Source organism: Cyrtonyx montezumae, unplaced genomic scaffold (assembly GCF_038088225.1).
Source record: "Cyrtonyx montezumae isolate F1298 unplaced genomic scaffold, pur_monq_1.0 scaffold_7, whole genome shotgun sequence".
Lineage (NCBI taxonomy): Eukaryota > Metazoa > Chordata > Aves > Galliformes > Odontophoridae > Cyrtonyx > Cyrtonyx montezumae.
The window spans coordinates 24,994,941-25,264,170 of record NW_027072078.1 but is presented as its reverse complement, the minus strand read 5'-3'; the positions used below and the strand labels follow the sequence as shown (position 1 = coordinate 25,264,170).

Genomic DNA, 269,230 nt, shown 5'->3' with positions numbered 1-269,230 from the left:
GCTTACTTGACAGAGTTGAACCTAGTCCTTGCTGAACCTTTGTCCCATAAGGATCTAGACACCAGCTAGCTTGGTGTTCAGAAAAATGACGAATTACTTCCACTTTTTGCATCCTTGGGTGTTAAGAAAGCCTCCTTTTCAAGAATAGAAGAAGCATAAATAGTTAATCTGGGCTAGATGTCTAAATTCTATGTAGGCTAAAGGCATGGGTGGTAAGTAGCTTTCCCCGTGTAAGCATCCTAGAGTGGTTTTGCATTGACACTGCTCTTAAGTGCCTGTTACATTTTCTGTCTTTTTTTTTTCTTTTTCAGTCCCTAATTCTTTTTTCAAAAGTAGGAATTGAAGCCTCCTGATGAAAGTAATTTAAAGGAGACTTTTTTAGCTCTGCAGACCCTAATCAGCTCTGGGGGGGTGCAAGTTTTAACAAGTAGGGTGATGTCCCAGCCTGTCCAGTTGTCAGTGGGCTCCCATTACACATAAGACTATGAGTAAAAGTGGGTCTGCTGGGATGAAAGGGTAGAAGAATTGGTTAATTCAGTAGAACATGAAAATAATTCAAAATACTGAAGTTCCCATCGTCTTGGTGTGAAATGTACTGAACTGTAGAGATTTACAGGTGGTAAAAAGATTCTTGCTGTTGAGAAGTTCTGAATGGCACTCTCCTTGTAATGTAACATGTACATATTTATGCATATATACATATACACATACATACTGTATTGTTTCAACACATATATGTGCTGAGTAATTGTGTCCTTTTACTTTAAGTGGTACTCTACTCTGTTTAACTGCAGTTCAATGTAAAGAACTCTTGTTGATCAAGCTTCAAAGACCAGTCATTCTTTGGGCAGAAAAAGTCTATAATAGGAGCTCTGGGTGATTTGGACACGGTACACTTGGAGTAATGTAAATTTGTTGAATTTCTGCAGTATAAATCCCAAACCTTGGTGAAGATGAGTATGTTCTTGAGCTAACACTGCAGCTCTATATTGCAGCTTCTGAAAAGTAGTTAAGGAGAAATGGGTTGCCCAGTGCTTCTAAGTTAGTAATAGTTACTCCCTAAGTAGAACAGCTGTACAATGACTTTCCTACCTTAATGTTATATTGCTTAAGCATTGGCTGTAATTCTAACAACCGTCCGTTGAATGACTGGGACAGTTTGTTGTGGTTTTTTTTTTGTCTCTGTTCTCATTTTTTGACTGTTCTCAGAAAAATAGTTGTATTCAGACTGTAGCTTGCCTTTCTCCTTCAGTTATGAAATGGTTTTACTTAATGCTAGTAGTGCAAATATTTTCTTAAGATTATAATCTGCTTGACAGCACAGGGTACTGCTTAAAGTGGAGAGTGTGCATTTGGTGTTGATCATCACTCCTATGGGTGAATATTAGAAGGCAGACTGGAGGTGTTTTTCAGCATCTTTGTTTAAAAATAGGTTAAACTGGTACCTAATTTTTTGTGCATTTCTGATTTCTACCTTTTTTTTTTTCTTTGCCATCCCTCAAAATACTTCTGCTCTGAGTGGGGAGAGCAGGTAAGCAACTGGTGTGCCTATGTTTTTTCCTTAAGTAGCCTTCTGTTTTCCCAGTTTGCTTGGGGCAAGTGTTTGTCTTTCAAAGGGCTATGGGAGTTACTTCTCTTCACTGACAATGCAGCCATTGGAGATGGGCGATGCTGACCCCAGAGTTGGCATTATGGGTGAGGGCAAATAGAGGAGGATGAGTTGGAGGCTGAGGCGTACCAGTTGTGAGTAAATACTGCCACACTTTTTGTCTTTTAGTTTGTTTGTTTTTTTGTACATGAATTAAAAAAAAAGCATATTTTGCACTGGCTATTGTACTGTTGTGCAGAAGAAATCTGTATCTAGAATCTGTGCTCCAGTCAAAATGCAAATAAACCTGTTTGTAAGAAGCCTGTGTTTTGTCTCTGATCTGGTTGGTGTGGATGTATATAGGAGAGCCATGCATTGCAGCTGCATGGTGCTGAGTGCCCTCTCAAAATCAACCGAAGTCTACAAGGTACTGGGGCAAGAAGATTGACCATAGCAAAATGTCCTGCAGCCATCTCTTCTTGTTGGGACAATACAATGCAAAAACAAGATGGTGTACGAAACAAGATGGTATATAATCTGCAAGCCCTGCCAAATGCAGGGCACCAGGAGGGAAGGTTATAAGAAAAAGATCTCCTGGGGAACACACCTAGAGGCTGTGGTTATTACTGGATGGGAACTGAAAAGAGCTGGTCATGGGTGAGGAGGGCCAAGGTCCAAGAGCGGAGCTGCAAAGCCAAACCTGTGGCCTAATCTCATATAAATCCTCAGCAGCAAGCAAAAATTTCAAAATTAATTTTCAAATTTTTAAAACAATGCAGTCTTTAAGTTAAAAGTATTAGCCACAACTAGGGATCAGGCAGAGGAATAACATCCCTCGTTCTTCAAAAGGAGCTGAATACTTCCAGGATTACCTGGGTAGGAAATCCTTGATTCTGCAATGATTTCTGCATTTATTTTTAGTGTATTACAGCAAGGACTGTAAGAGGAGAGATGCTAGAAACATTATGTTGGATGGCCTTGAGCACATGCAATGTGATGGGTAGTTTCTTCATGAAATGTTATCAAAGCTTATCATCTCCCCCCGTGGAAAAATTTCTGGTTGATCGGCATTAGTTTGGGAATTAAGATCTTCATAACGTCACCCAGTAGTTTAACTTGGGAGTAAAACCAAGAAAGTTGAATAAAAAATGAGCATGTAACACTGCAGTATGAACAGAGTGGCAGAGGCAGCTCAGGGAAGGAAAGCTCAGCACAAGAGCATGGAGGCTGCATACATTAAGGACAGAGCTTTGGCACAGCTGTCCTAGGACTAAGAACATTGTCCCAAGCAAAATTATTCCAGAACCACTCCCAATTTCCAGCAGATCTACCTCACTTCATGGTGGGGTTTGTGTAGCCACAACTGTTGTTTCCTGAAGCAGCCATGGTTGCTTACTCATAAGCGTGGCCTGAGAGAAGTGAAGTTCATGTGAGAATATGGGTGTAAATTTGGTGATTGCTGAAGTAACTAATGGGGAAAGAAGGAGCTTTGGTTAAAACCTATCAAAGGTCCAGAGTTTCTGTCTTGTTGTTAGGAAATTTGATCTCACTGCCACGTAGCTGACATCAGAAATGATCACTCAGCAAGGTGCTTTGTGTGCTGCTTCTTTCCTATCTTCCCCAGAATAACAAAACTGCATAAGGTACTCTACAATTGTTTGGGGAGCGGGTTAGTGACAGTAGCTGTTCTGCTTCATGATGGTAGTAAACATTTCCCAGAATAACTGAGGAGTTGTCTATCTGCACTCCTTGCAGATCACTGTCTGACTTGACCTTGAAGACTGTCTGTGATGGAGAATTCACATGTAGGGACAAGCACATTATTGCAGCAGGAGGATCAGGGCTGGGGTGTTCTATTCCTATTTCATATAAAATAGAACCATAGAATCGTGAAGGTTGGAAAAGACCTCTAGGATCACCTGTCAACCACTGACTCATCCTTACCATACTCACTAACCATGTCCATCCGTGCTGTATCTCCATAGTTCTTGATCACCTCCAGGGATGGTGACCCCCCCACCTCCCTGACCAGCCTGTGTCAGTCCACTGTGTGGACTGGAGCTGAAGCCCAAGTAAAGAAATTGTCCCCAGCCTATCCACCGTGGCAAATTCAAGCAAAACCACCACTATTAGTTGATAGTGACTAAGGCAGTGAAGCAAGTTAGCTTTCCCTCTTAGTTAAGATTCCCAGCATGAATCATTTTTAGTGCCATGGGGACAAAGTAGCAGTATGCTGTTAACTCACTGCAGAGTCATCTGGCTAGTAGCATGACTTGTTAAGCAACCTGTGAGAAACAAAGCATTGCCCTTCTTGTGTTGCCTTTGAGGCAGCGTGATGCCAATTTGCAGAGCAGAAGCCACGGAGAACCACACATGACAGAATGTAGCTGTGATACTGTACCACCCAGTAACATTAATCCGTGACCTTCTGGGCTCACACCTGCAGGTGATATTCCTCTTGCTCTCTCTCAGTGAGAAAGTTCTTAAAGATAACAGTTAAATGTAATGCCTCTGAGCCCCACTGGTGCAAAGATGAGGATCAGAAGCCCAAACCAAGGATGTAGCCCAAAGAGATGTATGTGTCCATCAGGGCTCAGTGGCCCAACTGCCCATGTCCACCAGGCCCTGTGAGAAAGGTCCCAAGGTCCCTCAGCGGGGGGGGGGGGGGGGGGGGAGGCTGTCAGGGGCCTTTGTGAACTTGCATTTAAAATAAAATCTCTTTGACATGGTAGAATTCAGCCCCAAAGTGGCCAACTTGTTATGAAGTTCTGACAGGTTGCCACCCATCCCAGTTGAATGAATATATGGATATGTATAGGGGGTGAGTTCAGGCATGGAATAAAAGATTATAAAATGCATCTATTGTAATAAGAAATGAAATCTTATTTGGCACTCATTAAGCACAGAATGGTAAGAACTTGAGCTTCATGTGCATCACTGAGTTAATAATTGACCTGAATATACTGATCCATTGTGATTGTACATGTGTCATCTGCAGTGTCAATTTAGGGCGTGTCCCTGTGCATAAGGCAATTTTTAACTTGATTCTTTTTTGTGGAGATTTATAGCTGGAGCCAGGAGAGGCCATTAAGTAAAAAATTAACAGGGCATTTTGGTAGTTAGGAGTGCAAGGACACCAAACCCCAACCCAGCACTGCTTGGATCCCCAAGGCTCAGAATCACATCTATCCTTCTCACCATCTGCAGCATGCCAGGTGGGCTGGGGGCAAGAAGCCTTTTATTAGTAAGTGCTGGAGAAGAAATGATTGCCCTTAGTTAAGAATGACACTTTCCCCTACACGTTTGAATTTTGAGGTGGTCTTGTAAAGAATCCAGGGCTGGAAGTCCCTTTTCCAGCTGGGAGAATAAATCCTCAGAGATGCAGACAAGCTGCCAAGCATCCCCAGGAGTTTCTTGATTCACAGATTGGTCTGTGATGGGGTCAGCCTTGCTGCCACAGAGCAGGAGCCTTCCCTGCACCAGGACAGAGCTTTATAAACCAGCTGCCCTCCCTCCCTGATGGCTGCAGGGGAGGCAGTGCTGGGACTGTCCCAGGTGAGTGGCTGAATTTGCATGTGCTTAACCAATGGTGTGTACTGTGCTTCACACTGGACTGTATTAAACTCCTTGAAAGTCTGACCTGGGTATACTAGAGTCTCACAACATAAAAATCTCTGTTGTTCTCCTTTCCTCTCCAATTCTATTTTCTCACCTCTCTATCTTCTCTCCCCTTGTTGTCCTGTGGATTGGCAGTGCCTGGTCTGTGCTGCGCTGTACAACAGGGATTCGTCTATAGTAGCTTCTGTTACCTCCTTAGAAATGGAGCTAAAAGCTCAGTTTGGAGAAATTCTGTGGTGTGAGCATCTGGTAATCCTGATGGTCTTTATCTTGTGAGTTGTATGCCACCTGCTTGTTCTTTAGGCAAAACAGGGTTTTGCCTGTCCAGTTATATAAATGAGAGAGCTCACGAGAAAATCAGAGCAAAATGCATCTTCTCCAGGTTGACAAAGGGTTAGAAAATGGTCATGCTGGTGACAAACTTTCAGAATCCAAACCACAAAGCTCAAGTCTTGGGGTGCCCAAGAGTGCTGCTGCTACCCTGTGCTGAGCTGGCCCCTCCTGATGTGGTTCACCTGTGGGTCTCTGACCTATCACCAGCTCAGTGCTTGTTGTGTGGTTCCTGGTGGCGATGGTAGAGGTATAACAATGAGATTAAGTTAATTATGGACTGGTGGTTTTTTTTTTGTACTTAATTGCTTCTGAAAACTGGCAATATGGGTGAAATTTGTTGCCAGGCTTAATATCATGTTTCATCCTCTTGCCAAGTTGTATGACTGACGTCAACCTGTGATTGTGAGGAAGGCTGTAAAATTATAGACTTGTAAAATAATTTAGGGTGGAAGGAATTTCTGAAAGCCACCTGGCTCAGACCTTGCTGGAAGCAGAACCAGCCCAGAGGCTGCTCAGCATCCTTTGGGGTCAGCAAGCAGAAGCCTTGGCCAATGCTAGCCAGGGAATCCCACCAGAGACCATAATGCCCTGTTCTTACTTCAGATATGTATTAATACACCCAGTAAGTAAAGCTTTTGTCTTTCCAGTGTTGGGTGGGTAGAAAATAAAATAACAGAGGTACACTCAGCCATAATCATCTGTCAGTTCAACCATGTAAAATGGCAATTTAAAAATCAAACTGGGGAGTATTTGTTTACTTAGTAACTTTTCCCAGCAAATGAAAATATATATAAGTATATTATATAAAAATATATTACTATATATTATATATATAACTTGGTAATTACTTTCTCCTAAGCCTGACAGTTCTTGGGGGAAGCATGGTTGCCAAGTAGTCACAATGGAGCTAAATACATGTTAATAGCAAGTAAATTATGCATGGTTTTACTAATAGTATTGCTACAATATTGGTGATAAGTGCACTGATTGACTAGATGATCTTTGAGGTCTTTTCCGACCTTAGTGATCCTATGTCCTGTGTAGCTGTAAGGAAGTGTGTTAACTTACCTTTCCTTGTATTAAGGACAGGAATATTCATTCAAAAGAGAAATAACTGCAGTTGGTGTTTAAATTACAGGCTTATAATCAATGAAGATGCAAATCTTCCCTTGAGTGTATGTTTATTTGAAGAGAGAGGCTACATTAGGCAGGATTTACTGTCATGAAGTCATGGGAAGTCTGAGAACCTCAGTTTTAGCTCATGGGCATGTAAGCATAGTGGTGGCACTACCCAGACCCTTGGAAATTCTAGCAGGTGCTCTGGCAACTTCTTTAAGCTGTGGTAAAATCCTTCCCACCCCCTTGAGTAATCTAAACTTAGGGTGAAAGCACCACTTCCAAACTGTGACTCAACCAATGGTAAATTCAGGCATTGCTATTCATGACTCCCCCACCTCGTTTCCAAAATGGGTTATTCTCACATAATTCACCAGCCTTTTTTTCTTTCTTTTTCCCCTTGGCTAAGTGTAATTTAATTCATTGTTCACCTCAGCAAATGAAGGGCAGCAGAGGAGGGTAGAACCCCAATTGCCAAAGGTACATTTCCTCTAATTAAGTCATTTAGCCTGTACGCTCTGTTCTCACTGCCTGGAGTATGCAAGCTGTCTTTTAAAAGGCACTTGACCTGGTGACTTGGCTGAAGCACCTCCTGGCATGTTGCAGCTGTGTGTGCCACAAGGCTTGGCCTAGGCAGGATGTATTTTTAGATGGGGTGAATCAGTGTTATGTGTCTTGTGCCTTCAGCAAAGGAAGGCTACTGAACAAGCATCACTCACTGCACTGCATAAACTTAGGGCAAGCTGACTTGCTTTTCAACAATGAGTTGTTGTTTCTTGGTGGGTTTTTTTTTGTTGTTGTTGTTTTTCCCCACAGAAAATGTCTTACAGAAATTCAGTCACATCAAAGTAGTTTCACTGTGAACTGTGCCTGTGTGCTCTTCGCCACGGGGAAAAACTGTGCACTGTATGACTGCAATGTGTTTGATGATTTGGGCACCAAATGTGATAGTCAGTGAGATCACACCATCCATGGAAGAACTGGCCAAAGAGCACGTGCACCAACACATTCACTGAGTATTCTTGACCAAGAACTTCTGTGGCATCATGAAGTGACTGGTAACCAGTAATATTTCTCTTTGAAGGTCAGTCTGAGCACCCTGTTCTTAAGTTGATATAAATGAGTCATAAATTAGTAAAATATTTCCCTCAAGTGAAGGAGAGTATTGGATTAAAAGCTGTCAAATTCCGTACAGCAGATACTATCCTGCAGCAAGAAAGCTTGGATGTATCTATCCCCTTCCATACGGGAGCAATAGTTAGGGATGCCACCAAAGATGAACTCCTGATGCAGTAAATTGTGGATGAAATTATCCAGGAGCATTTGCGTTCATAGCAATTCTGCCTTGAAATCTATCAATCTTTCTTTGTGTGCACTCCTTTTCCACCTAATTTGGCACAGGTCTAGTGCCACTTGGTTGCCGATACTACAATGCAGGGGTTGATAAGCGCTTGCCAGCATTCAGAAACTTTCCATTCCCACACTTTACAAGCCCTGGCTGTTTTTCAAATCTGTCACTTGAAGCCATTTGAGCTGTGGAAGAACAATGGCATTGAGGGAGAAAGTGTTACTACTGATCTCTATCTGAGAGACTCCTTAGGTGCAATTACTGACTAGAGAGTTAAAAAGTGTGGTGGAGAGAGAGTGTATTTGGATGGCAGTCATGCCTAGAGGTTAGTGCCCTGGAAAAGAAGTTGTACAAACGCTGGATGAGCACCAAGCAGCTATAGTGTATCGTGCCACACAAAGTGGGCCCTCCACATGAGAAAATGGAGCCAGCAAGAGTTCTGGGACAAAGTGGTGGGAGCTGTGGCTGCACCAGTTCCCACTGTCACCAGAGATTTAGGGCTCAGAGGTGGGACTCTCTGCCTCGTGCAGCCTTTCATCTTACTGCATGGGTGTGGCAGGGGTTGTGAGCAACTGGAGCACCTCCTGGTGACATTTCCAGCTTGGGCCTCCCTCATCTTCATAGACTTTTCAAGCTTATGATCTGCTAAGGTGTAAGTTCCTCACACAGACATTATGGTGGGCCTTCTCTTCCCTCTTAACTGATCCAAGTAAACCCTCCCGCTTCCCTGCTCTCTCAAATGCAGGATCTTCACACTATCTTGGTTAAGGTGTGATCTGGATAGACAGAACCAATGATTGATGCAAACATTAACAATAAAGCTTCTGTATTGCTGAACATTCACCACTGATGCAACGCATTGCAGCATAACTCTAGGTAAGACCAAAGAAAACTTGCCAAAGTGGTTTTCTCTTTCACAGTACATTTATTCATTTTTCCCTATTCTCTTCTCCCTTCAGCTTTCATAACTATGGTTTGCTCCACTCCTGCTACTGATGCTATCTGCTTGTCTCCAGATGAGATGTCAATGGGCTGCCAGGGTGTGGGCTCTTGCACCAGATGTTTAGTTGCTGCCCTGACCCACAGCATGTTCCCGCCCCATGACCTGCTGGGGTGTGCTGCTTGTACTTTTTTTTGCCAGCACAAGTGCAGCAACTGCTCTACTTTACAGATAAATGACTGGCTTTGATATGGGAGACTTTCCTCACCTAGTTCTTCCCCTAGCTATGTAAGGGTAGGCAGACCAGTGTCTCTACAAGTCTTGGAAGTCAGAGTAAAAATTGTATTGTTGTACTCCAGCTGAGAAGAGAAGCTCAGAAAACCTGTTTCTTGCTACTTTATGAAGTGCAATGGGATCACTAACTAAAAAATAGTGGATATGTTCAAACTGTTTGAAAAATAGGAAGCTCTTGGCTTCCTGCTATTGCAGGATACAGTATAATAAAAGGGCTTTTCCAGTAGGAAGCTAGCTATCTGAAATACCATAATACACTGCCACCCGTATGGTGGAGAGGTGCTGGGTATGGGGACAAACTGTGTTGAAGGTGACTGTCCAGACAGTCATAGGACAGAGGTACCTCTTGAGCAGAAGAGCTGTAGGGTGGCAATAGTCCTCTTGGCTTTCCTCTATGCCTTTGTGCTATCAGTGTTTATGGCTGAGGAGCAAGAAGCCATGACTGCCCTTGCTGTCTGCTGCTTCCTTCTTAAACCTTATTGTTTGAAAATTATCTATAGCTCTTCACCTCTTGCAATTACTTTAAGAAACAGTGTGAGCAGAGTTACTTGCTATGTGCTATTATTTAATCACCCAGCAAAGCCCTCCCTACTTTCATGCTCCCACTAATTACAACTTTTCTAAAGAAAAACAAGATCGTGCTTTCTTTTTCTCTTGTTTTCCCTTGAGAGAAAACTGGAGGGGAAAAAAAGCCTTTGGTGTCTCTTGATGACTTTGTGAGAGGCCTGGAATTGTCATACCACGTAAAGGGTTAGGATTGCTCAAATCAGGGGACCTCATGCATACTGTTCTCATTTTTATCTGCAACAACAGACATTGTGTCTTTTTTTTTTTAAGAGTAAAGCTGGAAAACAGCTTGTTGTGGCTTTTTCTTTTAACTGTGACAATGCATTAAAGAATTCAAGATGTGTAATTTTAGTAAAGTTCATGGAGTGCATAGATTGGTTATAAGATTGTTTACCTGCAGTGATATACAGATGCCAGCACCACTAAGTTTGCTTCATTTCTAATGTGAGACTTCTGCCATAAGGTTCAAATCAGAGCTGCTCTTTCAGGATGACTTATGGCAGTGTGGAGTTCTAGCAAGGCAGCTTGACCACAGAGGAGACTCGGTGCACATGCTTGTTAATCATCACAGGTAGCCTTGCTGTTCCAAAACTGCTCCCACATGGCATTGGCAGTGCTTAAATACAATCTGGGAGATATGGTGACCTGGCAAAAGTGAAAGAATTGGTGCCAAATTCTTGCACTGCAGCATTTCTTTGGGAGGTATTAACTAAAGAAAAACAACAAATCAGTGCAGAGTACCCATCATCCTATAAGGCAGTATGGATTTTCCTCAAGAGAGAGCTGATGTGTAAGAAGACAGACTCATTTTGAACTCAGTGTGGTGCAAGATCTCCTTTGTGGTTTTAGTCCTTTCTGTACTGACCATTTCTGATGAATGAATGGACCAGCTTCCTCTAATCTACTCACAGGATGTTTAATGCCCAGTGCTGGATTGCAGCTGGAAGCTCATTCATGGAAATGTAAAACAGAATAAGGGTAGTGACAGAGAAACTGTAGCTTTTCAGAGGAGAAAATTGCAAATCATATTAGATCTGGGAAATTGACTCTCAGATCATGTTTAATGTGATCTTGCTAGCATAAAAGCATTGCTTACTGAATGTAACAGATGTTTTCCTGGAGGAGTCATGCAGGGGAATTATGATTAGGAACCAGCTTTCATTAGGAGAGTGTGCTCTATCATCAGGTTTTCAGCAGAAGAAATACTCTTCAGTGTCATGTGTCTCAAGGCACTTATAGGTTCTGTGGTTGGTCTTAGATTGTGCATCTTAAGGCACAACAGGTCATCAGTTGATTTCGTTCTTATCCCACCTGACGTAAAGCAACTGGATTCCTGGAGGGGAAGGTTTGTGGGTTGAGACTATGTCTTATGTTTGAATGACTGCTGGAAAAATTATGTTGTTTCACGCACAAAAATGCGCCTCTGGGGATACTGTCTTCTCCTTACAGATCTTCATTGCCTGTGGTTTTAGAACATCACAGCCACAGCTTTCCCAAAGACAGCCGTTCTTTTAGTTATCCTTCAGAGTTACCTTAAATGCATTGCATTTCCCTTAATTTGCAACTTAAAAGACAAAACAAAAGCTACAGCAAACAACATCAACTTTGGCTTGTGTTCAGCAATAATCATGATAAGAATTCTCAGGAACCTAAACTGAACAAGCTAAAAGTCATTTCATTGACGCAATTCAGTGGTATACCAAAATGTATCAAGATGTCGTTTATGTCATACTTGTTTTCTTACTTAGACTCAGTCCAAAGACATAAATAATTGTAATGGATTATTCATCATGTTTTAAGGAAAAAAATGCTCAAATCATACGTTTTAAGTTTCTTTCAGCATTCTAATTTTTTTTCTGTAAATCTGGAAATAATTAAACCTACTAGACTCCAAAAGAAATAAGAAATTCAATAGAGAAATGCAGAGATGGATGTCAAATGCCTTATATTAAAGAGAGTGAAGGGTGAATGAATAACACTTTCAGTTGACAAACTCACCTGGGGATCACTGGCTTTGGGCCCTGGTTTTCTGTAGCTGGTGTCTGATCAGAAGAGCATTGGGCAACTGTGGGTACAGTTACCCATATAATAATTTCTAGGAGCAATATCTGCTTAGAGAAGCACATCTCCAAGGTAGGATATGAACCAGGCTTTTAAGAAATGAGACAAATTTCTACTTGTTATCTTAAAGCTCTAAAAGCAAAACAAATAAAGCAGAAGGTGTCATAAGAAGGCTAGAGGTTTTTGGATAAAGTACATAGTAAACAAGGGGGCAACTTACATGCTCTGAGCAGTGACAATTATTTTTTTGTTTTAGTAATTTTCAATCATTTAAAATATATTTTTCATACATGAATTCCTTCTGCTGCAAGACTTCACCTGATAAAAATCTGGCCTAAATATAAGTTGATCTTTCACAGCTTTTAGCTCTTAACAAGTAGAAGATGTAGTGGTGACATGTACAATATACCATATTGTCTTGGCAGGGGTGGGCCAAAATTGATTTCATTTCCCAAGAAATCAAACTAAGATTTATAACAAAATGAACATATTTTATTAAAATGAATGGGAGGCAGGGGTTGGCCATGATGACTAATATGCTAATAACTCTCAAACTCCTCTTCTGGATGACTACATTGCTACAGCACCAACATGTAGAAAATCTTTTCAAGAGCAGAAGTACTCTTTGCACTAAGTGTAAACACAGCAAAAGGATGAGAGCAGAAGGTGGTGTTGATGAAAACATGGACACCTGGAATATTACCTGGTCTCCAAGAACTGGAAAAGCTGTTTAAAAAAAAAAAAAACGTAATAGTTAATTTCTGGTCAAAGAAGGAGGATTTGTACACAATTATATGGCATCTCCTGCTATGTATCATTTCTCTGACAGGGACCACTGGAGAAGCAACCTAACTTCCTCTGAACCCTGTACCAGAAGTAGTCCCTTTCCTTTGTGCTCCTGCAGTGAAAGTAGTGACAGCAGGAGGTGGAAGGGTCTTGTGGATGGAGTGAAAGCTGGAGGGTAATAGCTGCACTGGGACCTCTTTGCATGCTTTGGTTACTATATTTCTTCTGTCTTACTCACTAGGGTTTGTGTTTGTTTGTTTTTATCATCATCTCCCCACCTCATGCCAATTTTTCTTAGATTGCAAATGCCAAGGGCTGGTTTGAGAAAGAAACTCCCATTAAATTTTCAGCTCATAAGTGTTGATGCTCTTAAGCATTAGAGTTAATGTTTAAGCATTACTGTCTGGCAATAATCTATTTTAAGGACAAGCCTAAGCCTTAGTTTCCGTATATCCTGGCTTTTTGAGACTACATTACTAGGGAGGCAGGGGGCTGCAGGGAACCAGCCTGGCTGTGGGTAGTGAGCTCAACTGGTGGTGAGCACAGAGCATGGGATGGGTGGACAGGTGCATGGGGAGGCTTCTGGGACACAAGCTGGAGAGTAGGACTGCTCAGTTGTGAGCAGAGGGGACTGTGGGAGTGCAGTGCAAGTTATCCCTAAGCCTCTTGAGAAATATATCATTCCACCTTGCAGACCCGAGGAAAACTCTAGATGTCGTTTGCTGGCAGATATTGGAGCCTTGCAGGATGTTAGGTCCACTCACCATCTTGGTTTTCTGTCTTGTCACAACCTCAACCCTTGCAGAAATGTGTGGGGAAACAGAACTGGGTCTTCCCTTTGTTTGCAGTCACACCAGCCTCTAGCTTGTGCTTCTGTGTCTTTGATGTTTGCCAGTCACCATGTCCAAGGACAAGCTATGGCTTCTGAGCTGGAATCTCAGCCACACTACTCTATGTGCAGGGGGCTCTGCACTCTGCAGCAGCCTATAGGATTTTCATGGTCTGCGTTACTTGAAAGATGTGGAAATGCAAAAAGGACCAATCGGCCTACTGCAGAGCAGTGAAGCAGCACTATCCTATTCCACTCCCCACTCTTGGGTGCTCAGTCACTGTAGTGGGGTTTCCACCAGTGAGGTCTCAGAGGATCAACTGTCCTATGTAGTTGTCTATGATGTACTTAATGCTCATTTGATTGACTGATGGGAGGTCTGGGGAAGAGCATATTCTTGCTTGTACTTCTGGAGAAATAATATATTTTTGAAATGAAGTATATCAAATGGCATGGGACATTTTTGCAGCTCTCCTGGCAGCCCTTAGTCTTGGCATACTGAAGAGCTGCCAAGGGCACACACTTAAAAAAAAAATAAAAAATTAAAAACAAATTACAAAAAAATCCCTCATAGGCAACTGCCAGAGTTAGGTGCCAGATTAATCAGAACTCCCCATTGTCTCTCTGAGACAAATGCCCTGATTAAATCTATTGTTGTTGGGCTTGATGGGACAAAGTGTTACTGAGTTACATCATAGCTATAATGTGGAAACTGGAACACAGCACAATTTATGAAGGAATGTTCCCTGGTATTGTTTAGAAATATCACCACAGAAGAAGTTTGTGGGAATGATTATTTGAAATTTACTGGTCTAACTGTAGCCCAGCTCAAAGATGCCTAACTAGGCTCTGCTCTGTAGCTTGAAGGAACTATTTAACCTTTGTGCCTCCACTTCACCCTTTATTAGCAGTTAAGGCCTGGGGCCAGCAGGTGGGCTGGGGCTGTTCCCTTGGCCATGGCACAGGCAGAACATAGTGTCCATGGCTTCCTTGGCCATGGATCAAAGTCTGGCCTGAAATATATAAGATATTGCTTGTGAACAGGGAGCAGGAGCACAGAGCAGGCCAAGGCCATGCCAACAGCATTGCGTAAGGATGGCCTGGCCCTACACAACTGGAGAGAAGCACGAAAAACGTGTGTTGTGCAAGAGGCAGCAATGACGAGGCCTCAAAGAAGCTATTGTGGGATATGGAAAAGGTGGGAATCAGACTCTTGTCTAGCCACCTTATGTGATTCCTAATAAAAGACATATATCCATGAGAAACATTGACAGCATGGGATTGCATCCAGATTTCACGGTTCAAGTCCATCTCCACCCAGGCTGAGTCGTCCTCACTTTCTGGGAGTCCTTAGCTTACAGTACTTATCCCTGGTGCGAAGCTGAGCTCTGAAAGTCAGACGGACGGCCAGCAGCCTCCTTCTCACTGACAGCTACAGGATCATGAAGCAAAATATGATCTTGTGTGTACTACAGTTTGTGCATACTGAGCGCTGTCTGACATTTGGTAACTGTAAACAAAACATCAAGATATTCCATCTGCTTCAGCCATGATGCAGGAGAACTCTACTCATTCTCTAAATTCTCTAATTTAGAATTTCTCTAAATTCCTCTAATTTTAAACAAAGTTGAATTTTAAACTCACATTGTTGTGAACAGCTATTCTGAGTGATGGCTTGGATAACTTAAATTAGTTATGAGCCTTCATTAGGCAAATTAAAATATTTCTGGAGATGCACTGACTTCTTGCCCTGTGAGTTGCTTTTATGACTCCTCTAAAAGCCAGTTCTGCAGTTTAAAAGCTCAGCTCTCATCTCTGTAAAGTGTTTTTGTGTTAGGGGCAGGAGACATAGGGAAGCAATCAACAGAGCCTGGGAGTGTCTTAACTGTAGTTTGGGTGTGATTTAGCAGGTCAGGTTTATCATGGTAGAGAATCATAAAGCCTTGTATAATTTCAGTCATTGTTTATTTATACTGTAAGTTCTGGTGAAAGTCTTTTACCATAATAACAAAAATGCACACCCTTCAAAGGACTTCCTTGACCTGGGTAGTCACTTACTGAAGTGTCTTTCTCTATCCTCCTTCTGTTTGGGTGGAGAAAAGGGGCATGCACCTCACAAGTGCACTGGTTGCTGTATGTATTTAGACTGAATCTAATGTACTTTGATATTGCTTTTAATTAAAGATAGTAATAGTGGTGCAGTTACATATAGAGTTTTGCAGGGCAAACTTACATGTGTGAAGTACATGGATGCACTGAAAATTGTTAACTTGAAGGCGTCTGAATGTTTTCCTCATTTACAAGACTTTATTCATGAAGAGAGTTATGATCAGCCAGAACTTATTCTGGGACAAGAGGTTCCAGTTCAAAGACGCACAATTTATTTCTGCAAAAATAAACATTTTCTAGTTAAATGAAAGCTCTGATATTCCTAAGGAAAGACTTAATTTTTTTAAGGTTTTTCTACTGTGAAGGGCCAGTGTCAACTTATAGGACTCTAGAGCTGAAAAGGGGGTGGAGAAGGAAGTTTTCTTTATGATGCTGTGACTTTTCTTATCTTTCCCTGTGTTGGGGTCAGATGAGGCCAAGGAGCTGGGTGTAACCTGGGCTTTAGGAAAATGTATGAGCTGTCTTCTCTATGATTCTCACAGGCATCTGATGCTGGCTAATTTGATTGTCTTCCTGTCGGGAAGGAGATCCTTGACCTTCATTCTCATTTTACCTAAACAAAGGAGGAGAACTTGCAGAGTCAGTGTCTCTACCTGTGTTGGATTATAGAACATCTGCCTTTCCTTCATCTTTTCTTCGATTGCCTTTGTCTATATCTTTGTTTTCCTTTTTGTTTTTGTTTTTCCTGGTTTCAGGAGCATGAGGAATTCTGTGTGAAAGAAAATACAACCTGTGGCACCAGCAGGCAGCTTTTGAGTTGTAGTCTCCTGGGTTGTGTTGTCATAACTTTATTGGTGTTTTGGCCATAAACATGCTCTGCTCACTTAAGAGACAAAGGCCATGCTGTATGTTAATTTTGTCTGGCAGTGTGTGCTTAGAAAACAAAAGGTTTCTCCATCACATGTGTTTAGAAGAGAATCTAATTGGAAAGGAGTAGTAACATATGGCATTAACCAACGATTGCAACATAACAGCAAAGCTAAATTTGGTAATAGTGAACGGGCACAAACCAAGTACCTAGAGCAGCAGACAAAAACCTTTACTGTTACCAAAGATGGTTTGCCAGTGATATTGAAACAAGTGAGAACTGTTTAGCTGACAGCTTGAAGATCAATGTTAGGGCCAAAAGTGCAGATAGAAATTAAAAAAACAAGTGATAGAAATACTTCAAAAAGAGATGACTGCCTGGATTAGTTGCCTCAGGGATTGATGAAGTTAGCTTGAACTCTGGCTGGTGAAACTGTACCACTGTCTTCCATGAACCACGATAATTTACTCCCTCTGACAGCTTCCTTTTGGGGGGCTTAGAGAGGTCTTTGTTTAGATCTGAGAATGTGCTATGCCATTCAGGTCTGCTAATCTGGTATGTAATCAGATCTGCCAACCCTGTACGCCAGGCATGGCTGAGAATGTAAATCTTCAGCCACAGAATGTTAAATCCATTAGCGTAATAAATTGTCTCTTTGCATGGAGTATGGCAAGCAACAGTTAGGATGCCAGTTCTGGTCTTGTGGGTTTACTGCAGCTACCAACAAAGGAAGAGAAAATGTGTAGTGTTCTGGGATGTATCCGCATACAATTCAAGTGAGCTACAATGAAGGAAACTGCTGAAAATCTGTGTAGTGCTGTGAAGGCTGAATTGAAGACAATGTGAACAAGAACTATGTGTTCTCATCCGGGGAGAGGAAGAAATAAATACAGTAAAATTGCTTTAGGAATGGCAGCTCAACATAGTCACAAGGACATGACAAGAACTAGCAAAATATTAGTTGGAGAAGTTCCAAGGATGGAAAATTTGTGAGCCAGAAACCTCACTTCTTTCAGAGAGCAATGAAATAGAAGAGGTCATGAGGGTGTAGGGAATGAAAGAAGGAAAATCTATCACAGCAGAGCTGATCACAGGACCAGAGCACTGAAACAAAATGTTGTAGCAATATTATAGACAAAAACAATGAACATGTTCTGAGTTATTAGTACAAAATTAACTAGTGATGTGCTTGTGTTGTTGTCAATGGAAATTAAGGAAGGAAACAGGCAGTAGGAGCTAAACCTTCCTGAGAAGGAAGTAGGAGAGCCTGATGTGCAAAGGGAATAAGATGCTTTCTAACACTGGGGAAGCCTTTTGTGGTTGCTGGGAAGGATGAGACAGTTGCCTTCAGAAAGCAATATTTGCCAGTCCTTTGACTCAGGAATACAGACACTGCTTTTTGTGGATCCTGGTATTTGCTTGGATGTGACAGCATAATGTTACTAAGCATGCTGACTTAAGCTGGTGTTCTTCTGAAGGTCCAGGCTTGTTAAATTTCCATAACTCTTATTTTTATGAGACTGTTTACTATGTTCTACGACACATCTATCAGACAGGGACTTAGTGTTGAGAATAAATCCTTCTTCAGGGGACAATTTAAGATATTTTGGATGTAGTCAGATGATAACTTTAGCTAAGCTGAATGGAACTCAGGAATCACTGCAGGCAGAAGTGACTGAAAGAAGCCCTCCGTGTTCAGTAATGCAGCTCCCCATGGTTCTCTGTTTTCTAGAATAATGCTATTTCCACTGCCTGGAAAACTGAAATGCTTAAAATACGTAGGAGCTCTGGTGTAACATGGGATCAAAAGTAGCTTGGCAGAGATTGCCATTTCCCATGTCTGATTGTGGTGCGTTCCAATGCCTTGTGAAGAGAAGATATCAGGATGCATCGCCCCATGCCCACCAGACTTGCATGGGAAGAAGACCTGGCTGTGTTGGCTGGCAGGGAACTGTACAATATCTGGTAAAGAAAATGTAAACCCAGTTAAAATTAACCATATTTATAATGGAACACACATTTCTCATAACAGTTTAAATCCTTGTGTTGATAAATCCTGTGTTGCTAAACCTCATTTTTTCTACAGCTGCTTGGATTTGAAGGTCTACTTCATTCTTGAGCTCTATGGAGGAAATAAGATCAGTAGATCATGCAGTATTAGGTCTTATGCCTGTGCTGCACTGGCTGCTAGCTGGTACTGAGACCTTTGAAGGTAAGATGGCAACCTGTGGATAGGGCTCATCTTTAGGTACTCTAAAGGCAAACAATTTATCTAAGCCAATGTTGTTGTACTCCACTATGCTCAGGTAGAATGGAGCAACTATGGGTTGTAATATATCAGCTTGAGTTGAATCTTCTTTTCCTGTAAATATGCAGAAGAGGCCAAGATATCCAGCTTGTACTGACGACTTTCAAATGATGGAAACTGAATTAGCTGAGTCAATGACTGTTTTACTGTAAAGTGCTATTGAGCATCAACAAAATCCTGCATGTAATTGTGACCTCCACCTTGAACTGTTGAGAATATGGTAATCTGACCCAACTGTGTTTTAATTACTGTCTAATTCTTAGCACTAGCTCTGACAATTGTAATCCCCGTTTGTTCTGAGATCAGATAGGTCTTTTGTTGTCATAACCTTCACTTTCTCTGTGGACTCCGTTGCTCTATGTTTTTGTTAAATGCTGTAAAGAAAATTTCTTCAGTCCCTCACTATTTTCCTACATTTGTAGAGCACATAGTTCTGAACTAGGGGCAGTATTTGGCAAGATACCTCATAGAAAACTGTATCACACACGAGAATGTAGTAGTTTTTACCCTTAAACCAAAGCTGCTTTTTATATTTCAGCACATTGGCACTGTTTCTATTAGCTTGGGCACACAAACCACTTGTCTCTGCCCTTGCTGCTGCTCCAAGAGGACTGAACTATTGTCTTATTTTAGTGTGTCTGTAAACATCTTGGTTGCATGCTGCTTCATACTACTGGAAGGCTGGTGCTTGGTCAGCTCTCTGGATTTTCCGGATTTGTCTCTTCATTTTGCCAGGTGCTTGCAAAGCAGATTTCAGTCTCCTGCCCTGGATACACAGTTTCCCTATATCATTTATCACCTCTGTGGCTGTCCATATCCCTCTTCTGGTGAAGCCCATCAAGAACCTAGCGTGAGCCAAGCAGCAGCCTGTGGCATGTGTGGGCACACCTTAGTGGCTTGTGCCCATGCTCAGCCCCAGCTGGGAAGCTAAGGCTGGCAAACACCTGAGATGGCTGCAGAAGTGTCAGGGCACATCTTGGAGCAGTGCCTCCTCTGAACAGAAAAAGCCTTTGTGCTGCATGTCTTGGGGCTTGGGAAGAGAAAACACATAGAGGCTCCTGATACCTGGAGGAGTCACAGGCTCTTTTGTTTCTTAGGTAGATTTTTTTTCTTTAACCTGCATGTATGTATGGTTTGAGGCCAGAACAAATTACATTTTTAGTAGCTGGTGCCAGCCACAATGACTGGCATTCTCTCTGTTTGCTCAGTAGTAGCATTATCCATTAATCTCCTCCGCCTATGACTATCAAATTTACTTGGGCCTGAAGATGGTTATTGCCTCATAAACAGAAGCATTCTCCAGTAAAACCTCTGATGAGAATAGATGGTTTACGGCAAAGATTAACACGTGGGCACAGTCTGTGCCCCTGTGCTGCGGTGTCTCTGGCTCAGCAGAGTTGTCCCAGTGTGGCAGCCATATCACTAGCCACCACTGTAGGGACAGGTCTTCGTTAATTCCTACTTACATCCTTACCATGTTCTGAAGCTTCATCCCCTGTGAACCTAGAAGTAAACACTTGGGGGTTTTGGTGGATGGCAGCTGAATGTGAGCCAGCAGTTTGCCCTCCTAGCCTAGAAAGCCAATTGTATCTGGGCTGCATCAAAAGCAGCATGGCCACCATGGCAAGGGAGGAGTTGCATCCAGAGGAGGAACACAAAAATGGTCCAAGGGATGGAACACTTCCCTACAAGGACAGGCTGAGAGAGCTGGGGCTGTTCAGACTGGAGAAGAGAAGCCTCCAGAGAGACGGCTGGCCCAGAAAGGTGGCAGATGCCCCATCCCTGGAGACATTCAAGGTCAGGCTGGACTGAATTCTGAGCACCTGATTGAGCTGTAGGTGTCCCTGTTCACTGCGGGGAGATTGGACTAGATTGGCTTTAAAAGTCCCTTCCAACTCAGACAGTTCTGTGTTTCTAACTCTACAGAGCACTGGGGCTGACAGCCATGCGGAGGCTTGTGAATATACCTTGATGCAATCTTTCTTTGCTCAAAGAAAGAGGGGAGCGGGACATATTGTGCTACCTTAATGGCAAAAAAAAAAAATTAAAAAATTAAAAAAATCACATTTTTCTCTGCTCTTCAATTAATCTGACTGGCTAAGAATCAAAGATATCTTGCAGGAATCTTTGATTTGAAACATAGAATCAAGTTCTTCCACTAGAGTGAAGCCCTTCTGATAGTGCTTGTTGCTTGGCATCAGTATGCTGAGAGGTTTAAATAAATAACAGTGAAGAGGGAAGTAGAAAAGCAACTAGTCTTACCTGGTCTGAATTGTATCCATAGAGTTGGTGTCAAGGTATCGCTAAAAGGGATGTTTACAGATACTGCACTACTAACAAAATACTTCGGGTCCCCTTTCTGTAGTCAGCTGTTAAAATTGGTTATTCTCTCCAATACTTCCTCTAGACTATCCAACCTTTGCTGTCAGTCTCGTGAAACCTGACACTAAGAGAACCAGAACTTACTGGATTTACAGCATGAATCTATTAGTCATTTGTTTCTCTTATTTTGCTTTGCCTTGACCTCTTGATCTTTCCTTCAGAAGAGCTGGCTCTTGCACCTATGCTTGGAAAAAATATGTCATGATATACAAGCTACAAGTCAAAGTAAACATGGGTTTATTGTTTGTCACCTTGGTTATTCTAATCAAGCTACATGGCAGTAAATAGAAAGCCTGTAAGAACTGAAGGATGGATTGGGTAAGACATGTGGCAGAGGTCAGAAGGTCAGTGGATAACGGGAGAACTGTCAAAAGTCAAGCCAAGTTGGATTTTGCAAGCAAAAGCAAATTAAATTGCGGGAGCTACTTTGGCCACACAAGAGGAGGGGGATGAAATTCCTGGGAAGTGAATACGGACTTCATTTTCTGTCTTAGTAAAAGACACTGCCTTGATTAATGTACTTCGCTTTACTTACATGACGAAATAAGTGTAGATACAACATTGCATCTAGAAATACTGTAGGTATGAAGGCACTAATAATGAAATACGAGACGTTTCCTCAGTACAGTGAAATAGGAAGAGACTCAAAAGCTTGATGTTATAGGACATATATTTCCAATGTTGTTTATAAGGAATGTATAGGAAAACTTCCAGAGGCATCCTCTATAATTCTGGTTTGCAACTGTGATGACTTCTGTTCAGGGAAAATGGACTGAGACCAGCTCAGAGTCAGAGAAGCATGCCCAGAACAGCCAAAATAACAAAGGACTGTTTTGCATGGAAGAGGTGAAAGAAGTTTGCTTAATACAGCAGTAATGTACAAAGAAGCTAAGTGCATTGGGAAAGGATGGGAGTGGATGTGACTGGCTGCCCCTCAGTTTTGTTTCATGCAGTTGTTGGAAATAGTGGGTACTGGACTGATTGACCTAGAGGGTCTCTCATTTCTAACTTTAATTAGTGTTCTTGTAAGCATGCAGGCATCCTGGTAGCAATGTGGCAATTTCTGCCAGGCTTTGGGCTGCCCTGTGGAGATTAGGATTTGCTTTTGGAATGACATTATGGCACGTTGCTGTGGTTGTCTGTACCCCCTGCCCACTGGATGGTGGTGATAAGAGGTGTTCGTTGTGACCATCCAAACCAGATTTTAGTTGTCTACTTCTGTGTCTCCCTGATCTTTGGTGAGTGGTTACGTGGCTGAAGCTGTCTAAACTGACAATTGTCTGAGGATTTTGAGGATTTTTGAGTGCCCATCTTCAGTTATGCTATCAGGCATCCTCATTCTTCTCCTACCAGTAATTCAAGATAGTGATGTGCTAGTAAAAATAAAATGGAGCACACACTTGTTAAAACTAAAATGCCCCAACGGGTTGATTACAGTGATTTCATGCCTATACATCTACACATCACCTGTAGTAGAACGCCCATGACTTTGCAGTAGGAGATTTGACATGCACACTCATGTTCACAGTAGCACTGGCTGCACCCCACCAGCCCGTCCCACTTTGATGAGTACCTGCCTCCTCCTCCAGCTCTGTGGGAGGTGTTTGTGGCTGAGGTTAGCTGAGGACATGTTTACTATCACCCATACTTTTATATATGGTCTTTCTGAAATGCAGTTTATACGTGTGAAAATATAGCAGCCCAAAGTGATGGCAATCGATGTTAGTGGCAAGTCGTATCTACTTATTGTCATTGCTGGGAGTTGTGTGCAATTAAAAGGATTTCCATAGCCACTCACAGTGATGTTTCAAGGATCATTTCCCTTTAGCTTTCCTTGCAAGGGACTGATTGCTGATAGAAAGAACATAGTTTTCATCCAGTTTGAACCAGCTGTAGCTAGTTCTCCACAAAACATATTGCAGTTTTGAATGCAGAGGAATGCTCTTTAGAAAAGGCGGTGAGATGGGAAGGGCATGCATTCAAACCAACTTGGCTGGGGATATTCTGACTCTGCATAACAATTGTCACGCCCACACTTCTGCACATATATATTACTTTCATTTACACAGCTCTCTGCATAATATTGATAAGATAGATATTTTATTTTTACTTTTGTCAAAATTAATCAATAGAAATTTTGTATTTTAATATTTTGAATGTTTGATTGGTATTGTATCAATTATTGATCTTTCAGGGACAAGTTAGAAATTATTCTGATATAGATGTGGTCATCTGAGGTTTACTGCCAGAATCCTTTCAGTGAGGAAGAATCCTGGGATTCTCTCGCTGAGTTTATGCAGTGTGCAAGGGGCTGGCATTCATTTTTGAAAGATTTCAGAGCATCTACACTTGAAAATCAGTGTGTTCAGCAATATGAAATCACTATCAGAACATGGACTTCTTTATGAAACTCCTTAGTTCCAGTTTTAAGCTTCTTAACACCCATGAACAGAATTTCACGTGTTGTGGGTAAAAAAAAATGTTGAGAGAAGTTGTGGATAGCAGCTGGTTACAGAGCTGATCAGTCTTATTTTCTGATAGATCCAGGTAAAGTGGTCTGCAGTTGGTTTTTTCAGCTTCCTGAGATCACTGACCACAGAATCACCAAGGCTGGAAAGGACCTATAAGGTTGTCTAGTCCAACCGTCCACCTACCACCAATATTACTCACTAACCACATCCCTCATCTCCATGTATCTTGAACACCTCCAGGGATGATGAGTCTACCACCTCCATGGGCAGTCTGTGCCAGTGCCTGACCACTCTACTTGAGAAGAATTTTTCCTAATATTTTTACACTTAAAGATGATACACCTGGCCAAAAGCTGGTGTTTCTGCAGAGAGTTTCTGGAATAATGCATGTTCCTGCAGGTTCTTTCAGAAAAACCTTCCCAATAATACAGTCAGACAGTCTGCTGCTTGCCTTGATGTAGCTCCTTTACCATACTCATGGAAAGTGAAATGCATTTGGGATTGTACACTGTGTAGCTGAGCATAATTCCATTTGGAAGTATGCCTTTATGTACTCCTCACAGCTGATGTGAAGTTCAGATGTGAAATCTCTTCCAGAGCAATCAGAAATATAGTTTTGATGAGGTTCTTCAGGCATTCACAAAGATTTTTGAGGGTAGAACCAACAGTCATCTCAAATGTATTTATCCATCACCTGAAAATGATTGTTCTTGGCATTCTGTGATCTAATGCCGTTTGCTTTCTAGACCTCCACGATGGTTTTATTTGCTGCTTTGTTACCAGCGGTCCAGTTCTACAGAACTCACCAAAGACATCTTTAACATATGTGGAAGCTCTCAGGGGGCACTTTGATTACACTGCGCTGTGAGACTATGAGACTACCAAATATGAAACAGCTGCATGACTGGTATTCTTACTGCGGTTAAAATGTAACCAAAAACAATCTCTTGTATGAGAGACTAAAGCACATGCGGTAGCATAGACATAGTGGCACTACCATAAAGTTAAGTGCTTGTTAAAGGGCTGAGCGATGGCTCTCAAAGATTAAAAAGAGCACTTCTTGTAAATGTGGGGGATATTAATCTCTGCAATTCTAGTAATTATATTGTATTATGTTATGTTGTAGTATACTTCACTGTGTCACCTGCTTGTGTGGGCAGCTGGATTACACCCATTCCATCACATGTTGTCTAGATTGCTACTGGCGGAAGACATTCACCACTAGAGTTTTTACAGGGGAAATAAACCCAAATGGAGCATGGAAAAAGTGTCCCCCAAATGTCATTGGGATTGTAGTATCTATGGCAAGAGACATGAGAAAACATGTATTCCTCATTTTATCTGAGCACTTCTGTCAGAAGGTGTCCCTTGATCCTTTCTGGGGAGAGAGCTTCATAAGTATGTTCTGCTTTTTTCTCCCCTCTTTTGGAGAGGGGTGTTCCTTGCAGTGAGGATGGGGTATGTGATGGAGATCTCCCCCCTGAGCTTTCTATGAGACATCAGCCCTTTGCATATACTGGGCTGAATGTTTCCCGAAAATTAAATCTTTGGGTGTTAATGCTATAGATGCACAGAGCTTTTGTACTCTGCCTCTTGGCAAAGTATGTAGTCCTCCTTTTGGTGGAGAAGAGAAAAAGAAAAATCTACAAATGCACTGGTAGGAATAAAATGACAGGGAAAACATTTTGGCTTAGTACTCAAAACACGGGAAAGAAACAGACGTTAAAAGCACTCTTTAAACACTGAGTGAGGGTGAGTCATACTGCATTGTTTTAATGGGCTGTAAACCCCAAACTCACAAGAATGGAACCAAAATCCTGGTTTTGGTAGTTCTCAGGTATTCCTGAGATGAAGTGGAAATGGGAATGCTTGATCCTATCAGTGAGATATATGCAGCATGCTTCTAGCTCTCATGGTGGACACCAACCCCTACCAGACCTTGTGATGTCAGAGTGGCTCTGCCCACAGTGAGGGGCAAAACAGGAGTGTGGACATCAGTGCTACTATTAGAAGTGGTGCTTTCCTGGGTTAGAAAGGCAAGCAGTGCATGCAAAACTGGTGTACCTGCAAAGATGGGGTTTTCCAAGATGTTGCTTCTCTGATGTCTGAAACCCTTTACAGGATGCCTGGAGAGCAGGAAAAGTTTTGCTATAAGATGGAACTGATGTGAAGGCTTAAAAGGGTGTCAGTGAATCATAGTCCGAAAATCAGAAAACTAAACACATCATGAAGAATATCTTGAGAAGCATGTTCAGCAGGGATGTAAATAATTGATTTATACTGGTAGGTAAAACCCTTGGAACAATGGCAGGCATACCCAGAACTAAGTGTGCAAATCTGCTGCACATACAGGCCACAAATGTGGATGAATGCAGCCATGCTGCATTGGGTATGAAGGGCTGGGAAACCTGGGGAGCATGATGCGTACCCATAACACCATCTGTGCCTGGAAGCAGTGTCACATCTGGCTCATTTCCTCCTGTAGCTGCATGCACACAGCAATTCTGAGTACCTGTGACAAGCTATAGGGATTCCCAGCTCAGGTTCTCCCTCCCAGACAAAGCAGATCAACTCTATGAGCCAGGAGGCAGCAGCAGGAGAGAGATGTTGGGCAGTGCATTCATGTTCAGAAACCGAGGTCTCAGCCCAAGTCTTACACTGGCATCGCACATCCTGGCAAGTAAAATAAATATAAAAGAAGATGCAAGGGAGGTTTGCAAAATCATGACAGGGTATTCCTACACTGACATGCTGTTGCTGATCACCTTGGAGCTCTGGGCGGGTGCTGTCTCTGACTGGGTGATATCTCTTACCAGTCAGGCAGATTTTGTCTCCAACAACTGCTGCAAGAAGCTGCCTTGCTGGTGCATGCGTGGGCTGCTCGGAAGGTGTTGCATTGGAGTCTCTTCTAATGAGCTATGGGATCTGGGTGCTGTGCGTTAGGCTGATCTTTCCCAGAATTTGACTTGAAAGCTTACCATATTTCCAAGTAGAGGACATGCCCAGGCAAATGAACAGCTGGGTGTTTGAATTTCTGTGACTGCATTTATCCTAGATGTTTAATGGCCCTAGTTCCTGCCGTGCTTTTTAAAGCCCAGTAAAATGTCGGACGTGATGAATGCCATAAAAAAAGGACTCATCAATCTTGACGGATTTTTGTCTGGCAATTGTAAGTTAGCCCTGAAGACTTGGCCTTTTTATGAGCTCACTGTGTGTTTTTTAACGCATATAGAAGAACGCTTGAGGCATGAGCTTTGCATTTGCTTTGCATAGATCTATGCTTGCAAGTGACTCAGCTGCACAGAGCTAGATGTGCTGGTGGGACTTCTGCACCCCACCAAAGCCTGGAGCTCAGCCACAGTAGTGGTGACTGTCCCTCTGCCATGCAAGGACTGGCCTGTCCCTGCAAGCCTTGCTGCAGCTACTGTGACACCTGGTCCCATTCTCTCTTCACCATCTGCCTGTTTTCACCATTCCTGCCCGCCAGTGTACTGCAGCCATCAGAACAGACGTTCCTGGGGAAGTTGTGCAACTGTCACCACTTAATCATTAACTGCAACATTCTGGCTGTTGACTTTTTAAAATTTATTTCTGTATTATTGGAGGGGAGGTGTGGATGGGGCAGCTGGGACGCATGCAGAGATCTGGTGGTCAGGCACGCACTGCAGGCCGATCCTTGCCTTCTGTTTGTGGCACGTATCTTCTCACATCCACAGAGCTGAGGGCTGCCTGGAACAGAGAACAGGGCTTCTGTGACCAAGTGAGTGAAATTGTCTGTTTCTCAGATGGAGCTCCAGCGTTGCTGTCTGGGGATGCTGGCTGAGAGCTGCTCTGTGCTTGAGCGTTGTGTGCGGTGTCATTTGAGCCCTGGTGGATCTCACTGAATAATCAGCTCTTGAAATAAGGGTTTCTTCCTGCAAAACACAGGTTGGTGGCTTGTGCTCCCTGGCTCAGAGACTTCCTTAAGCCTGGCCCTGACTAGGAAGAGCTGGCAGGGAGATAATTCCTGCTTCCACATTCATTCCCTACTTAGGGTCTCACTATTCAGCATGTCTAGGGAGTTTCTAGTTGAATATGAGGAAAAATTTACTCTCAGAAATAGCAGTGAGGTGTTGGCACAGGCTGCCCAGTGAGGTGGTAGAGTCACTGTCCCTGGAGGTGTTAAAGAACTGTGGAGATGTAACATTGAGGGATGTGTGTGCTGGGTGTGGTGGGGAGTTGATGGATGGATTGGATGGTATTAGAGGTCTTTTCCAACCTTAATGATTCTATGTTTGGGTCAGTATTTCAGCCATCCTGATTAATCTCAGAGACAAGAAGATTTGCCACACTGTAATGATAGGGACTTAGATTCATCAGTAGAGCAGCAGTCCAAGTCCTTGCTCCTTTCATCAGACCTGACTTGTCCCCATAATCCCTCCTCAGTGACTCACCGTCTCCTTTTGTAGTGGGTATTTTGAAAGTTGCATGTGAAAGCTACTACAGCAGCCAGCTTTTCAGCCTACGCTCTCATCTCCAACCTGCAGAACCCTACAGAGCAATGTGAAGGTCTCCTCCCCATGGAGAAAGAAGCAGTAGAGATGAGAGCTGTTCTCAGGGCAGGGCCAGGAGGGAAATCCAGGCCCCTGGCTCTTCTCCCATGTCATAGAGTTGCCTGAGTTGGAAGGGAACTTTAAAGGCCACCTAGTCCAATCCCTCTGCAATGAACAGAGACACCTACAGCTCTGTCAGGTGCATAGAGCCCTATTCAGCCTGACTCTGAATGTCTCCAGGCATCCACCACCTCTTTGGACAACCTGAACCAGTGCCTCACCACCCTTATTGTAAAACACTTCTTCCCCATATCCAGTCCTGTTACCTCTAGGACCAGGATAGGTGTAGAAAGGTTAAAACTTAAATAGCACCTAAACTACACTGAGTGAAGAATAATTAGGTCTAGCAAGCAATGTCAAGCTCTGCACAGAAATATTTGGGCTGTTCATGATATTGGTTATAGCCATGCTGCATCATGTGAAGTCACTGAGCCCAGCTGGGTGTAGCTGAGGGTGGTACTGACATTGTCTGGGCTAAATGTCAGCAAGGAACAGCCGCAGTCAAAAGAGAAGGATTTCTAAGCATTTCCTTTCTCCTGTCACACACAGCCTAATCATTCTTGGATGGCTGAAGCAAAAGGACAAGAACAAAGTTATTTTAGATAGAAAGTACCTAAGTGTTTTGTTCTTTGCTCACAGAAAAGAACAAAAATGAGCTCTGTGTCTTGTAAACATGAACACTCAGTGTTTTGTGTATATAAACCAGCTGCTAGAAAAGCTTGACAAGTCTTGACTCTGCTTCGTGTTTAGGGGACAAATAGTGTCAATTCCTCAGCCCACTGCACTCCTCTCCAAGTTCCTGCAGATATCTGGATAGGTTTTGGGCAGTGCCTGTGCCCTTCTACAGCTTTTCTGGAGGACTCCATTGCCACACAGAGCCTGGACATTCTGAGCATTCCTCAACCAGAGTGGGGCCAAGTTGGCTCTTATGGCTGAGGATGGACATCAGTCTGTGTACCACCCAACACATGTCTGTTGAGTCCCTGTTGCCTTCCACCTTCTAAGCAGCAGGTGTGATTCTTTCCTCCTTCACACTGAGCAAAATTAGCTGGGATGACTCAGAGCCAACGCTGAAACTGTTTAATCCAAGTTAGTGCTCACAGCAAGCTCTGGCAGATGGACAGCAATGCATGCCTGAAAGTGCCAGCTGCTTCCCTCTGAAGGCATCGTCTGCCAGATGAACTCTGGCAGCACCAGTTCTGAGCCAGGGAGTGACGGCAGGCACTAAATGTCCAAGGCCATCACTGCTAGACCCAGCACAGTGATGGAACCTGCACGCATTTCTCCTGCTTAACTCTTTAGTCAGCTTGCAAATGAGCAAATGTCCTGCAAAGTCAGGTTTTGAGTCACATCATTCAGGATAGCTTATAAATCTGAATCTTCACTCACAAAGAAGATAGGCTTAACATGCTCTTCACATCCATTGTGTCAGGCTTCCTTCGGGTGTGGATAGACTATACACAACCAGACAGTTTGGGTTGGGTGACCAGTGTTTCTCAGCTACTACATCCAGTAGGTTGTAAGCATAGGCAATATGAGAATTCTGGGGCAAGGGCCTACTCCTAAGCCTTACCAAAGCCTGTGACCCTCAATTTTGTCCAGATGTGAAATCACAGTCCTTTCTACCCTTCATTTCTTGTCAAGGTCATATGTACAGCAGTAATACTCCAGGGCCTGCCCGTGAGAGGAGCTGCTGCCAGATAAGACTATGTAAGAGCAAGACTACAAGCAGTTAAGGACCGGTATATTTACATCCTGATGTATTTACAACACTTTGCTAATGTTGGTCTTCCAATAAACCAGTTGTACAATTTGCTGCAGGGCTGCTTCTGCAACTGTGTGCCAGCCAGCAGCTGGAGCCTTATGTCCAGGACAAGGTTCATGAACTGATGTCTAGGAAACTGTTCAGCACTGAGGAAAAGTATTTTCTTAACTTACTCTTTTTCCTTTTTCCTTTTTCCTTTCCTTTCCTTTTTCCAGTTGTTGTGTATTTTATTTTCTTTGTTGAGCAACTCCTGAAATACTTTTCCTATCTAGGTGTGATTAAAACTAGATTCATTCTTACTAGTCTTTTCATGGTGATAAATTAAGACTTGATTTCTTAGTCCTTGGAGATGAGGAGCGATATAACCAAGTCAGTAAGAAAGGTAAGATTGCTATTTTGGTCCTGACCTGTCCTAACAGTTAGCATATACATAGTTAGATTTTTATAGAACTATGTGAAACTGGACTTACATTTTGTTCCTTTTTCATGGGATTGAACTTTTCTGTCATACATGTATTTATAAACAGTGAGCATCACAGCAGTAAAAAAAAGAAAATGGAAGAATCGGAGAACTTGTACTGACTTATCAGACCAACAAGGTTATATGTACATGCAAAGGTACAATTTCCCAGGTCACAAGAGGCTGTTGATGAGGTTTCTTGTTCTCACAGTTGTATCTGTTGGGAACCTGACTGTGATCAGGCTCTGTGCAGGACAGCACTGTCTACAGTGCATATGTTATGTGGAGCTCTTCTGCAAGTCTCTCCTGCTCCCTTCTGGTGAAGTCTTGAAATCCAAACCAGAAAAGACTTTCTCCACATCTGTTTTATAGTAGGATTGTTCTCAGAACCTCTATGGTCAACACAATATTTGATATGTGACGGTATAAGGAATAGTGGGCAGGCTGAGTGAACCCATTTGTGAGTTCCTTTTCTCCTTCTTTTTTATAGGTAAATCCACAAAGCTTCATGGTGGCTAGAATTTTCATACGGCCAGTACCACTGTCCCAGGCAGTGTCTGGATCTGGAGGGATGACTGGTTGAGAAGCTGCTGTTGCTGCTATCTGTGCACACTGCACTCTTTTCTCCATGGCTGTGCAGAGCTAATCCTGTACGCACACCTGTCTGGGTGGAGCTCTGTGCTTCCCAGGACAAAGAAAAAAGAAGCCCAATGTTTATGACCGAATGTTGTTTTAAACACCAACATGTTTAACCTAAACATGCACTTTTTGCAGTGTGTGACTCGTGTCTTTGATCATTGAGATTTGACAGCAGCAGGTCACTTAGCAGGTTGCAATGCAGAAAACTTTCCCTAGAATGACACTTTGCTGATCTAGTTGCAGGAGACAAGTCTGTTTTGCAAGAACCTACCAATGTTGTAGACCAACAACAAGAATTAGGCAGAAGGGGATGAGATGTTCACATCCAGCAGAGTTGTGCTGGTAAATATTACTGTGTAAACGGCAAGATGGTAAACAAGCCTCTCGATTGCATAGGTCATATCACTCAGACTAGACTGTTCTAGCAAGAAAAAAATATTTCTCTGTAAACTGTCAACATTATTTTCTCATTACAGATACATTAACATCAAAGACTTTTTAAAATATATATACTAACCTCCTTTCCCTACACACTGTCATGTCTCCAGGGGTACATGGTGTGGAATATAACCAGTTTAGTTGACCACCTACAGTTAAGCTTTACTGGGGATGAAAATATCAACACTGCATTCTGTGGTTTTCTATTTGTTTGTTATTCATGGTTTTCTTCCATTTTCCTGGATACTAAATGAGTACTGCTTAGCTTATGTGACAGTTTTGTCATTATATATATTAAATACACACAGTGTCCAACAAAATCTCACAGCTTTTTGCCCAGTGAGGTTTTTATTTTTAAAGTACTCTCCCTCTCTTCTTTTTTGTGATTTCTAACCTTCCTCTTCCTTTCTAGCCTCCTGCCATCTTTCCTTTTCTCATCTAGCTTCCCACATACTGCTTTTACTAAAGGTAAGCTCATTCACCACTATAATCCTGTCAACCTAAATCCACTGATTTATGGTGTTGGTGTTATGGACATGTGCATTTCTTTCCTTTTATTGCTCCTATCTGTGTGTCTGCACCAAGTCTGAGTGCCTCAGGCTCGCTTAGCAGTCCTTCACAACTAGTTTGCTGTCTTTTTTTCCCTCTCCTTCTCCAGTACCTCCTCCCCTCCCCACCCCACCCAGAGCTCACCTTTGTCCTATTAAATGCCTACCAATCATTCTTGCTGTCTTCCAGGTATGCTCAAGGACTTATAAGGAGCCTATATCCAATAGAATTCAACTGCAAATACTCAAAGGACGGTGTAAGAAGTGAAATATGGAAAGGGTTGCTTTCCTTCTGAGGTCTATGTCTGCAATAAATAATGAGATGAAGAACCAGCAGATTAGAAGCAGCCAAATGGAAATACTGAAGTTCATTCATAAGTAATAGTAAGCATATCTATGGCTTTTTGCACTGTAAACTGATATCAAATGATATAGCTCTGCCTGTATCCTTGTCTAGTTTATCCCTTTATGGGATGTTCACCTCTATATATTGTAAACTGTCTAAAGCAGACAACTTAGACTTCTGCATGTTGCCTAGCATTCTTCATGAGATCTTCTGCATGTACTTATGATAGGAGTATTTAGTAACAATAAATAAAAATGAGTGTGCTGCTCAAGACTCCAGGACTCTTTTATCCACAGCTCCAATATAATATAATAATGGATACCTCCTGGAAGCTGAAGAAATCAGAGCATCTTGAGCTTGGTGTATGAAATTAAGAATCTGGAAAACCTTGGAGGTTCCACGAAGAGTAAATTAAGAAATCCTACTATGTCGTTTTTGAGATTCTGGGCTTTGTGCTGTACAGCTGGGACCTGCATCTCTTGTTTGCTGCATGACGCCTTAAGGTTTTATGAACTCTGCCTGAAGCAGCACTGGGAGCACATTATCTTTGAGCATAGTTCCTTGAGCTTTCATGGTCAGGATGAACTTGCTATCAGCTCTGGGCCTGTCTTTCTCAGGTAATGGAATTGCTGAAATTTAGGCAACTCTAGTTTTGAATATTGTTTGCTACCAACTAATTTTCTTTCCTGGATTTCATCTTCTTTCAATATAGCTAAGAGGTAATGCAGCCTCTTAGCAGGTGGAAATAATGAGGGTTAGTTTGACCCATAAAGGTTGAACAGCTGAGCTTCTAGGGAGTAGTATGCAGGTATGCAAAGCCATCTGTGAGCCCTCATGGTTAATTAGCCCCAGTTCTTGGAGGGGTCCTGAATTTCACTGGAGGCCTGAATGGAGGTGTCTTGCTGAGATGACTCTGTCCAGGTAGGACTTGCAGCAGATTGTTTTCTCCATACATTGGGTTATTCTGTCTCTTGATCTGGAAGAAAACAAGAAGGGAGTTAACGCTGGAGGTTAGGTTCTGATGAGTCCATAAAAAATGTTAATAGAAAGCTTTCTTCTATATTCCTATGGGGCAGATGCTCCTCTGGTTTAAGTGCAGATGCCATTTCTGCTGCGTACTTTGACGTAAGATTGGGGCTTAGCTCATGGTGATGTTGTGTCTGGGAATATTTTTATCCTTTAGAGATATTTAGCCCCTCTCCCCCACTGTCTCCTTACGGATTCTTTCTTCTCTACAAACATTCTCTGCTAGCTTGAACATATGGGAAAAGTATTTTCTTCCATTCCTTCACCACTCAAAAATGGTCAAATCAATTTGGCTAAAATTAAAACCTTTTGGGTTGAATCTTAGCCTAGAAAACTTCATCTCTCAAAGGAGTCCTTGAAGAAAGTTGTAAGTAATTTCCACAAAAGGAGGAGTAGACTTGGAAAAGAAAGCTGGGGCAAAATAACAGTTGGAAAAGCCCTTTAACTTTGGTAGCAATCACTCTTGTGTTTTTCGGAGTGCAAGTCTCACTTTGATTGTCACATAATGGTGGTGGCTGTTGGCTGTAATCAGTTCCTGTGACTGCTGTGTTCTTCTCCACCTTGTTTTTTTGGTCTGCACTCTTCTGCTTTTGGCTAGAAATATTAATGACTAAGTACTTAGTACCAAACGTTGCAGACTTAAGAAGGTCACATAGTTTGCTCAAGCCTTCCAGATTCTGGATTTTTAACCTAGCTTTCTAAAACTCAACCAAAGTGACATTAAAAAAATGAAATCTTTGTGGATGAGATACTGAAGGGAATGCTGGTGAAACAGATGTGAAGGAATAAGAGGACTAACTTACTGCAGTAAAACTTAACTGTTTTTTCCTAATTAAGTGATATATATATTTTTTGTGATAACTATCCTTCAAAATCAGCAGTAATTTTCTTCTTTAATTTTCTTGCATATTCAGCTGGTTCAGAGTAGCCTCTACACTTGGACTTCTACCAGATACAGTAGTGGATGATCACTTTTAATATGAGTTTAGTGTGGGAAAGAGCTAGTATGTGGTTGTAGCCAGGTGAAGAACATTATCTGATTTGGGATGGATAATTAGAACTCTATGTCCAGCATGATTCATCCAAGGAGAGATCCTATCCAAGGAATGAGAGTTGTTGACACCAGATGAACTTTCAAGTACTGTAGTACATTAGACATCTGTGTTATTAACATATTTCTAGCACTTTATATCGAGGAAATAGTACTGGCAGCTTGCATTAAATGTCTGTTCTCAGTAGTTCTCTCAGATTCTAGTGCTGCTAAGAAACTATGGTCTGTGAACTAACACAGGTAGGACTGAAGTCTGGTAAACTCTAATTTCTTATGTGCCTTCAAAATCTCCAGAACAAACCCATAGTCATTATGAGCAATTCCTTGTAGCATATCCAGCAGGGACTTACGTAAAGAGCATTGCTTGGAGATGAAATGAGTATGTTATTTGACTCTCTTTTCCACAAGCGGAATTCCTTTCAGAACACTTAAATTCTGTTGTTTGAACATCAGTCTCTATATTTTACAGATGTCCTTGCTCCTATTAGCTGGCACTTTAATACACGGTCTTTCTGAAGTGGCTTATGTTCAGGTGTTGACCATCTTTAGCAGCTTCAAAGCCACTAAATGTAGAGAAGCCCAACAGTTTTGTTTTTATGATGGGTATGAGTGCCATCTTCATTATTTACGAGTAGATCCATTCTGCAGTACAGTTCTGCAAGCAAATAACAATTGCCATAGATTTTCTCCATCTTTGTCCCTACCTTGTGTAGAAAACCCACAAATTTCACTGAAACGTGGCACTGGATGCTACTTGAAGAAGCTTGATGTTAATGAATCTTTCTGAATTAGGACTTAGGGTTTTCTATCTGGCTAATGAAACATATTGTACATCAACCAGTGCTCTTTAACTTCTCTTCATATCTTCTAATCTTTGCATTCTATAAACTAAAATGTGTGAAGCACTTGTAGTACTTAGTTCTGTACTGTAATCCAGTTTTTGCCATCATGTAATGCAATGTATACCACAGTGTTAGGTACAGCATCATTAGAAAACAAGAAATAAAAGAATGTTGTTTTCCTGACTTTGACATGCATTCTAACGCTGTAAATCTTACTTTTTCCTCTAAATCTTGCTGTTCCATGATACATGGATTATGAAGGGTTGTTTTATAGTGAATTACACCTTCTGCAGGGATTATTAATTCTCACTGCACCCATCCCTTGTTTTGCTTCCTGTATGTCAACTGATTGTTTAACACACTGTTATCACAGGCAGTGATAGCCTGGTATCACCTGGTAGCTGATAACGAACCATTATCCTCACATTGAGTATTCATATCTTAAAAACACAAGCACTAGTTTAACTGGGGGCATACCTTAATTACCTGTGAACTGGAAGGCAGAAGGATACAGACAGAATAGGGCCAGGAGACTGCAGTCCATCTCTTGGCTCTGAGATCTGGCCTGTCAGATGCCTGTGGGCTATCTGCTTTGCAATCTGTGCCTTGAGGCCATCCTTATTGCTGTACATCCAGCTGGTTACCCATGCCTGAGGCATTCTTCAGGGCATGCATGGTCCTTCTGCTCAGGCACATATAGCAGCTTAAGGTGCCTTCTGGTAGGCCATCTAGGCTTTCTACAGACAGCACAGGCAAGCAAGTGGGATCTAAAGGTCGGGTTCTGTCGATTCAAATGCTTGCGGTCTTAGCAGAAGATAGATAATATGGAACTAGAGAGGTCACAGTGGAAATGGAGCAGCCATTGCAGACAAAGTGGTACACCACAAATGTGTCCATATTCCACCTGTACTAGGCTACCCTAAAGCACTGATTGCTGTCTTATGTAGAAAGACTTGCATGTTCATGCAAACTTATATATATATGCCACATTAACGTTGAAAAAGAGATTCTCCAGCTATTGTTTTCTCACAGTACCTGTAGCTCTAGTGCTTCTTGCATCTTTGTTCTTATCAATGTCTGTTTTCAAGACACCCACTAATGCTTTCTGTTGCAAACATCGCAAAGTTAGCAATGCTAGAAGACTATTATAGGGCACAGCAGACGATGAGGAGAAAAGTTCCTGACTGCAGGGTAAACAAACTACAGAGCAATACAGGGGTGTACCTGAGGACAGAGACCTGAGCATAACTTAGAATGCATTTGTGTCCTGTGTCTGGATGACTTCTAAAAGTGTCAAAGATGAATCTCAGACCACACCATACCTGACCTCAGCCTGTGGGTTTGGCTGAACAGATCTGAAAATGATTAATTTGGAATAAATTTCACAATGCTTTTTAGGTTCTGAAATAGGATAAAAACTAGGGTCTTGAACAGTTTTGGGATCACATTGTGAATCTCCGATATAGCTGTCTTGAAAACAGGTAGGAACAGCCACATTAAGGATTTAAATTTGAGGAGAGTGATAAGAGCAGATTTCTCACGGCTCAAGCAGAAGCAGACAGACTATTCACTCCCTCTCTCTCCTTACTGAAGTACCCAGATGGCCACGTAGTAAGTGCACTGTAAGAGACTGAGCTGCAGCCCCACTTTGCTGATCTCAGCAAGGTCTGGCTTGCTTGCTCTGGATTTCCTCAGATGCAGCCAGCATGTGCATCTCTGCTTCTGACCACTGCTGTGATCTGAAGTCATATGGGATGCTTCACTTGCTGAGCCACCTCCAAACCCCAACCTTCAAACAATGCTCTGGCTGGAAATCTCCTCCTTTGGACGTGGGTTGTGCTAGTTGAGAGCACATATAGAACAGGAGGTTATTGCCAAGCACGATGCAGTCCCAGGGAATATACTGAAATATGGTTAGATAGATGGATGATGTAACTGTACCTCACTGGCTCACACCAGCTGAGGACTTGGGTCTTTGTGCTTCAGAGAGAATGCTATAAGCTTAAGATGCTGCACTTTCTCTTGGAAACACTGCAGCATGGCTTTCCTACCTTCACTGCTGGGAGTGAGTTCCCTTGTCCTTCTCAGTGTAACAAAACAACCTGGATCATTTTCAGAGATGTAAAACAAGGAGAGATGAGAGTCGAGGTAACCTCAGCAACACCCAGCCTTGACCCACGTATGAAGTTGTTTTATCACACCAATACCCGTATCCTCATCTTCTGCAGAAGCCCTCTTCTGCTGCCATGAGGGTACAGAAGGGCACAGGGGAAAGCAGAAGGGTTCCACTAAAATCAGGATGGTAGAGAAGAAGGGATGTTGAGTAGTGTCCAATACTCCTAAGAGGTATCAATGTTTGAACACAATTTAGTGAAGGTCAGCAGTGAATGATTCCCCAGCTGAACACAGAGCAGTGACTGGCAAAGGATGGACCCCGTTCTCTTTTATTTTTTTAGACTGTATTTGCTGCTTAGGGTGACAGGGAGTCTCTGACTTGGTAGTTGTGCTGTGCCTGCTGCTAGGCTAAGTGTGGGGTTCTTATTTTGAAGTCATCTTTTAGCTGACAGAAGTGAATAATCAGGGCTTCCTAGGTGGGAGTCCACCTACAGGCAATGTTAGCACACCCATTGAGATCTACACTGTTAAACCAAATTTATTAAGCAGATCAGTACAGTGCCCACAGGTCCTTGCAGGAAACGTTATGGGGTTCCTTATGAGATCATAAAAGGGGTGGAAAAAAGGCACTTTTTTACCCTGCACTATGATGGAGTTGGATGGATGCTTCCAGACTGGGAAAGGCTAATTGTTCTGAGCAGTAGTTTCTTCGTAAAAATAGATCTGGCATATTCTGAGAGCTATACACGTTTACGACCACTGAGAGCTGTGTGTTCGAGCTGTAGAGCTGAAATTTGCTGGGGCTTGGAGCTGTGTGGCTGGAATGAAGGGGATGAGGGAAAGCTTATGACTTTTACCCCGATGTTCTTTGCAGACTTCTGTTTTTAAAAGCACTTCTTAAATATCAGAACCTCTGAAAGCAGCAAGCTTATTCCAGATCTTTGGCTGTTGAACATGATACTTACATCTGCTAACATCCGCAGAAAGCTGCACATGCCGCTTACTCAGCCAGAGAAAGACCTGAAAATCTCCATTCCAGTCAAAGGGCAGAGTGAGATTTGCCTTCTCTTCCTTCACTAGGAATTCTTAGTCAAATCCCATGGAAAATAGTCATATCTGAGTAGTAAATCTCAGATACTTCTGCATGTTTATTTTCTATTTCCATCTCATTGGCTCGAGTTCATTTTTAACCTTTGGTTAGGGCAGCTATATGGTGCAGGGAGGCTAGGTGGGGTATGTATTTTTGTTCTTCCTAGCCATGGTCTTTTTTAATTTAACCCATCTAGCAAAAGAGTAGGACAGATGGTGATAGAAAGATTGGCTTTGCTTAGCAGTGCAAATAAGTGATCCCTCCTTACTCCCCTCCCTGGAGGTTTGACTGGAACCAACTGACCTGGTTCTGCCTGAGCCAGCTCCAGGGGGAAGATAACAGCCAAGGGTAAAAGCAAATGAAATACCTGTGCAGTTGTAGTTTGCAACAAAGCTCCACAGCTGTTTGTGTCAAGTAAAGAGCAGCCTGTCCCTCATCTGGCTGAAGGAATTTACTGTGTTTCATGCAGCAGTTGCTCTTTGATCTCTGATCTTTAAGGTATGGGTTGAAGCTCTGGCCCTCATTCCTTTGAGGTGGGCTCCTGAGCTGAATCCTGTGCAGTAACTGGGTGTGGGCAGTTGCCACTGAGTGATGCCTTGCAAAGTTCTTCACTTTGCAGTTTTGGCTCATGTGCTGAGGCCTGGATCTGCCCTTACAGTAACATCTTGCTTCTTCCAAATAGGAAAAAAATTATATTATTCCCTACTAGATCATTGTGGTCCTGGCCAAATGTGGGATCACCCCAAATACTAATGGACAGAAAGAGCTGTGTGAGTCCTTCACAGTCAGCTGTCTGTGAGACCTTCAGGAATTAGGTACTTTCCTAATCCATGACTACAGCTTATGGAGAAATAACTTAGCACTGTAAGTCAATCAAACTGAGGATAAGTGAGGATAGCCCACAGAAGGGATGACTGCAACACAGTCCAATTGCTGCTCCCAGTTAGCTCCAGAAACAACATTTTGGGGCAGAATGTGTTCTCTAATCCTAAACTTGCGTGTTATTTCCCTCCAATACTCTAACTTGAAGCATGAGTTATGCTTAGCCAGAAAACAATGTTTTGAATGTATGTTGTTTTTCTGCTTTTTTTTAATTATTATTATTATTATTATCAAGGACAAAGCTGTGGATTTATTTGTTTCAGTGTTCTCATATGTACTCAGAATGCAGTGCTAGGGCTCTTCTTGGTTATTCCTGTGGGGTGTCTGCTGCTGTGGTCCTCACCACCTCCATCATGCCAGTGGAGGTGTGACTGGAATGGCACCTCCTGCCTTCACCAGCCAAGTGTGCTTGCCCCAAGCAGCCACACGCCTCTAGAGATGTCACTCAGACATTACTAGGTGACAAGGCAGTGCCAAATGGCATAGTGAAAAGCTGCAAAACGGCAGCAGTAAACACACCATGTCTTTTTAGTGATTATCACATGGGGTTTGGAATTATATGGCATTCAACTTCATGCCAATTAAAAGTCAACAAAGCAATAGTGTGTTTCAATTCGTTGGATGGCTCTGAGGCGTGGGCTTTCTATTGACGAATACTTGATGCCTTCAAGAGATGTTTCATCAGTGCCATCTGTTCATCAAACTGCACGTTAGGTAGTGGGTTACAATTTATAGGATGCTTCATAGCTTTTCAGGGGCCTCGGCTTGGCAGCTGTGACCAGTGCTGTAAACAGACTGGAAGCCTCAAAACACAGGCAATAGGACAATGGTTCATGATGGAGCCTAGTGGTTCATGTTGGAGCATCTCTTTGTAGCATGATGAAAACTGGCAGCATGGAAAACACATAAACTGACAGTCAGTAGACATAATGGAAGAAATACTATGTCCAGACAATGCTTTTCTGCACGGTATGGCACTATCACCAGCAACTTCAGTATGACCATCACTGTCAGGGTAGTGAGGTCTTCCCATAGAGTAGACCATCCTTTATTTCAGCTGCTGAGCTAAAAATAAGGTTTAAAAGGTATTGCCCCACTAGTTGTTTATAATTGCATTTTTCTGTATCTCCCTGGCTCACTGCAGGGGAACTTGCACGTTGAGAAGTATGAACTTTCAGTTGTCCTTTTGAACACAAATTAAAGAGAGGGTTATCGTGAGGAAGATGATATAAAATATGTGCCAACACCATCCTATTATTGCACCTGCGTTTCCCCGTTGGGCTGCATTTATCTCCCTGTGATAATGCGAAGTCTGGGAGAGGAAGACGTGTTCATTCTCTGCATAACTCACTGGTCTCTGGCTCTTGTCTGCTTGGATGTGTCAAGATGAATTCCAGATGTTGTGACAAACCAAGAAAGCCATGTTTCTTTGCCAGCTCATTCTGTAGGCAGACAATTCAAGATGGAGAAGGTTTTTGCAATAGGATTCTTTCTAGTGCTGACAGAGGAATCCTGCGGGCTTTAAAGATGCGCAGAAATCTCATTCCTGCTCATTTGTCTGAAACAGCTGGAGGTCGGTCTGTAAAGGAAATATTCACAGGGTTCTTCTTTTTGTTGACTTCTGCTGCTCTAAGTTCAGGTATTGCTCCCTCGGCAGATGACACAAGCTTTGCATATGGCAGTTTTGAAAAGAAGTCTTCTTCCCCTAGCCAGACATAGACAGGAAATGTATGACTTTCTGGAGTTTATTAAAAACTTCATTTTTAATAGCTCTTCTAGTGAGACTGATGAGAAGAAAGAACTCTATAGTCACACAGCAGAGGATTCAAATCTGTCTGTGTTTGGGGAAAGTGGGAGATTTATGTACGAGTTAACATGGAGCTGTTTATGCAATCACTGTGAAAAAGTGATAAACTGCAGTCAAAATTCAGAAGCCAGCAAGAAAGTCTGCCCGAGTACTCAAGGGATGGCCATCAAATATTGTAGAAAGCAGTGAAAGTCAGGAGAAATGTTTGATATAGAAGTTCACAGCTATGGAAGAAGTCTTCCCCAGATTCCCTGCTTTTCTTTGAGGGCATGAGACCATCAGAACTTGGATTTTCAACTTAGAGAAGCTCATTATGGTGAAACAGCTTTACACTGAATTTCATACTACCTTAGACTAAAGATGGATTCTGGGGATATTTTGGATTAATACACTTCCACCTGTAGATAGGTATCCTGTCCTGTAAATGTGTGTAGATCCATTGCTGCTGGTAATGAAGATAGGACACAGAGATTCTGCTCTTCAAGTCTAGAATGGCACCTGTGTATCTCAAATAGTACCATTTGAGTTAACAGGGTATTAACCCCATTAAATAGTTTGAACTTTATCTGTAAATAACTTCAGGTCCTCCATCAGTTCTGTCTTGTGTTTTTTTTTCCATGTATGCATTACATCATAGAAACAGCAATGCAAACTATACTCAAAAGGGAGATAGAAAGCAAGGACTGAGTACAAGCTAAATAGAATGATAGATTCTATGCTGCAGCCATTTAATTTACACCTATCTCTGTGTAGGAGACCAATCTGCACCAAAAAGTAGAATTGCACAAAGGTTATTATATAAATAATTGAGCTCACATAAGAAGAGAATGTGTTTTTAATATTGGAAGAACTATAAGATGTATGTGCCAGATACTCAGCTGGAGTAACTGAGTGCAGCTACGCTGATTTACACCAGCTGAAGTTCTGCCCAGATGTTCAGAGAGGGGTGGATGGAGAAATCTTCCAGATAGATGTAATTTACATTGACAATTGCTTCCTGAGCTCATAGCTCCTCAGAAACGCAGAAGTATCTTGTAAGCCATCCATATATAAATGTCAAATCCTCGTTATTTTCCACTGATCCCAGGAAGCAGAAAGGACTGTAGGCTAATTCTCCAGTGATGTGGATGAATGCCACATGAAAGCTTCTAAGCCTTTTGAGATACCTACATTTGATTGGACTAGATAATCCTATTGATCTTTCCAACCTTAGTGGCTCTATGATTTGTAGGAAGCCATCTCTGAAAAGAGAATCTGAGAAGGATCCCCACACAGATTGGGCCAGGCAGAGAGTTTTGTCTGGGAACGTGCATTTTTTTCTCATACCATGGTGTTAGTGGGTAACATGGAGGAATAAGGAGTGCAGAATAAGATCTAACTGACTGACTTGTGAAAATGGGCTGAAGGAGAGGAAGGGTAGAACTGTTGCTGCAGGGAAAATGAGAAAAACATATTGTATGTGGTCATATCCACTGAGAAGCTTACCTTTGCCTCTATAATGAAGCCTCTTCAGCTTTGCTGAATGGGAAATTGCATGATGCAGCACTGGGAAATACAAAGGGCAAATGGAAAGCATTAACACATACCACTGCTGCTCTGTGGAAATGTTTACTTAGAAAAGCTTGAGATTGAGCTACGATACCAAGGTGATGGGAGTGTGAGGTCAGATAAAGAATGAAGCTTTGAAGCCCACAGCTTCAGGAATTCTGATGTCCCATAATTAGCTGTAACTGAGTGTGGGCAGCACATGTCCTTTGGTGGAAGGTGTCCTTTGGAAGGACCACTGAATCTCTATTTCTGGGGACGACAGTTGTCCTCATTGATCTCCAAAGGCCTTCTATGCATGATGACTCATACTGTTATACTTGGAGACGGTATAGCTGGTTTTATGTGGTGTACCCAATAACCACATGCCTGCTGGAGGACTTCTCTTTAGCTTGTATGCCTCACCTCTTGACCTCATTTTCAAGCAGGAGTTAAACTATAACTAAATCATTTTGCAAGTTGGAACAAGTGGAGCCTGAGGCACCCTCTACATTTTCCTCACTTAAAGCAGAGAGTAGAAGCACTTTGGAGAGTGGGACAAATCTCCAAGAGATATGGTGTGGCCAGAGAAGCAGCTCTGTGGGTGGATCTTTATCTTCTGGCTATGGATGGCCCCGTTAGGAATTAGAGTTAAGGAATACAGGTTATTTAGGACCGTGCTCTATAGGAAGCGATCAGACCTTCAGAACCTTTCCTGTTGAATAGATTTTACTTCAGAACTGATCAGGATTTAGTCTTCGCTACATATTTCTGTAGCATCTATTGTAGGGAGGCCACTGCCTGTAGAGGTTGATTTTAGGTCCTAGTGTGGTACATAGATGACAAATCTGAATACTCGCACCAGGATAGACCCTGTGTTGATATGTGGCATTGTAAGTTATGCTTTGTTCTTCATTCTTTAACTATACCCTTCTGTGGTGAGTTAAGCCCATTAATAACTGTCTCTCCCTCCTCTGCACATCTTCTGAAATAAATTTGTTCAAATGCTGTGGCAAAATATTGTGTGTTCCTCTGAATACCAAAGATCAAATTGAGAGGGGTCACTTCATTTCTGCTAATACTGTGTGCCTGGAGGGAAGTTTTCCATGCTTGGTTCATTTCAGTAATTACATTGATCCTGGCAAGCCTTTACCTTTATGCTGAAGAGAGGTAGAGTATATGCGATAGCTTTGCAGAATAGCTTTGTGCTTGGAAGTGACTATAATTGTAATGCACATGCAATGGGCTCCTCTTTCTGAGTTTCCCTATGGATTCTGACTTCAATAGCTCCAACGGGATGGATGGTGGACCACAGGCTGCAGACCTCCCACTACCAAGTGGAGGGGACCAAGGGAGCACAGTAGGCGTAGGAAGGAAGAGATACTGCTCTGCTCAGAAATAGCATCTGCCTCTTATTGGAATAACTTATGTGCTCACTGCTCAACTCAGGCCCCAGCTCTTACTTTTCTTCTGCTTTTCTTCTGCTTTGCAGTCTACTGGGATGTTACTATGCAAAAGCCTGTCCAGCTGTTGGCAGCTGCAGGATTTTTGGAAAGCATCTGTGCTTTTCTTTGCTCTGGCTTCTGAAATGGTTGTGCAGCACTGACACCAAGTGTCTCACAGATGCTGTTCTGCAGCCAGCCTAGATCAATGGCTAACACACAGGCATGGACCAGCCTGGAAGATATATACTTTTAACGGGCTGCATGTGCACGTTCACCTGCTGGTGTGCAGTTACCCCTTGGGATCTGCAATTGTAGCTGCTAAATGCTGCACAGCAACATCAGGTAATGTGCAAGAAGAGGAAGGGAAGAAAACAGTTCTGCTGAAGTCTGTATGAACACATGGTTGAAAACTGCTGTCACTTAGACCTGTCTCCACAGTTCTGCTGAATCTTTATTTTGAATTCACTGGTGGGTCCTTCCCCTCAGAAGCAGTCCATAATCTCACTTTGACTTGAAGAATAGTTCTTAAGCTCTGATGGTTTGATTTCCTTTAGTCAAAGACACTTTTACTCAGCTCCTGAGGCGTTGTTCCAGGATCTTTCAGGGCTTGGATTTCCCTGTATTTGTAGGTCCTTCCCACCACCCCACAGTCCCAATAAATCTCTCTTGGGCTGTGTGCTTTCCCTCTTCACAAAGTCTGCATCTGGCCCAAGAAGCAGCTTGCTCTGATATGCCAGGGACAGTGCAGGATCCTCACCAGTGTGTGACAGTGCAGCAGAGGAATCTGGCTGGTGTATGCCTACTTGTGCCCTTTTACCTTTGCAGTCACTTCAGGCTACATGCTGAACATGCGTTTGGCAGCGGGGACAGATCTGGGATGAGCTTCCCCTCCAGCCTAAAACTGGCTATTCAGGGCAGGTGAAAGAACAGCATTATCGGAAGCTTGTCTGTAGGCAAGAGTACAGCATTTCTTGTGCTCATTTGGAAGTGGAAATTATGTTCAGCTTTGGCAGTGCTCAGAAAACTTTGCAGTAGTCGATGTGATTTTAATGAGCTGGAAACCTGCAGCTTATCACGATTAATTGGGGATAAGGTGGTAGATTCAAGAGCTGAAGGCACAGACTCGTGTGGGTTCCTTTTGCCACCTTATACTGACCATTGGCATTTGTAGGACAGTTTTTCCACGTATGGATGTGACTTTTTACCCTGTTGAATACGTAGCTGAAGGCTGAGACTGTCAGTATTGAGTCTCAAGGCACAAGATTATGGGCACTGCTTTCTGCCTGGGCTGTCCTTTTCCCATGGGTGAGATGGAGGTTATGGCTGAGAGGCATCTGTACATTTGCAGTGCTGTAGCAGTCTTGAATGGTTGGTGAGCTCTTTGAATGTTTCTTGGCTGAATGTTTCATAACTGGGCAGTATTTGTTGCAGATCATCTCCAGCCTTGACCTCTTCCCACAGATTGGGGTCAGGATGTGCATTGTGGGCTCAGCCAGCAACCCCAAAACCTCAAAGCACCTCCTAGGAAGTGACAGAGGGAAAGTTCCCTTCCTATATGCAAGCTTTCTTACATTTGTATTTCCTGTCTTTCATTTATATTTCCCCGTACTGGGCTTGCTCTCTTTGTAGCATTAGATTCTCTCTATATTCTATTATTCTACCATCTCCACCAGGTCTTACTTTTGCCTGAAGCCTTCCCGGATGTAAGCCATCATAACAGCACTAGACTAGCCATTATTTAAGTTATACATTAATTCAAAGCTATAGTCGAACTCCATTACTTGCCAGTAACAGATTACTTATAAATAGTAAAATACTTTGTGGTTTTAGTTTTCTTCTTCCAATAAAGCTCCCAAGTCTTAAAGTCAGACTGTACTAACAGTCTATGACTGGGAACCAAAAGGTGTTAGAGAAATCAATTCCTTTTTATTATTTTATAGTCCATGAGGATCTGGATTTGAACCAGGGAGCAGACCCTACTTTGCTGTGGGGACCCAGTGGCATGGACCTGGCAAAAATCTGCCGAAGGAGGATGAACAGACAGATAGTCAGATGTCCATGCTGTGTCCAGCCTCCTTTCCCAGGAGTGCTCAGCTCCTAGTGAAACTGCCATTTACCTTAGCAAGTTACAGCTCAAAAGCAGTAAAACTGTCATATTGTTCCTGTTTCCCAGTTCCTTATTTATAATGTAAATAGACATCCTTTTGGGAACCTGACCTTTTTCTGTGTTTGTGTTTGATTATAATTGAACTATTTGCATAAGAGACCGATTTTCCTTCTCGACTCTTGTGGTGAGTACACCGTGTTTTCTATTAAAGGAGTCAGTTTTCTGATTACTAAGGCAACTAAGTAGGTTTACAGACAATAATGTCATAAAGCATGTGAAGTTATTAAATGTACAACCTATTCTTTCTTTTTATAGGCGACCAGGATATTAAAGGACTCTTTCTGCTGTCTCCCAATTCCTGCCTATTTATTTACCAAAGGGACCAAAGTTCCCAGGCTTAGAGTTCTGCATTACATTTGAGGCTGACACGGGATGGTTTTTGCTGTCTATTCAGGCTCTAACCCTATGAACTTAAAAGGCTTTAAGAGCCTTTTATTGTAGCAAAAACCTTTGGGTTAGAAAAGACCTTCGAGATCACTATCCAACCATCAGCCTGATCTACTGAGTCTCATTAATAACCCATGTCTTATTTTTCCTTTTTTTTCCCCCCTGAAATTCAAGAAACCACAAGGAGTCCCTCAAAAACTGCCAAGAGATGAAAATCCTGCTGAAGAATAATAGCTGCATCATGGTTCAAACATACTTTTATTTTTGTTCCTGTGTGTTTTGTGCACTGTGGTTATGCTTGTGGCGCATATAGCTCGCTCCCTACTGTTGTTAGAACATGGCAGAAGCACTCCAGAGTTGTGAAAGCAAAGAGGAGCTGCTAGTCATACTGGCTCCCTGAAAGCCAAAGATTCCTCCTGTTTAAGCTGCCCAGAGCCCATCAGTGAGATGACAGTTTGGGTAGTGTGGATCTGGCCTGCGGAATGGCGTTATCCACTGTCACCTGCATAGTTAAAAATTAAGCTGAGGAAGACTGTGTTGAAGGCTTGTAGTACTGAAGTTATTGCCTTATTTCTTCTACAAAATCTGGTGCAGGAGAGAGGCACTGGGCTGGCCTTGTTACTAGTGGGAGCTCCTCCAGCTCCCACTGCATGTTGAACCCACTGAAGAGCTCTCCACATCTGTAAAACTGACATTAACCACAATCACTGAGTTTGTATGGGAGTTTCATAATGCAGTGTACAGCACTACCCTTGGGTTTGGTGCCAGTTCCCTGTGCAGGGTGGCCTGAAAAACTTTGGTTTTATCCTGAGAGATGACCTGAGGAATCCTAAAAATCTGTAGGTAAGCTGTCTCTCTGCCTTTTGACTGCAAAAAGTAGAATATTAGCTATCCCCAAGGGCTTTAGCAGGATATTTTAGGACAGAGGGTATTTCAGGAGACTGCCTGGGGGAGAGAGGGAACAAGGACTGGAGGATGCTTCTGAGTCCATTTGTTAGGAAACTGCCCGAGTTCCATAAACACTGATTCAGATGTGTCCTCGAGCAATACAGGTGAGGGGCTGGGACCTGAATGCTGTTCAAAATCCCCACCTCTGAGGTTTTCCTCCAGTACTGGTTGCACACACTTCCTTTGCTTAGTCTGTGGCAATAAGGTGAGCTCCAAAAGGCCACATTGGGCTGAGACTTTCCAGATCTCAACTCGTTTGGAGAGCTGCTCCAGGCCCTACTGCCTCACTCCTGATCTCACAGCTCCATCTGCTGGTGCTGTGCACATCCTAAAAAGGGCACTGCTGGCCCTCAGCGGGTGTTTTCCTCCCCTGGAGCAGGGAGGTCAGATTTACTTGCTCGTCACCAGGGGCTTGTATACTTTTGAATAAAGACCCGTGTTTTTGTTCCACGCCAGGAAAAATTTGTCTCCTGCTCTGGCAAGAAGGAGAAACAAAAGCAATTTCCCTTGGGGTGGACCTAACATCAGTTTGGGGGCTCTGAGGAGGTCATTGAAGGTCCAGGCATCCCAAAGAAGCCTTGAACAGCTTTTAACCCCAAATAGATAAAATGTCTACGGTGAGAGGGTAGATTATCTGTGAGTAGTGCAAGATTATTTTCTTCTGAGGAAGAGGCTGTAGATGTCCAGTTTGGCTGTATGTCATCTTTGCCCTGAATCAGTTGGAAAGTAGAAAACGTCTATGGATTTATTAAATTCCTTTTAAAGCTAGTTCTTCTACCTACATTTCCCATCACTAGATTGAGGACCTGACAACCCCCTTTGGTCAACTAGCGGTAAAATCTTATAATCAAGACTGACCTGGGTGAAGGATGCTCTCACAGGCCAGCAGTCTGTCCCTCCCTCTGCTTGATCCCAGCTGTTTTTGCCTGCACCCTTGATGTTCAGCTGCCTCCCCAGCTGTGTTCTACCTCTGCCATCCTGCTGCTGCTCCAGATGTTCAGGTAACATCTGCACACTTCTTCCCTGTGCAGGCTGCCACTAGGGAGCACCACCAGCACCTCTCCTTCTCCTCCTTGTGCTGGTAGCAGCGTACGCGTCCCGGCCTCTGCTGAAAGGCTAAGGACTAAGAGCTCTAATGATCTTTCCAGTTCCTAGAGCATCGGTCAGCTCTGTCAGAGGTCAAACCGAGCCCTGATCCCACAGGAACTTTGAAAGTTTAAAAAAGAAGTATCAAGCTGCTCGGCAACCCAAGGAATGTGGGAGTTGTCCTTAGCAGCTCACTCACTGTATGAGGACACAGAGATACGACAGTGCTCTTTTTCCTTGGGGTAATGCTAATCATAATGCTATAGTAAAACCAGTCAACTGTTGGTAGCGGGAAAGCTGTTTTGTTTTACCTATGAGGAACTCCTCATCTGTCATGATGGGATGTTGAGCTTCATGGGATATCTAAGGGGCAGTGGAGCCTATTGGCCCCTGTGAGTTCATTCACCCATCCTACTCTGTGCCTGCACTCAGTTTGATGCCTGTGCTTTGCTAAGACAAAAAAAAAAAAAAAAAAAAAAAAAAAAAAAGAAAAAAGAAACCACCAAGAAAATATGAGATTACAGGTCCAAAAATGAAACTTTGCTCTGAGTCCAGAGTGGTTTGTAGTTGGTGCAATGGCCAGAATTGTTACAAGAACTTCCAGCTTTGTCCCAGCCTTCATGAGATGCAGGGAGGAGGACATTTGTTCTGGATTCAGGTGGATTTGGCCCAGTTCCTTGGTGCTCTCCTGCTCTCTTCTCTCTCCCTGTCGTGCTATCTTTTCTTGGGAAGCATCCCTTGGAATAGACACAATCCTTTTCATCTTTTGGTCATCAAATTTGCATTGAAAAAAACTGAAGTTTACTTCTTTACCAGGAAAATTAAAAAAAAAAATCATAGAATGGCTTAAGTCGGAAGAGATCTGAAAGACCATCAGGTGTTAAACCCTCTGTCATGGGCTGGGTTGCCAGCCACTAGATCAGGCTGCCCAGGGCCCCATTCAACATTGTCTTGGACTCCTCCAGGGATGGAGCATCCAAATCTCTGTTTCAGCACCTCATTACTCTCTGAGTACAGAATTTCTTCCTAACAGCTAAGCTAAATTTCCCCTCTTTTAGTTTGAAGCTATTCTCCCTTGTCCTGTCTATATAAAAATGTGCAGTAAGTCAGTTCCTCTCCTGCTTGTAAGCTCCCCTTGAGTACTGGGAAGCTACAATGAGGTCTTCCTGGAGCCTTCTTTTCTTCAAGCTCCCTCAACCTGTCTTCATAGGAGAAGTGTTCCAGCCCTTTGATCATCTTCATGGCCCTCCTCTGGACTGCACTCAATAGACATTAAACACATTTGAGGACTTTGATTGACTACAGGTGGGAAAAGGGGAAAAAAAAGCACAAGCTCCTATTGCATTGTTATGCTGTATAAGCACCTTGCATAATTACCTTAGCCTCAACATAATTTTAATTATGTTAGAATTAGTGCAAAGAATTTTATCTGAGACTGATGTAAATATTTTTTGCTCTTGCTACTTTGATGTGCCTGGAAAGAGATTAAGGTTTGCTTTGATAATTAGTCTGTTGCATGTGGCCAAAAAAATTCATTACAAACACAGTTAATTAAGTTGTCAACAAAGCTTTGGTCTCTAGTGGGTGAGAATAACTCAATAATTTTGTTTGGCTTGACAGGGGATTTTCATTTTATTGCTGTCAGACCCGGCTGTCGATAGGGGCATATGTCACAATGGTATTTTCCAGGTGGCTATGTAGCTGTATATGGTGTCCATGGTGCTGCTGGGGCTGTATTGCAGCGAAAGGAAATGTCAGATTTACACTCAGAAGCCCCACAACTATGTCCTCTTGGAACGCTTTCTTCCTCCTATGTTAAAGGAAGTCAAGATCTTTTTCCTCAGTATCCTTATCTAGTTGTAGGATCTGATGTTCACCGCTCGGGCATGGAGGCAATGCATGGTTAGGGTCAGAGTTACAGTAAGGCTAGGGTGAGAGTGAAGGTTAGGGTCAGGTTCAAGGTTGCATTTTATTCCATTTGCATGGCTTTGCATTGGGTTTGGACTAGGGTTAGGGTTGCTTTGTATTACTTTGGATTCCATTGCATTGTCCTCTGTCCTACCCTAGTGCCACCACCTCGGAAGCACAGACCTCGCTGTAACAAGGATTTCTCAGCACCTCCAGGACTCAGAGCTGGTGCCTGAGGGCTGCTGCCACTGCTGTGCTTGGCCTCAGGTAGGTGATGGGGAGCGTGGGGTTAGGGCATTGCTCAAGCATCGAGTACCTCCAAGTGGCTCATTTCCATTTCAAAGAGCCCTTTCGTTTTATCTGGCAATTAGCTTGCACCCTCTGTAGAAAACGACTCCGTAAAAACAACCAAGCTCCTGGCCAATCTCCCCTTTTAAATATTTTTTAAGTGCATGATTAATACACTTCCCCAGCCCCTGTCTGGGACTGTGCAGGGAGGTCAGGGAGCAGGTAAATGAAAGAAAATGGCTTCACTCGGCATTGACTGAGCTATTAATCACTGCCCGTTTTCTATAAATCGTGGCAGATGGCAGAAACAGGCAGGTACTCATGGGAAATGACACACTGTGCATGACGGGAATCATGGATAGCAGCCGAGGACCAAGAGAGGACGAGGTCACTCCTTGCCCCGTGCTCCCTGCTTGCACCACACCTGCACTTCCACTCTGTGCAACAGCACTGTCCCCCAAAAGGGGCTGTGAAGCTTCCTCAGGCAGCCTGTTCCAACACACCACCGCTCTTCTGGGGAAGAAATGTTTCCTAATTTCCACCCTGAGCCTCTCCTGGCATGACTTGAAGCCATTCCCTCTCATCTTCTTGCAGCTGCCCAGGAGAAGAGGCAGATCTTCACCTTGCTACAACCTCCCATGCGTGGTGTCCACGGTGAGTTCATGGTGGCAGCTCAGGGTGGAGGAAAGTGGCTATTTGTTTTGGAAGACTACACACAGTGATACACATATAAATGGAGGAAAAAAGGGAAAAAAATTAAAAGAATAATTTATATGGAGAGGTATCACCAGGTGAGAGAATGTGAACCAGAGGACAGTAAATGGGATCTACTACTGGTCAGTGAGGGAGGGGATGGATGGAACTGTGACCCCCAAAAGTGAGATGGGACAGTGGTTGCCCTGTGTGAGAGGGTGTGAGCTGTACAGGGCCCCAAAAGCAGCCGAGCCCCTGTGGTGAGTCGGAGCCATGGAGTAGCAGACATGGGATGCGTTGAGAAGAGATGACTGTGCTGTAGCTAGGAAAGCTGCTCATTATAAGAGCAGGCTGGGTGAGGGGGAGGATGGCATGGGGGCTTCAAACACTAACTGGGTGGCCCTGGCAGTCACTGAAGTTGTCATTTCCAGCCCAAGAGCTACTCGAAGGGAAAGCACTGCAGGGGGGACAACCTGCTCTCCCCTTCTTTGGGGTCCCCTGGCCTCCAAAGTGGTGAAAGCCCATTTTCTGGCACCAGTGGCCTGCCCTTCCACTCCATGTGTTATTCAAACTGGATGTTTTTCACCCCAAAGCAGACTCAGGCTCTGCCATCCCAGTGCCCAGGCCCTGCTGCACGCACCAGGCTGGAAAATCTGAGCCCATGCATTTCAGGGAGGGCTGGGCCCATGTCCCCCACCCCTTCCTGCCCCCCCTGCCTGCCTCACAGGGGCCTAATATTTGTGCGTGTGTGTTTTAACGCGGCATATGGTCTTCATTACACGCAGACTTCTCACTTCCATAATTATACCATGATGGGAGTTCCTGTCAAAGCCATAAAGCAAATTCTCTTCCCCCGCCCCGTCCCTCCGCCCCCGCCAGCCCTCCCCATAAAACTCGTAGGGGTCTCAGTTTGTGAGGAGAAAGAAAACCCCATTAACCCTTTGCTCCCTCCAGTTCGGTGGGGATGGAGAAAAGAACTGTGAGGAAGGGGATGGGGTGTGTGTATCCAGATTTTGGGCACGCGCAAAAGAGCATGGCAAGGTGGTGATGTCTAAATTGTGCCGTGGGGAGATGCAAGCCATAGCCTGGCTCAGTTCTCTTCTTGCTGCCTTTCTTGTCCTATCCACCTCCAAAACGTGAGCCCTCTGGGTAGCGCCTGGCAGCTGTTTAACAGCACGCAGTGACGCTGCCCTGCAGTTTAGGACAGGAAATGAAGGCGGCTGTATCTGCGGGGGGAGTGAGGCCAGCAGACAGCAATTACCTGCGCGAGAGCTTGGCCAGAGCTCAGCTCCTCCAAGAGCTGTTGCGGGGCCGAATGCTGAAGGCCAGGGTGCAGGTGCTTTGGGGCTGTGCCTCATGCATGGCCGGGGTGGTGGGCAGCAGGAAAAGCTTCTGCACACATGGAGAATACTGTTGTTTGTTTTGTTTTGTTTTTGTTTGAACTTAAGTGCTCTCTTAGTCAGTGATGGATCAGAAAATGGGCTTGGCTCTCCCTGTGTACACTACAAGTACTATACATCAGAGAAGGTGTCTTTGCTCAGCTTACTGACCTGGTCCTGCTTTGCCCTTTGGGAGGCATAAGGTGTCCCCTGTACGGCTGTACGGAGCTTATCCCAGTGCCTCACAGGTAATCCTGCTCATCTCAGCGCTTGCCAAGGTAGGAAAAATCTGGTTTCCCACTAGGTGGTGGAGGAGAGCTTGGCTGAAAACCCTCCTGTTTTCCACAGCTGAGCACAAGGGAAGGAGGGGCTTGCATAAAATTAAACCTGTCTATTTTATACCAAACTCCAGTAAAGCCCAGTCCACTGCAGGTGCTGGAGAGGAGGCCAGAGGGAAGGTAGCGGGGAGGTCCTGCTCATCACCAGCTTTACTGAGAGGGTACAACATTTTTTGTCACCTGTGGGTGTTTTATGACACTTTAAGGATTGGTATTTGGAAATATGGGATGGGATGGGTGCAGTTATTAAAAACAATAAGAAATAGGGGTGGAAACTGTTCACACTAATCGTGAGGGGGCTTAGTATCTCTGTATATCCCCTCGTGGAGCTGTAGAGCTTTGTTGCATGTCCCTGCTGCCTTCTCTCCATGCTTCAGCACCTTTAATTGACATAATGTCTCCCCTTCCTCCCCTCCTACAGGTCAAACTCTTCTGCACTGTCAGCTCCCTTAATCCAAGGTAAGACATGGACAGCATGAACAGAGAGAGGAAGAGGCTGACAGCTGGAGATTTGCCACCTTGGGCAGGTGACGTTTCCCACCAAGACCTCCAGTGTTCCCATGGAGAGGAGAAAAGTGGCACAGACCTGGTGAGGTCCCACCTAAACCATCCCTTGGCCCAAAGGCAGAATCAAATCCCCATCTCCTGCCTGACACGTGTGTATTGGTCTAACCAGTTCAAGGAGATCTCTAATAGGAGGAATTCTGCAGCTTTCTCACAATCTACATTATCTTTATTGTTGGCAAGATATTCTTGCTGTCTAATCTATGTCTTTATTGCTGCACTTGAAACCTTTGACTGTTTTATGCAAAGAAAGGCATAGAAAACTGTTTTTCCTTCTTCCTAGAGCTTATTGCCTATCTGAAGCCTACTACCTTACCTCCACTCTGGAAATTTGTATTCCCCAATCAATCCTGTGTTTTGATCCCTCACATATCTTCCACTTGCCCTTTGCCATCACCCAAATCTTCCCTGAAGTGCAAGCTTGGCAGGGATGAACCAAGTAAGAGATGCTACCATGGGTCAGCACTGAGGGCCGTTGGCTCCTACCAGACCTATCTGGAGCTTTCCCCCTGTGTTCCCTTTAGTTCATGCTCATTGCACTCCTCTGTGGGTTCAGAGCCAGATTTTAGGAAAATTCAAAGCCCCAAATGGATCAGCTGCACATGATAACTCAAAATTGGGGTTCTCTCAATTTCCCCTGGGCAAACTGGATGAGCAGGAGCTGTGCAGCTGAGCAGTTAGGGCTGGAGAGCTCATGGCCCCAGAACCAGGCTGGGATGCAGGATGTGGGCTGAGATCTGTGTGTTTTTAGTGCATTTCCTAGGTACAATGGCTGTATTGGAGAAGAGTGTGATGATGGTCTAACCTGACTGTGAGGATGTTCCAGTGATGTGTTTGGAACTGAAGGTGTTTGCAGCTACTTCAGAAGGTCCCTGCAGCTCTGAGGTGGTGGTCTCCATCACATGTCCTGCTATTAGACATCCAAGATGGGTGCTTGAGTAGAAACAGCTTCATTTTGGGTTCTGGAACTAGATGATGATTGTTGGAGCTAGATGATCTTTCAGGTTCCTTCCAACCCAAACCATTCTATGGTTTTCATATTTTTTTGTCAGAGATGCTCATAGTAATGGTAGTCATCTCATAATAGGCCCCAGGAGATAGCAGGCCTGAAATTAGGCCCATTTTTACTTTTTTACTTTTCAAGAAGACCTGAATACATGGTGTTAGCTTCTCTGGAGAGAAAGGTCCCCTCTCAGGAATATGACTTTTAATGGGTCCTGGAGGCAAATGGGCTTTGTGGTGCTGGAAGCTCCTTTGCCTTGTGCTAAAACATGATCTCTCTTCTCCGTGTGGTGTAACTCCGGTCAGTGTGCTCTGTGCCAAAATACACTGTTAGGGTGAGATTTCCTCCAGGAGAGGCAAAGCTACAAGCAGTGGGGTTTGAAGGATGATAAAGTGGAAGGAAGAAGGGTTGTGTGCTCGAGAAAGAGGATTACATTGCAAAGAGGTCTCTAACCCTGCAGTGGGTTCATGCCAAGTGGTGGCTGTTGGGAGCCCTATGTGAGTTAAGGCACTTTAGGAGATTCAGTTGGTTGCACTTCTTTGTGACTTCTATTTTCACAATAGTTTCCAAATCTCCTACTCCTGAGAGCTTTCTTGTGTGCCACACATGGAGCATTCCCTTCAGCACAGCAAGGGATGCTTTTTTCCTGCTCTAATTTTAGCTTCTGAATCTCTCTTGGACAGGAGCAATATGGAATATACAAAACTTGTGTCAAAATACTCATCTCAGTGCTGTGTTCATCTTCCAACTTTCTTTTCTTTTGGACCATCCCAAAGTACTTTGCTCTTTAATGTATTAATCTTGACAGCAGCCCAGGAACACTAGTAGGAAGTGCTGTCCTCATCCCTCTCCTATTTGGATGGGTATGGAACTGAGGCACAGATCAACTAAGCTGACTACCAAGCAGGTAGCAAAGCAGGACAGAGGTCCTAGGTCCCACAGCCCCAAAGTGCTTTTCTTTGTAACTTTTCAGAGGACTCAGAGGCTGACTATGGATGGATATGAGCCAGGGTGAAGCAGAGCTCCAAAGGACTGTGATACAGAGATGGATTATGCAGAGTCTCAACCAGGGTGAGTGCTTTGTCTTGGTTTGAGGGTTTTGAGCCAAAAACTCTTTCTGTTTTTTCTTTCTTAAAAAGCATGGAGTTTCCCAGACAGTTGTGACATCAAGTGTCTGTGTTGGTGGGAAGGGAAGGAGGATGGGGCTCTACATCATTGCGAGTGCTACTGGACCCCCCAAAAGGCTGAGAGTTTGGAAAGCGTCTGCATAGTCAGTTCCTTCCCTGAACTATCTGTGCTGGAGGCTCGTGAATCTTGGAAGCAAAAAGACCTTCTCATGAGATTTGTGGTGTGTCCTGTCCCAGCCAGAAATACCACAAGAAAAGCCTCTCTCGAGGAGATCCCAGCTCTGACCAGGAAATGCAGAGTGCTGTGAGTGCAAGAACTATCCAGATGTGGCCCCTATCTGCTTTACTGGATTCTGGGAAACTAAGTTCTCCTCTGTGGAGTACATTTTGTTAAGCATCTTTCTCAAGCATATGTAGCCTTTAGTTTTGCCAGCTATAATTAAATAAGTCAGAGCCACTTATCAAAGCTGTGTATATGTCTGCATGCATGAAGAAAGTTGCCAGCAGATTGCTTTCGGTTATTTCTCTGCTCACAGATGAGGAACCAAGCTCACTCCCACATTCACTGAGAGCTCTGGTCCAGACAGCTGCCTTGGGAGAAGCATTGGCTTTTCTCCTGGTGGGCAACTGTTGCATTTCTGAATGACTTTAATGAGAAGTGCTTATGTGTTTGAGTTTTGCAAATTGAAGCAATTACTTTACAAACAAGCTGGTTCTTGCCTTTGCTTTCTTGCACAGTTTCTCTTGCAGTGTCACCTTGCTCACTGTCCCTGGTCAGCCTGGGAAACACATGAATCAGATTAGTGCTGGAAAGCTTCCTGCTAAGAGAGGCTGGGTGGTGTGAGCAACAGCTACAGGAGACGGTAGGAGATGTTCACTGGGGGGGTTAGAGGAACTGGTGGCAGACTCAGGCTCTGCAGGGCCATTTGCAAGAAAGGAAAACATCCTGAATTTTCCAGGTAAGTGCAAGACAGAGAATGGGGTTAGAAGTTTTGTTGCACCAAGTGATGCCGATGCTCCTTCTCCAGCTCTGCTCCTCATTGGATGGCTGTGAAACACATGCTCTTACACCACCAGGGAACAGGAGGACATTGTGTAGCTGCCCTCAAGTGCCCAAGCTGCTTCCCATGCCTCATGAAATGTTGGCAAAGATTTTGGTGTCAGTTCTCCAAAGAGATCCACAGCGAATTCCTGACCTGGAGACTCTTATCAGATTTCCCAGTGAATACTGAGCCAGGCCCTGCCAAAGCAAAGCAGTGAGTGACAGTGTCAACAGCCTCTGTCATCAAGCATCACTTGCATTCATCAGGGCACAGTGATGGGCTTAGGGTCAGGGATCCTCTGAGCATGGATGGAGGTACATGCTTGTGTGTGTGTGGTGCTCCAGGAAGTAGGGCAGTTATAAGACACCATCTACCATTTTCAATTGTTAAATCTGTATTGGAACCTCTAAAATCATTAATCTCATCAAAATATTTGCTATTTGTTATGATTAGATAGGAGGTAGATGCAGTTAGTTTTTTTGGCAGCTTGCATTTTTATTTAATAGTAAAAGGAACAACCAACCTGAACTGCTGGCCGTAACTCCCCCTGCTCCTCACGAACGTTCTGTGAACATCTACTTGGCCCCAGACCAAAAGAGTTATTCCCCAGCAGAAACTCGCCAGCATTTATTCATCACAGACGTATTCGACAAGTGCCTCCAATTCTCCAGTTACCAGTGCACTAATGAACATCTGCCAGTGTTTCTTGCAAGTTCAAGGACTTGGGCAGGCAGTCATCTGGGGACTGAATTTCTCAGCGTGTCTGACTAAGGTAAAAAATGGATTGTATATAATGGCAGAATCACTATCAGGGGTTTGTAGTATTTCTCAGATAACTATTTCCAAAGCCATACCCTTTGGGTTATGGCTTCTTCTGGCAAGCGGGGCTCTGAGTGAAGAAGCAAATAAGCAAGAGATGGGAATCATTTTTAATTTCTAAAAGTTAAACTATATCAAGCAGTCAGCCTTTGCTGTTGCTGGTGCAAAGCCTGGGGAGATTGAAAGCTTCTGGCAGCCATGCCGTTGATGGGTTGATAGTTGGACTAGATGAACTTAGTGGTCTTTTCCAGTCTTAAAGATAATATGCAAGATTTTGTTTGCTTACGTCTTGAGAGTGAAGATGCAAAAATTGCCCAGCAATGAACATGCAGCCAAAGCAGCTGTTAAGCCTTGCAGTGAATATTCTGTAAAATACTTGTTGGGATTTGTACTGGAAAATAGCTGTAGGAGAGCTGTGTATGAAGGTTGATTCCTTGAACCACCAGGGTATCTCCTCTAGGAGGTCATTGTCAGTGCAGTTCTTGTACAGTAACAGGTGCCCAAGCTCTGCAGGGAAGTAGCGTCGGTACAAATGGCCGTGCAGCGCACAAATCATTTCTGACAAAATTAAATACCTGATAAAGGAATTCCACTACCCATGGTGGGAGCAAATCATGCACAAATGACTAATAAATAGCACCACAGTCTTTCCTTAAGCTGTGATTTATCTGGCTGGAGACTTATTAAAGGACTTATTAAAGAAGCGTTCTCCCTGTGCAAAAATTATTTACACAGTTTTTATCACGGTGCTGCCTTCTTGATATTCTCCAACATCGGAAACCCCTTCTCTGTCTGGCAGTCCCAGCACAATTCCTGCAATCTCTGTGGCTCACCCTGTTGCCATCTCAGGGATCTCCCCCAGTGCTGAAGGGCTTTGCTGGATGTTTGCTGTCTTCTCACCTCAGCCATCCAGGCGTGGGCACAGGCCCTGCTGTGTGATCAGTTTGTGCTCCATCTTTCTTTGCTGCTGAATAGGAAAAAAATCTTCAGTTGTCAATGAGGTTAATGTTCACTCTGAAAATAGCTCAGCCTGGAGAGTGCAGGTCATCAGGAGAGATGTCAAACTTGGGTGTGGTGTAATTTAGAAGTTTTTGCCCTCTGTTAATGCACATCCTATAGACACAGCCTCTCTTAACAGACAGAGAGATGTAGAGTGGTAGCGGCCTCAAGTTGCAACAGGAAGTTTTCCAATTGAGTATTAGGAAAAAATTATTTTCAGAAATAATGGTGAGGCACTGGGACAGACTGACCAGGGAAGAGGTGGAGCCTTGGTCTGAGAAAAGGGTGAATATGGTGCTGACTTACATGGTGTAGTTACATGGTGGTTGGACTGGATGATCTTATTGGTCTTTCCAACATTAATGATTTAATGATTTAGAAAATCTCAGAGCTTAAAGTAGGAAATGAGGAGGAGAAATAGGATAGGAGCTCTAACATTTGCAGAGGTTTGAGAGAGATGCATTCGTATCTCTCTTTCCTGATCCATTGGGCAATAGTGCCTCCAGCCATCAACTCCCTGGGCACAGTCCCTGCTGTACAAGCAGGTCTGTCACTCCGAGCACAGCCCAGAAGGCACATTTGGTCCAGGTGAGGGGTAATCATACAGGGAGATGCCCACCCAAAATGAGACAGAAGCACCCAGCCTGGCAGGGCAAGACTATTTCTGGCAATAATGGTAGTAGTATTTCTGGGCTGTGAGCAGGCCTCCCACTGCCCAGGCTTTACCACACTCATCAGCCCTTGGTCCCTGCACTGTGCAACCACACACACTCATGTGCAGCTGTACACACGCTGCTGAGAAAGGCTGAAGGCTTTCCTACTGCCCCTCTGCTGCCAGAAAATGATGCCTTGCCAAAATTGATCATTCCCACAGAAGCGTGTCAATTCAGACAGAGTGAAGTTTTAGGGTGACAAAAATTGGAATAGCTCTCATTTTAGGGAACTTGCAGCTGTCAGCAGCTGGCTGTCAGGATGGCACAGTATGAATTCATAGTCTGGAATGGCTTCTCTTTGCCACTGCTGTGCACTAATGCGTACCGCAGTGTAAGTCGTCATATGTAGAAGTACGATATGAATTATGAGATAGAATGCTACTATGCAAGTATGGACTGAAATAGAAACATGGGATACTCTAAACAAGAAATATATACTAAATATAAACATAATGGAATGGAAAAGCTATAGAAGAAATAAAAAATAAATAAATGTAAAAACATTTGTTCCAAATGACCTGAGCCAAAGTGTTTTCCAAAGTGTGAGGGTTTGGTCACAAACTCCATTTTCCCTTTTGCACTCAGTTTTTATTTTTATGTCAGAATCCCCTGCTGACTGGCAGCACTCGTGCTGGCCAACTTGCCACAGGGCAATAGATGCATGAATGTGTTTATAGATGCACATAAATATAAGTGTGCTATATCTATTTGCCTGCCTTTCCCCTTCCCACAATAGCTATTCCATTCTGAAGATTGAAAAATAATCTTTCTTTCTGATACAGACTTACAGAGCAACGTTGCTGACCTGGGTTGCAGCCATGAGCAACAATTTCAGCAGTGATGCCTGTGCTTATAGAGCTCAGCCATTGTGTCTGCACCAAGGAAGTTCAAGTGGTCGTTGAGCTGTAGCTCTCTAACTCCTCTGCAAGGCTCAGGAGATGTGGGATGCATCACTGTTAGCTTGATAAGAGGAAATGCAGCTTTCCTGTGAGTGAGTGAATGAGTGAGAAGATAACTCTGGCCAAAAATGCACCCCCCCTCCCCCCCCCCCCCCCCCTCCCTCCCCCCCAGGTCAAGGACAGGATATCTGGCTGAAGGTGGATATTTCCTAATACACGGTCGTTGGTAACCTAAAGCAGGTTTATGACAGAGCCAAGACCAGGCATTAATGCAATGGACTGGTAATTCAATCACTTTATAGAAGTTGATCTGTCCTTTTTATTACAATTATTGTCAGCCCGGGTGTTTCGTTCCATCACTGAAAATAAACATCATTTATCATACTTGTAAAGATTAGCCCCTGACAGCTCCAGCTCTGCTTTGCATAAATGTGTATTAATGTCGGCTCTGTCTGAAGTGGAGAGAGAACTCTATATTTCACAAGAATGATTAGACAGTGTCACCACTGCTTTAAGTAATGTCTTATCATGACGGATAATCAAACTGTAGGAAAAAAAAATAAAAAAGGATTTTCTTGCATATGCATTCTTTTGCATTATTGTGCTGAAGAGTAACAGCAGTTTTGCACCTGCAGCACTGAGGTTTGTGGTGTCAGGGCTCTGGGCTAGTGAACCTGGCTTTCAGGAATTGCATGTGGCTCTTGTGCAGCGTTGGGGCTGCCACTGTAGATGTCAGGGAAAATTTTCACTGAGGGGGTGATGAGACACTGGCACAGACTGCCCTGAGAAGCGGTGGATTTCCCATCCATTACAGTGCTCAAGGCCAGATTGGATGGGACCCTGAGCAGCCTGATCTGGTGGGTGGCAACCAGCCCACAGCAAGAGATTGGATCTGAATGTGCTTCAAGGTTATTTCCAACCCAACCATCCTATGATTCTATGAGAATGTCTCTATCTTCCCCTTAGAAGACCCCACAGCCTACAGCTCTAACCAACTTGTGACTGTCAGTGCAGGGTTTTTTCCATGCATCAGGCTGAATTTGATTTGGAAAGTTATAGCTAAAATGGTGCTGTTGTTTCTGAGAGTGAGATTAAGGGAAAATGTGAAACCCAGGCTAAAATATTCTGACAGACATTTTCCAGAGAAGCACCAGGGCCTCTGGGCCTTGGAGCAAGACCTCTACAGCTGGCACGTGCCTGCCCTAAGCGGAAGGACAGTTATTTGACTGCTCCTATCAAAATATACACTCATGGAGCCAAGCAATCGATTACAGGGAATATACACACAGGCAATATATTCTATATAAATATATAGTTTCATGCATATTATATATATATATATATATAATATATACATTTACATATTTAAACTATATATGTGCATGCGTATATATCTTAGGATCTACTTTCCCCTTGGAGACAGGCAAGACCTGTCCACAGCCAACATGCCAAACACTGAGTAAACTGCCCCATGATCAAAGAACCCGAAGTTCTTGTGGCAGTACCAGCCTTTCAGCCACCTATTCAGAGCCTGAGTTTTCCTAGACCACTCTGCATCCCTCACCACCTTTTTGGTCAGCCTTTTTTGCTTTAGATCCCTTGCCCAGTGCAGTCTAACCTGCCTTAAAGCTGGTTGCTGCAGCTAGCACTGAGGCATGTGCTTTAGTGGGCAGTATCAGTGGTAGGTAGATGGTTGAACTAGTTGATCTTAAAGGTCTTTTCCAACCTTAATGATGCTATGGTTCTACTTTAGCTATGTTAGAGCTCAGCAGCCCGACTTTGCATCCCCACAAGCTCAGTATGTTCTCCAAACCCTGCACAAATGTGGGGGTACCATCTCCCCAGCCCAAATTAGCCCACATCACTAGACTGTTAGGGATAAGTAGCACTTTTCTTGACATGTTCCCTCTGGTGACAGTGTGCCTGCATTCTCAGCTGGCATCAGGGACTGCGTCCTTTCAACTAGCATGGATGACATCTTCATGGCATTAAAGGGATGAAGAATGACTGCAGACATGAGCTCTTTGGTTGAGACGAGATGTTGCACAAACATTTCCTTGTTTGCTGAACTATACATCGGAGCAAACAAGAGAAATGCACAAGCACCATGTCCATCACGTACCAACCTCAATTCAGTTTCCCTCCTTCTTGAAGAAGAGCAGCTCTACAAATTCATGCAAGAACATCAGAGTGGAAGGTTTGGAATTGAGTCTAATTTCACCAGTTTTAGAACCTGAAAAAAATGAAACCAACCCCCATGTGTGCTCTTATTAATGAGCTGGAGAAGTTCAAAAGCTTTTGTGATTTCTAGATGTCTTCTCCGTGTTTCACAAGAGGCCAGAGTTGTGGAGCAGAGGTACTTGTGTTAGAGTAGATACTCTCATTGCTGGCTTGTAGAAGTTATTTCCAATTCTCATGCCTTCAGGGGAATACAAAAACATCTTGGAGGCATAGGTCTTTAAAAGCAAACTTCAGATGAAACATTTGATTAATAATCTTATCATTTCTAACCCAGCTACCTTATATTGGAAAACTCGTGATTGAGATCAGTGTTAATTGAAGATGATGCCTTAAAATTAGCCCACTGTGGAGGTATCTCATTGACTCAGATCCTCAAGGAGCGATAATACATCAAATGCCATATATGAAAATAAATAAACCTCTTCCTTGCATAACTAACAGCTACTTCTACTATTAATGCTAAAGCATTAGAAGTGTTGGAGCTAGGCTGAGTGCTTATATTGCTGTTTTTTTCCTTTCTATACCTGCCAGCTCCAGCTTTTTCCTGTTCAGACTGCAGTTTCCAACGTTTTCATCTGTCCAGCTGGTATGGGGCTAGCAGAGGGCTGGTGTTGTGGTGTAATGCTGTAATGTGGTGGGAAGTACAGTAATAGTAGTGGCGTGGCACAATCCTAGGCTGCAGCAAATAAGAACAAGCCCTGATGACACACCCATGGACACAGAAACAAAGGAATTAAAACCTGCTTACCTTTAGAAGGCCTCCAGTAGGCAGGGATCTTCAGCAAGGTATCCTCATTTCCACTGGCAACCCTTCAAGTGAGGTCTGAGAAGGGGTGGATCCTGGCTCCACCCTTTCTTGTCACTTAGGAGCATTGCATGCACCTGAGCTCCCCTGCATTGGCCTTGCCTTTCCACCAGATGCTCAATCACTGCTTCAAGCTGACTTACCATTTCCACAACAGGTGGTCATGCCCTTCCTTGAAGAACCTGATCCTGCATCATGGAATAAAACAGATTTTAACAAAAAACAAGCATCTGCCTCTGAGTAGGCCAAGTGGAGGGGCCAGGTGTCAGTGGTGGAGGGAAGGAGGGAGGAAGGCCCTGAGATTGTCAGCCATCCACGCAACGCTGCCTTTAGCCAGAGGATTAGCACCCAGCACTAACCAAGTGCTAAAAGCTTTGGACACAGATTACCATGTGCATATTTCAATTTCTCTTAAATCCAGGGAGATTTCCTCTTAGAGCACACTCTCTCCTCTCTCTTTTTATTTTTTATTCATCTGGATTGTGCTTGATGGGGGCCGTTAACCGAACGCAGCATATTATATATTACTTCAATAAATCACCACCATCCGAAGCATTCAATACCATGCAGAGCAGTAATCAGGGGAAGTCTTAATCACTCTTTAAATGGTTTGAATTTATGCTCTGCTTTCCACGGGCTCCCGTGGCTGCTGGGAAGGGAAGGTGGTAGCCTGCCAGGATCCCATCCTCCAGCTGGGTGCCACTGGTGAGGAGCTGTTCCTACAGAATTGAGGACACACAGACGTGCAGCAGATCCTGACTTGGTTTCAACTGGAAAGCATATTTGAATATAGACTTCTCTTAAAAAAAAAAAAAAAAAGAAAAGAAAAAAGAAAAATCAGAAAAGAGTAAATCCAGCTGCTGTAATCTTCACTTTTTGTTGTTCTGGGTGTTTGCATTTGGTCTGGGTGACTCAAAACCACCTCCTGGATTTTTGTTGGAGAGTGGGAGAAGGAAAAAGGGAGGGCTGGCTTAAAAACTGAAGCAAACCACAGAACACTATGTCTAATTTTTGAACAAATTGATTTATGATTTATGGTCTGACCCGCCAGGAGTTTCCATTCAGGCATGGCTTTCCAACCACAGGTCTGGTGGAGGTGGGTGCCTGGTGTTAGCCCACCAGTGGGGAGGTGTGATCCTTCCTGCCCAACCTTCACCTTCCTCTCGCAACAATATACAGATGTGCATGACGTCATTCCTCCTTGGCAACAGGGAGAAAAAGAGAGAGAACCTCGTAGCTGGAAACAAAAGCCCTCTTTTGAGAGTAAGTTAACTGTGGTGGGCACCATGAGCACAGCCACAGGGCACCGTGGCCTGGCAGGGCTGCTTGTAGGGCAGCAAGGTTATTGGGCTCATTAACCATAACTGGTGGGGAGAGCCCCATGTGGACTGTGCCGGCTTCTCCAGCTCAGAAATACTTTGTGGGGCCCTTCAGCTGGAGAGCACGAGCCTTCCCCTGCCTTCAAAGCCCCACTGTAGGGGCCATAAATCACTGCTCTTGCAGTGGAAATTGGAACAAGACCCGAGAGGAGCTGAGAGGCAGCAGCTGAGACCCTTAAACAATAGTCCTACACACAGGAAACTCTCCCATAATGGCAACTCTGAGTTCCAAGGAACTTTGAGATCTGGGTATTGGGTTTTTCTCCTCCCCCCACAACCCCATTTGGTTTTTCATTCAATTCCATGTTGTTCATGTCTCTTAATAGGGGATCCTTCATTATCATTATCCCTAATAGTGGTTTATTGTATTAGTTACAGTTAATTTAAATGTTACCGAAGCATTGAAAACAGATTGCAGATGTTTTGAAACAGATGTTATTTTAATGTTTAAACAGAATCATGAATATTTATAGGTCATTATTGCCTGGGTCGAATTAGACTCTTTTTAAATAGTAATGTATGGGCTGAACGTCTTTAGAAGGAAACATTCCAAAAAAGGTGAATGGAAAAACCCTGTAATATGAAGATGTGTAAATCATTTCTTCTGGCTTACTTTCCTTTATGAATGGCTGGAATTAATTACTTTTTTATTACTAAAACAGGTACCATTCTTCCTCTTTAACTGCAGTAACCCAAGACAAAGTTTTCAGCACAGAAACACCTTTACAGCTCTGTTTTATGGAGAATAGACCCAACAGCTCCCTGCAAGCTGACCTGAAGCTGCAGGAATATTCTGAGGTGGAGTCATGAGTATTAAAGCAAAAATAAGATGATGCAAGGACACAGCTCACTTGGTGTCAGCCTTTCCTGTGGAAACACAAAGAGGCTTTGCTGATGCCACGTGCAGGCTGCCCTAGTTCGAGTCATATTTCTTTCTTTATGGAGATGAAGTTAGTCTTTAAGGCATCAGCTCAAAATGGCCTTTCTTTCATTACAAAGTTATTTAGTTACGGGTAGGTAACTCTAAATGACATTTCTACATCTTGCACTTTATTAGTTGATCCTAGCTGCTAAATTACACAGAGAGAGCAGCAGAGTATGGCGGGGGAGTTGAGTATGTTTTGGCTAATTTTGGATGGGGTCCAACCTTCTGGAGTTGGAAATTTGCCTCCGAGATGATGAGCTTGTGCACCTCCCTATGGGAGGGCGGTGAAGTCAGAACGCAAAAAGGACTGGTGAAGAATTAAAAACAAAAGTGTAAACACTGGGCTATTTCCCTGCTCCCCAGAGGGCCCTGTGAGCACTGAGCTGTGTACTGTTCAGGAGAGGAAAAGGCAGCTCAGCATCACTGATTTACTCAGAGGGCGGTGAGGCAGTGGCACAGGCTGCCCAGAGAACTGTGGATACCCCATCCCTGGAGGTGATTAATGCCAGGTTGGACGGGGCCTTGCACAGTCTGAGCTGGTGGGTGGCAACCAGCCCATGGCAAGGGGTTGGGACTGGGTGGGCTTTAATGTGCCCTCCAATATAAACCATTCCACGATTCTATGACTTGGGGTGGTGCTGGGGATGGAGATGCTGGTGGAAAGGCAAGAGATGATCATGAAGCCACCCATCCTCGCTACGTCAGTTTGCTTTCATCTGTGAGGAAGATCTGCTCTAACACGAAATGTGAAGATTTTTTTTCCTGACTCCAAATGTACTAATTTGGAGGAAAGCCTGAGTCCTCCTGAAGCTGGCAGGGCTTCTTATCAACATGCACAAAATCCCAGAGCAGATGGGCACAGATTTTGGCTAAGCACAGCAGCAGTTGTTGGGTATTAGGGTCTGTCATTTCATCCAGGAGCATCCCAGCAGCTGCCTTTGCTTCTCCCTCAACTGAGAGGTAGGACTGTTCCTCCCGTTGAACACAGTGTTGCACTTCTGCCACTGCAGCACTTTCCTATTGTGATCACAGCTCTTGATTTTAAAAGCCATACTGAGAAATCCAAGTGAAGATGTTCTTCAACAGCTCGTACTTGCCCTTCCACATCTTTCATGTCCTAAGGATCATGGAAAACCTGGTACAGTACATTACTTTCAGTAGGCTGACAGAAAGAGAGTTCATTTAGTTTGATGACAGATTAATACTGATTCACAAATTAATTTTGTCTCTTTGTATATCAAGGGTGTCCGCAACTTATTTAATTTGTAATAAATATAATTATAGAAATGAATGAGCTATCAAAATTTTTAAAGTATGATCCATCAGTGTTGGCATGACTTGTAATCCTGGTCATTATAAATAAAATAGGTCTTCTGCAATATGGAATGCAATTTTCCCTGTAGTTTGTCTCATTATTTTCTGACGTGTGGGTTAATATTAAATTACAATGCCTTAATTTTCAAATCAGGGCTCAATTTGTAAATAAGAGGTTAATAAATAACCTTTCCAGCTGGAGGCCTTTATTAAAACAAACTTTTAAATGAGATATTTGCCTCTTGATTGAAACATTGATGGTACCAACATTGTCTCATCCTGTGCACTGCAAAACAAGAAAAAACAAAGCTTGCACAGCTGCCAGGGAACACTATGCAAGGAGTCACTGCACATTCAGTGTTTCCATATGGTCTTTCTGATGTCCCATGTAACTGGAATACACCCTGACCTGCTCCATTGCTGCTTCCTGACACATGAAGCACAAACCAAGCTGTGCTTCACTGGATGTGACCTCAAGGACGCTGCTGTCATCTATGGTGCTGTATGTCTTAGTGCTCTTAGTTGGCCATCCCACCTGTGCAATGCAGCATTTTCCTCAATAACATTCACATTGTTCCTTACAGAAATTTCACATCCAAGGCTGTAGAACTAAATTTTCTGTTTGCGAAGATGAAAAGCTCTGGTTTCTCCACTGAAGGCATCTCTGTCTGGTGATGTTCTGGTGATGAACCCATATAGCATTGCTTTGGACATCTTCCATTGCTGGCTGACCAGCTTGGACAAAGACTTTTTCCTCAGGAGCTGAAAGGAAAGCAGCATTGTCTGCAGTTTTGTCCACCAAACATCCAAAACAAAACCTCCAGAATACAATAGGAAAACTCATAAACTCCTAACACACTCTTCACTGAAACAGCATGGTGCTCTATGAGACATTTCTGGGTAAGGCAGCTAGGAAGAGCTAATGGCCTATTTGAAACAGCAAATATTTGGGCCTAGGCTCATGGTGAACCATTTTTAAAAGTGAGTAGCCTGTTTGTATTACTTTGACCAGCTCAGCTCCATGTCCTTCAGCACAAACCTACAGCAAGCAACCTCATGCCTTTCTTGGTGTTAGGAGCTGCAAATATCAGCCAGGACAAATTTCGTCTGAAAAGTGGCATGTTCTGTCCAGTGGGAACACCCTTAGAGGCCCAGGAATATGGGGCAATTGCAACCAGCAGCATCCTGTGGTTTGTCCTCCTCCTACAATGCCATAACAGTATCTCCACTCTTTCCCCATCTCCACTGATTGTCTACAGGAGCGTTTTGGCTCCTAGATAGCTGGCCACACTCAGGTAAACTGCAACACAGCCTCATTGTGCAGCTCTACTAAATTGCTATGCTCATTTGCCTCCAGCAATAGTCCCTTGAGGACAGAATCAGCTCAAATCATTTCTTGAGGTCAGTGAGCTATTTCTTGGCCATGGTTTCCACCTTCCAGTTAGTTTTGTCTGTGAGTGCCGGATCTCTGCGTCTGTGAAAAATGGTAGGTTCAAAATGTCTTAATAAAAATCAAACCACCACCACCAAAAGGAGCACACAGTCAACCTGCCATGGGCCACTGCCCACTCTGGGGAAGATGGGAAGTAATGGGAACCTCAGATCTGTCGACAATGCCTCAGTGGTTGGACCTCTTCCTCCATCCTTGTACTCACATTCCTCCTTTGAAATATTCTTAAAATACATTCTTTCCAGATTTCACATATTTTGCCATCTTACCCAATAAAAGCACTCTCCCTGTGTCCTCAACATGTCCCAGGGTGTTCCTGTGGTTACATACCAAGGAAGATGAATTATGCTGGGCCCTGCTTGTGCTATTTATGCTCGAAGACAATCTTCTTTGGTATGACAGACAGTTGGGTTCATTTGAGGATTGATTTTTCTAATTTGAGTAGTTTTAATTCAGCCTAATAGAGAGCACTGAGGCGTGTCCACAAACCAAGTTTACAGTTACATCCTCCCAATTGTTCTGCAGTTATTTTTATTTAAGAAACATCAGATGACTTTTTTTTTTAATAGTGGTAAAGGAGTTTGAAAGATCTCAAAAAAACTCCTCTGGTTTATCTATAGATCTTACACCAAGGAGAGAAAAGACCCTCTTTGTTCACCAGTCTCATTACCAGGGGAAACATTGCAAAGTCCCACTGAACCTGTTCAAATATCTGTGGATCAGCACTTTGCTTGAGGTCTCATGTCAGTACTGAAATGAGGGCTGAGAAAGCTGTTTTACCTTAGCTCATCTAATTGTACCACAATACAATACTTTGTGAGATTGTTGGGTTCCTGGACGATGGGTTCCTGGACGACTGTTCACCTGCTAAAGTCACTGGCCTGCAGAAAGCCATGAGAGTCACAGCCTAGGGCACGTTTCTCACGGGTATTGGTGTAAAACAGGTGCAGACTCTTTGTCTACAGAGCAAAAGAAGAACAGACTGCCCAGGGAGGTGGTGGAATCACCAACTCCAGAGGTGTTCAAGAGAAGGGTAGATACGGCACAGGGGGACCAGGTTAGTGGGCATGGTGGTGATGGGTTAACAGTTGGACTGGATGATCTTACAGTTTTTTTCTGACCTTAACAATTCCATGATTTTATGATTCTATGAAAACCCATGTTTTCATTCCTCCTTAAATCTCCCAGTTAGAGCAATGCCGCCCATTTTCAGCATGCCTGAAGTGAAGTTTAATCCTCTGTGCATTTCATGGAACGCGACTGACTTTCACTTATTGTCATTATTGATGAGTGACACGGAGGCTAAATGGTTTGCATCAAGACATTTTCCTCATAAAAAATGGAAAAAAAAAGGAAAAATTAATACATCTCTTACCAGTAACACATCACTTATCAGTCAGCTGAGACATTTTGCTCAGATGCCAGGTACCCTCTTGGAAGGCTGTGTTGCCAGCTAGGAAATGGGGCCAATTAACTCACCTGGAGATTAGCAGGATCTTGTTATACAATAACTGTGTCAGAAATGAGCAGCACATTTGTTTCCTACAGCTTGGCTGAGATGCTGGGGCTGGGAGTGCCTCTGCTCCAAGGGTTGCAGCCAGGGGCAGGACGATGGCGTTGCCAAGGGTGGAGCAGGCCACCTACAGACTGCAGGCCTGGGGCAGCATCACCATTCCAAGCTGCTGTGAATCAGTCCCAGCTGTGCTCCTCGGTCACGTCACAGAAGAGATAGATAGAAAACTATCCCTGCCTTGACATGAGTTTGTCTTCCTTCCCTGCTGCCCTCATTTATTTTGATTAATTTTAACCACTGTAGCACAAGTCTGGTGCTTCAACCAACTTCCAGCTGTGCAATATGTGCTCTTCTTCTGCATGACTCCCTCTGCAGGTGTCAAGGAAGCTTTTCTTCACATCTGTCTGTCAAACACTGGTAGAGAGGATGGTTGTATGGGCAGAGCCTTGGGAGTCCAAGCTGGAGAGGAACAGAAGAGGCACACTGACAGAGAAATGGGTACTTGTGAAGGTTGTCTTTATCTGGAGTCTTTCTGTATTGTCAACAGAGAGAGAAAAGGTGAGAGAGGAAGAAAGGGAAGAGGGTAAGAAAAGGCAAAGTGAATGAGAAAGATTATTTTAGGTGTTAAGAACATCAGACCAAGGTTCTGCTTTGAGTCCTTCCTTAAAAATCACAGAACATCCCTAGTTGGAAGGAACCCATAGGGGTCACTGAGTCCTTTCTCTGTGAATATTGACCTGGGCCAAAGACTAGACCAAAGATTTAGGTTGCTTCCTGTCCTGTTTCCTGATGCAGGAACTCCCTTTGGTGCCGGTTGCCATGCCTACTGCTGCTTGTTTCAAATGGTCATAGAGATAACGATTGCAAAATGGCTTCTCTGCTGGACAGATGTGTCCATAAGGCCCATGTAAGTGGTGGCCACACTTTACTTTTCTGTAAGCATCCACATATAGACAGATATTTCCAGCAAGTGCATTGTAGTTGAGTGCGGCAGCTCTTTCAAAGTTGACAACTGGTGGGTCAATGTGCCCCCTACATACCTGTCTGCCTGACCGGTCAGCGTGAGGAAAATGGAAACAGGGAAGGCAAGGGTCCTGTGCAATTAATCATGCAATCATTCCTATTGCAATTGGAAGAAGCTGCAGTAGGCAGATACCTTCAGCATGTATGAAAGCATCAGTTTGCTCTCTCTCTTTTTTTTCTTTTTAATTTTATTTTCTTTTTACAGCAAACATATTTAATATAGCTATTTCAAGTTTTACATGAAGCATAAATCATGGGGGAGAAATAAGTATATTAAGCCACAACACAGGTTGTTTTGTAGCTTCTAAATTTCTTAAGTGTTAGGTCATTTTACTTACAAGTTAAATAGCTGTCTGCAAGAGGCCTCGATTGGTCATAAATTGTCCTTCCAATAATATAAAACACACCATTTATTTACAACACGTATGCTCTTCCAAGTAGATCCAACAGCTCGTAAAGCACGAGAGCTCCTATGTCATCCCTACTGAGACCACTGCAATAAAGAGCCATTGGAATGGCTCCGTTCTCAGTAAGTGCAATCAGATCCAGCAACAGTAGCTTTTACGGCTTTTTTCTCCCCTCCAGGAAAACCTTCAGTGTAAGTGCAATTTCAGAGAGCTGTGATGGTCTTACCCAGAGTGGGATCTTAGTCCTCACGTGTCCCTGAGGTTTTGGGAATGGAGTGATCTATTGCTCATCAGAGGGTCAGAATCAGCTCTCTTAAGATGGCTCATTTTCATAAAGATGATAGCTTGATTAAAAATAGAGTTAATTGAATATTGTGATGCTCTCACAGTAGCATAAGCTCCAGAGGTCTGGCTTATAAACAACAGTTGTTGCAGAAGGTTTATTGCCTTCTTACAGTTGAAGCAATGAGGCCTTCCATCTCTGTTTATTCCAGGATGGTTGGGCAGTAAAAATGTGCTGGTACCTGACCTCGGGTTGGCTCCTAGGAAATATTGGCCCAGTTTAAGTAATAAAGATGTTCTTACATAGGCAGAGGTGTGCCCTGATCAAACTCTAAAGTGAAATATCAGCTAGAAGCAGCACTTGATCTAGATTAGAAACCCACTTTTTAAATGTTTGAAGTAGAAAAGCAGTAGGAGCCGATCTAAGTCTCCAAAGCCTTTTGTCGATAAAAAAGCTCTGAACAATTTCCCTTTAATAATATTACTGCATTTTTAAAATGTGATTTCTGTAGTTCTTGGACAGTACAAAAGGGTGTGATATTTATCCAAAGGATTTGCACACTAACAGCACCATTAACACATTAATCAACATCTTGTTCCTTGGTTCAACCTCAGACTGCGCTGAGGGGGCCCAGATTGGAATCACGGGAGGAATGATAGGATTCACCCCATCTTACTGGGGGAATACCTGTGTAATAAGTGAAGAGTCTCAAATCAGTGAAGAGAATGAGAGGTGTCTTCTAGAGGATGCTCAACATCACACTAAGTGCGTAGAACAGGCAAGATTTAATTGCATTTTAGGATAAGCCACTATGAGGCAACTCAGATGAGGGGGTGAGGATTTGCTGCAAACCTACCAGCAATCCCACTTGAAGGAAAATGAGGACATTCTTTCAGTTGCTTCTGCATGAAACTTCCTGTTCTTTTGTACAAAGTGCCGTAACTGATTCATGGGCCAACTGCTTTACTGAAGAACCAACCTGAGTCAAAATCTACAACCGGCTAACTACTCCACCCCCTAAGTTTTAGTCCTGTCCACATCCACCCACGTCTATACAATTACATTGAGTAGCTGAGCTAACTCCTGCTGCAGTTAAATGGAATCTTCTCATCAGCTGGGCAGACCAGGCTCGAAGTCCTTCATAACTGATGCATCTGCTCCTCACCGTATCACTTCCCATCATGTATATAAATTAATTTCTTCTCTCTTCAAAGCCAAATTTCAACTAGTCAGTGTCAATGTCCATCACAGCCTTACTGATCTGCCTCCTGTGGGACACAAATCAAAATAGCTAATGAGCCGTTTTGCCATGAATCCTCCAGTTGCTAAATTTTTCCAGAGCTCGCTCTGAGCTACATTACCTCAACCTCCTTCAAACCACCTCTGCTGAGACCTGGGAAGCATGGCTGTACTCTCCTCAGGTCCTCAGCCACACTGCCTCTGTCTGCCACCTCCATTGCATCGTTGGCTGGAAGCTCTTCAAAGGCAGGCCTGTGGCACATCCAAGCAGTGGTACACATGGGGCCCATCCAGCTCCTTACCATCCATGACTAGGCACCACCAGACTCCAACTGTTGGCAGTGCCAAAAACTATTATCAGTAAGAGACGATAACAACAGGCACGAGGAGTTATGAAAAAAAAAATTACTTTTTAATGTACAAAAGGTTTATATACAGTTTCAGCATGTTACCTCCGTTCTTATGATGTAGAAAACAGCTAAAAATGTTCTTAAGATATAAATTTGACAGAACAATTCACCTACAGTACTTTTAGTAATGATGTCTTCTATACATAATATATACAGTGCTGGAATGGTTATTATAATACTATTTCAGTAAATGAAGGAAGACCACCTCTGGAAAGTCTGAGAAATCTCAAGCCATTGGAGATTTGGTTTTGCTTTTGTGTTTGATCTTTTGTTAATGAGATATCTGTGAAGAGGGACTCAGCAGACACTAGTGCCCTATGTGGCTGTAGAAAAAACTCCTATTAGCAGTCAGAGGACACACGAAGGCCTGATTCGACTCAGCACATGGGATGTCCGGTTGCACTCCAAGCGTCCAGGACAACATACAACATCCTAAAATACGTACTGCCCTCTTTTCATAAATGCAAAGGCAAGGGCAAGGTCAGCAATTGCAGAATATATACAGCAGCCTATAAAACAATCCCTTTACACATACCTTTCATGAGAGGCACAAAACAACAGCCAGACACTTTGCTTTGCTTTCCTGTCCTCATGCACCTGGGACATCAGTGGGATTTGCGGGGACCTTGAGGTGAGAGCATCCTGTGCACACCCTCTGCATTCGGGATGAGGTTGGATGAGACTGCAGGATGCTGAGCAGCACCTCCCCGCACCAGCTGTGCTCAGGGCTTTTGGGCAGCAGGGCTGTCCCAGCCACCACTGCCAACCCCAACTGCTGGGGTATGAAACAGCTCAAAGTTTGCCTGGAGATAGCACATGACGTTTTCACACCAGCCTGATGCATCAGCTTGTACAAAAGGAAAGCAGGGATACTGGGACACCAGAAAGCACCTTACAGGGCTGTCTTGTGCAGGGGATGGAGAAAGGGGCGTGGAGGAGAGATGGGAAGGAGAGAGTGGGGCCCTGAAGACGTGTTTGGTCAAACTGTGAGAACCTAGGGAGGATGCCATGCTTGCTCCCTACCCTTCAACATATGGGGCCATAAGAGCAGGATGGGGAGAATCATCCTTGCCCTCCACAGTCAGGAGTTAAGCAGGGCCTCCTGCCTACATGCACCCACCACTTCTACCCTTTTGTCTGGCAACAACAAAAATAAATAATACTACTAAGATTGGCTTCAGTGCCAGCTGAGTCTGGCCTGGAAACAGCTAATCGTTACTAGAAGCAGTTATATTTTGGTGGAGGATTTGGCTTTGGTAGGCCCTGCTCCTCCCATCTCTTCCTCAGGAATGTTTGCAAGACATTCTCCCAGACAGAGCCCCTATTTTGATCCAAATACCTGTTTTGAGACTATCCAGATGTTTGCCCTCACTGCAGACTGCAGGTGCAGTGCTGAACTCAACCAGTCTGGGTACAAAGAGCAGTCTGTGGGTCGGCCAGGGTGTGCTTTTTGACTACAGCAGCTCTTTTCATGCTGACCAAAGCTGTGAGACAGGTTGACGCAACACTGGGTGGGTGCCAGCAAGCTGCCTTACAGGGCAGGGTGCATTAGCTCATGGCTGGCCTCCTATTAGTGCCGTCACGTGCCTGATGCATGCCTCAGTAGAGCCCTCAACCAAGTGCATCACCCAGGTGAACCCTGGCCAGATAAACCAGCTCCCACAGTGCAGACTGGGCTAAACAACCAAAAACCCTCCACTGCTACCGCTTTTCTATGCGTGAGCACCTTACCTCAGAAAAAACAAAGGAAAGCAAAGCTGTACCAGAGCTGCACGGAGATGTGGTAACGCGTGCTTCACGTGCAACATTAAAACGTTTTCAGGACCCATACACCGCTCAGAGGGCACAGCTGTGTGTGTGTCAGCCTGCACACCGCAGCCTTCCTGCCACGGGGATTATTTCCCAGTGATTGCTGTTCCTGGGCCTCCGCTCCACTCGGCACTTGATATAAACCACGTTGTAAACACATCTGATCAAAGAGTGCATTCACCTTTCAAGTGTCTCATCAGTGTGTCTTTCCAATGTTTTCTCAGAAACACTGCTATGTTTTTATAAATGTACATTTCATATACGCTTCTGGCAATACACTATATTTGATTTTTAAAGGAAGAGAGGCCTTGGCTATTTAACACGAAAGCACGGTAAGGCACTTTGCTGAGAAGCCATTTGGAATCCATGCTCTTTGCAAGGTACAAAGGTATTTACGGTACAAAACAATACTGCTGGCAGAGGGCTTGTTTGGAGACATAACTAACTGCTGCTCTCATCACAGTGGCGTACACAGTATGGCTTTAATTCTGATCAAAATCACGTCCTCCCGTTTCTTTCTGGGGTGGGGTGAAGATGGGATTTCTGCAAACATAACTAAAATGGGAAATGACGGGGAGCGCTGTCTAGAGGGATGGAGGAAGGGAGGTTTTGTCTTTAACCACGCAGTCCCCTAGTCTGGTGGCAATACTGTTCAGTGCTCTGGGAAACAAAGCCAAAAGTAATACTAGAGGTGCGCCTCTGCGGTGCTGAACTGCCAGGATGTAGTTTACATAACTCCGTATGGAGACTTAATGTTTTTTGTTTGTTCGTTTGTTTTACTTTGAATCCCTTTAAGGTATTTAATACTTACAAAAAAAAAATTGAAAAAAAAAAACAACAAAAAAAATGTCTACTCTATTGGAACAGATTATTTTTCAAAAGCACATTCATAAAACTGCTTTACACAGACCCCTTGGATAGCGCTCAGGCCTTGTGCTTTACTGTTAGGACATCATGTTGAGAAATTTACTCTCTTCTGCCAGGGTGGTCAGCATGGAGCTCATATCGCCTATTGCCATATTGCTTATTCCCGTGGGTACGGTGGGCAGAGTCAGAGAGTTTCGTGGAGTCGTCAGGCGAGAGGAGTTCTGGGAGAGGTTCTGCAGGATGCTGGGGCTCAGGGTTCCCGACATCAGGCTCGAGTGGTCCCCATCGTCCATGATGGCATCAAAATCTATCTGGGGCGGCTCAAGACCTTGCGAGTCCACCGTGCTGGACACCTGGTTGGTGCCCGGGGACGGCAGAGCGGCCGGCTTGCCGCTCAGCGCACACTGCTGCTGCCTGACCCTGCAGTCCGAGTGATTATCGAAGCCGCTGTTTTGTTCGTACATGTGGATTTGACCGTAATAGTACATCAAATTATTTTCCCTCGTGCCATCCGCACACTGCTGGGTCGATGCTGGCAACATGTCGCCGGTTCTTTTGTGCACAGCCTCCACCATCTCCTGGCCTGGGTTCATGGTGTTTGTAGCATGGGGAGTTCTCATGTAGCCCAGCTGCTGCACGGTGCGGAGGGCTCGGGGTCTGCTAGCTGGGCTGGGCTCGGCGGGGGGACGAGGTTGGACCATGCCGGCTGGATACGTCTGCGCCGAACCCATCATGCTCTGCTGGGGCTCAAAGCTCTGCTGGTTGGAGGGCATGATGGGCTGATGGAAGGCCTCCTGAGTCATGGGGAAGTTCATGTGGGCCGGCTGAGATGAGTAGTTCTGCTGGCTCGGTTCATGCATGACCTGGTTCAGCATTGTGCGGTCGCTGTTGCTGCTGACCATTAGGGACGGGTCGGTCGCCATGTCCATTTGCTGAGGGTGGAGGTGCGGCCCAGACTTGGTCGCCATGTTGCTACAAGAAGGAGAGAGCTGATTTGGATTGCCATTGATTGCACCGGGGCTCAGCATCTGATGAGCTTGGTTATACCCTGTGTGTGAGCCCAGATCAGGGTTCACCCCTGGGCCTAGGCTCATCGGCTGCTGCCGCAGCTGCATACAGTTCAGCCTCTGCCCGTCCATGCCCACATTTCTTTGCATAAAGCTCTGCTGTGTTACATTCATGCTGTTCTCCGGTAGCTGCATCTGCTGCTGGTTGTAGCTCTGGTACTGACCGAAGTTCTGCTTCTGCTGGACCACTGCTAAGTTCCCTTGTGAAAACTGCTGCTTTGACTGACTGGACATGACATCAACCGTACCCGAGCTTACTTCATTCCACTGGACAGGCATGTTATTTTTATTCATGTCTGAGGGTGTGTCGAAGTTCATGGGACACTCTGCCATCATAGGCCCCAAATGGCTCATGCTCGCCTCAGCCACGGCCATCCTGCGCTGGCTGGGAAAGGCTGGGGGCTGCAGCTTCCCACCTCCCTGGAAGCTCTGAATCTCGCCGCTGTACCCCATGGAAGTGCTCTCAGCCGCTGTCCCGCCGTTCTGGGACTTGATGTACTGTACCACATCATCTGGTAGCATAATGTCATCATCTCCAACAGGAACCTCTGCCTCCCCAGACATGGATTCCATGGCGATGTTTTCACTGATGCTCAGTGGCCGGGGTGAGTACGTGTGCCGGGCAAGGCTCCCGTCAGAGCGCCCATAGCTCTGCATGCTGAAATTCCTCCGGTCTGCAGGATGTGGAGGATGGAAGGGGTTCATGTTGTTGGTGCTGTTGAAGCGGTGAACTCGTGGGAGGGCCTGGGGCTCTCCAGCAGGTCTCCTCACTGGGTCACTTGCCCGTCTCGTGCAGTTGCCCGGCACCTCATGGGGAAACGCTGCAGTGGATGCGTAGCTGTAGGAGCTGCCATCACTGCAACGCCTGGGGCCCGGTGGGAGGCGAACTGAGGGCAAGGTGGGCTCTGGTCCATCCATAAGTGAGATCCTGTTCTTCAAGGTCATCCTCTCCATATTTGGCAGAGGCGTTGGAGGAGGACCCCCTGTGGCAGCAGCGTACTTGGCTTTCAGTCTATAGTGCTGAGCTGGTGTGAGATTCAGCAGGCCCGGCATCCCACTGCACTGGCTCGCCTCACTTGACCGGCGGGAAGCATCTGTTGAAATGGGGTCATAAGAGTCAGCAGAGCTCGTGTTATTGGGACGGTGCCCGAGCTGCGAAGCCTCGCTGGAGCGGCGGCTGGAGAAGTACGGGGAAATCCCTGATGATCTGCGGCTCATGGTGTAGGCAGAGCTGACGGTGCTCGTCGTACTATCACGGCGCTCATTGATTTGGTTCAGCATCGTAACCTCATTGACAGACAGCTCCATTATTCTTGGATTAGGCAGCGTAGCAGAAGAACCACCACTGTTTTCTAGAATAGAGCCTAGGAGAAAGGTTGTGGGGAAAGAAAAGATTTAGTCAGTTGAGAAATTCCAGTTGGTAATGTTCTTGGGTCCAAAACAGAGACACACTAAGACACCCCCAAACATTTTACAGGAATTATAGTGAATTTAATTTGCTGCCAGTGAGTACAAAGTTTCACCTACAGCTCTATGTCCATGCACGAAGAGCAAGGCGGCTGAGGAAAGAGGAAGAGACATTCATGCTGCAGGCTAATTGCAGTGTGTACCCCACTGATGCCCAGTTGCTGTGTAGTGCCTCCACATGAGCTTCTCTTGGTGGGGAAAAAGTAGGACTAGTGTGAACCATGCCACAGAACAAATGAGTAGCTACAATCACAGCTGCTTACTGGAACAGAAACACAACAGTCAGGAATAGGAGGCTGCCAGACAAAAGCTGACAGTCAAAGGTTCTTCCCAGAGCACACCAAGGAGCTTCAACATACTAAGCCTAAATTTTAGTTCAAACAAGGACCTTGAGACTTCTTGGCAAAGAAATAAGAGGAGCACAAAAGGGATCATAAAGATACCTTCATCAGGAATCCCCAGACAGTGTAAAACCAACATATGAAGCTGCAAGCAATAGCCAGTAGCTCTTGAAGTGACGAAAAGGCCTGACAGAGCAAGATCTAGTATGGAAGGCTTGGCTGGTTTGCTGCTGTACCCCACCAGTCTCTTTGCAAGCATATCAGCCCTTGGAGAACTGTTACTGTTGGAAAGCCAAGCAGTCTTGTGGCTGCCACTGGGATGCAACTGGGTCCTGAGCAAGCCCAGAAATAAGATTCCTCTGCCTCCCTTCATAGCTCTGCAGTCCAGGTTTCTTTTGCACATAACTAGATGGCTGTGCTTCTACCCAACCTCTCCACTTTACCTAACATTTCTAATCAGCACAGGCTGACTCAGAGGTCAAAAGAAACAATCCTCCTGCAGAGCAGACTCTTAGTTATGAGACCTGAGACAAGCTCTGGAGGGTTACTTTACAACAAAGCCCAGGCCCATGGCTTACCATTTCCTGAGATGGGAGGCAGCTTGGTGTTTCTGCCTTGTGGAGCTGGGCTCACCCATGAGCAGGAATCCTTAACTGTCTTGAGTTTCTCTTTCTTGAGCTGTTCAAGTCGTTGCATTGTCGTCATGTGTTTCCTCAGCTGCAGGCTGACTGTCAAATTACCAGAAGAGACCGTTGAGTCCACAACAGGAGCGTTGTCATCCAACGCTGTCAGATCTCCCAGACTTCCCCCGCTGTGCATATTCATTTCTACTCCACTGTCATTGTTGTTGGTGCTGCCCAGGGGTGACGGCTCACTGCTGCATGACGACTGGCCACCAGGACTGGACTGACACATCTTGGGAAGGAAAAGAGGAGGAGTTGGACGAGTGAAAAGAAACCGTGAACTCAGTATCCACAACAGGCTTCAGGTTTGGCCCTATTCTAGGTGTCCCCTCATGTCACACTTCTTTGTCACAGGATCTCAGCTCTACCAGAGAGCATGGACAGCTTCCCTGGTGAGGAGAGCAGAGCATCACCTGCAGCTGGAGAAACTATGGTGTGTGCAAGTGGAGGATGGAGAAGAACCAGTGTTCCAGCAAAAGATTAAGGGGCTGATGCTTCCTGAAGAAAAGCAGCAAGCTACCTGGTGCAAGGCATACTGCAGCAAGGACTGGTTTATCTAACAAAGGATCGTGGCCTACATATTTCAAAGACAACGTACTTCTTTACAGTCTAACATATAATTAGATTAGCTGACAAATTTCCCAGACAGGTAAAAACCCGGTTCGCCATTTGCAAACTCCCATTTACAAATAAGACGGATAAGCAACATAAATACTTATTTTATTTACACTAGAAATTGGACATTGAGTAGTTTATCTGCAGTAGACACTAAAAGATCTGAACCTGCCCTGAAGTAGCACTGGTGCTACCCAAAAGGACACCTAGCCTCTCTACTTAAAGCCCAACTATCAGAAAGTGGGAGTGCTGAAAAGGGAACAAACTTTGCCTGAGACCAAGGTGGAAGTGCAGGGTGATGCTTTACTTTGTCTTCTAGCAGCCCTCCTTGGCAGGACTGACTGGCTCTGATGGCCTCATAGCCCTTCAATCAGGATGGCAGACTGCAATCGCCAGATTTAATGAGTTGTGATACTCAGAACAATGTGACAGTGAGAGTCCTGAGGCACTGTTATGTTCTCTCCTTTCTGTGTTGCAGTAAACATGCTCTGTTCCCCGCCATTGCTTTTCTCTGCATGCCTCCACCCCCTCCCTGCAGGGTTTGCTGGAGACAGGAGGTCTGCTAGAGACCCTACTTTACACAGCAATTTTAATACAAAGGATTTCTTTGCTCACCTTAGTACCGACTGTCCTTAGGAAGGTAGAGTAAGGAAGGGTAAGCAGGAATAAAGAACAGGTTGTTAGGACAAAGACAGCAACGACAGAAAAGACCGTGTTAGTATATGGAGGAAGAGGGGAGTGCAGAATACAACACAAATTGCTAATATTTCCTCATTCCATACCCTGCCTTCCCTGTCATAGAATCACGGAATGGTTTGGGCTGGAAGGAAACTCTAAGGTCATCTAGTCCAACACCCCAGCCATAAGCAGGGATACCTCCCACCAGAGCAGGCTGCTCAATGTCCCACCCAATCTGATCTTGAACGCTTCCAGGGATGGGGCACCCACAGTGTCTTTGGGCACTTCTGATTCCTGCATCTAACCACCCTCTGAGGAAAGAATTTCTTCAATATATCTAATCTGAATCTCCCCTCTTTCAGTGTAAGACCATTACCCCTGGTCCTGTCACTACAGACCCCGGTAAAACTCTCCATCTTTCATTTAAGAAAGGTTTTCAGTTTGTAGGCTCAGACAAAAGCCCCTTGGAAAGACCTCCCACCAGACTCTGTGGGTTTAGAATTAGACCAACGCTGGGTCAACACACAGGGCCTCAAGAGTTATGGGAAGTAGTGAAACATCTCACTCCTCCCACCACACTGATTTTAACCAGGGAACATGAGATGATCCTCCAGGTTAGACGCTGCTCATTACACATGCATGGGTGAGATGTTGGACAGGGAGAGAGTAGTGAACCTGCGGACACATGGGTCTTGCTGTCAGTGAGATGGCTTGGATGCAGCCCTGGGAGCACAGAGCACTGGGAAAACAAGCCCACACCTTCTGAAGAAAATGGGTGGGGAGCTGTGATTGTGTTCTTGTTTTCATAATTAGAAAAAAAAAAAAAAACACACAGAGGAAAGTACACAGAGGTCATTCTGTTCACCAGTTCTCAGAGACTGCTTTTATAACTCAAGACATATTATTTTTAAGGTAAAACTGTTCTTTTAGTTAATTAGAGACATTTTGAATGTGAAAATGCTCAAATCCTTCATAACCAAAACATGAAAACTCATTATTAATTTGTTAAAAATTACATCCCTTAGCCTTTTCCAGAAAATCTATGTCCTTTCAGGGTATGCTGTTTAGTTGAAACAGTAATCTTTTAGCCTGGATTCAAATCAAGAAAATATATATTTTGGAGTTCAAAGCCCTTCCAGCTCTACTAAGAAGTCTGGGAACTGTATTCACAGCTTCCTTCAAACGCAAAGGCCATTTCTGCCACAACCAGCCCATACTTTTTTTGAAGTTGGAGCTGGTGCAGGAGAACAGAACTTTGGGAATGAAGGTGATGAGAACTATCAAAAGGCAAAAGTGCTCCTATGTGTTCAGTACCCCATCTCCTTCACCAGTAGCAGTTTGCAGAGGAGCAGTTTGGCTCCCGGCATGGGCTGGGTGAGGCTTGAATGCACTTGGATCCATCACTGTACGTACTTTGTTAGCACCACTGACCATGCTTCTGCCTACTGTGGAGGTGCTATAATGGCTGCACTGTTGTTAAACAGTCTTTGTTTCAGCTTGTGGCAACTCACGGGGCTGTGAAGTATGATCACAGCTGACTGCTAGCTCATATCCAAAGGAGGACTGTACATTCTCGCTCACCTGTTTATTGCGGGCATCACTCCCTCACCCTGTAATCCCACCATAATCCTTTGTGGCAGTTGGGGGTCCTGCAGTGAATTGGTGTACCCCTGAGCAATCTGCTCCAGCTGACCCGCTGGGCGGGGGCTTGGACTAGGTGATCAAGAGAGGCCCCTGTTAACCCCAGTGAAAGAAAAACAGTGAGGGAAGTGGGGAAGGAGAAGAGAAGGGATGGACTTCTCATCTCAAGACACACTCATCAATCTGTGTTCATCATCTCTTGCTCAATTTAAATTGGTGAGGAAAGTACTGCAAATCTGTGATATTGCCATGTTTTACCCAGTGCACAGCACAGGCAGGTGAAGCATGATACTGGACGTCACACAGCCTCCATGACTCCACAGATGGGAATTTGTGCTGCTGGGTAGGAAAGTACAAAATGTTTTGGACTGTGCCCTGACCTGCAATCTCATCTCTGGACTTGAACTCTAGGGTGTGGGCAGCTGAAGAGCAACTGCCTGCAGAGGTAAATGGCATGCAACGCTTCACGCCCCCATTGTACTGGAGAAATGAGGAGCTGTGTGAGTTCTGCTAAGAGCAATTGCTCTTACCACAGAATTCTCTGTTTTTATTGTTTTGACTTGTAAGCAATCCTCCATGCTCCTTGTGGTACTGTTGGCCTCGGGGCTCTCCTCTGAAACCTTACTGCTCTGCTTGGCGCTTGCCTCATTGTCCCCATTTTCCTTGAGTGGAGGTGGTCTTGGGTGGACATCGTTGCGCTGTTTCTTTGTGACATGGGCATCAGGTCCGTGTACGGTCTTAACGTGTTTCCTGAGGGAACTAGGGTCCGTGTACCTCTTTGTGCAGCCAGGGATTTTACAGACATAGGGTTTCTGTAAATAAAAGCAGATATTGTGTTATATTTAGAGCAAGTCCGAATATTCCAGGTGCGTTGTATGGGTCAAGAAAGTATAGTGAACATGGCTGCTGGCAACAGCAAAACATGGAGCATCTGCTCCACAGGGTTTTCTAAGACCAAGATACTCAAAATGTGATACATGGACTGCTGCTGATCCACACAGACCTGGCCAGTCATTTGATACTGGCTAAACTCCTTGTTTTCAGTTGCTGGATTAAAAGACAGCTAAGAATTCATGAAATACTTTCCTAATATTACTTTCCCATGTACGTGTTTGCTCGGGTGGCCACAGGAATGCTTCCTGATTACAAATGGGCAGGCAGTGATGTAGAGGACTGGCCATAACACATTCTCTCTGCTAAGGTGGGGTCTGCGTCGTGAAAATGTCTGAGACCTTGTGGCTGATGCAAAACCAAGCAGGACCAGAGTAACCCTACACAATCTATCATACCACTCCAGCACCTGTCACCCTGAAATCTGTTATTGTGCAAAACAAACCACAGACATGCAATGCTTTTCCAGATGATAGTGCTCTAGTCCTGAATTCATGAATCATTGATTGCCACAGGAAAACAAGGATGAAGCCATGCTTCTGAAAACAGAAGCCAGCAAACACATACTTTTCTTCTTTTTCTTCTTTTAACTTTTTTTCTTATTGAGCTTCCAATTCCAAGTACATTAGCACCATGGTTGTTTGAGCTGGTGCTGCTGTGCTGGAAGCTCTGAATTCATCACAAGTTCCACTTTCAGCCTCACAGCTACTCTTAGTATTTTTCTGCCAACGTACTGGAATAGATCCACAAAAAAAAAAAAAAAAAAAAAAGACAACCACAAAAAAACCCAACTCTGACAGATGTTATTTGAAGGCTTCCCAAAATGACCATTCCTATTCTTTCTTTTTTAATCTGTTTTTCTAATGCCATCCAGAAGCTTGAGTAAAACAATACAAAGGAGTGTGTATTCTTTGCAGAAAGCAACTATAATCACATGAAAAACACCAGAAGTCTGTTTCTTATTCAAAAGCATGCTTCCTGGATGATCTTGGCAGATCATTTGAACAAACGAAATGCTTGTAACTCCACACTGAGGTAAATATTTAATATATTTTAATGCTGGGTAAACCAAAGCACAAAAAGTAAAATAGTCTGCTTATGAATTTCATGCAACTCCTTCTATGAGGCACTACAGAAATATTATTACTGCTATTGAATCTTACTCTAAAGAGCAGATGCCACCCCCATGCTAAAAAAAGCAACACTGAACAGTTAAATAATATTTTATGAAGATCCTTTAGTCCCAGCAGTTCTGATCTTCATATATATGTAACTTAGGTATAACATGATCACTCTTGCTTGGAAGGGCAGTCATTCCACTTAATGGGGCACAAACACCCATTTCATCAGGTCATACCTCCTATAACTCAACTGTGCAGAACTGTTGATACATTGGCATGCCTCCATATATCCTCCAGGTTATTCAAATACTGATGCGGTGGACACAAACTCCAGCTTTTCATCTGTGTGGTTTTGCGAGTCATAGGGAGCTGGATGTTTCTGCCCTGCAGCTTCACCTTTGAGCAAAATGGGAATGCAGAGGAGCAGGCACCTTGCATCTAAGTGAGTCATCACAGACCTTGTGCAGCTCCTGGTCTGGATCACTTGGGAAACCAAACCCATTTTAAGAAATGTTTTGTAATAATACAGCCAATGACAAAATTCCACATGTAGGAATATGGGACATAACAGACAAACAGAAGGGAAGACTGGCATGCCAAGGAGGAAAACCTCTAGGGATCAGAGTTCAAGTGATCTATGGGCAAAAATTAGTTCATATACTAAAATTAGTTCACATGCTCTTCAATGAGTACAAACTGGTCAGAGTCTGTATCCAGTACTGAAAGTTGTACAACAAGTCTTGATTCATCCAAGTAAGGATCCTTAGAGATGGAAGAAGCACACAAAATTGATTTAAGAAGCAATGCTGTATAGCCAGAGACTTCAGTGTCTTGATTGACGTACTTGAGAGAAAGAAGAGCAACTTAGCCCCATAGTGTTGTGGAAGGAAATAGCAATGAAAAAGACATTGCATTCAACACTGGAGGAGAGCAAGGGAAGCTTCCAAGGCTGGAAAACAAGCAATTTCTAACGCCTGAAGTTCTATCAGTGAGAGTAAATCATACTATTTACCTCCCAGTAGAAGAAGCTTTAACAGAAAATTAATGTTGTTTTAACTGAACACCTGTTATTGAGAATGCAGGTAAGGCTGCCAGCGAGAGGTTGCATGTCCTGTTGGTCACTCCTGACCTCAGGGTCTGCATAGCCTCGAACCAACCCCAGTGCAGATACAGGTTAATTTTAGCCTTCATCTTGCTGAGGAAATAGCTCGTGGGCAAAGGACAACGCTGGCATTTGGGTTCACAGCCAAACAAATTAAAATAATACTGAGACCCAGGTCTCAGCATCACGCAGAACAGAAGGGCGCCCTAGAGTCTGAATCCTTATTGTGACTTCAACAGAAGATCTTCAACCTACAGATCTGTGGTTATTACTGGCAGATATTATGATGCCAGAGATAGAAATACTCCCCAAAAGCTTTTTGTAGACACAGCATCTCTTTAAAAAGCTCTCATCCATGGCAATTGCGTTCCATTCTTCAACAGTCTATATTTAACAGTTGCAAATTAGGCTGCAGACTGAATTCTTCATGGCTGCAAACATTATTAGAACTTCAGAGTGTTGTTTTTTCTCCCCCTGTCAGCTAATTAGTGGTAATATAAATTTCAATCGTCAGCTATGGTTGATTGCAACAGACCATCACATGCGCTACAATAAAGGCAATTTCCTCTGCTCCCCTACTACTAATAGTGGGTCTTAATTAGCCAAGGTTAACAAAGCATTGCATTGTGCTCTATCATTGTACATCAAACGATGGAGGAAGTATTATTTTCAGAGTGTCAGTATCCTGGGTAGCTGTTACGCTGCTGCAAGTTTGTGCCACACTAATATGAAACACCACACGTGCAGACGTACAATCCTATTCACACTATTAAATAGTATAAATTTGGAAAATGTTCACTTTAATTTCCAAAGCCGATTAAGAAGTTTGCATACTTCAACATCTGTTTATGATTTCAAACATGGCTTTCATAAATATAAACCTAATGTGGTCTGGCTCTCCAACAAAACAAATCCCATTAAAAAATAAGAAAAACCTCTCATTACAGTAGGTTTCTTTTAACACGAGTCCAGCGTGTAAAGTGCATGTTTATTGTCAGCAAAATTAAAAAAAAGCCCTCCGTTGAGCTGTGGTGAGCCCAGGCTTACCTCATTGGAATGTGTCCTGTTCTGGTGCTTGGCTCGATCCGAGGCATTGGAAAAGGCTTTATTGCAGCCTTCATGCTCACAGACATAAGGTTTTTCTCCAGTGTGGGACCTCAGGTGTGTCTTTAAGTTCTCCAGGCGGGAGTAAGCCTTGGAGCAACCCTCAAACTAAAAAAAAAAAAAAACAAAAACACAAGAGGGGTGATTAATTAACCAGAAAAATTTGATTTCCCCTCCTGCCTAAACCCTTCTCATCTGTTTCTCACTCTTCCTTTTTTTTTCCTTCCCTTTAAAGGGCTTGTGTTTCAGGGAACAACATCCACTTTGTTGGGAGAATTCCCCTCCCTCGGCAGACTAAGTGTTTCAGCGGTGACTCACATTTAAGGTGCTACTCCTTGTCGGGTACACACCTGATATTTCAACAAGAAACTGCTTTTTCCAGTGGGGCTGAACAGCCCTCAATTCTCTTAGCCATCCCTTAGCAACTAACATACACAGAGACGGAGGTCCTTTCCTCTCACCCAGAGAACTGGTGGCTTCTCAACAGTTTGACCAGCCCTTGCAGCCTTCCTAACCTCCAAAGCTGGAAAGACCAGACCATTCTCTAACACACAAGCAAAAATCTAGCAAGCTTTGAAGTTTCCCAAATTACAGCTTGGGTCTGCTCTCGGAAGATGCTGTGGTCAGGCTGTCTGACATTACCAGTTTGAAAAACAAGGCTCTCAATCTTGAGGACAGATGGATTTTTGGATGAGAGTGCAGGCCAGAAGCCTTGTTCCTGGAAGGAAACCAGCTGCCCACACAACGAGAAAGAGTAGCTTGGGAGATACAGTCAGGCTTCAGGAGATGCAGTCCCACCACTCTCTGCTCTGTTTGGAGGTTTATCCCTGCACCTGCCCCACCTGCAGCATGAAGGATATCACCAGTCACTCAAATCCAGGGGGCTGTCTTAAATACTCTTTGATGAAGCACGTGGGAACTTAGAAATGCTGAATTTTGAGAAATGCAAGGCTTCCTTCCAAATTCTGGCTGAATGCAGCCCTCACACCAACCACAGGGAGAACTCAGGTGCAGTAGTTCAGGTACCACTGTCCTGGCTCTGCACAGATAGGGCTCCTCTAACTAGGTTCTCCCATTCCTCATCGTCGAGGACCCCAGGACACAGGGACACGATGATCCCATACAGCTCCACTGTGCTGGGAGAGACACTGGATTACTCAGGAATCCAAGTCAGCCACATGGGGATGGTGGAAACAAGGGCTCAGCCATTTTCTGATATGTGTATCTCTTCAAGAAACATACTTCAAGGGACAATTTTTATTGTAGGTATGTTTGGGGGGGATGAATCTGGTTCCCCTTCTTCAGCCAACCTTCCTCAGCCCATTAGACCACGGAACATGCCGCAACTGTGAAGTAGCACAGTATTTCCTTTCCTTTTCTTGGCACAGACAGACAGATCTTTACAACTGGAGTCACTTATGGTTATTGAAAAACATCATTCAACTCACTGAAAAACAAAGGGAACTCAGCATGAGTTCAACTCAAGTGTCCGTTCTGGTTTTGCTGGATACTGATACAAAAAAGCCATTAAAGAAGAAAAATTCTGACGTCCCATTTTCAAATGAGATCTTCTCAGCAAAGCATCCTGTGCTTGTTCAAAGAGGTTGTTCCCACTCTTAGGTGTGGATTTGATTACGTCGGTGGGAGTTCTGGCTGTCATCTGTTGAAACAATTCTTCACTGGATCCCAAGCTGCAATGGGGTTCATCTGTAGCTTTATGTACACCACAAACTTCTTGTCTGAAATGAATGGCACTTGGAAAAATCACTGCCAGACTCAGACAAGGAATGCTCTGCCAAAGAAGGGCACCATCTGCAGAGCTTCCATTATCCCAGGCAATTAGAAATGGTCAGTACTCCACTTCAGAGAGAGCTGCTACGACACATCACACACAGAAAGACCACAGTTCTCCTGCAGGCAGAGGATGGCTCCAGACTGCAAACTCCCACGGCTTTGTCACTGCTCCAGTGAGAGAAAACGAAGACTGGAGAGAGGCAGGATAGGGCAGCAGTGGATTTTCCTGCTCTGTTTCAGAACTGAGGAAGCCCCTGCTACTTTTCCCCTTCTCAGTCCCTCTACCTGCAAGGGCAGGGGTAGTCTTCCATTGCTGCTCACTTTGCAGCACACCACTGATCAATACACTTTGATGCTTTCAAATGGAAGGATGGTAAAAAACTAGAATTGAGCAAGGTGCTTTAGAAGATTAAAACAAAAGACATGGCCCCATGCCCTGGGGAGCTCATGCTCCAAATTAAATGAACACAGAGTTGGAAGATTGGTAAAAGTGTCACGTGGCAAGCAAACAATAAACATCCTGATATTTGTAAGCAGGAGCTAGGACAGAGTTGGGGGGGAGCAGGGCTGGAAGTGACTAATGCGGTAGAAGAGGAGGAAGATAGTGGAGGAGGGCTCAGACATCTGCCAAACAGAAAGAGAGGTTCATCCTGGAGACCCCAGGGAGAGGAATAGCGTAATACTGGCAGTGGAGGAGGTATTGGCAAGAGGAAAAGAGTGGGAGCAGAGGATAGCAAAAGATATGGCTGGGCCCTGGGGCTGAAGTGTACGTGGGAAAAGATGATGAGCAGCTCTCCTCTCTACCAGCCAACTGCAGCCACTGAACTCCACGGCTCACTTCTCTCCGAAGTCCTCTCTCAAGTGTTCTCAGCTGCCCCACATCAGCCAGTGGCATGATGGGAGACTCCACGAGGGATGGGACACATGGGCTTCAATCCCTCCAGGCTGAGGAAGAAGTGAGCCCCTCCCCACAGGACTGTGATACAAAACAGCACCCTACACTCTTCCTCAGCCAGTGATTAATCCTAGGTGCCACACTGTGTGCATGCAGAAGTTTGGGAACAGAGGTTCTTCTGAGGTTTAAGCACCCTGGAGTCACTTCTGGATTAAGAGAGTGGAGGCAGGAGGTGCTGGGCCAGATCCTCAAACTGGAACGTGGTTTGTGTGCATGCTTGGGTAGGTGGGCACAGGAAACTTGCAGCCCCCAGCAGCAGTGCTGGGCGATGCTGAATGTGATGCTGAATTACACACAACCAAAGCTGGCTGCTTCCCTGTAAAGCGGTGTTCCTGAGTTTCCTCACTGGACACAAGCACTGATTTACCTGTTTTGCACATAAAGTGAATTGTCCTGTCACTCTGTATCTCTGTGGCAGAGCTAAAGCCAGTTTCCCCAGGAAATACATTTTTGCCCACCAGCCTCTCAACTGCCCTCCTCCCAATGTACCTGCACTGTCCCCAGGGTGCAACCTGCAAGCACCAATGACCTTGTATGCACAGACATTTGTGTGATCCAAAACCCAGTGTCTTGCTTGCCAAGCTGATAAATTCTGCACATCCCTGCCAGCTCACCGTGCACTTGTGGGGCTTCTCTCCAGTGTGCCTTCGCATGTGCACCACCAGCATGTACTGAGCTTTGAAGGGCTTCTGCTCCCGTGTGCAGTCCTGCCAACGACAGACAAACTCCTTCTTCTCCCCGTGGATATGATCATTGTTGATGTGCTGGTGTGAAAGAAGGGAGAAACGGGTCACTTCTGGAAGAGCTGATGCCAGCAAAGCACAGATGGTGTTCCCAAAACCAGCCGTGCCCTCCCCAGTGCTTGTCATTGGGCACTGCACCTGGGTGCCAGGTGTGCAGATAACCCCAGTAACCCCTCTGTCCACAGGGACACAGGGACCAGTGCTGTGGTCTGGCACATCCAGCTGGGTGCTGGGTCCAAAGCAGCTATAAATCAGGTTTGCCATAAATGCTGCAAAAGCAATGGGGACATGCAGTGCCAGGGAGCATGGAGTCCTCTCAGTGCCTCCTGGGGGTGCCCAGTGCCAGTGCTGATGGGTGAAGGGATGATGATGCTAGTGGACCATAGCTGAAAGGAGTTGTATTCAGTGATCCTTATGGGTCCTCTCCAACAAAGGGTATTCTTTCTATATTTCAATCTGCTGAAACCTACCACACCACACCACGCAGTCAGGACTCCCTTGTGGAGAGATGCCAAAAGATGGGGTAAAGGAGACGAGCCAGCACAGTGCTGGCCCTCAAACCTCCACCTGCCTCAGAGTGGGGATGGCAGGAAATGACAGCAGCTTAGACCTATGTGCTAGGGAGAGCTTGGTGGCCCCAATGACTGCTAATCTCTTGGGTCCCTAAAATCCTAATTCTGTGTGCTGAAAAGTCAGCCCCAGAATAATGCCTTCATCTTCCCTGAGAGGAAGATGAGAGTTGCTTTTCATCATCCAGAGCCAGAGGAAGCCCTGATGAAAATAAACAGTCAGAGACCGGCCCATCAGCAGTGCGGCTCCAGTGACAGCCTTCTCTCTCTGAATGGAGTCTTGCTGCCAAAAATAATGCCTGTCCTTGCTCCTGTGTTTTCAGCAGACATTCACTGACAGGAAATCCTAAAATAAACTACTTTGGGTTTGGGTTTTGTTTCTTGTGCTGAGATTTTTTTTCCAGTCCCCGTCTCCACCCCCTGGCCTAAGCCAGGCACACATGTTGTGGCGTGGGATGAGATTTGTTGGGGTGACGGGGCAGCGTGAGGACACAGCAACTCAGGAAAACAGAGCAGTGTGCCTTCATGGCCCCAGCTGACTCAAGCCTGGCATTCCATATGCCATGACCCAAGCCTGGGGACAAAGACCTGCCACATGCCCAGATGATGGAGGGAGGCTGCGGTATGCAGGTTTGGGTTAGATTTTGGGTGGGATTGAAGAACATCTGCCTATTATTCTGATTTTATAGCACATCCCTGTTGTGAGATTTTGGCAGAGAGCTGGTTAGCCCCTGGGAGACCTATGGACACATTAAACCACATCCAGACCGGACTGCAAAGATGTCTTCTGGCTCTGTTTGCATGGGAATCTGACTTGCAACCAAGACTACGCAAGGCAGTGCTAGCAGGAAGCGTGTGGGCTCTCCTTTTGGGTTCCCCTTGGGCCAGAGGAAGACACTTATTGGTGGGGAACTGCAGCCTCCTTAAGGCTTATGAACTCACTGTCTGGGCAACATCTGCTTCCCATCACGCTGTGCAGGAACAGTCACACAACTCACCAAGCTTAACTATGCTGCTCTGCAGCCCCCATTAAACCCCTACTACGCCCATGGCTTTCCTTTGGCTTTTCTCAGATGTGTGCAGCCTTCCAAGCTGAGAGCAGTAGAGGAGCTTGAAAAAATGCACTCTCATTCCCACTGCTCCTCCTTGATATGCACTGCTCCCATGAGCACATTGCCCACTGCACGTGCAGAACAGGCCCTGCACGCCCAGGTACTTTGCTCTGCACACAAACAGGAATTTTTTCATGCATGGTGGGATGCCACACCTCCTCAGAAGCTGGCCCATGACATCTGTATTTCATTTACACGTATATTCTGGGCATCCTAAATCCACAACCCCACGTTGTTAGTAATCATAGCACAGAAGCATCCGTTTTTATAACCATCCAAATTTAGGAAAATCTTGGACATTCTGTCAAATACTTTTCTTTGGCTTTTCTCTGGAAATAAATTGTGCTGAGCTGCCCTGCACTGGCCAGAGTTGAAGGTTTTTTCTTACATTTGAGGGGGAAGAGCACAAATACTGCTGGACAAAAATGAGATCAGCCCATCCAACATGACCGTTGTGGTTTAACTACAGTAAAGCACCACCCTGAGACATACAATGTGCAACCCCTTAAATAGAAAACCCACATTGCTCATTTGGACCTTGCAAACAATTTCCAGATCTGTCTGTCCTCAAGGACTTGTTGTTCTGGATGGGTGATGTCTGGCAGGGGTGGGCAGGTGTTTAGCCTTAGGCTGAAGAAGAGTAAATGCCCCAAATGTCAGTTGGAGTACAGCCTCTCTGGACTAAGGCTGCATCTGTATGCAGAGCCTGAGGATGGAGACTAATGGCTACTTGGTGGCATCTAAACACTACTACATTAAAATGAAGACCTATAACAAAGGATTGCAGCACTGTTGCTGAGGTCGATGAATTCCCAGCAGGCCTTGGCTGGCTTCCAGCAAGCAGGGCTCACACCACAGGCCCAAATGAGGACTGGGAGGTCGCTGGGCTGAGGGCAGGATGGGGCTCAGACACAGATTTCTCAGGACTTGCTTGGAGTTTGAGGGATTTGTCAGCCCCAGAAGTCGAAGGAAAACCAAACAGTGGATTCCCACACGAAGCAAAGCACACAGAAGGTTCTTGGAATTAATTAACTGAAAGTTTGGTTTGAATGACTTGGTTTGGAGATCCTTCAGAGAGCAGCTTTGACACTGGTCTGGGGACATAACTATTGAAGCCTTATTTCTCAATTAAAAAAAAATCCGCTCACTTCCTTTATTTTAGACCCTGAGGGAGACACTGTAGCATGTCTCCACACTCTGGAAGTGCTCTATTTTTGCTTACGGGCAGGGAGGTGGGAGGGATGAGCTGGGCATGTCAACAGACCCTAAGTGACACGGCCCCACAGCTTATGCCACCGGCCGAGGTCTCAGGATGGTATAGACCATCCTGGCCCACATGTAACTAATGTAGGTGTGTGAGAAGGCTCAGTGAATACAGCCTGAGAGAAGGACTCAGCCCTTCTCCTCATTTTCTGATCAGGTCCTCTGCATGGATCTTCTTTTACTAGACTGTGCATGAGGGAGACCAAAACTGCAGCCTCAGCAGCTGGGGAGAGAGCAACATCAAATAATCTACGAGACACTTCTTGCAGCTAAACTCCTCAGGGAGCAGGAACCTGCTTTGGCAGTGTTTACACATCGTATCTCTGATTTGCACCTTTAGTAGCTCCCAGAGTGGGCTCTGGCTGTACAGCAGCTAGTGATAAAAAATGAGGACAAGTGCACAGAAACCTAAATTTATCGCTGGAGTTTCCTCCCAGCCATTACTCACATGGACGAGCTGCTCTTGAGTGTCATATTCCTTTGTGCACCCTTCCCAGTGACAGTTCGTCTCATAAATAACCTCAGGCTCCTGTTTACATTCATCCTTATCTAGATCTTCTTTCAGGTCTGTCAGATGCTCCTGCAAGACACAACAGTGCATTGTATAAGGTGAACTCCTTTCATCTGAATTCCTCTGTCACTCATAGATTACAGGGCAGGTACCAACTGATCACTAAGGTGAGCTCATTGTAGCAACACAGCATCCTTGATTACAGAGAAATAATGAGTTACAGAGTTTTGGCAGAAATGGATCAGAGTTAACGACAATACATGAAACACCCCAAAGCCATGGTTGCAGTGGTGCTGGCTCCAGTCAGGTCAGGAGCAGCTGCAGAAAAGGCTGGAGAAAGGAAAAAGCTTTTGATGCTTGTTTCTGTCCTTTGCTGGAGCAACACTTCTGATCTGTGGAGGTGAGGGAAATATGAGCATGAAGAAAGCAGCCAAAGTTTATAGTTACCAGTCTCACCTGACACGGGCTGGAGAGAGGCATATATCTTATCTTTTAGTGGAACAGAAAATGATGCTTAACCATTACCCAAAGATTCATGCCAGCAGGGCACTCCACAGGGAAAAAATGTTGAGCCCTCAGAGCTGAGGGACTGGCAAATTTAAGAATCTTGAGCAAGACCCTGTGATGAGTGGATTGCAGAGCAGAGATCCAGGAGCTATGGCTCCAGTATGGGGTCTTCACAGATGAGTTAATTTAATACTAGGCACACTGTGAGTTCTCTCCTGAACTTCTCTGTCTAATGAACTCCTCACAGCTAAATGAATCTCAAAGGATATTTTATATGGCTGCTGCAAGGATTGAAGTATTGACACCTACACAACAGTGTAAAATAGAACATGAATGCAAATTACTACAAGTCAGAGGGACAACAGTCACTCAGCACGAGTCACAGCTACTTGCAACCAGCAGCCAGTGCTGACTCTGGAATTTAGCAATGTGAAACAAACCTGCTGGTTTTGAACCCCTTCATTCCCTTTCCTCCCAGTTATTATCACTGACCAGCACAGATCATCCCACCTCTGGGGCACAGGAGCACGAGGGGTAACTGACTCCATGAGATACTGTTCTTGTGATATGAAACTATGGTTGGCCCCATAAGTACTTAGCCACAGCTAGACCCATCTCAAACTGTCCGTGACCAGCCCAGATGGACCTGTTTGGCTGCCATCTCCCTCCCCATCAACACCTTCACAATGCCCACTGAGAGGCTGCAATGATTAATGACTTAACGGCATTCTATGGCTTGGAAAATGAGATCTGCTGTATGAGAGTTCAACAGTTTTCATTAACTAGCTCATGACATACATGCCAGCTGCAACTTTTCAGTTCAACAGTTTAGATATAGGAGAGGAAGAAATTTGTTTTAATTAGCTCTTCATCTAAAAGAAAAAAAATATATATTTATTGCAAGGTGGCTCCTGGGAAAGGAAACTGTAGAAATTCACAGAAAAAAATTCTGGAGATCCAAAGCATATCTGAGCAATAGCCTGAGGAAGTTAAAACGACAGTTTCTTTTTCTGGCAGCTCTATTTGGTTAAGCTGTGAACAATATCTTTGTTGAAATCTTTCTTTCCACAAAAAGTCTGAAAAAGTGTAATTTTCTACTAAAAATATTATTTTGCCAAAATGTTTCTACCTCCTGCTGGAAAACCAGAACAGAAACCTTTTGAATTTGTTGAAGAGGATTGACACATTTCATTTCTGGCTAGTTCACCATGATTCTGAGCCTGCATTGGAACTACTGTGGTATCCTAAGAGCACAGTAACTCAGGTCTGTCTTGCCTGGTGCTCCACTGTATTCCAAAGATCTTGCCTGGATTACATTTTTAATAGCACACACCATCATGGGAGATCCTGTCTGAACAAGGATTTTAGACACACAAATCACAACTCACATGAGGTTTTTTCTAATGCAGCACTTCCAAAATAAAACACACATACAGATGCTTTTTTTTCTTTTGGGATGGCTGTGTCTCAGTGACTAGGTTTTCAGCAGAGTCTCCTGCAGAATGGGAATCCCCAGATTTCAAGTGTCTGTTTCTTGACCAGCTTAAAAGGAGACACCCGCAACATTAGGTCTTTTAACTTGTTCTCCCTGCTAGGAATGGACTGTCTCTCACAAGGCACTTTCCAATAATCTCCCAGACAATAATGAAATGCTGCCAAGATGTGAAACCTACATTTCCCTTGGGGTATTACTCCACACATTTTCTCATTAGGAACCATTAGATAACCAGAACATATTTTCTTTCTCTTAATTTCACCTTGTTCTTCTGATCAAGCCTCCATGCATCACTTTAAACAATTCCCTCCCTTCTTGCAGTGCTTATTTCACATTGGACTCAGTGGAAGAAGCACTGAGGCAGAGCTGCAGGGAGAGCAGGCCGGTGCTTTATGGGAACTCCTTGCTGATAACAACAGCCATCATACAGATGCTTTAGAAAGCTGGTGATGGCTTTCAAATCTTTTTTTCACTTGCTGCAGGAAAGAAACGTGTTGCCCATTAGCCTGTGTGTTGGCCAGATTGTTTTTTGGGGGCATGTGCTTTTCCAGCAGTGTGTGGATGTGCTCCTAAACTCAAAGCTCCAGAGAGATGCCTCTTTGCCCTAATCGTGCTGACTACAGCATGTTTATCTTTCCCTGATATGCTATCTTCATCAATTTTACCAGCCCCCTGATGACTGCACACATTGCTGTCCCCATGCATCATGCTGAGACCTGCTCCTGAACCAGGGCAGAAGGAGAAATTTGTCATCAACTCTTCCATTCGCTTGACAATAACATGGCCTAATATTTCATGAAAATGAAGTGCCCAGAGCACTCCTGATAGTTTACAGTTGTGATAAAGGATGGTCAGATGGATACTGTCAGCCATTAAACAGTTTGCAATCACAGAGATCTGGAACGAAAGCAAAGGGCTTTGGACCCTTCCTGATGTCAAATGTGTCACTGGTGTAAAGGATGTTGCTAGGAGCAATTCCTTGTTGAATCAAGGAGTCCTTTTTTTCTGCAAGCCTTCTACGTACATGGAAGAATTCCCTCTAACCTCTGTTTGCTCTGAAACACCAATACCGCTTGCTTTGCAGCACAAAAAACTCCAAGGCCATTTTTTAAAGTTATCATGCTTCAAATATTCCCTCCCTCCTCTCTCTGTATCCAACCTCAGCAGCAGCACACTGAGTCCTAAGCACCCACTGAATGCTTCACTCAGTCACTGCATCAAAACATGCCAACAGCATTGTTCTCAGAGGCAAGAAGACCCAGCAGCTTTGTTGCCTTGGGCCCGCAACACGTCTCACACCAAGGAGGTTACCTGCGTGGTTGGGGATACTGGGGGCAGGCCCTCGACTTCGGTCTTGACTTTGGTGCGCTTGTTAATTACGGGATTGACGGTGCTGCTCACGGCTGACTCGCTGCTCTGCTTGCTCTAGGAAGGAAAACCAGGCAAGATGTGGTACAGGGTTTGGGATGAGAGGCTCGATCCAGCCCACAGCGTTGTTCAAAGTTAACTAAAAAGTCAGTCAAGGTTGAACTACAAGAGTTGATGGGGACAGTGGTGTGCTGGCCTGCTGCCGTGGGCTTTGTGTGAAAACTAGCCTGTGTGGGTTTGTGTGAGGCAGAGAGAGGGGAAAATAAAGGGCACAATCAGCTTCTGCAAGCTCATCAGCAAAGCCTCGCTCTTTCAGAACGCTCCAGTCCCTGTCAGATCCATGAAAATGTTATGCAAACCCCACCCAAGCCATGATTTTATTTCTCAATGACTTGATGAAATGACTTGTTGAGAGAATGAATTCCCGAGGAGAGTGGGGGGCTCTGGTTACATGTGAGGGCTCCTTCATGCTGAGTGCATGAAAGGCAGTGTGTATATTTTGCTAAGCTCTTAAAAAACGAAAACAACTTCAAGAAAAAAAATCCCATTGTATGTGCATAAAATTGGAACATTAACATTTTAAATACACTCTTGCTAATTGCTCAAGATTGGTCATGCAAGTTATTAAACAGAGGCATAACTCCTACCAGCCACAGTATTTTGGTAGTCAGTTTGTAAGAAGAAAACAAAACCAATCAATCAAATAACCTTCAATAACAAACAGAGTATGCAGTGCAGCAGCCATGAGAAATCCTAAAACAATAAACCAGTCTTAAAAGTTCAGTACAGTGCAACTAAAACAACAATTTGAAATGGGTGTGAAATGAGGTAAAGTAAGTCTCTGGGGAGAAAAGCAATTGCAGTTTAAAGTTCAAAGGGATGAAAAGAAGAAGGAAAAATTAAAAATGTGCTGGCATATTCACTACATATGTGTGTAGGAAGGGTACGTGCACACACAGAGGTGGGTGTGTGAGTGCACAGGTATCAGTATGTACCAGGTGAGGTGTATGATTTCATATGCATTGCAGTATTCTTAATATGGCCTTTGATTCTGCAAAACTTAAAATCGACAGCAGAGTCACGAGAGAGAATGCCACCTGAGGAACTCACAACAGAAAAAAGGGAACAGTATGTAAAATGGCGAGAGGTCCTATGCAGGACACACTTACCTGCTAGTCTGCACGATCCAGATCAGTAGGAAAAAGGAAGGAGGGAAGGATGAAAGACTGACAAAACTTGATTCACAGCATTCATGTGCTTATCTGGCAAAACACTTTAGAGTGTGCCAAATCCCACTGATTTCAGCAGCATGTGACACGTGCTCAAGGAGATTTGCTGCCTGAGATGTCCCTGTGTATCACGTTCAGTGCTTTGCTGGATCAAGGCCATTGGCTCCTGCACAGGTATGAGCGCGTGTGGGTGTCCAAGGAGGGAGGTGGGTGCAGAATTTGACTGTGACACGTCCAGAAATGCTTAGTCAGGAGGAATAAAGAGTGCTGTAAGGTGAGAGCCACCCCTACCTGACTGGAGTCGGAGATGCAGTTGCTGTTGCTGCTGATCTGTGCCGGAGGCGGGTTGACAGAGATGACGGCCATGTGCTGCCGAGGGGGAAAGGTGGGAGACGGCTGGATGAGGGGAGGAGTGTGCCCGAAAGCCGAGCTCAGACCTCGCTGCTGGGTCAGGATCTGCTGGTATGTCACGGGGTTGATGGGGTGGGGGAAGCTGAACGCAGGGCTGCAGCGGTGGGAGGAGGAGAAATGATGAGGGATTATTTTAAACTGTGTTTAGCACTTTGTCTCACGACTGACTGAGTTTGTCCAGGATTTCTCAGAGGCTGCAGTGTCACAGCTAGGTGCTGCAATGCAACAATAAGCCTGCTATTGTGCTTTACTGCAAAGATGAGCTCTGTCTCATGTGAACCTCAGCAAACTTTTCGACCCATGCATCAGACTGACCGTAATTTCTTTGCTTCTTATGTTTGAAAACAGCCAAAGCCCTTGGCAGAGAGCTCAGAACACATCTGGCTTCACAGCCTCACATCCCCCAGCTTTTCCCAGCCCTATTCTGCAGGCTTGCAAGCTTGAGGTTAAGCTGCCTGCGCTGTGAAAACCCCAGCATCACCTGGCTCACCTGCCAGAGATCATAGCCAGGGTGAATCACAAGTCATTTAGCATAGTCCAAAACATGTAGTTTACTCTGCATTCAGGTGAGGGACATGCTGGCTCAGGGGACTGCTAAAGTATGTCACCCTTCTTATGTAGGTCACTGGTTCAGCTCCAATCTAGGTCAGCAGTGACCAGAAACCCCACCAGCTCTGTGGGGCTAGCAGGAGGCAACAGGTTGGAGCCGAGGTGCAGCAGGCAGCGGCATTAAAAATGAAGCTCTGCTTCGGGGAACAAGGGTTTCACACCCCAGGTATGAACAATCCATCTGTTTCACAATCCATCTGTTGTGGATGCCCTGTCCTTGGAGACATTCAAGGTCAGGTTGAACCAGGCTCTGAGCACCCTCATCAAGCTGTAGGTGTTCCTGTTCAATGCAGGAAGTTGGACCAGATGGCCCTTAAAGGTCCCTCTAACCCAAACGATTCTATGATCCCACTGTCAAAGACGGAGGAACACAGGAGACACAGTGAGTATCCTCTGCTCCCTTTACTCCAGGTGAGGGATGCACAAACTATAGACTCTCAGCCCCAAACTGATTATTTGGCATGTTTAAAACATAGCTGCCCAGGGTCCCTACCCTCACGGTACTTTTTCTCACATCACTAAAACTGCCCGTGGTGTTATTGCTGAGGAAACAGGGTTATAATTAGCAACAGACTTCATTTCAAGTTTTGTTTTTAGAGAAAACACTCATTGCTGGTGACCATACAATTAGTATTTCTCTTCCAAACCAGTTAATGACAACTTGACCAGAAGAATAATGGGCAAAAATCACTGCAGCAGTAAAGAGCTCTAGGAGTTAAATGTGTGCTGCAGTAAATGAGGTGTGATGGCAGGCTGCTGCACAGCACTGTTGTGTTAAAACAAAGTCCAAAAATGACTATCACTGTTTTCTTTTTTAAGTTAGCAGTATGTTACATCCTACAACTTCTAAATGACACTGTCAGATAAAGTAACTGATAAAATTAATGTAATGGTTACTAATGGCAATGTTCCCCTACAAGTTTAAAAGCACAGGATCTTTATAAACTCTTGCTTTGCAACAACAATGTTAATTAGAACTAACATATTTAACAGTTAAGTAATAAAAAGAATAACAACATTGTGAAACTTGGGTTAAGCAATCACGGCAGGAATTGACAACAGTAAGCTGCCTAGTGTAAGTGCTTTTTAATTAAGATTTGAGCAAAACTTTACTCAAGGGCTTAGATTTTTTTTTAGACGTGTTTTTAGAATCAGGCTCTTAAATCTACCCAGGAAATCTTTTTTTAAGAATGTGGGCAAATAATTTTGAGGATACTTTGGGGGCAATTTCTTAAAACAGAGGGTTTTGCAGAATCATAGAATGGCTTGGGATGGAAGGGACCTTAACAACTGCCCAATGCCAACTCCTCTGCCATGGGCTGGCTGCCCCACACCAGCTCAGGCTGCTCAGGGCCCCATCCCATCTGACCTTGGGCAATCCCAGATACAGGGCACACACAATTTCTACGGGCAGACTTCTCCAGCGCCTCACTGTCCTCAGGGTAAAGAATTTCTTCCTGATGTCTAACCTAAATCTCCCCTCTAGTTTAAAGCCATTCCTCCCACTCTGTCACTATAACACTGGGGAAAAAAAGTCAGTCCCCCTCTTGCTTATAAGGTCTCTTCAAGTACTGGAAGGCCACAAATGATTCTCCCTTGTTGGAGGAAACTACTCCTCCATTCGAGGGATGGTTATAGAGTTAGATAGGTCTGCCCCCAAAGTGTTACCTTATTGTCCCAGCAGATAAATGGCCGTAGGAGCCACTCGCCGCTGAGCTGCTCCTAGAGTTGTTAATATACGCCACAAGGGAATTCGGGGAGGTCCTGATCATCGTCTGCAAATCAATGCTGGCATCAGACAGTGGGGAGATTGACAGGGCTCGTTTTCGGCTTAATCTTGGAGTCACCCTCGGGCTTGAAAACCGGGACACTGTAGGAAAGAGAGAGAAGGGGCGAGTGAAGCACAGACTTTGTCAGCCAAAACCAACAGGCTGCTCCTTCCTGAGGTCAGGTGAGGGGATGGAGAGGCCTGGTAGCTGAGGATGGGATTCAGCAGGCGTGGGGGACATCCCAGCACACTCCCACCATCACTTGGAGATGCCAATGGCCAGCTCAGCCCACTGCTGGCATGGTCATCACCATGCTGGGGGCGGATGGGGGCTCAGGAAGATCAATGAGCAGAAACTGAGACCTGCTGTCTCGGGACTGCTGTAGGATGTATAAGAAACAGAGCCGGAGCAGGCAGCAGCTGAGGCTTCCCCTCTGCTCAGTGCTGAGTGACCCAGAGCAGGCAGCACGGCAGGCTGCGTCCCCCTCAGAGGGTAAACAGAAGCCTGTCAGTCATTATTTTTCATTGGCACTAAATTAACTTGAAATTAAAAGGGAAAAAGTCCCAAAGGATTTCTGTGAGCACAGCCATCCCATTGACTCAGAGAAGAGTAGAGGCCAGTGGAACCACGTCAGAGACCAGGCAGCCCTCAGACACGGTGCGAGCAACGGTGCGCAGAGGGAGCAGGAATGAAAGCAAGCACAATGCTGACCACCCAATTAACGCAGGGTGAGAGACTCTGGGAGCCTCGAAAGTAAATTAGGAGTTTTAAGAAAACCAATTTGGCAGCTCAGGCGCAAAGTTCAAGCTCTCCTCCTCCAAGGGGATCTGCCAGGGCCTGGACCCTATTAGCAATTGTCAATCATTCAGGCATGAAGTCATTTCCAACCCTGCCAGTCCTGTTTGTGGATCTGCAACACACAGTGAGTTACTACTGCACTAATTTGGCCTCCCCCAATGTTTCGGCATTGCTAACTGGAACAACTGACTTCATCCTGAGGAAGCTCTGCCCAAGACTAAACCACCTGCAAGTCATGGGGTGGCTGACATCACAGCAGCTCCCCATAACTAGATATCAGCTCCAACACCTGGCCAAGCCCCAGCCCTGCCTGGATGGTCTTGGCCCTCCAAAGCAAGGACAGCAGCTTCCAATAGCTGCCTATTATTAAAAAAAAAAAAAAAAAAAGATTTCTAAGGGTGAAATATGCTTCAGTGTCCAGTGGTAATCCCCACCATCCACCCAAGAGAGCACAGTGCTGCATTACTACCTGCTTTTTCCTGCAGCAGTCTCCTGGGAAGCTGCCCTGCAGGCTTGCTGTGGCTATATCCTATTAACGGCTGTGAAGGAAGCAGGAACTTGCCTAGACAGGCAATGCAAGCTATTCTCCTTTAGACAGTTGGAGGTACAGACCTCAGCTGCATCTCACCAAATACAAGGTTGGCACTTTGCAGGAGCACAGATTTTCTTCCCTGCAGACATGTGCTGATACGAGAGGGGTGGATGGGACACACAAGGTGGTAAAATGCACTCTGGCAGCAGGAATAAAGTGCTCCTTGATTTGTACGGGCTCGCAAAAGTTTGTAATCTGTAACATTACCTCCTGACTGTCAAGGCTGTCCCATGATCTGGTGGGACCAGACTCAAACTTTCTGAATGCTTGCAGCCAGCCCTGCCCAGCCCCATTCTGCCACAGTGAGTGGTGCTTCCCTCAGGAGCTGGAAAAGCAGACACCACTGTGCCAAGGTGCTATGGAAGCAAAACCAAAGTGAGTAAATGAAGCTCCTTTGTAAAGGCTGGGATTGGAAAATATCCAAATTTCACACTTTGTCCATGAATTGCGGGCTCTGACAGGGCCCCAAAACAAGTAACACAAGGGTTGCTTGGGTCCAGTTTGTAAAGGTGAAAATGGTATTCTGTCCACAACATAATAATGCATTCCTATCATTGATGAGAACTCATTAATTTATTTTCCTGGCAATAAGGCATGCTCATTCATTACATGGTCCATGACCCTGGACAACCTGGGTGCTGTTCCCAGCCCTCCCTGGCTACATATCCTCGAGCAAGTTGCTTCTTCTTTCTGCATCCCTATTTCCCAGTGCCATATATTCAGATAAACTCCTTTAGATAGGGTTTGTGTTTTATTTCCTGTGTTGCATCTACAAAGTGCAATGGGGCTCCATCTCAGCTGAGCTGTCAATGTTTCTGTCCTACAAATAATATGCATCTTTCCAGATATAGTTATTGCTTCCTGCATTTGCATTCCCACAGTCTTCTCCTTCTCTAACAGAAGGAAGCAGGCCAGATTTGACAGTCATATTTATCTCTGTTACTCCCACACCTCAAGGGAGATCTGTTTATTAATGTGCCACTTCCCTTGATAAATTACTAAATAGAAAGAAAAGCCTTGTACTCATTTCTCGCTGCTCCTTCCTGATGATTTATGTCCACAGTGCTGGTTCAGCCATTGGTCACCGTTAATTTGCAGAGAGAAGTAGTCCTGACGTCCAACAGAAGCCTTGGTTTCACTGGTGCAACCACCGTGGGCACCCTCCAGGCTGCACACAGGTATGTCATTTTTTCCCAGTATAAAACTCTGCTGAAAGCTGTCAGATTGGCAAGCTGGCCTGGGACTTGTCCTGCACCAAACCAGTAATATCCATCGTGTTAGTGTCTGCTCTCATTTAGCTCCTGCATGTACCGCTGGGCGGTATGTTTGATAGCAGATCCAGTACGTTGGGTTTGTGCTTTACACAAAAGCCTCTGAGATCCTGCAGGTTTTCAGAGAAAGCTGTGACCTAAAATCATGCTATGGACGAATAATTCGTCTCCACTCAATAGCAGCACCCAGGAAGGGAAGCATCTGGGAAATGTTAAAGGAACTGAACCACAAAAGGAACCACTCGTGACTGCATTAAGATGGGGGAATCTTTTCACAATTATTACTCAAAAGCAGATTAACAGCACTAGGATCATTCTTAATAAAACTAGCCTGCCCTAATCAACTGATCCAAGGACACGGAACACAAACATTAAGTGATAACAGGCAGCAGCAAAGACAAATGTTAGAGGAGGTGCACACACACAGATAAGGTGTTCAGTGCGAGCTGACAGTCATCTGAATACGTAAGCCAAATCCTGTATTGCATGAGATCCAGTGATGTTTCAAAGGAAAAACTGCACACAACTTTTCCAGCAGTGAATGCCCAGAGAAGGAAATGAAGGACAGATCCATTTTTCAGACACAGAGATGGAGACAGAGTGCCTTGGAGGGTTTAGCAGAGGTGCTTGGAGGGTTTCAGGGTGGTCAGAGCACCCCCTTACCACTCTTGAAACAAACAAAAATATGAATTTGGCTGCTGTTGTTCTGAAAGAAGTTTTGTTCAAAAGACTGAAGTCATCACAGAAATTGAAACAAAAATAAGGAATGATTTAAAAGTTCATTAATCTGCCTGAATTTCCACTTTCAAAACAAACTCCACTGTGCCTCTCTATCTCAGAGACCTTGTTACATTCAGTTGCTTTCCCTTGAATACCAGTCTTCCTCAGACAGGATGAGAAAGGAGTGATGGGTCAGAGCCCATGCCTAGTACTGGGTCTATGAATTATCACATCCACAAATTACTCAGAAACTGATTTTCTTCCCAAATCTTGATTTACCCACAGGGGCCAGTGACAAGCTATAGGGCACGTCTCTCATTTTCACAAGAGGGGCAGCTTGTGATGGGAGCACTCACCATGGCCATAGGCCATCTGAAGGACACTACAGCAGCATGCGATCTTGATCAGAGAAGGACAACGGTGGCTGAGCCCACAGAACACGTGGTCTGCAAACACTGACCTCCTTGCTAACACATCCATGGCCACTGCTTCCCTGCACCTAGCCCGGGTCCACCCAAGAAGTTCAGAAATACCCCCTCCTCCCATCATGAGAGTAACTCCATGGATGGTCCTTTCATCAGCAGGCAGCAGCAAGAAGCGTCTAACACTCTGTGCACAGCCAGTTCCTTATTCCCCTCTCCCATGGGCAGTGGCAGCACACGTTTCGCTCAGACTGCAGCAGATGCTGGACATTTGTTCTGGCACCAGATGCTGCCCTGGGACCCTCCTTTCTGCCCTCCCCGGGGCCTGATCAGCTTCACAGTTCAAGGAATACTAATGCTTCCCTCAAATCCTTGCTGAAAGACAAGGCTGCATTCTTCTACTCCCAATCCACAAGGTAACTGTTTAGATGACCCAACTTGCATATGTAAATTGAATTCTTTAGAAACCAGAGTGCAGCAGGACTCCAGACAGAGCGCTTATGGGATGCTCTGGGACTTTTTCTCTCTTCTGCACATATTTTTCTAGGGAGGAAAACAGGATTGCTGGCTAAAACTGGGTGGGAAACCGTTTCACATTCTCTGAACCTTTTCTGAGACTTCAGCAAGTTTCCATTCTGTGCTGGGACAAAGAAAACAAAAAAAAAAAAGATCTCAGAGTGGTTAAGGAAGCGACCGCAGGGCAGGCTGTCTGCCCAAGTCAGCCAGCAGTTGGCTGGGCTGGGATGGCATCTGTGATGCAGAAGGCCCTGCCTGCACATCCCGTGTGCTGGGCCCCCGGCCCCACGCAAGGCACTTCTCCCAGGTCACCAGGAGGCTCCATCCCTTTGGACAGAGCAGTTATTTTGTGTGAGATGTTGGAAGGGAGTCCTGAACCCACCTCTCACACTGCTAACTGCAGTGACTGCCCTGCTGCACTGCCAGCCCAGATCCTTACCCTGATGACCACTGAATCATTTGCTTGTAGTAGAAAGGTTCCAACAACAGTGACTGACAGAGGTCAGTGGAGGCTGAATCACTGCTTGAACTGAGGGAATAAAGTCCTGCTTGAATGTCTGTCCACATCCCAGGTGACTGTTCCAGCAGCCAGCCACTGGCTATCCTGTGCTGAACAAAGCCTTTTCCCAATGAAACTGATTTTATCACATCAAGATATTTGTGACTGCCATGTAGTAGCTAGCAAGAAGCAGGGCAGGTTTCCTGGTTTCAGAACGAATCAGAGGTTTCCTGCCTCCAGAATGGGATGAAATGCCATTACAGCTTGCTAGGTTGCTCAAAGATGCCTATGCAGCCCATGTGACTTGAATGACTGTTTCTGTACAGTGCCACCTGGACATAAGTTGAATTCAGGACACTTTTCTATCATCCCCATAATAAGTATGGACAACCCAATCACACTTTCAACACCGTAGCTAACGGAAGCGATGGTTTTAAATGTAAACTCTTCTTCCCTCTCTGGCCATGAGAGTCCTTATTCCAAAGATCAAGATCTTGCTCCCAGAGCAGCTAATGCTCAGCTTATCAGATCATTTTGGTGTCCTTTCTCTTTGGGGTCTGCAATGGTGAAACAGCTTTGCTTTGTACAATATTTGAAGATCTTCTGATGTACAGAGATATAAGAATACACACATCACGTCAGGCTAGAGGAAATGACACCTCTTGAAGGCTTGCAGGTAGTGACAAGAGCTCTCCTCTCAGACTTTTCTGCCTCATGGGTGCCTTCACCCACCCCATTACCTGGAATAATCCACCACAAGGCTCTCATGTCTAGAAAAGAGATGCAAAAGGTTGTTTCGATCTGGTGAGCAGACGCTGTCATTCAGCTTCAAAAGTGTCCCACCAGGAACGTTGTGACACTGGAGAGGGGTGACATTTGATTTGAAAATGCAGGCTTTCTGGCAACTGGATTTAAGACTTGGATTTAGAGTCCCTCCTTGAATGGATGGAATGAACAGGACAGCTAATGGGAGCAGGCTGAAGCAGTCTGGTGCATAACGCTTACATTTGGTCTACTTTAGTGGTTTAACTACTGATGCAGTGGCACAGTAAAGACCTGCTAAGAGATGCAGCTCTGGGACATCCTCGCTCAGTCACCACGCGAACACTCAACAGACAGTTGGTCAGTACCAACAGGATGCAGCTGACACTGATGCCTGATTACTTTTCCAATATTTTTTCATACCACATCAGGTGTGAGATGAGAGATTCTCCAAGAAGTGTGATAAGAGTAATATGAAGGGCTCAGGTCTGCAGAAAAAGGATCATACTCAGTACCTTGGGGCTTCCACAGACTTGCAGATGTTTGGAGGTGATGTGACACCGAACAGGCCTTTTCTTTTAATTATTATCGTAATACACTTACCTGCTCTTCTGCTATTGCAGGTGCCAGTAATTGTCACAGATGTGCTGCATGTGGTCTAACAGGAACTACCTGCATTTCAGCAACTAGCAAAATAATTATTGTAAAGTTCTCACATTCTAGGACTCTGGGAAGAAAAGAGCTCTCTGAATGAGAGATCCTGTAAGACAGTGACTCACTGGGGTTTTATGCATGCGACCCTTAATCTTGTCTCAGAAAAATACCACAAGAGGATGCCTTATTAAATTATCTGTTCAACTATTTATTTAGCCCCTACTGACTTGAATTTTTGAAATAGCTTTCTAAACAGAGAGGGATATTCCAGCTCTTCGGCCAGCATTTCAGAGCCATCCATTTAACTCCCTGTCTTAGTAATGTACAATTCTCTCTTCACGCTGGCACTGAACCTCCATCATCAGACAGAATAGCTCACTGAGGATAACACATCATGCCCACCAACAAAACACCAACCTATGTAAGGCAGCCAAATGTCTCAGGATGCAGATTTGATGCTAGGAAATAATAAAATGGAAAACAGAAGTACTTAAGTTGTGTTACTTAGGGACAAGGTTTAGTGGGCAATATTGGTGGTAGGTGAATGCTTGGACTAGATGATCTCAGAGGTCCTTTCCAACCTTAATGATTTTATGATTCCACCATTTTAATTTCCTCTGACTTCCAGCATGCTTTTATATGCCTCAAGGGGCCACAGACAGACTCAGTACCTGCAGCAGCACCCCACACACCGGGGCAGTTAGGGAGGATAAACCAAAGCAGGAGCCTCCCTGGGCTGATGGGTGAAGATGAATGTACAGACAAGGGGCCTGCACTGGGCTGCTGCTCCTAATCACATTCTTAAGAAGTAGCCTTCCAGTATCTCATGTTGCATGTATGAAAGATTTCATCTTGTTCAGAGCACATGAAGGTCCAGAAAAACCTTCCCAGTTACTGTCCAATGAAGTTTTACTGAAAGATCAACATAATGCCTGGCGAGCCTCAGCTTTCCAAAGAGACAATGTCACGAGCATGGCTGCATGAAATCAAGACCTTTGTTATGTGATTTACTCTAGAGACATTTTCAGGAAAAGCCAGGCAGGAAAAGTATTCAGCTCAGGGGAGCAGCTCAGATGATTTTAGATAAAGATGGATCTTCAGCAAACTCAGAGGATGGGCATTTTGGTGTACTGAGCATCAGCCTCTGCTAGCCTGAAAACAACTGTGTTTGCTTCTCTTACTGGCTGTTTATCTGGCACTTCAGCAAGGCACTGCTGGTCAGAGATGGACTAATAAGGATGCAAGGAGGAAAGAGTCTTGCTCAAGGGCCCGAAGAGAACTTGGCAGAGCCTATTTGCACCCATCTGCTATAACCACAGAGATTAACCCCTCAGATGGAAGACAGAGAGCAGCCTTACCAACAAGCTGCTTCATGGCAGAGAAACTCTGAACATACTTTGGATGTTAGAAGCAGGATGGCATCAAGGAGCACGTGCTTTCCCATTCAACCCAGGATGCAATTTCCCGATCAGATTAGGAACTGGTGGTTGAAAAGGACTATTGAGGTAAAACTTTGGCAGCAGCTGAAGATGAGAAATTGGATTTTTTAGTTAGAAATATCCATAAAGTCCCTATCACTGAACAGCCAAGAGCAGCTTTTATCATTCTAAACCAGTCACTTTACGAAGCAGCAAGACTGCACAGTCTTTCATCTCAAAAGCTCAACAACAGAAACTTTGAAGCAGTAACGAAATGATGCAGAACTCCACTCCAAAAATTATAAAGGTCCACAGGCAAATCCAAAGGCAGTCCAGCAGACAGAAGCTGGGAACTGAAAGCTGAGCCTTCTCTTTCCTGCAGGAGAAATAATCCCCAAACAGCCCTCCATAATATCTGTACAACCCCAGTTCTCACAAGACATAGCATGAAGTGAAAGGAAAGAAATTTCTAGCAGCTCTAAAAATCTCAGATGAAAAAAGCCGTCAGATAGTCTTTCAGACAAACATAACCCATCACACCAGGGCAGTGGCCAGGCTGGGGGTGACTCAGCACTGCTGCCCCTAACATCATTTTATTTCTTCTTCATTTAGCAGTGAACCAGAACTTTCTGTGTTTCCAATGACTTATAGTAGTAAAAATACAGCATTCCAGCAATTTTTTTCTCCCGTGAAATACGAACACAGTCCTACCCACTGTGGCTCCCTGTTAGCATACTTTCCCTCCTTGGGGGGCTCATTTTACAGCCACCTCGAGAGGCCCCAACCTCTCGGAGGTTGTGCTGAGCATGGTGACAAGGGGACATTGCCAGCCCATGGCCCAGATGCTGCCCAGACCGAATGGGATGGGAAGCAGGAGCTGGAGCACAGCCTGAGGCATGCAGTGGTTGCCCATGGCCAAGGCGACATCGCCCTTCTGTTGGAGCAGCTGCCTCCTGCCTGTGCAGCAGTCCTTCCAAAAGCACCACAGCCTATTTGTTTTTTAATTAGCTATATTTTATATACAGATGTATGGAACAAGATGATGTTTCGAGCCAACAATCAGCGTGACGCCCACGGGTTTCAGCAGGGCCAGAAACCTCTACCTGAAGGACAGTCCCTCCTGGATGCCCCACATTCCCATGGAGTGGTTTGCTACTCACCATCAACAGGGCTGAGGTACTCGTGGAGGTGGGCCGTGCTAGCTGCTCCGCCGCTCTGCATCAGGATGTCCCCATAGGGGTTGGGGTGGCCGGCCATCAGCGTCATTTGGTGGTAGTAGTCAGTTGGGTTGGCTCCTGGCGGCGGTGGGGGCAGCCCAAAGAGGCCTCGCTCCTTCAGATGCTCGTGAGCCACTGCCGAAGCCGAAATCGAAGAGGAGAACATGGGGAGAAGGTTCCCAGAGGACGTTAGAGCTTGGCGCCGAGGCAGGCGGACGCGTTCCCCCCGCACCCCCACCAGCCCTCACTGCATGGCCCCGCTCAGCGTGGCCATGACGTGTGCTTGGGCGTGTTTTTTGCAGACAAAAGAAACCAAGCTGGGGCCTCTGCATTCCTCTATTTCCGCAAATTTATAAACAATCTCTCGTTCCCCCTTTTAATAATCCTCCCATTCGGACGCAGCCATCACCCCGGGGGGGGGGGAGAGGGCCTGGCCGTCGGCAGCAGTAACCCTGTCAGCATCCACATCCCTGCTTATTAGGGAGGAAAGACGAATACAACCCAGTTCCCGATAGCGGTGCGAGGAAATTAAAGCCAAGGTCTAATGCATAGAGCTAGGTTTAGTGTTTGGCAGCATAAAACCATTTTGGCTGCCAAAGCCAATTGCGCTCACTTTCTCCCAGCTGTAATTTTTCAAACCTGCCTCCCCACCCGCTTGCCCCATTAACTTATTTACTGCAGCCTTAAAAAAAATGAAAATGAAAAAGAAAAGGAACCCAAAACACAATGCTTCTTTTTCATAGGAAATAACAAAACCAGCTTTGATGGGGGAGGATGGTGCAGAGCACACATGCTCACAGTTTAGTGCAGCACGGAACTCAGGCACACATCATGGTGAGGCCACAGAGAGGAAGCACCCTGCGTGAAGACCCCATTTCGGGAGAGGGAGGGAGGATACTCATCTCCCCATCAATGTAGCAATGATTTTTACCCACAGAAGATGGCTGAATGGTGTCAGACAGTAAAGCAGGCTCTTGCTGCAATCTGGTGTGCTCTGTTTGTCCCGTGGTGGCTCAGGAGATGACGGATGATAGGATTTGGAGATCTATCTCAGCCCTTAAAAAAGAAACTCCGAGGTCCTGGAACTCTCTCAGGAAAACTTTGCACTTTCCCCTTTCCCTGCTTGGTCTCTGGTCCCAGACACGGGGAACCTGGTGTCCGTGGTGACCCCATGGTGTGGCCTGTTGGGGGTGGGTGGGTACCACCACCTCCACACACCCTCACCATCTCCTGAGAGCTTCAGCAAAGCAGCTCAGGAGAAAGAAGAAAAAAAGCACAGCCCCCTCCTCTGCCTTGGAGCTGTGCATATCTCAGGACGTGAAGTCAAGGGGAGATAACCCAGGCAGCACCCAGGGCAACTGTGACCCTGTTGGAGAGAAGTAAGGCTTCTGGTAGAGGCATCAGAGTGAGCAAGCTCATAAGAGAGCCGAGAGCTCCAAAGAAAGGAACATACTTCAAGTAAAATATTTATAATACGATCCAGAGGTAATAGCTATTCTCACGCTCTGCTTTCTCAGTGCAATGATGCAAAACAAATGTGTAGTTAAAGGGGAGGAAGAGAGGGGAAAAAAATGCAGAAGAAAAAGAGACAGCTTTCCCACTTCAGAGAGCAGCTGCGGAGCCTTCACAGCTGTAAATCCCTGAGCTGCACATCAGTGCCGGTGAGCTACAAAATCTCTGCCGAACAAACAGCACAACATGAGCATCCCGGCCCCGGTGGGATGGGCAGGATGTGGTGGGGCAGGTCTCTTACCGTCGGCGGGGCTGAGCCCTCTGGCAGCGGAGATGACGGAGAGCGTGGGGCTACCGTGGACAGAGCGGAGGTAGTGCTCCATGTGGGGTGTCACGTAGGGGTGCGGCGGGCTGAAGGGTGACTCGCCAGGCCCAGCGGGGTGAGGAGACAGACGGATGAGGGAGATGTCAGAGATGACAGGGCTGCCGCTCAGGGGAGGAGGCCTGGGGAGGAAACAGAGAGATGCAATCCCTTGTAGCTGTCTGTCGTCCAACAGTACTGGGTTGGACTCATGAGGAAGGAGGCTGAGGAGGGGTTAAATATTGCATGATGTGCCTTGTGCCGGGGCTGTGTGGAGCCAGAGCAGCTCCTGTGTGCAGGGAGCCAGCCCAGCATCCGCATGGGGAGGATGGAGATGGAGGGACATCCAAGGCCTCCAGCCTGCTGCTTAGCCACATGAATGGCTCTATCTCAGGAGCCCTGGGCACGTAGCCCTCCCACTTGCGTCAATCAGGGCTTGCACAAACCCCCTTGACAGGTTGGCCCTACGGTTCAGAGGGCAAAAGTTCAGGAGAGTTTTTATTGCATGCTTTCTGGGGGCCACTGCTGCTAAATGCCTCAGATCTTCCCCAGGCGAAGTGTTACCTGAGAAAGCAGTCAGTAAATGCTGGGGAGTCAGCAGGTAACAAAAAGTCAGAGGCATGTTTTGGCATCTGAGCGGTTTTAACAGGGTGAGCAAGGGTGGAATAGAAAGCACGCAAACATATCCCCACCACATCCTCCATCCTCTTACACAAACCACAGAGGGTGCAAGGAGGACAGAAAAACTACACGCCTTGACCTGAGAAACAGTGAATTTGAGCTAGATGCCAAAACAGGCAGAGCTGCCATCAGGCAAAGTGAGAGCTAAATCTGCTTTGTGTTAAGACGTTGCTGTACTACTGGCCTGCTGGGTGAGGAGCTGCCTGGACACAAGGCTGGTGCTGGGGTATGACAAGTTCAGGCACACCACCTGCCCCTCAGGTCCCATCCTGCCTTATCAACAGCTCAGGTGCATTGTAATTTATTCATAATGCTTGCATATCAACAAAACCACACAGAAATGTAATGTGAGCTTTGCAGACTTATTCAGCAGTTTACGAGCATGTTTGTCTTTGTTTGATCTGTGCGTTTCTCTGTCTTTCTGATAAATTAGTAAACCTTGTGGCTTTTTTGCACACTTTCTGCTGATGTGTAGTAAATTAAATGTCTTTTAAAATATTTATAGTTCAAAGTACTCCTCTGTAGAGCTGCACACCATGGCTTGCTGGTGTGAAATACAAGGCAGTGAAACCCTATCAAAGCAAAGCTCAGCAAGGGCCTTGCAGCCAATGTGAGCGCTCCTCACACCATGACCTTGGTTCCACCAGGGGAATAATAGAATAATTAAGGTTGGAAAGACCAACAACATCATGCAGCCCACGTCAGCCTGTGCCTGTGATTGCTCCAGACCACGTCACCCAGTGCTGCATCTCTTGAACACCTCCAGGGACAGTGACACCACCACCTCCCTGGGCAGCCTGTGCTGCCTCAGCTCTCCTTTGGACAAGAAAGTTTTTCTCATATTTAACCTAAACCCACCCTGGTGCAACTTGAGGCTATTCTCTCTTGTCCTATTTCTCATGAGAAAAGAGACTGACCTCCACCTTGCTACAACCTCCTTTCAAATAGCTGGATCCCCAGCGGGATCGATCCAGCCTGGTTTCTTTCACAGTACCAAAAGACAAATTTATGATGGCGTTGCTATTTCAGATCTCATAACTTCTCCACCTGCGCTGTTACAGCATTTTGTTACCCAATTTACAGGGCGACTGAAGCCAGCCTCCAGAAGTGCTGAGGTGAGCTGTTGCTCAGCACCTTTCACCATGACGTCAGGAGAGCTTGGCCGCAGCCGGTGGGCTGCTTTCTCCCACGGCCACTAATAACAGCGGCTGAGCACGGAGCCGACCGATTTATTTCTACCGGGGAGGAGGGAGAAGTGAATCAAAGTCTCTGTTCCAGATTTAGTTTCAATTCATTTCTAATAATCTCCACTGCCTCATCTGGAAAAAATGAAACAGGATTAAAAAAAAATGATGTCATTAAGAAAACATCTGACTAATTTTTATTCTGACGAAGTCTTAATATAAGTGAGGGGGGATGTAAATTAAAAGCAGCCCCAATCTTCCCTGGGCCACAGAGACTGCCTTAATACATAAGCCATGAAAGAAGTTTTCTTACATATACAATAAGTTCCCTCTTTCATCAGTACTCACAGCTTCTCCCAAAAGGGCTGTGAACTTCTTTGATGCAGGCTTGGAACTATGTATTACCAGGTTTACGAGCCTTCCGAGCCTCCGTGGATCAAACTGTGAGGCCCACATCTAAAATGTATATAACAATATGAAGGGTTTGCTGTTCATTTTCTCCATGCTAAATTGGGCAGAAACACTGGAGTCCCTCAGAACAGGAAAACTCCACCCTGGCCAAAAAGGTAACACTGGGAAAAAGATCAAGAATTCACTCAAAACACATGCAGCTGGAGAACTGGGCGGTACTTCAACAGGAGGTTGGCCCTGCGTCTACAGACCAGGCTGGTGAGCAAGTTCCTCCCAACAGCTCTGCATAAAGCCTCTGCTTGCCACATCTCCCCATCTGCGTGTCAGGATGATCACGCTATCATTCTGGCTTGGCTCTGAATGCGACCAGGCAGTGATTACATCTTGCTGAAGTATGTTTACAACTCCACCAGAGCATATCCCAAAATAACATGTCTTCTAGTAGCAGCCTACCGGGAATAGGCCAGAACCATGGCTCCTCCACACCTAATTCCCCCAAAAACTTGTCTTTTCCTCTCTTCCTGGTTTTCTCACTGGCATTAATTCTAGTCCAACCTCCAGTCTCAGGACACGCCATCCCACCAACACTCTTCCAATGCATTTCTGAAGGAGCTGTGATTCTGGTTTTCACACTGGCTAAGGGAATCACGTGTCCAAACGACATTAAATCTAATGGGAGCCAGGGACCTGTTTTCCCCACAGCAGTGGCAAGATGCCCATGTTTGATTATTAATGCTCACGACTCGTACAGCAAATCTCATCTCTAAGTAAGTGCACAAGACCTGATGAATTCCCCCACCCACCAGAATAGGCTCTCTCTTCCCTGCTCACACTAATACTGGGGAGATATTAGCTGACCCCATCTAAGGGCTGCAGGGTGATGCTGTTGGCAGTGTACTATCTTTACCGCCTTACACAGCTTTGCCAGGGCAATGGGTAACACTCCCCAGAGAGCACAGAGCTTTGCACCATTTACATGCTACGTACCAGCCATCCCCAAACCTTGAACCATCTCATTGCAGGTCTGGAGCCCCCACAAAGGGCACCCAGCAATGAATGCAGCAGTAGAAGAAGTTGCACATTTCTGAAGTAATCTCCATCAGTTAAACAAAACACAGAAAAATGGAGACAATTAACTACCACCAACATCCCATGACTAGTCTAAACTAATGTTTACATGCCAAATGCATTCATTCAGCAGAAAACAAAGGGCTGAATACTTTTCCATATGCTTAATGGAATATGGACTCTTGCAGGCAATTGTTTTGGTGTGCAATAAAAAAACTGCACAGCGGCTACACAGGAATGGAAGCTAGGAACAGAACTGCTCTTGTGGGGGTAACATTGCCTGGTAGAGTTTTGCTATAAAAAAAAGCTTTTAAAAACCAATGACCACATCCAAACCCCACATAAAAATCCTTAGATTTGTTCCTTAAGATAAATCAAACATCCTGGCCTGATTTTCATAAGCCCTGTGTAACCAGAACACCTCCCCTTGCCCACGGGAGATGTGGAAGATCCATAGGGATACCCAAAAAGGGACCACACTCATGGCAGACACTACGTAGGGGATGCCACAGCTTTGTGCAGCAGGAAACCTACAGTGCCCCAGTTAAAGGGTTCAGTCTAAACAGCTCTCGCTAGCCCCTTGACTTCACCTCTGTTTATTTCTGATTTAAGGTCCGTTACAGAAGGAAGGGCGGAAGGTCGTGACTTGCACGGTCTGGTCCCCCCAGGATGAAACCCTGCAAGGTCCCTCAAAACACGGCACCTTTCAGAGGTCAAACCTGGGCCACAATGATATAATTCATGTGGTATTCCATCACTCACAAAGATTGCCCCCTTCCCAATTTTTTCCACTTGGAAAGCAAAGGATGCACAGATTGCGGTGTGCCAGCAGGAAGTTGTCCTGACCTTACATGCCTGCCTGAGAGCCTGACAATGATGTGAGAGATCATCCCTGCTTCCCAGCTCTCCCAGCACCACGGTAAGGTTCTAACAGTCCAGTAAAGTACCCGATGCCCTGAGATGGAGCTGTCAGTCTGAAGACGCCAGCTTCATATCCAAGTAGGAAGAAGGGGAACCAAGACAAATCACTGCTAACTCCCAGCCCTCCCCTGCTGAGATGTTTCTTTTTCCTGTATTTTATCAGCTTTAAAATGAGATAAAAACATTATTTTTTTTATACTCACAAAAATGGATATTACAGAAAATGAAGGTTACCTTTACCAATTCAGCAACTAATGCTCTTGCTGCGAAGCTGGACAAAAATTGCTACAGCTTCTCTGCAGAAATTTAAGGGGCATGCTTTGAGCAAATCCCATTTTCTTCTTTCCCCTCAAATATGGCTTTGAGGCACTGAAAACTAGAAAAATAATTAAAAGAAAAATATATTTAAACAGTGAGGGCAAGCTCTCATTAGAACAGTTTATGGAGGGAAGTGGTAAATACAGCACTGCTGCAATACCTTATGGCAAAACTAGATGTTTTTCTAAAAGATGGGTTCGAAGTGTTTGGAGGTTTGGAATTTTAATAGTAGGAAGGAGTAATTTCATCCAGTGTAGAAATGAAAGGGAGGAGTTCTACGGCTGGTGTCACAGATGTTAGATCAGATAACTGTGGTAGCTGCTGTGGGTCTTCACAGACGAAAATCTCTGAATATAAAAACCCTTATTTGTGGATTTGTGGTTAGGGCCCTGCCTTTAGAAGGACTTACTTAGGCATTATGAAAAATCCCACTGCACGTCCATTGGCAATGGTAGTTGTCTAAATACCTTTAAAAATTGTGCCTTAAAGTCTAATTTTGTACCACTATAGTCAAAGAAAACTGCCACTGACTGTGGCAGGAGGAACAAGAACAGGCCGCTAACTTGTTGATTACACTATTTTCCAGCCACGCTGTGGAAACAGCATAGTAAATATGGTGGTACAGTTTCTCAGTCTTTTTTTTTTTCCATTCCTTAGAAAAACACATTTTTAATCCACTTGATGTGTCTGTATTAATATTTGTAATCAATGAAATCAAAAGCATTTTGGTTCAAACTTCAATTTTTTATTTTATTTTTTTAATCTAAGGCCCACCAGAAGTTAGCAATGTTCTTGAGCTCACGGACTGCTGACAGCATATGGGGACAACAGCATCTCTTGGAAGGAGCAAAGCTTGCACTAGAATAACTCCGTATAGGGACCAGTCCTCAGATTAGAAACTGTCCTATCTACATGCAGGTTCTTACTCTTTTTACACAACATTTAGCACAATGAAGGTCTAGCCTTGGCTGATACTTGAAGGCACAACTGGAACACAATAGAACAATAACAATATTTGTTATTAAAATGGAAGAAAAATGCATATTTTAAATAACTAAGATTGCCCTCCATTATGCAACACAAAAAGAAGTCAGACATCAAAGGTAGAAATCAGAGTTGATATGGGACCTTCAAACCCAAATCAAATTAGTGTCTTGAGGAGAGACCTTTGATTTAAGCTTAACAGCGGTGATTTTTTCCTGGGTTGTTTTATACTTAATCAGCCACACAGCCCTCTGTGCAGACATATGTTCCCAAAACACATCAAAGCAAGTAAACATTCTGTTTCAGATCCTAATATCCCTTTTTTTATCCAATTATCTTACATGATCTTTTAATTTAAGTTCTGAAAGCCCACCTTTTCACACAAGCTTTCCTTTAGCAGTGGAGGTAGAAGGATGACCACCTCAGTTCTTGTGAGATACCCGCCAAGAAAAAAAACACAACACAATGAATAAATCAAAGCATGGCAGATGAGTCTCTAAGATAGTTTACTGAGAGACTAATGATGAAAGCCTTCAGAGAAGAAGAATATTTTAAGAAGGGGAACTTCAAGGAAGGTGGCTGAGGGGAAGAGAGGGAAGGAGGGCTAGAGAATAGACATGAAAGAAAGCATGAACAGAAGTCACGAAGTCGTTGGCAAAGAAGAGCCAATGAAAGTAATCTAGTGACAGACAGAAGGAATGATGCAAACCTGGAGTTGTGTGAACTTCTGGCTCAAGCCACCAGATGTGAGAATCTGGTTCTGAAAGCCACAAGATAAGAAAGTTGGGGTGTAAAGATGCTACGAGTTCATGGTAGGGAGGGGATGAGGGCTGGGAAGTGACTTTGCAGATTGCAGGGGGCTAGTGAAGTGGGAAGCAGGGAGGAGTGCGATGGTGCCAGGTGGAGGCGCAGACCAGATCCCCAAGGAAGAGCAGAGCAGGAGGATGAGGAAGATCTGAAAGCATGTTCAACCAGGGGGAGTGTGGGAAACGGGTGCTAGAAAGGTGTGTTAGATGTGACACAGCTGTTTATCTGCATCTGATTGATTTCTCTCAGGGCATATGGTGAGGATATAAGTACTTTTGAGTGAGTATTTTGCTTATAGCTGTGAAGACACTGGGCTTGGGAAAACAAATGGGAAGTGTATGTGTGTGGGGAGGAAATCTGAATTTTTGATCCCTGCCTAGTGTCTTCTGGCCATGCTACTTTTGGGTGTTGTTTTTCTGCCTTAAAAGAAAATAACATTCAAGTGCTAGGGAGTGGCTTAACATTTAAAAGTCTGTACCTATAGTATCTCTGAGAAGTCCCTTTCCATGTTACGCTGGCATTGACCTGCTGTGGAGATGGTAAGTCACTAGGAACAACAGTGCAGCAGTGAAGCTCATGGAAGAGTCAAGCAAACCACAGAAAATGCCTATTCATTCATTACACTTTAAATCTGCCTTGGCTCCGTACCCGTCATATCCCAGAAAGGCAAAAAGGGACATTCCTCTTCATCATGACTGTAATACAATCAACTGGCTGCAGCATTACTCCAACCAATGTTAACTAACGGAGTCTATGTCAGACATCTATAATTTCATGTTAACAAATTAGGTAGACTCCTGCATTTCCTGGTACCTTGAATGCCCAAGAAGCTCATAACTTCTCTTTATATGCAAAATGTCAGGGAAAGGGCAAACAATGTTATGCCAGAAGACCATAGCCAAATCACTTGGTTGGAACATGCTGTAAATCATGGGGCAAATGGAAAATGAATCTTTGTTCCAGGGCAGCGTCTTCCAGCATTAATGCTGCTGCTAATACCCTCCTTTTCTAGTGGGAAATTTTCTCTTCCCATAACTCAAGGTCTTTAAATCCTATAACTAACCAAGACACTAAGGAAGGAAAACCTACACCCAATTAATTACAAAACACGTGGAATTTCTTTTGTCTTTCTTCTGAAATACAAGGGAAAGCCACTAGACTTCATGCTTTAGAAAGATGCTGTGCTTGCTCCAGGCAGCAGTAAGCTGTTGTAACCAAGTGGAACTAACCAGGAAAATGGTTAACAAAGGGGAATGAAAAGGAACAGGAACAGGGACACCACAGATCTCTACAAAGTCCTTTTAGACACAGCCGTCAGTCTGTAGGCACAGGTGACTGTGATAGCCACACAGAAATATCTCTCACATGCACACCCCAGATACACTGCTGCTGTGCTGCATGTACCTGTCTCTGGTGCATCACAGCACAAAGAAGTAAAAGACACACATTCCTATAATAGCAAAGCTTTGGGTTGGAGCTTGACGGGTTTTCTGTAGGAATTAATTTTATTGGCATTTGACACATTTTAAACAGCAACAGCACTCACAGAAACCTCCAAAGGGAAATATTCACGAACAATATATAATAAATACATTGATTTCTAATAATAACCATCTGCCCTAAATCTTCTTGCTGACAGGTTTAGTTGGACCAAAGGCCCCTTTCACATCTACTTCGTGACAGTTCCCATCACTATATAAAGACTTTGAAGTGCCCTAACGTGCAGTAAAATGCGAGATAACCTACCAAACTGTCAATATTTCTTCGCTTCTAAAAGGAAATGCTAATGGCACTCAAAGAGCTCAAGATGTAATGTAAGATCTGATCCAGCGGGCTGGCTGATCTAACCATCCTCTCCTTTGCTATGAGGATGTGGAACAGCTAATAATTACATGCTGAAGAGCAGAACTAGGCAAAAGTTTTTCACAGATAAAACGACTACAGGGAGAAAAGCTTTTTTATTTCTAATGAGAGCTTCTCTCAGAAATACCTTGTGTTTTCTGTGCAAAGTAAGAGAATTAACAATATCCCTCGCTCTTTTAATTTCTTCTTTTTAACTTCTTTTTTAAATTTTTTTTTTTTTGATCATTAGAAAAAAAAAATAAAGTGCACCGGAATGAAACATGGATGTTTTTAAAAAAGCTGGACAATATTCAGCTGTTCATTTTCCAAAGGTAAAAGATGAACACAATTCAGAGAAAGCAGGACCTCATTCCAATTGACTGCATTAAACACCTGGCTTTTCTCTACCATCTCCAACTCGCAGTGTAATTCCCTTGTGATAGGAAGGCTCTATCACAAGGGAAATTAAATGTGATAAGCCAAAGCCCAGTCCTATGGTAAAACCTCAGCACTGGTGGAAGAGTTGTACAGCTCCTACAGACTTCAAGGGAGCCAGGCTGCCCCCTCAGTTCATCAACTCACGATAAGAAGGGATGTGATATTTTGTATTGTCAACCATGTACCACCCCAAAATCAATTTGAGTTATTCTCAACAGCTGCCCTCCTTTCAGTTTACAAATGACACAGGAAAATCTGACATATTTTTCAGTTAAGGAGCAGGAAGCTGATGTTCCTCATCTATTTACTGCAGAAAACTTATACCAGTGCTTTCCAACCTGTGGTTTGCAAAACCCTTGAAAATCACAAAGAACTAGGAGCTGTGAAAGAGCATAAAAACCCTGCAAGCCTCCTCTCACTCAGGTTAAATTCGCTATACCATGCTTAACAACCCCACCCAAAATTTTCAGGGAGTCCACAGACTGTAAAAGCTCAAAAACCCCTCACTGACCCTGTCTGTCCTGATATCAATAAAAACTACATAGAATACAATTACAAAGTAATCACCAACTGCCACCTCATCCATCCAATACCCCCAATACTAGCTAGTGCTGGAACAGGCATGATGGAGTCATCTCAACTCTGCCAGCACCGAGGTAACCACATCTCCCCAAGTCAGCATCTGTAAGTACCTACTGCAACACCTCCCTTCTGCTGCCAGCGGCTCACCGCCATGCAAAGGGAGACCTGCGGGCCTCATCTTTCATTCTCTTATCTCATTCAGCTATTCCTTATGCAGACACATTTCTGTATACAAATCCCATTATACTTGACCCTCGGTTCACCCTGTTTCCATTACAACGCTGTAGACTCAACCAGACTTGCTCCAGTGCCAACTCTGTGCTGTCATTCCCTGAGCAGAGTGGTAATAAAGAAATCACTGTTTTAAGCTGACAAAGAACAGATTTCTTACTAAGTAAACACTGATGTTTTGGTAGGGAAATTAAGTTATAAAATTGTGTCTACAAAGGGAGACCATACAGATGGAGTTTGTTAAGAGACAGCAACACAGTCAACAGTGGTTAATTCAATTGCCTGCTACTTATCAGATATTTTTTTTCAAAGGCTTATCCAGCTTTTGTAAATGCAAATGCAGAAAAACATTCAAAGAGTCATCGCTGATCACTGTTTTAGCTGGAGAGCTATACAAGCACGTTATACAAGCTATAAAAGCACATGGCTTTTCAAGGAGGAAGAGCTCGCCCTCGCGCATCTGCTGTGGCTACGTCAGGGTCCAGTAGACATGACACGTACCAGCCAAGGAGGAGAGGACATGTGAGCACAGCACAGCTCATCGCCCTGCTACCACGTGCCAGAGGCCTCCATCCACATGTCATGGCCTCACTCCCCCAGCCACTGCCCTCACCTGACTTTTCACGCATACAGTGGCCCACACCTTCCTTCAGGTCAGCCAAAAGCAGGGCGTTAAACTCAGCTGTGAAAAGACAGTAAATTCAATGTCTCCAGTACTCAGCTGAGCCTCGAATGAGCCCATCCCTACCCTCAGATGTCAGATTCCCAAAGTGGTCTCTTTGGGAAAAGCGTGATGTAAACTCTCAGGTGAGCCAAAAAGATGTTAACATCGTGTGCCCTTTAAATGATGGACTTAGTTGGTAAAATGAGATGTGCTGAGGTCAGAACTATGTAAATACAATAATTTTTATTACCGTAAGGTAAAAATTTTTTTTAAAGAAGACCTATAGCTGAGTAATTAAGTCACAAAGTATTGGTTCTATTTAAAATTCAAGAGAAGGGCTATTAAACATAATCATATTTTAATGAAAACATTTGAAATGGCTTTAATAATTTAGCACAAAATTTAATTTAAAGATTTTTCTCCAGTTTTGGAAAAGGCAAACATAGGGCTATTGTACTGTGGTCTGGGAATGAGAAAAAAGAATTGCTCAGGTGCAGTGGATTATTTAACCTACTTAGACATCAGTGACAAACAAACCAACTCAGGAAATCAAAGATATGCCAAAATCCTGGCAGCAAGCTTTCCACGTGGTAGCAGCCTTTGAAAATCCCATTAGTCTTCTTTTAGCAAATTCAAGTATCTTATGCAGCCTGCATTGCTTGCAGTGGGTGTGAGCTCCCATGTACATTCAAGAAGCAGCCAGCTGATCAGGGGAGCTGGATGTCTACACAGATGTCCACTGGACTAGATGTCTACAAGTTTACTTTGCACCCACTCTTCACATGTTTTGGGTTTTGTTTTTTTTTGCATCTTTTATTTAATTTGCTGAAGTAAGCAAAGGTCGTTGCACGTGAAAGTAAAGCAGGTTTTCAAAATGTTTTATGGTTTCTATATATATAACATTATTAGAAACCAAGGAAATTCAGCTATCAGAACCGAACTCCTACTATTAACAATTCACTTTACATGCATCACATAACGGTGCAAGTTTTAAAGTTGTTCATAATTAAATGGCAAAATATTTACTCTTGCTCAGCACTCAGTACACATTTGATACTCATGAATGCTGTTAAGATTAATACAACCATTCCCACCTGCTGTAAAAACTTCTAGCAAAACAAACAAACAAAAACATACAAGGAGGTACAGTTCATTTTCTAAGCTCAAACACTGAGTATTCGAGAAACAGAGCAAGTGCAAGTAGAGTTGGTAAGACCTGTGAGTGGGAGATCAAACATTAATTACACAAGTGCCACTTCAAACCTTTCATTCTGCTGCTCTGTGAAGCAGGCTGAAAGTTTGACACAACAAAAATAAAGAACAAATACAGTCCATGCTATTGTATCCCTAGAATTTTACTGTCATATTTTACAAGCTTTTGCAGCGCTCCCAACAATGCCCTCTCTATCTTCTACCTTCATCCACCAAGAAGACCGCGTAAAAATCTCCAGTTTCACTTCAATCTCTAGCTCTGCTGTACTAAGATCTGCTCCCAGACCATGAAGGCTCTTTCGTTTGAAGTTCAGAAGCATTCTGAGGAGCACAGACCACAAAATGCATCATACGGAAAGAGGTTATCAGTACACTTTTCATCAACTAAGCACAGTAACGGATGGAGGAGGGCACAATTAAACTGCACAGACACAATCACACAAACCCTAACTACACTGGAAGTTCACAGATTGCAATAATTTTGCTGGTGAACGTGTGAACCACAGAATTGCCCTGCCTGGAACAAAAGCCACCAATGAACACAGAGATGGTAGGGCTGGGGTTGGTTTTAGGAAAGGCAAAGCAATGAAATCAATCACAGCAACCAGAATCTGGATAAAGGCCAGTTTGGCAATGCAGTCAGAAACCAAATGAAGGGACAGGAAACCACCGAACCCAGTGCAAGTTTATTGGGAGGAAGCATGATCTGCTCCTCAGAGGAGGGCACCTCGAGGAATTTTCTATCCTTGCCTATGCCATTTGCTCACTGATTTACCTTGGGGCAGGTCACACAACCGATACGTTGCACCAGTTTGATATACCTGAAGCAATGCAGTCTCTGTATGGAAATGAAGCCCAAACCTCTGTTCTGCTTAGCATCATCCTTATCAAAAACCATCTCATACTTCAACAGAAATGCAAATCCTGCTCTGCAGCTATCAAGCATGGAGAAAGCAAGCTGATAGGATCCTGGACCAAAGGGAAAGAAGCTACAGCTCCCAGTGCTCTCGCCTCTCACCTACCTTACATTTGGCAGAAGCTGTCTCTTAAAACAAACAAATAAGTATTTGAAGAGCTTCTTATTCTTGCGGTAACGCTCATCTCAGCACTGACAGGATTCAAACCAGACACGGCTGTGGGAAATCTGGAGTCGTACCAGGTTTAGCCCTCACATGCCAAGAGAGGTCAAGACCCAGCCAGGACCTGAAGGGGATGACTTGCAAAGAAAATCCCAGGACACGGAGGAAGTGGTGTTGGTGGGAGAAGGCCTTTCCCTCTGACTCACCAGGCAATGCCACGTGATGATGCTCCAGTGAGGAACGTGAAGTGGTTGTCATTCTCATTCACTGCAGTCCCAAAGTTCAGTGTATATGTCCTCAATAGGGGTCACATGGGACTCTCTTAGAAAGACAGAGCTTGCAAAATATCTAAGCTGACTCAGTTTCATGTTAGCCTCTTATGTTTTGGTCATCTCCTCATTGCTGACCCTGAGGAATGGACTGAACTTTCCTGACCTAACCTGATGTTAGGTTTGGTTATGTGCTTGTACACGATTCCTTTCCCAATGATGGCTAGAAATTTAATTGGAATTTGGAAGGTCTTATTATTATTATTATTATTTTTTATCGAGTGAATAAAGTGATTTGGGAGCAGCTGACACTGGTTTCACCATGAAAGGTGAAACCATCATCAGCTGTCTGCTCAGAGACTTTTACAGGGAATAACAGACAAACAGGTAATAATTGTACTTAAGCAATCAAATGTACTGGGACAAAAAAAGTCTATAGATACCTTGCTTTTCATTGGTTCTTGGCATTACTTCTAACACAGAAACAGTTGGGTTGGAGAACTAGGAAAAAGGGGAAAACGCTAGAAATAACTTTTGTGTAATTTATCCTCTGGGAACTAACTTCAATATCCTTCTCTCCAGTCTGCAGATATTAGAATCCACCCTAATCTGGGCTCTGCTGTATACCATGGAGCTGAAGTCTCTTTTCATTAAGGCTTAACTTTTACTTTGTCAAGATTATTTAGAGAAACATTGCTGAAGTGAAGCCCTTCATGAGAATACCAACAAATAATCAGTTACTGTAACAGGTCTGAAGCCAGCTGCCAAGTCTATATTGTCACATGAAAAATCACAAACATTAACTATTTTTCCAGCATGACTACACAACAGTGTTTAGTAAAGATCTGCTATTCTATGGCACATTCAGAAGAACGCCTCTACCCAGGCCTGCATGCAAACACCCATCTAAGCTCCTTTTATGTCAACATTTAAACATGCATTTCTAATTAAACGTATTGCCAGGTTTTTCCTGAACTGAGAGCCTCAAAACCAGTTCTGTAGCCTGGATCACTTCCTGAATGTCCCTCTGCCTCATCAGCTCATCATTTCTTATCAAATCTCTCCTACAAACATCTCTTTCTTTGCTATTCCCCAGTAGATTCATCTTCCTTTCATTTACTGATTTGATGACTGAATGCTTTATTTCCTTCATTCTCTTATCTTTCTACATTCTTCTGTTTTGTCATCCATACATATCCATACAATATTCTCTTGTAAAATATTGTGCTGTGCTCAATCTGGGATAAAAGAAAGTAGGTGAAATCAGATGTTGTATCTCAGAACTCAGACAAATAGTCACAAACAAGAATACACATAAGTTCATAAGTTCATAAGTTCATAAGGTTGGAAAGGACCTATAAGATCATCTAGTCCAACCATCCTCCTATCACTATCTCTACCCAACTACTACACATGTAGGAACATTGCTTTAACGCAACTGTTAGCCTGAAGCTTTCCTATCAGTCATGTATTAAATACAATCTGGTACCAGTGGTAATTTGGGATGTGTGGTTATCCCTTGGGATCTTAAGAAGCTTCCGGATGAAGTGCTCAGCCAGCAGGTAACACATCCTGTAGTTGGTCTGCAAATCAAAGCCACCTAAGTAGCTCTAGAACCAAACTAGGAAAGCCTCTCATGAAGAAGCAAAAGGAGGAATGAGACAAATTCTTCTTCAGGATGCTTTTACAGGATCAAAAGGAAAGCACTTCAAAGGCCCTTACAGGATTTAGGTACAGGTTTGTTTTTCAGAGAGACTGAAACCGACAGAAAGCTCAGTGCAACTGCACTTCAGTTACACATGCAGACCTAGAGTACTTTTTCAGTCACACTGAAGTGCAACCAGGTGCTGTTACGAATGCCTTGGACAGCAAGGGGTTGGGGAAAGATAAAACAGGCTGAGGAAGAAAGAAATCCCTCGGCTGTGAGAGGGAGAAGGCTACTTCTCCGCCTCCTGCCACACTGCAAGGTGTTCTCCCCAACATCAGCTTGAAAAAACCATGAAAGGGTCATATTCTCCTTTGACTATTGATTACTACCAGCAATTGTATCACAACCCGATTAAGCGAGTAAAGTGCTCGTAAAGTGGAGTCTTTACGAGCCTTTGATACCTACTGATATCATGTAAACTGATTTAACATAAGCTTAGCTACATGCATTGGTCTACTGTAGAGAGGAGAGAGGTCAGAAAACATCCCTATCAGCACGACAGAAACACAAGAACAATGTAGCCTGGCAAAGCACCTTGGACTCCAAACATACATGTTAATATATTAGGGTCATTTTCATATTCCAGTCATTTTCTTAATTTCTAGATACTTGACACTTCCATCAGGTCTGACCTGGGGGTCCAGAGTTTCAATGGGGGCTGAGGAAGTTTGGTATTAATTGAAGTATAGCACGTTTGAAAAACCCACAATGCCTTTCATTTCTAGCAGTTGACGACCTGGCCCTCTGTTATGTTGAAACCCACAATAACCACTTTAAAAATAATGTTGCTAGCCAGATCTCGTACAGTGGGACTTACAATCTTACATCATACTGTCACTTATAAAAACTGACCCAAGTAATTACCTAAATTTTAGCTCTGTTAGTTATCTATGTAATGTCAGTGGCGAAGCATTAAAGAACAGACATGAAAACCCTCCGAGCAGGAACACTTTGCAATATCGCAAACTCTCAAAATGGTCTGGCACACGGAAGAAAGGCATACGTACATGGTCCAGTGTCAAATTCAGGGACCTAGGAAGCCCACTTAAAGGCACACGTTCCCACAGGAGCACTCCACAGATCTGAGATTTGTCAGAGTTACAGCACCTACCTCCTCCCTTTGAGTTGTGCAGATGTGAGCACGCAGTGTTAGCTGCAGGCAGGGTATCCAGAGCTGCCGTTTTGCCAAATAGGGTCCTTTTTTCTTTTTTTTTTGTTATTATTTTTTCTTCCTTTCCCCACAGCCATCTGGGTGGTCCAAGAATCAGACCTGAAATACCTAGGATCCCTCGAACCACATGTTCTAATCCCAGCAGAGTTGACTCAGTCCTTCATCCTTCCAGGGTAAATTGACTTCGCTGCACTTTACTGCGTGGGGGGAAGTTTTGGATGTGATTTTAAATTTTCCGCTCTGCATGTACATTACAAACCCTGCATTTTTTTTCTCCCAACATTACAGGCCAGCATTCCTGCTATTGGTTTTCTTTCTCTCTCAGCACCTTCTGTTACTTGCTTCCCCTGGCCACTGGTAGCTGGGAGCTCAAATTAGCAGCATCTGAAAAGTGATGTGCTGCAACCTCCATTTTACAAGCCAATGGGATGCTTGGGTTTTGTCCATTTTTTCTCTGCACACTGGAAAGATTTCAGAGAAACAATGAAAACGAGGAGGCTGAGCAGGCTGATGTTTGAGTATAGGTTGCAGGCTGCAGCCTGGTGAGTTCACTACTGTAGGAGGAAGGATATGAGCAAGTATCTGGAGGGGGGTGTTACAAGGGGAGGTGTGTTAGGAGCAGGAGGGTGACACTCACGAAGAAGAGAAGGAGGGCAAACTGAGGAGATGAAGTGCATGGAAAGCTCTGTAGACTGAGAAAGGATTTGCTATAGTAGCTACAAGAGCAGAAATGGCAGACCCTGTGCTGGACAGGAGCAGCACTGGGGCAAAGAAGTTTTCACTGCCTCCTGTCCTCATGACTGTAAGAACCTTTTGAGGGGAGAAACATCAACCAGAGAGGGGATTTATTTAGGATTAAGAAAAAGGAAAAGCCAAGAGGCAGTGCTCCACATTTAGCAGAGAGAAAACCTGGGAAACAAATTTGTGACATTGGAGTTTGACAGGGCAGGAGACTGGCACTGAACATTGATCCATTTTCACAGGATGCTGAAAGCAAAGGAAAGTGGGCTATACCATTGAGATAGCTTCTGAAAGACCTTTGCTGCTTAGAAAGTCTTTAAAAAGCAGTGGGAGAAGAGAGTTCAAATAATTTTTTCCTAAAGCACAAGCTTAGCAGTGGATAAGGTGGAAGCATGAAGTCACTTTTAATCTACTATAAAGTGAGGTAAGCAAAGGGATTATCACTTAAGACTTGCTGACATGAAGCTCTGAGAATGACATTTAAAAGCAATGGTGGATTACAGGGTGACATCATATTAAACGAACACATGCCAAAGGTTTACATAAAAGACCTCAGAGATCAGGCTCTTGTTCTCAACAGTAAAACCTCCTTGCCATTTTTACACTTTTGGTGGAGATCAGGCTAAATTAGAGCTGCAGTTTTTCATTCAGTACATTGTGGTGTCACAGCCTAAGCAGTTTGGTGGCCCAGATCTTCTCTGAGTGCTAATGGGCACGACTCCACCTGAGCTCACCGAGCCCCTCACTCCACTGTTATGATGCCAGTGGACAGCAGCTGAAGATCCAATCCAAACGTTTATAAGCCTGATCTGCAGGACCTTGCCTCTGACTGCATGGTACAGTGACTCTAAAACTGCACGCTTTCAGGCCCCTCTGGACTTCAGGTCTGATTTTTTCAGAGTATTCTGACAGTTTTAATCAAATATACACAATGAATCTATCTTCTCAGTTTTTATGGCAGAATACATGCACAAATATCTCTTAGAATGAAGAGCGTGGAAAATTTTACCTTTTTTTCCCTAGAATGGTCTATTCAGATTGAAAAACCTACAGAAGCATTCAGGACGACCATCTCAGATTTCATTTGCCTCTTTTTTGTAAGACCAGATATCAGCCTGTCATCCTACTGAGCTCAGAAGATGTGAAGTGTGCATCTTCTCAGTTTATGCAGAGACAGGCAGTGCTGTGTACTTCTTTTCTGATGCCTGAAAACATGTCACAAGCCCCTCCTGTACTGAGTCACAGTTGGTTAGCCTTCAGTTCTCAGCTCTCAAAAAATTAGGGAGAAAGCAGAGATGGTATTTAAGCATTTTTTTTTCTCCAGTCCCTCAGAAAGAAGTGCAGTAGTCCAGAATTTAATCTGTGGTCTTCTGGAGGTAGATCGAGTGCCCAGTGAATATAAGACCTGGTAGTTTTACAGCGAGGGCAGTACTGATAGCTCCCCAAAGTGCCTCCTGTAGGTTACCCAAGAGCCACCTAAAAGCAACACACTCCTGCTAATTACAGAGCGGGGAGAGGTCTGAACCAGCCTTGTGGAGGGGACCAGCCTCTGAAAACTACTGTGTGCTCACACATTCTTATTTTCCTAAGTAAATAAAAGAAGCATGTGGGAAAGAAGGGGACAGGGTAAATTGGATGTGGGAGCCCCCAAACCTGTTTCCCCAGTGAGCGATGTGTCTATTTGGTGAAAGTCGTAAAAATTTGCAAAACACATAAGAAGGTCTCTCTAAGCAGCTGTTTGCTTTGACTCTGGAGGGAGCTCACTGTATCTCCAAGGCAGCACAGTACCATCAATCAAGACCTGCCAGAGATTTTCTCCGCTGGTAGCAAAGTAAATATAAAAACACACACGTCTTATTGGTGCGTACGTTCTGCGGTGCAGCCCGGCGGCGTCTTTGCTGCAGGAATGAATGTTACCTGGTCCCATCCCAAGCAGCCTGCTGGGATCAAAGCTGTAGCCTCATGAGAGACCATCCTACAAAGATAACCACACACCTGGTAACGCACAGGGCCGAGGCCCCTCTGCCCATGGTAGGGGGACAAATGAGAGCCCTGGCAGAAAACAGAGAGCACCGGTGGGAAAGCCCCCATCGGTTGGGCTGGAGCATGGTCGGTCCACTTGGAAAATTTCACTGCCAACCTCTAACACCTCTCCACTGAGCATGTGTGAAGACAGATTTTCCAAGAGATTTCTATCCTGCAGAACTGAGGAGGGTTTGTGTTTTGTTGCTGTCTTATATATATATATATATATATATATTTTTTTTTTTTTAATAGGAATAAATTCACAACTGTGACAGTAGCAAATTCCAATTCTAAAGCGAGAGACACTGGTATTTCTCAGAACACCGTTACCAGAGAATGATGATTATTTTTTGTATGGCTAAAGAACATACTTTCCCTTAACCCCACTTGGCCTCCCTTGGCTGAATCTCACAAAAACAAAGGAACATCATCCTGAAACATACCCAAAATGGAAAAACATAAAAACATTTAACAAGGTTAAATCTGGAGAATCTGTAAACACTCGAGCCATGCCATTTTGATGAATAGTCACCTTGCCCGCCTGTGAATTACCCACCTAAGCTGCTCAGGCACACTGGGAGCCAATCCTGAAAAGGTGTTTTCCAATTTTTAACACAGCTCAAGGAAAACAAACTTCAACAAGGAGGGGTAATAGGATCAGATAAAGGAAAAGTGTGTAGGCTGAATATCAGGGAAAATCTGTAATATATTAAGATCTCAGGGAAATGGAGGAAGATCTGTGATTAATCCAGATAAAAGCCCTAGCAAAGGGAAATTAAGGGCAACTCCGCATTATCGTGGTGATGGAACATTCTCTCATTAGCTGTTTGGGAGGATTCAGTCTTCCTGAAAGCCACAGAATTTGTCTCATGAATATGAGCTCAGATTGTTTTTTTTTTGTTTTTTTTTTAATTTTCGTAAATTATTTCGAAGTGTGGACAAAAGAACAACAACAATATTTTGTTAATAAAGAATGTAACCTGAAACATCACCGGGATGTCAGTAGAAAAACAAGGCTGCTTTTGTTTGTTGCAGTGCATAATACCTGACGGGTTTTAACCACAGTTTAGGAACTACTGTTAAAAACCTTGCTGAGTCAAGCCTAGGCACGCTGTTTACAATGGTTAGCCCTGAAGGCTCTTGCATTGGCAGGTACTTTTAAGCTGAGCTAAGAGGTTTTTTGTTATTTTTGTTGTAGTTTGGAAAAAAATAGATGAGAGTAGCTAAGCACACTAAAGTGGGGAGTGGAAGGGAGGAGCTATCAGTGCTCACCTGCCACCCTCACCCACAGCTTTGCTCTACAGTTGAGGGCTTGATCTTGCAACGCTGGCTCCAAGAGTCTCCTTGCTTTGCAGATGAGAGATAGAATCAATAAAAGCTGCATGCAGCACCCACCATTACTAGCATCCACGGAGCATGGCTGTGCAAAGCTAAAGCACTGCTCCAATGATACACAAAAGAGGTCGGAACCTGCAAACATATTTCTGCCATTTCTTAGCTTTTGAGTGCTGTATGTGGTGACCTTAACAACAAACAAATGTTGTGTTGGAGAAATAGTGCCTCATACAGTTTACATAGACCAATATGCTTTCCTTCATTCAATCTGCTCTAACTATGCAAACCTGGAAGAGGTTTGCACACACTCGGTTTTACTCCATTCTGTATTACATGTTTTTGCAGTGTCTGCTGGGCTCCAATCCTGCCTCTCTTTCCATCCTCTGTATGACCATGAGCCCAAAACATCAAAATCTGAGCTGATGTCTTAACTCCACAATGTTTCTGCTGCTGTGCACTGCAGAGCTCAAGGATCAACTGAATGAAATATTTCATTTTTCCAAACTAGCCAAGAAAGCAGCATGATTCTGAAAAATTTTTCTTAATGCCAGAAAAGAGATCACTTCAAAAAATGACAAAGAGGTGCACCACAGGCAAACATAACAGAGGTTGTGTAGAAAAGTAAAGTGTCCTACTGACTGGAAAAATGCTATTTTATCCAGATAAACTTCCCTAAGAAATGTACTTCAGGGTACTATCAACACGATCAGCAGCTGCATAGGTATACTAAATGCTCAGTGGGGAAGACTCCATCTCTGAAAACTATTTACCATGGTGCTTAACAAGGAATTGACCGAGACAGAACAACAACAGTAAGAAATGCAGAACATCTTTCAGACCCACCTCTGCACGTGGGTCTTTTATTGTTTGTTTTCCATATTCCCATCCATATTCTCAAGAAAAGGGTCCCAAAGCTTGTCCTGCTCAGGACAGATGAGTTCCCTTTAGATAGGATAAAACAACTTATGTTCTCATTAGGACAAAAGCAAACAGCGATGCGGGGGAACGCAGCCATGTCACATCAGGCAGTCAGGAAACAAACCTTTGACATAACGCAGCAGGCAAGTAATAAGACCCCATAGTTAGCAACAAATGAGACTACACTTAATTTGTTGTGCAGTGTTCATGTAATTAGATAAATTTGGTACCAGCAAGACAGCAGACAGCTAGAATATGGGCTTGATGAATTGGGGGCTCTCTGTCAAGCACTGATCACATTAATCATGAAACCGAAACTCAGTGACACAAATCATCTTCCAAACATTTACCACAATTTTCTAGAGTAAAAATATACATGATTCACCATCGTTATTTAATTTGAAGAGAAGAATGGGTTTCTACACCACCAGGACAGGGTACGAATTTACAGCAGTTCATCCGTACCCACAGGGATTGCCCAGCCTATCCAGGCAGAGGCACAGAAGCGTGAACATTACCATGTTCTGAGTGATTTCACACTGGATATCCTCCAGTGAGAAGGCTGAGCACCACTTTGAAGTATCTGGAACAGAAACTGGAGGAGAGAAAAGGAAGACAAAAGAGAAGTAGAAAAAAATCTAAAGAAGGAAAGGGCAGGAGATGAGACTGACATGTTTGCAGATAAAACTGAAAGAGGAAAAACGGACAAGAGACTAACTCCACAGCTGGTGAGGATTTTCCCAGTGTGGTTACACACTTGGGAAAGAAAGCCAGACCGAAATTGCATTCCCTTGATCCTAAAGCGCCGGCTTTGCTTTAGCTACAGGAAAACCCTCTCTAATTGACAGCAGAATAAGGCCCAGGACAGGACTGACACATGTATGCACTTGCACGCTCATGAAAGGTGCAATTGATATTTCAAGTCTAAGTTGTTTTCAACAAGCCTGTTACCTTCTATAGCTCCAGAAATGCTGCACAAGAATACGTGGCCAGGAAACAGTCAGGTGCTCTGCTCTGATGCTTCACCATTCACACAAGCACCCTTCAGCCAAGTGTCCAAGTAATAAGGTTCATCTTATCTGAAGTTTCCAATACAACCACATTTCCTCTTCTAAGACCAACAACTAAGTTTCCCCGTCAGTACCTCAGCATTTTTTTTAATTATTATTTTTAAAGCTGCTGCTGGGAAGGTGAAGGGTCGCAAATAAGGACAGTAGGCACGTACCAAAAACTCTTCTCACATCCTTAGCAGAACACTCTTGGGGTTCCCTGTCAGACAAACTCAGCCACTGCTAAGACAGCAGAGTATTAACACTGGTACAGGTGAGCTGAACACCTGATCTGCCAGGGGATATAATTCACAGGGTAGCTGGCAAGTTCTGTGTGGGATTTCGGAGAAAATCCTGCTCCATGATCCCACCAAAATTACTGCTGCGGTGCCCCAGGAAAGATGCAGCACCAGGTCTGAAGGGGAGCATGATCTCTGCATGGTTCCCAAAGTGCTAGCCCAGGGAGAAGACAGATGTAGCCATGCTCTGCAGCAGCACAGACTTTATCCAGCTTTTCGGGGTGCATGAGTAACCCATGCCAAACGTGAGCATTTTCTATCCTCTCTCCTAACCGCAGTTTTGAAGATGTCCCTTTCAGATGTCAGCGTGTGCTGTCTTAGCCATACCTCTAGCATATTATCTGTCTCGTAGTACATTTTTGAATTGATCTGTGTTCTTTTTTTCTGCAATTTCTGCATGTACATGCAGGCAAGCTCAGAACTGCTTCACTAATCTCCCCAGACCCCCCAGTTTTGCCTTTTCACATTAGCGATTCATTCTGTTTTTTCCCCTTTGCACACAACATGGAAAGAGCTTCTCTGCCCCTTTAAACATCTAGTCAAGCTGTCTGCCAGCCAAGAGACGACCTGTCTCCTGCTAGCATCCAGGGGAATGCCCTATCACTTTTTCCTGCAGCGTTTTGGAAGTGGAATAAAGCCCTCAAAGCCGTGGGACTCCACAGATCTCATGGCTGCCGCTGTCTCCTTTCTTGCCTCCCAGAGTCTGTTCCCCCACTCACATTCATCCAGAATAACCATGGCTCTGCAAACAGCCCTGCAAAGCCACAGAGCACAGAATCACACGATCATAGGGGTTGGAAGGGATCTCTGGAGGTCATATAATCTCTGGGGACAACAGAGGGAACAAATAAGAGTTTTTAAGTGATGAGACCTGCCTCGCTTTCCCTTCTTGCAAATTGTTTTTAGCCCTTGTAGGTTCTCCTATGCTGAATGCCCCAGGACCCGCCCACAGGTTGCCATCACAGTGTGAGGGATTTCTGGGAGCCGTGAGACCGCCAACCCATCAGGCTGTCCCTCACCACCCATGGGGATGGCATGTTTCAGGGATGAGGAGAAAACCCACTGGCCGCATGGCCACCACAGCCTCCCACTCACTTCCCTGCTGGCTCCTTTCTGGCCTGCTCAAAATTCATAGGAGGTGAACCCAATCTCTCTATAAATGTGTCCTTACCACTCCCCAAGGACTGTTGGGTTGCCGTGTCTAGGAGACGTGGACTAGAAGACCAGTGTGAAACTCCCAGCCCAGGCACAGCCCCTGGGCAGCACTTGTGGGATCTCATGAGGATGTCCCCATCAAAACCCACAATCCTGCCCCCCTAGACCGCATGTAGACACCAGTATCACTCAGTCTGTCCATGTTAAAATCATGTGAAATAAAACTGATTTACAGCACACCTGGCAGCTTTTTACCCTTTGCTGAAAATGAATGAAGGGAGCAGTGCTTGGGCTTCACCAAGACGGTGTCAGAAAAGCACACTACAACATGAGAAACACCATGGGAGCAAAACCACAAGCCATCCCCACCTCCAGGACTCCTATCCCGGAGCTACACGGCACTTCTATAGGTTTAATGGATCTGTGTGACCGGGAGGGCACTGAGTGCTCCGTGCTTCAGGAATGGGATTTGATACAGGGTGGGCGGACAGGGCCACAGAAAGGCTCGGGAGTGGAGGGTGTGAGATTTGACTTACCCGTGGATAGCGTGGATAGAGTGAGGCTCGTAATGGTATCGTCCTTCCTGGTGGCGCATGTCAACGGGCAAAGGAGCGTGGAAGGCCGGAAAAATGTGCTGCGGCACTGTGGAGGGGAATAGAAGAAGAAGAAGAAAAAAGGGACTTCAAAAACTTTTCCTTTCCTTTTAAAACAATTTCAAAGGCACTAAATCTCCATGAATTTCAGAGCAAGAGCAGTGCAAGACAAGGGGTCTTCATGATATCAGCGCTATCATACACCAGAGAAGTGGAATGAATAAATAATCAAAGTCATGCGGAGAAATCCTACATCTTCGACATAAAAGATCTCCAACAGGGTTTTTGACAAAGACAAGCAGCTAAGCGCTCTTTGAACTCAAGGAGATTATAGGAAGCACCAAGGAAAGCTAGACTTGCAGCGCAAATCAGACTCAACAGAGCCTGGCGGGACCCGGACCCACGCCATCCCCCGTGCCCACAGAAGCAGCGAGCACCTCTGCCGAAGGTCTGGAAACATTTACCTAAAAACCAACAGCAAGAGCAGTGCTAATGCAAACCATGAGGGCAGCATTCAGAAGTGGCTCAGAAATGCCTACTGCCAGCTTCTGAGAGAGGAGCCCAAATTGCTCGCGCTTGTAATCACTTGAGGCCCTATTTTTTATTCATATGAGAAGCTTGTTTCATCTTTGATGGAAAGATAAAGTGGTCTCAAAAGGCAGAGAACACCTACATTGACTTATTAAATCTACAGGTTTTAATATTTATTATTGACCCCAAAAGTTAATGGCGAGAATATTTGAGTGAGTCGAGCCGACGGAAAATTCATCGGGTTATTTCTCCCGCCACCCCCAACTATGCTGGGCCTTTCCTGTAAAAATTACTGAAGCCAAAGAAACACCATTAAGAGAGGCTCAGCCCCCGCTGGTATTGAACCATGACTTGCCTCTATGACAGGTAGCATCTCTCTGCAGAACACCATCCAAAAGCCAAGTGCCAAAGCTTGGGCTGAATCTCTCGCTGATGCTGAGCAAACTCCAGCAGTGCCCAACTCTTTTTCTATCAGCCTTCAAATTCAGCCTTTCACCCCGGTGAGTCCAGCTGCCATGGAGCTACGCCGACTCCATCCAGCGAGGCTGTGCTCCTCTTGCACTTCGCCTGGGAGAGATCCCCACGCGTGTCCTTCCCCGCGTGTCAGCCCCAAGCTCTGCAGCTCCTGCCCCCATTGCAGCGCTCAGTCCCCGAGCACACGCGGCACAGGCGCGGCAGTGAGAGAGGTGAGAGCCTGCACACAAACAAGCCTCCTGCCAACAGTGCTGAAAGGCGTTAGGCTAAGGCAGTCGGGCTGGAAAGTATTTAAGGCTCCGCAGCAGCCTCACGCTCCGTGCTCCGGCGCAGGGCTGGCACCGTGCACGCCCCGATACACTGGGAGCATTTTTGCAGCTCGCCTGATGTTAGGACACAGTAGGGTAACTGTTAGCTGCCTCCCCCTTCTGCTCCCCTCCCCCTCCTCCCCAAAAAGCAGCTCAGGCAGAGAATAAACTCGCATCCTTTAGGATTTGCTTTGGCAGGCAGGAGATTCACTTTTTCTTCGTTCTGGGCAAGGATGATCCCTTACGCGAGGACACTTCACTTTAAAGGGCAGCCAGTGTTTTTCCAGGTCAGAAGCACAGCAGTGCCCGCTCTCATCAAACCGCACTCAGCCTGAGCCACTGCCCAGGCTGGCAGGGACCAGGAGATGCTTCCCTCCGCCTCAGGGACACGGCTGTCCCCTGGACACAGCCCATGGGACCAGAGAAGAGGGGCAAAGAGGTCTTGATCCCCAGGGCACGCTCTGCAGGGCCAGGGAGTCCCTGCTCTGCTCCAAGGACATGGGTTTTACTCCCAGCACAGCCACTCACTGCCAGACATCACAAACACCGCTAGCAGACTGGGCTTCCTGCAGCACTCATTCCATATAGAGTTCATGAAAATAAATCCCAAGAAGCAAGGACTCTCCTGCGTTCCCAAAGGCCTGCCTGCATAGCCCTGCTGGAGTGCCTATGAGTCAGGTTTGGCATCTTCCTAAAACACAGTGATGATTCTGCCTGGGTGGGGCAGGTCAGGGCTGAGTAGCCACAAAATGCAGAGAGGTATGAGGTGATGGACTGACACTGCTGGGCACTGGGGTGGCGTTTCAGTGGCGCAGAGTCATATGGTCATTCCAAGCCCTTATCTGGACGAGTTCAACTCACCAGCAATGGCAAAACCATTAACAGCAATGGCTCACATACTGAATTTCTTAAAAACAGGGCAGGTTATGTCTTGTTTTCAAAGAATCATAGAACCATACAATTGTTTAAGGTGAAAACAGCACTTAAAGGTCATCTAGTTCAACCCCCCTGCAGTATAGAGACACCTGCACCTCAATCAGGTGCTCAGAGCCCCATTGAGCCTGACCTTGAGTGCATCCAGGGACAGGGCATCCACCATTTCTCTGAGCAAGCTGTGCCAGTGCCTCACCACCCTCACTGTAACACACTTCCTCCTTATAAATCTTCCCTCTTTTAGTTTGAAACCATTTTCCCGTGTCCTATCACAACTGATCCTGATAAAGAATCTGTCCCCTTCTTTTTCATAGCCTGCCTTTAGTGATACCCACGGTAGTCAGTTTTGTAACCACCTCCTGCTACATTACTGATCGCAGCAGTAACATCAAACATTTAGTACAAAAAGATCTCCATGACGCTCAGCAGAGCAGGGAATAAGAAAATGCAGGGTGCCTGCTGCTTGGCCTCCCTTCCTAGCTATCTGTAGGTACAACAACATCTGAAAAGAATTCCTCCTTCCTTGCACATCTGATTACTAATGGGAGAAAAACTTCCACAAATTTCCTGCTTCCTGCGGGCATGGCTGGTTTGTTTTTGGCCTTTAAATCTATTTGTATGTTGGCAGTCAGCAATTCTGCTTCCTTCCAGGGTTGGGTTGCTTTAGGTGATCTCCATCCGCACTGTCCCACTTTGGTCCCTCCTCTGCTCCCCACCCTGGGAGTACAAAGCCAAACACAACCAGTGCCACTCCTTTTTCTCCTCTTTCAGGTGCTTGTTCAGGAATAGTGAATAGTTTTATAGGCAATCAGCTTCCAATTCATGAACATCATCCTTGCCTTGCTTCTCATTCCCACCCCTCCTGATGAGGAGAGCGCGCTGGCAGCAGGACAGCAGTGTCTGCCACTAACAAAGATGGATGCTTTACACGTAGGAGTTAAAGAGACAATTATATTCAATTACTTCAAGTAAGTCATGTTGATGTATTCCTGAATAGCCACGAGAAGGGTGATATGATGATTAGGACAATGAATTTGCCAATTTTAATCTAATCAAGGCGATCTTTGTTTAGTATTATCTGCTTTGTGGTGGCAGAGGATTTGCTAAACCCAAGCAATCTTTGCAGATTTAACCCCAAAGCTGCCCAATTAGTACTAATGCTGATTGCTGTTTTACACAGTGCGAGGAAGTTTTAGCAGGAGAAAGCTTTCCCCCAGGAAGAAGCTGGGCCATGCCAAGCCCCTCAGAAGGACGTGCCACTGAGGGAAGGCAGAAAGTGACATTGCTCCTCCATGTCCCATAGCTCTGGGACAAAAAATTTGAGGAAGGAAGAGAAAACCGAAGAAGTGTTCCTGAATGCTGGAGGTATTTAAGGCCAGGTATGGATGGGGCCCTGGATAACCTGGCCTAGTGGTCAGCAGCCCTGCCCACAGCAGGGGGGGTAGAACTGGGTGATCTTTAAGGTCCCTTCCAATTTAAGCCGTTCAATGATTGATTCCGTGAAGAAATCAAAACACCACACAAAGGGCAGGGCCAATGGAAAAACAGGGTGTTTCACACAGAAATAACATGGCTCCACATTGAGCTGTGGCGTGCAGCTCTGGGGTGAACGCACGCTGATGAGGCTGGGAGGCCCCACCTGCCCCCAGCTCCTGCAGGAACGCGTCTGCTCCGCCGCATCGCTCGATTAGGGGGAGACGCTGCTACCTGTCCCCGCTTGTCAGGGCTGATTTTCTGGCCAAGGTTTATGAGCAAGACACGGACCTCCCACTGTTCTATTCTCATCCTTGCCTATTCAAAGGCCAGCCAGCCCTCTGTCTTCAAAGGGGAGAGATATGAAACAGAAATGTATGCTTAAAGGGGACGTCCCTTTGCCGAAAATCCCAGGAATCAGGGAGGGAGGCAGCAGAAACAGGCATTTTTTGAGGATGATGCAGGCTTCTGATTATCTCTGCAGATAAACCTGTGCTTCAAGAAAAACACACATGGCATGCAGGGGTTTGTGCAGCGAGCAAAGCAGACGCTCTTACAGCACCCACAGCAGCTCTTCTTTTTAAGTCCAAGAGTTAGGAAGGGTCAAACAAACTTTTTATATTCAAAATACTTCAACCTCCACACACAACCACTCAAAAAAAGATAGCAGAAGAAAAGAAATCAGACCCCATACCACTGAATCAGGTTTCATTTGAGGTTTGCTTTCATAGAATCACAGAATATCCTGAGTTGGAAGAGACCCAAAAGAATCATCGAGTCCAACTTCGTCAAAAATAATCTGCAAAGCACTGCCTCCTGAAAACTAAGTGCAGTCCGAAGTGGCAGGAACAGCCTTGGACAGGGTCAGCCTACACATGCCTGCACTTAAAGGACAACTTTAACTCTCACCTGCACCTGAGCACTGCCGCACAACCAGGGTTTGGAGACACCCAGAAGCCCCCTGCCCCATCCCTCCCCTCCCCCCCCCCCCCCCCCCCAGTCCCCTGTACCATCCAATACATGCAAAGCTCCCAGAGGCTGACCTAAAGGTAAAGCCACTTGTTGAAGAAAAACATACGAGACTGCTGATAGAATAATTCAGTACTTATAACACTTTTTCCAACAATTTTGCAAAGCCACCTATCTTAGAAACTGGAAAAAAAACAATATTGACCTCTTGAGAACACTCTTGGCTTGATTTCCTGTGATATTTATGATGCATGGAACATGAGTTTCATACAGGGACGACAAACTGCCTTGCCAAATATCACAAAGCTCCTTAGATGGGGGCTGGTACAGGATAAAGTAACACAACTTGCCCACAGTCAAACAAACAGCAAGTTCCAGAACAAACCTCAACCACAGCAGGTAGAAAATGCAACTTGATCTGAAAAAGGTGTCAGAGCCCTGCAGCATTGGACTGATTTGGATTAATGGGAGAAAAACTCCATTCAACAGTTCACATGATCCTGTCACTACAGTGTCATTAACAGCTCTAAAGAAGCAGCTGACCCAGAAAAACTGAGCAGCGGATGTCGTAGAAGATGCTTTTTTAAAGTTCTTAACGTAAAGGGACGCAGAATGCATCCAACAACTCTATGGTGGCAAACATCAGGCTTGTTCTGAAACAGCAAATTCCCAAATGTGCTCTGCTCCAGAGCCTTCATTCTGTGATTTCTCCCACTGGAGATGTACTGGGCTTGGTGGGCTCTGGATGGGGAGGTGAACCCATCCCTGAGCACGTGGGTGGCTCTTGGAGCCCCTTGGGTCGTCCTGGTGTTGTGCTTGGATCCAACAAAGTGCCTTGGGCCATAGGTGTCAGCAAGGGAGATGGTTTTGTGTTTATGTGACGCCCCTGGAATAATGATCTCGCTGTTTAAGTGAGTTGAGCGAATGAATAAGCGCAAGAAAAACATCTTTGCTGAAAGCACAGCCGAAGTTAATGCACCATTAATAATGGCCTGGGTGAGTTATTGGAAGAGATAATAGGGTTGGGGTCAACGAAGGTCCAAGACAAAGAATGGGGAAAACTGGGTCACAGAAACATGACGGAGCAGATCACACTGCTGCGCCTGTGGGATTCTCCTCGGATGAAGTCATGTACTGCTGCTGAACAGTGACTGCTCTGCACGGACAGACATTCCCACAGCCACCGCACAGCAGCCGCTGCCTCCCAGCCCCACCAAGCACTGCCAGAGAGCTGAGCCTCCACGTTTTGTTGCTTTGCAAAATGAGCCAAGCATGTGCTTACCTCCAGGAAGAGATAACCACGCGTCTGTCGGCTGCTCCAGTCTGCACGCTTGCAAAGTGCAGAGCTGCATCGACAGACAGCAGCCCACCTCAGGTGGCAGCATCGTGTTCCAGGTAGAGCCATCCCAGGTGCTTCTGGAGTCTCCAAAATCACAGCGTGGTCTGGACAGGCCGAGAGGCTGCAGCCTTCACTCCAGTCTGCCCAACTAACCTCACCGTGTCAGAATTTCCCCTCTTTAAAATGGAGATAATAATACCTCCCTACCTCAGAGGTTTTGGTTAATGTTTATACAGCGCTTTAAAAATGATGTGGTAATTAAGTGCTCAGTATTATTATATCAACGTGTATAATGACTCCAGCAGACTGCACTGTAAACAAGGCTGCACCGTGCATGCTTTTCTTTTGTTTGGCTTGTTAGTATTTGGTTTGGTTTCCATACAGCATGCTTCAATTAATATTGGTTAATTATTACACTGTTTTATTTATGATTACTTGCTCAGTGGCTTTGGTAACAACAAAAGAGGAACTTCACAGGTGAAATAATGGAGAAGATTAATTCTGGCACGCTATGAACATTATGGGAAGGACAAATAGGAGGCAGGTTCCAGCCAGTGTAACCAAGAAAGAGCTCCCTCCTGTCCTATTATAGACTGTTTTGAAGCACATCCAACCTGCTGCTCCCATCCAGCAGAACCTCTTCTAACACACATAATACGGAAAGGCGGCGGTAGTTTAATTTACAAAATCTTTTTTCAGACAACACCTTAGCACGCTGGAGGAGGTAACGTGCTTAGTGTGACTGTGGGCACAGCAAAAGCCAAGTTTCCCATTCAGGTGAGCAATACAGAGGAAAACACTCTATGTTGTTAAGAAAACCAGTGGCTCAGGTAATGGTGACTGTCTCATAGGGGTGCTTGGAGGAGACTGGGATGCACATACATGCAAAGGAAACAACAAATAATAGAATCACAGAATATCCTGAGTTGGAGGGGACCCTTAAGGATCATGGATTCCAACTCCCATCTCCACATGGGACTACCCAACAATCAGACCACGTATCTGATAAATAACGTCCTGCTTCTCTTCAGATATAAAACCACAAAAAAGGCCTCAAAGCAAGAATGGTATCACCAACACCTCAAAGCACCTGCAGGACAGAGTCCGTGTGATTTATGACTGTACACTTGGAGGAACCGCAGCATGCGCATGGAGAAGAGGAGAGTACAAAGCCAAGGGAAGCAGGCTTTGGGTGCCCATGGGGATGCGATGCTTACTTTACACACAAGAAAGCACATGGCTAGGTTTGCCTGCATAATAAAAGCCATCATAAAAGCCGCAAGACAACAAACTGCTCCCAGGAGCCCTCAGGAGGTCCCAGGTGGCCAGCGCAGTGGTTCAATCCCACATACATTTCTTTCCCAGCTCAAGAACTCACGAAGCATGAATAGAAGTTAGATAGTCTTGTTCAGGTCCATGTCTGCCCTTTCCTGAAGCTCCCAGCAGGGCTCCTCAGCTTCCTCTTCTGCACCACAAGACTGTCATTAGGGACATAAAACCTGTCAGTCCTTTCCTGGGCAAAAGAGTCAGAACAATTACAGCGAGGCTAAAAATGGCCTTTTTCTCTCCATGGAAAATTTAGATTAAAAATGTAAGAGTTCATTGACATTTTCTACAGCAAGGATGACTCTTATCATTAAGAAATCAAATTCTGAAATCCCTCAGCTGCTGTCTCCTGCCTGGGTCACTGCTGCTCCCCTGGGGCACCTCTTGGTCAGGGCATGGCAGGGATGTGAGGACAGAGGGACCACGTCAAGGTGCTACCAGCAGGGAGTTGGCTTAGCAGCACACCTCAGGTGTGACCCAAACCATCCAGTTCTGGGAAATCTGGCCTCTTGGTGAGAAAACGGGGATTTTCTGAAGCCTGCAGACAACTATGTGAAAGTATTTTAAGATATTCAGGAGGGCATCTGTGAATGAAAGTGACGTATTATTTATTATTCTGCAAGGATTCTTGGAGTCTTTAGGTTACTGCTATGTGGCAGCCTTGTGGGGACAAACTTATTTTCTTTATCCATCTGGGTAAGGTGAAAGCTGGGGAATCCTGCAGCAGGGTGCCTAGGTCTGCCTGGCACTGGGACTCCTTCAGTCTTCTGCAGTGCCACAATTACAGATGTCTCAAGAGCAGCATCGCTGCCACCAGCCAACATCCTCAGACCTAAACAGCCTGAGTTGGCAGGAGGTTGGGAACAGAATGGCTTCTGATCAGAAAATACCTTTCAGCAAACTGTGGCTGCTGTCAGAAGTGGCCCAGAACAGCTCAGAATGGGCAATGGTGACAAACTTGGAAAGTGACATGATTATAACAATATCTGCCAACATATAATCATAGAATCATTAAGGTTGGAAAGGACCTCTACCATCATCTAATCCAACCATCCACCCACCACTGATGTTGCCCGCTGACCATGTCCCTCAGTGCTACATCTCCATGGTTCTTGAACACCTGCAGGGATGGTGACTCCACCACCACCCTGGGCAGCCTGTGCCAATATCTCACCACTCTTCCTGAGAAATTTTTCCTAATCTTGCACCTGAACCTTCCCAGGTGCAACCTGAGGCCATTCCCTCTCATCCTATTGAAGCTTCTGAAACTGACTGCTGGGAATTTTCACTTTCTGGGAAATTAAAAATAATTTTGTAAGAGCTTTCCTGCTAAGCAGGCCTTGGATTCTTCTGTGGGACAAAACGCACTGTCGGCAGAGTGACAGCACGTTCCTACCTCCATGCTGATTTCCAGAGCGAGTGTTCCCACTGAGGCTGGCTTTCTGTTAGATGAATGAGGAGCTGCGGCTACTGAACAGCAGAAAACAAAACCGAGAAGGCTTAATGCAGCTTATTAATTCCACAGGTCCTGAGCTGCAAATGTTGAGAGTCTTGAAAATCACTTAATTGCCCGGCTGTCATGCCAAGATGTATCTTGAGGATGCTGCCAATCTGACGGTTATTAACAAACAAGGCGGCCGCAAGCCCCAACTGCACCGAGATGCTGGGTACTTCTCACGTGCTGCATCCCAACAGGAAGTACTTAATAAGAATAATAATATCCCGAAAGGCCAACCTACGGCAGTGCAATTAAAAAGCTCTTCTGTCTCACTTTGAGGGGGGAAAAAAAATGAGGGGGAAATTAAAATCAGACAGGAAATTCCACTAGAACAAGCTGGCTTATGTCCTAATAACACCAGGCTGTGCCAACTCCTCCAGAAAGCAGAGGAGGGGAAAGGAAAAAAAAAAAAAAGAAGAAGAAAAAAGAGAAAGAAAAAAGCAGTTCTCTAGACTGACTCGATCTGAGGCTACATTGTGGAGCGGCCATGGCTGCAATTCTAAAGGGAGAAAGGCAGCACCAGTGAATAAAAGGCAGTTTGCTTTTGCTAGCAAGTTGCAGTTTTATAATGTAACTCTTGTATTACAGCACAACCACCGTTGCTTTGTCAAGAAAACACGTGGCCTGGGAAGCTCGGAGGGCCAGATGGGTCCTTGGGACTTGTTCTCCAGCAGCTGCTATGAGAAAATAGGAGAAGAACAAAACCCATCCCCAGCAGGCAGGAAGGCACCCAGGGTGCAGGGGCCGAGCAGCTGGTAGCTGAGCTGTGCCTGCCTGCGCAGGGATGGCCTGTGTGCCCACTGTAGGGGAAAAATCAGGATCTCAAGAGCATCTGTGCAAACACATAGATCCCTCAAAAACATACATCTACAGGGGAAAGCATGCCTGTGAGTTTAGAAAGAAGCTTTCTCCATGTTGTCATCATCTTGTCCCCAAGGAAGCCAGAAGCATCCTGATAACTGCCTGGGCCTCCAGTTGATGCGACAGTCCCCAGTGGAGTTTGCCACTGAGTCCCTTGAAATAGGGGCAATGAATGGCAAACAGCAGCATCTTCACATTAAGGCTCACATCACAGCACAAACCACATCCCTTAACGTAACGTAACGTAAGGTCAACTGCACTGGGGCTCAACTTTGCATCCATGCGAAACTTTCCTCACCTCTCAAAAGTGCAACTGCTTCTGTCATCTTTATATGAGGATAGGTTGTGATTTGTCACTTGGTGGAGGTGTTACGGAGAAAGCACTATCTGGTCTTAGTAACCAGAGGACGCTAGTGCCCTTGGTCGCATCCAGGTCCAGAATCTCCACAGTAAAGATGAATAAGGATGGAGTGGTTCAACAGACTGTTGTCAATCACAATTCCGGGAGAACCAGAGAGCAAAAAAGGTAAATGAAAAAGGAGGAAGAATGCTCTCTGCATTACACTTCATATCTAACAGCAAGTCTAGCAGAGCCCTGGCCATACCTTCCATTCATGCAAGTTGAAGCTTACTCATGAGCATCATCCCAATTGCATCCCTATAAGCAGGACTACTGAGGAGAATACCTTCAGAACACAGTTGGAGCCTGCCTCACCCCCAGCCACGCACTCACACCCCTCCCTGGAGGTGGCAGTGGCAATCCCACACCCAGCCAGCTCAGGGAGCTCATCCAGCTGAAAATTAACCACCTGAAATTGTGCTGCACGGGTTTTTGGCTGGATCAGCTCCCTGAACCAGTTTACCTGAAGACTGATGCTGCAAGAATGAGCAAAGAAGGCACACAGGTTGCAGTCCAGCCACCACTTCCAGCCCCCACTACTGCTGAAAGCAGCTGTCTTGACCTCCCTTGGCCACCCAGCCCTACATCAAGCCACTGTTATGGTGGCCAGGCTGCTTTTGTGCGGCTGCACAGCTGAAACACAGTGTGCCCTTCCTGAAGCCTGGTGGTCAGCTGAGTGAGCTCCATGTTCATGGCACAGACTTCAGGTGCCTCCAGGGATGGCCAGAAGATGCTTATGGTAAAGCTCAGGTGAAACTAAATCACAGAATCACAGAAATACTGAGGTTGGAAGGCACCTTTGGAAGCCATCAGGTCCAACCTTTGCTCAAGCAGGGCTACCGCAAGCAGGTTGTCCAGGCCCCCACTCTGAAGCTCTCCAAGGAGGAGACTCCACAGCTTCCCTGGAGAACCTGTGCTATTGCTCAGCCACTCACACAGCACAGAAGTCCATCCTAATGTTCAGATAGAACCTCCTGTGCTCCAGCCAATCCCCACTGCAGTGTGTGCACGCCATACGTCTCCACATCCATCAGGACGGATGGATTTGCCCAGGTGTGACAGCATACCCGGAGCTGTTGGCACAAGGAGCCGGCACAACTTGCAGGAGCTGGAAAGCAGCCTTAGAAAAGAACTCCCAGGCACATGCTTAAACGCTGTGCAAGCGCAGGTGCTGTGCCAACAAGAGCAGGCACGCCAGCCTGCCCTGGGCACAGACCTACCTGCATGGTCCCTGCCACTGCAGGGCTGCCCACAGCCACCGCAGGGACACCCGGCCCCGTCCTGCCACAAAGACTGCCTCGGTCTTCCAGGAGCAGGCTGTGCTTCAAGCTCAGTGCTGGCTTTTCTAGCCTCCCCGATCCAAACCACAGAAGCAGGTTTGCTTTCTTTATGCATATGCTCCTCCAGGCACTAAAACAAACCAAAATCAAACTGTTCCTATAGGCTTAAAAAACTTCTCCGTACAAAAGGTCTGTTTAAACCATTTGTAAACCATTTGTAAATTTGAACAAATCGAGCCTGGAAAAACCCCACACAAAGCCTGCTGTGCACTGTGACCAAAGTACTTTCTGGAAATGGAAGTGAAGAAGTAAGTCTGCTTTCTGCTAGAGACACGACAAAACCAAGCTGGGTATTTTGCTTGCACTTCCAACCAGGTGTTCAGCATCTTGGTGGCCTACAAAGAGGAATTTGTGGAGGTTCCACCCTCACCGACATCAGTCCCCAAAGCACTCCTAGCACGTAAAGACAGAGAGGACAGCACACAGACGGCTTTTCTCCATGCCTGCAGCAGCACGCTGCTCCCAGCCAAGCACAAGGACTGAGGAGCAGGGGGTGAGAAAGTTATCTGTTTCACCCAGCTGTGGTTTGGGTGCAGGCTAATAACCGCCATGTATCATCCTGCCTCGGTCTGAAGATGTTCCAACTGGTGTTAAAAATGGTCCTGGTGCAGTCTGCTGTGGGTTCTCTGGGCAGCTCATGCAAAGTGTGGGCTGTTAGCATGCTGCTTGTGTAATGAGGATGCTTAAGACGGGAAGGGGTCTCTGGAAGGTCCTGAAGAGTGATTGCAGTTCAGGAGACTCACCCACCTGGCAGCACACTGATTTATGGCCTGCTCAGTTAATAGCCCTGCTTAACACAGGAGTTTGTCGAGATTAAGTAATTGCCTGAAACAAAAAGTTTATTATCTTTAAGTCTCTGCTGATGAATGACTGGGTGTTGGAAGAACCATGTGAAAGATCATCTGCAATTCCCTCCCACTTCAAGGGGGGAGGGGGAAAGAAAAATAAGATTTTTGAAGACTAGCTTTTCCAAAGGAGTTTGGAAGTTCACGATTTACACTGAAACACGATCACAGACATTTACAGGCAGTATCGGCTGCCATGTAATAAATAGCTCAAGTAATAGCAGAGCTCTGTGATGCATTTTTTTCCCAAGAATTGCAAAATGTTTTGTAAACCTTAATTAATACCAACCTTTGAGAGATAACCGATCCTGTCACACAGTAATAAGATCAGGAATAAATCAAGATGCAAAGCCTGTTTCAGTTTTTATATAACTCAGTGGCCTTTCCCATCCTAGAAAAATCTGGAAATCTTCCAGTCTAGAAAACAATGCAAGTAAGTGTAAAGTTAAAAGATACCACATGTTAACACTGCTGCACTTATTGCTGCTTCAAGGTTAATCTGCTTGATCACACGCTTACACTGCCCCATGAGGCTGAGATCCCAAGCCTCCCTTAATCTGTAGGGTGGCACCAGAGCCCAGCACATGTTCAATGGTCTGGGGCATGAGGTGCTGGGATGGGCAGCATCCCTGGTCCCAACCTTGTGTGTTCCCACAGCCCAGTGCCAGCAGCACAGTCCCTCCTCACATCACTTTGAGGCAATAAAACGGAACCTGGCTCCAGCTTTCCCCAGTGATTCTCCTATTACCTATTAATCCAAATACAGACGGTTCAGGGAGCACTGCGAGGCTTGCATGAAAGGATGTGCACTGAGAGAATGCAAACCCTAAAGAAAAAGAGGATGAGCTCTGCAAGGCTCCCTTGGCCCCCACCACACACACCCCTGCTCCCCGGCATATTAATCAAGAGCCTGATGAGATTCCTTTTGAAATCCCCCAAATGATTTCTGCAGACTTCAGTGGCATTTGGATCAGGCTGCAAATTCAGAATAAATCATAAACTGGCTACATCTGCCAGGTTTATTTCTTTCTTTTCCAGGTTTCAGAACAAATCCATTTTACTGCTGGGAAAAAGCAGAATCAAAAAAACTGACAAGAGTTCAAATATCCTGTATCACTCCCCATATTAATTCAGTCAGTCAGTCAATCCATCCCATAACTTTGGGAAGCAAAGCAGATTTACTTTGGCCAGATCAAAACACAGAACACAGACCATTTCATTTACGGGCATTTTGTTATGTGATACAGCCTGTGCAAAGCCCTTTCTCTCAGGCTAAAAGTGACATGTAAGGGGGACTAAAGTTTACCACAGGCTCAAACTAAGCTACAATAACCCAGAGGACATCTGCTGTGAGACAACATAATGATGATTGGCACCGGCTGCTGGGAGGTGGTGGGGCCACCATCCATGGAAGTGTCCAAGAACCATGGAGATGTGGCACAGAGGGACATGGTCAGTGGGCATGGGACAGGCTGATGGAAAGACTAGGATAATCTTGGCAGGCTTTTCCAACCTCAATGGTTCTACGATTACCACAGTTCCCTCTAAAATTCAAAAGCAAATGATTACCATTTTCCTAGATAGATTGGCAGCAACTTTGGAGATACTCTTCTTACTCAAATCTATCGGATTTTAAAGGATGCACAAAAACAAATGACTTCAAAATGTGGCTCCAATCAAAAGAGTTTTGAGGCAGCAGGGTTATTTTTAATGACACAAGGGACTCTGAAACGATCCCTGCAACCTGTTTGCATAAATTGGGATGGTTTCATTAATTCGCATGCTAATCTATCACTGATAGCAAGCTCCCCACTTTAAAAGACTGTGTTCAACAACCCAGGTTTGCAGATTGTGCAGCACGTGCCCTCAGTGAACAGAAGGAGCTGTCCCCCCTCAGATCAGAGCCTGACTGCTGTGTGCCAACAGCTTCAAGCTCACCTGGGAAAGCCACAGGATGGGAAGCCTCCAACAGCAAACAGCTGCAGATACCATTTCTGGCTTTATTCACTGATTCACTGTCACTGGTTGCTGAAGCAATATCAGCACTAGTTTTGAGTTGTAAAGTCACTGCTTGGTTGGACTAGATGATCTTGGAGGTCTTTTCCAACCTTGGTGATTCCGTAACGTATGATGGATATGGCACTGTGTTGGACCTTTCTCTGATTTTTAGTCTTATTCTGGCATAAAATCACAAACAGCAATGTAGCAGTACATCCAGTATCCAGCCTGGTAGGAGAGGCTCCAGACAGATTTGCTTTCACCTACTGCTTTGGGGCCATTTCAGGATGGGAACAGCACAACCACTTGTGTACTTGTTTGACAAATTCGACATGGGGGAGGGCAGAGATGCAGCACCATTTTGCTGGGCCCCTGAATTAGGGCAATAGCACAAGTGGGCAGATTGAGTTCTTCAGAAATGCAGTACTGGCAGATCAAAACACACTGCTTCACTGACACTGTGCTTCTAACTCTGAAACACAGACTGCTATCAGGCTGTTAGTACAAGCACTTCACTTTGAAGTATCAGCTATAATTCTTGCAGTTTCTCTCCCAACTCTGGTATTTGTCTGGCTCTGGTTAGTTCAGTAAATTACCTTTCTCATGTCCTGTTCTGCAAAACTCAGACTGCAATATGCCTATCCACAGGGCTGTGAGCATATGCACCCTCTTTGCGCGCCCTGCTTTTATCATGCATGATATGTTCAAAAAGGAATCCAGGTTTTCATCCTTGGTGATGGCAGATCTAGGTTTTTCCCATGAGAAAATCCCATGCAGGTCCTCTGCTTTCCAGTGACTCACTGCTGTTGCCCTGCTGAGGGCTTCCCTTGTGCGTGGAGCCTGTGTGATGCAGAGGGGTGTTGGCAGCTGCTAGCAGCCTTCCTGGGCTGTCACTTGGATGTGATGCGCGAGACAAGAGATTATACAATGATTCCTGCTTACAGAGCAGTTCTGATCAGCTGGCATTTGCCTCCAGCTGTTTGATAGCTCAAATCCAGGCTACGTGTGTGCTCGTCTTCTGAGCCCGTATCACTCTCATTATGTTTTCCCCGTATCCTTCTGGAAAAGTGAGGCTGCACTGACAGGTGAGGAAGTGGCAGTCCTTCCTTTCTGCATTTCACATCCTCGCTCTTGGGAAGGTTCGGGTTCATTTGCCCATCCCGACCAGACAGGTGTCAGTACAGCACTGGATGTGTCCCTGGGGCATGAGTACCCACATCTTCATGAAGGGTCAGTGACACAAACCTCCAAATGTGAGAGTGAGTGTTTTCCCACTATCAAGCCTGGTTTCACAGCTCTTCATTTGTGGGTAAATGTAAGAGGAGAAGGAATCTGCATCACGGATGAGGAAGATAAAGAAATCCAATTTCACAAGGAGCAATTTTGTTCCTTGGGAACAGTGTGAACCAGTTACACACCAACATGAAACCTCGCCAGGGCTTCTGAGGAAGAAGGGAAAAGAAGCGCCAGACTAACGCATGTCAGCATAGTGCTGATGAAGATGACAGCACGTGTAACCACACCAGGGTTCCCAGCACCCAGACACATTTCTCCAGAAATCAGCCAGCAGAACATATCCTGCAGTGTGCATTTAGGAAAAGATGGGGGAGAACTTTAAATAATTTATGGAACTATAATGGCTACAAATTGCTATTGCTACGTTTAATTATTCACACGCATTCCTGTGAGATTTTCAGTTGGTCAGCAAAAGAGTTTGTGGCCACAGTTTTCTAGATTACTGGGTTTCCACTGTTTTTCAAGGCACGTTCTTGGCTTATCTCCCTTTGACGTCCTCTCATCTACTACCAACACAAGCTACATCCACAGTCCACAACAGTTGTCAAATACAGCTTCACCAGCGCATGTAGGTGCTTATTATCCTCATTATTAAACGCTGGGACCACAGTTCCCAGCCACCAGGCATCAAGCAAGGACCTCTGCAGTACGACCCAAATCCACAGGCACCCTGAGCAGGCTTCTCTGCTGGCAGACACCACCGGCTGACATATGGCTGGGAAACGTGGGCAGATTGGTTAGCACAGTTTCCTCCAACTCAAACAGCTATGTGATCATATAACAGAAATCTGTTAAAAATTGGGCAAATAAAGGACATTAATTGCTCTGTTCTCAAATGTTTTGTTGTCAAATCAACATTCACCTTCAACTATACAAAATGTCTATCTTTTTTTTTTTTTTTAATCAGCATCTGGTCCCAGGCAACCCTTGATTCATTAACCACAAGTCCAGTTTTGCTACACTTATGTCCAGTAAATACTGTACTTTGCAAACATTTCCACAGGGTTAATGGCACTCCAGATGGTACTGGATGGCAGATTTGGGTTTTTGAACAACAGCCCTCATTTCACAAAAGCAATGCTGTGCACCCTTGCCTCCATCCCATGCAGTTATCCCACTGTTTTTGCAGTCTGAACTTTCAGTGATGTCACACAAGTGTCCCAGTCCTGGTCCTGCAAGGCCAGGTCTCCATCCATCCACACCAAGCACATCACCTTCACTCCAGCCCTCTTCTCGTGGCTATATGGTTTGCTCTGCTGCCCATACCAAGACCTAAGCCTGGCCCCATGCATCCAGGATCATCCCTGGGCTGCTGAGCAGGGAGAGCAGTGCAGGGCTGACCTGCTCTGGGAAAGGTTGGGATGACTCTTAGTTAAGTTTTGCAGTTTCAGCTCCCAGTGGAAACAAGCAGCTCATTTTTAGCACCTCACCTCATCTTTGGTCTACAAAGTGAAAGACAAGTGTGGTGCTGCTAATATCTTTAGCTGCATTTAGTGAAACCTTTTGACACCAAGGCTATTTTTATTAGCTAAGTGCACTACGCATGTATCAGAATGCGAGTTTTATTGCTTACAGTTCAGCCTTGCAAAAAGCCTTTTCCAATCACTGTCTATGGCAACGATAAGCCGTAATGACGCGGAGAGGTTTGAATGCATCCCAGCAGAGCCTGGCAGTGGCAGCAGCCCCCACAGCACTCCCCCACTCAACTTCCACTCCCCTGCTCTGCTCCTCATGCTCCAGGGCTGCTCTTACAGCCTAGGTCTGGAGACAGATGTGTATTTAATTAAACTCAGACAGATTTCCTTTGCAAGCCATGCCTCAGTTTGCCCAGCAGCAAAATGGAGAAAAAAAAAGTTGCTAATATTTTTACAAAAATCTTGCAGCAACTATAACTATACTTGCAAACTGCTTAAAACAAAGCTTCCACAGGAATGCGTGTCCATGTAAAATTCTTAATTTTTAACTTTTCGTAATCACATGGGATTCCCTACTTGTCTATTCTGGAAATGCAGACTCTTACATCCCAGTAAATTGCATCCCACATGAGTAACAGTAGTTTACAGCGATACAATCTCGGTGCCTAACACCCTCGAAGCATCACATGCAACACCAATGTTGAGAAACTGGGAACTTGAACAGATGCAGTCAGACCGCTCGTGGTGGGAGTTCGGAGACAAATAATTCAACCTTTCATCACTCTCTAATCCCAGGAAAGATATCGAGGTTAAACTGCTAAGAAAAATACAGGGAGCATTAAGCAACTTGGATTGCACTTTGGAAAGGCATCATCAGCCTGTGAGCATTGGTCACCCACTCCAAGAACTTGAACCTACACAGATTTCTCCCTTTATGAGACGCACAACCCACGGAGATGCGCTTGCTGCCTGCAGCCCTGACATGGGCCCACTCGCTCTGTAATTGCTCCTTTATTGTGAGCCACCACAAAAGGCTCCAGGCGTTCTCCATGGACCTCGCCCTTGATCTGGGTTAAGATACTTTGACCCGTGATCCTTTATAATAAATGATATCCCTCAGTTAAAGAATGCTCCCGTCAACAATATGGGCCTGCCCTCAGGAAGTGGGGAAGGAATTTTCCTGTAAAGGCAGATTAAGGAAATTCCACGCAAATTTCATGCATTGCGAATAATCTTCTGAACCGTGACGAACCAGCTTCCCCTTGTGGGGATCTTGCTCCAGATTGTTGCAGGGGACAAATTTAGTTGTCGCTTCCTTGGTGGCAAAGCACACTGTTTTTCTTGGACACTGCATGCCAGGCTGAACACAGCGCTCGGTGCCGCTCATCCCTCCAGCACTGCCCACCCTGCGTGCATCTCACTGCATCTCCTTTTTCACCTCCAAGTTCCTCCTCAATTTCTTCCTTAGGGGATTCCCAACTTGTAGAGTGCTAGCACTCACCAGCGTGCCCATTGAGCCCTTCCCTCCACCTTTTGGACACCACTGCAGCTCTTCTTCTGGCCATACACCATCCCTATGAGGACCTTTCCCTGTATGTAAAGGCTGCACTCCCATGGCACTTTTGGAGGTCAGTCCTTAGGTTTGTGACATTCAGCCAACACTTTTGCCACAGTATCATCTCATGTCCTCTTACTAACCAGGATCAAAACAAAAGCAGTACAGAAATGTCACCCACTTCTTAAATTTCTGCTGCCTAAAGAAAATCCATTTAAAGGGACATGGTTGCATTGGCTGGACAAAAGCTTCTTTTCCCCAGGGACAGGGAATCCTCTGAGACCATAAAAGCTTTAAAAGCATTATGTGACTTTTACAGTATATATAAAATACAAATTCTAAAAGTTTCCACTGATCCGCCAACAGTTTATATCAAAATGCCTCCCTGAGCCTCAAGCAAATATCAGATGAGAAAACTTTCAGTTTGTAAAAAAACAAGTCTTAGTAATCTTTTACATGCAGCGATGCTAATGAGACAAGCCACAAGCAGCGAAGGCAGAGGAGAACAGTGCTTCAGTGTACACCTCAGCCCTGCTGTACGCTTTTGACAGAGGAAGCAAATAAAATATTTTGCCAGGCTCCTCAAATGGCATGATGGATGAACAAACCCCTGCACAGCTCAACATCTTGGAAAACATAAAAATGTATGCAATTATTAATTGTTCTTAAGGTTAAACTAGGCAACATTCAGCAGTGACGCTGTTTTCCTTGCAATCAACATCATCGTAACTGATATAGGAAGGTATTCTGAAAAGGATGCAGCTTCTTTGTGCTGAGTACATCATTTGTGATTTTGAGTTCTTAAAAAGTTATGAAAAAGCACACTGTGGTTAAAGGCAGAGCCACCACCAACGCGTTAGCAGCCTGACATAAAGTCTATTGAAATCAATGGGAGCCTTTCCACTGACTTCATTGGGTTTGGGATCAAATCCTCAAGGAGAATAAGCTATTCTGCAATATCCATTATCATGGAAGGCTTTGTCCTGGTAATTAGATGCCGGGAGAGCACGAGGTGATTGTCGGGTGCGATGATCACTCACCCATGGAGACCCACACTAAGCACCCACTCGGGTGCTGCTCAGAGGTGGGCTGCAGGTTCCCACCATGCCTGCCTGCCCCCCAGCCCTGCTGCTGACAAGTAATGGCACTGAGCAGGCATAGGTGGGAGCACAGGTACCTGCCTGAGTTTACCTGCCCCCAGCACTCCCTCGAGCCCTCTATGTTCTCTAAAGCCATCACACACACAAGGCACTACCATGGGAAAGCAGGCAGCCATCGGGGCGCGGGGCTGCACAAAGCCCTTCTGTACGGCCCAGGGCAGCATGCCGAGCATCATCAGAGCTGGCTACACAAGGAGCATGCCTCCGTGTTTACATCTCATTTCTAAGGCAAAACATACTGCTCCCTGGGGGATACGGTCGGGGGAGGCACTGCAAGTCCCCTGCAAGCAAAACACAAACAGAAAAGGCGAGTGATGCAAAAGGGATTCCCACCACGAAGCAGTATACTTGGCTTGCTGTGATTATAGGACTGTGTAGCATTCACAGCCCACAGAAAAGACAGCACAGATCAAATCTTCAGGGGAAATCATTGGAGAGAAACAAAAAGAAAAAAAAAACAACAACCTGAGGGTCCAGTTTCTAAGATGCATCCTGCACTCATTCATTAAGGAAAAAACAATACCACCACAATAAACCAAGCAAAATAAAACAAGCAAACAACATCATTCTATCCTAGGGGGCAGAAATACACCAGAAGCTGAGCAAATCCCAATCATGCAGACCTTCTGAAAGCTACAAAGAGAAGATCACACCTCCTCCACCTGCAGGCCTGCACAGCCTTTATGTCTAATGATGAAGCCGAAAAATGAGAGAAGAGGAGAGGATCAGGCTGGGTGGCCTGGCTCTCCTGCCTGAGAGGCCATTTCTCTTCTCTGACTATTCAGGAAGCCTGGAGAGGGTCATTCCCTACTTGAGGCACTTACAAGCAAGGAGTCTTAGGTATCAAAAGCAGACCTTAGCTCCTGTGATGAGGCTCCATGCAAAGTGAGCAGACCTGAGCTCATTGGTCTGCAAAGAAACAAAGGACAGAGGTTCAGCCTGTTGTGTCTGTGATGAATGTGATACACGCTGAAAGTTCAGCCTCTTCCCATACAAGACCTGAAAGCTACCTACCTCCCTACTGTAACCTGGGCTTCTGGGGCTAGGCAACAAGATCTAACCTCCACCTCTCCCCACGTTGGGTGTCACAAGATATACAAAGAGGGGCCAGAGGCAGCCTACAAGAGTAATTATACCCACTGAGCCAGCTGCATTTGGGTGAGCCTCAGCCATGCCAGTGTGCAGACCCAGCTGCAGGCTGTGCGAGGGGAAAATGGAGGCCAGCATCAAAACTAAGCAAACCCGTGCAGCACAAAATGTGGCCTCCCTTCCTGCGCTGCGCTGACATCTTAGAGCTCTGCAAAAGCTATTTTGCAGCAAGAGGCTTTCTTGTAAAACGTAAATGAGTAGCAGCTGCCGGACCCACTCCCAGCACTGCCACCCTCCTGGGCCGGGCTGTGAGCTGAAGGGCAGCCTGCCTGGCGGGACTGAGAGTCTGCCTGCCTGCCTGTCTGTCTGGTGGAGACACTCAGGAGCTGCTCTTTGAAAAGACAGCAGTGTTGTTGTGTTGAGGTGTCAGCCTGTAAGCACGCTAAGTGCATCTGTCCCTCAGAAATAGTATTAAAAAAAAGGCTTTTTATCGTCCGTGATTTTTCTAAATAAGCCTCTGTTCACCTGCATTGCCACCTTGGGTCACCCGGGAAGGATGGCTCCTGGGGATGGTCACTAACCACAGGACTTGCCTGGGATGTGCCCACCTGTGGCTGTGGCTCAAGCAGAGCACTCCTGTTCCAATGCTGCATTCGACCTCCGCTGTCGAAAAAAGACTTTTTTTTTCAATTTACCTTGGAAATAATATTTCCTGGCAGCGTATTAATGCCCTTTTCAATGCTGAAAAGAACGTCCAACCAGCAGCATACAATCAGCAGCCAACTGCCTTAGCAATGAGAGCGGTACCTCCTTTGTACCTAAATATTTATAACTTGCTAATACTGCCATTATTATTCAGTTTTTTTTTTTACCTACGTGTTTTATCTGTTTAAATACTTACCTGGCCTTCATCATCAGAACATCCAGCCAATGTTTCACCCTTCTTGCGCTGATACTGGCTGGCTTTTCTCTCACTGCATGTGGACAAAAAGAGACTGTGCTCCTTCTGTCTTCAGGACACTGGTAACTGCAGCACAGAGGAACACCAGGCTTTCACAGCTCCCATCTGGAGCTGAGCAAGTCCATGCTGCGGCACAGGGCAGTGCTGCAGATGACAAGAGCTCTAGCATGGAGGTGACACAGTTGTACAAGTGCACTGCGGAGACCGTACAAGGGCAACACTGACATGCTAGCTCTACAGCCAGAGGAATTTGCCCAGGGAAAGTTTTAACCTCTGAAATTACTTGCAGGTGCAAATGGCAACGTGCAGCCTTCTACCACCTGTGTTGAGAGCTAAATTTTGTCTGCACCCAAAGGCTTTCATACAGGGAGAGGGCAGGGCAGCAATGAAGCCTCTCTGAACTGCTGGCAGCACCTGTACTCCCCACCACATGCCACTGGATGTGGTCTCCATCCCACCGTCCCTATGGGACCATGCTGAGGCCACTGCCAGCCCCAGGGGCTGAGACCTCTGCACTCATCCCATTCGTGCCCTCCAACCACCGTGAACTTGAGGTACCAGGAATGCTAATCGCTGCTCGGCTGAACATTTCCCCATAATAACCTTTAATGACTCTGTAATTACTCTTTAAACCATTGACTTTGCAATCATTTTTTAATTCCCCTTTGCCACATCGCTCCCTGTGCTCCTAAGTTGGAAGGCTGAACTGTAAGCGAATATTAGCCCGCGAAGGCGATGCTTGCACCGATAATGCAGGCACTTTGAAAGGCTCTGGGAGGAGTGGAGGGAGGAAACACAAAGCACAGCAAGATTTTCCCCAAATTGCTTTCCCTCAAAACAAAGCCCTACCACTCTGCTAAGCCGCTTTAGGGAGCATTTGGAAGAAGCAGGGCTCCCTTGGCGACTTGCTCTGCTCACTCTGCAAATACAGTCCTTTGCTGCAAGTGCCGACTTCCAGTGGAAACAAATATTAGAAGCTACGCAGTGATAATTCAGGGCGAAGGCAAGCCCCTCAATGAATGAACCCGGCCGAATGTGCCCCATTGGAAAGCTGTATTTCGTTGGGGGGTATACAGAAGCACTAAAAGAAACTTGAGCGTCCAAGACTCAGCATGAAGTCAGCACAAAGCAGGCAGGGACGGGCAGTTTCTTTTCAAGCTTTCACCCCCAGGAACAATGGCCCTATTGCAGCCACCCTTTGCTTTTCTTCCCGCGATTAACATGCAGCCCATGCGGGAAGAATGGGAATTTATTCTGCAGTTAAGATTCCAGAGGTGCTATCAGGTCAGGTGGCTAATCGTTAAATCAAACTGCTGTCATCTTCATTCAGGGCCCATCACCCGAGGCCGCGTTATTACTTGGGTTTATGCTAAACAAACAACTTTGCTAAACATTCCTCTAAAAGGGGGTCAAATAAAGAAGGGAAGGAGGAGATGCACCGCTGGCATCAAGTAGATCAGGCATCCTCACCACCCCCGCTCTGATGGAGATGGGGGAAGGGAGGGTTTCGTCCAGTTTTTAGGCTTTTGTTTTTATCAGCAGGCTGTGTTTCTTCTTTTCTAATTCCACTCAAGGCTCCTTAGTGAGTACTGTTAACTTATTCTTGTCTGGGTCTGGCTAATTCAGTTTCTTTCTTGAACTACATAGACTTACAATTCCGTATTTTCTATAGGTGAACTCAGCCATAAGAAATCTCTTATAACTCCTCCATAAAAGACAATGTCTCAGAGGCTTCCTTCAAGACACGTATAGAGATGCTTAACACAAGGCGCTCAGAAGGAATGTTAATTGCAGAGCAGCACACACAGATTTTTGGATCAGCGGGCTGTTTGGAAAGCCTGGGCTTGCTGTTCTGATAGGTAGCGGTGCAGAAGAGGTCTGCTAAAGTGTTCCCAACTGCAAACAGGCCACGTCTTTGCGAGGGAGAAAATGAGATTAAGAGAACATGGTCTCAGAGAGAAAACAGTGGGATTTTGCAATGAGATCAGAAACAGCACTCCCCATCTCCCTCTCATCATTTTCACAGAATGAGAAAGTGGCTTAGGTTGGAAGGGACCTTAAAGATCATTAAGCTCCAACCCCCTCCCATGGGCTGGCTGCCCCGACCAGATCAGGCAGCTCAGGGTCCCATCTAACCTGGCCTTGAGCACCTCAAGATGGATGAATCATCCACAACTTCTCTGCGTAGCCCACTTTCCTTCCAGTTCAGTTTCAAAAAGCCAATTTCTAAGGAAATGCACAGATCCAAATGGCTCATCCACTTATCCCAGTCCCTCCTGCCACCAAGCACCACATCCAGGACCTTCACAGGGTGCATCCCAGTGCTGCACTCACGCAACGCACAGGACAGGTGGGGGGTATGCACAGCAGAACGACCTCTCTAAAACACCAGGCACAAGAAGGTACAACTTGTAAGAGCAGAAATACCATCCTCTGCATTGGGCCAGCTGCACAGAAAGACGCCCTTTTAAAGCAGACTGATACTCACTTTTAAGTGAGTAAAGCTGTCTGCTATTACAGTTTCTCCAGACCAGCAGCAGTCAAAAAAAAAAAACCAAAAACCAACAACCACCAAACCACCGACAAAAAACCCCACCCCCATGATTAACATTCATCTGCTTTGAAAGAAACTTTTTAAAATGTGTTTTTGTTCTCTGCGGCTTGTCAATCCCAGGCAAAAAGTCAAAACTGGGATTAAAACCAAGCGGCTGTAGCCAGGAGACTGTCACTTCTGGTTTCTCTTCCCTCAAGGATTAAAAAGTTACTTTTAATTAATGTTGTTTCAAGATGTCAAACCCGGCGCTGCTGCCCTCAGCACTGTCTCCGAGGGCGGGCTCGCAGCATCAGCTTGTTCCAGCCCTACGTGCCCCAGATGGGACCATCTCCAGGGCTGGGCAATGCTGCCCATGTGCATCAGTGGGTCTGCCTGTGTGGGAAGAAGCCCAACTTGGAAACGCGCTTGCTCAGCCCCGACCCCCGTGCACACAGGTTGAGCATCTATTGCAAAAATATTTTCATTGCCTGAGCTCCCTGGGGAGATGCACTGATCCTCAAGCAAGCACTGAAAGCCTGTTTCATGTATGGAGAAATCCCCTCCTAGCCCAAACATCAAAACATCTGAGTGTGAGTCCAGCTTTGCAGAGTTCTGCAGGGTTATTCCTGGACTATACACAAGCTGGATGCTAAACACACATCGGGGTGTATGACTAACACATGTCGCTTCCTTCCTGCATGCTCTGGCAGCGAGTTCAATTGAAACAGGGCTGTCTGAAAAATCCTGCCCCGAAAGGTCAGACACAGAGAGCGTCTCGGTCCTTCTGGAGTTTCACAGAGAATCTGGTATGAGGGAAAATTATGGCGAGCAAAAAGTGAAGCAGAAATGTGACCACAGCCCTGACCTCTGGTTGAAAATGCCTCATTGCTAGCTCAACCACAGGCAGACAGACATGATTTAATCCAGCTTTTTCACTTCTCTTGCTGCACAGAGCTCACTCGCTCCTTTGCTGCTCCTCAGGGGTATGAAACATTTTTTATCCACCCACGATAGCCAAGGTACATACGCCACAACCACCAACTATGAATTTCTTCAAGGTGTGCTTAGAACTTGGCCAATAAAACGTGAAACGGTTTAAGATTCCCTGGAACATTTTTAAATCATGTGTCCAAGGAGTCGTATATCAGTGCAGGCATCTGCGGAAGGGGACAATGCCAAACATGCCTTTTTTAAAAAGGCTCGGTAGAACTGGGAAGACCCGGACAAGGGTCCTCAGTCCCCCAGAAAAAGAAAATAGCAAAATTTTTCTGCTATTATAAACTTCCCTACTATTGCATTTTTAGCCCGATGTCGCAGAACGCGTAGCTAGTGGGAAATAAGCTGTATAAATTGTCTCCCATACAAGCCCACCAATCTGCAAACAACTCAAAGTCAGCAACTAGGAAGCAAATGATTACAATTAAAGTAAGCAAGTCCCGTCATCGTTCAGAGATGGGTGACACGAGAGGACTTACCTCTGTGCATAACATGGAAAATATTCATCAGCTTGGGATCACCTCACTCCACTGAACAAACAGGAGGATTGGAGCCACGTGACCACATTTTAAAAAAGGGGATAGAGAGGGAGGAAGGAAAAAAAAAAGAACGAGAGCAAGCGATCCCATTCATCTATAGATTGTTGAGGGTCGACATAATGAGTTCTGCAAACTGGACCAAGCAGCTCTGCAAGGCATTATTGCTAGTAAATAAATCACTTAGCAGGAGAAGAAAATGCATGTATAAATCTTCTGTGCTGGTAGAAGACATGTTTCACTAGCAACTACCTCCTGAATAACATGCCAAGAAAGCCAATAGAGAGAGTTTGTGAATGCTTGTCCAAAGCTTCTTAGCAAACTGTCATATTGATCTAGCACAGCCTAAGGAAGTCTAAGAAGACTCAAGGAGTTTGGGCAAATGCTTGTATTAGTGTTCCCCTCCTCTTAAGAGTTTGCTGAGACGGCACTTCAGTGTTTCCCAAGTAGTGCACCTCCGACCCTGGCAATCCATCAAGTGAATGCAAATTGTGGACCAGACAAAACCAGGCAAACAGCAATGCTGCTTAATAATAATGTACTCCCAAAGAGAAGGACTTCCTCTACAATGATTGCTGTGTACACATTTAAACTAAATACCCAAACTTCTTATTAGCCTCATCATGATTTGTGTTTTTGTTCCCTTTGAAATGCTCCAAAGTAAATGGTGCAAGTTTACTCAAGGCTAACCTCAAACAGTAGGCTTTCTGAACTGTGCAAACGAACAAAAGTTGGGCTATATATAGACGGTCCACATTTATTATATGGCCCTTTTGAAAACCAACACCCAGCAAAGAAGAGCTAAGGAGCATGTTTGAAAAGAAAATAATCTTGGTAATCACTACTCTCTCCACATTCGTCCTGACTGGGCCTAATTTGGTGGGGATCACCCAGGACAAAGCCATGGGGCAGCTTTCTTAAAGGTCCACCTCCAGCCGTGTAATTAGCGTGCGTCAGCTCGAGTCAGAGAGTTTTCTTCCCATCTGCACAAGGTACTCCTGCCTAAAATGTTGATCTCTTTCTCAAAGCCCTTACATTCGGGGGGAAGAACAAAAGAGAAGGAAAGAAAGAAAAAGGGCTCTGCAGTGCTTATATATGTTGCATGTTAAACACTGAAAGTGGTCCCAAGAGCACAGACGGGGTAACCCAAAATATCACAGAGCCAGGGCTGACCTTCTGCAAAACCACTTTCAATATAGCTCTTAATAAATGTGGTTATTACAGAGTGTTTGTTTTAAAACCCTTTTAATGGATTGAGCAGACCTACGTTGAGAAACTCACTAAATTATATTTAACCTTGTTAATTTTACTCAAGAATTAATGACTATATTCTAATGAGCTTTCCATTCGTGGCTTTTCACTTGGATTTGCAAAATCTCTTCTGTACGATGGATGTTTTCCTACCGTTATAATGGGAACATTACCAAAGTATCTAAGTGCTTAGGTTTTGCCTGACTTGCACCATCGCTACTGGATTTTTTAGCTTAGAAAGGGAAAACACTGCCACACACATGCTGAGATTTGTCATGGGCTCATGAGCAATCTCAATATGTGAAGGAGAACAGAAGGTGTGCTGGCTGATAGGCACTGGCAGCAGTGCACCTCATTGGAGAGCATCAAAATCATTTTTCTGTGGAGTCAGTCCAAACCCATGCTTGAATCATTGCCTTCAAAGATCCATTCCAAAACATGTGTAGAAGGACTCAAAAGCAAAAACACCCAAACAGATTAAAAGCCCATTAGTAGAAAAATGAATAAGCAAATTAGCAGGTACATCCGAATCCTCTTTAATTTCCCTGTCTTCTCAGACATTTGGAGATCATTTTTAAGCACTCTGGAAATCTTTAGTGGTGAGCACTTATACTATAGCAGTCAGTTGCCTGTGAAGTGGCACCTGTTGACGCTCACAGATGTGATGGTACAAAAATATCAACTCTGATAAAGTGCAGCACTGACACAATGCAATCAGAGGGCTGCCACCATTTGTTGTCAGACAAAGAAGCAATGTATGTCACCAAAGCTTTTGTTTAAAGATAGTCAGTGATGGGCCATCCTGACCACTTGGTATACACACTCTCTGTAAGAATCACTGGAGCTGGACATGTTGCTGAAGAGGCACTACCCAAGCCAAGGAAAAAAAAAAAAAAAAGTTGTTTGGCATCACAGAACAATTTGAGCTGATTCCTAATCAGCAGGGCCAAAAGCATCTGAGCTCATTATGAAACAGCAGGGCTTTGCCAAAACAGATCCTGAGGGTGGGCTTCAACATCGTTTACATCACGAACAGTGAAACCAACAACCTGTTGGTGACTTTGGGAAAGACTCTGCTAGGAATAAAATATGACCAATGTGACCATCATCCCTCAAACACTCAACAGAGCAAAAGCAAGAAGAGAACAACCACAGCTTTGCTCTTGGCTCAAACTTCAGTCAACCAGAATGTCACCCAGTTTCTTTGGGACGTGGTCACTGCAAGCCTGGGCTGCTCCAGAAACCAGCCCAGCACGAGCTGGACCTTGAGTTAGCGAGCAAGTTCATATTTTCCTAGTGGGAATGGGCCAACATTTTCCTGGCCTTGACTTAATGGGTGTAAATGTGTTTACATGTCTTTGCTTCCACTAATGTGCCTGAATACCACAGTTCCCAAGCAGGAAGCCATTGATGAATGGGTGTGTGCAAAACATAAAATAGCCTGTTTACGGCACGCCAGTCACTAGTACGAGAGCACAGCATCCGCATGTCTGGGGAGAGTGCCTCAAAGGGAAGCCACACTCCAAACCTGTACCTTACATAGAGCAGGTTGAAGAGACTGTAACAGCCTCACCACACTCAGGAAGATCAAACCCTGTGTCTGAGAGCACTGTCCAAATAATCCTTAAACTCCATCAGCTCGGTGTTGTGCCTGCTGCCCTCTGGTGCAGACCCTTTCCCTGACCCCCAGCTGCCCCTCCCCTGACACAGCTCCATGCTGTTCCTGCTGCTGTCACAGAGAGCAGATCCCAGTGCTGTCCTCCGCTCCCTGTGAGGAGCTGCAGCTGCCACGAGGTCTCCCCGTCAGCTCTTCTGCTCTGGGCTGAGCAAACCTCAGCTGCTCCTCATACATCTTGCCCCCTAGACCCTTTGCCATTCTTGTAGCCCTCTCAAATAGTTTTATATCCTTCTTACATTCTGGCACCCAAAAGTGCACACAGTGCTTGAGGTGAGGCCGCAGGACCCACCACAGTACATTCCTTGTAGCTCTTGTGGCAGAATTAGGAAGCACAGGTTTTAACCAAAACAGGAACAGAGGCCATGGATGTGATTTGCATTTGCAAGTTTGTCCCTGCTCACCTTGGGCCCCTAGGAAAACTCAGTCTGAACTACTAAACATTCAGGGCTTGAAGAGACTTCACAAGCCTTCCGTGAGGGTGATGAAAATGTTTGCACAGATTACCAGTTAAAGTCAATCTCTTCCCACATCTCAAAGTTCTAATTTTTGCAAATGCTCTACGCATGGCTGCACTTAAGACTCAGGCAAATTAGGTCTGCAATACAAATTACAGCACATTCTTTTAGAGTTAGTCTATTTTTTCAATATAAACAAACTAGCTACTCTGTAACTAAGAAACCATCTCCTCCTCTCTCCCTCCCTTAGTTTGTTTTAAGTTGCTGCCTAGAACCAATGTCTGTGCAGAAGTACCACAAAATTTTCGTATACATCAAAGAAACCAAAGTAGTAAACTGGATTCAAAACAAGGAAATAAACAAACAGAAAGGAACCACAGAAGGGAAATGAAACAATGCTACTATTATTACTTCTAATTTGGGTTTCATAAGAGGCACTGACCTGGGGAAGGATGCCGCCTCAGTGTCACACTGAGCTTAGTAACAGAAGCTGTGGCATGAGAATCAAGCCACCATGACCACTAGAGAAGACCCGAAGAGTACCAAGTCCTTGTGCTGAATGAGTCACCTCTTTACAAGTACTCTTCCACACCAGCACCAATCTGGAGTCTTCCACCTTTAGAGCCACCAAATGACCCCAGTCAGGTGTGCACAGATATAAGCAAAACCACAGCCAAGATAATATCTTTGCTGCTATTTACTGTGATCAGTATTTACTAAACTAGTCCATCAGTGCATTTATATGATGAATATATGAACAATGACTGAGCATCAGGAGTTACAGCTGAGTAAGGGTTTCTGGGCTTGTCCCAGAACTGCTAATCACCATGGAAAAAATCAAATCCCATTTCACATATGCAAATTGTAGCTTACAAGAGCATATAATTCCCATTATACTATTCAACACACATGCTACATGCTGTGTATTTCTGTCCGCACCTGATGCTAAGTTAAAGTGCATTCAGTTGCAAACTATCGCTCTCTAGACCCCTACTACACGCCATGAATAGACAAAGTACGTAATTAGGGTCAAATTTCTTTCTGATGGCCACTGAAAATATTTTGTTTGTTTTGGAAGGTTGCTGGGAGGGGAGCTGGGGGGGAACTTGGGTTCAAAAACAATGTTTATTTTGAGCAGCCTAGGCGGAACTGCAAAGCATTTCAAGAGCAAAGAATATTTTCTTTGTTGAAATCTTTGAGCGAGTCTCATAGCAGTGAACTGATGATAGGGTAGCATTCCTCACTGCTAATTATAAGCAATGTATTAAATTTCATTCAATAGCAAAGCAGCATAGAAACACAATGGAAAAGCTACTGCACAGCTAAAATACCCCAAGTTGTTAATGAAAAGTAGCTGAAATAACATACTGGTTTGGTCAAATCTGTTAACATTAAAGATGCATTTATATTGGAGTGATGGGTGGCAAGAAGATGACAGTAGTGTTTCTTTGCAATACTAAATAATTAAAGGCAATAAAGACTTCATACAGCTGGGAGAACTTACGTTTCTCAGCTCTTACAAAGCATATTATGTGAGCTTTGATAAAGACCCTGTATACAAGGGAAAAGCATCCCTAACAGCAAAGATTTTCCTAAGAACATATACACACCAAATCCTGTGAAGCAGGAAGGCCCTACATATACACTACCAATTCAGTTAAATCAAACAGCTGGCTCAGTCTCTGGATGAGAAGTTACCAACGGTCATTTAAAAAGCACAGCGAATGGAGAGAATGCAAACATGGATCAAGAAGCATTCCCACTCCTGGAAATACAGCAGCACGGAAGGATGGTGGAGGATAAGTATTTCAGTGTGAGGTACAAACACACTGCCACTCACGTCACCCACAAATCAGTTTCTGAATAAATGATGCTGGGCTGTCTTGGAGGCATGCTGATTTCTAGCTGCTGTTTAATGGGACTACTTGTTACTACTCAACAGGAATACTTATAACACATTTCTGCTCCTTGAGACTGAAACTATTCAACTTTAGATGGATTTCAAGATGCTGTTCTTCATATTCTTTGTCCTTAGCACACCATTCCAGATTGGTACCCATAATCCACTGACACAGAACGTGCTAACATGCAAATAAAATTATTTCTGTGACACTGAGAGAGCTTTATGGATTACTGTATATTAATAATAAGTTGCATTCATGAAGTGACTGTACTCCACAATTGCTTAAGCCTCACCAATTCTCAGTAAGCGTATACTTTCTCTTCGTGTTTCTGATGGAGAAATAGAAATGCTTTTTTCTGACCAAAATTTGTCCAAAAGGTCTTCCCAGATTCCTTGACTGGGAGTACAACCCAAATTGTTCCCAATGCTCCTCTAGATCTAACATCATACTGCACATACCTCCAAGAACAGTGCATATTGAAGCAGCTGCAAGTCAATAGCTATAAACTTGCATTCTAAGAACTTTCCAGGGCACTCTTAGAGCATGCAAGCACAAAACTGTAACTGGTAGCCGAACAAGTAGTGAAACGTAGGACCGCTAGCACTTCTCAGTCATGCTGTTCCAAAAAAGAGCAATTCCTGATCTCATATAGGAAAACAGTTGAAAATCATCCCTTTTCTTAGTAACACATCACTGCAACAGATGAGGAATATCAGGACCAGTGAGTGACCAGCAGCTAGGAAAAACGGGTGCTGCTGAGCACCAGCTACTCACCATCAACAGGAATGCCCAGGTGAAATGTCAGGCTGTTGGCCATAATGGCTCCAAACCATTGCCAGCAGAGAAAGGAGAAACATCAACACAACTCTATCAGAAGCAGATGCACATTAGTTGTGAAGCAATAGCTGCTTCACTGGAGTTTGAACTGGGGAGATTACTACGTGTCTAATTGCATGGTGAGCTCCAAAATACGTAAACATGGCTCCCAGAAGCCCAATGCCAGGTTTTCTTGGTCTCTCGTATGAATTGGGCGATGTTTTTTTCCGTGCATCTGCCAAAACGTTGACAAACTAGCCCAAGTGCTACCAGAGCATCTTTCATGAGCTGACTGCATACATCTGAACAGAAACATACCTCATTAATGTGCTATATTTCAAGCTAGAGAAAACAATGCATGTCGAGAGACTATAAAAAACAAGTACAAATGATCCAGGTCACCAGTGATGAATATAAGCAGTATTACATGAAACATGACACATGGGCTCTCTCTTCTTGGAAGAAAAAAAGAAAAGGAGAAGTAGAAGAGCAGAGATACAGAAGGGCTCCACCTTCTTATCTATTCTTCTCTTCAAAAAGCTGACACAGCCAAGGAGACTTCTCAGAAATGTTTTCCTTAATGTTTTGTACTCAGGATGCTCTCCCCCCTCCCACCAGACACCACCTGTCCTGCAGGAACATCAAAAGAAACAGAGCTTTAATCCAGATTAGTCTCTAAATCCAGGATTAGGCTGATGGCTAAACTACAGAAAAGGACTCAATTGGGGAAGCAGAGGACCTGAGCAGGGTACTCTTGCCCAGCTGTCCATTTCTGCATCCTTGTGAGATGAAATTACAAGATAAGAGCTTGTTGTGGCAAGAGCCTGGTTTGATCACAACCAGAATCTCAGAAGATTGACCTGGGGCAGAAATCCCAGTACTGAGAGACTCTGGCTCCAATGAGCTGCTTAAGCACTCCCTTAAACCAAAACATTTGACTAATTCTGCTGACTTAAAGTTCAGCAGTTAATTTAAGTCCCTTGCCGAAGTGGAGGTCGTGCAGGTTTCAGTTCTGTGTGCTTTGCTTGATTCTGCACACTTTTCTGAATAAAAGAGCAATTTATAATTTCGATAAGTTTTCAGCCTGCAAGTATATCCAGAAAGGTGCAAGTGAAAAAATACACAACAGCTCATAAATTACTATTATAGAAGGAATATATGACAAGCAATGCTCTCTGTATATTCATTAGCCCATGCCTACTTTGGAAACTAAATCTTGAGAGATTTTATAATTCATGCCCTCACGCTCATCAAAACCTTTTTTATAGCAATCACTTTTCTGACAGATTCCCCCCTTCCTTCATTTGAAGTAAGCAGAGTTATGGAACAGCCACGCTACAAAAATACCTGCAAAGTAGCAGCTGCCCAGGAAAAGGCCTAGATATAATATGACTGCTGATTTTTGAACTGCTATGCACGCTGTGTATGCCTAGAAACATAACAAATGTGCACGGCTTGGCTTGTAGCACCTAATTTGCAATAATATTGAAGTCCCCCACAATAACTCATTTACTCTTATAATAAATATATAAAAAAAGACAAATTGCTACATTGAACATGCATTTTCTTCACTGCAAGTAGCTGCTACCCCAGGGAGAAAGCCCTGTGCTGCTAACTAATAGTAAATCCTTTGGAAAATCATGTGTCATAATGATGGACAACCAGGGAAAGGGTATTAAATAGATTTAGAGGTTAGATACTCTAACAAGAACAAAAGAGGCCTTTTGCAAGCTAGTACCAATCAGAACTGGCTCATTGGTATGATTAGCACCAAGTCCAAAGAAAGTTACCATTAGGAGACAAGACAAGATGGAGAATTTAACCCAAAACCTTTCTAGGAAGATCACTTTGGGATAGGTCAACTCCATTACAGATCAGAGAACTTTTTGGTTCTCAGGAGGCTTTTAGGTCTCTTCAAACTACTTTTAGGTTGGAATGCCTTTTGCTCCATCCTTTTTCTTTTATCTATTGGCGTCTCACAGTCTAAAGTATATCTGAGTCAGAATGTATTACCATTACGTGACTACAACTAAAAATACAGATGGTTTGAAAACACATCTGATGGACAGAGAGAAGTTGCGTTACCTAGGAGCAGAGGCAACACAAGATAACAACACAACTTCATTTCACCTTCAGAAAACTGCACACATGCATAAATTTATCCACAAGGGTGATTTTGGGGGGCTGGAGTGAGATCTAAATACCAGTTTTCTGAAGAACTGCGCAAAATGAAATGATCACATCCAGATCCGATTTTGGCTTCAGTGGATTTCTTTTTACACTTTCACATTAGATTTGATACACCGGGGGTGTGGCAATCTTAACTTATCATGGATGTCTAGAGCTTATTTCACTCAGTAGCGAGGAACAGCCCAATCCTGGCAGAAACAAAGGGAAAGAGTCTCTTAATTTGTATTTTTGTGGACTCCCTGAGATCTTTCATATCTGCAGAACACCCAGCTGTTCCCAACTGGCTCCAAGTTTCTTCTTCCAGAACGTTTTCTATTGTTTCAGATACATCAGCCCATAGTGATTTATCGCTATTTTATGATCATTATCAGTTTACTATTTTAACCAATACACCATAAATCAAGAAGAAGAATGTTAGGTGGGTCTTCATAGTGTAGCTTTCATTCATTACCTGCAAAGATTATAGCCATTTCATAAAAACCAATATCAGAGAAAGAAGTTTATTGGCAAGGACCACTGAAATTCATTTCATGCTTCAAAAGATTGTGATTGGCCTGGTAAGAAAAGAGCCTCAATTGTTGGAAATCATTTTTTCTTTTAAACCAGCAAACACCCAGGACTCAGCTATGTCAATTGTATGCTGCACTTTCTACTCAAATGCAATGGAGACTATTCCATATCTGTCCTTGTAAAACCCACTGTGCTTAGTATTCATGAACCACTGGAGAATGATACGTAAGAGGCAGAGCACCAATACATTATGCCTGCTGCTCTGCAGAGTTGTGACACTCTGAAACCAGACTTTGGGAAAGTCAGCTGAACACCTGGCATAATGTTTCACACTTGCATGGGGAATACTCATAAAGAGAGTGATACGGCGGCTATTTGGAAGTTGACTCGATCAGAAAATGTGCCTTCCTTGACTCTCCATAGAGAAGTGAATGAATTCAGTCAAATTCCTTTTGTGTTTCTCTTAAACATTCTGTGTGCTGCCCTGCTTTGTTCTAGGTTCCTCTCCAAACTTCTCAGGCTAGTTCAAGTCTCCCCTTCCCACTCCCCACTGGATCTCAGTATACACTGAAGGTTATTAATCATCTTCCAGCGTCCAGGTCTAATACCCTGCTACCAATGTTCACTCTCTAATTGAGTGAAACGTTGCATCTACCTTGATCATCACAATCTGAAGATAGATAGATCTTTTAATCTTCCACGAATTTGTACACTCAGACAAATCTGTCTTCAGTAATTACAGGGCCTTGACCTCTAGCAGTTATCCTCTCAGTCATCTCCAGTGTAGAAGTACCAGCAGAACCCCAGGTCCCACCAGATGACAGAAGCAGCAAGGACTGAGCCGTGGCCTTTTAAAATCTGGAGCTGAGTTCCCACCTGGGCCAGTCACCATTTTCCAGAAGAATGGATCTGGGTCCAGAGTCACAGTAGGTGGGGAAAGGTCTGGGCAGATCTCAGTCCCCAGGTGGACACTTAGCAGCATTAGCAGACAGTTGGGGTTGGGACAGACCTGCCCTCCAGCCTTACCTTGAATGCCATCTGATTTGGAGCCCCCTCTGCTGTGGGGTCTGGCTCGCTCCCTGTGTACACGCTTTGTGAGGTCTCATTAGTAGCATGGTGGGGAAGAGCTTGAAGGACTGACACACACAACTTTTAAACTTCTCTTCCTATTTTCTTTTCCGAAGAGAATACACTCAGCCGTCTCTTCCTTAGCCTCCTCTCCACATCCAGACTCCCAAGAGCGCGCATCAAACTTGGGTTGCACCGAAAGCACAGACACACACCGCTAATTTACACTTTAAGAGGCAGAAGAGAAACCTTTCTCTTCGACTTACCATTTGTTACTCAAATGCCTTTCACCCTGTCACAGTTACTGGGGGAAAGCTGCTGAACTGGAGCCATAGCACTCCTGCACAAGGCTTCTTGATGTAGCATACGGACTGAACATCAAGTGGACGGCTGTGCACAAAGGTGTGGTTACCATGAATCATTTATTACTCCAGCTAAAGCTTTAGGAACAACATTCACTAATGTAAAAGATAACTTGACTCTGGGAATACTGCTGTCACGCTGGCTGCATATTTTACAAGGGGAAAAGATTCCTTTAGGTCTGTTTGTTGCATTAACCCTTTCAAGCATGCACTTCTGCTGCAAGGACAGTTTGATCTTTTGTTTCGCCTGCAAGCAGAGAATGCCAAGCAGCACTCAGAGTTTTCATTTAAGTTTCTATACAGTACCCAACCATGTGAAAAGACTTGCGTGCCTGGAGAACGTTGGAAGTTTTCAGCAGAAGCAGCAGCAGCACATCTTTCTTTCTGCCTGTATACAATCGTACAGCTACCTTGAAGACATTTGAGCCACACTGCAAAATTATAAATAACAATAGTGGAACACATTATGTCCTATCCTCTGCACATCGCCAGAACGTAACTTCAGCCAGAATTTATCTGAGGCAGGCGTAAATACAAAGTAGGAAAGTTTTGCCTTATTCAACAAGAGATATTAAAATTAATGATTCCTTAAGTCTCTCCAGAATATTTCCTTAATCACTCCCAGTTGGTAGTTTGATGTTAAGAAGAACCCTGTGCACTGGTCAGTGCAGCAGCATGGCACAGAGGCGCATACCACACATTCTTGCTGGGAGACCACTGCCAAACACACAAAACTTATATTTTTCTGTACAGAAAGAGCAACCAGATAACTTCAATCGGAATGACCTTCCCTTTAGATTAAGAAGATGAAGGATTACTTCAATTGCATGTCTTTCTCTGACAGTTTGCACTGAGATTAATGCTAAAGAGCAAAGAGCTTACGAATTTAAACACATAATATATACAATACAACAGCTGAGTTCAGTGATGCCCATTCTGCCTCTGGCTGCAATTTGTGACTTTCTAAAATGCTAGATTATTGTCACTGACACCTCCTGAAGCTTGGGTATTTATTTGTGTTCCTCTGGCTCACAGAAATAGCTCAGAAAGTATGGAAACCTCTTCCTCAGCCACCAGTATGTCAGCCAGCCAGGCCCTACGGGATAGTCCCTTAGAAACCTCCTCATGACTGCTAATTGGCTAATTGCTGAACATCACTGAATATTCATTCCTCCTCTGAGGCTGCTCATCAGGAGCTGAAACATGCAGTCTTGGGTAGTGGGAAACAGGAGCTACGTGCTAACTCAGCTGTCTCGTAGCACGCTGGCAATGTGCTTAGCCAATTTGCCTAAGACCAAGCAGAGGAAAACTCACATTGGGAAGGTGCATCTTCAATGGCAGCCCTCCCCCTGCAGCCACCCTGAGCTCATTCCACACATCTATAATGAATCAGGCTCTAGTTCATTAATAAAAAATGACAAGTCATCGTCTCATTGAATCCTTTACGCTGGAGCAGCATGCAGATAAAACCCCCAACTCTCTCTCCTCAATTCCTTTGTGGCCCAGCAGCTAATGAGACTATGAGATGGACAGGACAAAGTGAGCTGCAATTGCAACAGAACTTAACTCACGAGAGAAGGGGAAATAACCTTCTCATTACCGTCATATGACTTTAATTTTAATGCCTTTTTTTTTTAATCTATACTAACTAGAAGGGAGGATCAGAGGCCTTGGTAGAGCCACCACCCAGGTCAGTGAGTTGTAAGACTGTCATGAGACAAAGAAGTCAAGCTCTGCCATAGTAATGAGCTGATCCTTGCTTCAGATCCAAGATGAGCCAACATTCATTCAGAAGTGCAAGATTTCTAAGCATTAACAAAAATCAAATATCAGGAAAGTAAGGTAAGATAAGCAGCCTAATGAGATCTGAAGACACCAAACTCTCTCTGGGGAGTTTGCTGGTCATAGACAATTCAGTCATTCCTCCTCTCCTTCATGTCCAACTCACTGCCATTGTGCTTCCTCATTTCCAAGTGAGATGAGGGATCAACAGAAGGAACTGGTAAAAACAAACTGCACTGTCTATTTGACAATATATTTATTAGTAACTGTATCCAGCAACGTCCTTATTAAATAATCTTAAGCTAAGCAGCAAAGAACATACAAATTACAGATCACAGTTTCATATATACAGCACCGATTTTATTCTGCATAGCATCCTTCATGGGTACCATGTTTCCCATTAACGTTTTACAGAATTAGAGGGATGAATAACAGCAAGAAAGGGAATGAGAAGAGAAGCAGACTGATAGCATTAGGAAGGGAAAGTTTCCATCTGAGATGTGGAAGGGGACAGGAGATAGATGGGAAGGTCAGCAGTCTGATCAACAATGAAGAATGCAAGAGGCAAGCCACCTGTGGACAGGGTGCAATGTGTCTCTGCATCAACCTCACTTCTAAAGTCAGCCCTGAGCTGCTGTCTTTCCCTTCTTCTGAATTTTGGTTTTAATCCCTTTAATTTGCACATGATGGAGTCTGTTACAGTGCTGTAGGTCTGTGGCTCAAACCCCATGGGTGGTTGTGAGGGAAATAGGAATATCATATTTGGGTATAGTAGAAAACCCCAGTTCCACTAAGAAAACAAAGACATTCCATTTTGAAAAATCAGAAGAAAAAATAAGCTTTCTTGTACTAGACAAATGAGAAGATCAATTCAGGAGTTCCAAAGGAAATGCAAACGTTTGGGATGCCCAGACTATCTTGTGTACATAAACACAGAGTTAATTACATAGTGACACATCATTTTTGTCCCCAGGGCCTTTCCTTAACCTCAGGGGAATCACTTCTCCAGGGCAGATGCTCCAGGAGGTAAATAAGGGAAGACAGTCATTAGGGTGATACAAGGAGGGGGTGCAGCACCACACCATCCTTCAGAAGTAAAATATGGCTAAGCACTGGTGGGCAGCTGGGATTTTTAGCTCTAGGGTGATATATCACATTAGCTCATAGCTATTTGTAATGTGATAGTGCTATCTAAAGCTCCAGGAAAAACCATCTCTGCCCCACTGTTTGTGAGGAGATGACCCTGGTCCAAAGAGCCTGTAGTCACAGCAGATGACAAAACACAATCAGGGAATGGGGTGGAGTAAAATCATGCTAACACTGAGATAATGAGATCTGGTGCTAAAAAGCTATGGTTAAAACACACCAGCTGTTCTGTCATTCCCCAAAGCCTAGATCTGAGCTTAGCGATGCTACTGCTAGTTCGGACCAAAAACATGGATGATTCAACAGGAAGACCAGGAACTGCCTGTATCCCAAACATCTCCAGCCAGCCCACCCCTACAGTGGGAATAATGAAGTCAGTTCTGCAAACAAAAGTTGTGCATCTGCCAGTTGAGACTGCAGATTGCACATTCCTGCACCACGACCAGACAACGGAAGAAAGAGCAGCGCATTGTCCCGGGGTCAAGTATTCTTTTCTCTCTTTCCCTTGTGTGTTGTACACAGAGGGAAATTGTGTTTGCTTTCTGGAAAATATTTATTCATTCGAGTCAAAAAAAAAAAAAAAAGGAAGAAAAAAATAAAAAAATAAGAAGCAGCCTCGACCCTTCACATTTAAATAAAAATCTCTAAGAATTAAGATCATGTCCCGAGGGGTTGTTGGTTTTTTTTTTTTTTTTTTGGATTGTGAAGACATGTTTTTTGAGTGTGCAGAAATGCTGAATTGGCAGTGTGATCTGCCTACCAAACTCCCTGCGGAGCCCCTCCACACACACACTCCCACCCCCAATTTACAGAGCATGAGCTTTCCCACAAAGCACAGGATGTCTTCGAAATGGAGAGGGTTAGGCCCTTCAAATATAGACCAAATAACAATTCTGCTTTAATTTCACGCGTGTTCCTTGTACATTTACAAACCAGTGACCACTACTGCACTGTACCAGGCAGCCTGACTTCTACCTAGCTCTTCTAGCTTTGTATGTCTGCCAGAAGTGATAAGAGCAAATAAAGTCCACCTGAATCCTACCTTAAATGAGCAGCTCTTCCTGGGTATGCAGCTGTGGCTGAACTCCCATCCCCAGAGCTCAGAACAGACCCTGCCTCACACAAACCAAGGTTCAACAGCCGGAAATGATATACAGGGATTTGCGAGTCCACAGTGCAGAACACATAGGCTGTTCAGGCAATGAGCAACTCACACTTCTCGTGTGCTAAAACAAACTGACTTTTTGCAGGAATAAGTTCTTCATGCCTGCAATGTTGCTGCAGTTGTAGATAGTCTAAGGTTGGGGACTCATTACACATTGCTCCCATCACACAGAGCAGCAAATACACCCACACTTTGTGTTCCTATCTGAAGCACTCAATGCTAATTCAACTTGCACTTCACTTCTTCCCTCGCTGTGCTGTTATCTGGTGAGGTGCTGACATGCAGGTCACACCATGAGCAATAGAGAAAGGACCACACAAAACCCAGGGGAGAAAACAGGGAGGACTTACTCTGAGGTTGCTGCTCATGTGGAGACAGGAGTGATGCCTGGGTGCCACCAGGGCCACCACACTGCTCAGCAGTGTCCAACACCATCAAAAGCAGCCTCAAGGATCTTATAGAGTATCAAAATGACCCACAGCTTGTTGCCCCACTGCATCACACTGGTACTCCTGGAAGCCAGCAGAGCCTCAGAGAGGTTCAAACGCTATCCTGTCTGGCTGACCATACCTGTTACTCCTGCTATGACCATTATAAATGAAGGTGCTCAACAAAGAAACACCAACAGTTGCATGGAGTTTGAAGAAGTATGGGAAGAACCCTTCACTGCGCAGTGCAACAGTCACAGAGTGTGTGGGAGGGACATACGGCAAAGGAAAGGTGGGAAATGTGTTCCCATCCAGCTTTTTTACTTCAGGCCACTCCCCCTACCTATTTCAAATCCCACACTGGTGACACAAGGAGGAAAATAAATAAAGGAGAAAAAGAAGAAAAAAAAAGAGTTGCATTTTATACACAGACTTCCTGGCTTTCAGCCTCTCGGACTCGCTTATTTTATGAAACAAATGTGTGAATCTTAATGTGCAGTACAGAGGGAATTCAAAGCCCCTTCTTTACCCACTAAACTTGATCTGAGGCTCCACTTGACAACACTGATAAATACGTTGTACTGCATTATTCATGCCCTTCCCTTCCTGCCTCTGCCTGGCAAGCACGGCGCTGCTGGTGCAAAGCTGAAAGCGAGGAGCAGAGAGCCCTGACCTGCACCAATACTTGCCATAAATACAAAGCAAACAAGATACAAGTGACATCAGTTGCCTCTCCTCCTCCAGGGGGGTCTGGGATGGGGCTCATGGGCTCTGCAGCTGGAAGCTGCCACGCAGGGCTTGGGCTGCAGCTGTATTGAATAAAGCACTTGGATAAGGGGAGACAACACTCCAGTGCTAAAAACATCTGAGAGCTGAAATTCTGCTGATGAGCGTCAGGAGATCAGTGGTTTACAATGTGAGCCACATTCCTGCAGTTACTCATCATCATCGTAATCATCATTATAAATCTTGGCAACCAGCAAAAAACATCCATTGTTTCTACCCCTCATTTCTTTCCCCTCCAGATCTGCAGACTTAGTGACGAGGATATTTTGTTGTGGTTTAATTCTCAGTGGTTTATCCCAGCTATGTACGGGACCACCTCCGATGAAGACACTTTGCTGCAGCAACACAGAAGGAGCAACCGCATTCAGTGACCAACTAGGAAGAACCAACAACCTTCTCTTGCATGCCAGTGAAGGAACTGATGCTCAAGAGTTTCCAGGTTCTTCCTCTGTTGCCATGACCTCAGCCCCTTTGAGCTTCAGTTTGCCCATTTGTACACTATGACCAGCATGATCCAAACTGACTTTATGTGGTTTTGGGAAAGCTTTTGTGCTCAGTTGCATAGAAATACTATTTCATCTAAGGCTTTTCTACTACAGCATACATCTTGCTCCAACAGGCAAAGGCATTAAGTCCTAAAGAAAATTCGAGTCAAGTCACATGTACACTCCCTGCCAGGGAGTCAGGGATCCACAGAGATTTCAGGCTACTTAAAGGATAAACCATAAAAACGCTTGTATGTACACACACATTTTTCATGGGTAGAAGCTTTTATAGCAGTGGTCAGCACAACTCAGCCACCACAGCATCTGACCCTTCAGCCTAGAATGCTGAGATGATACCACACCATTGGTAAATGAGGCAAAACTGCAAGAGTTTGATGGTGCTCTGGGCAGCCTGATCTAGTGTCTGGCAACCCTGCCCATAGCAGGAGCTCAACAATCTTTAAGGTCTTTTCCAACCTAAGCCATTCTGTGATGATTTATCAAGAGTCAGATGAAAAGTACACACTGTGCTGTCAGGTCACAACGCTCAGGGCACATTAGGACTTGAGCAGTAAAGAGAGAAAGGACAGCAAAAGCAGAGGTACCCTGGAAAGCTGCAGCAGAGCTCAACCCCTAATGCAATCTAGGAAGCGGGGAAAGCCTCAAGAGCAGCACCGTCCCACCAAAATGACATCCACGCGGTTACCCGCCCAAATGATGCATTTTGGCTGCAAGACTGTTTGGATGAAGCCAAAGGATAAAAACTTCAGGGTGACAGGAGATCTCCGTAGTCACTTTTAACAGCTTAAAGATTCCCTCTACTACATCTGTTATAATAACTAATACCCGAGGCAGCTGCCAGTTTGATCCTTATTAAAACGAACTGTGTGTGTTCATTTCTCGTAGGAACACTGGTGTCTCAATTCTGGGAACCAACTGAGATTTGGGAGGCTCTGTGGCTTGGGGCAAAGAGCTCTTTTTAACGAGCTTTGCCAAGTCAGGACTGTGAATGGTTTTCCCCACTTATAGCCTCCAGACCTTTATTATGCTTGGGATGCAACATATACCCAGCTCCACCTCCGCCAGACCGAAGCTGCTGCTTTGCCTATGAGTCATAGCAGGCAGAAGTGCGTATCCTCCACACCATACCTGCCCTGGGATAAACTTTCCTGCAATTCAGAGGTTCCTGATAGGGAAAGGATGAAACAGGAGACTTCTGAAGTTGGGTGGAGGAGCTGGCAGCCTCCTAGCAAAGGACCCATTCTTTACACCATTCACTGTTCCCATCACTGCCATGATTTGCTCAGTACAGCCGTACCCAGCACTCAAGGGATGAAGGAGGTGAGCTGCTTTTGGTGTGAGCAGCAAGGCTGTGCTGGTGGCTCAGGCACGGGCCAAGGAATTCTCCACCCAGATGCAGTGGGTTTTGCAACCCGTGCATGGCCCTGGGCTGCTGCAGTTTTGCTGCTGCCCTTATCTGAACAACGGGTTTAAAACTAAGCTCAGGGATTTCTGTGTCACCTGGTGGTTGATTAGTCATTGGATTTTTCCTTCAGCTCATGATCTTCTGGTCTGGTTTTTGCCTGAAGTCCTGGTTTGGTTGGTCAGTACATTGAGTCCAAGCTGTTGGATCTGTAATCTCTCACAGCATCAGCTCCTTCCAAGGACACAGCATATGAAAGTGATGCATCTACCCCACAGAGCCCCAACCAAGATCTGATTCATCCCCACATCCAGCAGTGCTGGGATCTCTGGGTGTTTGGCTGCAGGCCATCACCTTATTAAATACAATTATGAACTGGTGCTTCTACCACCAGATGAAGTTCGTACCTGTTAGATCAAGAAAAAAAACATACATATTGGAATACATTTCTCCTGATCAGACAAGTACAGACATTATCTATGCACCCAAACACACGCATGCATACATACATTAGCTTGCAATATATATCCTCCTTTCTCCTGCATTAAGACCCTGAAAGTTGAGGATTTCCTCCTCAAGTCATGTATTATTTGGTCTAACAAACAGTGGAATGCGATTATCAGCTGCAATAAATGCATCCTGCAGAGGCTGGAGAGGAAAGGTGACACACTGAAGCACCAAGTACTGGCAGCGTGCTGCTCGGAGCCATGCGCGGCTCCCCAAGGCACCTCGGGCCAGGCTTAGGCACTCTCCTCACAGCAAACCATCATCCCATACTGGAACCACTCTTGCTAAATCAACATGTAAGTACTGAGTAAGTATTGAGAGTAAGGGGATGTGAATGTCTTTTATAAACACTAGCTAATTAATTTTTATAGTGTCTCTACAGAGACAGGCAATATGATAACCATAATCTAAAATAAATGATGAGAACATTACTTTTATTAAACCCAGAGCCTGAAAAGGAATTGGAAAAGCCCCACTAAGGGATATATATCAACACTAGACTACCCCTAAGGTTTAAATACTCAGTTAAGAAAACTCATGGACGAACATTTACTTTACCAGAGCCAAAAATAACTTCAAGCTCAGTACCAAAAACTCTCTCCCTGTTAATGTGTATGGATTTTCTTTGCAGAGCTCGGCATCCTCATCCCTTTCCATTGTGCGCCCTGAGTGTAAGAGGACCAGCAGCATACTGGATCATCCCTTGAAATACTTTGAAAGTCTGATGTGGTGCTCAGAGGGCTCTGTGTTACGTAAAAGCCACATGAAACATAGCAGCAGTATCTTTGTGGCAAGGCTTGGCATGTGTGTACTGAATCAACATAATTATTTAGAATCCATCTCCCCACATGTAGTTTCTTTATCCTGCTATTGTGCTGCAAAGAATGAAAACCATGAAGAACTGATCAGCCATGCACCCTCCCCTCCTTCCCACCCCCCTTGAATTTGTCTTTTATTGAAGCTAAAAAATTTTGGATTGTGATGGAAGCAATCTGAAAACTGGAAACTGTGGGACCCTTGGCCACTAGAAATTACTGCAAACAAGAAAACGTAAAAGAATTCAGCATCTATATGTATAAATACATGTCTACTTTATCAAACAATAAATAACCAAGTTAAAAGATCACAGAATCACAAGGACTGGAAGGGACATCAAGACATCATCCAGTCCAAAGCCCCTGCTAAAGCAGGCTCCCTACAGTAGGTTACACAGGCAGGTGTCCAGACAAGTCTTGATTATCTCCACAGAAGGATGAGCTTGCGAAAGAGAAAAGCTTACTTTGCTTGCTCTGAGGCAAGGTCTCATGCATCAATTTTCTTAAGGAGCAGGCTGAGTTGCTGAGCCATTAATTCCTAAGTCACAGAAGAAATGGAAAAATGAGGAAATCACACCCTATCAAAAGTGAGGAGTCCCATCATGGGCAGAACAAAGCCTAAGAGGAAGTCACAGTTCAAAACAGTCAAATTAATAAATAAACAAAAGCAGAGAACTCATTCTGGCAACTGCAAGAGCTTCTTCACAGCCATGCACTTCCTTCCAATCATTCTCTCATCATCAAGGAACAGAGGCCTAACTCTTATCAAGACAAATTTGTTAAGAAATAAACTGAGTAGAATAATTGGTGACTCACAAACATTGTAGTTACAATGAAAATCTCAAGTCACCTCCTGCAGTGAAAACAAAATGGATTTTCATTGTAACAATACTTACTGTACCTACTTCAGTGTCCACCTTCTAGCTACATTCTGCCCAAACAGAGCCACGTAGACAACTGTGAACTCTTTGTAAGACATGTTTCTATGCAGCCATTAAATGCAAGTGATTAATATGCAATCTCCCATGGAAATCAAATGAATATAATAAAAATAGTTTCACATGCGCATAATACGGCACACAGATGCTCCTTATACAATATGAGGAGCCGTTATGGTATAACTCATCTATGATGATAATCGCTTCTTTCTTAAGGCCTGGAATCCCCAACCAGAAGTGCACGTGTAGCTGCATGTTTGCTTTTGCATATGCAACTGCTGTCGCTGCAAGCATAAATTTAATATGCATATTGCTACATAAAAACCCAGTCATCTACGGACTGAAATTTCTCCCAAGTGCCTTCCAGCTTCTCAACTCTCTGACTGGATGTCTGGCATGCAGCTAGCAGAGTCTGCTTTCACACTCTCCATTTATTTACTGCATTCCCCACATGTAAAAAGGAAACGCCCACACTTAACTGCCAGCAACTCTAGGAAATTGCTAAGGTGACAGTTACAACCTCACTGTGCTCCTTTCTTCCTTTCATTCAGCCCAACTCTTGCTCTCAAATTCTACTTCGAGTCTAAGTATCGCTGAACTCAGCAGGGACACCAGCAAAGCGCACACAAGAGCAGAGCACTGATGCTTACAGGGTTAGGGACACAGCTCTGTGGAGCCCTGCAGAGGAGAGCGAGGGGGAGCAGGACAGTGTGCGTGGTCCTCCACCCTGCATGGGCAGTGCTGGTATTCTGCTAGTGGAGGATGTCAGCCGTGGAAAGCAAACCCAACCACAAGGAACCCCGCTAATGGCAGAAATATTCCCACATCCTATACTGAAGAAACTTGCAGCACAGAGCAGGACTGGTGGCCAGTGAGTGCGCAGAGCTTCAGACAAATATTTCAGGTAGAAAAAAAATGCAGAACCAATTCCTCTGTCCTTCACATTGTACTGAAGATGCCAACAATACTGCATAGTTAATTCACTTTTGAAAGCCACACGTCGAACATTCTGACTAACAAGAAAAGAGAAAGTTTTTAAAAAAGAAAGCTACCCATGCCTCTCAAGTAATGGGATGCTGAAGAATGTTGTTAAATTAAGTTTACTGATAACGTCTTTGCTGGGCCTGTATTAAGGATAAACGCACTGCAGAGAATAAAAGGTTGATTTGCAAGGGAGAAATGGAGGTATCTGTGTTCCGAATTCCTCTGGAAGCTTTTGCAATCCAGCCCTCATATACTACTGCAGATGCCAAACTTCAAACATCTCCTAGTAAGCACTTGCAAAATTACCTGATAATCAAACCAGCAACAAGTTTTGCTACCTGTGGCTGCTGATTGTAAACATGTACAATTAACGTAAGTAATAAAATCAGAATAACAAAAATTGCATGAATATTTTAATCGTTCTTCTCTTACTCCCTTCCCTTAACTGGTGTTGTAGGCACATAAAGACCTCAGAACGTGAACACTTCCCCATCTCAAAGGACTTGATTGTCTAAATACTCAAAATCTACTATCAAACCAGTGATCTTGATGGAGACTGGGAAAAAGAAGGAACTCTATTGGGTGAGTCTGATAGGACCACGTGGGTGACCTCCACAGTACTGCGTGGGATTTAGTGCCTCAGGGTATCGGTCTCAAAGAAGTGCCCTCAGCAGCACTGAGTTGTTTTATTTCAGGTTTTTAAATGAACAACAGAAAGTGGGAAAAAAACAATTGCAGCAAAGCAATCCATTTAAAAATCATTTGCAACTAGAGAAATAATATTTTAATAACCGGGGAAATAAGGGAAGCCTTGTTTGTATTTAACCAGATCAGTTCCATCTGTTATTTTAAGGGGTGAAGCCTGAACTGAGAAATTTGTGTCACACAGAGGCCGGCAGGTTTGTGAACTCTATTGGGAGCTGCTTAACAGTTGGTCTTAATCGTTTTCCAAGGCACAAAGCCGAGATCAAGATGAATCTGTTTCCCACATTGTTTCCTCCCAACAGGGTTGGATTTCAGATTTGCCTGGATTAGAGTAAAGCCACCGGAATTCCCCACCTGGACATTAAGAAGGTTGGAGGCCTTGATTTCAAAGGCAAGTGGTATGCAGTAATTCCACTCCAGCCCCATGGGAGTACAACTTTCATTTCTAATCAGTAAATTGTCTTTGCTTTGTGCAAAACATTTTTTTTTTTAAAGAAGAGGATGGAGATTTTATTACATCTTCCCTTAACTCTTATCATTTTCCTTTTGAACCAACATATTTTTAGCCTTAATAGTAATGAATTAAAAGCAGAATTTTCAGTTCACTTTTTTTTCCTGGAGAAATTAATAGCAGGACTGATATTACTAAACCCCCGATAGCTCTCCCACCTCATCTTGAATTTGCTCACATGTTACTTTTTCACATAATCAGCCTGGACTCAGGGTCCGTGCTGAGCTGTGCTTTAGGCTCACTGTGTTTTACAACTGCAGAGACCAGGGAATCATGTGCACCTTTATCCTACAACCACATTCACCTGAAGGTATGCACCTCTTTCAGCTTCAGAGCTGGAGAGGGGGAAGGTCTGAGCTCCTCGATATACTCCTTAAACATAGGAGGCTCCTTCACAGGGAGGTGGATCCTGATCCCTTCCCCCTCACACCCCGCTCCATCCTCCTGGCTCCTGAAGTCCTGAACAGAGACAGATGTACTGGCCAAAGAAAAAAAGTTTAAAAAGAGAGCGAGAAAACATCAGCTTCCTGCGTTGGTCTGGGGAATGGGTTTCGGCTCCAGAAGGCGCCCTTCTGCTGGTATAAGCTGTTCTAGAGGAGTTTGTTGATGCGTAGGAGGCTGGAAAGGCCTCTCTGAGATAACATAAATGCCAAGCTCCAACTGATAGGAGATTTTCTTCCAGCAGACCACCTGCAGGAGGGTAGGGGCTCACACCAACCAAACCAACAGCACCAAATCTGTGCTTCTGCCACCGCCCTTAGGGACCAGCAGGACCCTGGCGTGTCCCACAGGAGACAAGAACATGTTCTGGAAAAGCCCCAGTGTTTGTCTTGGCAGCCTTCAGCCCATCTCAATGTTTTATCCACTGAGCTCCAGCTTCCAATAGCTCCCCAAGAGGGTTTGCCCTGCCAAAGATCTTCCTGTTCCCTGTTACAGGCAGTCAGGCTCAGTTCATTTTAACGGACTTCATAGGAAAAGCTTTGATTCTGACCCCTGCAATGTAGTACTTGCAATGAGAGAAACAGAAACAAAGGCAACAGGCTTTTCATCACCCATGTGGCTGGAAGGAGTATTCAAATACTAACGCCTTGAACCTGAAGGACTGAGACGGTTCCACAAGTCATCCCAGATGAAACCCAGTAAAATCCTTTCAATCCCTCCACCAAAAGACAGGAGCCACGGGCTCACTGATGGGGCAGAGGCAGCACAGCTTGGGACCACTCCCAGAGTGACTGCTTCCACCTTGAATTCAGCTATCTGCCATCAACCCACTCCTGGGGTTTGATGATTCACAACAGGCATTTAAGCCGCTGCCCGGCTCCATTTGCTTTAAACATCTCTCTCAAGTGCAACACTTGAGGACACTGATGACAGACAAACTGCTCCAGCACTGCACAGTGAGCCACTGGCCATGGCCTGCCCATTGCTGCCCTGAGCCACGCTGTGCAGAACTTCCATTTACTCTAGCCACTGGGATGGCAGAGAGAGTAAAAAAGGTTAAAAATCTGGGCAATTCCCCCAGGCCTTTTCATTTGTGCTGTTACAATGTAAGGTCAGCCACTGGCAGGTCAAAACACAATTCCTGAAGTCATCACATGAAGGAATGGCCATTTCCCTCCCTTGGTTGCAAGACTCCTTTCATGTCAGTGAGACCTTAAATAAGATGCAGGACTGGATATTGTTAAGAAGCAGTGGGATACTGCAATTTGGAGAAAAATCTTACATTCACAGAGAAAAAGGAACCATATCCCTGGATTTAGAACAATAACAGAAAATGAAAACCACTGACTGTTCCTCCAAACAAGCCAGGGGTTCACCTCATTAGACCCAACCCCATGTGAGATACCATGCAAGAGCAACCCCAAATGCTAAATACATTATGACCACCGATAAACAAAAAATCCTTACATATCCACAGGATGACGTTTGAAGGCTTTGAGAGAACACATTTTCTATCTATCTGACAGCATGTGTTTTCAATATAGACATATTTGGGCCTGCACACTGCTATTTTAGTGCTAACATTTACAACTTCTTTGCTGAAGGCAATTTTTAAAGACATTCTGTCAGTGGCCAAGTCCAGTTCCCATTGTAGTTAACTGGAAGATTCCCACTGACCTCAATAGGAAACAGCTCAGACAGTCAGGGCTGGATTCTGAGCTGCACAAGTTAAAGAAACAGTTCTTGGACTGAAGGAAGTTTCAGTAAGCCCAGAAGAAGATCACCACCATAGGAAATGACAGTGTTATCCATTAATAAGTATATTAGGATACATGGCCTTGTAATTCCTTCTGTGGCTGCACCAGTGTAAGAGATTTACCCCCCCCTTATGCCACGGCTCACCTCCAGCATCTGCAGAAGACCAGGTTTGTGGGGCTGTGCACTAATGCCTGGGCATGCCAACCTCAGTGTAGATTAAGAATTTGAAGGAAAAAAATGCAGAGGGGGGAGGATGTTTTCAGAAATCCAAAGTGAAATTGCAAGAAATCCTCACATTCTTGAAGTCAAACATATACACAAGCGCCTGGAAGAACTGTTCTACTCTCTTCTTTCAGATAATTATTTTCCTCTAGTTCATCACAACTCAGAAGCTCTTAAATAAAGTTTTCTAATATCGCTATCATTCTGTAGCGGTACTTCCTTCATTTCACTGCAGGAAGAGCTCAAAAATTCCTTGCAGATGGGTTTTTTTTTTTCCTTTTTCTTGTTACAAAGTCTACACATGCTACAAGGGCACAAGGGATGGAAAAAGTATTTAATTAGTATTTCCAGAAATATCCTCGCCTAACCAATAATGAGGTCATGCCAGATCATAATCCTCCTCAAATACAAAAGACAAAGTGATTTCCTTTTATACATCCATTTTTTGGGTGCAGCACCGACAGCTCTTCTGTGGTTTCAAAGAAGAAATTAAATCGAGTCAGTCTGAGCAGAGTAAGTCCAGAAATGCCCAACATGGCATTGTGTGAGATGAGTTCAGCAGGCTGCACCTCAGTGGAGACATGGGTGAGATTTTATACAACCACAGAATAAAACACAACAATAGCACAGGAAGGAAAGAGGCTTTAAAGCTGAGGAAGCACTGGGAGCAGGCAGCCTGTTCCCCTTGCAGTGCATTTCAGGGGGTGTCATTAATTTCTCCTTGTAGTGAGTTCAACGGCTTATGCAGGGCAAAAACTGTAACTTGGAAAAAAGCACCCAACGTCATCTGAACACACTGAAAACCCACCAGTTCCCACAGTAGCTCATCCCAGTATATGTTTGACTCTACTGCTAGGTGCAGACAGGGAACAAAGCTAAGGTGGACATTCCAGTTTAAGGTTTCAGATGGTAGAGGGTCACTGGCTTTTCCCTAATGGGGTAAGAGCCTGGAAAGTACAGAGCGTTTTCTCTCCTTTAGTTTTCCTGAGCTGAAATAAAAAAAAAAAGAGAACATTATCCACTATACTTGCGCTCCTCCAAGCACACAGCTTGCTTTGCTGTGTAATGCTGATTTACTGACCAGTCTTGGGAAGGCAGCGGCTCTCCTCTTGGCCCTCCCATCCCCCCGAGTTTATTGTCGAGTTCTTGGAACATCAAGTACAGAGTGTGAAGTAATTTAATGGCTAGGGGGGAAGGGGAGGTTCACCCTCCTTCTCTATCCCAATATAACTAAATTTATTGATTTTGGATTGCTGTAAATTATAATGTAATTATCCTGCTGCACAAGCAGCTTTCCATTCCAGAAATTAAAAAGCAATTCAGGTAAATGATCTTTAGCTATCGTGGTGCATCCCTGCAGAACTCATTAAGTTGGGGGATTAGATGGCACACCAAAACTCTTACAGGGAGGATGACATTGAAAACTATCACACCTGGATATACTGGGCTTCCGTTCTGGAAGAGGTAGTGGATACCCCATCCCTGCAGACATTCAAGGTCAGCCTGGATATTGCTTCCCACGCCTTTTGCCAACACAACCATTTCCAGTCCTTCTGTCTCACCCACAGGCGAAGTTTTGCCTGTGTAAAGTCTCCTGCTCCCAATTCAGTCAGTCACAGTGTTTCCCACTTACTGCCTGACACTGCTGTGATGCTGCAAAACAGCCATCAACAGCCTTTGCACCGAAGGCCGCTGCAGTCGGTGGCAGATGAAAGGAGACATGCGTGCGTAGTTTGCACATCATTAAGTTCGCAAAACACTTTGAGGGTGAGATATGCTACATAAATATAACAGGTTATTAAATTTCTCGGTGCCTTTTCCTTCATTGGCAGTAGTTTGTGCCTAAACCTGCTACTGCTTCTAGCTTCCTTGGAGAATTAGTCATTGCCCCAGTCGATGAGCCCTGTGCACCTTCTGGCTGGTCCCGCACAGCTGCTGTGCAGACACGGAGACCCCGCTGGCTCTGGGCTGAGCGTGTGCAGCCTCTCCCTCATTTCCTTTGCTTCCACCACTCTTCCCTAACACAGACCTTAATTGATACTGAAGGCAGCTACCATTTTTAAGAAGGGCAGCGCAGAGCCCCAGGATATCAGCCAAATACTGCAGAGATTTATACACTTGCCAGGCAACCCAGAAAAGAAGCCAAAATCTAGAGTTTAACATCTCCTACACTTCCATAAATTTCAACTTTATCTGCAAGTTCTTCTCATTATGAAAGTTCACTAGTTCTGTTATTTTGCTTCTCGTAAGCACCATGCCCTAATTTGGGCATTTTTGCAACATTCAGCTGAATTATGGAGATATATGACATAACCCAGTAGTCTTCTCTCCTGCTAAAAACAATCTGCTAACAGGTCTAATCCAAACCCAAAGCACAATATCTGGTCTCTATTTATACCAGTATGGGCAGCTGTCCCCCCCCTCCCCCCGTGGGTGAGCAGTGATTGCACACAGTGCCATGGCAGAAGCATGGGACCTTACTTCACATCTCCCTTCTTTTTTGGGACGCAGGCATGCTTTTTGAATTTCCTAAAAGGAGAGATTATTTGGTTTTGGCCGAGCATCTGAAACCACTCACAGGCCACACACAAGTTACCGAGTAAGCAGACGACATCCTCCTTTAAAACCCTTACGGACACAAACACATTTTGGAAACATATACTTCAACCACCTCAGCAAATTGTTTCCCCGTTGGTTCCACAGGCCCAGTGCTGCCCTGCCCCCTCTGCTCAGCCCTGCTCGCTGCATACAGCAAGATGCTAGCACTGGACTGAACCCATTCCACTCCTTTTGTATAGATTTGGACCATATAATTTGATCATGGCCACAGGCAGTTTTAATGCTCTGATTTATACAGACTCTTACAGGGGTCTTTTTTTTTTTTTCTTTTTTTCATAAGAAAGTGAGATTCATAGAAGCCCTTCTGCCACTTCAGGCCTGAGGATGTGCTGTGGAATCTCCAGTTCTGCCTAAGATGGTCAAGGGAAGCCCAGGGCAACCAGCCTCACCACCTCCCCAGTCACAACACCAGCCTCTCTCCTTCTTTTATTCACCAACCTTTCATAAACCCTCCATATTGCCAAGTAAGATTGCTAATGGGTTATCTGAACAAGCCATCACTTTGTGATCCAGATAGGAAGGGATGAAAATCTGGACAGCTCTGTCATGGCACTAAGCAAGATGTGACCATAGGGCCAGGCATGTTGCTACCAACCATCAACATTCCCAGGGCAGCTTAAGCCTGGGATCTGTGTTAGTATTCTCTGCCAAGCATCCAGCAGATATTAAATACCAGCCTCCCAGGAGAACCTGTTACCTCCTCATGCTTGACTGGGTGAATATAAGTGAGAGCTGTGCTTGTATCTGCTACCTGAAGAGGCCAGATGATGCCTCTCTGAAACATGCCAAGACCTTGTTGCTGTCATTATCATACCAATTTCCTAAATGAAATTCTGCCTCTTCTGTTTGATGTGTTTTCTGTCTTATTATGTGACAAGAACATGCTGTACCAATTACCAAAACAGGCCGATAAGTGACTCAAAAATTAATTTCTGTAACTTACCTAAGAGATTACTGTTTGAAAGAACATTAAGCCATGGAATAACAGTGACAAAGACTACTGCACTGGCCTGTGGGCTTAGAGGACAGTTTTGTCAGAAGTCCAGTCATCTCCGCTTGGTAACCACACCTTCACAACTAACTGGGATTTTTCTGTCTTCTCCACCTGTTGTGTTTTTCTGCACCAAGTCAATTTCTGTTCAGCTTCTATGAGCATGTAACTCTAACACAAATATTTTCATGACTTTTCCCTTTGCTGCCAAGATCTCCACTTGAAGAGCCCACAAAATGGTGTCTTCTGGCAGAAATCCTGCTGTTACACTCTTGCTCCTTATACCTGTGGCCAATGGCTGGTCAAAGGCCTTCCCATCCCTCTGCACAACAAATTGATCCTCTTGCACCTCTGGTCCAGACTACGTTGGCTTCTACATAAATCATCTTATCTAAGTAAAAACTTTTGACCATAATCCACAACAGTTTTCATAAAGAATTTTAAACCTCTCTCTGCTGCTCTGAGACTGCTGTGACCTTGTGGCTTATCCCATCTGGTAGTAGTTTTGCAAAATTTTTATGCAGAAGTCATGTCCTCTAGCTGTAAGTTCACAGAACACTGATCAAAAGCTGGTAACACCACCTTCTGCTTTATTTAGGAAAAAGATAATTGTCTAGAAAAAGTATATCAAAACTACCTGCAGAACATTTACCAGAAAACTCACAAGTGGCATGGCCACCCCTGCATATCATGGACTACATAGTTCACTGTGAGCTACTACCACTTCATATGCACACAGGGGCTGATGGGCAGCACTGGGATTGCGTGTCTGCACCCTCCATATCTGATGAGATATTGTCCTTCCTTCCTGGTATCCACACCCACAGCATTCAAAGGCCAAAACTCTCATTTTCCATTTCTGCTGTGGCCTTCAAAGTCCCATGTGTCTGTGCATGCACTGGGCCACCACACCTATACCTCACAAAACACAAGGTTAAGTGAATCAAATTCAGGAGTACATTTCTATTCTGCCTCTTAACTACCGGAGGGTTTTGAAGTTGGAAAGGAATAGTTTTTCACTTAGGTCACAGCAAGGAAGAATAAACTAAAACCATCTTTACAAGAGACACTGCAGATACTGGCAGTGAGGAAAGGCCCTTTGGGCTGATACTTAGAGAAAGCTCATTTCTGTCCCTGCTCAAGTGCTACAGAGGTTAAAGACCTGCTACAACCTGCCATAAAAGGCAAAAACCACATTAATAGGAAATGTGTTCCCCTCCCCCCTTCCAAATGTATTTTTTATGAGTAAACATTTCTGTATTAAGACTTACTGTCTTCAAAGATCCTTTTTATGTCCCAAAGGTAACCATTTAAGTGATCTTATAACAGCCGTTACTTATCTTTACAATGGGCAATGCACATGAACTCAGTGTCTGAGACTTTCATTTTGCTATATATTTTTTAGTAACCACATATAAATCCAGCCTGTTTCAAGTGTCAGTGACTCTATATGGCCAAAAGATAGCCTTGGATCTTATTTCAGCTGCTAAGACATTGTTTTGAGTGGAATGAAAACTAAAAGAGGCACAGAGGGGTGCAAAACTCCTTTTTGCCTCCCACTCCCTTAAGCATGCTCACAGAAGTGCAGCATGCACAGAGCTCAGGAAAAGAGGTGCAAGTATTTTTTCCACATTCAGCCAGCTCGTATCTATTTTAAGAGTCACTGCTCTACCATTTGAACTACAGGACCTTGGATGCTTTCAGGCCATCTTTGTAACAGCACACAAAGGTTCCTCAGGAGTTTTCCAAGGGGGAAAACTTGCACCAGATCAAACAATAGTGTTGACGGCCTCTCTGCAGCTGACTACATACAGTATTAGAGTGCATGTGCACAGCAGGCTAACGGGAAATAAAGCTGAAGCTCAGCTTTTCTCTGAAGCTGTCATCCCAAGTCAGTGATTTTCTCCTTCTGCCATCAGCTGGTCTACAGAACAACACCTTTCCTAAGAGTCAAATTTACAGAGGACTTTGATAAGAAAAACCACAATGATTTACTGATTGGGTCAGGGCGAAATCCTAAAGTTCTGCAAGTTCTGTAAATCCATCCCAGTCCATCCAAGCCTGTTCAAATACTTGAACCTCAGCAAAAAAACTGATGGAACCTCACCCAGAGATCACATATGTAGAAAACACCACTAAATTGAATAAAATAAAAAATAAAATATAAAATAAAATATTTTTTTCACTAAACAAGATTTAAACAACTGTAATTGACATTGTGTTCTCCAACTGAGTTTCTCAGACTAGACTGCTTGGAAAGTTCTCTTGCTTCAGATGGCAATGTAACTTAACTCCTTGGGATACACTCAGTCTCTCCACTACACACACTGAAAATGCCCTCGCCATGAGAACTTAACCTCATCTTCCCTAACCCTGCAAATCTGTTTTATTGAGCCCTTTTGACAACAGCAGGTTGACGCTTCAGAAATATGAACGAGGTGACCCCGTAAGGCCGCGCTCCGGGGCAGCAGCACCTTCCTGCATGCAGGGGGGAGGGGGAATGGCAGCTTCCATGCATTCTGACCTGTTAAGTGCTTCAGTATGACCGATGCCATAAACATGCTAACCAGATGCTGACTGATGGGCCTCAAGGCCCAGAGAACAACGCAAGTTCATTATGTAAACGGGGGAATGAAGGAAGTCAAGCAGCTTTCCCAAAATCATGAAGGAAGTTTGGGGCTGGATCAGGAACTGAAACTAATTTTCCCCAGGCTCAGCTCTGTGCCTTCGCCATAGGGAGTCACCAAAAAAATTGGGTACCTTCACACAAGCAGCCTCTGGGAGTCGGGTCAGCTTCCCACAACACATAATAATTTCTCTCATTAAAATGAGACGTGCAAGCCAATGCCTGAAGTCCTCACCTTTGTGTTTCTGTTTTTCCTTTGAAGTGTGGCTATAAATGCCTCAGAAAAAACATCATCAGCTCTACCTGCAAACTGCTACAAACAAGATTCAGCTTAACCTCAACCTGGCAAAGAAAGCACTTACACAGAACACCAATGTCACTCTAGTAAGCACACACAAATGGCAGCTGCTTGGTTCCCCCCAGCTGCAGCTGGCCACCCCCACTAAGAGCAGCCAGAAAACAAGGGAAGACCGAGGCACAAAAGCAGATCAGAGAAGTATCACCCAAAAAAATGTCACTTAGGGAAAACTAAAATGCTTCCCAAGACTTCTGAGCAAGGCTGGAGCAACTCATTTGGTGCAGAAGTACCTCTGTGCTGCTTTAAACAACTACACTAAAGTAGTGCACACGGGGCCAAGGCTTACGGGCAGATATCTCCTCTGTTGGATGCTTTTCAGGAATGCTCAGGCACTGAGTTTTTATATCAATACAAGCAAAGTTATTAAAACATCAACATTAACTGTTTACTTAGGGATGCGTCTGTTGCAAGTTGTGATTATTTCTTTTTGAAAATCTGTCACTGTCAGGAGCTGATCCACACAACAACAGCTTTCTGGCTCTAAAAGTACTGTTCAATCCCTGCAAATATTCTGTTTTAAAGATCAGATATTAGCGACAGAAAACAAATATTTTTCTTGCTTCGTTCCTGCTCTTATTTACATTTTACTTAAAAGTGGAAACATTTTCAGTGGAATAGATTTCCAAAAGTAGCTGAGATTCCAGAAGGAAAGAAGTATTTTTAAAAAAGGAGAAAAAATGTATTCATTTCTTTCAACCAAAAGTTGCCTGATTTCAACTCAGAACCTACAGAACTACAGGAGTCACAGAACACTCAGCATAGGTTAGTTTGAAATGCACAAAAACTCTCAAGCTTAACATAAACCTAGACCAGTTTGTGAGAAAAGACTACATCAATCCAATTCCTCCATGACTGAGCTCAACTTAAAGTCTTGACTTGGACTTATTTAGCTGGGAGAAAAGAAGGCTATGGGGACACCACATCGCAGCCATCCAGCTCAGCTCTCAGTATCACCATGGATGGAACAGGTGCACCACCTATGAACTTTCAAAGTCTGAAAGATGACTGATTCTCAACATGTTTCTGAAACCTCTGAGCACTCTACAGACACCTTGGCCTTGGAAAATCCTTTCCTGCTTCCCTGGCTCCCTGTCTGCAGCATGGGAACAGTGTTATCTCCCTGTCATACCAGGATGTTCATACACAAGAGGCTGAACTACTCAAGCACTACTCATGCTGAACAAGGTCACAGAAGAACCCAGACAGAATAGCTCATGTTCTCTTATTAAGAAAAGCAAAAAACAGTGCACGTTCACCAGCACATGAAATCATGCAGCTTAAGGGGAAGACAAGAAATACCGAGTCCTCCTTCCACTTTGAGGTGCACTGTCTTCTCAAAGCCATGAAGAATTCTTTGGGAGGTGTGAGGAATATGAACCCTGCATCTTAGTGCTGCTATTGGATGCACAGCATTTCTAGGACCATTTTTCTCTGCCATTCATCTGACCTCGGGAGCAGTCCCACTGTTCTGCAGAGGCAGCTGTGGAACGCTCTGCCAAACCCTATCAATTATTTAGCGTCAAAAGGAAGACTTAATCTGTGTGATAAAAGAATGGATTTTATCTAAGGCTTGTTCTCCTTAAAGTGATTTACACAACCAGCCTATCTAGTTGCTTCCCTTAACATAATTATTTACTTTTGCATTAATAACTTTCATCCACTCGGGTTATTTTTAGGAGCCCTTTGTAGCCTTTAGAATTTACTGGTTTTTCCTTGTCTGTTTAGCAGGGATTTCAAATTGCCTGTCTTTCTGTTCAAACACTTGCCACGCCAATGCTGGTGTGAAGCTGGAGCACCTATGGGAAGCTGCTCTTCCAGCTACACTGATACCTGGGGCTGACTCCGACTCCAAACTGGGAAGCCGTGGGGTGAACTTTTGGTTCAGAGCTGGCAGGCAGGGCTCTCAGCCCACTCATATGGCTATGGGCTGATGAATGTGAATGAGGACCTTCAAAGCATTAATCTTCCACCTTGGTTCCTTGCTTTAACTTTACTCCGTACAAATTTGACCAAGACCTAAAGACTTGGATTTGCCTATCTGGTATTAGCCACCCTAAGTCAGGCATGAAGACCTCAAGGGAAAAGAGCAGGCATTTCCTCAACGTGACTTAACTCCATACGAACATATAGGGAATCCAAACAGGATATCTAACATTTATGCAGCCAACCTAAGTTGGTGAGTGGCCCTTCACTGAAGTCTAAACTGAAAATGAAAATACATCAGCACCTGCCACGAGCTTTTGAATCTTAAAGAGCAATAGAAAAGTAGAAGTCATTATATTTATGACTATTATTAACAGTGATCATAATATCGTAACGTGAGTAATCTCAAAGATGATACTCAAAAAAATAGTGCAGATAATGGTATAATTGAATAGGTCTATATATAGATGGTACACAAATAAAACAAAAAGGAAGATAGCTCACCTTAAAGATGACAAAGGCTCACGGTAGACTCCACGTAGGAGGGATCTCCAAGAAGAGATCCTTTCCTGGTGGTGGTCAGCCCTTATATGGGGTTTGGGAGAGGTGGAACCAGGCTCCACCCCTTCCACTCACACAGGTATATCACCTCCACCTGTGGCCCCATGGCTGACTCGGTGCTCACCTCAGGTGACCAATCAGTGGTTCAGGCCATGATTCGGCAGTTCCCATACAAATATACAGAAGTGCTTAGTGGCTGGGATCACCAGCACCAGAAGAATATATTTTTTTCCATTTTTAACTCCTAAAAGCTTCTGCAGCTGGTGTGCAATCCTGCAACGTGGCTAGGGGTGAGATTAAATTGCTCTGTCTTCGGAGTATCTCAGCATATGTAATGGCCTGAAACAGCAGGAACTCTTGGTATGACAATCTGGGAGAGCTGCATGCAATCAGTAAAAGCTGGTTGATGTGAAAATGCTGTATCATCACATACTAGAGCAATACGGATTCAAGCTCCTTCCATGAGTGCTATGCAATGTGAACTACAGAGTCTGCAAACACCGATGGCTATTCACTCTGAGGCTGCACCTTTGCCCACAAGGCTGGCTGCCCACACAGAGAAACCCGGTGCAGGGTTTTGGGAAAGGGATTTCTGCCGTGAGGTAAAAAAGCAAGTGAACAGTAGTAGGGCTCCAATCACTTGACTAAATGAAGGGTTATTCAACAAAGATGCATCACTGATGGCGAGTCAATGCTAAGAGGTTTGGAAAAGGGAAAATTAAAAATGTGGCTTTGTGGCATGATTTATGGCAATTTTAACTACTAAAATTCTGCCACTTGTAACTGAAGAAATCAACCTTCTTCTCCTAAAGGGGTCTCCCACTATGCCAACATGCACAAAAATGGTATGGCATGGGTTCTACTTCATCCATCACTACTACATGGATTCTTCTAAGCTACCCTAAGAGCAGATTTCAGGAGACCAGTGTGCCACAAAGCTTGCACCTAGTCACAGCCCTTCATGGACTGCAACTGAGGAATGGTATCAGTGCATCAGCAATGCAAGCGTGTGAGCATCTGGGCTTTCTGAAGGGAAACAAGTGGGTCCACAAGAAAGACCTGGTCACACAAGAGGGAATCTGGTCAGCCAGGGGGCTCATGGTGACAAGAAAGCCCACTCTGAGACCCAGTGAAATTACTCTTATTTAAGACTGACAGAAGTGTTCAGAAAAAAAATACAATTCTCAGTTGCTATCACTCTTACATCAGTTTTGCACTGAATTCCACCCCAGGTGGGAGCCACTGCCTACGTGTAGTAGGTACAGAATGGAGGCAGGAGCTGTCAGGCACGATTTGCAGTCTAAATGATTGTATTTTCCCATCATCCTGTTTGACCATTTGCCCCTTTCCTCCTGCAGCCAACCCGGGCGTTTTTAAGTTGCACAAAGCAAAGCAATACAGGGCAGGGAAACTAAGAATGTGCTTATGCTGGTTATATCCCTTTTCCTGGAAAATGTGAGTAACAGAACAAAAAACATACTTTGGAGATCCCTTCCCCTCCTGGTGGATGGAGGAGATGACCTCATAGGGGCTGTTCTCCTTCTAATTTGTCTGAGTCTCGGGCCACACAAACTATATATTTTTTCAGTGCAGTGAGGTCTGCTGGGACGCTGGCATTTCCTCCTCCTCATTTACATGGTCTTCCCATAATCCAGCACTGAGACAAGCTGAACTGCACAAGGTCTCCCTGCCAGCGCCACTCGGGCTTGCTTACAGAAGACCTCTGGAGAGTGATGGGAGGTGCCCCCTGCCCTTCTCTGCCTATGAAAGGGCTGAGTGTGTTGCTTTTGCAGTGCTAAGCATTCCCGCCAGCCCATAAATCAAGTGACCAGACTCTGTCCCAACCTCTGATCCAGCACAGAAAAGCCCAACGCTCTGCCCTCACAGCACACGTGGGGCGATGAGCTGTATTTCAACTGAGGCCTTAATATCAGAGGAGAGCCGTTACCTCTTGGAAGAAAGTGCAGCCAGTCTTACTGGTTCTGGAGCTTGGTTTCCCCATGTTTACACCAAATGACTTGTTGAACTTCATTACATACAAAGTATTTCCATAGATCAGAGGCAGGGAGACCTGTGCAGCTAACATAAAATAAATTACCGCCCCATGATAAATGGTTCTATTAGCAATCCAGATTGTTAAACTCAGATACAACAGGATGAAGGGAGCACTGCCCCATTCATTCTCCCCGCGGCAGATACCGAGTTGTAAATAGGTTATTTTGTGTGTAAATAACACATTAAAACTCAGCATTAGCAGTGTCTTTTGATAGAGAGGAAATTGTTCCAAATAAATAACCTCGGACAGGAATGTAAAATAAACCAGATTTAATAGTGCATGCCTGCTGCAGCCGTGTTAAACATGACTAAAATGATAAACCCCAGAATATACTAATAGTAAACTATGCTCTGACATCAAAGTAATGAGGCTGTATTTTTACCCAGCTTTAGAAATGCTAAAATTAGTCTTGACAGAGCCAGACATCAGAAAAATGTTTCAAACATAAACACCATCAATTTGGGAACTCACTGTTTGTGTCATGTTGAGGGTGGGGTGGAGAGGGAAAGGTGCATTCTGGGTCTTGTTAAAGTCAGACACTTAGCATTTAGGAGAATTTGTATTTAATTTTTATTACAAAGTGAGAAACTCATCTTCCTAAATATCTTCGCCTTTGGACGAGTGGCTCATTTCAGTTTCACCTGGACCCACACACCTGGGCTCCCTCATGTGCACCAGTGTTATTGTGGCGTTGGCCTGGAGGACCCAACCTGCTCTCACTCATGAGCTGCTCTGCTCCAAGACCTCTTTCCCCATCAGAGCAGTATGCACTTCTGCAGTCAGCTCAAGTGTTTTCTAAACGCGACGTGCCTTGAGTTGCCCTTCCAGAACTGGAGGCACCAAAAGTGAGAGGCTCTTTTGCAGATTGGACTGTCTATCACCCCCACATGTTGTCATTACACAAGCTTCCATCTCAGTCACTCAAACACGTACACATGCTGAAACAGAAAAGCGTTGTCTCCTTGGCTGGCATGATTTGTAGAAAAATAGAAAATTCCTTATGCCCTCTATGCGAGGCCAGTTTCTGAACTGATCAATGAGATACTACGTAAAAAAAATGCAAAGGACTCATAAATGATACCTTTAGGACACTAAAAATACAACACGGGTTGTAAGCGTGAAAGGGCTGTTCTCCACTGACAGCGTCAACAGTGCTGATTTCTTTTCCTACAGATATAACTTAATTTGTTCAAGGCTGCAAACATTTGGGACAAATATCTTAAGCAAGAGAACTGCTAATGGAGACTGGACATATTATTACAGTGCAAGAATATAGTATAAATAATAATATAATTAAAAAGCTATTCTTCAATTATCTAAGTAACGCTTAGTTTATTGCTTCAATTACCTTAATTGTAAACAAACCCTTATAAATCTATTCATTTCTACAAGGGAAAAAAAAGAAAGCCCTGTGATCAGAGAAACATGCCATGCTGGCACTCCATCTGTGTGACTCAGTAGAAGAAAGGAGAAATGTGTTGCAAATTATGTCTCCTTGCCTCCAGAGCACAGCTTGGTGATCGGCAGCATGTACTGAGCTTTGCTGCCACTTTCTCACGTGGTAGTACAAAGAGTAAAACCTCTACAATAAATAAAATCAAGAGTTCATATTGGAGGGGAATAAAGACATGCTGGTATGTCCGTGAAGCAGGGTGGGGAGCTTGGTGGCCCTCCCTTTAAAGCCTGTCTGCTGCAGTTCCTTCCCTGTGCAGAACAACGTAATTAATCTCCATGCCTCGTTTGCTTTCTTCTATAAGGATATAAGCATAAATATGTATATTCTCGGCCTGTTGTGAGTAATTACACTAGTTTAGTGAAGCAGATATGTTATATTAGTATGAATACTATGCAAGCACTGCTACACAGCCTTTTTGTTATTATCTGCTACATCACTTCTTGCAGTTAACTGATGTTAGAAGACGTTGGATTAATTTCCCTACGTAGAAGCACAGCACTGTGCCCTTTCAGGAGCAAGTGTTACCACTGGGCAGAGTTCAGAGAGAAGCCCCCAAGCCCCAGCACACGTGTACTACCTGCAGAGCCTGGCGCCTGGAGCCCATCACCAGCTACTTCACTGCTGGCCACTCCAGGTCATTTATTAGCACTTCTCTTCCCAGCGTGATATAGATTTCGCTCTTTACATCTCATTACACAATGCTTTCATCATGCTTCTCCTGACATCTTCAAACAATCCTCCGCTCACTTCTTCACTTCCTCTTAATAAAAGGCGAAATATTGAGCCTGTAAATCATTCTTTCCAAAGAGCACACTGCTAATGTGACACAGAAAACTGGATGCTTGAGAAACAAACCAATCCCTGGGGTACTAATCAGGCTAATAGACACTCCAAGCTGGGGGGACCTTGATTTCCATCCCTTCTCTGGGAACATGGCAGGGGCTGCATCATTGGCAGAGGCACTCCCAGTGCACACGTCAGATGGGAAGAAGGTGTTTATTCGACAATATGTGGGTTTTGAGTTTTAGCACACTCTAAAGAAACACTTTCCTTTAGCTATCGAAGTTTATGGAAGTTGTGAACTGATGTGATAGAATGTAGAACAGCTGCTTCCTCATTCTGTACAACTGAGTCTTCCCAGGTTAAAGTGGAAATGAAAACTGGATAACAAAGGTGTTGAGTAGAAAGGAGAGACAAGGATTTAAGCATTCTGGGCCAGGATCTGCCAACACAAAACACGAACTGTCCAGATGAGCTTTGCAAGAGACAGAGGAGGCTGCAGAGGAATTGTTCTGCTCTCCTGAGAAACCACCGAGTGGTGAAGGAAGGGGTGGAGAAGGCTTCATTTTGGAGTAGAATCTGGGTAGTAATAAAGTATATTTTAAACAACAACCAAAAAGCTGCCTGCAAAGTTTACACAGCTGGGATGTCCCTTGTCACATCCAAGTTGGTGCAGCCCCTTCTGTCTCCTTGAGCCCTGTACAGAAAAGACACCCTGTCCTGGTCCCCACCGGGCACAGCCCTCCCACAACAGGAGCCACCAGGAAGGGCCCTGGCACCACCCTGCAGAACAGCTGGCTCCATGCACATGTGTGTCAGCAAGAGATGTGGCTTTGTGGGGCAGAATCTTGCCTGCTCCAAGTCTGCATGCTCCCAAAACATCACCATCACACCCACCAAAACTGAGCCTGAAACCATACACGAGAGCTTCCCAATGGACTCCAACACCAGCAAGATCACAGCCTCACCAGAAATACTGATGGAAAAAAGAGCCAGAACCTAAATTCTTTCTAATGTAACAGGAACAGCACAGATGGAAGGGTCTTTATCTCTGAAGCCCTTGCACAGAGGTAGGACCCAAATTCCTCCCTAACTGTGAAATCTCAGCAGTGACAGATGAAGACGACACAGTCTGTTTAACTCATTAGCAGGATCACAACCAGAGCACAACACCCTCCCAAACCCTGATAACCAGGTCAGCCATGCTTTAACCCCTCCACGGAGGAACAGCTGACACCGGGACCCTCTACCATGCAGCACATGGTGATGTGCTCTCTGAGGGGCACATCCCACCACCCAGCCACAGGACAGTGCACGAGCAGTGGTGACAGGGCAGTGACGTCCCAATACCACGTGGTGACACTGCTTCTCCCTCCCACGACCTCCAATGGCCAAGAACCCCAATAAACTCAGCATGTTCACAGGAGGACAGATGCCACTGCACTTATTAAATTCTTACAGTCTAATGAAAAACACCCCTGCTGCTTTCAAAGTGTGGAAAACATAAAGTACCTCCTTGTGCCACTGCTGTTCCTGCAGCTGCTAAAGGAGTGGGTTTCTTCCCTGTCTCCGTAAAGCCATCCCCCTCCAGAACCACACCTTTTCCTTCTTTTTTCCCAGCAGCAGTTGAAGCAGAAGTTTCCATCTTAGACGTTCATCTTCCAGCTCAGCAACCCTGCGGGACACAGAACAAAGCCAGATTCTGGTCACTCACAAAACAGACCAAAAATAAATAAATAAAATAAAAAAGTAGCAGAGCTGAAAAGTAACCTGCAAGCAGCAGGGTTCCTATCTGCAGAGACACAGCCAATACAGCAGCCAGACACCGCCAACAAGGACTCAGCCCCACAAGGGTACGAGTGGCTTCAAGCAGCTGAACCCCTGAAGGGATCAAGACTAACACATATTTTTACCTCTTTTAGTTGTGGGCACATGGGTCTAAAAGGCTTTCCACAATTGAGGGACAGGTGAGCTGCTGGAGCTTAGCATGAGCAGAACTGATTTATCCGTCTTGTACAAGACCGAGCATAACCAAAAAAAGGAGCCAGTTAAAACGTTTCCAGTAGTGTTAATGCAGATAAAAATACATACAAAGTTGGGTTTGTTTGTTTTCCCAAAAGGTGTTTATTCTGTATCTTAGTTCTGAACTTATGCCCCCAGCTTTTCAGTGGTAATTAGGGGCAAACCACAGCAGGTCTGGAGAAGATGAGGGGTGGTTAGGACCAGCAAGCATTAATTCCTCCCCCTCCCAATGAGATTCTTCTTTCCTGACTAGGGGAAAATCAGCTGCAGCTTTACCCTATTACAAATGACAAATTAAGCACAGGTGAAAGCTCCACAAAACAGAAAGTATCCAAGCACAAGAAACATTTAAAAAAAACAACTGCTCTCAAGCTCTGGCTGGCTTGATCATTTGTTCATGTCTCAAACTTCTCTCCAAAAGAAAATACAATATGTGCATCCTGAATTCCACATAACTGGGGTTTCTATGAAATGGGCAGCCATACAAATGCTTTCACTGCCCTCATTATAACTTGTTTTATTTCCAGTGCTTTCAGTTGACTCCAATTTTCACAGAACCCACAGCTGCCTGGCACTCCTGGCCTCAGGCTGGGCCTGGGAAAATCCACCGCTAATTCCTCCTTTCCTTTCTATTTATAATGCAGACCTACAATTTTTCGGATGCAAATACTGGAATGCAAATCTTTCAGCTCCTGAGATACTCCGGAGCATCTGAGCTGTTTTCTTACTGGAGCTACATGGACCAGACAAAAGATGCTAGGAAACCAGAGAACTCTTTTTGCACACAGGTAACTTTACTGCCATTGTATTAACTCACTTTCCCATAGGGGGAAAAAATGCCAAACAAACAAGGTGCTGCTATCGTTGTTCCTTACTACCAAGCTCTAAGCTCCAACCCTCCCTAGCTTAGCAGAGGCGGCACACAGCCCTGTTCTCCCAGATTCCCCCACTGTTCATCGCCCTCTGAGTTTCTCTGCTGCTCAAGACCAGCCTTGCTAAACTCATTCCTCCTCTACTTACCAGCTGCAATAGCACACTGGCCATTCCATGAATGCACTGCCATTCCTGATGGCATCCCTCCAGCACCAGCACTCCAGCAGGATGGTGAGCACAGGAGCCTTGTAGGCACAGCCCCCGCTGATGGCACCACTAAGTGATGGCTCTGCGGTCACCATTTGCAACTGTAAACAGCAAAGCTGACACTGGAAATGATGACACTCACACAGTTACAGGCTTTAGTGATGCCCCAGTGAGCACTGAGGTGGCCCTGAGGTCCTGTCCTGGCATGTGCTGGGCTTGGTGGCAAACAAGGGGGCCAGGACGCTACAGCCGTTTAATCCAGAAACCAGGTTGGGTTACAGATCACGTATGAAATAAATACACTCAAACTGGAAGAGCATTTGACCTAGGTCTGACAGCCTGGGCTTCTGTTCGTTAAGCAAACAAACCTCAGAGGCTGCCTTACGAGCCCCCACCTGTTTCTTCTTAGTCCCTGCTTTCAGGGCTTTGCGCTCCCGTTTGAACCCAGCCACTCACCCTCACACCCCCAGGCTGCCCTGACCCCATGGGAGGCTTCCTTGGGGGAAACTGGAAACAGAAATTGCTCTCCAGCGAAGCGTGCAGATCAGAGCCATGTTATCTTTTCCAGATAGAAGCCTTAAGTGGCATCTCGAACACCCTGCCATAGACACCTCAGTAAGGATCCAGCTTTTCAGATGTGTCATTCATCCAACCCAAATCTGACACGAGATCAGGCCCAGGTCTAAAAGTCTGGCATCTGTAGCTGTATGCTTTCTTGTCAAATGAATTCAGAATTTAAAAAAAAAAATAAAAAAGTAGAATTGTGTGATTCAAATAAATGGCTGTATTAAACAGGTAAATCCTTCTCTAATACTAGATTAGCAGAAAAAAAAGAAAAAGAAAAAAAAAGGAAAAAAAATCACCAACTCTAATCTCCTAGGATTTGGGATAATAAGCCTGTAATTATTTTTGTTGTGTGAAGGCACTCAGGGCAGGGCTGGCCGGAGGCTCCCACTTTTGGAGCCTTCCCCCCGGGCAGCAGTGACCAGAAGCTGCTCTCCTCCAACAGCTGTCCATACCAGAGCTGGCTGGCCCAACCCAGGGGACATGAACATCCCCCAGCTGGATGGAAGTATTTTTATTACTGGAACAAGAAGATACATGGATGGAGGCACTCAATCCACACCATCCAGGAGCACGGCATGCATTTTTTAAGCAACGTACAGTTTGCTTTCTGTTCAGTGCTAAACTTTTCTCGCTGCTCTGTGCTGCACAGAACTTATAAATTCAATGACAGATTAATCTTAGCAGTGAGACATTTGGCATGAAAAAAGGTTTCACAGGGAGCCTGCATTTTCCTGTAAAGAGCATGCATTTAGGAGTGACTGTATGGAGAAAGACCCTGTGCACTTATTCAAGTGCAAGTCCCTGCCCTCCGTCATTACTCAGAATTAGAAACCCAAAATGGATTACTCAGATTGTTCCTAAGGTTTGTAGCTTTCTCTGCAGGAGGAGGGTTGGGTAATTGATTTTGACACTAATACCAGCACTATTCATATGCCCTGTAATATAATTCTGCAGCGACACTAGAAAGGCAGCCGTCTGAGATCTGAACAAGGAAAGTGCTATATGATTTGCCCTGGACAACCCCAGCTATTTTAACAGCTGTGTTGTATATTAAAAGGGAGAAATCCCAGCAGAATTAAAAACAACAAAGTCACATTGGCCTTTGAGGGAAAACCAGGAGCCATAAACTTTCCTAATAAAACAATCCCTCCCGCTAAGCGCTTGGGCAATAGTCAAAAGTGCTGTCCCAAAATGCCCATCTCTTGGAGGGCATCAGCCTGAAAAGGACTGCTAGCAACTCTGGGAATAAACAGATCCTTGTAAGACATATGCACACATCCCCCCAACCCTTTACATCATTTTCTGGATAAGACACTTCCTTCTTTGAGATTCTTCTTTCAGCAGGAACCCCCCATTTCCTCCCCTGGACAGAGCAGAAAGCAGACAATTCCCCCAGAGGGCTTTTCCGTCAATAGCAACCACTGATTTTAGCCGTATCTCCTCAAAAATGAGGCACCAGTGCAAGGCTGGCCCTCATCACCACCACCACAGAAGAACAGGGTCAGGGTGTGCCCACTGCTGACCCCAGCACCCTGTCCAGCACCGCACAGCTGGGTCAGAGCCCCACTGCTGATGCTCCTAGTGCAACCCATGGCAGCTGGGACAGCCCCACCAAGCCCTGATCTTGAGCCACCTGCAGGTTCTGCCTGCCAACCTCACACTGACACAATGCAGCATTTGGCAGCTTCTCCTAGAAGCTTTTTAGTTAGGATAAACAAAGAGATGGTCCCACCAGCTCTTCTTCTGCAGGGGACTGTGTTCTAGAGCTAAAGCCTTCCGAATACATGATCCGCTTATGAAATTCAGCACAAGCCGACCGTTTTGAACACTGCCTTAATACAGTGGCTGCTGTGATCCTTTTCAGTCTCCCGGGGTTTGAGCCAAATTATGTTCTCAGTTACACGGAAGTAGCAGCAGTTAACCCAGTGAAGTCATAGGCTCTATACCAGAGCAAAACCTGACCCCTCTATTTTCTTTTATATCAGCAACAGCTTCAAATTACTGCAGAAAATTTTCTCTGTCCACATGCCTCTCGTCAGTGCTGGGACAATCCGAACATGCTGCCTGCTGCTGAAGGATCTGCAAAGTGTTCACAGAACAGCAATCTCAGGTAGAAGTAGAGTAGATGTTAATTCAGAACTCATCAGTTTTGGGGTCGGTAACACCTGGAAATCAATGCTGTGTGATAGAGGGGAAGGGAAATGTGTAAAACAATAGCTGTCTGCTTGGAAGCCCCTGCTGCAGCCATTGTGGCTGCCCCATGGCTAGAAGAGTTCAAGGGCAGGCTGGATGGAGCCCTGGGCAGTGTGAGCTGGTGCCTGATTTAGTGGTTGACACCAGTGCCCTTGGCAGGGGGTTGGAGCTGGATGATTTTTGAGGTCTCTTCCACCCCCAGCCATGCTGTGATTCCATGCTTCTTCCAAACTTGGAAGGCTTTTGTGGTGGATCCTCACCCCTTCAGGGAGATGCTGTGGGGAGGGTACAAAGGAAGCAAAGATGTTGACAGAAGTGGTATTAAGACGGCACAGTGCAGCTCAGGGCTTCCCTTTTTCTACCTCCTTCCCCAGCTCCTACTTAGAGGAGAGCAATATGAGAAGGAAGAAAGGAAGGAGCTTTCAGTAAAGGGAATAGAAAGACAAGTTCTGCCAGTCCTCCTCCAAATGGAGGGCTAAAACCAGACAGACAGCTGGTAGCTCATAAGGCTTCACCAAGTTGTTCCAGCCCATGGCAAAAATCACATTACCCCAGAAAGTGTCTGTGGGGAAAGGGGTGTTGGGAGGTGGGGGGGCGGGCTTGGGGGCTGTGTGACAGAAAAAAAAAACCCAACAAACACAACCAAGAGAGCTGGCAACACTGCAATAGTTATACAGGCTCTGGAATGTACAAAGACTGAAATCAGAGACTTAGCATCTCTTTTGAACTTCAAAAACAACAAGTCTCTTCAAATCACTCTGTTAATTGGCTTTAAATGAGAGTTCTAAGTTTAATGAACAAATCTTACACGTACGGCATGAAACAGATATGCTTCGAGATGAACTTCCTGATCAACACCATCTGTCTTTTCCATATGGCAACAGCAAAGCAAAAGCATGGGGAAGGAGCACTCCTGCCTTGCTGTGAGGGGTCAGGGTGCAGCTGAGACTGCCTGGCTCTTGGCAGCATTTCTCTGAAACACAATCACCTCTGAATATCACCTCCAACCAATTCCAGAACATCAGGGGATGTTCCAGGCTCCACTGAGCACAACTGCCTACTGAGGTAAAGACAGTAGGTGAGGCATGGGAAACGCACAATGGGAAGGAGATATAAAGGGAGGAGAGATGTTGCCACAGATGACTGTGGGATTCAGAATGAGAAAGGGCTTCCTAAAGGAACAGGTTGCCCAGAGTGGTGGTGGATGCCTCATCCCTGAAGGCATTCAAAATCAGGCTGGACCAGGTTCTGAGAACCTGATCAAGCTGTAGGTGTCTGTGTTCACTGCATTAGACGTTGGATCAGACAACCATTAGGGATCCCTTCCAAATGAAATGATTCTATGATTCTAAGATGGAGACAAGCATGGGAGATAGAGAAGAAGAAGGTGAAGGAAGGATTACCTTAGACTAGAGTAGGAAACAATTTACAGAAGAAAATGAGTGAACTGAAGGACGGGCGTTGGCAAATCCTGTGGACAAAGACAGAAAAGAGTAGCACGTGAAAGTGACTGCAAAAAGAGATGCTACCATGGGAGACAAAGGCACATCAAGACGTGGGATCTAGCATGGAAGGGAGGCACAGCACAGAAGGAAGAGAAGCAGAAAATATTCAGAGAACCTGCAAGGAAGCAAAGTGGAGAAATAAAAGTGCATTTGTTAAAAGAGCTGTACTCTGCACAGAGCTCTGAGGAACGCAGCCTGTTGGTGAGCTCCATCTCCAACGAGATGCAAAGATGCCCTACTTCACAAGGTGCCAGGTGTGTGATGGGAAGCAATCTGAGATACACCTGAGAACAAGCCTCAGCTGCTGTTTCTTCTTGCACTGACCGCAGTGACTGTCCACTTGTATCAGACAAGGTCAGCAGAGTTTTTGGCAGTAGTCAGAAAAGATCACCATCTGCAAGGAATGGAGGTATTCAGCTACCTGCTCCAGAGTTAGCATTCCCTAGCTGGGTGCTTCCTGGAGGCTTTCCAGAAGCAACCAGACACCAAGCAGTCATTGGCAGGTAAGGGTGCAAAGCAGGGGCCTGCACTATGTCACCCAGTGCCCTGCAACACAGATCCTGCATGGGGCTGGCAGAGGTGGCATAGGACCTACAGGAGCCTTGTGCTTTTCAGGAACGACAGCCAGAGGCCAGGTTATCCTAGGACACTCACGGGGCACCAGATGCCAACAGTGAGGCCACAGAATTGAAATTCAAGTGTTTTTCCCCTTACTAAAGCCATCTACTTTACAGGCTGTGGTTACTGGATAGGATACGGCATAGAATAAAGGAACTCACACTTCTTTGGGTTTAATCTGCTGATTTGGTATTTTTCATGAACACTGTCGCTTTAATGTTGCTGTTTCCTTACAAATAAGGCCGATTTATAAAGTATCAGATAAACTTGAATCATTTCCCCACTTCAAGCAGATTTTCAAGCTGCCAACCTTGGAGCCTTTAACAGACATTATCTTTTAGATGCTGGGTTAAAAACAACTATAATACATCATCAAAACATAGGAGCAGACATAAAAGCTCAAAACCAGACGCATATTCGGCATTGGTCCATGCTGAGACATGCAGGCTGGGGTACACCACTCTCCTTTCTCTTTCAAAAGTTATCTTTGTTTCTTACTTTGGAAGAACTGAGAAGATGGAGGAGTAGGGGCTGGAGGGAAGAATCTTTTGTGGTGGAACAGGAAAACAAAGTCATACTTTTTCTAAGCCAATCCTACTTGTCTTATCATGAGAAATTTTTATTACACAAATTCCAACCTGTGAAAAACTGTCAAAGAAGATAATCAAGACACTCCTGGATTCAGACTCTGTGTTAACTTGCCACAAAAATATGGGAGGATGCCACCAGGTAAACAAAAACTGTTCAAAAGTGATGTGTCACCATAACAATTAGTCTATGAGTCTTCACTTGAGTTTTCTTTTGTTTGCCTTGTTGTAACGGAGGGAGAATTTTGGCAAAGGAGTTGTCTAAGTATGTTTTTTTGATGTAAATCCTAAGAAGTTTTAATTTCCTGTAATGGAATTTTCTGTTGTTTTCCGCAGAATTATTTTCCCCCTCAGAAAAGAAGGGAAAAAAAAGACAAATATTCCATATGTGTGTGTGCAAGTACTTAACAAAAAAGTATTGTTCTAATTTTAGGAATCCTTTACACAAAAGGAGTATGAGGGAAAAAAAAACAAGAAACAGGAAGACGAATGAACAGGAAGAACCTGATCAAGACTTCATGCTCTAACAAGAGCAGAAACTGTTAATAGCTAACATGTCAGATAAAACATCTACGGTGCCTGGCAGGTTTACCTAGGTGGGTAGCAGCTGAACACAGACTGCACTAAAAGCAGCAGTTATGCTCTTTACAACAAAATTAGTCTATAATTCCAAATCGGTAATAATTAACCTATTGACTTTTCAGCAGGTCCATGAGTAAGAGACATAAAGAAAAATAAACTGCGCATGTTAAAGTGGAACAGCAAGTCTGATTCCAAACGGAGATGTCAGTGCAGGTTGCACAGAGCAGGTGAGGGCTGATGCAGGAGGTCTGGCCAGGAGAAAAAGAGCCTTGAAATCAGAGAGATTAGGGCAAGCTTTTGAGAAGGTGGAAATGAATATTCTATTGGCTGGTATTGACTGAAAAAGAATCTTCTCCATGCTACAGCAGTTTAGACACTTTCAGCTCTCATGAACGAAACCCTGAATACAAACCATACGCAGTGAAGTATAATGGGTTCCTTTTTGTACAGATAGGATGAGTAATGATGTCCTGTAGTAACTAGTCCATCTAGATGACACTGAACAGTCTCCAAAGCCTATGTAAGAAAACTTATCATTTGGCTCAAGGAATGTAAATCCTCTGCTTTGAGGAATGAAAGATGAAGGACTGCACTGCTGCAAAAATCCCTATAACCCTAGAGAATCCCTATATAGTATTATCCCTAGATCCCTATAGGATCCCTGTTACAGCAACAATATAGCAACTGGGTTCTTGCAGAACACACTACATTACAAAAGTTTAGTTTATTTTTATACATTCCAGTTAACTTCATCAGTCTATTGAATCTTTCCTCCAGAGGCACATGTGTAAGTGTGTAGAAGATAGAAGCCTGGGAAGGAAACAAGAATGTAATTAAAAACAAAAAAGCAACACTTCAATTGGCTCGTTTTCCTCTACTGAACACACACACCACAAAAGCTGCTATTCCATGCTGGGTAGAAACACATATTGTCTTTATGAGACTACGGTTGCCTGCTGAAGGCAGGATGCAGACCACATAAAATGGTTGGCAGTTCATAAACTGGAGAAGAGAGAAAACTGCTCCAGATGGGGCTGGAAGAAGAGTTTCTGACAGAACCATGGAATATTTGGGGTCAGATGGGACCTCTGGAGGTGATCTGGACCAACTTCACAAATAACAAGGAACTAATCACTGGCATCTGCCGACTCCCAGACTGTCAAAATACTGACCATCCAAATCAGTAGGATGGAGAAGGACTATATGGGACATACCCATGAACTGCAACGCAGCACAGTCCACAAGCAGACCGAGTGCATCAGTGAAGAAAGATTCTGAAACCACCAAGAGTCACTGAAAAGAAGGCAAATGAAATGAATACTCTGAATGTCAACAGCATTCATTTCTGCAGGCTGCGACACAGGTTAAAGTGTTCTTTGCAATCCCAGAAATTATCAGCTAAGTATGAAAGGCAGTGTCTCTATTTTCAGCAGTGTAAGTCCGTCTTCTACACAGAAAAATGAGTGTACAGCATGGCTGGTTATCATTTCAGTGCAAGGGAATAAGTCTTTCAGGAGACAAGCTACAGTATTCAGGAGGGTATTAAGCTAATGACAAAAGACAGGGGTGAAAATGAGCGCTCATTTAGCCAGAAATCAAGATGTCAAGATTAAAATTAATCAAGGTACCAAGGGACTCAAAGAGAAGAGATTCTTTAATTGTGTAGACTCTAATGTTGCGAACTCAAGTAATAAACAAGAAGTGGAATAGTCCATTTAATACACCAATTAGTTCTGAGCAGTACTGCTGAATCTGGTGGTAACGTTCATGTGATCAGTCAGATTCACTGCGTGTACCAGCAACTGGAAACAAATACAGAGTGATGAAGTTTGTCAGTGACAAACGACTGCAGATGCAGCAAATAAAGATGATCGCTTTGTACCAATGCCTAGTTTCTCTATCACCAGATGGGCTGGATACAAAGATTATCTGTTTTAAAGCAACCACATGTAAGGCCACACATACAAGGCCATACATGGGGAAAATGATTAAAATGAAGACTGTGTTTTGTGAAACACTGACTGAAGATGATTTGAAGTTTGTGGTGGGCAAATAGTAAGTGACAAGTTCTAATGGAGGCTGCTGGTATCAGAGCAGCTAAAGCAGCATGTGTCTGTCCAAGGAAAATCTGGAAGGTTATAACGTCTCTCTGTCTAACCCTGAATTGGCTGCCAATGGAACATGACCCTGAGGCTTCAAGCAGAAAGATGGAAACTGCAGACTTCCGTGCAATCCACAACAAAAATGAGTGTGAGCTTAAAGACAGGTGTTCGTGGGATAACTTACTGGTGTTATTAACACACACATGTAGCCAACAGAAATTTGATAATTGATGCTCTCTGACTCAGAGATAGTGGACATTACAAGAACCTACTGCTAAACCAATCACGGTTGCCTACTACCAATTACAGGAACTAAAAGCTAAAAGTAAAACATGAAATTCAGATCAGAAACAAGGCTCCTGGCTTCAGCAGAGAAAAGCGCTGAATTCACAATGGTGATGGACTCTCTAACACTGCAGAGCTGACACTGTTCAGAGAACTTTGCCAGAAGATCTGCTGTAGTCTAGGACTCATTACTGGACATACATGGGCTTAAGTACAGGAAAGTTCTCTGATAGTATTACAAAGAAACTAGATGAGGACCCCAATCTTCTCTGATCTTACATCATATGGATCTGTGTTATAAATGGTGGATTTATCATACCTTCACAGATCAGAACATCTGCCTTTACAATCATTGAATCTTACCATGACTATCTCTGCTGATTAGCAAAATACCCACCTTCCAATTTCTGTGTTTTTCCTTTTGCGATAAGGGCTTAGTAAGACTAAAGTAATAAACATCTCCCAAAGTACTGATAAACTCTAAAGTGTTTACATCCTGCCAGTGGCAATACTGCCGAGCTCACATTCCTTTACTATGCAGTTATGTCTATTGTGCTACAAGTATTTTGATGACTGAGACAGATATACAACTGTTGACCAACAGAGTATCACGCAGTTTTTGCTTGGTTTCCTACACGAACTGACTTGGTTTCTTGGTCAGGAGAGTTCCTGGCAGCATCAAAAATAAAATAATAATAATAATAATAGAGAACATTATGATTGAATTCTTTCTCTTGCTATAAAAGGGAAAGTCTACCTTTCTCTCCCTAAGCAGCAGTGCCTCCATAACCTACAGAAAAGTGGAAGTGTGGGGAAGCCTCCTCCTCTGCTGCTCTGCAGTATCTCTTTCACATATACCAATGAGTAGAGCTGACATGCCACACATCTCACATCCACAAAACTCACTGAAACAAAAACCAGGCTAATAGTAAACTTTTAGCAAATGTCAGCTGGTTGCTAAGGCCCAGAAGAATGCTTCAGGAACCGTGTTGTGTGCACATAACTGAACAGTCAAAGCAAGTCAAGCAAAAGTGTGTTTTGTGGTGATCAGGCCAGAGGCTGAGCAGAGGAGAAAGCATTCTCATCTGTTGGATGTCCCTATAGCCATTTCAGCTGCTGTGCCAAACTCTGGGGCACAGTGACTGCTGTGGCCACTTGACAACACATGAAAACAATGTTTTTCATTGTTTCCTTAAACAAGAGAACGAAATCATAAAGACTATCCTGAGAAGACCCTCTTGCTACTAATATCCTGTTTACTTTTCCTGCCCGGCACTATCTAATTTAAGACATAATATAAAGGATAAGTCTAAATTCTTCAAGACAGGGCTCTTAAACAAATATAAAAGAAGCCAAAGTTAGATATCTAAGCTTTTTAGTTCTACCACTAGTAGTATTTATTCATCTTGCAGTAATTGTACATTATTTATTTACTGCATACAATAATTATCTTCTATGCTTGTACCTTTTTTTCTGCATACAACCTTGTTGAGTTCTTCCTAGAGAAACAGACAAGTCTTTCACCTCCCATCAACAGCTCCTAACATCTAATCTGCCCTCTTCCTCATCACCTCACTCCTCCACAACCATCTTCTAACCCATCACAGCTACTTTTCTTGCTCTTCTTTCCCTATCTGTCTTCTTCCTGCTTTATCCTCAGAAACACAGTCTGCCATACTCAAGGCAAAATCCCATTTGCGTCCCTATCTCTCATTCCATCTTCCTCTTCCCTTCACAGCTACCTATGGGCTTTCTCTTCCCTAGATCTTTCCTACATTTCACTCACAGATCATCCTAGTTCAGATTTGATTCCCACCATCAACATGCAACCATCAGCCTGCTCTCCAGTAGCTCCTCACAGCATTCTAGTCATGGATGAAAGGGTGCCAAACGCTGTAGAGGTGAAAAGTATCTTGTTTGTTACTCAAATCTGAAACCTGAGACAGTCCTCACTTTCTTCTAAGCTCGCTGCAATTTTTTTTTTTGCCCGTAGGCCACCTCTGACTCCTGCTCCTTTCTTCTGCACAATGGCTTCAAGAGTTTGGCATTTCCTTGTGCTTCTTGCACTCACCTACATGTCTGAACTCAAAACACCAGCCTCTAAGCCATTCATTTTCATTTACAGCAAGTTCCTTTACATTGGCTCTAATGAGCACAAAGCTGATTTTACAGCCATTCAGAATGTGGGAGCAAAGAGCATTTTTCTAGCTTGTCTCTTTGTTCCTGTCATTTTGCTTTATATGCTTTGATGGCTTGCTCTTTTGTTTTGCCTCACTCATTGTCTCTTCATTCAAAGCCCTCCAAAACTCACCACACTGTGCTTTCAGTCTCATTGGCTTCTGGGAGACTGCAGCAAATGCATACGTGCTTCGTTCAGTCAGGGCCAAGGTATGTGCCAGTTGAGTCGCTTTGGTCAAATGGACCAGAGATATCAATCTACTTCTACTCCCATTCATACTTATTTTCATCAGTGAAGCTATTGACTTTGGCCACCTTCTGCTTGTGTCCAAGATAAGAATCAGATCTACCTGGAAAATCAAGAACCAGTGAATGTACCCCTCCGGATACATTTTTCTGATTTTAGCAGAAATACTAGAGTGCTTCAGTTAACTCTCTTTGCACTGTATTTTTCCCCAGGGAAGGGAACAATCCTTTTTATAACTCTTTTTTTCATAACTAACTTGTCCTGTATCACACACAGTGTCAGAGCACCTTGACATTCAAAATTATACACCAGAAGTACTGAAACATCTCTCCAAGTATTCATCCTAATTGCTGTCATAACCTAACACTTGACTGAAAAGCAAGTTAGGTTTTTATCTCTAAAGAAATGAAACACCGACAATCTCCTGTTTCTACAGTCATTCACCTCAGCCTGAATTTTTATAGAAGTGGAGAGATGTCACCAGTTATAGATGCCCACACAACTTCTCATCTTTAAACTCTGTCCACGGCTTCCCAACATTTGTACCACTTTTCCCTCTTGGGCTTTTCCCAGCCTTTCATTACACGTGAGACAGCTCAACGCGTTTTCTATTCTGGAGCCAGTACTTCCACTGCAAACTCAGATTCACACAGATTTATTACTAGCTTATAAAATGTTCACCGAAGTAACTGAGAAAACGTTATCTTTTGAGAACAAAAACTGCTGGCCATCCCCAAATCACTAGCAGTGTGCTGAGAAAACATCAGACACATTTCTTCAGCTCTTCTGGAACTGAAGATCAGTATTCGTGTGAATACATCCAGGCAAATGCCTTCAGAAAAGAGGACCTGCGGCTCACACAAGGTTGACTTTTCATCTCTGTACCCCGTTGGGATTTTTAAATAAGAAGACTGGTAGCAGTAAACATTCATTAATATTTAAGCCTTCCCTTTGGGGGAAGGGGTCCATTCAGTGTTACAAACAGCCCCAAAGTCATGTGGCTCCTGCCCTGTCTTCTGTCTGGGACCTGGACAGTGCCACTCATACCATGCATCCCTACCAGCTTTCACCAGATCCTGGTTGCAGCCCTACAGCTACTCAACCCTGTGGCTGGTAAAGGCATATTTCAGAACTGTGAGAATCAGCAATCAAAGGAACAAACTGTCAGTCACTCCAGCACCAGATGCAAATCACAGTGCTTGCGAGACCTCAAAGCAAACAGCATCATGTGCAAATTACTCCAGGGAAAACACACGGAGGAAAAGGTCTGTTTGTTACAAAAGTAAATTATTCCTGTCTGGTCAGATGCAATGGAGCAGCCCTCACTTCCCAGGACATGGAGACAAGAGACAGGGGACTGCACACACCAGCATCTCACCCCTCCATGCTACCAACACTGCATCTTTGCCTAGAATTGTTATGACGGATAAGCACAGTAATCTGCATATAATTAACTGTGGTACCTGCATAGCAGAAAGGTAGAATAGGCTACAATCTACTGAGAATAGCATTAAAATAAAGGCGCCAAAAGCTTTCCATCACTTTAGGAAATTGCACCTTGTTGGGTTTCTTTTTTTGAAGTACCAAACCATGCCATCCTGCAATGGTGCACAAGAAACAAACAGATGCTAAAATAGAAGTAAATATCTGTATAGTATCTGTAAGTATAGAAGTAGATATAAGAAGTATACAGAGATAAATATCTGTAAGTGTCTGTATTGCTATTGTCAAAGTTCAGGGAAAAATAAAGCAAAGGAGGAAGAAAGGTTTTTTTTTTATCATTCAACTCATGATCAAACATGAGGTTGGACACAAAGATAAACGGACAACAAGTAGCATATGATAGCCTCATATACCCAACAGGAGATCTTTACTATACCCCTATTTGATGTTTGGTCATATTTTCCTTTTTCCAAGACACTCAACTGCCTAGTGGCCCTGTTCACAACCCCCGGATCTCTGACCTTGTCAGCATGCAGCACAATTACATTTCTTGCAATTTCTAGAACACTTCTCAACACAATCTGTTGTGCCTTCTTGTAAGGGGATTGGTCCACCCAACATGTTACCAACACTAATCCAACCCATGACCAGTACTAATCCCCAGCATCCTTAAGTAAACACAGACATACACTACTCCCAGAATGATACATGATAGCAATCATGAAAGCCACAGAGCTTTTTAAACAGTTGCCTTATGGAAACAGAGGAAATACACACAGCCAGGTGCTCACAGTCATTTTTCTCACCTAGTTTTGACTTTTGTAGGTCTTTGGTCCCCCAGGGGATCACAGTCTTAATCTGCTCCCCCCTCCCCCGTTTATTTCTCTAACCCACGAAATCCCTCCACTGTAGCTCCCAGTTATAAGTTTCACCTCAAGCAGGACCCTGACAGTGGAAAAGAAACACCCTTCAATTCTGCAGGGCTTCCCGTAGCTCTGTGATCTGCCAGTAAATCCCTGAGGCTGATGCATCCCACCTCGACATCCAGCTCCTTTGTTCTGCGCAGGGGGCTTGTGTAACTCACCCTGTGGGAAAGGCTGGGAGAATTCACCTCGCAGCTGTCCCGAGAAGCTGCCACCTGTTTGGTGAACACTGGAAGCTCGGAGCTGATGTTTCTGCTGCTCTGCAAGCACCCAGTTGTGCCATGATATGGCAATTAGGTGTTCTCCTGCAGGCAGGCTCCCCACATTGTCACAGTGCTGCGTAAGGACTGTCACGCTGCAACAGACAAATGGTCCCTCTCATCCAACACCTTGTCTGACAGCAACCACTGATGGATTCTTCATACTAAAACACAAGAAGGTCATTTTCATTGCCTGCTATTGCAGCGAGGGAGCAGTGGGTGTGGAATTTTGCAGGCTGGGGCAGCGGGTGATCTCTCTGTGCTATGAAAGGTGAAGTGAGAAACTGAGGGACATCTCTGCCCTAAAGCGTGAGCTTGTTCACTCATAGGCTAAAAGTACACTGGGACCCTCAGACGAAAGATGACACAGGAGTGAAAATTGTTACTATAAGGGCTTCTCTGGATTCGAATGCTATAACGAGAAATACTACTATGCATTCATACAAATGTTTCAGTGTTTTTCTACTGAAACTTGCAGAGCTACATGCTAATTTACTAAATGCACCATAAACATCCTTTCCCTTTTCAAGTTAATCACAATTGCCTTACAGGAGATTAACACCATAAAGCACTTTCACAGCTGACGTGCCTTTAAAAAAATTCCCAGAGTTAAGCTTGTATAAATAATGTAAGTGACATGGAATGTAATTATTAAATGTTGTCATTTTGGAAGAAAATTAATTAGCAATAGCTGTAGCTGTCTTGTGTCTATTTAAGCAGTGTGCATCTCAATTAAAATTTAATTGCCACAGATTCAGTCACAGCAGGGAAAAGTGATGGAAATGAAAAGCAGTCCGATCCTATATTGCCGTCTACAAGAGAAAGTGTAGTAGAAACTGTGAGGGGGAAGGGGAGGAAAGAGGGAGGAAGGTAAGAAAGCAAATTACCAGAAAGCACCCAGGGTGCTCAGAGGCACCGGGTGCTGCTCATTCATAAAGTGTCTGGCTGGTATCAGACACGAGCGCGAGCAGAAACACAGCCAGCTGCTGTTGGAAGAGGGGTTCCTTCATATCACAAAGGTGTGCCTTGAAGAGAAATAATCCCCTCCATGTGACAGTGAGAAGCAGCTGTTCTTCCAAATGACACTGGAAAACTTCCACAACAGAGAAGCATGACTGAAGTAACAGCATCATTCAAAAGTGGAGGACACATCGTTTTGAGATGTTTTAAATAAAATCACATGGCCAAAAGGAGCTGGGTACTCGAGCAATCTCTCAGCATAAAGTGCTTCTTAAGTTCAACAGCCAATTCACCACAATCTTAAGTATACTGATGTATGTCTTAACCAAAGTACTTTCCCTGCATCATTCATTTCTCAAGATTTAAATTATCTACAACTTGTTTACTTGAATGAATAATTCACATCTCAGACAAAAGAAAAGAAAACAAAGAAAAAAGGTATTGCCATTGGTGTGGCAGGTGTAAATTTCATTGCCAAACAGATGGTTCAGAATCCTGAGTTCATCTGTGGTAAGTATATAAAACAGAAGCAAAAAATGTTCTGGTCTTAAAACTTGGGCTAATTGGAAAATACATGCTGAATGTAATATCGTTGAACCACATATATATTCTTGAAACATTTCTTTTAGGACTTATCCAGCTTCCAAATGAGGCAAATATATTCCCTACAAATTCCCAGGGTGTATCCTCTGAAAATCAAGTTATATTGTTTCTGACTGACATCATAATTATAATGTAAATTTACAGTACTTGATCATTTTGTGGATGATGCTGAAGTCACAGCAGAATCCAACTCACTCTCATGCCAGTATGTGACTCTGCCCACACGATAACAAGCTGAGATGTGAGATTCGTATTACCTATAAACTGATGATGATAATAATAGTAGTAGTAATAGCAGTATTGTCATAGTCTTGTAATGATACTAAGTTATAGGTATGACACAGCCACGATGAAATATTCAGATGCAAACTTCCCTATAGTTAATGGACTGGTGAAGATTTGTCTGATGTGCTCTAGTACCTGCCCACCGCTGAAGCTGAAGGCATGACATTTGGAAATGAAATGAAGGCAGGACATTCGGAAAGTTTTTTCTCTAGCAGGGTCCTGCACTGCTGGAACAGACCACAGCAAGAGTCTGGGGCATCTTCATCCCTGGAGGTTCTCAAGACCCCACTGGACAAGCTATGACCAACTCAACGTGGTGCTGATGACAGGCCCCCCCTACCCCCCCCCTGAGGCTGGACTAGGGACCCCCAAAAGTCACTTCCACACAGAATTTCCAGGATTCTGTGATTCTACTCAAGTGGAACTGAGGTCTCAGGTAACAGAATGATCTCTCAGAGCACTAAGGACTCAATGTCATGGCCTAAAATTAGTGACTCTCAGCTACCTATTAACTAACGTGAGAGAGCTTGCATCACAGTGTAAAGCCAATGGTGAACAAGCTGAAACACGAACTCAGAGAACTACTTTCTTTACTAAAAAACAAACAAACAAACAAAAACTCCTGCACTGGAGAAATGGTTAACTTTCAAACAAGATGACCAGCAACTCCCTTCCTCTGCAAGCCAGTCTAAATCTGGATTAAAAAAAAAAAAAAAAAAAAAAAAAAAAAAAAAACCTCAAAAGTCTGCAATTATTACTATTATTATTTTTTACATTATCAGATGTTTTCTATCCCAGCATGACTAAAAACAAAAGAGACAGCCTCCTTCACTGGAATGTACTCTCCTTGTACAGATCCAATGCATGAAGCACGTGTAAAGCACTCCTCTGCATCTTACATGTTTACGCTTCCTGATACTTTCAAATCCTCCGAATAACAGGGTGCCATTTTTAAAAAGCTCAGTTCTATTTTCTGCATATTGCTAGATGGTTATGTGCAGTTTTTGCTCTGTATACTTCTGTTTGTGACTAACTGGAACTTGAGGCAATTCGAGTTTCAAATGTTTTCCAGCTCACTGTAAAGCTAAACGCACATAAACTTCAGACCCCAAATCAGACTGCTGAGCATACCTTTCAGCACATCACATTATTTCGTCTTCATTTAGCTGTCACAAAAACATTTCCTTTCGTCTACAGATTAATTACAGCCCGGTGAGGTTTCAGCACAAATACTTTTGCGCATTGGAAGCTCTGCAAAGACACAGTGATTCATGCCTCTGGAAGGGAAAAGAAAGCTGAGGCAGGACATGCAAGCTGTGAGAGGATCCGATATCAAAAGAGCTGGAGCCTCCCGTGAGCACCCAGCCGTACCAACACAAATACGGCCCTGCACGACTCACGGCGGAGCCACAGCTGAACGCAAGCCGACGCTTTAGTAAGCACTAAGCTGATTTGGCTGCACTGCTCATTCATCGAGGAGCAAAGAAGACAGGGCAGGAAGCATCACTCAGTAATGAATTATACGCGACACAAAAAAGCCACAGGTGTGGTTTTAGAGTCAGTGCATGCAGCCGCTGCAGCCCTGGATTCCGCGTAATTGCTGTAACTATGGAAAATGGACAGTGGGAAACTCTGTAGAAATGCAGAGAGCGGGCCGGCCCAAGAACACATTCCCACTTGTTCAAAGCAGCCAGATAGACCATTTAAACATGTGTCAACTGTATCTGATGACGACCATGTCAGTGCATTAGGTCTGGACAGTTAAATACAAAGGGCTCGATTCTTCGCGGTGCCGGAGCTGTGCTGTCAGCAAGCTGGCTGCTGCTGCTGCTGCTTTGCAGCTGTGTGCCCGGTGCAGGCAAAGCTCCGGCAGCGTTCTGACACAGCTGGGCAGTACAGGGCAGCCCCACGGTACTCCTGTGGATGCCTCTCTGGCTGCACAGGGCTGGGGGGAGCCCTGCAGCATGGTGAGCACTCCGCTTTCTTGTTTGGGCAAGGTGGGAAGCTTCCTCGCCCTTAGAGCAATAGGGACTGGAGAAAGGGAAAGAAATAAGAGCATTTCTACTTACTAAAAGCACATGTATGTACTCTAGATATTAGAAGCTGTGGCTTATGTAAAGATGCAACACAATGGGCCTCAGCTCCTGAGCAGATCTAGATGCAATTTCTTCCACGGCCTTGCCAAAGTCACCTCTCTCTGCACTGAACTCCCGAAGCCATTCCAGCAGTCCTCTCCTGCCAATTTCTTCCCATTGCACAAGCTGGGCTGCTGCATCAGCTGCCATGGGGTGTGTGTAAGGCCACTTGTGTGGCCCATTTGGGCAGTGGGGGCTGGAATACTGGAGGCTGGAAGCTGAACTCATCACTATCACTGAGCGCTGAACATACCGGTGAGGTTGGTGTTCACTCATTTTTTCTTTCTGAGTACAATATCCTCACCCTGGTGGCAATTTTGCAGCTCCCATTCCTGGGACGTGGGAAATCTCTCCAAGTGCTGACTTCAGGACAAAAAGTTCTCCTCGGGAGCCCTCAAAATAAATGCATCCTCACTCCCACACTGTGACCTATCTGCTCTGTAGGGCAGTACATCAGGTCCCCTGAAAAACCACATATGCAGCTGGTCATAGACACAATGGCTTGGGTTGGAAGGGACCTTAAAGATTATTTAGTTCCAACCCCCTCTGCGGGCACAGAGATCTCAAGATCAACATTTTCTGCATCATCAGCATCGTTTGGCATGGGTTGTTTTGCCCCTTGGTGCAGATGAGCTTTGTTCTTTGGGATCAACCTATTTCCTCTCCTGAAGAGAGGTCCATCAGCTGTGTGGGGACCCTGTGGCTCCTGGGCAGGTACCCAGTGAGCTCCACCCAGCCACCAGGGGTGATCTCAGCAGTTTTCTGGCCTCAAAACCACGCAGAACAACTAGTCCTTTCCAGTATGATGTCCCTGCCAACAATAATCAACTGGTGTTTTAGAGAAATCACCAAAAGAGGTGTTCTTTGTACTTTTTATTTTTTTGTCTGGCTTTAAATGCTATTAAATATTTGCAGCCCTTTTCAGTAACAAAGGACAACAAAGAAAAGGGGGGGAAAAGAAGTCTCACTTCTTTGGTTTTTGCTGAATTTGGAAAGGTTCCTGGATCAAAGCTCAAAAAGCTGCAAGTTTATGGAAGACACATTAGCAACGCTTAGTGAGGAAAAACTACTGAACTGTGTAAGGAAGACAAGTGACCAAATCCAGAGGATTTAATCAATGGACAAATTCAGGAAGAGCAATTCACCAGAAGGAAGTGTGCTGACAGCTTTCAGACAGCCACCCCAAACTCAAACCCAAGACAGGTCACAAGTGTGCAAAAGCACCAACATGAGGAGATATATTTTAATCCATGAGATTGTATTTTACAAGAAGCAGAGCCTCTGGGGAAGCCATTACCTTCATACAGATGTACTCCTGTGAAAAAAAAGAAAAATACCTAGACTCCCTGATGCGAGAGGTCAAACAATTACAATTTCCTTAATTTCATATCCAGTTGGGAAATTAAATAACAGAACTATGAAAGCTTTACACTTCCTTCTGAAGAAAGTGGCAATTTAATTTAATTTTTTAATGCAATAAGAATTGATGAGTGAGTATAGGAGGGGGCTTTTCCCCAGTGCCCTTTCCCTCCCCACCACCCTTTTTAAACAATCTCGCTCATTCAATGGAAAATAAAATAAATAAATCCAAGGAACACAAGTCTTTCATGAAAGACCAATTCCTTTGTGGACAAAGCACAACACGCTGCTCCTTGAGAAGCTGTTTTATTTCATTAACAGTCTTCTCTGTACAGCTCTGAGCTTTGTCCACAACTTTTTAGTCTCTGGAAAGAGGCAGCATCTGTTCCTGATCCCACAGCTTACTGGAACAACTTATAGGAATGGCATGGGGAACATGAGACTCGTGGTCCATCTGGCCTCAAGCTATGTCTCTCTCCTATGGCAGCTCCTCCTAATCTCAGTGGAAAGTCTCAGCGTTCTCCACAGCTCCATGAGTTCAACCATGGTCACGCCATTCTGGTTCCTACAATTTCAGAAGAGTTTCCAAGGGTTTATGTAGAGAACTTGCTCAAGGACCTTCCCTTGCATTGGGCTCCTTCCTGCTCTGGAGCAAAGTAAGCTCCTTCCTCACAACAATGACATGGAAAAGAGAGATGAACCAAGAAACCTACATGCTTTCTGAACTAGCTGCAGCATCACAGCATTCCTGCAAAGCATTTTCATCAGAAAGAACTTGCAGAGTGGAAGCGTACGCTGCTCTCTCAGTGCAACCCTGCATACACAAAACTTGGTGGCAGCAGCCAGGCAGTGAAAGTTGCTGCCAGGAAGGACATGTGATTAATAGAGAAACAATCTAATGCTTGTCACAGAGCAGACAAGGCTCAGAGTACTGGACTGCAGGACAAAACAAAAACAGAAAAAAAACATTAGCACTTGCACACAGACCAGGCAAACAAAAATAGCATGCTCATACAGCTGGCCATGGGGGATAAAGATGAGAAAATGAATTGAAAATTTTTTCTACTGTTTCGTTGGGAAAAAAATAAACAAACAGATTCCCTTTTTTTTTTTTTTTTTTATCCAGAATTAACCTGTGGAATATCTACTAATAGGGCTTAACAGATACTGTTATCCAGAGTCCCGAGACATTACTTTTTAAAACATTACACCCCAGAACCAGCAAAGCAACAGAGCTGCAAACTTCCATCACGGAGCTGCAAACTCTGGCACCCATGTGTGACTCAGAAGACATTAAAGATTTTCTAATTAAAGACAAGGCCATTTGCAAGACAGATGATTCCAGCTTACTGGCAAGCCTGTTGGGAGATGACTAAACCAGAGCTAACAGCATGCAGCGAGCAGCTCACAAGCAGCCTGGACTGGGACGGTCAGCTCACATCCCTGGGCACTAGCACAAATGGCAGGGAGGAAACAACTAGCTGCAGGCAGTTAAGACCAAAAGCAGTTTGTGTCTTGATGCTGCGGGAAACTTTAAAAACAAAAACAAAACAGCTGTAAGTACAGTTGTGAAGATGTAGAAACCTCCAGACAGAAGAGAGAAAACAGGCTGACATTTGCAGAAGGCAGAGCTCTTGGTGCACATCTGCTCCGAGCAGCCCCAGGGGACCAGCTCTCCTGGAGCCACTCACCCTGTGCTGTGGTTCCAGCTGCAGCGTAATCCTAGTGACTGATAAGCAGCAGTATCATGCTACAGAAACAAGACTAAGGGCGGATAAAACCACTGCAAGGCCAACTGATTTAAATAAATAAAGCCCCAGAGATGATATTATTTAGGTTGTGTAGTAGCTGACATCCAGGATTACTTCCGGAGGCCTGCAGATCAACCAGCAAATGTTTATGCTGCACTCTCACTCAGACTTCGTTCACCTTCATGCCCCACCAGCCATCCCAAACGCAGCCTGCCTCAGCAACCAAGGAAGCAGCTTACACCAAACTACTCCAGGGATGCTACAATTCCATCTTGCCTCCTGTTCCCATCTTCCTTCCCTTTCACTTGCATTCAGGTTAATGCAACCACAGTATCGATTGTTTCGGGGAACTGATCCAGCCAAAAATCTCATTCTGAAAAAGCTCCTGAGCATGTGCTGACCAAGAACATCCCCAAACACAGTGCGTACAGAGAGCATCTCAAGTCAGCAGTCAAATAGGGTGAACTTCACACAGAGCTGCACTGGAGGAACACAGGGGCCCTGTAAGGCACTCCTCCTCACTAAGTGCTCTTTTGGGTCCAACCACCCCTCTGCTTCATTTCATAGCTTCACAGAATCACTGAGGTAGGAAAGATGTTTAAGATCAACTAGCACAGTTGTCAGCTCATCTAACCACGTGCCACATCTCCACAGTTCTTGAACATCCCTAGGGACACTGACTCCACCGCCTCCCTGGGCAGCCTGTCCCGATATCTCACCACTCTTCTGGCCAAGAAATCTTTCCTCCTAATATCCAAACTGAACCTTACTGGTGCAACTTAAGGCTATCACCTCTCGTCCTGTTGCTGTTACCTGGGAGAACAGATTGATTTCCACCTCACCAAAACCTCCCTTCAGGGAGTTGTAGAGAGTGATAAGGTCTCCCCTGAGCCTCCTCTTTTCTCTAGAAGAGTAGGAGGGAACTGTCAGCATGATGGGGAGGAAAATTCTGGGCTTTAATTATCGTAACGCCTAAATTTTAGTTCAAAATTAAAGTTCACTTATCCAACATGGAACAGCTTCTTGGGGAGGCAGTTGAAGTTCTGAGCTGCTTCTTCCCCCAGCAACAGAAATCCACGTCACCTAACATCTCTTAAACATGTCACATCCCACAAGTGGCCAAGACCGATGCCTAAGGTATTAACTATCCAGCATGTTCCTTAGTTGCTAGATTTTCTGGCTCCTTCCAACTGAGGTCACCATGACACATGGACACCATGGCTCTGAAGCTTGAGCCTCACCATTTATGCCTGGCAGACCCTGTACTGACAATAAAGCTTCACAGAGCTTTGTTTCTGCACCTGTGAAATAAGGAAATCCATGCTTACTCATCTTTGTTAATATTCTTTTGTTCATGTTTTGTAAACGGTCTTAAAGAGCATTTACCCCACTATGGAGTGCTGTGCACAGTACTTAAAAGTTCCTGTGAAGCACACTGGGTAGATCCATAAAACAACACCGCTTTTATCTCTTTCTCTGCATGCCCTCCATCTCCTGCGTTAGCATAACAAAGAAAATGATGTTTAGAGCATCAAAACAGATTTTTGGAGGGTAAAAGAACAATAGCCAGTGGCTAAATATATAGAGGCAGAGCAATCAAAGAAGAGCAGATAGACCAGTGGTGTCTCAAGCAAATCTCAAAGTTTTCCAAACGAAACATTCTTGGAAACTGATATTCTCATTCTCTTAAATCACTGCTCGTGGCTGAAATCCTGCTTCCAGAAAACCATTTGGCTCCCCTTTTCGTGCACTGAGCTATGCAAGGAATACAAATCCTGCAGCCCGGAGTTTTTATTGTGGTTTCTAAAGAGCTGCACCACTGGAAAAATCCAATGGAAAATGCAGTTTTCTGTGGATGGCAAAGGATTGTTTTTCCATGCACACATGCACGGGGTTCTGCTCACCGTGCAGTGGTCAGGGAGGAGAGACTTTCTCCCCGGACAGCAGGCAGGGTGTGAATGTGGAGTCACTCACTCACCCACGCGCCGCTCTATTTCCTGGATTTAGTGAGTGGTCTTTGTTGGAGCTGAAAGGCTGCAGCTGGGATGGACGATGCAAGTTCACCAGGGGTTATTCAGCTCCAGACAGTCTTCATAAAAGCACAAATAAGACAGAGCAAACTTTCCTAATTTTTTTTTTTCCCTCCAAGCAATGAACTTCTGAACTTGGCTCTTGCAAGTACAGATATGACAGTATAGTAGAAGACTGCACAGTTTGCACTGTGCTGATCTACGCAGGCCATAATTCACACAAATATACACAGAGCAAACCATTTTCTCCATACTGATCAGCAAAGATTTAATGGTAGAGTAGATGGCTGAGGCCTCCTATTACTTAGACGGCTATGTTTTCCAAAACACACAATTGTATGTCTACTATATCTGGAAACAACTAATACTTTTAAGTGCCCTTTTTGCATCCAGCCCAGGAACTAATACATCACCTGATGTATTTTATTTCTTTTTTATTATACAACTTTGCTTCATTGCTAATGAGTGGAACCAAATAGTTCTTACAGCTGTGAGTGAATTCACGTAAGGGTGAATTTTATAAAAGAAAAACCTCTCTGCTGCTGAGGTCACAAAGCAGGAGGAGGCATTTCTGCTCAGACATTTCTGGTTTATTGACTACCTGCTGACAACTCTTTGGGCACCACTGTTTAGGTCCAATCCAAATGGTGACCTTCAGAGAAGGCTATGTTCACAAGGTTTTGGTCGTTCTGCTTCAGCAAGGCTCCAAATCAAAATGGCTTTACAAAACATTATTAGCAATAAATAATAATATGACATCACATACACACCAACATGCCACCGTGGTGGTCAGGAGCCTCCTGTCACGAGAGGCTTCCAATGAGACATGTCAGGTTGTCCAAACTGGAAACGCCTGCGGCTGTGCACCAGTTTGAGCTAACCATGGGTGGGGTGGGTCAGAAATCTAAAATTGCCAGCTGTCTGGGCAGACAGTCAAAGCCTTCAGCTCCTGCCATTCCCAGGCAGCCCCACCTCATGGGCTGCCTTTTTACAGCTGGGAGCCTGGATGCCCATCCCACGATGCTGGCAGAAAGCTGAGATCTCTGTGAGTCCAAGCCTCAGATGAAGCTTGGGGATGAGGGGGGAGGGAAGGTTTAAGCCCCCTGCTCCAGGAGCCTGTGCAGACAGCTGTTCTCTCTCATTTTGGAATCATCAGCTAAAACAAGTTCTTTTTTTTTCCTTCCAGAGCAGAAAAACGTATGGAATTTCCTTTCCGTGAGACACTTTTAAGAGCTTTGTTGGGAAATCGAGTGAATTTTCACAAAGTATTTTCCCCAAAAGCAGAAATGACAGTTAGCACCAGCTCCAATCAGACAACCAGTTTGAGATCAATCTTATCCTTAAGCAAGTCCCTTTAACCCCCCCCTCCTTTTTTTTTTTTTTGTCCCTTTAGCCAAACATACGAGCTTCCAAAAACTGAAGAACCTTGCATGCAAACTGCCTGGAGAAAAGGTGGTGATTCATAACACAGGGGAAATGTGCGATAAAGCAGAGTAGCTTATCCCAGCTGTTGAAAGGACTGTGTAGAAATCCATGCAGCGCTAAGATGCCAGGTTTCCATTTTCTTCGGATATTCAAAGGGAGAGATGAAATCTTTGCATCCTGCCAAATTGTAGTCCAACTGGAATGCGTGCTGTTGTTTTGACAAACTGCAGCTTACTAGAGAAAACTTAATTTTCACATCATAAAGTTTCCTTAAGCTGGCTTCAGGCTTCATACTGGCAAAACCTCAGCTAGAAAAACGTTACTCAAAACCAGGAAAGTTTAGGGACATCAGCATAATTCAGCATCTGAATCCCAAGCCTGGATGGCTGCTCTCAGTCATCCCAGTCACACGCCTGGTCCCTCTGAGTCCCACACTGCTTTTCAGTGCACAATAAAGGTATATGACAAAGCCCTGCCTTAACACAAGCCAGAGTTTAAGATCCAGTCTGATCAAAACTGGCAGTCTGCCCCTTCTCCTTTCCCTGTTCATATACACACACACTCTCTTACAACAGTTATCAGGATCTGTAAGCATAGATTATAAGAAAGAAAGAATTTCTGAGAAGAGCAATTCAGGACATAAAGACTAGTTGGTTACTTATTATTCCACTTTCATTTCTACAGCTCCAAAGGAATTTTACACTGATAAAAGACTCCAGCCTGGCACCTCAGGAAGTCATCTGCAGATGGGACCATGCAGTGAATGAAGTCAATCAGAGATCTCCAGGCTGGGACTGTCTGAACCAGCACAATTGGTATATGACCGCTTCAGTGAGATCACTTGTTCCCCACCAGGACGTGGCTTTATGGCTCACTTGTCTGGTGCCAACTTTGAGGTGCCAGAGCCACATCTCATGGTGCAGCCCAACAGAGCACAGTTCCTGTGCTGCTCCTTCTCTCAGCCCTCACAAGAGACGCTGAGGACACTGCTCAGAGTCATGGCCAGTTTCCTGTCTTGTCAGAGAAAAATGACAAGAAATTATTCATCCAAGGTGGACGTACTGCAAAGACAGCTGATTTCTCTGGACATCCCAATAAATCCTGTATAACTTGTTCTGCATTACTAGACAGCAACCTGCTAAGCTGGCAGTTGACCGAGACCTTAAGAAACATGCACCTCCAAGTTCTGCAGGACATAGTGTAACACAGGTGGGGACCATCACTCACTGAGAAACCAGCCTCAAAGGAGCCTTGATGTACTGTGCAGCTGTGGTCCTGTTCCTGGGACAGGGATCCACGGCTCCTAGTTTCCAGACATCATCACCAGATGTCAAGATATCTCCTGACCGTCCATTCATCTGTGATTCAGCTTCTTTATACTTGAATCAGGCATAATTTTTTTTAAAGCACACTGAGAGGCATGAATGGAAACTCATTTTGTGAGTACAGATGAGCAGGGCAAGTAGCCATTAGTTATCATAACCTTCAGTCACTGCTGATCTGCATTTGTTATAAAAGAGTATGTAACAAGGAAAACGCTTCCATCACCTATGGCTGCTGTTACCTCCTCAGTATTTTTAAATGGATGTCAAAGTAAAATTATATATCTCCAAGGATAACCTACTTCAAATACAGCCTATGGCAGCTAACAATAAATAAAGTATTAACTTTTGCCAAGGAAAATAACAGCAACAAAAAAAGCGGATATCACTTTTTTTTTTTTTGTGGGAAAACAGAATATAAAATTGACTGAGAACCATGTTAGCACCCAACAAAACAGAAAACAGTAACAAACTGCCACAAGTCAGGGCACTTCCTACTCTAACAGGTAAATAAACTTCTGTTGACACAATGCATCTTACGACAGAGTAACTCTTTCACTGCTTATTTACGCCTTTTTAAAACTCAAGCTTGGCCTCTGCCAGATCTTGTGGAAAGACAGTTTATTTATATGTAAACAAAAAGAAACACTGTTAATATATGCTGCAAGTATAAAAGGCCTAAACCCACACTTAAACTGGAAAGCAGAGGTAGAAAGCAACACATGCTGGCAGTTTCTACACCCAGTTACAAGAACACAGCACTGCAGAGCATCACACCACTTGGACACCTGAAGCCATTCCTGAATCCAGGGAATTCCTCCTGTTAAAAGTTTACATTACTGCAGACTAAAAGAAAGAGCTTACTTTGAAAGCTGGAAGAGATTTCATTCAAAGCTGAAGAAGCATTATAAACATTTACTCTCAGAGGCTCTCAGTGTTGGGCAGAGGAGGAGGAATTGAAGGAGATGAAAGAAAGGAATTAGTAAAGGAGGGAGAGAGGATAAAAGCACAAGAAAGGACCCGACAGCAGAGAAGCTATGCAACCCTTCAGTGAAATTAGCTGTCCAGCCTTTAAACGCCGCTGCAGAAAGTGAATAGAGTATTTCAAGACAAAATAATCTGCTTCCACGGTGTGGCTTCCGTGCACACATTTGTGTGTTTTCCCATATGGTGGAAGAAAAAGAAAGGTGTGTTCCCTGCACTTGGGCCGATCCCTCTGCTTGGCCTTCTCCTCATTTCCTGCCAGAAGGTGGGTTCCGGGCTGCTCCATCCTTTGCAGTCAGTCAGCAAAACATCTGGTTCAAGGCAGAAGGAGAGCAGGAAGGGCTGCAGACATCTGAAACTCTTTTGCAATTGCTATGGGGAAATGTAAGAAGATAAACTACTACTATTTAATATAGTAGCAGTTCAAACATCCATGCAGGTCCAACATCGTTAGCAAATTAATCCTTTCTCTGTGCAAGTTGGCTCTAGATTTTGTGTTGCTGTTGGCAGATTAGAAGAGAGGGCAACTTTTTTCTCTGATAAACATACACTTATTTCAGGCCTGCATTCTGCCTAGCTCGGTTCCTGCACACTGGGCCTCAGGGAGTCCAACTCCAGCACTCCTGCTGCAACAGCCTGGCCCTGGCCTCCCATCATCCTCCCAGCCCTTCAGAGAGGCAGATTATTTGCTCTGAATGGCCAGGTGGAAAACACCCAAATGGCCCACGCAACCCAGGCCTGCTGCAGAGGTTAGCTCAAAAAGAGCAGCCAGGGAGCTGGGTGGCACAGATACACCTGGCACAGGGGTAGAGGGAGGGCAGAAAGCTGCAGGAACACATCTGTATTGTGCCAGGATATCCTAAGACCTCTGTCATCAAAGAAAGTGGCCTGCAGTGCTGCAGTGACCCCAAGACTCACTGCGGTGTGAGGTGCCTTTCCAAAGGCCCTCCCTTCATGACTCCAAAAGCTTCACCCCTGGCAGTCTTCAAGAAATGCAGAGATTTGGTACGTTAGGGACACGGCTGAGCAGGCAATATTGATGGTACATGGACGGCTGGACTGGAGATTGGATGATCCCAACATCTATGATTCTGCATGCTACTGCTTTGCAATGATGTATTGCATTACTTAGATGTGAGGAATTTGTAACACAACTGGAAATAAACCTGACCACGCTGCCCTGTCTTCTTCATGAGGGGAGCACTACTGGACAGGCTATCTTGTAAATCGGTATGGCCCAAATTACAAACAGAGGTGCTAAAGCATCATGCATCAAACTCCAGAGAGTAACACCAGTGTCTCGTGTAAATGCTGTTAGTGACCACCAGCTGTATAATTTAAATTCCTTTTTAAAGAGGCCTCAGCAATAAGGTAGAGAGAATTATTGATACTCCTACGCAGCAGAGAAAGCAAACAATTTTTTAAAAAATAATTCTGGAGTCATTCTGACATAAATGATTTATTTCCGCTGGATAGAAACCACTTAGTTTAAGGTGGCAAACTTGAGGCAGCTTAGTGGTTACGCTGCTCTCCTGAGACAAGGGGCCCTGAGCACACATCCACCCTTGATCTGGGTATAAAAAGTGGCTCAACGCAAAGCTCTCCTATCCAGAAGTGTGCTCTCACCGCAGCCCTCAGTGACAGGAAAGGCTGCTATGAAGACACAATTATTATGACATTTCCCTCCCCCCCCTGCAGCAAAATTCCCTATTAGAAGTGTTCACCAAATTAATCCAGTTCCGAGTAGAACAAAACTGCATTTTTCAGCAAAGAAAATATCCTAATCCAGAGGAGAAAGAAATCCTTTAGTGGTTCTTTCTTCCCACAGGCTGAGAAAAGATATAATTCAAAAATTTCCCTGAAGTATACAGACACAGACCTCTTCAGGGACAGCACAAGCAATACAAAACACATTTAAGAACAATTATAAAAGACTTCCAGCTCGTTTCATTTATGCTCCAAGCATGCCAATACTTTAAAGTTTTCTGTCCTCTCTCTCCAAAAGAATAGCTGAGTTGCCAGTGTATGTTCAGTGCTACAGCTGCATTTGGTTCTCTAATTACATGAATCTCTGCCATCTTCCCTATGTGAAAGATAAACCGTCATTTTAGTTGAGATGTTCTAACTTGATTTACACAGCTAGTTTACCTAATTTTCCAATTTAGCCCTTCAAGATAAGGAAAGGCAAGATGCATTCAAGGGAGTCATGCTTAGGCATAACGAGCAGATAAATGAACCCTTCCTCAGTTACTGTGGAGGACATTTTAAATGACAGACAATGCAGTGTGTTCTGCCAGTAGGAAAGTGATCCTTTGACCTTAGTTTGCATTTCAAGTGAAGTGAAAAGCAGGAGAAGAATTGGGAGTTTCTGAAGAAAAAGTTAAGGTGCAGTATTGTAGATTTATAAAAGACCATAGACCATGTGCATCGATGGAATCTTGTTTGATTTCTTTGAAGTAAAGTGGAAGATTTTTTGGTTTCTACGCACAGGTGCAGTATAGCTTTGATGGTGATACCAGAGACCATAACTGAACTCACCCCGAAATGGTAATAGTACAACGCTCAGCTGGGGAGAAGCGCAAGAGGTAAGAGGAAGCCCTTATCAAAGAGCAGACATGACCCAACTTCTCATGCCAATAGGACTGTCTGGCTGAGCTGTGGCTCGAGGAGCTGCTCAGCCTCATGTCCTCTCCTCCACTGCCGCAATGTCAAGAGCCACCTGACATCGAGATGCCAGGATGCAATATCAAGATGCACATACGTGGACCGGCACAAGGAGTTCTGTGTACAGCCTGCACATCTGCATCAAACAAATAAAACTCACAAGGCACAGTTTGAAACTGTCCTTAATAAAGACTGAAAATTCCTGGCTTCACAATGAACAGGGTCATGCCCTAAGTAGTGAGCAATAGGACTACCGCTAGAAGAGCAACCCATGGTCTAATACATCACACTGTCAAAAAGCTTCTCCCATTATTCAACTGAAATTTGCCTTCTCTTAAATTTCATCCCATTACTTCTAGTTACACCCCATTGTACCACTCTAAATAATTCTTCATAGCCTTGGTGTTTACACCCTTCAGATATTTGTAGATTTATATCTCAACCACCCCATTTGTCATCCTTTAGCCAAGTTATCCATATTCAGCTCTTTTGGTCTTCTCTCATAAGTCAATCCCTCAAGCTCTTGTTACTTCTTTTTTTCTTTTTTTCCCCTGAACACTCTCCAATTTGTCAATCTCTGTTGTAATGGAGTGAAGCAGACCTGAATGCATTACACTTACTGTGGTTACCAGCACTAAGTTGCGAGTCCCTGCTGCCTCTACACTACAGAACAAACACCCAAACACTCTGAGATTTTTTAGCAACAAATTTGCAGCCTTCTTATACTCACTTACTGATTCCTGTGGACCCTAGGACCCAGGGTAATGGTTTTTCCTAGATCTCTTCTTCTCTTATTTATCCCCCAGACAGTCTACGGTGCTTCGCTTACTTGAATCCTATTTTGAAATGCTGTGCTGCTGTTTGAATGCTCTCTACAATTCATCCAGTAACTTCACCAAATGCCATGTTTACCTGCCACACTGCTCCCCTCCTCGCACAGGGGTCTCTCTCTCCATCTGGGAGGCCACAGTGGAGCCCTCCCTCGCCATCTGTTCCAGTTGCCTACAAGGTGCCCTTCCCAGAGACTTTCAGCCCACCAGGAAATGGAAGACCACACCAGGGCCTCCACACCTACGCACCGGCTGGGGTTACATACTCCTGTGCTAAGCCAAATTCTTTGCTTTTAAAAATACCTTGGATAGTTACAGAAAACACAGGACCCTGCAGAAGCCCAATGCAAACGAAGCACAAATGGATGACATTCCTCCAACACCTGCGTCTTCATAAAGCCGCTGCTGTTCTTCCCCATCCTGTGAACACATCTGACTGCACATTTCCTCCAGAAAAATCATCTGGACAAATAAGAGGAGCACTGCTGAAAATAGCTGACAGGGGTAAAACCACAACTGAACCAACTCCTGGCTGTGCAAGCACAGGCTTCACAGCAGGCCGAGGCTCTGGAGAATAACCGTGGGGAGCAGACCTTGGCACTGGGGCCAAATCCCACTCTGGTGACTAGAGAAGGTCCCTTGGAAAGCGATGGCAGCTTCAAACAGAGCACGGGCCCCTGGCTTTCCCAGCTGGTGTACGCCCATGGCTACTGCTAGTCTGTCTGCAAGGGGACTGTGGCCACCAACCTCTGGCCAGCGTGTGACAGCATGGTCTAGTAATCTAAGCTATCTCCAGTTTGAGGTGACAGATGGGCACTTGATTCTCTTCAACACGTTCATGTCCCACATCTTCAACACAGGACATTTTTAAAGAGAAAACCCCTTTTTAATAGCTACACAAAATAGTTTTTCCTAAATTTAACGTCCTTACAGCATTCAAAATTACCAAGTTGCACTGCTGCAGACTAGATGTTACTACAGGCAAGAATGATTTGGTCTGCTGTTAAGATTACACACACTCACATTACTATAAGCCCAGCTTTGTACAGACAACAACAAAGTAGAAGTCTCCGAAAACTGTGACAGACGCTTATGTACTGAAGCCATGTCAGAGACACTATCAAAGCCAGGTGGGACCTATCAGCTCCAGCTCACAGCCTCTCCCCCTGAAGCAGAGCAGTACAGTGAGGAAGGACAAAAGCTGACCCCTCAGGGAATAGCTAAAAAAAGCATCCAAAAACACACAGCAAGCTCTGGCAAGAAGTTTGCATTTGCCATCACTTAAATTAACAGCAAAGGAATCCCCAGGAGGGAGGAAATTTGGACTCTGTCCAACATGAAAGTGTGCTGTGCGAGGAGCTGCGGGGGAAACAGCCACACACAAGCACTGTGGGTTCAGAGGAAGCCAACACACACACTCCAGCAAACCCAAGACCTTTTACTGGACTTAACTATGTCGCCAGGTGTCAGGAGAGCAGCTTATTGTGGGTGAGCGCAAATGCTCAAACAGAATTGCTACTGCCATTTTCAGGCATCCGTTTGCCATGAGATGCCTTTAGAATATACAGGGCTTTTATATGTTAAAAAAGATATATTTCTTAAAACTTTTCAAGAGTTTAAGAACACTAGAATTTTCTAAAATATTGCAGTTGGTGATGTAACTAGAATAGCACTGTGAATTATTCTTTTGCTATCATAACTTGGAAGAGCTGCTTTCAATCCTTCTACCATGTGCACATCCCACTGACTTCCAGAAGAATCAAATGGCAAGACAGCAACCATTTAGCTTATGACAGAAAGGACAGCTGCTCTACATCTCCAGAAAAGCCTAAAGAGTTGCGACATACTCTGGATGAAGTCCTTCTAAAACACCTAAACAGATGTGTTTTCCTCCACAAAACTCATTACCAGGTTAAGAAGTAATTCAGCCATGTAAATTGAACTTAAGCTAGTAAATCTAATAACATCATTCTAAAAGCAATAAAACTTTCAGACCTTAATCCTTTTAATTCACTGTTTATCCCCTTGGCACCTAGACTATTTTTATTCTAGTCACTTTTGCTGTAATAAAAAGTTGTTAGAACAACGCAAGTTGTCCAACAGGTTGCGGAACTAATGAGGACTGGTTTCCTACAGGTTTGGTGCCTGATGCTTCTTCTTTCCCCCAACAGAATTGACCACAGCCCAGATGGACTGTCTGAGAGGCTGTATCTCTGAGTCTTCTTCATGTCCCTTAACTACATGGGAGCCAAGAGGCCATGCTGTGCCTGGCTGTGAGCTCAGTGTGCTTTTGCATGAGCTGCAGGTCCGGCAGAGCAGGGAGCTGCTGATTTCATATTCCAGCCTTCTCCAGGGCACTGGCTGGTCCACTGAAGATCAATGACTTTAAGGCAAAAAACAGACTGTGAACAATCTATGATCTCCCCATATGACAGTGCAATAGTTCTGCTTTCTGTGATTATCCACACTGGCATTGCTAATAACCAGAGCTGTAACACATCTATATCCCCAAAGTGCACTAGAAGATAAGATGAACTTTGCAGACCCCAGGAAAGGCTCTCCCAGATAAGGAAAGGGCAGGGAAAACACTTCTGTCTGAAAAGCCCCCTGGGAAATAACCAAACTCACAACCACTTCTTTCATAAATCAAGGAGATCTGCTTCAAGCAGCATCTCATGTCCTCCTATGACAACACAACAAAACTAAGGCCCATCACAGCAGTGCAAGTCCCAAACCTGTTAAATATTTCTAGTTTACAGCAGTTATCTTGAACATCCCCTACATACTGCTATGCAAACAAGGCATAGTAGTTAGGTAGTAGTTAGGTTTAGTAGTTAGGTTTAGTAGTTGGTTTAGTAGTTAGGTTTAGTAGTAGTTAGTACTTAGTTAGTACATAGTAGTTAGGTTTAGTAGTTGGGTAGGGATAGTGATAGGAGGATGGTTGGACTAGATGATCTTATAGGTCCTTTCCAACCTTATGAACTTATGAACATACTGCATAACACCTATCACCCTTCTTTCCAGAGCTGCAGAGTAAGCTGCCACTTTTCTCTAACAAAAGCTGTGGATGGTTGTAAAGCCTAACTCCTTGTTGAGCATATTAGCATAAACAGCTCACAGTGGTCCACATGGGTGGGGAACAGTAACATACATGGGGCTGAAAGAAAGCTCTCTAAGGCACAATCAACCTCCCAAAGCAGTCACTGATCATGAACCTTTTGTTATGAACCTGTGTTAAGAGCAAACATCCTCTATTGATAAGGGTGTTAGAGTTGCAACATCTACCTGTATTTCCAAGGGTCTAAGTCAAGCTACCCTCTTGCATATACCTGTTGTGTAAAAACTCTCGGTCACCTACTCCCCTGCCTCCAGAAAGAGGCATTAGATGCTGACTCAGGACTTCTTGCCTTTGGCCTTGCAAACATGCTCCAAACAAACCTCCACAACACCCGTACTCACAGCTGCCCAGAGAGGGGAGCAGGGACAAAAGGGCAAGCTGCAGCACTGCACCTTAAAGTATTTGGGAAACTGTATCTCTGGGGTTTCTCCAGAAGATGACAGGGCTCTTATCAACTCCAGAGAGCTCAGACCCATTCTGTGAGATGCTAAGGGCAGGTTAGTGATAACAGCAGCTGCACTGCCCCCTCATGAAAATTCACTGCCAGATGTAGGTGACCTGTGCACACAAACAACAGTTTTCTGCTCCAACTTCTCACCTTAAAACCACAGCTCTTAGTTTTTTGGGTGCCTGGGAATGGTACCCACAATACTAATCCTCAGATTCTCTCAAGGGAGGAAAGCTGCATTCAGATGTCAGCAGAGGAAGCTCCTATCTTGAGATTCCTTCAAATTACACTTACGGCATATAACTCCTACCTATCTTGTCCCAGTAAGCAGCACTAGCCTAAGACCAAGCCGTGTTAGTGCCTTGCTGCAATCAACAGCACTCAGTCCTGAACTGAAAAATATCACTTATAAATAAACAGCTTGTTTTGTGAGCAGAGGCTCTGAATACAGCTTCTTTCTCAAAGTTTTCTTTTCCCTCTTTAACTCAGTACTACACAGCCCTCTCTCCCACACCACCATGGTCCAATCTCTTCCCTGTTCTCTGGGTCAATATCCCCCAAGGGTGTTCTCCCCCACAGACACAGGCTAAATAGTTCAGCTGGGCAGGACACTGTGCTTGCTGTCCCTTAGGTTGATGCGCCCAGTGCCAGCCCTTGCCACATCGCATCAGTATTTCTGCCACTACAGTGCACCTAACTGCTGCACACAGTCTGAGCCCCCAGTAAACCCAAGGAAGCAGTGAGAAGTGAGTCACGATGGGATTCATCAGATTGGATTGAATGGTGTCAGTTTTCCTTCCGAACACTGCGCATCTCATCATTCAACCATTGCATTTGCAATTACACCTAAACATGAAACACGAACTTTCTATTCTCATCCAGTTTTCAGAGGAAGCTAATAAATCACTCCTTTCTCCAGAAGAGAGAATTCCAAGCCTGACACCCAAGACACCGGCTGGGATCCAGCCTTTCAACAAGGACTAAAATCTAGGGTTTAAAAGAATAAGAATGGGAACTTATCCAGTGCACAGTATGGCTGGCATGCCTGCAGGCTGGGACATCAGTTGGCACAGCCTACATCAAGAAGCCTGCAGGAGCACTGCCTACAGCAGTGAGGCTCAGAGAACTACTGGATGTGTGAGCTGTGGAATACCCACTCCTGGCAGCGTAAGTCAAATTTAATAGAGCTGTTGAGCGAATGTACTGTCAGCCTCCTGTCTCTGCTGGAATCAGGAGCAGCCCTCCTGCAGCTGGCAGCCCCAGGAGCTGCTCCCATAGCAAGCATCCACACCTCTGCCACTCTCAGCAGCACAGTGCCAGGCTGCAGTGTTACCTCTTCTTCTGCCATCACAACCCCAGCACGGCAGGCAGCAGAAGGAGAGATGTCCCACTGCCACAGGTGGCACAGCCATGGTATTTCCTGCTTTTAGCAGGCAGGCCTTTCAGAAGAAAACTGTGGGAGCCACTCTCATGATAAGAAGGGACCCAAGGGTCCTAGGTTAATTTTTCTGGTGGATTTCAGTTTGCTTCTTGCAACCTTGCAGACCATGGTGACAGACGCCAGCATTTTCAGCATGTACTATTCACACTAATCTCTAATCTAGTTTGCATGTCCAGTCCTGTCATTAGCTGGAGAAAACATTAAAAAACCAAGACAGTAGAAAAAGAAGGAGTATAAAAAATTGTTTCTGGAAACAGTACTTCTAATGGCAAGTGTTTGTTACCTAGACCCACAGCTGAGTAAAACTGAAACATACTGCACACACAAAATTTTTAACCATATGTTTAATCACTGGTGAGCTCCTGATCCTAACACACAACATAAGCTGAAATATCAGCATCTCAAGTGCCTGATTTAAAGCATGAGGTCCAGTTACACTGAGTCCAGTTAAAATCACTGCTGCAAGTTAGCAGGGAGAGACCTTCATGTGAGGCGACAGGTATGGGGGAACAGAGCCCGAGTCTGCCTGGGAATGGGAAAGAGGAATGCTCATTTCATTAGAAGTTATTCTGTGGGGTTGACTGGGGAGAAGATTATATAGCTGGGAGGAGGACTGAGACAGCTAAAGAATAACACATGGTATGCTTTCAAAACATACAGCAACATGTGACATTCGTCTGCAAGTCTGGCGCTGAGGAGCCTGTGGTCTGGCAGCAGTGAGAATTTCTGCTTTTTATTTCTGAAATCATCACAGGCATTCGAGCCGAACCCCCCACCTAATAGTCTGGAGGGAAGAACATAAAATCGGATTTTACGTACCGTACTCAGTCAGCCATTGTTCTCAGCGGATTTTATCCTCCAACTCAATTCCCACATCATTAAGTGATGCTGTCTCTTTAAAACACAATGCTGTGCTGTGCCAAAGCCTGCAATAAGGATCACTGGCACCAAAACAGTCAAAGCACAGAGCTTAATTCTCTCCTTAATAAGACAATTAAAGAAGAGTATTTGGATACAGCAGTCTGCAAGTACCAACACAGAGCACTGATATCTCCAAAGGCATGCTGATCTGAAAGCTTTATCATAGAGCATCTGTCGCAACCAGATGCCACCAACACCTGAGAAAAGGAGGAAATAAAGTGGGTTAATGTTGCTGTGATGCACACAGAGATTTGTGCTGTCCAAACTTCTACTTCTGAGCATGTTAGAGGGGGCTGATAAAAGCTGTTTTTTTGCTATGATGAATGCCTAAAAATACACAGATGAATTAGGTACACAGATGAGGATGGACAGAACTGACTGCTCATATGGTGAAGGCTCTTGACTACATCCACCTCTAAGTTTCCAATCAACTAACTCTCCAGTGTTTTCTCTTAGCAGGTTGCACCCCACAGAGCTGAACCAAAGCTAGAGCAAAAGATAACCACAGCGATATAAGAGCTAATTAGTCATTTGACTAGCTGGCAAGAAGACAGGGCACTGCAATTCTGTGACCTAGAAGTACCACCAATGACCTTAAAACTCCACCTTAAGGCTGTCCAGAAATCTGCAGCGCCCTGAGAGAGAGGGAGAAATGGACTATACCTAAACTCCACTAGCTCACATGAAGTGTTGAAACAGAGAAGACACTGAGTTGAGGTGTCACATCCACAGCACTCAGCCAGAGGAAGAGCACCTGAGCACTTGGCTTGAACCACTGCACTGATGCTCATGGTCCAGCCTGTGGGGCCATGAGATGTAGTGCTCCCAGAAGATGTGCTGCCTGGCTTGTGGGAAGCACAGACCTCATCCCACCGAGTAACATCATGTAGCAAGAGGGTAAAAATAGCGCATGCAAAAACCCACCTGGCTTGCCTTCATTACAGGAGGCACAAAATCCAGGCACACCACGCCAGGAGAGAACAGCCAACGGAAGGGAAAGTCACTTTGAAGAGGACATCCTCAGCAGACCACTTTTTGACCTCATCTCCACAGAACCCCATGAACCTGCCTGTTAGTCCATACGTAGCAACAGGAAGGGGGTTGAAGCCAGCATGTTCCCCCTAGGCTGCAAAGATGAATCTTCAGCAGCAGATGAGGACACCAGGATGCCCAGGGCTATGGGTCCCACATAACTGCATCTCCACCCTTCATTCTGACAGCTGACTGTGCCCAATGCGCTAAATATTTGCAGCCCTCCCTAGCAAGTCATCATGTGGTGTGGACTCATCTGTGGGGACCTGAGAGAAACCAGCCCAGAATGGGCAGCCCAGCACAGCTCTAGCTCACTGTCACCAGCTCCCTCCACCACAAATGCCCTGCCCATCCCTGGAGGTGCTGTGTATCAGGTTGGATGAGGCCCTGGGCAGCCTGATCTGGTAGTTGGCAACGGTGCCAACAGCAGGGAGGTTGGAACTTGGTGATCTTAAAGGTCCTCTCCAACCTAAGCTGTTCTGTGATTCTACGATCTCCTTTCTCCAACAGCTTGGATGGCATCTTGCTTTTGGGTATCTCTACCCTGGGAAGAGATTAAAGGAAGTGAATGCCTTGGCAAAGATCCCTCTGCCACCTGCACCACTAGAAATGCCTTCTGGAAAGTGAAGGAGGAGGATCTCTCACCTCGCACGCTCCATCCCCATCCCCCCGGTACGGATCCAGACCTGCCATTCACCGCCCACCACCCTGTGTGCTTTGTCCCAGACAGATGAACTCACCTCCAGCACCAGTGAGGCTCTCAGTGTAAGCCCAATGCATAGTTTAAATTTTAGCAAACCCTGCCAGAGGCCTGGGAGTAAAATACAGAAGAAGAAAGAACTTTTTCTTGAACAGAGAACAGAGACTGAGAGTGCTGCAGCAAGGAGGTTTCTTAGGTTTACCGAGACAATGCAACCACAATATGTGCAATGGTTTCCCTTTAATTCTCTTTTCTTTAAGTGGGGAAAAGACCCCAACAACAAACACAATAAAACAAAGGCCAAATCATCATTCATAGTTTAGGAACACACGTAATGCACTCAGCCCTATATTCCATTACAGTTTTGAGAAAAGAAGAGCAAAGTTAGGAGCACAGTTACTACAGTCTACAAAGGAATTTTTAATTTCCAAATCTGACTTGCTGTGAATTGGAGCAAACCTCAAAATACTGAAATTCTCTACAAAATAAACTCAAAAGCAATCACTTGGAGTCTACTGGAAAAGCAGCTGTACTGCTACAGCATCCCTTGCAATCAAGATATATTTTAAAATTTTGACTGAAAGCTTACTTCAACAGAAAACCTACATTTAATTACAAAATAGTGACTCAACACCATCAAAAAAGACCAATCTCTCTTTTTTTCCTGCCCATTTTTTACAAATATGACTCGATTTTGCGAGAGATTTTAGCGCTGATGATGCCAGGTATTGGAATATGATTCCATCAGCAAGCTCTAGTCAGGAAATACCAAAGCTGTGGTTGCCAAAGCAACATAATTAACTTGATCACGGTACGTACTGTGCACCACTTCCCAAAAGGCCCTTTAACACCCTACTAATGGCAACTTCTGGAATGGCACAACGGGATTTATTTCTCCTCTAATCTCTTCCCAGCAAAAGGAAAAGTTTTCAGAATTACTGGGAGCCAAAAGTAGCACTCTGCTGTTGTCCAGCAGCGCTGGGGGCAGCCTTGCTGTGAATCAACTTGCATCACAAACGGCTGTAGAAGTCCTGGAAACTCATTGTCCTGCCATGTAGAGCACACACTTTTCAAAGTGCTTCACTTTCAGTTCATGTGTGTTAGCAAATTTAAGAGATTTCATTCTTTTATGGCACAACTGGTAGTATTCTTACTACCTGGGCAGAGAGGCCCTGACGTTGAAGTTGAGCCTTGACCCCAGGGCCGCAGATTTCCAAACCAGAATATGCTGTCACTAACTTAACACATACAATGTATCAAAAATCATTTGGGGGGGGGAAAAAAAGGAAAAAAAAAACAAAAAAAATTGAGTGATGGGCTCTTCAACCTGTCATCAGACCACAGTGACCTCAATTTTTTGAGAAATAAAGTCAAAACCTATTCTTATCTTCAGAGATTCAAGATGTATTTACGTGTCAAACTTTCTCCCCCTTGTCCTTAGCCTTTGGGAAGCGCACTAAGAATGATATCAAAGCCTGAAAACCCTGCAATCCCATTCGCATTCACCTCTGACCCGGGACGCCCACCGCTCCCACCAGCTCCCTGCTCATCCCCAGCACACAGTGCAGAATGCAGATCCAGGAGCAGCTCACAGCAAGCCCTGTGGGATCAAATAAAGGCCACTTTGCATAGGAAAACCATACCAATCTGCTTTTTATGTATATATATTTTAGGCAGGAAAAAAAAAATAACCAACAACTTTGCTCTGGGAGTTTTCTGCTTTTCTATGAACCTTGAAAGATGTTTTACCAGCATCTCCCTCTCCCTTACACGCAAATATTTTGATTATTCTCTTTGAAATGTCTTGGTAACATCTACAGGAATAAGATGCCGAATGCAAACACTGATTGATTCTTTCTTAGCCATCAAATGTGCTTACACAGCAACTACACATAGCAAATGCACACAAATCTCACATTTCACGTTTAAAAATATGAATGCGCCGTGTTTTTTTGCTCAAACATAATGAATGAGCTTAAGCATTACAACTTGAAATTATTAAGTAAATCATGGCACCTGCAAAGCTTCAATTTGCATAGCATTAATTCATGATGGCGTGTAAAACAAATTCATCACTCTCACTGTATTGTGGTCTGATTTATGTCGGAATTGGAAAAAATAAAAATCGTGGGCACAAAATTATGTCAACAAGATGTACGTGCTCCTCGAAGCCCAGGGAGGCTCTTTTTTAATTATTATTTTTTTTAAGCATCAAAACAGCTAAATTATGTGAAAGAAGGCTGGGAGAAAGCATCTTTAAAGACAAGTAACACGCTGGCGTCACACGAACACACTCTCCCGTTATTAATGTCAAGCATAGTGAAGATACTCTAGGAAATCATTACCATTCATAGCTACTAACAGCCATTAAATTTCAATCAATTCAACTTAACACAAGTGTACTTCAGTAGCCCTTACAGTTCCTTACAGAGGTGGCTCAGAAAGTCCTGTCTGACTTATTGCATTGTCCGCCGCACAATGAGGCATTGCTAAGGGCTGCTCTGAAAGGCGCTATCTTAGCGTTGGGAACCGATGCTCTTTTAACACTGGCGCAGTCAACAGACGTTGCTGTTAGGAAGGCTCCATACGAGGGGCTCTAACAGAACTCAGCAGGTCACTACAAAGCAACAGACTGAGTGTAGATAGGGATGCCGCTTCCTAAACTGAAAAGAAAATTAGTGGGATGTTTTCAAGGTTTCCTCAGTTCGTTTTAGTAACTGAATCAACGTGCTTCACATACAGCTCGACAACTTCTACGAGATCTCCTTGCTCCAAAAGAATGTGCTCGTTACACATTTTGGATGTTTAAAGGAGAAAGGATTTCACCTCCAGAGACACAATATTTTAAGCTCCCAGTAATGAACACAAGCCACCAAGCTGTGATATTACCACATTCCCTATGCATCTGAATGGCATTTGTAACACTGGATGTTTTTTTGCACTGTTCTTGCAGGAATTCAGCTGTGCAGCTAAGCATCCCTTGTGGAGCATGGGGGACACCAGGCAGCCCCACACTGGGGATGTCTGTCACCAAGTGGCATGGGTGAGGGTCAGTGACCACACAGAGGCTGTTAGTGGGGGAACGGACCCACGCTGCCTTCCACTTTGCTGCACTACATCCCAAAGAAGGCCCATTCCTCCACGGAGATTTCATTAGTTTCATCTGAATGAATTATCTACAGCAAAATCCCACATTTCGCAGTGCATAAAAAGTCTTTTTTTTATTACTCTTTTTTATAAACAGAAGCCCAGATTTTCCCAGTGGGACGCATCCTGCTGGGCACAAAGTCCTTTTGCTGGATTTAGTCAGCCTGAGACTGCAGGTGCACATTCCTACAGGATGGACTGACACTTTGTGCGCAGAAAAAGCAGATGCAGTCACAGGTGTGCCATCCCTGCATCTGAAATTGCAAGCTCTGATATGGATGCCCTTCTGTGGTTTTAGCTCATCCCTTAGAAACATCAGCACTGATGACACTGCTTACTCTTGGACCATTTGGGACTATTGTGCACAACTCTGGGGTTTTCCTTCCCCTGAGACTTTAACTCGGAGTGGCAGTGAAGTTCTTTTGGAGTCTGAAAACACTCATGCTTAGTTTTAACTCATTTCTCCACACTTACAAGCCACACTGAATGAATGAAATGAAATTCACGTTAAAAAGGTCTCTATTTATCAATCTTCCAGTGACAGGATCAGAAAGTGGCAGAGTTCAAGTAAATCATAACAGGGAAAATGTTAGCAATGCTTAATCATACTGGAAGCCACATTTAATTACAGCTTTTTAAGTCCATCTGGGAGAAAAAGAAGAGACTGAAGTATGTCACCTGAGATGATCTAGATACTGAAACTATTTGTAAGTTAACAAAAGCATTTGCATCACAAAGCACTCTGGGGCAGCACCATGGCAAAGCAGATGTGTAATGAACAAGGATCATAGCACCAAAACAATCGGGATTGTAAATAACTGCTACTAATCTGCAATCATTTAAATTTGGGTTTAATTGCTAGGCAGCAAATACATTTCATTCTTGCAAAGGGAAATGCTCTGCGGAATACACACTTTGAGGTATTTAGCAGTAGGAGCAACACAGTCAACAATCTGAAAGCCAGGAGGGCAGAGAGGAGATAAACAGCGGGGATGGATTTGCTGTAACATCTCACACAATTTAAACAAACTTTTGCCCGGGACAGAATTAATCACACGGCCATCCCCACTGTAACGCACTGTAAGCGCCGCAGGAGCGGCACAATGACGCACACGGGAGGCGAGAGGGTGGCGGCTCCAGAACTAAATTCAATCTAGCGCTAGTGAATAAAAAGTTCCTTTTATTTCTCTGTTGTTTTTGGTTCATTAAATTTTCCACAGATTTGCAGAGAAGAAAACGTGATCAATAAACCTTGACAAAAGTGAACATGTGAAAAAGGCGAGAGAAAGGCACAGGAAGATAAAAGTGATATCCCGATCCCAGATTTCAGAGGCAGATGACCAGAGCTCTGGGCTGCTGAATAATCTGAATAGACCATCATTTCTTTACAGCCTTTTACTTTCTTTTTCCTGACTGTTGGAACTCTTCATTCAATACAATAGTAAATGCACTAAAACTTTTTTTCTCATGCTAATGGTTGAAATCGGGCGCTCACAGTTAAAACACACTTCCCACCAACTTGTTTTCTTAAAAAAAAAAAAAAAAAAATTAACCTATTCAAGTTAAACTAAAATGTCAAAGACGGCTTAAGGCTTACTCTCACCATTCCACAAAATTAATGGTTTTCTCCCCAGCAGATACAAAAAGAAAAGCCTTGAATAAGGATAAAGCTGCTGAACTCTTTTCATATGAAAAAGAACACTTAGAAAGTAAAAAGAAATACATCAAGTACAAAGATCCTGGTACCTACAGTTCTAATTTGTATTGTTTTCTCTTGGAATGTTCATAATTACAGTAAGGTGACAGCCAAGCTCAAATAACTGCCAAACGATGGAAAAGGATGCACTGGTGTGTTCAGGCGGCTGTGCCCACTGACAGTGCCACAGATGCTTCCCCTGAGCACAACGGGGACCCAAAGGAAGCTATTTTCTAATTTGGGCGTCCACTTCCAGGCACCGAGACTTCTTTTTCAGAGATACTGAAGTTTCAGAAATCCAGTATCACTTTTAATGCTCCGAATTTTTGAATTACAGGATAACAACTTTGCTGTAGCACATTTTAGCCATTTTAGTATTTGGGTTTTTTGTTTGTTTTTTGTTTTTTTTCCAGAAGAACTTAAGGGGAACAGAGTGTGGTTTAGCAGCAGCAGAGTACGAATGAAGGAAAGTTCTGCGTCCTCTCCCACACTGCGCATTATCTCCTAAGTATGTGCTTCCAACTGCAGTTGGCCTGCAGAAAATCAGACCTGGTGGTGCAGTCACTTGCTCACAGTTGTCCCAGTAGGAAAAGCCACAAAGCTGTGGCCTCTCCAGCTTTCCAGGTTGCCATGCAAGACCAGATCCTCACCGCTCAGGCACCAAATACCAGAGAATTTCTTTAAGATTTCTTAGTGGGATCAGCAGTACACATGGGTCAGGCATTGTGCACTCTGCATGCACCAGCAGATGTGTACATATATACACACACATGCACACGTGCAGCACTTGCCCCTAACACAATGCCTTCTCCAAGTTCCTCATTCCAGGATTTGTTGTTCATTGCTATCATTTCATTTAGCGTTGTTTTCATTAATTCCTGAATACCTCCCGTTGTTTCCCCTTTCTTTGAAAAGGCCTTAGGAACAGAGCTGGAGCAAACAGCAGCAAACCCTAAATACCACTTAATGCTTTGTGGCAAGTTGTCCAAATGCGCAACTGTTTAAAATATTTACCCAGGTATACAAGGGGGTTGCACAGCCCTCGAACAATGCGCTGGAATCCTTCCCATCAGTATGAGAGCAGACAAAAAGCAGAGGCTGCTTAACCTCAATGTCTCAGCAGCAAGCGAGAAGTGCAAATATTGCATTTCTATAAAGCCCTGGAAGCTTCATAGGAATGGAGTGGCAACTAATTAGTTTGATGCTATAGTCACATCTAATGTCCCTAAGTAGCTGCTTTGAAAAAATCTGGCTGCCTTGAAATCCTTGGCCAGATTATTAAGTCGAGGCTTTGTGGCGAAGCAATAGATAGGTGTTTGCTGCACAAATGCATACAGATTTTGGTGACTGCTTACTGAATCCACCGCCTCCGCTAATCTGCACTGGAAACTTCCCTCTGAACAGAGCACTTCTCAGAGTACAAAAGCATGAAGTATTTGTGTACCTTTCAGACTACAGGGCAAACAACTGCCGTACAGTAGGCCACCAGCCCCAAGGGAGGCAGCTGACTGGGCGTCCTCCTTACAGGCATGGAACAAGGCTAATGTTCATGAGATCGGGGCAGATGCTCTACCATGTCCTTAAACAAAGAAGGATGGAGACAGAAGACTGGAAAATTCCCTTAAAAAGTCAAACTTCATCTGAACAGGAGTTTATCAGGATCACACACGCGCAAAAACCAAACATTTTGAACTTACACAACGTTGATGTGATCATATAACCCTTCCCCTACACAGCTGGTCCTACTGCCCAAGAGCCCCTACAGCTTCTCTGCAAATACATCACCATAAGTTACATTACGGTGTGAGCCTTTTATGGCATTAAAATCACAGAAGCCAGAGTAAAAAATGATCTTCTGCCATGAGTTCCAACTGCTTTTAAAACGACACCAAATCCTGATCACTATATACCATTATGCCGCCAAAAATAGAGTTCTTATCCAAATGCGACTGCAGCATTCAGTGTGACGCTGGGGAATGCAGGCTGCAGCGTATTGGATATCTGAGGTCAAGTTCTGTTTTCTTTTACACAAGTATAAACTGGAGTAGCTTCATTGAAATTATGCCAGATTTATACTGGCATATGCCTCCAGCTCAAATTCCTCTTCGGCTCTAATTTTTCTCTAAATGAATGACCTAACACAAGCAGTATTTGTCCATCTGTATACATCCCCTTTGACACACTTAAAAAAAGACACTGAAAGGAAGTTGGAAACAGTCCCCGAGATCTGTTTTTCTCTGAAGAACAGCAGTTGCATTACTGAGCACTTCAAAGCCACATACTTTAAGCAGTAACAACGTTTAAGCTCAAGTGAATCTTACCTCACCTCGCTTTACAGATTAGCCCTTCCACAAACATACAGAGAGGCGAGGACGTACACAGACCCACAGAGATCAGTTAGCCTTCAGCGGATCAGACACTTTTAGTACTACGGATGGGTCATGTTTCCAGTCAAACAACGCATCTCCAAGAGTTGCTCAGTATGGAAAAGCCGTAACGGATTTCATTCACTTCTTAAAGTTGTCGGTTTTGCCACAGCCTTCGATATGGCGTTTTTACTGCAATTCAACAGTTGACAGGTGTCAACAGTTCCTGCAGTACCAGCCAAAACACAAAGCACCGTATCCGCCCATCAGAAATGCTGAACCGAACCAGTCCGCCAGCGGCAGCCGCTGTACGCCGTGAGCACGGCGCAACTCAAACATCCCGGGTGCAGGAGCAGTTAGTTAGCAGATCATCTTTTCCACCTGAACGTGCACTACAGATTGCACTGAATGCTCCTTTATTTTTGTAAAGCGAGTTATGTTTAGACCTTAAAACTTTCTGAGAGGCAGGTAGCTAGAACAAACAGATCAAATCAAACTTACAACAAATCATTCTATTCCACTTCAGTATATTTTGAATTTCATGGCTTATTTACTTTACTTTTTTGGCACTGACTCTACAGTGCGTGCCAACATGATATCTGCTGAAATGCTCTTCTATGAAGCATGCTCGCCACACATCTACTTCCAAATCCTTGTGCATCCTGAGAACCTCAGCTGCAATAAATAATGAATGATAATAACACGTATGGCAGGGGGCAGACGAAGTTTTACAACTACTCCTTTCATCTGTAAAAGCAAGGAATGGGACACAGCAGTGAGGTGCTAATTTACCCGAGCACAAAGGTGGGCATGCAAGCTCTTAGTGCCTGGAACCGCGTGGGACACGTGGGTATTTATAGGAAGGCGCAAGTTTGGGGGACATCTGCTCGCTCGCAGCCGGGTGCCAAAGGCAGACCCGGGTTGGGTTGCACCCAGCTCCCGGGGCAGGCGGAGCGCAGCCCAGAGCCATCCCCGTAAGTTTCTAAGGCCCGGCTGCAATGAGCAAAACGTAAAATAAAATCCCGTACTCGTCGGGAAAGGAGAGGCAGGACCGCTGCTAAACCATCCCGAGCCCCTGCCCTCCAGAAGTCAGGTTTCCCGGGAAATGATGGCAATCACTTGAGGCAGAAAAGGCATCTAAATGAGCCCATCTCCCTCCCTTCCTCCCCGATTGTTTTAAAGCCACCGAGTCCCGGGCAAAAATCTCAACTCCCTAAGTCCTTAATAGGATTGGAGTCCGGGTCTCTCCGAGCCGCTCCTCATCACACAGGGATCAAGTTGCAGCAGGGAATTTTTTAAATTCCTCGGCAAATATACTTGTCGAAAGATTGCCCCTCCCGGGGGGGTGGGGGGGTTGACAAGGAGGAGTGGGGGGGGTAAGTTAATACAATTAAAAGAACAAAAAGGCGAACTCAGGGGTGGCCGTGGGGAGCTCCGGGGCCGGGCCAGGCGGTCCCCGGTGCGGGGACGGTCACCGCAGACCCCGGGAAAAACAATGGTCCCGGAGAGCGCGGTCCTCCCGCGGAGAAGGGGGGGGGTGGGGAGCACAGCGGACAGACGGACACGCACCGCACCGCTCCAGAGAAGAGGGGGAGGGGAGGGGGGAGGGGGACACGCACGGGTGCGACCCCCACACAAAGAGGAGCCCCCCACCACACTGTCACCCCGCACAGCCCGCTCCGGCCCGGAGCATCTCTGCCAAAAGCGAGAGGAGAGGCAGGAAAAGGGGAAGGAAAAAAAAAAGAAAGAAAAGAAAAAGAAAGAAAAAACACCAACCCAACAACGAAACCTAAAAAAAAAAAAAAAAAGCACAATAAAAAGACACAATAAGCATCAACTTTACCCAAAAAGCGGAGCAGCAAGTTTTCAGCAGGAGAGCGGTTGCTGCGGAGCGGAGCTACTCCTCCGGACCCCCATCATAAACTTGGGGGAGGGGGGCGTGGGAGGGACTTTCCCTCCGTCCTTCCCTTTTGTGCCTCTCCCCTCTCTCCTCTCCTCGCCAAAAGCTGCGGCGGAGCGGAGCGGTGCTCGGCACCGATGCGGAGCCGTGCGGGGAAACCGGGGGCGGCCCGCGGAGCTCCCGCTGCCCATCAGCCCATCGCGGGACGCGGCGCGCACACTCGCACGTATATAAATAAATATACACGCGCACACACACACACACACACACACGCAGAGCTGAAGTTCGGCGGCTTGCCGGGAAGAGGCTGGAGCGCTTTCAAGGGAGAAAGACTGGCTCCAGGTTTTGTGTTTTCGACCCTCCTCCCTTTGAAAATAATGAAGGGGAATGAAAAGGTTCGCACCCTTTCGGTGTGGGCGCAGCGGACCTCTCCAGATCCCCTCTCAGCCGCCCCCCCACCCCCGCCTTTCATTTTCCCCTCCCCTGAGCAAACCGCAGTGGTTCGGGATTATCCCACCCCCGCTCAGCTGGAGGGCATCTGCGGCAACCCCCCCACCCCCAGATCCCTCCTCTTTAGGGAAAGCGGACCAAAACAACAAACGCCGAACCCCAAACAACAAAACTTCGGCCTCATGCGGCCGCACGCGCGCAGGGCCGGGATGGAGCTCGGGGTGCGATTCTCCGGCTCTTTTTTCCTCTTCCACTTCGCGTTCCGAACATCCCCGCGGCCGTAACCTGGGCCTGGCCCTTGGAACGTCATTGCTCCCTAAGCACGGGGACTAACCCGGCCAGAGCACGTTACTCTGTTTAGTCCTTGTCTTCTGGGAGCGGGGCTGCAAGGAGAGAAAAATGTCCGACAAACCTACCCCTCTCCCACCCCGAATATCTTCACTTTTGCACTGATCTGGTGCATTAACGTTAATACCAATGAGGAATGCAGCAGTTTTAACTTGGACCTTGGCCAGACGGGGCTCGTTACTTGATTTGTTTTGATTTCTCTGGCTATGGAATTTATCAAAAGTTTAAAACACAACCAGATGCTGCTAGGGAGGGTCACTGTGCTGTACCCTACAGCAAGCTGAAACTCGCCGGACCATCAGGGTATCCAACTCCAACAGGGTTATGTCCAGTTCCATGGCAACCGCATGCCACATCAGCCCCCAGCTTCGCTTTCAGTCCCTTGGGCACTGTTAACATTTGCCAGCGGATTTGCCCAGCACACAGCCCAGGTCTGGGCAAGCAGAGAATGAGCTTTATGCCCCTTGGAAACCTTTCTGTGCAAAACACAATCCGACTGGACCCCGCGCTCAATACCACGATTTAAATTCTAAAAACCTGCTGCTAATTATAGTGCCTTTGATCTGTGCACTTGCACACCTCTTTTCTCATAGAATCATTAAGGTTGGAAAAGACCGCATCATCTAGTCCTAATGTCATTCTGCTATATGGCATTAGAAGGCTAACGTTTGAAAGTGACGACTGGCTCCCCACGTACCCCAAAACACCATTGATTGCATGCAGGTAGCCCAGGAGACAAGGCAACAGGTTATTTCACCAATCGCTGGCATAACAACTTTTTTTCTTTTTGCCCAAGACTACCACCAGCATGCACCCACTATCTCATCAGAAGTTCCTTCTTCCCACTGTGGCACACATGCAGCCTGTGCTGGGCCAGAAATGCAACCTTTCCCCATGTGCATGGAGGATTTTGTGCTGCAGGGGGTTTCATTGCTGAAGAGCACTGTTATGGAGAGAGAGGGGTTTTGGTTACCAAGAGTAGGAACAAACCAAGCCTTTGATCTCAGCAAACAAAGCACACTTGTGCACCCAGGTACTTCACTGAGGGAGGATGACCTGCCAGCCCAGGGGGTGGGATAGGATAAGAGGTTTTTGGATGGATCAAAAACTGCTGGAGAATAATGGTATATGAGATACGTCTTAAATTCTTGCTGCAGTTATTAGAATATATACACATCTAGACCGTTGGCCAAGAACTTTTTTAAAATCAAAAGAAGGAAATAATGGATTAATTCAGAGCAGTTCTATAGTTGAGGACTGTTTTTCTTTCTAGAATTCGTATGTGCAGATCCTTTAGAAAAAAAGTGATTTTTAAGCCTGGGGGAAGCTCCTCCTTTTTGTAGCAGGATGATGGCGGGCGACGGCTGGGGCTCTTTGAGAACCTCCAGTTGGCTTTTACATTATCTGACCGCTGTAGCTCATCCGTCCTTCCCTCTCCTGCTCTGCTCATTGAACTGCCCTCTCTTAATCTTCCATAGGTGTCGGAGATTAAATAGATGACAGAATGACTGACATTTGGTATACATAAAAGAATCAAAATATGAACAAGGGGTCAGAGTGCAGCTCTTCCCTCTGGTCTTCTCTGTGCTCTTGTACAGCTTGATGGGGGTGAAACCAAGTAGGGATTTAAAGATATGTGACAATGCACAGTTACTATACCTTGCTGTAGCATGAGTGTGTGGGTATAGAGGATACATTCACAAAAGTTCTGCACTAAGGAAATGGGTTTTTAATCATAATTTAAGAAAAGAAAAAGCTCTCTCAATAATAAAAGATTGACATACCGCCAGCTCCACCACTGGTAATCTGGGGTTTGTCCCACTTCCATGAGGTCAGTGGAATGAATATGATTAACCACGGGGGAACCTAGACCAGCTCAAAATGGGGAACAAATGGGGCTTTTAAAATGTTTGGTTTGGTTATGAAGGAAGATCGTAACTTTTTTTTTTGTAATTAAAAAAGATATTTAAAGAGAACAGTTGAAAAACCAATGGGGGATGCTCTGCTCTGTTCTGCTCTTATCTATGATTTATTTCTATAAATCTTCATAGATCCTCATAATAAATTTAAAGCCCAATTGAGTATTCCAAATATACTTATATACATAGAATATCTATCTATCTATCTATCTAGATATATACATAGAAGCTACCAGAAAAAAATGCTTTAAATACTTTAAATACACATCTTTTTTAGAAGGAAAACAATAATTACATAGGATGATCACTGGGAGCTAGAGGACTAAAATTACAATTCATGCAACTCATATCTTTATGGCATCTGGTTTAAGTCCAAGTGGAAAGTAGCACTTGATCAGTTCTGCCCTGATTTAAACATCTGTATCTGCTCTGGGGTTAGTGGCATAGCACAGAGTCTGAATGCATCTTCATGACTCCAGAATGTAACTAATTTCAATGATATTCAATACATTAAGAACTTTGTGTACAGTGCTGGCTCAGAATTTGCTAAGAGAATGGGGAATATTTTTTGGCACAAAACATTGCCTTCATTTTCTTTTTCAAAGTAGCCCTCTTACCTGGGGGAACTCGTAACTGTGTGCAGTGAGACAATACTCATAGAGATGATATGCAGCTTTGATTCCTATCTGCCTTGGTGTATGTGTTGTCTCTTGTTTAAAGCTTCAGTGGGAAGTTCCTTGAGGCAGATGCCATTTTCCTGCATTGTACATTTTGATTAAACCCTATACTTTATTTTCCTCCCTCCAAAGTGTGTCCAAGAGAGTAATCAGTGCTAATTTTCTGATAGCTTTTTCTCTTTTTTTCCTTCCACTGGAAGGGTCAGTTCTTGCTAGGTTTAATCTCTGCTGCATCAGGAATACCAGAGCTGATACCAGAAACTTTTATCAAGTTTTTCTGTGGTTATGAAAGGTTTCTTCAATGCTACATCAGCAAATGAGGCAGTACTTTTATTTGCTACAAAACCAGTCTGGAAACCTGCCTTTCATTACAGAGAGTGTGCAAGAGCTTATTAAATCTTCAACAAACTGCTATGTCCTACTAAAAGGGGACTTGATTCACATGACTACAGACACTGAAAGTATTTCTTGTAGAATGGTAAAAGCAAACCATCTAAATGTGCATTTTCCATGAATGAGAAACACAGATGCCATCCCCTACCTGTCTTGGCTGAAGGACAAAAGCTTCTTCAAAATGCAGAGAACCCATATCTTCCTCACAGCTTTCAAGAAAAGTCAGACCTGGCTTACTCACACAGGGCGAGGTGTCCTTTCTCTTGTTCAGATCTGAAACAGAAAATCAGATTTTCCCTGAACTCCAAGATCCAGCTTCCAAATTATAGAAAGTTGAAGATGAAAAGTTCAGGTCTGGGTCTATGCCTCTCACAGAGTTTACAGCTATAGATAAGAAGTGGCACGCTATGATTGAGACAAGTTTCTTCCCCAGGGCCAGAGTGTGTTGTCTCCCTAGGAGGAGGTGAGGGCAGGGAGTGGGATGTGCAAAATGGTAACTGGGTCTCTGTGTGTGGCATTGCATGAAGAGCTGCGAACAGCTAGAGTTAGGCAAGGTACAGAAAGCAAAACTTCTTAAGAAGTTTATAAGAATGAGGCTTGTTGAAATCTGTACTTGAATCCATTGGGGAGATGAAAATGACTTTTTCATTCACTTCGGAGATGGAAAGGAAAATTTGTTGAATTTTGCAGAAAAACAGAGATCTCTATCAACAGGAAATGGAGAGTCTAATCCTGTGCGGAGCAAGGAGTTGAAATCAGTGATCCTTACTGGTACCTTCAAACTTGGGATATTCCATGATTCTGGGATTTATACATTATCCTGTATTGTAGTGTACACACTCTATCAGTGTATATACACTGATAATTTTCATTAACCTGCCATGAATTTAGGGCTATTAAAACATTAACTATGGTAGCCATTGATTATAGAAAAAGGAAAAAAGAAAAAACACTTGGTTTGGGCTTTCCCACCACCAAAAATCTTTATCCATTTAACCTTCACAGTTCCATAAATTTAATTAGAATACCTCGTGCTTATCTCAAGCAAGGCCAGATAAAGAGTCCCTGATAAAGCTGGAAAACAAATCCCAACTCTTAGACTGAAATTCAGGCTACTAGATAGTTCCCTCTTAAGAAAAACTATTCTGTTAGAGCTCAGAGTTCTTTCTTCCACCTTCACTTTCAGAGTATATAAAGTGTTTGAAAATAGCTCACCTTCTCTGCTTTCATAAGTCTTTCAGAGGAATTGCAAATCTTCTAGATTTGTTTCAGCAAAAACATGGACTATTGCACCAGTCATAGTTTCAGGAGGCTGTAAAGGAATGAAAAAAAGGTTAGAAACAAGAATATGATTGTAGTGTCATCAGAGTTCTTGTTCATCAGACTTCTCTCTCTGGACTCCTCTAAGGGTTGCAGAACGAAAGGTAAAGTTGTACACACACTAAGATTTTTGTACAGGGCTCCTATTATTCTGTACTCAAATTTTCAGACAGAGATAGTCTGCGTTCTTTGAAAATCAGATGTTTGTGAGTTATCTCAACTCAGGCAACCAACAAACCTATCCTTCTCTGTAAATCTTAACTAATGTTGATGATGATGAGCAAAACAATGCAGACACAGTTATATGAAACTGATAGATGAACAGCATGAGATGTCTGGAAATTCTATCAAACCAATGTGAATTTCCATTACATTTGGTGAAAAAAACGAGTGATATCAACACTTGAAATCAGAAAAGCCTTGAATCCCTAAATAATAGCCCTCATATGCTACTGCCCACAGAGGTCCTGGCTATTTTTGCTGAAGAGACAAGTAATGTTTGCAATCATGCCTAATATATTTCAAATCAGTTATATTGTTTATAGATTGCTTATGTCAAAACCAGTGAATTCTCCAGTGTGCTTTAGGATTTATGCACTCTACATCTTTGCAAGGTTTGTTCTTATTTGTTGCTACCTGCAAAAATATATCTCTTGGCCCCAATTCACAGTGGAACAATGTTAGGTCATTATTCCTTGAATTGTTAGGCTGTAAAGAAGCAATTTCTCACTAACCTGTGACACAGGAAATTGTGATTCTGATGTCAGGTCATTTCTGGAGTTCCTTTTACAACAATCTGTTTTTCTGTCAGCAAATGACATTTATGTATTATTTCCAGGAAGTGTAGGCTTTAGTATTTTCATATGTATACCTCCAATATTTCTCTTCTGCCTCTTATTCTGCACAGCCTGGAGCTTTAATATATGATGCAACTGATAAATAAATATATTTTGATTGATAGTGCAAATACCTGGTAGCTGAAACTAGTGCTACTTTAAAGTACTTCTCAGAATAGTTGGGTTTTCTTGCTTTTGTTTTCAGTGAGATTTTCTTTTATGAAGCATTGCAGTGAATGATTAATGCTTGGATACCCCGTCCTGTAGATTCTCTACTGAACTCAAGGTGCTGCTCAGTGCTCCTCGTGAAGGGAGCGCAGCCCAAACTGCCACCACAGCAAGATCTGATACTCCGTTTGATAGGGTTTGGTGTTACGAACCACAGTCACTATTTAGGATCAGAATTTCTTAGGATGAGAAAACAGATTCTTTTACTGACATACTGCAACCTAATGCAGAGTTAGTTTATTGCACTCATTTGAAACTTGGTGACATGTAAAACATCTGACAGATGACAGTGTGCATGTGTTTTACAAATAAATATGCATATTGACTACCCAAGCAACAGTACACTGATAGAATATGCTTTACATATACTTAGGGAACGGATGCTATAAAGTTACACATCCACAGAGACAAGTTATTTCCATTGAAATTTGCAGCATCAAACCTTTCCACAGAACTTAACCATTTCTCTCTCTTTTCTCCTTGGTACTGCTTTTTTAGGATAGTAAGTACAGACAGTTAGCTCTGTAATTCCTTTCCTCCTGAGAAATCCCAAACATTTACAAAGCAGAGCCTAAATATTGCTCCCTTTGCACACTGGAGGTGATCTGTATATGTCTTGTGGACTAAGCAGAAGGGATATAGTTCTCAGTGGTAGACAATTTGCTAGATTATGTAGCTTTACACAAGATAATACGTGCAACTTCTGGAAGTTAAAAGCACATTGAGCACCGCCACCACATGTCTTTGGCATAAGTGCAGTACCTATTTAATAACCCAGGAGAATTTGAATCTGTTAGCGTGCCATAGAACAAGACATCAGTAGAAGGTGACCAGCAAGAACCACATAAACTTTCACCAAAAGACTGAAATGCATTTGTAGCAGCATAAAAAAACCTCACATTTCTACGAATAAAAAAACCAAGACTGAGGAAATTCCAACCTGGGACTTCCAAATTCAGAGTGGACAAACACTAGAAAACATACAGTAGTAACAACCTGACATGAAGGAATAGAGTGATTGTGTTACCAATATGCAATTTATTAATCCTTGACTTCCTCGGCATCAACAACCACAAAAAAGTGATAATAAATTGCTATAAGATGTAGGATATAGCTGGTTATGTAGTAATATGACCTATTAATAGTCTAATTAATCTTCTAATATCACAGAACAGTCCTCAATTCCAGCTGCCAGAGCCAGTACGATATAACCTACATACTGACTGCAGCATGGTGAGAATGACAGAGAACTTGGGCACTGCACTGAGCATCTCATCTGGGAGCTGTTGCTCTAAGTATCCTATGTAGTTGAGGAGAGAGAAAGTTGTTCACAGGCTGTGTCACTTACATTCAGTTGTAACTGTGAATTCCTCCGGGGGGAAGCTGTGTTTTCCCCCAGCCCCAAGGAGATTCTTGGGGCATGTGTGGTGTGAACACCCCCATACTGACAGTGCAGATTACAATCAGTACAAAGAGCAACATTCTTCTCTGCAAAGATCATCTCGAGGTGCTGACAAACACTGAATATTGTCAAGTAGTCCTGACTTGCTAATAAATCTCAAATATAGAAGAGAATAGCCATTAAAGTCCTTCCATCATTCTGTCCCTGTGCCCCAAGCAGCAGCAGGGCCCCCACAGAGCAGAGCTGGTATGCTGGTGCAACCTAGCAGCTTGTTCCACACTGGGGCTTCTCCCAGCAGACCTCCTACAACATAGCTGAAAAATGTGCAGTACTCTGATATCAATATATTTAACCTGGTAAATGTTTTCTTATGCTGCAATAATACTTTTTCCCTCCTGGGTGATACATAAGCCCAATCTCCATATTTCTTTCCAAATGTTCTCTGGCGAGCATCCACTTTCTCCATCTTATCTGAAGAGCTAACTGCTCAGGAGAAAGATACAAATCCAGGTTGCTGATGAGTTCAGAGAAAACCCAAACAAACATAGAGAAAGGGTAGAGCTGATGCAACATGTGACATCGTGTGCATTATGGTCAGAAAGTAGAATGGACAAACCATATTGCAAGAGAAGAACTCAGTTATGGAGTGATGTTGCAATTCTGAACAATTAGCTCTGCTAGCAGGTCAGCAAGGGTAACTGCACCTCCTAAAGTGCAGCCAGCAAAGGGGAATGCTTTTGTGATGCTGAAGTCCTCCACATGATGCTGCGAGGACATTTACTGCAGAAAGTCTGGAGGAAAAGCTGGGAATGTACTTTCCAAAAACACGTTTTCCTAGATTTTAATTAGTAATAACATTTCTTTGACCACATCAGACTCCAGAAAGGGTACTCCAATTTTTGTTCCTATAGCGTAGTTTCAGAAGACCTTTTGGAAACAAAGTGGTCAGAGTCCCCACCTTGTGCTCCATCTGAAGGACGCCCAAGTAAACCTTGTCTTCTCACATCTCCCTGAGGCATTGCTCAGTGCTGAGTCAGCAGGACAGCCATCCACTGAGGGCAACGTCTGTAGCTTCTGTGTGGTACCTGGTTTACCCAGAACTGAGGGGCACTGAGTAGGCCTGGCCTCAGGATCAAAGAAACATGAAGGTTGGAAAAGACCTTTACAATTATCTAGTCCAACTGCCCTTCTATCACCAGTATTCCCCACTAACCTATATCCTTAAGTGCAGCTTCTCATAGAATTATAGAATCCTTAGAGCTAGAAGGGACCTTTAAAGGCCATCTATTCCATCTCCCTTGCAATGAACAGGGACATGCACAGGGACATGCACAGTCCGAGCAGGTTGCCTAGGGCCTGATCCAGCCTCACTTGAAAGTCTCTAGGGATGAGACATCAACTACACCTCTGGGCAACCTGTTCCAGTACCCTCACTGTAAAAGACTTTTTACTAATAGCCAACCTAAATCTACCCTCTTCAAGCTTGAAGCCATTTCTCCATGTTCTGTAACCACAGGCTGCTAAAAAGTCTGTCCCCTTTCCTGTAGCTCCTCTTTAGAAATTGAAAGGCCACTATCCACTCATTTTGGAGTCTTCTCCAGGCTGAGTAGCCCCAGCTCTCAGCCTGTCCTCATAGGAGAGGTGTTCCAACCCTTGGTGTCATCAGCAAACTTGCTGAGGGTGCACACAACCCCACTGTCAATGTCACTGATGAAGATCTTAAAGAGTATAGGTGCCAGTATAGGACCCCTGTGGGACACCACTTGTCACCAATCTCTATCCAGATATTCAGTCACTGACCACCGTTCTCTGGACTCGGTTCTGCAGCCAATTCTTTGTCCATTGAACAGTCCACCCATCAAATCCATATCTTTCCAATTTGGAGAGAAGGATGTTGTGAGATACCGTGTTAAAGGCCTGACTGAAGTCCAGATAGATGACATCAGTGGCTCTTCCCTTGTGCACTGATGCAGTGACACAGTCATAAAGTCCACCAGGTTGGCCAAACAGGATTTGCCTTTGATGAAACCATGCTGGTTCTTCCGTATCCCCTCCCTGTTTTCCATGTGCCTTAGCATAGCTTCCAGGAGAAGTGGGAGAACTATTGGTGGTAGGTAGACAGTTGGACTGGATGATCTTGTTGGACTTTTCCAACCATGGTGATTCTATTATTCGAGGAGGAGCTGCTCCATGATCTTTCACAGCGCAGAATCTCCATGGTTCTTGAACACCTTCAGGGACAAAAACTCTACCACCTACAGGGGTAACCCATTACAATACACGAACACACTTTTGGAGAAGGAATTTTTCCTGATATCCAATCTGAATCTCCTGGTGCAACTTGAGGCTATCACCTCTCATCCTTTCGCTGTTACCTGGGAGATGTTGGGGAGTCCATTACAACAGGAGCTGAGTGTGGGTTGCTGTCTGCAGGGTTCTTCTGTGTGTGCTAAGCTGCGTGGTTTCACTGCATGAAGGTTATGAAGAAAGGAAGCAGTAGGTAACTCTCTGGGTTGGAAATCACACATATGAAGAAGATTTTATAGCATGCAGCACAGACACAGTTGTGGTGCAGTGCATGGAAAGAGTGTAAAACCCACAAGAGGCAGGTCTGATGGAGTGAGCTATGCGAATCCCTCTGAAGCTTTCCATGCTGCGTTCTCTGCGTATACCACATCTGCTTTAGAAAGAAGAAGGTCTATTTTAGGCACATTTTATGGAGTTTTAAAAAATGTTATTGGGACTATATTTTGTATCCCTTTGCCAGTAAAGCCAGATGACTGCACCATGGGCTAGATCTCCAGATGGTTTAAATCATCAGCCTTGCTCTAATTTGCACCAGCAAAGGATCCGGCCCCATGAGTCTAACTACATAAGGTAGATGGAGCTATAAAGAATACACCAAATGAGCCAAACTAGCTTTTCTAAAAATAAATGCCACAACAAGATTTCCAGTGCTACACATACGTATGAGGTCTGCTGAAATACTGTTGCCAATCCCAAGCATTCAAAAATCATGAGTTGGGCATGAGATTGGCTTTAAAAAACCCACAAGATTAAAAAGAAAGAAGCGAGCAATAATGTCAATGGACCTTTTTGGTTTGCATTTTTGAGTTGCTTTTTTTTTTTCCCCCGAGTGTTCAGGACAAACTCTAGTCACGTTTTAAAGGTATTTGTATGATTTACTTTTTTCCTCCTTAGAAAGAGCAGGTCTAGGAACTTGCTGCTAAGAAAAGAACTTAAAAAAAAAAAAAGAGAGAGAGAGAGAAAAAATGATTCTCATGTAATTGCTTGACTCCAGAAACTGAGCTTTTAAGAAGAATATCATGAGACTCATGATAAAATCATGAGAGTTGGCAACACTATTAGTGAGCTGGAAATGATATAAAGCTCCCACTTCAGCAGTCTATAAAGTATTGGACTTTAAGTCATAAGCTTTTTATGCTCAGAAAACCTGTCACTGCCTTGTGACTGGCCTTTTCATTGTCACAGGTCTTCAGACTTCCATTAGATTAATTCAGATAGTTTCTAGGGATGTTGTGTTTGTGTGTAGTCAAAACAATATTTGGCAAGGAAAGACTGGTGCAGCAAATTACAGATGGACACAAGTGGGAATGGGCTTGAAGCAGGCTGTGAGCCTGGAGGAAAGGCTACGTCTGGGGAAAATGAGGTATTTCCACCCGGCTGCATTGGCTAGATTTGTACGAATCCCTGAAGAGCTAAGCCCTCCCTGAGAGATGAATCTACAAATGCATATTTTACATTAGCAAACCAGAAGGATCCTGGGGGAGAAAGAACAAATAAAAAAACCAGGAGAACTGCTTTAGAAGCCTGACATCTATCACAGTCTACAGCAGAGATCCGCATGTCACCGGGGCTGTGGGAGCTCCTGGCAGCATGAGGCAGTGGGATTTTCCTGATTAGTGTGTCCAGCCAGCACTAATCTGTGGCGACAGGAGTCACTGACATCAGATGTGCGGAGAAGAGAAATCCAGGATGCAGCCGGCTCTGGGCACCATTCACAAAACCAGTGGCTGGGTAACCTTTGTGTGCCTGCCTGCTGCTGCCAGAGGGGTCAGCTCAGCTGGAACTGGCTCCAATTAGCACTGCAAGATACCCAGATCCTTGCCAAGGTCACAGAAAAGTGGGAGATTGCTCTGTGCCTTTGAAAACCTATTAGGAAGCATTGATCCTCCTAAGTGAAAGTTGGAAAGACTTGCACCAGACTTAGGAAAACAGATAGGGAGAGGTGTGAGCACATCACACCTCACTGCAGCTGTTAAAAGGCCCCCGTAGCTGAGGGAACAGCACATGGCAAAGCTGACACTTCCAGAAGAGTAATTGGTGATTTGTCTTTCTATGTGGAGCTCACCCTCCAGAAGTGGAATTTCAGGTGCCTGACAAATCCCCACCACTGTTTGATCTGGGCGTTTGAAATCAGCTGCACTGTGGTGTTAGGTGGAGAGACCTTGACTTTTAAACAGCTGATTTACTTTCTTAGCACAGACCGCCTAGGCAGGAGAGCGCTGTAGGAAACTTAGTGACTGGGAGGGGAGAAGTTCATAGTACTGGCTCTGGTCTCTCTTACACCGAAGTACAGCAGGAAAAATCCCACTACAGTCAGTGAATGACACAAACAATGCTGTCCCTGGAAGAATTTCTTAAGGTTATAAGAACATATTCCAGAAGAGAAAACCTGGGCCTACCTAAACAGCCCTGTGACTCACGGCCATCTTTCAAGGGGCCCATAACAACTTATGGGCTGGAAGGAAACAGGAAAATTCTGGCAGCTGTGATGGAGTTTGTTCTGCATTTTGAATCCAGAGAACCGGCAGAACCCAGTGCAATCGCCACGAGCATCATGACTGCTGTTTATCACTGTGACTTTCAGAAGACTTGGGACTTCTCTAGGGAAATAATGGCCCATTTGGAAAGGAGGCAGTACCATGAGAATCCTTAACTCTTGGAAAGTAGGTTCAGTTCCTTCAGAGTCCAGAGAGGAAAAAATAAAATGCTTTGGGCAGTAGCATTGGTCTTTTGAGATGCCACGTGTCCAGAAATCCCAGAGAGCCACATGGATGTCCTAGACTTGGCCAATACACTCTTCAATTTGAAGAGTCCCAAAGTACTTGTACGGGCGCTGCAGAGATGCAGACTGCTGTACACCTCATGCTCTTAGGAGCCACATGTCATACTGCTTATATAGTGAAATGCCAGATTGATGCCAAGTAAGTGCTATAAATAAGCAAATTAGCTTGCTGAATTTTAAACAAATTGGTGAACAGTGCATCACCATATTCATTCTGATTTCAATGTTTTGTTTGTACATGAAAGTGCAACTGCAAATCTGGCAATGAGATGATGCTTGTTAACGGACCAGAAAGATTATTTAAACTATGACGAGCTGCCATCTAGTGGAAAAGTGGAGATCACACCTCAGCCAGTCCCTAAAGGTGCTAAAAAATACTCTCAAGTCTGGAAGGAATGGAAAAAGCTACTTTAGAAAGCTGGGAGTTGCACATACAAGGCTCTCCGTGGGTAGACAAGCTCAGACTGGCATTTTAACTTCTGAGGGCAGTGTATCTGCACAGAAGTTTACAAACACATATACATATGCTCATGACATTACTTGTGCATGTGTTCAGGAATGTTTAAAAGATGAAAAAACACAAGTCCCTGGAGCTACAGAGACCTGGCATGCATCGTGTTGGTGATTAGCATCCCCTGACCATTTTGAAGTCCAGGAACACTAACTGCCTGGAAAGCCCTCAAGACAGCGACTTCACTGGGTGGAAGACACCACAGTAGCTGTGGGAAGGTGGTATTTTTGCAGAGGCCTGCTTAGCATAAACTATCACTAAGGGTCAGCGCTTTTCCAAGAAGCATGCCGCTTTCTTTTTACAATAAATACATTCAACAGAAATTTAATGAGTACAGTACCTATTATCAGAGGGCCATCATGATTTTAAATGAGCTTGCTTCTGCTGCCAGGATCCTTGCTTTGCCTGACCCTGGAAAAACAGAGGTACTACCAAATCAGTCCTGAATTGTCCTACACATCTTGATCCAGGTAATTCCCTCCACCATGGCCTGGGGCATTCAAAAGGGAGCACATGTAGGATCCAGATACTATTAAGTATCCGGATTTTGGTCTAGATAGAGCTTGTTGGCCTGTTTGCTGCTGCTAGTTTGACACAGATGGGCCATTCCATGCCATGCAAAGATGTGTTAAACAACTGGATCTTGTTTGTTATGGGACGCAAAGAGATATCTACAGTACAAAGTTTCAGTCCTAAGTTTACACACAAAGGTAATTGTTGCAAGTCCAACTCTGCCATCTCGTGGTGACTTTTAAAAGGTACTATTTAACATAACAAGAGGAATTAACGGTATACACAGGATAGAAAGATTTGTGCTAAAGTCTCAAGCTAAAATATTTATAGGAAAGACACCCTTCTGCATTTATAGGGATATTTCCATGTTGCAGTTAGATAGAATAAAATGAGCTGTCTGTTCGGTAGCTCTCTGCTTTACGTTTTTGCCTCAGCTATTGAAATGCTGACATTTGTTTCGCATTTGCGAGGAGCTGGCTTGCAGTCAGGTTCTCTTCCCGGTTCTCACGCAATGGCTCCACGCTGCAGTGCCTGGATTATAAACAGGGGAGTATTTAAACTCAAGCAATTTCTTTTCCTCCTCACTGAGGTCTATGCAGGAGCCAAGTTTTAGACAAAGCGGTTCAGTCAATTATATGCAAAAATTATTATAAAGCAAAGAACCACTTAAACTCTCTGGACAACAGCTATTTGCAGTGTGCCAAGAGGCAACACAAACCACTGTCCTCACTGAAACAAGTGACCTAGCCTGCCACCCACTCTGGGACCAGACATTTCAGAGGAAGAAGTAAGAAACACTGCTTTCAAAGAGTTGCCTCAGTCTTTTCCTCCCTCCTTGCAGAGCCAGTAGTTGGCAAGGCACAGAAAACAAACACCTTGATTTCACTGTGACGATGCAGACACACCGTGCATAACAGCATGAACTTCCCTTCACCCTGTCCTCCTCCCAGGTGAGTCTCCAGTTACGAGATCCACAATACAAGGGTTGTTCAACAGCCCACCACTCTGTCAGCCTTCGTTTCCATCCCTGCTGTCCAATGCTCATTCATGCACAACTACTTGCTCCATCTCACTTCTTTCTGCCATTGCCCTCAATATTGACGCGCACATTCTTTTCAGATGTAGTGAGGCACTTGGGTTTGGACCTTTAAGCCACATCAAATTATCCCAGGCTTTTGAATAAACAAACCCAGATTAAATGTTTAAGTGCAAAACTTCTCATTGTTTTCCTTTACTTTTTCCTTTTTCCGCTACCATAATTTATGCATCTAGAGACACAAAGCCAAGAACAAAGCAATAAAAAACAAAAGAAAGAACTTACAAATCAGTGCCTTACACCCAGCCAGCCCTCCTCCTTCCTCCCCAGTCAGGTCAGATTGTGATCTCTGTCCTCCTGGTTTCTTACCTGCTACACTAATGTGTCTCCTGAGGCGTCCTGGTGGAGGAGGTCAGGCTTTGCAGTGAAGGAAGCCAGGTGTCAGGGTCTACAAAGGAAGTTTTCAGCAGTGGCAGCTGCTCGTCGCATCACGTTCCCCTGAAGGCTTTTGTTTGGCTCTGACAGCGTATCTGTTGGTGGCCATGCTTGGTCCTGCTGAGAGTCACATGTGGGGTCAGCTCCCAGTGGGATCATCAAGTTTCTTCTCCTGGAAGGCAGCCTCCAGTGATTTGCAGCTCTGGGAAAATGTTCTCTTTCACTATTCTCACATTTTCAGAAATACTTGAAGTTCCATTTGTATAGAAATGTATTTTCAAGAGGGTCTATTTTCCATAACTTCTAAAGAACTTCCCTCTAAAGAGGAGACTGAAACCCTTCTAAGTTCATGTTCTTCTTTAAATTCCGTAACAACAGTATACTTGCTTCTTCAGAAAAATTTTATCCACTGATAGGAATAAGTTTTAGGATATTTACGAGGAATATTGATCTTCATTTGAAATCGAGTTACATATGAGCTGAGATAGATCCTTCTGAACCCCAGCAATCCTTCAGCATTTAGAAGGGTCTCTGATTATGAGATTTACCTTGTAATCATGACGATCAAGTAAGGCTTCAGGAGGACTTGGTAAATGCTGTCTTTTGTAACATCAACTGAAAATATTTGAGACAATCTCAAGTGCAAAATAAAAATGTGGAGTTGTGTCACTGAGATTTCGCTTTGCACTGTGAGTTAGGCAAACACTGTGTCTATATTTGAGAATGCTTCTCCTCTAGGCAGAATTTTCCTCTAGGCAGGTTCATTGGGAGATGACATTTGCTAATACTGCTTGAACCACTCCTGTCCTTTGGATACTGGTTTGATGGCTGGTCACAAACCTGGGATTCAGGATACTGGCTTCTATTACCTGTAAAATAAGGATAGTACACTTATAGAGTACAGTATATTGAATGTGATGAAATCCTTGATGGCAGTAGTAATAAAGACCTTAAAATGTCTTCTTTGACAGCTCTGAAGAACAACAAATGCCATAGACTGAGAGAACACTTTGAGGGAGACTTGCAGTGCAGTAGATGGACACCAGGTCCCTCTCCTGATCGCTGCAGCTGTCTCACTCAAGGGAGCACCATTGGCAGCCCAAGCAAATTCCTCAAGAGCTGGATGCTGCAGTGCAGTCCCAAGTGACAAAGTCATTTGGCCTTCAGTCATAACCTCTCCCTCTCAGCTGTTTCTTTGAACAGGGAATTACACAAAGAATACATAATGCAAAGTCATCTCTCTTCACTTTTTCAATGCACTGTCCTTCAATTTTATGAAGCACCCCTCCTTATGATTTTCTAAAGATGCAAAACACAAATTATATCCTGATGAATTTTCACTTGGTTAGGTCAGATGCTTCTTCTCCTGAGGAGTTTTAACTTTTCTTTCTACTTCTCTCTGTCTTCATCATACATATATATAAATATATATATATATATTTTGGACTTCTGTCAGATTCCACTGCTATTTCAGATCACCACTACTGATGAATTTGTGGTAGCATATAAGCTCTTATTAAAGGATCCTGTTATCTCAACATCCATGCACTTTAATCTAAATAATTGTGCTAGATTAAAAAGAGCTGTCACAACTTCTATCATAATTTAAGGGCTCAGCATCTGATACTTGTGATGAGCTGCCTATTCACTATTCAGGCCCCTGGTAAAATAACCCTATACGCAGCCAGAAACTCTTTCATGTCTTCAAAACGCTTCTCCTTCCCTGCACACAAAGTTTTCTGGAGCAGCCAGAAAAGGAGATACACTGTGCTGTGGCACTCAGACATAGTTAAGGAGTCCAGCTGATTCTTTCTCCTGTCCTCCAAACCACAGATATGCTCACTCTTCATTTCTGTTCTACTTCCAAAGCCATTAAGTTGCACTGCTGATCAGCAGGCCTTTTCTCTTTAGATCAGTGCTAGTATAACCACGACACAGTGTTATGAATGTTATTTTTATGTCCAGGCATCAACAGAAACTTGTAGAGTTTTTCCAGCTTGTGTTGCAGTTTTGCTCAGTGTCAGCATTAGAGAAACATGGAGGGAGAGCCACAAGCCAGGCAGTAGATGGCACCAATGTTCAGCAATTAAAGTGAGCACCACAAGGCAAAAAATACTTCTCATTGCTGTCACTGCTTCCAGCCCTTCTGTTTGACCTTATCTGAGCTCAGAAACATCTTTGCTAATGATTGCTTCCTTGCAGTAAAACCCAGACTCCAAAACCTTCAGATGTAACCACAATCATAGCCCTCTGCGAACAATGCTTTTTTTGTTGTTTTTTCTTCTTGTGTTTACCATTGTTAAAAATTAGGACAAAGGACAGGAATGGGGCTCTCCTCACCAGTTCTCCTCACTGCTTCTTTCCTGAAGCAGACTGCTGATGTCCTGTACACATTTTCCCACCTGCTCAATCTGGTGCTTGCTCAGGGTATCCATGCATACACCTAATTTCAAGCTGACAGATGGATTTGGATTTGGTGGGAACCTGGGAGGTGAGTAGGTTGTTTTTTCCCCTTCTCTGTACCTTGGACTATAATCTGTTTCCTAGAAGCCATCACTATCGCAGGGACTTTGGACATCTGCAGAGCTGTCTCCCTTTCTTCCTTCTTTCCTGCTATATATTATAGCTCCAGTTTCTTACCATTTACTCCCAGCCTTACATTTTCTACAGTGTTTTTTGGCTCATGATGTGGATGTCTAAGCCTGACATATCTTACAGTGTTGCCCTGTGGTCTATCATGATCCTGTTGGTCATTCAGTCCTGATTTCTTCGTGGACAGATACTGCCTTTTCAGCCCTGTACTCATAATTTGACTTCAGATCTGCAGTAGATTGAGGTCTTCAAGGCTTTGTTTACAAAAAGGATGTAGGGCAACAGAATCACATTCCAATAAATTATTTTAAAATCATATTCCAGTAAGTTATTTTATATACTTTCTGGCTATGATGGTTCCATTCCCTGCCTTTACTCCCACTCTTCCACAGTTGCCCAAGGTTCATATGCATGCTGCCATAACCATCTAATATGTCCCAGCTCTGCAGTGCCCATGTTAGACTAACAATTTGTACGGCTGATCAAATAAACTTACAAGGGGTTTCACTTGAGACCAGCAGATCTTCTCTAGAGCCAGGAAGAACTCCTCTTCTAGAGACTTTTCTGATTACCATATACTCCAAAGCATCTCAAAGCATTATTTCTATAGAACAGATCAGTTTTGTGAAACATCAGAATACGGATAAAAAAAAAAAAACTAACAAGAAAAACTGGCAAAGCTGTCACTGTCCTCCTACAGCTTTTAGCCAGCTCTTCTTTTTGATAAACTCATTATTGGCCCTGTATAATTCTCATTTTCCCAGCAGTTTCTCAGTTTCTTCTGCCCCTTTCTCTCCTACTCTTCTTCCACTCCTAAAGGAGTTTGTTTCAAGGAACTTTAAATTTTAAGAACAAGCTTTAGTTATGGTTTTATTCACGTCCACTTGTGTTCATTACAAGGTGAGCTCCTTTTGCTTAACTGAATCAGAATAACCTCACAGTAATAGAGGGGATTCACTTTGGCTCAGGAGAACAAATTATAAAAGACCTTGAGTCCCTGTGATCTCTCCAGTGGTTCTGAAAACCCAACTCCATGGGGATTATGGATGGATCAGGAGATGCTACAGAAAAATTTAGGAGGCAGACTCACTAGAAGTAGTGAATTCCTTAAATCTCTGTACTTCCTTTTTCTGTTCTTTCCCTGCTAGGGCACAATTATGAGATCATAAGTAAACAGTCATATATTTGCTTTGTGTTAATAAAATCACACATAGATTCCTTCACCCCTGCTTCTAAGAACAATAAAGTAAAACATTTGCAAAGAATTAAAATCCACTTTGTTCTGAGACAACCTTGAAACCTGAGGAAGGATTTCACATCAGCATGTAGTTTTACACCAACAGGCACATTTAGAACATTATGACTCATGTAAGTATTTCTGGGTCAGAGAAAACAGGGTTATTTACCTTTTGTTGAAGAACCATAGTCCTTCAAGAGGAAGGAAAAACAGAATTGGAGCAGTCTAGCTGGGTCATCAGGAGCAGGACTCTACAGTTCGTACTACCACGTATGACCATTTAATAAGAAATATATATTCTTCTTTTGCTTTCCCCCCTCCTCCCACCAGCTCTAGACGGCTCTCATCACAAAACAGCTCTCACCACCCATTTGAATCTTTCAACATCAAAGATCAAAAGCCTCAGCAACCTGACCACGCAACAGGTCATTAATTAATATTGCCAGTGGTGGTGGGGAGCTGTGACTCATGGAGATTTGTGGGTGAAACTGTGTGGGCGATCTGAGGTAAGTAATGCTGATAACCATTATTAGGTCAGTTAAAATAGGTGGATACAGTACACTGACTTGGGACATGCAGTCCTTGGGCAATGGACTGAGCACCATGCAGCAAAACCATAGGAAGCAGAGAGAAACCCTGCTGCCCACTGTTGAAATGCTTTCCCCTCGGCCCAGATCTGGTGACAGATGTAAAGCTGATGGCATGAGGAACATGTCCCAGGTAGGCACCTGTTTTCTCCATAGCACTACAGTTCCAGCGGAATGCGCAATTCACATCCTTTGGCATTGTGCATCCCTTAGAAATCTCCCCTCCCTGAGTACTGCAGATCCTGAAACAAAAACGATCCCTTCTTGTCATGCTGAGCAGGATCTACCACTGCCAGTCCACAAGTAAGGACCAGCAAGACTTAGTGCCATTAGGGCTTTCTCTTCTCTTGGAAGATCTGCTGCAGATCAGCAGAGAATAGAATCTTAAATAGTTGATGTTAATTTAGTTACACTTGTTTTTAGACATACAGTGCCACTAGAACACTGATCTATGAATGCCTGATGTTAGAAGAGTGCCTATCTGAACATGTCTAGAGGATAAACATCTTAGTAATATATGGTATCCCTTACCCACCTAGGGTAATTCCTCTCCACTCTTGCCCCAGCAGGCTTGTAGGGAGTACAATCTCTTTTTCAGAGAATTAGAAGCTGTTTTAACAGAGGCCTGAAAGATCCTGTTGTGCAGGGAACAATCAGCTAGTTTAGCTTTGTCAGTGGAGGAGGATTAAATAAAGGCAGGCAACTTCTATTCTGGCTCCTGCATATGCTCAGTAGTTAGACCTAGCTAGAAAACTGCTCTGCTCTGACAGTGATAGATCCAGAGGA

General features: G+C 44.5%; 1 protein-coding gene across 2 annotated transcripts; it reads right to left on the bottom strand.

The window, feature by feature from the left end:
• Positions 1–73,531: 73,531 nt before the first annotated feature.
• Positions 73,532–248,951, bottom strand: GLI2 (GLI family zinc finger 2). Of its 2 annotated transcripts, none has more exons than XM_065751149.1 (14): positions 248,815–248,951; positions 200,675–200,837; positions 135,570–135,675; positions 111,882–112,084; positions 110,072–110,263; positions 101,159–101,360; positions 98,762–98,975; positions 97,185–97,298; positions 93,809–93,940; positions 90,288–90,437; positions 86,868–87,032; positions 83,237–83,518; positions 79,668–80,004; positions 73,532–78,645 (listed from the first exon to the last, which is right to left on the bottom strand). In XM_065751149.1, exons 2-14 carry the CDS (start codon positions 200,805–200,807, stop codon positions 76,292–76,294), a joined length of 4,584 nt encoding a protein of 1,527 aa, XP_065607221.1. In that variant the 5' UTR covers positions 200,808–200,837; positions 248,815–248,951; the 3' UTR covers positions 73,532–76,291. The 2 variants fall into 2 exon arrangements, with proteins under 2 accessions (XP_065607221.1, XP_065607223.1); XM_065751151.1 differs by lacking the exon at positions 248,815–248,951 and adding an exon at positions 218,734–218,978.
• Positions 248,952–269,230: the final 20,279 nt, after the last annotated feature.

Coding starts and splice junctions, on each gene's coding strand:
- GLI2 (XM_065751149.1), bottom strand. CDS start 200,807: ATGGAAACTTCTGCTTCAACTGCTGCTGGGAAAAAAGAAGGAAAAGGT. Junction 110,264..111,881: donor AGGGCTCAGCCCCGCCGACG/GTAAGAGACCTG, acceptor CGGCTTCGGCAG/TGGCTCACGAGCATCTGAAG. Junction 97,299..98,761: donor GCATCTCCGACTCCAGTCAG/GTAGGGGTGGCT, acceptor TTTCCTTCCTAG/AGCAAGCAGAGCAGCGAGTC.